This window comes from Triturus cristatus, chromosome 1_1, assembly GCF_964204655.1.
Source record: "Triturus cristatus chromosome 1_1, aTriCri1.1, whole genome shotgun sequence".
In the NCBI taxonomy this organism is placed as follows: Eukaryota; Metazoa; Chordata; class Amphibia; order Caudata; family Salamandridae; genus Triturus; species Triturus cristatus.
The window spans coordinates 461,210,269-461,498,626 of record NC_140579.1 but is presented as its reverse complement, the minus strand read 5'-3'; positions in this window follow the sequence as shown (position 1 = coordinate 461,498,626).

Here is a 288,358-nt window from a genome sequence, read left to right as displayed (position 1 = left end):
TCTCTCAATATTGAAATGATAACACCGATACAGCCTCATTGTGTGCATGGAATCGGAGTCTATAAAGGTGGTGATTCAGAGGTACTGTATTTCTAGTAGGGTGAGAGTTCCTACCCAGCTTCTCTCTGTTATACAGCAGCAGGAGGCGGTGTTTGATGGTCTTCTGGGTGAGCTGGAGGGGACTCCATGTTAGCGAGACGCAAGATAAAGGAGCAAAAGGTTGTTTGCGCTGGTGGAGCTCCTTTGCCACTTTGATTTCCAGGCGTATTCTGCTAGGGGTCATGCAGAGCAGGATAAGTTGAGCAGGATGCTGGCATGGCTAGTGCAAGATTTCAGGGAGGGGGACAGTCTGTCCTTCTCTTGTGAGCCCCTTAAGGACAGGATGTATTCACACATTAAGATATCAATTGAGTCTTCCTGTAGTATTACCGTGATCTGTACTCCTCAGGGCATGCGAGTATTGAGAGGGAGATTCTTGACTATATTGTGGATGCTTCTCCAGTACCCCTTGAGATGACAGTGGCAGATCAACAGGGTGTGGATATTACTGAGCAAGAAGTGCGGGGAGCAATTAAGGACATGGCAAGGGGTAAGGTGCTAGGCCTCAATGGGTTTCCAATAGAATTCTATGTGGCTTTCTCATCAGAACTTCTTTCCAGGCTAGTGCACTTCCTAATGACTTCCAGGAATGTGGTGAATTTCTGCCTTCACTGAGGGAGGCTGCCATTGTGCCACTTCCTAAAAAAGCTAAGGACCAGCTTCTTCTTGACTCCTACTGCCCACTGTCCATGCTCAATGCAGATTTTAAGATCTTAAGTAAGATCCTGGTGAATGAGCTACACCCTCACGTGGATAGGCTTTGTCTCTACACGCAGCACTATGCTTAACATTCAAAATTGTTTCTGACCTTGAACTGTGAGGAGTTTTTCCCACTGGAAGCACTGATTATCTTGGTGGATATTAGGAAGTCGTTGGATTCAGTCCACTGGGAGTTTCTTTATGATACTATGCTTAACATGGGTCTGTGTCTACCCTTCCTTAGGTGTACAAGCTTCTTTACACTAACCTTCTAGCTGGGAGTCACACTGTAGCCTTGAACTCGAAGTCCTTCCCAGTGAAGCGGGGTTCTCTGCAGGGTTAGGTTGGCAATGGAGCCTTTTGCCTGCGCGGTCTGCTGGGGAATACATTATCAGGAATTAAGCATCACCTCTAATTGTACTTATCCTTTACTCTTTGCAGATAAATCGTAAAATCTTGGTGGGAGAGATACAGACCTTATGGGAGTGATATCGACCTTGCTGGACTTTGAGACCCACTTGGAACATGAGGTCAATTGTATTAAGTCCTAGGTTTATCCCTTAAAGGGAGATGTCCAAACACATGGCCCTATGCCCATGGTTCCAATGTTGTGATGGGAACGTGATGCCATACAGTATCGAGGAGTGCTTTGAATTTCGCATATGTGTTAGCTGGGTTGCATCGCGCCATTAACTTCTGGTCTACCTTGCCTTTATCGATGAATGGCTGCATGCTCATATTCAAAATGACCATACTGCTTTGTCTTTTCTATTTGTTTGCTGCCCTCCCATTGGAGTTACCTCAAAAATTCTTTAGAGAACTAGATGGTTTGCTTCCCTCACTTTACTGGGGCTCCTCACGCTGTCAGGAGTCCCTCTGGAGGTTGCGCTTGCCAGTGTCGGTGATGGCTTGGCTGCACCTGACCTGGAGTTACATTACCTAGCGGTGCAGCTCCAATGGGTGGCCCATTGGTGGGTCTCTCTGAGGGATGGTGTGGGAGCTCTCCCTCCAAGGATTGTCTTTTGGGTTTCTTGTTGAAGCCTACACCCGCTTGCAGAGTGCAGGCCTTGAACATCCTGATCGAGATAGCATGTTATGTGTGGGCTCGTGCTTTACGCCACACTTGGTCGCCGACCCTATATAACTGTGAACTCCCTCTTTTGGTGATTCAATGTTGGGGCCACCCCTCCAGGGTGGTTCTCAGTGAATGGCAGGCAGTGGAAATCCATATCCTGGGAGATCTTTTGTATCCGGTGAATTTGTTACCTCCAGGAGTCTTATGATATCCCAGTAGGCTATTTCATTCTTCATGGAACCTTGAATCGTAAGATACGGGAATGGTGGGGTGCTTGAGTAGCGGTACCCTCAGAGCATGACTGCCTATGCCTCCTTTTCCTCATCACTAGTCAAATAAAAGCAGACACGCTACTATATATAGTCCTGCTGGAGGAGGAGAAGCCAGATCTCTTGGCCCTCAGGTCACGCTGACTCAATTAATTATTTTATTTAGATTAGGCCTCCCGACTCCCGAATCCTTACATGCTATGTTTTCAACCGTGACGTCGGAAGGTCCTTGGTGCACCGCTGAGGACGCTGACTTTTTCCATATAGTCTGGTCGGGCCTTATCCTCTTCTGTTGCACCACTGGACTACGATCCTGCAGGTGGTCTGGGGGTTCACGGATAGAGAATTCCCTTTGAGCCCTTTGATATACCTGTTGAGCCTTCATGACCGATTGGAAGCTAGGAAGGCTACTTATAGATTTTCAGATGTGGCCTTGATCTTCGCCTGAAGACTGACTATGATTTGGAAGTCTGTCAGGGGAACTGATATATATATCACTGGTGGTCAGAACAGAAGAATTGGGTTGACCTAGAACAGGAGGCGTGCCACAGAGAGGAGGCAAGGATAGTCCAGAGGATTCTGACACTGCCTGCATGGGATACCAATTTTTTTGCCTGTCAAAGTGTGGACCAAGGGGGCTGACTGCTAGTCCGTGCTCAGGTGACGCCCCTCAATAGCCCCAGCTTTCTTTCTTTCATTGCCCCACCTATTCCCACTGTCCTCAGTGGAGGCTCTGTGACCCTGCACGGGGTAGACTTGCTGGAAGGAGACAACTCTACTTGTCTAACCTGATCTGGTGCTCATCCTGCCCTTGTGCCTTTTTGTTATTTGGGGGACAGAGATCTTTGCGGAAAGGCCAGTCCCACACCAAACCATAATATGCACAGTCCTCGCCATGCATAAGATTATTTATGGATAGGGCAGTCCCCAACCAAACCCTATTATGTGAAACCTGCGACCTGCAGAAAGTTCTTTGCGGGCAGACCAGTCCTTCACCAAACCTTGCTGCTCACAGCCCTCACCCTGTACAGAGGTCCGAGTAGAGAGGTCAGTCCCTCACCTAACCCTACTAAGCACATCCTATTCTCTGCACAGCGGTATCTGTGGACAGGCCAGTCCCTCCCCAAACTCTAATATGCACAGCTTTTTTACTGTATAAAGCTCTTTGGGACAGGCCCGTCCCACACCTAACTTCACTATGCCAAACCTTGGCCCTGCAGAGAGGTTTTTGCGGTCAGGTCAGTCCCTGACCAAACCCTGTAACTCACAGCCCTCACCATGCAGAATTTCTTTGCAGACAGGCTAGTCCCATACTAAACCCTAGTATGCACAGCATTCACCCTGCACAGGCCAGTCCCACACCAGAACCAGATACACACAGACGTCTCCCTATACAAACGTCTTTGTAGGCATAGCACTTCCCCAACAAACATTACTATGCACAGCCTTCACCCTCTATAGAGGTTTTGTGGACAGGGTAATCCTCATCAAACCCTACTATTCACAACCGTGACCCCACACAGAAGTGTTTGCAGTCAGGCCAGTTCTTCACCCAACCCTCTTTCTCACAGCCTTCACCGTGCACAAAGGTGTTTGCAGACAGCCTGCCCCACGCAAGAACCTAGTACAAGCAGCCTTTGCCCTACCCAGAGGTCTTTGCAGGCAGACCACTTCCCCACCAAATGCTACTAAGCACAGCCTTTGCCCTATACAGAAGGCTTTGCAGACATTCCAGTCCTTCACCAAACCCTTCTACGCACAGCCTTTGCCCTACACCAAGGTCTTTGGAGACAGGACAGTCTCCCACCAAACCCTACTATGCACAGCCTTTGTCCTGAACAGAGATCTTTGCAGATAGGCCAGTCCCTTACCAAACACTACTGCATACAATCTTAATTTGTACAGAGATCTTTGTGGAGAGGCCCACCCCTCACCTAACTCTATAGTGTACAGCCTTTGCCCTGCAAAGAAATCATTGTGGATGTGCTTGTTTCCTTCCAAACTCAGCCTTCGTCCTGTACACAGGTCTTTGTAGACAGATCAGTCCAACACCAAACCCTAGCTTGCACAGCCTCCACCCTGTATAGAGATCTTTGCAGACAGGCCATTACCTCACCAAAACCCTCTATGCACAGCCCCCTGCGCAGAGGTCCTTGTAGAGAAGCCAGTCCCTCACCAAACTATACAAAGAGAACAGTCCATCACTACATTCGGTCCCTTTATGTGATGTAAAGTAATGGAATGAACTTCATAGTACTGTATTAAAGGCCTAATTCAGAGTATGGTAGATGCAGTATATGCCATCGTTATGATGAAATACTTTACAATTGCCATTCCAAGGTTAGTCTGCCTGTCATATTTAAAGATATTCATTATCCCAGTGAACGTCTCATAAATTAGCCGGGACCAATATCACAAAATTTCTTCTAAATGCATTGAAAGTGTGCTTTTCAGCTCTGTCAATGAATTGGAGTTACATGGCACACTTTCAATGTCTTTTTTAATTTCCAAAAAGAAAATCCCAAAGTGGGATTGTATTTTTCAAAATAAAATAATCATTGAACCTTCTTGTGATGGGAGATTTCTCCGATAGTGTGCCTTGTTTTGGACGGTGGCCTGTAAAAGTAAAATCTTGCTATTTTTTCATTTGCTCAAAATCAAGTGCTTGAACAAATGGCAAAATCTCCTATGGCCCAGTCCTTACACCATCGGACATGTATGTCAGAGACGTACACAGAATAGTCTCTATCACTATCATACTAAAGGTTCGTCCAACTCTAAATGAGGCAGGCCGATGCTTAGTACGGTGGAATGGATACTCCGCCATACTTCAAATGAGGCCATAAATTACTGTCATTTGTAAATCAATAAAAAAGGTAATTTCTGTAAATTTATAAATACAGATTTAAATTTTGAGTCAAGTCTGAATTAAGAACGGAATACAAACCTGAACAAATCTTTATATTTGTAAGACAAATCTATTGTCAAAAATGATTTATTTATAAATACATTTATGATAATAGACTTACCCTTTAGAGACTGCTGTAGCAGATTTTTCTCAAATACTAACAAAAGGGTACACATATGACAAACAATATGAAATCCATCTATTTATAATCCAGAATAGGCAACTCTGAAAAAAGCTATTTTATTCTTTAATATTTTAAATTTTCTTGGTCTATTTTTTAAATTTTTAATAAGGAAATTATTAAGCAAACACAGAACAAAGTGCATAAATCTCAGGTCTTTCAACAAAAAACAAAACCTATTTCTCTGTTAACCTGTGTGTAAGCACCATTCCTATCCAGGTAGAAGTAGACTGCTCCTTGATGATAAAGATTTTGCCGCATCTGAAGCAGTATGTTATGTTTTGGTACTAAGCTACAATTTCTGGAGCAATCTGTGACACATGCAGTGAACAATGTCTCCTACAGCTACTGGTACTTCATCTGTTGATGTTAATGCTTGTGAAGCAACAACACCCAGCTCTGCTCTCGCAAGATATCATTGATAGATCATGGATAGATGCTTCACATGTGTCTCCACATGTATGTTCGGTCCCGTGAGAAAACGGTTTCTTGCAAAGATTGTTCTGCTCTATTTTTGCAGATACTTTTTTCCCCATAGAAGTGATTGTGGAACAAAATCCATATTAGAGAACCCATGATAGGTGCTGGCATCTCCTCCTCCTTCTTTTCCTCTGAGAGATTTCTGTCCTCTCCAGCTACCATAAATAAATTCCCTAAAAACAATAAAACTTTCTAAAACCAGAGAGTTCAGTGAACCAACTGAGCACTAAATCAAAATTTGGGGTGGGTGTAACTCATGTACTTCCACAGAGTTACATATAAACATTGCAAGATTCTGCAGAGTTCCATCAATGGGCAGAAAATATACACGTTGTGCTGCTGGATCTGCAATTTAGGGGGATATTCACAAGAACGTGTGATAACTACCGCAAGAGTAGCGTAATGCAACTTCCAATGTCGCAGCCCATCGCGGGAAAATAACCCCGTGTCAACTTGGAATTCACAACAAGGCGGTGCCATGCGATAGTCCGCCTACACCGCGAACAATGTCCGCGATACAACCACCACGACGGAGATGAAAACACAAACCACAAAACCAAAAAACACGCGATGGGCCAAAGCGCGATGAGGAAATCAGCGATAAGCAGCCCCAAGACTTCAACAAACACATGGCAGGTCGAAAAAATCACCCTAAATGTAGAAAAAACACCCACACCCAAACTGACCTACACCCAAGCACCATGGAGGCAGCCGGAGCAGGCGCAGAGGACGAGCGCAACCCCACAAGCACCCCGGACGACCGGACATCGGGGACAGGGAAGGGCAAGGACAAGAAGACAAGGAAGACGAAGTTCAGTCCGCAGGCGAACAGGATCATAGTCACAGAGGTGATGGAACACCACCAACAACTCTTCGCCAACTCCAACGTGTCATTGGGAACCAAAACTGTAATATGGCGACACATTGTCGACAATGTGAATACCGTCGGAGAGCACAAGCGGACAATGGATGAGGTCAAGAGGCGATGGAATGACATCTAGCGGAAGACCAAGGAGAAACTCTCCGCCAACCAGAAGGCAGAAATTCAGACCGGAGGTGGGGGCCCAGTGCCACAGCTCATGCTGGATGACATGGAGGAGCTGGTGTCGACAGTCATCAGTGTGGAGACTGTGGCCAGAGTTGGGGGACCGGACACTGCTCGACAGGTCACAACACAACCGCAACAGGGTGCGTGACCACCAGGTACTGGGAGGATGGGTGGAGATGGCCACGATGGCACATATGCACAATCAAGCAGGGCACAGTACACACCCACAATGACCCTGGCACCTCGCACAGACCCACAGACTGTCACAATGTACAATGCCATGCTGTCAGAATGTCAACCTGTACCCTGCAGCTACATACATGTGGACGCATTGTAATACACCATCTCCCCTTCACATCGCAGGGGCATTGGCAACACCTCCTGCAGTGCATTCCCAGCCACTCACTGATGACGAGGAGGACAACACCAGCATCGACGCACAAGCCCTCCTAGACATCATTGACCTCATCCGCGACTTACCTCCAGGATCAGGGTAGCCCAGCTACATCGAGGAGACCCCACCCACCACCCAAACCACCCAGCAGGAGGCACCCACAGCCCTGGCACCCTCCCAAGTCCCCCAGGAACAACAAATGGTCTTCCAACGCCGTGTGCTGGAGGGCCAGAGGGAGAGGGCTGAGCAGGTGCGGTGGGGTTTGAACTCATGGCTGCCAAACTGGATGCCATCCTTGGGCGTCTATGTCCGCCCAATGGTCTCCAACGAGCTCTGACTGACATCGCTGGAGTCATGACGCAGAGAATCGAACAGCTGTCTGCTCAGAGTGGCTCCAGCGATACCAGCTGTCAGCTGGCACACATGCGGAGGCTCATGGAGGACATGGTGTGTATGGAGGTGGAAAGGATGGCAACCACCGCTGTACATCATCGGAATGTAGCTGGGATCTATCATGCCTTGCAGACCTCCATCATGGCATTGCCACCACAAGGCATGGACCTGATGAATGCTGCTGCCCCCACACCATCCACATTCCCGCCCCCTGGTGTGTCAGTGCCTCACAGTGCGGCAGACGTATCCACCCAGGCCCCTGAAGTGCCAGTTGCACACAGTGCCGCAGCCGGGACTGCAACAGCAACAGGGGGGGCAGGGCACACATCTGGGGACAAGGATGTTGATGCGTTTGTGATCAGGAGGCACTAGCATTTATTTCCGCCATCTGGCCTGTTTCTGCTTGGTGCCACACATGGCCTCATGACCTTCCACTGACCCCCGATACACTCCGATGCACTCACCTTGGACAGCGACATGGACTGCCACATCCTGTTCAACGACCAATGACACGGCGGACAGACTGCGGACTGTACCCTTCCTCTTCCGTAGTACATGTTATCCCCAGATGGTCTCTGGATGGCCCTTCATGGGCCCATATTGTGTAGTGTGCTTGGCATTGCCCTGTAATGCTCCAGCTGCATAACTGCACTGGATGTGCAAATAAACATCCAGTGACGCACTGCTGTGTCATGTCTTACATAATTCAGTTATGGATGTGTGGATGAATGTGGGGACAATGCCTTCCCTTTCGTCAATGATGTTCATCCTGTGGGATGCGAGTCAGAGGGTGCGACATTGCGTTTTGTGTACCTGGTCCTGTGAACACTACAACAGGGACACACGCATAAGTCACTTCCTTGTCCGGACATGGACTGGACAACGCCCCGAGCCCACGAGTCATTGTGGCAAGATCTGCGCTGGTCCGGCATAAGGCAGGCCAGACCACTCCAATAATGGACTGAGGGGGGCCATCATTGCTACCTGTCGCAGGCGTACTCGCTGTTGGTGTGCAGGTCATTGGTCTACTTGTCAACATGTCACAGCCACTCCCTGAGGGCAGGTTTGCACACACACCACACCCTCGGCCCAGGCGTCACTGGCCATGTGACTTCGCCAACATAAGGGGCTGACGGCGTCACATTCCCCTCTTCTGGTGGTGACTGGATGATGGCTGCTACACGCTTCTCATTCATAAAGGGCCCATGCATTGTTGCGCACAGGGTTGGTGGCATCTGAGGCCTGGTGCATGACACGGGCCTACTGCCACGTGGTGCTGACTGGGCTTGCACAGGGTTAGTGGCCAACAGAGGCCTTGTGGCTGGCACGGGCCTGCCACCACATGGCACTGACTGGGGTTGCACAGGGTTAGTGGCACTAGGAGCACTGCGGCCGGCACAGGCACCCCGCCAAGGGACGGTGACTTTGGGTGCACTGTGTCAGTGGCACTTTAAGCTGCTGAGCGGGTTTGCAGCCTGCGATGATGCCCCGTCCCGGCAGTCCAGACAGCTCAGGTTTTGTGTGCACTGCTGGACCGCAATGTAGGCCAGAGCCAGCGGGCAGCACGGGCCTACTGCCAAGTGGCATCGCTTCCGGGATCCCAGAATTAGTGGCACCCATTGGGCTGAGCGGGTGTGCAGCCTGCGATGGTGGCAGATGCACTGGTATGTCCTCTGCCATGGAGTAATCAAGACCCAGCACCAAACGTGAGACCTGTTGGCCTGCGGAGCGTGGCTGCATGGTGTGGAGGGTACCATGTCCGCTGGCCCCTGGCTTGTGGCTTGTGCGGCACGTGGTGGGACCTCCCGTCTATGCGCTGGTGGCAGAATGTGAGCAGTGAGGCCTGGGTGTGCATGGGCAGGCATCCTCCGATGGGCGGCGGGAGGGGTTGGGGTGCCTCTGCCTGGGTGTGCATGGGCGAGCAGGCACTGTTGTCTTGTGCAGGTGTGTGTACTGTGCCAGTCATGTATCTGAACTCTGTTTCAGCTGGCGGCTCTGACTCAGATGTGTGACCTGATGCACTGCGATACATACCTGCACGTGGTTGGAGACACACCGGTGGCAGCAGGTGAGCAGTGTGGCCTGGGTGTGCAGGGGTGGCACTGTCTCTCTCTCTCCCTCTCTTCTTCTCTCTCTCCCCCTCTCTTCTTCTCTATCTCTCCCCCTCTCTTCTTCTCTCTCTCCCCCTCTCTTCTTCTCTCTCTCCCCCTCTCTTCTTCTCTCTCTCTCTCTCCCCTCTCTTCTCTTTCTCTTTCTCCCCCTCTCTTCCTCTCTCTCCCCTTCGCTCACTCTCTGTCCTTTGATGTGCGGAGGTCCACTTTCTCATCATGATTTTTGTCCTGCAGGCTGGGACCTACGGATTGTCCCGACAAGAGTGTCTTCATTTCATTTCAGTGTTCATTTTAATAAAGTTTCATTTGTCGCTTCGAAAGTGAATGTGTGCTGCTCTTTTCTGAGTCGACACATGCATGTCACTAGTTGTGATTGTGCGAAGTCAGACGGATTATTTTGTGCATGTTTGGGTGTAGCTGATGTGGCATGCCTTTGGTCGGGGGTGCCAGGGAGGGGTGGTCCTGGTGGTGGTGTCGATGGGTGTTGTGGCCCTCTTGGGTGTCCGGGCCGCATGATGGATGTCTCCATCTCTGTTGCCCTTCGGGTGTGGCCCTGGGCTGGTCTCCCTTTTGTGTTACACCAGGTCAGAGCAGGTGTAGATTTCCTGGTGCTAACGCGCCTTATCGCCTGTTTTGTGTTTTTATTGCCGATGTGGCTGGTCGTTGAGAATGTTGTGGTGTGATGTTGTCGCAGATTTTGGCACGGGAACGCCCTCTCTGCATCTCATTAGCGATAGTTGCGCAGGTCCTCTGTGGCGATGTTTTTTGCGGCTGCTTTCGTGGGTAAACTGGTGCTGTGTGCTGTTAACACCAGCCTGTGAATGGGGCAATGGATTTATCGCAACTTTGGCTGCAATAAAGTGCCATTGACTCAGCGATAGTTTCTTGTGCATATGCCCCTTAGTGTCAGTAGAGCGAATAGTGATAAAAAGTCACCAAGAATAGCACCATGCCGTGCTCAAGAGTAACCCTGGGCGGACAACTACGCTACGTTCACATAGTGTGCATAGTTTGTGCTACTTCGCGCTACGCAAATTGCAAGTAGCACAGTGTAAAAACGCGTAGCGTAGTTGGCATTTTTCACTCGCGGTCTTCAACGTCAAGTTGGCGACCGCGAGCGAGCAAAATGACATCCCGGCGAGACTTTTTCCTCGTTCGCGACATCAAGGTGCTGATCACCAGCGTGGAAAATAAACCTCCTGGCGAGATTCTCAACGCGGGGAGGTCTGGTTTCTCATTGCGAGTGGTCGCATATGCTCGCGACCGCTCGCGATGAGAAACTACCAGTCCGCGTTGAGAAAGCTGCCGCTCGGGTAAAAATCTACTCGAGCGGCAGAAAACGACAGCTCGCACTGTGCAAGATGCCGTTTTCAATGTTTGCACAGTGCGGACAAGCATCCGGCACTGTGCAATCCTCGCGAACAGCACGCTACGCAGTTCACGTAGTCCTACGCGTATCTCGCGTAGTTCGAAGTGCACTTTGCGTAGCTATGCGTAGTGCTACTACGCGAACTACGCCCAGGGTTACTCAAGAGATGGTGGCCATTTGAGTAGATATTTAACTGCCGTTCAAGCAGAAAATCTACTCGAGCGGCATCAAATCTACTCAAGAAGCAGTCCTCTAACCACTTGTGACTGCCTGTGTTAGAATATTGCACTGGGGGATGTAAAATCTTGCTCGTGCCCAGATTTCTGGAGCCTTACAGGAAAACATTCTGCTATTCAGCAATTGGAGGAATTTTACTGGAACTCCGCGTTATAAGAGTAATGTGGAGTTGCCAAATTCCACCAGTTCAGTGGGAGGAATGAAACATTCTACCCACCCCTGATCTAAATAAATTCCAATGGATAGGAAATTTAGCTAAACGCATGACATCAGCTTTTTTAGTACAATAGATAAACAAGAGCCTTTTTTGCACAAAAAGGCTCAAGGAACACAACTTTGTTTTACTTTACAGCAGTCCCACAGTTGCCCTGCTTCATTTACAGGCGTGTGAAGTTGCTGGTTTCTTGTATCAAAGCCTGAGCTGTCAAAAGACCTTTTTGCAAACAGCCCATTCACCACAGATCAGACAGCTTCATAGCTCCAGAAGGTTCCTCTAGTCAAGGAGGCCTTCAGGAATAAACCTTTCCCTCGGCCCACTCGCCATGAAGTTTCACTGAAAGTGCAGGGGCATGCTTGATAAAAATTCTTCATCAACCCAGCGGGGAAATGAGAATATGGTAAGATGGTAGACTCCTTGCTGGAGTCCAAATGACCTTTTAAATTTGCATCTGATCCCTATTTAGTGAATTCTTATTTCCATTTATAATATTTAGTGTTGTGTTTCTCTCTAGTCGAGTTAGTACAATCTTGGGAGTCTTGATGCTATAGTCCAATCTACAATGAACAGTCATTCCTTTCGTTGTCAGCTCCCCATATATACCCCTATAGGGAACCTTTTTGCTATTAAACCGTAGCCTTCCACAGGATAGGTAGCCTACTCTGCCAAATAATGTTGGCTTCATTTATTTAACTTTCCACACTCTGTATATGAATATCCAGCACACTACCGCACTTAAATAGCTTACTTGCCCTTTCACCGACTACTTTATAAATCCGTCCATTTTCCCCAAGTTCTTGTTAACAAGAAAAAGGGAAATGAGACTTGTTTAGGAGTGGTTTCTCGAACGCTTTTCAGCTTGTCTTGTTTATCTCCTAAAGTAATTTTAGTTTTTAATCATTGAGTTTTTTGCCCCTGCTACCCTGTATCAACGGATTATAATTTTCTTCAATATATCCTAATATTTTCATTCTTTTCTTTCCACCAAAAGAACTCCTGTCTTTCACTTCTGTTGCTCTATTGTTGTTTGGTCTTGTCTCAAACTATTCAATACCATTCTAGTTCTGTGACAAATAAGGGTATATTCTTTTACATTGTGCACTTGAAAAAATTGAGTAAATTAACCATGCACCATTTTAAGGTCACTCCTACCAGACAGGGAAGCTGTCAGGTAGCAAACAACATATTGTGAAATTGTATTGGGCTTACAGCCCATCCACTCATTACCATTGGTTGACTTTATTTGTCACTCTAATATTCTTGCTTCCTATTCCATGGTTTGCCGTACATTTTTGTTTTTGTTCCTTCCCTGGAACACATCCTCTATACGATCCTTTTGATTGGTTGACTTGTGTCCTTCACTCTTCACATTGAGAGAAATACTTTTTTCTTTTTATTGAGCACTCCATGGGAGATCATCTATTTTCTACCTCTCTCACTCGTATACCGCTTTTCCCTTTCAAATAGAGCCCCCCCTGTATTGCATTTTGCCCCACTCTTCCCAGCTTGTCTGGAAAAGCAAAACAACAGGGATATTTTTGCTTGGGTATGGCTGAAGAGCAGACTTTAAGGGTTTTGCTTACTTTATCTCCTGCATTCCACATAGTGCATTGAAGCACAAGCTTTGGCACACAAACGTTTCCATAGTGCAGGGGGAAGTACCATCTGCTGCACTCCCTCAGCTGGTGTCTGAGGCAGAAACTGTACTTACCATGACACTTCTACTGAAGGCTCATAAATTTGCCCCCTATGCAACTAAAGAAGATCGAATGGTTGAATCCTGTGGCAAGTAAATTAGGCCTTGGCAAACATTTCTCTTTATATTCTGGCACTTCATTATACTTTTTAATTTATGTTCAAAGTTTCCTGAGGGGAAAGTAGTTAAAAAATAAACCATGCCATTTATAAAAATTGAAAACATTGAATTCAGTGTACCGTTTTGAGAATCCATGAAATATTTGTTAGCATTTTCTTCAGTATTTTAAAATGTGCCTGCTTTTTATAAGCAGTACTTTACAGATAAACATTGGTAAGGCCAACAGCTCAGCACACATATTATAATGGGAAGACATATTTGCTTTGCCAAATGTCTATGTAAACTAAGCAAAGACCAAATCAATGTTGCACTGTATTTTAGTGCTATTCTCCCCATATTATATATCGATGCTCATCTATCATGATGCTCCTTGTGTTTTTTAGGTCTGACCTAGAGACAGCTTATCTCCTGTGCTACATGCAATCAAAAATAATCACAAATAAAACATAGATATCTGTACATAAAGCTATAGATGCATAAATCGAAGGGACGTGGGTCCAGGTTTATTATTCATTGGTCTCTTTAAGTGCTGTGCACATTTTGCTTCTGCCCACCACAGCATATAAGATTGGGAAATGGATCAGCACACTTCAGCAGTTGGCTATTTCTGTACTGAGAGTACAGCTAAAAGAAGTGCCCAGCATTGTCAGGGCTGCTGGGCCAATGCTTTCCTTTACCTGTGCTTTTTGCTTCTTTTCTTTATCCTATTTTATTTTTAAGTCATCCTTGTGTGCTTAAAATATGTCTTCAGGGTATAATAATTGAAAGTCAATCGTACGTTTTATTTGCACCAATATGTTTAATGTTTTACTGTAATATGCATTAACACAGTAAAGGGTATGTGTACCTGTTTAAGCCCGCCTATGTGCTATAAAGCTTCTCTACTGTTCTATTTAAACTATATGTGATAGTTGATTTTTTTTAAGATGGTACTCTACTAGCCATCCTGCTGGAGGTGGTGAGATCACCTTCTGCTGGACAGGCATTATTCCTGGCCTCAGAGAGTACGGGATGTCACCTGCAGGAGGTCAGAAACTCATCTGTTATGGCAGGCTGGAGAATACCAGTCAGCCAGCACACTTTGTGACTAGTAAGGTTTTAGGGGATACCTCTAGGGTGCTCTCTGGGTGCATGTCATAATAAATCAGGTACTGGCAACAGCACATATTTATTAAGACAAGATGTTTCATACCAAGCATCAGTGTTTTCAGTGAAACTATTATGTAGCTGGTAAGTAGTAATGACCAGTGCCCAGTACATACCTTAAAATGTCTTCCGGATCAATTGCATCGCTTAGCAATGGAACTATATGCAACAAGTAACAGTGTCTCAGCAGGCAATATTTAAAGACAAATTTTAGGAACATTCATGATAGTTGCAGAGAACAAGAAGAAGCATCACATGGAGACATCAAAGAGGAATGCAAAAATAGCTGAGAGCAGTTTATACACACAAAGATAAATGGGTTGAAGCACTGTATTACATTAGATGAAATGTAACCTGTACCACTTATGCAAAATTGTGCTCATGAGAAATTAAACGGTGCAAAGTGACAAGTGAAATCAGCGAAAGACAGCGCAAGAGAAACAGTCATAATAATATTTACAAAGGAACATCAATATGGTCCAAAAACATTCAAGAACGGCTTAGAAATGGATGAATTAATTATTAAAGCAGGACATAAATGTTCCAAGGATTTCTGGTTGGCTAGGGCATGCGCCTAAGCCAGGCAGAGACCACCTCTCTAGTCAGGGCAACAGAGTTACCCCTTGGTAGCTTGACAGAGCAGTCAGGCTTATCCCAGAGGCAATGTGTAAAGCGTTTGCACAACACACTCACACAGCAGCGACACACTAGGCACACCACAAAAGAAACTCCACAAAAGGTTATATAAAAAAAAGCCTTTGTTGTATTATACATAAAAACACATTGGAACATATCACATATATACATTGTGCCACCTGGCACTTGTCATGTATTTACAGGGATCATACACACCACAGGGCCAATCGGGCCATTGTCAAGCATCACAACTCACAGTTAAAAAAGACAACCAGTAACTACTGGTATGGGCGCACTTAGCATCAAGCATGAGGCATGAATATCATAGCATTACATAGTATAGCATATTATGCAAAACATAATCAGCAGTAATGCACTTGTAAGTAAATACTTATCCGAGTGCCCCCGTCAACCAAATCACCAAAGTGATGCATAGGGTACAACCCTTGGCAATGTGACCCCAAAGCCTACTCACATCAGGGTATAACATATACATAGATACTGTCTCCTGGCACTCCCATGGGCAACCTGGTTCTGTCAGACAAAACAATGTCCTAAAACCTTGTGGCACGGGCTGCCCCCCCCCCCCAAAGGTGTCGCACTTAACATTGGAATCACCCACGTGGTGCCTGTGTTGGCCACAGCCTCCCCATCGGGGTATACGCTGTAATAAGCAGCAGATTATAGGGCCCCACACCCCAGAACCAATTTTCCTGGTGCTTCAAATCTGTTCAGCCGGAAAGGGGCTTCTGTCAAGGTCTCCTGCCATCTGAGCTGCTGAGCACAAAGAAGGGTCACCATGGGAAGTGGCCTGCAATCAGGCGAGAGTGCTGACTAAAAGAATAGAGCACAGGGCTATTCCATACTGCCTCCAGCCGGGACACCAAATACGGTGGGGTCACTCACTCCACCACCCTCGGACTGCGCTAGTTCCTTTGGTGTGATACAGTGGCGGTGGGTCACGAAGCAAAGTCTCCGTTGGCTTTGTCTCCTCCGCCTAGCCTTTTGAGACTCAGTCCCACTTGACCCCACGTACAAGGCTCGGACACGCTTCCCTTCACCCTTGCCTGGCTTCCAGTTTTGGCCCGGGTTGCCGGGAACCCCCTAAAGCTCCTTCAGCGCCGCCACACTTTTATAATCCACGGGTGCCTCAGGTGAAAATTGGTTTCCAGGTATTGTGCTGAGGAACAAGCCCACACAAAGACCTAGGGAACACGCAGGGCTCTCCTCGTCCTCACGAGAGCCTTGCCCACAAACAGGCAGCCTCCACCTGGCTTCCTGTGTGCGGCGTGTCTGCTCCGCCACGTTCAGAAGAAGAGCCCACTTCTCTGGCTTTGAAAAGATAATTATAAAGCGCCCATCACACGCTTCTGGTGGGCGGCACAGTGCTGAGGGGCACATCGATGACAAAGTGCTTCTCATGCACTAGGGCGGTGTACCCAGCACAGCCCTCACCACGCTCTGGGTTTCAGATCACAGAGAGAAGAGCTGGGCACAGGAAGGCCAGCTCACAGGGCCCTCCGGCAGAGGGAGAGTCCTTCGTGGCGGTTCCTCCTGGCGCCTAGCAGTCCACAAATAAGCACTAGTCCAGCAAGTCCACATTGCATGGGTCACAGCCCCAATATTTATATCACCCTGTGTCTCTGTTCTTCTCCCTGGCACGGGGCTCTGTGACCAGTATAAATGAGCTGTGGGGGGCACTTATCAAGTGGAAAACACTCCCCAGTGAAAGTGTAGGCTCTGTCCCCAGACACACCACATGGGGCGGAGCATGCATTGTGGAAGGCAGGACCAGTCCCAATCTGGTTTAGGTGCTACTCCTTCCACTACTCCAAATGCAGAGCAGGCCTTTTCAGCCTAGCGCTGACTCACCCAGACCCTCTGGAGCCACTGCACCTCCCCAGCCCCTGTCACTCCAAGGCCAGACCGTCAATACAGAACAGACAGGCACCACGACACATGGCACACAGAAATGCCTACTTCTAAAAGTGGCATTTCTAAAATTGTGATAATAAATCTGTGAACACTATTACGCAGCATTTATCGCCACTATTCCAAACATACCAAACTTGATCATGCTACTCCTCTCATGTCAGGAATTAACACTGAAACACATATCTGGGAATCCTCAATGCATTCCTATGAGAGGGCAGCCACACAGCAGTGAGAAACCAAATAGGCTGTTTGTCACTACCAGGACATGCCACACAGTTAAGGCACATGTACTACCTTTTACCTACACTGCACCCGGCCCATAGGGCTACCTAGGGCATACCTTAGGGGTGACATACATGTAGTAAAATGGGAGTCACGGACGTGGCAACTACTGTATGTGCCACGTCACAGCGGCAGTAAACTGCGCATGTGTGCCCTGCAATGGCAGAGGCCTGAGACAGCTTTGAAAGGCTACTTTGGTGGGTGGCGCAAGCAGCGCTGTAAGCCCACCTGTAGCATTTGATTTACTGTCTCTGGGTATATGACATACCACTTTACAAGGGACTGATTGGTAAATTACATATGCCAAGCAGGTGTAGACCAATCTTAGCAAGTTGAACATGGAGAGCACATGCATTTTACCACTGACCAGCAGTGATAAAGAGCCCAAAGTCCCAAAACCACCAACAACAGGTCAGAAAAAATACCGTAGGAAGGCAAAAAGTTCTGGGATGACCCTGCAAAAATGGCCAAGTCCAACACAACCCCCTTCCAGCCTAAATCCAGGGTGGACCAATCAATACCCTGATGGTCTTCCCTGCTTGGGGCGATAAAACAGGGATGCGGGCCCGCAACTGCAAGGGCACACTCCAGTTCTATGCCAATGTGAACCAATGTTGTTTCCTCTGTCTATGCTCCCAGGACCAACTAAGCTACCCCATTGGGACTCCATCGGTGTCCACAGCCAGGACCAGGCCCTAGGTCATCCAGATGTCTCTTGTCCTTGCCATCTCACAGAGTGGAGGGGTGAATCACTGGAGGAGTGTCTGGAGCAAGAAACCGGATGGATGATTCAGGGATATCGTGAAGTGTGTGGGGGTGGAAAGGCGATTAATTGGCTGAGTGCCACCAGGAACAGTAGATGCATAGTTACAGGAGGTGGTCTGGAGGGTTACACATACCAAGGCCGTCGTCCAGGAGGTTGGGCGTCCAGGGAATTCATCGTCCAAGGGTATTGACAAACGGAGCAGACTACAGGGGCATGGCACACAGTGAGAGTTACATGTCATGTTTTCGGAATAGTTTGTACCATTTCATGCATCCTGTCTATGGGTGTCTTTAAACCAGCCACCTAGTGTTTTGACTGGATTTAGAGGTGATTAGGGGATTGTAGGGCAGTAGCCCATGGCTGTCTACCACTGGGGTGTCTACACCCCCTATATGACCACTTCGTGTGAGGAGTGGGTATAATCTTGACACAGAGTTACCAGTTTCACCTGGCCCAAGATGCTGAAACCCTTCTTTGACCATCTACCTCAGATTGCCCGCCTTAGGGTGTGCCTAGCCTGTAAGTGTACACAAGGAGATGATGGAAGGAGCGCTGAACTTTTTAGACACTCGCACCCAGTCACAGATCTGGGTTGAATTCATCATTGTTCATTAGCTCACTTTGCCACCTCAGTTCAGACTCAGCTATAAGCACATCAGTCTTGACCCTGTGCCTCATGGGAACAGTCTAGCCCGAACTGCCAAACCAGGTCTTCCCTGACACATATAGCTGTGTCTGAACTGGGGTGGCGAAGTGAGCTAAAGAACGATGATGGATTCAACCCAGATCTGTGACTGGGGGTGAGTGTCTGAAAAGTTTCAGCGCTCAGTCCATCATCTCCTTGTGTTTGCTTTGTTTACCCTAAGTTGGCAGAGTATGCCTGGCCGTGGGCCCATTGCTCACTTTGCCACTGGATTCAAGCTAGCCTGGCTGATGAGGGCTGTTAGCCCGAAATCGGTCCCTGGATACTTGTTTCCGGTCCAGGAAAGACATGGCTTGGCAGTTCGGGCTGGACTGTTCCCATGAGGCACAGGGTCAAGGCTGATTTGCATATAGCTGTGTCTGAGCTGGGGTGGCGAAGTGAGCTAAAGAATGATGATTGATTCAACCCAGAGCTGTGACTGAGGGTGAGTGTCTGAAAAGTTATAGTACTGCGTCCATCATCTTCTTGTGTTTGCTTTAGCCTGTAAGTATGACATGCCTTCTAACTCTAATTTCCCACCTGCTGTTGTGCCAGATGGGCCTCAGGGCAGGGGGTGGCAACCCCCAGGTCTGGAGGAATCCAGGGTCGCATTTCAATGGAAGTAGAGGGTATGAAGACTCTGGATTTGAGATGCTAATCTGCTATCCATCCTGCTGGAGAAGGTGTGATCACCTTCTGCTGGACAGGCATTGTTCCTGGCCTCATTTTAAGTGCAAATTTTTATGAAAGCATATTGTCACCAATTTTAGGCAGCAGTATGTTTTATATGTTTTTATGGTTTCAAGATCAAATATTAACACCTGTCACACCAGCTTGTCCAACTCAGCCCTACTTCTTAATAATAGGCACCGCTTATACAACCTTATTTGCTACATGTATACCAGGTGCCAAATTAATCTTTCAAGTCCCTTTCATTTTTATTGGTGTACGTGCCATCACACGGTTGACACCTTCTTTGCATGTTCATCCATTGAAAAGCTTCCTTTACCAGTGACTACTTCTGTACATGGTTATGCCATGTGTGTTGGACACTGAGGCTAATAGGTAAATTGTAATACTCACCTCAGGTCTCAGTATATAGATTGTGCAGGTTCTGGTGCGGATCTTGGAAGACAGTTCTAGACGTCAGAAGTAACATTGGTGCTGGTGTAATTTTGACCAACCAGATACTTTGCTGTGTTCGTGTGTTCCACCCAAATATAAGTGTAATTCTGAACCTACACCGGTGTAACCCGTGCTTTACAGAAACATTGGTGAACAATTGAAGGGACAGCTGTGCAATCTATTTGCCTTAACACGCGTGGCCTGGTAATTGGTATGATATTTATCAGTGGCGTCGCTACAGGAGTGCGGGGGGTGCGGAGCGCACCGGGTGACAGCATCACATGGGGTGACACCGTTACATAATTTCACAAATGAGATTATTTACAATGTTGAACGTATAATTAGATGAGGGAAGGCGCAATACGGGGGTTTTATGTAACTCCTAATAAAGTTTTTGTTGCGAAACCGGAGTGCCAATAGTTAACAGTCCGCTAAGATGTAGAGATGCAGGTCATATGACCCTGACGTTCACGTATTGACGTAGGAGAAACGAGGAGGCATTTAAGGCGCCAACATAGCGAGATGGCGTTTAATTGCACGAAAGGCAGAAACTGAAGTTTTGAAATTGAGACACCGCTTGTTCCCTGCATGAGGTAGGTTCTGGATGAGGAACGCGGTCATGGGGGAAGACTTTTTTTTATAGATCCGAAAATGGGAAAGTTAAGAGTGGGTGGTTAGTATGAGTACGGGGCTAGAATAGAAGAAGGTATTAATCGAGCCTCTTCAATTGTGAAGCAAATACAATAGAGGAAGCAAGGATGTGTCGGCTTTTCCACAATGATATCTAATATGGCCAGTCGGACTATGGGGATAAAATAGAGAAAGTTAGTAACCAAGCCTTTGTAATTCTGAACGAAAGATAACATAGGTGGTGAGGATGTCTCGACTTTTACTTGAAAAGATAATATTCTGGCTTTTACCTTGTAGCTGAATGAAAGGGCCTTAATACAAGAAGGACCCATTGAAAAACAGGCACAAAAATAAGTAAGTCACCCTTCGTTTTATTACGCGTTCGTGCTCAAGGTAAATGCATTGTGGGTTAGAAGCAGTTTTACTGTGGTTTTCATTAAGGCTGAAGTCTATCAGTTGGACAGATCTTTCCTATTCAATGTATCAGCCTTGTTGAGAAGTTTCGGTCCTGTCCCTTTAAAAGCCCTGCTTAGAGGTGTCAGCTCTGCCTCTATACATGTTTAACATGTCTGCTTAACGCGAAGCACTGGTACTGAGCCAAGAAGGTACATGTTGACGTCATTTTCCTTGAGAGAGCGCCCCCTTTACCCCCATCGCCCCAACACCCACCTTGTAAAAGGCTTTCATGTGGGCTTTTCTTCTTTTAAAAAAACAAAGCTTTCTTGAATACACTTCTCCTTGGTTAATTCGCTCACATGCCAACCTTGGCCTGGCAACATCTGGGACTGATAAGCAGCTAGTAATTATTGGAAAAAATGGCAAAGGTGCAGACAGCGTGGTCCCCGCAAACCAGAGCGAGTTACAGCAGAGGTGAGGGCCGGCTGGGATTTCAGGGGTCCCGGGCTGCAGCGGCTTTCAGGCAGGCTTGGAAAGAGGGCCCTGTCAAAGCCAATAGCCCTCACTTGGACATGCAGAGTACAAACTCTGGCATGGCACAAGGGCCAGGGGAGCTACTGCATGCGGCAAGCTAGCTGGGTGACTTAAACGCTCGCCGCTCACACGTGCGGTGATTTGCGGGTCACTCTTTGAATCCCGGCATGAATGACTCGGCCTTTCAACCTTAGATAACAACAGCTTTTGTTTATAGTGCTTAGTAGCAACTATATTTCCCAAACTATGCATAGGATCCATTGCAGAAAGCTCAATTCTTCAAGCAGGGAAACAACTAATTCAAACACATTTCCGATGAAATTCAGCTGAAACAGTCAGACTTTTTCTTATTATTACATTAACACAGGGGTTGTAAGCATCATAAAGATACGGCCACCTTCAAAAGCTAAAAAAAACTCCTATGAAACGAGAACCAATGTCACGTAAAGTGAGTAACTCTTCCACTGAAATAAAGCAAATACATTCAATAGAGGGGTGCTGACGTGACTAATTACTTTTTGCTTTAAATATGCTTCCAGGCCACCCCGACTCATATAGTGTAAATAATAACTCTCCCAATTGCTGGACTCTGTGGTACCCTTTTCCGTGCTGGGAGGCAGAAAAGGTTGAGCTGGCGCCTTTCACTGACTCGAATTTCAGGTTTGCACACACATCTTTTTAGCAGCTGCATTGACCTGCTGAGCCACGATTGAGTACATTGCCTTATATGTGCTACTTTATAATTGATACAGGTAGCGACCAGTCCAGGGCAACTTGCAACTGATTTAAGATCCCCTACAGTTATACCTGTAGCTCATTCCCCCGTTACAAAAAGGGTGTAAAAGTAAGTAGGCCGGTATTATCATTATTATTTATTTAAATAGAGCCGGTTGAGAACTATAGGCATGCATCCCGTTATTTGGCACTGGCGGACTCGGAGGAGGTCCATCATGGGGTAAGTCGTGAGGGGGTGACACCATGAGTTACCGCACTGGGTGACACCAACCCTAGTGACGCCACTGATATTTATCACACTTGAAAAAATCCAGCTGCTAAGTCGGAATATATATATTCTACCCAATTCCATAATTTGGGGAATAACGTGCACATTTTGCTGTTTACAGCACCAGAATCTGTGTTTAGTACCAAGAACCCGTCCGGTGTACGCGCGCTCTATTAATGACTATATAACATAAAATATTCCGTAAGTACCAGGCTTTTTCCCCCTATATCTAGCTGCAGACTTGACCTGTCAATATTTATCACAAAACTGATCATTGTGATATGTGCAGTAAACATAATGGACTAATGAGTGCCTATGTAACTAGGCCTGGTGTTTGAGCAGCATGCACTGCTGTTGAAATCATTGCTGGTAACTTGACATTATGGCATGAGTTCACCTTTTAGTCATCTCAACATGACCCGAGGTAAGGGTAAACATTTCCCCAGTCGAATAAGAATACCTACAGGAGAAAAGGCTAGCTAGACTCTGATCCGAATCCTTGGATTTGTTCCTTGAACGAAGAGCGACTGTCTATCACAAGCTGACTTTTACCGCTTGCCTCTTTTGTTGCCTCTGGCAACTTGTTATATATTCCAACCATCCTTAAAGTACACTTCTGAACTTCTGCTTGCATTTCTTATGGCTTCGTCCCATGTGTAACTTCGCTTCGTGACCACTCCTTTTTGAGTGGTTGGCTTATTGGCATCAATCCACTCTGTTCCCTTCAGGTTCTTACACACATCAATGAAATCTCCCCTTGGTTTGCTTTTTTGCTGAGCTGTAGGCCATATCGGGCTAATCTTTCATGATGAACCGAGCTCCTCATCTCTGAATCACTTTAGTTGCACCACATTATACATCCCTGTAGTGGAAATAATGAGGGAGGCGAGACAGAATTTGTGTTAACTCTCAGCCGTTTTTTAGTTACATCTGCTGTTACGGCCCACGAGGAGCAGCGGGAGAAACAACCGCCGGCTCGCGTCCTCGCGCTCTTTTCCCCGTCCCCCGAGCCGCCCCCTGACGTCACAGCCATCCTCGACACCGGATTGGCCAGTGACGTCAGGCGGCATCCAAGGTGGAAATAGGACTGTGGTTTTGCCCTGGCAGACTAGTACGTTACTTCACGTACAACATCTCCCTTTCTTAACAAAATAGAGAACTATACATAACAATCATCTCATAACAAAATCTTTGAACCTTTTTGGCGCCCTGATATGCCTTGTAGGTCTGCGGGGAGTGACATGCAGGTTGGCCCCCCCGCCACGGTTGCCCGTACCACCTTGGCTTGCACTCATCACATTATGACTGTCATTCCTCACTGACATGGGGCTGCTGTCACTATGGCCTTCGGCATCCCCTAGGCCGTGGCACGTACTCACACCATCCTCAGAGGTCCCGTCATTGTCTTCTTGAACCTGCCACTCGTACATACTATCATCGCTCTCGGTCTCATGCACCTGGCTGCCTCTCATGATGATTTCCTCTTGACCTGCCTTGAGCCTGACAATGTCGTCCTTGCTACACCATCCCCCTCCTTCCAAACAGACAGCTCCCTTAGTCACTCCTTGCACACGTGCAGGGGTCTGGAAAACAGACTCTCCCTTCAACACTTTGGTTGGTTTCTTCACCAACACCCAATCCCCCTGCGCTACCTCTTTAACTTTGGCTCTATTCACCATATCAGCATACCGCTTGTTGCTTTCCTGTTTAGCCACAATTCTTTCTTTGACCCTCAACCTCTCATCGGATACATCCTCAGGTTCCTCCCTCATGTCATACCACCTATCAAGTTTGGGAGTAAGCTCACTCATACACCTTCTCCCTCTCATCAGGTAGAACGGAGTGTGCCCCGTGACTGCATTGGGCGTGTTGTGAAATGTGTGCACCTTGTCCGCCAGAAATGCTTTTACATCCAAGTTGGAGGCAATTGCCTGTTGCACACCCTCCTTCAGGAACCTATTCATTCGCTCGACCTGCCCATTGCTCTTAGGGCTGTAGAGCGGGGTCTTCTCCTGCTTGATTCCCAATCTGGACAGGAAGTCCTTCATCTGCCTGGAGACCAGCTGTGTGCCGTTGTCGGACATCAAAATCTTCGGCTGTCCTTCACTAGCAAAGACCCTCTTCAGCTCCTTGATCACTCATTCAGTGGTAACCTCCCTGACGAACTTGTAGTGGATCCATTTGGAAAAGTAATCCGTGAGGACAATGAGATGTCTGCAGTCGTCAGGCAGCAGGGTAAACGGGCCCGCGAAGTCAATAGCGACCTTGATCCATGGGTCGGCAGGAATGTCCACCAGCTGCAGCGTACCTTTCGCCGTCTTCCAGTGCTTGTCGGCCCTTAAGCATGGTCCGCATCGGTCGATAAAACTGCCGACATCGCCGCACATCCCTGGCCACCAGTAGTATTGTTTGAGTAGGTTCCTTGTGGCGGTAGCGCCCGGGTGACCCTTGCGAGCCAACCTGATTAGTTTATCTCTCAACCCTTCCGGCGGCACAAACAGCTCATGCCTTTTCACAAAGCCGCCCTCGATGGAGAGTTCGGGGCTAACCTGCTGGAAACTCCTGAGCGCACCGTTCAAGTTCCGGATCGGGGGCCAGCGAGCCATTATATGATCCATCACCCTACGCATAGTCATGTCGTTCTCTTGGGCCCTCATCCACTCTTCCTCCGAAATGGACCCTTCGCAAATGGCCGTAGCGTCCACCAGTGCCACTACGCACTCCGTGTCATCCATGGATCCGTCCCCCTCGCCGTTGACCGGCAAGCGCGACAAGCAATCCGCCCTGCAATTGAGGCCGCCCTTGATGTGTCTGATGACGAAATGATATTCCTGCAGCCTGGACATCAGCCGCAGAAGCCTCGAGCTGGCCTTCCCGTTGCCGCGGCCTTCGCCGTCCATCATGTAGATTAAGGGCTTGTGGTCCGTGACCAGTTCGAACTCCATGCCCCACAGATAGTTCCTCAGTTTCTCCACGGCCCATACGCATGCGAGCGTCTCCCTCTCGATGGTGCTGTAATGCTTCTCAGCGTCACTCAGTGACCGGGAAATGAAAGCGACCGTGTTCTCCGTCTTCCCGTGGAACTGGCAAAACACCGCACCGATACCCTTGGCGCTTGCGTCGACTGTGATCACGTTCCGGAATGCCCTGTTGTATGGCTGTAGCACGGGAGCTGCCACGATGGCCTGCTTGACGGCATCAAAAGCAGCTTGTTGGGCATGCGCCCACGTGAATTTTTCGTTCTTCCTCAGTAGCTTCCTTAGGGGCTCCACGATGGTCGCATATCCCTGCATGAATTTGGAGTAGTATTCGCTGAGCCCCAGGAACGATCGTAGGGCGTCTTTGTCTCCGGGACACGGGGCATCACGTATGGCCTTCACCAAATCATCTTTAGGCGCAATGCCCTCCGCGGTCAGCACGTGCCCCAAGTAGTCGATCCTGCCCTCCAGGAACTTGCACTTGTCTTTGGAGACTGTCATCCCTTTGTCGCGCAGTACCCCCAGCACTTCTCCCAGCAGCTCCAGGTGCTCCTCTTCACCCGCCGTGTGGACTAGAATGTCGTCCTGGAAGGCTTCAACACCCTTCATGTCGCCGAAGAGCAGATCCATCAACCTTTGGAAGACACCGGAAGCTGAGGCGAGGCCGAACGGAAGACGGACGTACCTGTACGCTCCGAACGGGGTAACAAAGGTGGTAAGTGCCTTGGACTCCTCCGTGAGGCATACCTGGTGGTATGCGGACTTCAGGTCTATCAAGGTGAAAAACCGCGACCCAGATGTAGAAGACAGGATCTCTTGGATGTTGGGCAGAGGGTGGCAGTTCACCAGAATGTTCCTGTTCAAAGATCGCAGGTCCACACATAGCCGAATGTCCCCTGTCCTCTTCTTCTTGGACACCACGATTGCGGACACCCACTCTGATGCGCCTGCTTCCTCTATCACTCCCTCCGACTTCAGCCTATCTAGAACAGCCTTTAGCTCCCCCCTGACAGAGAGGGGAACTGACCTGACCTTGTGTTTTATTGGCACGGCATCCTCCTTCAATCTAATGGCGTGCACGAATCCTCTCACACACCCTACTTTGTTTTCAAAAACAGACTCAAATTTGCCGATGACCTCAGCCAAACCCTCAGGCAAGTCATCCGGCTGCACATAGCCGACCCAATCATCCCTCAGAACTATGGGATCGTCCGCCCCCGGGACTAGCATCACCCCCAGCTTGGCCAGATCCTTCCACCCCACCAGGCTCCTCCCTTTCTCAGCCACATAGATCTTCGTTCTCACTGTTCGCCCCCTGAAGGTGAGGGAGTCCCAGAAGTACCCCATCATCTCTATGTCTTGCTCACCAAAAGCCTTCCGATTCACATCCGTCTCATGCAATTTCACACCTTGCCACTTCAACTCATACGTGGTGTCAGAAATCAGGGTAATGGGGGAACCAGAATCGGCCGTAAATGGCAGCTCAACTGTACCAATCAGGACAGAACCAATAGGCCCCTTCACTCTACCATCTTCAGCATCAATGGACAATACAATGTCCGCATCTGTATCAGCATCGCAGTCGCTCACCGAGCTCACTTTCATGCCCCCACCAGGTCTCCTGGCTTTGCATACTGCCGCGAAGTGGCCCACTTTCCTGCACTTAGAACAACTTTTGGACAGTGCCGGGCATGTCCTGCTATCCGCCAGGTGGTCCCTCGACCCACATCTAAAACAAGCGAGTGGCTTCCTGCCTCCCCCTTTCTCGCTCGCCACCCTGTCTGGGGCTTTAGATGCACCTCTATGTTTGTCCTGCACAAAGAACACATTAGAAGCCTGACTCGTGCTCGCAAGTTCTTTCGTGGACACCATGGAACGTTCAACGGCCTTCGCAATGGCCACCACATCCTTCAGCGACGGGTTCCTGCAAGAAAGCAACCGTTCCTGCACCTTCTTGGAATGGCAGTAGAATACCACCTGGTCCCTGAGGTAAGTATCAGTCATCTCCGCGAATTCACGGTCTTGTGCCAAAACACGTAGACAGGCAATATACTCCTCGATAGTCTCACCCTCCTCCTGCTTCCGCAATGCGAATTTATGGCGCCCCACCATGATGTTACCCTCCTCAGAGTATTGCAGTTCGAGCCGCTTAACCGCCTCCTGGTACACATCCAGAGGGGCAAGGGCCCCCGGAGGGTCCGCATAGACGGGCAAGCTGTCAAAAACCTCCTGGCCTGCTTTCCCCAACAGTCCGAATAGAAGCGACTTCTTGTGTGCAGCGCTATACCCCTCGCCATCAATGGAGACGATGTAATTCTCAAATGCGCGCAGCCACCCCTTCCACTTCATACATGGCTTACCAGGGGAGTCCAGAAAGAGGGGCGGCACACATATGTTGATGGGTTGCGCCATAGCAGGCGAGCAGGCACATGTGGGACAGCGGCGCAGATCCTGGACAGTCCCCACCAAGCTCGGAAGGACACCCCGGTCGCAGGGAGGCAGGAGTCAGACGCAGCAGCAAGCAACGCATCTAGGACCAGCAGAGACAGCGTTCCCCCCACAGCAGCTCACCAGTGCAGCTCACGGGGTCGGCGGGGCAGAACAGCACCTCAGTACAGCAGGCAGCACCAAGCAGCACACCAGGTTCCACCAGCAGGGCCACGCGTGCAGGAGGCAAGGGCAGGCAGAAGTAATCACCAGCATGGAATCTGGAGCACAGGAACCAGCGAGGAGAGATCAGCGTGTCTTCTCAGCACATCGGGACATCAGGCATCAATGGAATCACTCGCGGGCCGTAACGATGTTTTTAACCCTCGTCGCCATTTGTAGTGGAAATAATGAGGGAGGCGAGACAGAATTTGTGTTAACTCTCAGCCGTTTATTAGTTACATCTGCTGTTACGGCCCACGAGGAGCAGCGGGAGAAACAACCGCCAGCTCGCGTCCTCGCGCTCTTTTCCCCGTCCCCCGAGCCGCCCCCTGACGTCACAGCCATCCTCGACACCGGATTGGCCAGTGACGTCAGGCGGCATCCAAGGTGGAAATAGGACTGTGGTTTTGACCTGGCAGACTAGTACGTTACTTCACGTACAACAATCCCCTCTTCCTTCTGCCTGCAGCCTGCCAACAGTGGCTAGAAGTGGCCATCACGTTGCATATCCTCTCTTTTACAGTACGAGGCAGCGAAAGGGGTTGCAGCCAGTCCAGAGTCTGCGAAAACACATATGTACCACATTTTATAAGTGTTTCTGTTCAACGAGATGCGTAAATGTGCTGAAGGAGCATCAGATCCTGTAAACTATATATTGTACATTACGGTGCACATTATGCAAACCAAACTCTGTTGAAAATGCATCAATATTAAGGTCCTTTTCACTTTGCATGGATTTTCAAAGAGCAATTAAAGTTCGCCATATGAGCGATCCTCTCCTTCCACATTTTGAAAACAATCCATGATGAATTGGTGCACCCTACAGCACTCTACACGATTTAGACGTCGTTAATTTGCCTAGTTACATAATGGCTCTGTGTCATGTTGCACGCTTTTATTCTGCCCTGGCGTATAGACTGGCGCCCTAAGCATGCTGGGATTTTTGAGGCCATATTTAATTTAACATCGAAAATGCAAGTTTCGGAATGTATTGTGCTGTTGGTTAAAACCTTCCACACCTGCAGTGGGACAGCTACGTTGTTGTGTGAAACGTACATTGTTGCTAAACTTCCATGGGGATGCTGCGAGAGGCGCGGCTGGTATTCAGCGACTACTTTAGCGTGACATGTGCAAGTGTTTCATATATTACACATATGTAGACTGTTGGAAACGGCCCTTTTTGCAGGGTTATCCCCAAACTTTTTGCTTCTTCCTCCTTTATTTTTTCTGACCCGTGGTTGTTGGCAATAGGACTCTGGGCACTTTACCACTGCTAATCAGTGCTAAAGTGCATATGCTCTCTGTATAAATTGTTATATTGATTGGTTATCCATGATTGGTATATTTGTTTCACCTGTTTGCCCCTAGTAAAGTGCACTGCATGTGCCAGGGCTGGTGATTCAAATGCTACTAGTGGGCTGCAGCACTGATTGTGCCACCCACAGGAGTAGCGCTAAAATGATGTCTTAGGCCTGCTTGCAGTGCCTATGTGCAGTCCAGGACTGCCATGTCGACCTGGCCAGTGCACCCACTGACCAGGCCTTATCCTTCCCTTTCTGTACATGTCAGGCATCCCTATGGTGGCCCTAGGTACCCCCCCTGGGCTGGATGCAGTGTATCTGAAAGGTAGGGCATGTACTGAGGTGTGTAACATGCCCTGGTAGTGAATTACAGCCATTTTCGTTTTTCACTGCTGAGAGGCTATCTTGCCCATAGGATAGAATGGGGGAGGCTGTTTACATGCCTATCTTCCCATAAGGGCAAGATAGAAAATCCAAGTTTGGTATCTTTGTGTTCAGAATTTAATTATACATCTTTTTAGCAAGATGGTTTTTAAATTCACTGTGTGAGAATAGCACTTTTTAGAAAGTAGCTATTCTCCTGTTTAACCTTCCTGTGTGCCTGTGTGCTGGTTGGCTGACTGGTGTCATGTGATGGCCTAGGTGGCTCCAGGAGCCTGGATGAGTCAGCAGCAGGGTGAATAGGGAGGGGTGGGAGGAGTAGTCCCTGGGTTTGAATAGGGCTGCCCCTGCCAGCACAATGCTGGCTCCACCCCCTGCTGGCCAGGCTGAGGACTCTGCCTCTGCTGGCACAAAGAAGGCTCCACCTCCTGCTGAGCGTCTAACGACCCTGCCCCTCACTCTGAAAGGAACCAGGTGCTCCAGGGCAGAGCACACCCAGGAACCGGTTTGAGCAGGCTAATCCCCCCACTGAAACACAGAGAGACAAAGACTTGGAGGGGTATAAGAAGAGGACCCCAGACACCTAAACTTTAGATCACTTTGGAACTAAGAAGAAACCTCTGCCAAGGAGAAAGCTGAAAAGAACTGAAGAGGAGAAGACTGCCTGCTTGCTGTTTTGCTTTGCTGCCAAGGAGAGGGGAAGGCCTTTGCTGTGTCCCCTTCTTTTGATTCTGATCTCCAAGGGCCTGAGAAGAGCTGGCTCCCTGTTAAGAAGTCCCAGGAACAAAAGGACTTCACCACCAGCTCCCCTGGAACTCTGCTGAAGGAGTTCTGACCTGCCTTAGAGTGCTTGCCCAGTCTTGGGGCCTCAGGAGGTCGTTTTGCTGTGTTTGGGAGCTGGGAAGCAGAAGCGTGAAAAAGAGTAACTGGTACCCAACGCATCATCCGATTGCGTGTCGCAAGAACGAGAGTGCGAGGAGAATTTCATCGCGGCGTCATCGCAGCACCCGGAGTCCCCGCATCGCCGAGTGCGTCGAGCATCGTCCCGGTGCGAGAAGATTCCTGACGCTGCGAGGGTCGTCGCAGAACCAGTTTGCGGGCCGCACCTACCGGTGCGTGAAAGTATCCAGTCGCTGCGTGTGTTGACGCAGAGTCCCGTCCCGTGACGCATCGAGGGTTGCGGCGTCCAAAGTCAACGCTGCGCCGCGCACCGCGACGCATCGAGGGTTGTGGCGCCAGAAGTCAACACCGCGCCACGCATCGCGCCGCACCGAAGATCGTCGCATCGAACCTGTGCGTGAAGCTTCCCCCTAAGAAACCTACGCAACGAAAGCCAAAGTCATCGCATCCTCCCCCTACAGATCGGAGCCGGCGCATCCACCTCTGCTGCGTGAAGCAGGGCTGCTGCAAAGCCTCCCCAAGATCTCAGGAGTATCGCATCGCCTTTGCCATCTTCCTTGTTATAGCTTTTGGGAACCTTATCGCAACTACAGGTACTGTTGGGCACGAGAGTGTCGCATTTTGTGCATTGAGAGTTGCATTGTGCAGGACACTGACTTTTACATCCTGGAGTACTTTCTGCAAACTCTTGAACTATCTTTAAAGTAATCTTTTTAATTGTATGTTGGTTTGTCTGTAGTATTTGGTCTTGTGAAGTTTTTAGTAAAGATACCTTATTTTTCTAAAACTGGTGTGGAGTAAATCTGTGGTGTTTTCACTGTGTTACTGTGAGTGTTGATACAAATACTTTACACATTGCCTTTGATAGCCTAGACTGCTCAGGCCAAGCTACCTAGAGGTGAGCAGGGGTTATCTTAACAGTGTATCCCCCTTTCCCTGACTAGAAGCAAGGGTCCCTACTTGGACAGTGGTACCTACCCTGCCAACTAGAGACCCCCAGATCTAACATAGACTATACGTACCTTCTTAATTGAAGTAACATACTTTTGAGAATCTTAGGTTGTGCACTCATACGTTTTGTGAAGCGTCTCGACGCTCTCAACCTGCACCATTTTAAAAGTTCACTGCTGTAAGGGCAGGTTCTAAAAATGTACCAGTTTCAAAATTAAAGGATTCATTAAAAATTATTTTGAAATCCCATCAATATATAAGTTATCATGTATGAGATAAAAAACCATGCTGTCATATCAAACTGCTCGTTTTTGAAGTGTAAATAAAGTAGATAAGTAGCCCCACTATTATATCATTAAAATGGTGCAAGCAAATGACAAGTTCCGCATCTGAGAGAGGCACAAGGCTGCAGGTCGAGTGTCTTTATATGGTCATGTAACTCCAAGGAGCAATGCAAACTCTTTTGACACAAAGAAATGGTACAGGGAGCAGGGGTTCATGACTCCACCACTCCACTCTTCACACATACACGGTACTGCAACAGCTCACGCTTCCTTTAATACACAAGACTGTTTACCCAGAGGCAGCAAAGTCAGATGCAAGTAGCTGGCAAATATGTTTCTATGAGATATATATTCAATTTGACGACCGACTGAATCATTCGGATGTATCTGCGAAAACTCTGTGTAGGTCAAGTCAAAGTCAGCAGACACAATTTGAAGCAAGCTTGATAGCTTGTATGTCAAGGCACGTCCTGGTTAGAAGTTGTAGACATTGTTTTGCATATTGAAAAACTGACAATTGCAGATTTTTACAGATTCATCGCTAATTTGTCTGCATTAAGTCACTTAGTTCAGGGTTCCCTGTAGACTACACCTCTCTCTGAGACCAGCACATTCTCATAACATACTATACCTTACAGCAAGCTTCTACCTGCAAGAATTGTTCTTTAGAGAGGAACATCCAAATATCACTTTGGAAAAGGTGAGTATGTTGGTATGCCCAGTTGTGATACAAAGTGGTATACACAGAACTTGTAACAATTAATTCTAAAGGATTCTTACTACAGCTCCCTTGAGCCACACCAAGGGTCCAGTACCTGAGAGGCATACCTTGGGGGCCAGGAACTCACTGCAGCTCAACCCAGGAGCTGGTGCAGGATGGTGGGAAGCCCTTTATGTCACTGAGGCTCAGATCAGGAGGGCTGCAGACTAGCCCTTGGAGCAACTCTGCGGTCCAGGGTTTAAGGTTGAAGTTGCTTGTCTAATCTCTTCTCACCTAGGCAAGAGGGCAGCAAGTCAACAACGCATGGCAGCAGTTCCTTCAGAACAGCTTTCCAGCAGAGTGGCAGTCATTTCAGCAGCACAGCAATCCTTTTAGGTAGCAGAGAATGCACATGCCACTGGAGTCAAGCCATCCTGGCTGATGAGGGGTGAAACCCCGAAACCAGTCCTAGGATGCTTTTTTCCAGTCCAAGGAGAACCTGGTCTGGCAGTTCGAGCTGGATTGTTCCCATTGGGTGCAGGGTCAAGACTGATTTGCATGTGGCTGGGTCAACACTGGAATGGCATGGTGAGCACAAAAACTGTGGATTTAGGCCCAGATCTCTGTACTTGGGTGAATGTATGACATTGTTCTGCATTCTGTCCATCAATTGCTCCTTTAGAATTTTTCACCCCGAGTGAGACAGGTATGGGACTGGCCTGGCAGTTCGGGCTGGACTGTTCCCATTGGGCACAGGTTCAAGACTGATTTACATATGGCTGGGTCCAAACTGGTATGGCATGGTGAGCAAAAAAACTACGGATTTAGGCCCAGATCTCTGTACTGGGGTGAATGTATGACATTGTTCTGCATTCTGTCCATCAATTGTTCTTTTTACTTAAGTGGGTGGCACAATCGGTGCTGCAGGCCCAATAATAGCATTTATTTTTCAGGGCCTGGGAACATGTAGTGCCACCTCACTAGGGACTTATAAGTAAATTAAATATGCCATTCGTGGATGAGCCATTGGTATCATGTTTAGAGAGAGCACATGCACTGGTTAGCAGCGATAAAGTGTGCCGGGTTCTAAAGCCAACAAAAACGCATTCAGCAAGAAGTAGAAGATAAAGGAAAAAGTTTGGGGGTGCCCCTGAGGGAAGGTCAGGTTCAACAACATGGCATGATTTTTCCTGTACCACATTTGCCGTCCTGGCTCTTAAGCACCAGAATTGTCTTTCCTGTATACATACTGAAACTAGTTAGTGATTTTGACTTGTCTTGGTGTCAGCTTAGTGGTTTAATAGAGCCTAGACAGATCTAAAGCAAGAAGAGCAATGTTGAGGGGACAAGGGCATACTGTTTTACAGGACATGCCCAGCTACACCATTTTGCAAGGCATAAGCAGAAAGCTTTGGGCAAGCATCCAGAGTTCCAATTAAATTAAGAGGTGGAATCAAACCAGATGGAATTTGATACAAAGTCATGTCAGATCAGCATGCATTGCTCTATCTCGTTTTAGTTTGAGAGTTCGTATTGGCTAGAGCACAACTGAATTTGCAATCAGTCATTCCAGAGATAGCACTAAGATATTCTAACTCTACTTCAAAGAGAAAGGTATCTTTTTGGATGCAAAAATACAACACATTCCTAGTTATATGAGGTGTGGAAAGCTCATCTGCTGCAAGCAAGAAATATAGTCACTTACTGATGTTTTATGGCACTTGAATGACTTTCGTAATTGTTTGTGTTGGTTCTTTTATGAATTAATATTCTTTTTGTATTTTCAATTATGGAATAAAACATCTAAAAAATGAAAAAGATAAAAATTAACTGGAGCCGGAAGTAAAATGTACTGGAGCATGGAAGCATTGATTGGCTATAACTAATACGGGTGGCATATAGGGGGTGATCCTTAAACTTTTCCGACACTCACCCCTAGTCACTGTTAGATTTGGGTTGAAACCATCATCGTTCCTTAGCTCACTTCGTCACCCCAGTTCAGACCCAGCTATATGCAAATCAGTCTTGACCCTGTGCCTAATCGGAACAGTCATGCCCAAACTACCAAGCCTGGACAGGAAACAAGCATCCTCGGACCGGTTTTGGGGTAACACCCCTCATCCGCCAGGCTAGCTTGAATCCAGTGGCAAAATGAGCAAGGTACCCACGTCTGGGCATACCCTGCCAACTTAGGGAGAACAAAGCAAACACAAGGAGATGATGGACGGATCTCTGAAACTTTTCAGATACTCACCCCCAGTCACAGATCTGGGTTGAATCCATCACCTTTCTTTAGCTCACTTAGTCACCCCAGTTGAGACCCAGATATATGCAAATCAGTCTTGATTCTCTACCTCATGGGAACAGTCCAGCCGGAACTGCCAAGCTAGGTCTTCCCTGGACCAGAAACAAACATCCTGGGACCGGCTTTTGGTGTTTGCTTTGTTTGCCCTAAGTTGGCAGGGTATGCCTAGACGTGGGTCCTTTGCTCACTTTGTCACTGGATTCAAGCTAGCTTGGCTGATGAGGGGTGTTACCCCAGAACCGGTTCCAGGATGCTTGTTTCCGGTTTGGGTAAGACCTGAGATGGGGAGATGCTGGCAGCTGAGGCGTCGATCTTTGATGAAGTAAGTGGAGAGCCCTCCAATGCACCCTTCATCTCCTCACACTCTCACTCTTCCCTACCCTCCATTATCTCCCTCTCTCTCTCTCCATCCCATCCTCTCCTCTCTTGCTTCTCCTGCTCTGATCTCTTGCCCTCTCCCTGAAATTGTGCAGTTTAACAAATATGTAGCAACACTTCACCTTGTGTACTCACCTTATGGCTGCTACCTACAACCAAACCACCCTGGTGTCTTTCTTGTTTTGCACATAATAGATCTGAGAGGCATGACTCCTGTATGTTTAGAGTGGAGGTAGTGTAAGATTTTATTACGCTTCACATAGTGAGACAAACCACTGACATTTAACAAGGTTATATCCAATAGGATGTTTAGAGTATGGGTGTGAGCTCCAATGCCATTAACGGTGCAAACAAGATGGATGACACAGGCTCGTAGTACCTACAAGGTTTGATGTATGAAAGAATAGACAGGAGAAAAATATTTTAAGGCCAAAATATTGATGTCTAAATATTAAGAACCAAAATATTGAGAAGGTAAACGCATATGGGTCAACATCAGACACTTCCCTACCCTGCACACCTTCAGGAAGAGCCTCAAGACCTGGCTTTGCGGCTGACCCAGAGCTGCATCCCCCACCCCTAGCACCTTGAAATCCTCACGGGTGAGTAGCACACTTTAAAAGCCCTGGTTGATTGATTGATATGGGTAAGTATATATTTACTATACTTAACGTATAAAGAGTTAAGTACAGTAAATCTATACATACGTATAGGCCCTTACTTTCTCAATATTTTGGCCCAGGGTTGGACTGGGACAGAAAATAGGCCCAGGAACCAAAGTAAAAGAAGGACCCTTAGTTAGTAAGATGGCTAAAAAAGCAGCCCATGTTTGCAAATTGGGGCAGTCAGTGGGGTAACGAAACTAGAGGGGGCCCCCTGCAAAGTACATGCACGGGGCCCTGCCATTGCCAGAGGAGACCCCCCAGAGCTCATAGTCCACCAGCACTGCGGGGTCTGCATGAGCTTTTGCTACGCCACTGCGGGCAGTTCTGAACTTGTAAGGACAAACTGTATAGGTGTGGAAGACTGCATACATTTGAGCTTGCCGCCCAGAATTTTTGTTTTAATTCCATGGAAATCAACACTTAAAAACTGACCCAGCAGAACTTAAACAAACCCACAAACAGACGAACTGACCTACACACTGACCTGTCAGACCAGTCCATCGGGTATCATGTGATTGCACTACAGACCTGTTTTGGCCCCAAAATATTTTGTAACAAATACAATACCACCAACATCGATTTTGAAGTAAGCAGTTGTAGGAAATGGATGGTTTAATACCATGGTGTACTTGTGCAAGGTCTGAAGAGTGAAGTTACCCACAACAAGGGTTAAGAAGGGTAAAGAAGATCTCAACAAACTGGTAGGTGGGCCCTAAATGGACTGCGATGTGAAACAAACTCGTGACCATCTCGCAATCTGCCAGTATCTTTCATGCTGCTGGGGCCTTTAAAGATTTACCTCTCACTTAGGAAAATGAATCTACAATTTGGAACAGGTAATCTCTGTGATCGTTGAATGAGCCCACTAACATCTTGATGTTGGCTGTGTTACATGGTGTATCTGGGAGGTGGGTCGATGTGTGATGGCGTGGATCATTTAATGTCAGATTATCTACGGAGCCTAATAAATTCTTTAAAACATCAGGATTTTCAAACTCTGATGTCTTCTCATATAATATGACTATCCCAACACCAAGGTTGAGGAGTCCAAACTGGAAACCTTTGTGGCAGAGTCTTGGCCTGTTAGGCGGGACAGTTCTTTGTTTTTAAGTTGGTCTCCAATGAGAAATCAGCCACAGTCGTGATCAGGTGGCCATTCACATCATAAAGGCCCTTCCTCTGTTTAGCATCTAGGAGAATGGCCCTGGCATTTTCATGACATAACAGTCAGGCGATCGCTCAGCCTTGACTCTCAGGTTTTAAATTTCTGAAAATTTTGTGGCGTGTTTGCAGCACAAAAATGGGGCATAATCTTTTTGTCTGATTTCCTTTCCAGCGATTAATAAGCTATAATTTCCAATTGGGGGTAGGCAGATAGATCGAGTTTATTGTCTAAAGAATTGTTATTGAAAGTCCTCCTTAATGGTAAAGTTAGATTATTAATCACATTTAAACAGTTGGCTTTTTTTCATCCTAACGATTTGATGCCAGCAGTCTGTTCCTGAGTCACATGAATAGCTGTAGCTGGCACTTTGTCTTTGTGTATTGCTCCCACACAGTGAGACAAAGGGAAGCTAGGTTTTGGCATAGGTGGGTCACTCTGAGTTAATGAGGGGGAGGAGCTGACACCTACCATACTCACACATCATAATGGCTCTGACTGAGCACTCTTACAAAGGGTTTATCACTGGTCTTTTCTGACCCCAGATAAACTGGAACCAGGACAGGGAGGAAAGAGGTGTCTAACATCTCAAGGGAGTGGAAACCTCTAGAAGCTTTCTCCACTTCAAAGTGGGCACCAGGTATAATTGAACCTCAGACCCCAAGTCTTCAGTATGCTTCTGGACCAGTGAAAGACTCTCCCTGGCAGAAGGACTGCTGTGCTGCCTGCATCAGAAACCTCCTCATCAATGGCCTCCTAGACAATGACACAGGACCTCACATTGCAGCCATTTAGCAGACACGCATCTTCGACCAGGACCTCACATCACCTTGGCTGCGCGACGCATCCTTGACGCAGGACTCTGCAAATCTTCGCAGCTAGGATTTAAGATACTCTTGTTCAATGGTCCTAGCTGGGTCCCTGCAGCCAACCCGCACTGTGGTCAGAGTGAACTTGTGACTATGTCCTGGTCTAGTGCAACCAGATACCCACATCTGGTGCTTTTTTGATTTTGACGCTATTTTCCCACTTAAATCTTTAAACCTGCATGTTAGAAATGGGGGTCTCTAGTTGGCAATGGTTTGTGCCGTTGTCCAAGTAGGGACTGTGAGAAGGTGGCCTGGTATATTCTGTCCACTAATTAAAGTGGGCAGCCTGTACCAGTCCACACGACCCTTATGATGTATGAGGTCAAAGATAACCTTTAGAAAGCTATCCTAGTGGTAGCTGTGGAGAGCAGCCTTCAGGCTTAATCTTGTAGTAATGTAAAGCAGCTTGTTTTACCAGAATATCACCTCCTAAATGACTAAATGAAAGGAGAACCACACAGTAGTTATATATAAATATGTATTTATTAATATAACACCCTCTACTAGTCTCTATACGAGACTAGGGCACAAAGTACACAATACTGAATCAATAGAACATTCGTAAATAGCAAAATACACAGCAGGCTCCAGGCGGAGACCGAACCATATACTAAAAAAAGGTATAACAATAATGACTTGACTAGACACAGTGCCTAGAGCATGTAGAATCACTGGGACCCCAAGGAACCACCCAGAGGAGTGACACAGGGAGCCCACGGAGGACGGGTGCAGCGAGGAAACGCGACTGCATGCTCTATGGGAAAGTTGCGGTTGCAAAGTTACAGTTTAAGAACACTTCTACGAGGACTTCGAGCAAACCCTTTGGAACATAGGAGGTTCTAAGGCCAACCCACCAGTGAGTACCGCGGTACCCGTGTTACCTATACCAGAGGAGCCAGGTGCATAGGGGTCAAGTGATGTCGGAAACCGAGTGTCCGGTGGAATCCAAGCCTGGATTCTAGGTGAGAGAAACCTGGAAACAGAGGGGACAGAGTCTGGGTCACTTCAGGTGACCAGGGGCTCAGTAGTTGAATGCCCACAAATGTCGAGTGCTTCAGGAGTGAAGAAGGGTTGCTTGACGCTGCAGCCACAGGGAACAGGAGATGTCGAGGACAACCAGGATCTGGAGGTGAGCTTTCCCACAAAGGATGTCGAGTGCTGAGGGGTCGATGTCTGACTGGAGCACCAACAAGCCTTGGCAAATGCAACCCACACGGTCAGAGTAAATAGATTACAGTGTAGACCAGCAAGGTCCAGGAGACTCTCCAAGCAATAGAATGTCAGGGCATGTCTGGAGCAACCAGGTAAGCCAAAGAACAAACAAGATGACCCTCGACAGGACTCACAGGCCAACAGACCAAGGATCGCGAGGAGACCTCAAGCAAGTTTGCAAAGTACCAGCCCACCGGACACTCAGTGAGTGGAGACCAGATATCTTGAGTGCAAACACTGCTTGGGGTCAGGACAAATAAATGCACAAGTGCGGGAATTGTCAACAAGCACATGCAATTGCAAAAGTACGTGGTGCACAGGGGTTCAGGTAGCGAGGTCCCCACAAGGGATACTGGTCTCAGAATCGCTGAGAGGGCAGATCGACCTCAGGGACCTTTGGGAACCTGGCTTATGTGTTGCTGAAGTCTTTGGAGTCCTCAGGAGCTCAGGAGAAGCAAACTGGTCAGATTCATTTAGGTATCTGCTTTTGCAGGGGAGTAACTCTGTTACTCCACGGGAGATTCTCAAGTCGTCCAGCGTAGTGCAGGCAGTTGAAGTACTTGGTTTCTTCTTAGCAGAATCTTGTCCAGGTAAAATCTAAAGTCCTGTAGTCAGGTAACCCACTTTATACCCATGGGAAGTAGTTGGAAAGATTTTGTGGACCCTCTTAGGGGAGGGGCAGGACAGAGGGGTGGCTACACCCATGTCCTCTGTCCAGTTTTGCACCTAAGCAGGAGCCAATGGCTCCCAGAACTGGTTGGAGCTGGACTATGCACAGGGACAGCAAATGTACCCCAGTGCAGACTTTCTGGCACTCTCAGAGTGCACCCGCCCAGCCCCAATGCACTAAACCCTGTCTAGGAGGTGGTCACACCTCCCTGTGACAGGATGCCTACTGTCATGTCCTCCTCTGCTTGAGCTTGGCAGGAGAGCAGAATCATGTCTGTGGCTGGCAGCGTCCATTTTGTGCTGCCCAGGTGGAGAAAGCTGGTACCGGGTAGACCGGTGACCCTCATATGTCCCTTTGGAAGGGAGGAATCATACCTCCCACACCAGTTACTGGTGTGGAGGTATGATTCCAAGGTGTTTGACACTAAACACAACATGTTTCTAAGCAGCTGTTTTAAAGTTAGAATTTACCGCGAGGTTATAATTCACTTAAACATATATCATATATGTCTGGCTGCATTACAGAAAACCCCAGAGAAGGGGCTCTGCTCATGCAGGGCACCCTCTTACGTAAAACCCAGCACCCTGCCTTCACGATTGAAAAGGCATGCCTTTGGGGTGACTGATAGCTTTTTTTAAGTGTAGTGGTTTAGATAGATATAGTGAACCTATATCTTAAGTAAGTGGTGCAAGCACCAGCTTACAGTCTGCTGTACCAGACTTGTCGTGTTAATTTGAATGGCCTCTCATGGGTGGCATAATACATGCTTCAGACCATGGGAGACCTCTGGGGTACCTATGCCCTGGTTACATGGTGTACCATATACTAGGGACTGATAAGGGTACCCCAGTATCCAATCTGGAGTGTACCTAAAGTACATACTTAGCAATTTAAGGGAGAAAGCAGATAGACTGGGGTCCAGAATAGCAGGATCCCAGTCAGACTAGTCAAAAACCAGCAAAACACCAGAAAAAAGTGGGGGTTTCTATGCAGTCAGATCCTACCTTCCTACAGGGACCCTTCTTCCTAGTCAGGGGAAGGGGAATACACTTCAAAAATAACCCCTGCTCACCCCCTTGGTAGTTTGGCATGAACAGACAAGTTTATCTCAGAGGCAGTGTGTAAAGCATTTGTGAACACATACAGTAGTACAGTGGAAACACTACAAATGGACACCACACCAGTTTAGAAAAATAAGAATTCTTTTGCTAAACCAAACAAGACCTAAATGACAAAAATCCACAATCCAGTAATCAAAATATTACTTTTAAAAGGGAAAAATAGTTCTGTTCAAAGCACATTGCAAATGCAACACTTTTTACAAAAAGTACCTGGAATGCGTCAAAATCAAAAGCAAAAACAGCCGCAGCGAAGGTGATGGATCGGTTCCTTACTCACAGGGAAGGTGATGCATCGGTTCCTTACTCCAGGGGAGGTGATGCGTAAATTCCTTACTGCCACCCAGGGGAGGTGATGTGTCGGTTTCTTACTGTGCGGGGAGGTGATGCGTTGGTTTCTTAATGTGGCCCCGGTGTCCTTGGAGACTTGGCGTCCTGATGCGATGAGTGAGGATCGGGGATGTGTTGGTTCTCGATGCCGCAGCGAAAACAGTGCTTGCATTGGTTTCTTCAGCTGTGGTCCCACGATGCGTTGGTTGTTGCAGCCCACAGCAGGGCTAGCGTCTGAATCGGTGTGGTGATCTCGGCCGTTGTAGATCAGTGCACTTGATGCGGCATGCGGCGATTTCTTGAGCTGCGGGCAGGCACTGCGTTGGTTTCTTCAGCGATGCATCGGAAACGGGTACGGATGCATTGCGCTTCTCGAAGTTGCTTTACTTTTCCAGCTCCCAGTGGCAAACAGCCTCCAGAGGTCCAAAACAGCAGCATGCACCTCTTAGCAGGTCAGAACTCCAAGCAAGGAAGTTGAGGGGATCTAGTGGTGAAGTCTTTGTGTCCCTGAGACTTCAGAACAGGAGCCAAGATCTATTTCAAGCCCTCAAGCAGGGGACACAGCACACAGCAAAGTCCTTGTCCTTTCCTTGGCAGAAACAGCAACTGAAGGCCAACTCCAGACAGTCAATAGCAAAGGGGCAGTACTCCTCCTCAGGTTTTCCAGCTCTTCTCCTTGGCAAAGTGTCCTTTTGAAGTCATCTAAAAGTCTGGGGTCCGGGCTCTTCTTTTTATAATGCAAAATCCTGTGTTTTCTGTGGCAGAGAAGCTTTGTCCAGCCAACACCAGTTCTGTCCTCTCTGGTGCAATTTCCTGGCAGGTGGTGGAGACAGCGTTGTCTAAGGCAGACCAGGCCCATTTAGGTGTGAAAGAAATCTCCTCCCCCTACTCTGAATGCAGCCCACGTCCATTCAGCCCAGCCCTGTCTCATCCTGCAAAGGCAGGACACACCTCACCCCCCCCCCCCCAAGTGGCTGTCTGTACAGAATCCACATCCCCAGCCCCTGTCACTCGAAATCCAGACAGTCAATACAAACCTAGCAGAGGCACACTGGATGTTTAGGTAAGAAAATCCATACTTTCTAAAAGTGGTATTTTCAAACCCAGAATGTAAAAATCACCCCACACTAAAAGATGCATTTTAACATTGTGAGTTCAGGCATATCAAACTTTATTTTCCAATCTTGTTCCCATGTGTAGCAATACTCATAAGATGTTATTAGGGAACTCCACATTCTATCCTATGGGACAGATAGCCTTACAATAGTGAAAAAGAAAATTGGTAGAATTTCACTGTCAGAACATGACATCCACATCAGGGCATGTCCTACCTTTCACATACACTGCACCCTGCCCACAGGGTTACCTTGGGCCTACCTTAGGGATGACTCATGTAAGGAAAGGGAAGGTTAGGGCCTGGCAAGTGAGAGTACTTACCAGGTCAACATGGCAATACCAAACTGCACACAGACACCGCAGTGGCAGGTCTGAGTTACATTTAAAGGGTGCTTATGTGGATAGCACAATCAGTGCTACAGGCCAACTAGCAGCACTTGATTTACAGGCCCTCGGCACACACAGTGCACTGTACTAGGGACTGACTTGTAAATCAAATATACCAATCATGGAATCACCAATCCATAACAACAATTTACAGGGAGCACTTGCACTTTGGCACTGAACAGCAGTGGCAAAGTGCCCAAAGCATCTAGACCAGCAAAACGAAGTCCAACACACAGCAAAAACACAGGTGGCAAAGGCAAAAATGTAGGGGAAACTCAAGCCAAGGCTTCCAGGTCTAACACTGCATGTCTTCAGTTCTGCTGATTGGATTTTTTTCATTCTGGTCTTGATTTATTTATTAAAATGAACTCTGTGTCTAAATTGGTTTGGGATTTTTCTTGTGTTGTTTTCACTTTAATGCTGCATAAATCCACATTGCGTCTTGAGTTAAGCCCGACTGCTCTGCGGTAAGCTACTAGACGGTTGAACACAGGTTAATTTTAGGTTTGCTTGTTTCTTCATACTCACGAGGATTGTGGTTGGTGCTTCAGTAGGGTTTCAGCCCCTCTTGACCAGTAACCCAATTTCTTACAGAGAATAAATTTTAGTCTATAGGAATAATTACATAAGACAATGAGAATAACAAAGTGTATAAAGCACTTCATCCGTACTGGTAGGGAGCATATTTTAAGAGTGTTTGATCTGAAGAAGCACAAGCTGAGGATTTAATACGTACCACAATGGTTGGGTTTAATTTTACTAATAAGAATGTATTTCTACCCCAAAAAAAACTTTTTAGCAGCATTACAATAATGAAACATTGGGGAAAAGCATACCGTACTGACCTGCATTTTGTAGTTTTCATACAGCCCTTTTCCACAGTTCATAGGTCACAGTGCTATATCAATATTATAACTTATGAATTGCATGTTAGAAAAGGATCTCTGTGACAAAAGCAGTAACGCAATGAGATATCTACATAAAGTACAGTGCTATGATCTACATGATACACAATCTACACAGCTGGCATATGAACCATTTGAGCAACCTTATAACCAGTCAAAACTGCCACAAGACAACACTCGAGCCTCTCTCAACAGGTACAATAATCACTACAGTTATCTTTGTATTTTTATTGTTGCCTGAAAACTACTTAGTGATGCATAACTCTTCTATCTCATTGCTTTAGCCCACCTCCTCCATTTGTTACTGCTCACATTTTTCTGGCCTTAGGACTCAATGCACTTTCCAATATTGACCAATGCTAAAGTGCATGTGCTCACTCTTTAAAACATGGTAACATTAGCTTTTCTCCAACTGGCATATTTAATTTACTTACAAGTCCCTAGTAAAGTGGTCCTACATGTACGCAGGCCTGCAAATTAAATTCTCCTAGTGGGCCTGCGGCGCCAATTGTGTCACCCTAAGTAACCCTTTAAACATGTCTCAAGTCTGCAATTGCAGCCTCTGTGCGCAGTTTTAAATCACCATTTGATCCTTCCTTTTTAATGCCATGGACTTTTAAGTTGATATGTCCTTATATTCTTAAAATCGTTTTTTCACTATTGCAAGGCCCACCTCTCCCATAAGATACAATTGAAGTCATCTTGTTACATTTCATGAGCTGTAACTTCCAAATGGCAACAGGGAACTAGTTCATGTTTGATGTCTTTGAAATTGTGATGAAAAATCCTCTCTTATCGGAAATTGGATTTTAAATTAGTTTTGAAAATGCTTTTTTAGAAAGTTGGCATGTTCCTGCCTTAGCCATTTAGTGCCTGCAGCCTGTCATTGGGTCACATGACTTAGTGTAGTTGGCAGTTGGGCTTTGTGTATTCCTCCTAGACAGCCACACACATTAGAGGGCTTAGGTGTGCCTGGATGGGCAGTGACTGGCAAGATGGGAGGACAGAGTTGGGCAGAGCCCTACTTACACTTGAATAGGCTGTGCCCCGCCTCTTCAAATAAAGTACCTGGTTAATATATTGGACCTCAGACACCAGCTCTTCAGTACACTTCAGAACCTGTGGAGACTCTGCCAGGAAGAATATCTGCTGTGCTGCTTAAGGGACTGCCACTCTGCTGGATTGCTGCTCTCCTGCCTGACCCGTTATAAAGAAGGGTATACCCAAAATCCCTAGGACCTGGGTGTAGAACAGTATAGAAGGTGGTGGTCCCAGCAATATTACATTAAAACAGTGTAAAGTTGTATTGAGGAAAATTAATAAAATTGAAAAACTAAATGGTGCTGGAGTGTTATTTAATCACACCAAGCACATGATGCTCATTAGTAAGAACAAAGTTTACATCAAACATTAAAACATGACTTTGGTGTGCCCAACTGGGTGGGGGGATGAGGGGGTGTTTTTAGTGACGTAGTGAGGCAAGTGACAAACACTATACAAAAGATATCACAATCAAATTGTTTGGCAAATTATTCAGTGCCACATATTCATACTCTAGTTCATAACAAAATACATTACACTCATTTACATAGCCATGTACAATAGAGGGTCACAGTGCAAAATTGCGCTATTGGTGGTACTGGCATTAATGGTGTGTCGACGTTTCGACCCCTAAAACCATGTAGGTTGGTTCTAATCCTTACTGACTTGGTCTTCCTCAGGACAGAAGTGAAGGTGAGCACAGAGGGGCACCTAAGGGTAGAGTAGGGGTATGTCAGGTTCACTAGTTGATTAATAGACGAGAACAAAAGAATATGTAAGTCTCTGTATATACCGTATCTGATTAGGGGGAAGGCCTGATAGGCACCCTGGTTCATCCAGGACGGTGGGGTTTAGAAGGCTCCAACAAGTGTAGGCGAGAGTGATGGACACCTGTAGAAATAAGGTGTCTGTCAAAGGTGGCCTTGTAAAAGGTCACTGCATTATAGAGTCCAAATGATACTCCAACTTACTCAGAAAAAGGGGATGAATTCCATAACAATCTTTAAAGCAGTGTAATTGCTGCTAGAAACGCCGTGGCCAAACCATCGGTCAAGCTGTGAAATGGATCATGATTAGCTCAAAAGACTTGGTTCAATTAATCTAGAAGAGAAAGGAGGAAGGAGGGAACAATCAGTGCAGGGAACCAAGTAAATGAATCTAACATCAGTAGTGTACTTGAGTGCGGTGCCTGGTTAAAAAACGACCGAAGTGCGATTCAGAGCTCATTATCCAGTAGGTAGGCATGATTGTCTCACTCAGATTCTAAATCAGTAACCAGGCTTGACACTGTGTTACCCAGCTTATTGACAGTCCAAGCAACGGCGGGTTGTCAGTCACTTTCACTTTAGACCGACGTTTTTTTGCATTCGCGGATTTCCTGATCGTGCGACCCCGGCAAGCACGTCGTATCGCACTGTTTGCTCGATACTGTTGGTGTTTTTCATGAACAACACTATGCACCACGAAGACTTTGCCATCTATTGCACGTGGAAGTTGAAGTGAAACACAAGTCATTGCAGCAGCGATCGCTCGTTTCACTCCTTTCCTTTTTTAGTGTTTTTAGTGTATTGGAATTCACTTTGGATAATGAGCTCTCAATCGGACTTTCTTTCGTTTTTTAACCAGGCACCACACTCAACTGATGTTAGATGCATTTACTTGGGTCCCTGCACTGATTGTTTCCTCCTTTCTCTTCTAGATTAATTGAACCAAGTCTTTTGAGCTAATCGTGATCCATTTCACAGCTTGACCGATGGTTTGGCCATTGCGTTTCTAGCAGCAATTACACTGCTTTAAAGATTGTTATGGAATTCATCCCCTTTTTCTGAGTAAGTTGGAGTAGCATTTGAACTCTATAATGCAGTGACCTTTATTTCTACAAGGCCACCTTTGACAGACACCTTATTTCTACAGGTGTCCATCACTCTCGCCTACACTTGTTGGAGCCTTCTATGCCCCACTGTCCTGGATGAACCAGGGTGCCTATCAGGCCTTCACCCTAATCAGATATGGTAAATACAAAGTCTTTCACATTATTTTGCTCTCATCTATTCATCAACTAGTGAACCTGACATACCCCTTACTCTACCCTTAGGTGCCCCTCTGTGCTCACCTTCACTTCTGTCCTGAGGAAGACCCTGTCAGTAAGGATTAGAACCAACCTACATGGTTTTAGGGGTCGAAACATCGACACACCATTGATGCCATTACCACCAATAGCGCAATTTTGCACTGTGACCCTCTATTGTACACGGCTATGTAAATGAGTGAGATGTATTTTGTTATGAACTAGAGTATGAATATGTGGCACTGAATAATTTGCCAAACAATTTGATTGTGATATCTTTTGTATAGTGTTTGTCACTTGCCTCACTACCTCACTAAAAACACCCCATCATCCCCCCACACAGTTGGGCACTCCAACGTCCTGTTTTAATGTTTGATGTAAACTTTGTTCTTACTAATGAGCATCATGTGCTTGGTGTGAATAAATAACACTCTAGACCCATTTATTTTTTCAACTTGATTTATTTTCCTCAATACAACTTTACACTGTTTTGATGTAACATTTCTGGGACCACCATCTTCTATACTGCTCTCCTGCCTGAGTCAGATGGATTGGACCTGCACTTGAACCCATGACTCCAAGGGCTAGTCCTCTAGCTTCCTGGTCAGAGCCACAGTGACATAACAGGCTCCTGACCACCGGAACCATCACCCTGATCCAGCTGGAGCCAGCCCCAGACCCCCAAGTGGTGCCTCTCAGGGACTACACCCTTGGTGTGACATAAATGGACCTTAATTGATGTTTTTTTATTCTTCGTGACTGCAAATGGGCCCCTTGGTGCCAAAACCTTGTCTCTTGCACAGCTCGCCAATGCGCAAGTCCATAACTCTGACTCCTCGCACTACAGCATTGACCGCTTGTGGCAAGCTCCACTGTGAGGCTCTGGCCAAACGTTCACAACAACAAAAACAGGATCTTCGTTCATGGTACAGCTATGACCATCCGTGATGTCAAGTCTGGTCTTTGCACTTCATTGACGACCATCTGCAACACTTCCCCTCTTCTCAGGGCCCCCCTTCACCGTGAATGGGACTCTTTGTGCTGGAGTGAAAAGGTAGCTTTTCAGTGGACTAGCATGGTCCCTGTATTTGACCTTTGCTACATCGTGGTTAGTCTGAACTTTTCACTTTCTCCGGTCTCAGACAACTAGCTAGCTGCAAGTGGCGATGTGGGCTTTTTGGTGCTATTTTCACTTAATTCTCTAAAATTGCATATTTCTGGTTGCACTGATTGGAGTTTTGTCATTTTAGCCTTGTTTTATTACTTAAAATCTACTCCATTTTTCTAAATTGTTGTGGGATCGTTTTTGTTTGAAGTGTTTATCTTATTACTGTTTGAAGTGCTGCATAAATAATTTACACATTCTGACTGCTCTATGTCTAGCTACCAGAAGGTTGAGCACATGTTAATTTGGAGTTTGCTTGTGACGTCATCCTGACGAGTTGTGGATGCTGCTTGAAAAGGGCTTCACTTCCCTCAACCAGTAATCCTAGTTCTTAGAGTCATATTCTGTAGGTATAATTCTAGAAGGTACTGGAAGACCTTTGAAATAGACTAGGCTGAATTGGATAGCAGTGAGCGGAGTTAGGGAGCACAAGAGAGCTCTTTTCTCATGAGGAGACTGTCACCTACTAGGAGTTTGTCTGCACTGAGATGCTTGAAGAATTTTGCACCGCATGTTACTCCATCAGGGGAGGAAACACAATTTATTTTTGTTAAACTGGAGACTGTGGGAATTTGCTATGGATTCTTTCAGGGACAACCATAAATAAAATATTTAATATTTTCCTTAAATCCCAGCATAAATCATTGGATGTCCAGAACAAGCCTGCAGGACCAGACTGGGGAACCTAAAGCAGCCCTCCCAAAAATGCTCCTGCCAATCTGCTCTCTTAATCTCTATTTCCTACTTGCCTCCTCTCTCTCTATTCCCTCTCTGATCTATTACTCTCCATATTCCCATTCCCTCCTTCTCTTTTTCTCTATCTTGAAATCTCCCATGCTTGCTGTAAAATATATTCTGGGAGCTGAGGAAAATGAGAGAGGCACCAAGAGCAGCTCTGGACTTTCAAAACCAGCCTTTAAGGGCTCCAGCCCTCCAGAAAAATGCCCAGTGGAATAAAAGGCCTGTCCAGCCCAGCATGTCTGAAAAAAACAATGAAAGCAAGCTCCTTGCATTATGGATGAGCTGTTGGTGCCTTCTACTTAAAGATTTATGCCATATGATTTGTTGCAAAAGGGGGTTCCCTGGACATATCTATAGGGTCTGTTCAGGATACCTCCTTGCCTAATGGAGCAGTTGCACCAGAAAGCCTGAAGTTCTAGTGCATAAGAAGGTAATGTTTCACAGAATGGTGCTGTAACAGTTAACTGCTTGGAAGACTGGATACTGGCAACAATTACTGGATGACCCACATAACTAATCTCAAGAAGTCTGAGATTAATGGGACCGGTTTAAAGAAACAACTATCAAAAACTACTTACACCCTTATTTAAAATGTCTGAAAATGGGAGTTTCATAGGGAAACCATGAGGACAAGCATGGTTGGGCATTGCACCTTTTCTTCATCTTTTTACCATAACTGCATTATTGTTTAAAAGGAGGTCAAAATAGCCCAAAAACACATGCAGTCTTAGAGAGTCAAAGTTGCCAAACATTGTGCGAAGAATCAGCACATTTTATCGCCAATGTTTACACACATTTTCTTCAAACCACCAATTTATGGTTCCAGGAGGTTGTACCTGGATAGCGGAAAAACTCCTTTGAATTCTGAGTGTGGAATTGGAGGTCGTTTCATTAGTTACTTATTTTAATACTGTAAACGCAACAAGATGATAGACGGAGTGCTGAAACATTTCAACCACTCACCCCAGGTCAAGAGATCTGGTTGAATCCATCGTTCTTTTGCTCACAATGTCACCCCATTTCAAACCCAGCCATATGCATATAGGCTTTGACCCTGCCCCTCATGGGTACAGTCCAGCCGAAACTGCCAGGCCAGATCTTCACTTGACTGTAAACAAGCATCCTGGGACCGGTTTAGGGGTTTCACCCCTCATCAGCCAGGCTAGCTTGAATCTAGTCCCACAGCGAACAAGGTACCCATGTCTTGGCCTACCTTTTGCCACTTAAAGCGAACATAGAAAACACAACAAGATGATGGATGGAGTGCTGAAACTTTTCAACCACTCACCCCCAGTCAAGAGATCTGAGATGACTAAAAAATTATTTTGCTCACCATGCCACCCCAGTTCAAACCCAGTCATATGCAAATCAGTCTTTACCCTGCTCCTCATGGGAACTGTCCAGCCCGAACTGCCAGGCCAAGTCCTCACTGGACCATAAACAAGCATCCTGGGACTTGTTTAGGGGTTTTACCCCCGATCAGCTAGGCTAGCTTGTATCCAGTAGCACGTCTGGGCATAAACTTGGCCACTTAGAACAAACATAGCAAACACAACAAGATCATGGACGGAGTGCTGAAACATTTCAACCACTCACCCCAGGTCAAGAGATCTGGTTGAATCCATCGTTCTTTTGCTCACAATGTCACCCCATTTCAAACCCAGCCATATGCATATAGGCTTTGACCCTGCCCCTCATGGGTACAGTCCAGCCGAAACTGCCATGCCAGGTCCTCACTTGACTGTAAACAAGCATCCTGGGACCGGTTTAGGGGTTTCACCACTCATCAGCCAGGCTAGCTTGAATCTAGTCCCACAGCGAACAAGGTACCCATGTCTTGGCCTACCTTTTGCCACTTAAAGCGAACATAGAAAACACAACAAGATGATGGATGGAGTGCTGAAACTTTTCAACCACTCACCCCCAGTCAAGAGATCTGAGATGAATAAAAAATTATTTTGCTCACCATGCCACCCCAGTTCAAACCCAGCCATATGCAAATCAGTCTTGACCTTGCACCTCATGGGAACAGTCCAGCCCAAACTGCCAGGCCTGGTTCTCCCTGGACCGGAAACAAGCATCCTGTGACTGGTGTTGGGGTTTCACCCCCTATTGTTCACAAATGACAACACCACTGTACATAAATACAGGCCCCATGACAAACTGACATTCTCAGGGCACTGGAGGTGAGAACAGATAATCTGAAAAAGATTTTACTGTTAACACATAATACTAATGTGCCACATAAGCGTTAAAAAAAACTTACTATAAAATGTAAGTGTTGCTGAATTATGTTCGTTGAGCCACAATTAAGTGACGTTTTTTAAATAGTACTGATCCTAATGACAGAAGGGGTATAATAAAAAAAATCTTTCATGACTTTTGTCCTCCACAGTGTCATATGCATGTGACAAACTATCATCAGGAAACATCAGCATGCGCAAACACATTCTGTAAACACATTTCTAATGCTGTCACTGCGATTTGAGGAAATAATATCCTGTTGTATCAAGCAAAGACACTTAACAGGTAAGCAGGGGCGTAACGCTGGCCCCTGCAGCCCTTTTGGAGCAGCGGGACCTCCATCCTTCCAGTGAGCCCTCACCACTTTCAAAGGGAGCTCCATTCAGCCCAAAGCCAATGATTAGCTGTGAAATATGGGATACCCAGAGGCCCCCCATCACATTCTGGTGGGGCCCATTATTTTGTGTTAGGCCACTGCAGGTAAGGTTGAAACACGTTTCTATTCTGAGCATCACAAATATGCAACCATGCACGAAAACCTTATTCAGTAACAGCTTCATTAAAACCTTGAGGAAAACAAGGATTTGCGGAGCAAAACAAAATGAGGGCATTAGTTGAGGGTACATGCCGGTAGATGGCGTTGATGTAGCATGTTTTCTCTCTTCTCGCAATGCGACCAAATATCAATATATCCTTAACCTTATTTTATTTGCTCTCCTTCTCTTCGTCCTTCGATAGATCTTACTCATTGAATTGAGGGGTGAAGAACGCTAGGGGTTCAATGTTGGCTACCTAATGAGGACCAGGAATTAGTCAATTCAATTCAAATACTTTATTCAACAATTAAGTTGTAAAAGTGACATAAAACAGTATACACACAATTTCAACACGTTTTTACATTTAAAAATCGCAATATAAAAAGCATATAATAGGATTAGCAGTACGCATGGGTACATTGGTGAACCAACCCATAAAATAATACAATCCAGTCAAATTTCTGATAAAAAGTTACTTTAACATTTGATCGATTTAGACCGAATGGCCCAGGCCCACTTAATGTATTTTGACATTGCAATAGAGATTGTCGGGCTTGGGTCAGTTGACAAGATTCTCATGGCTACCTCATATCTTCGGATGCCCATCAATCGGCAAAAGGGTAATACCCATTTCTTATGTGGGATGGTATAGAGCGGACAAAAGAGTACAAAATGACTCATAGATTCATGCTCGTCCAGACACTTTGGGCATCTACTTTCTGACCCCACTACCCAATGAGATGTAAATGATCGCACCGGAAGTGTGCCTATCCTGAACTGGAAAAAAAGTTTTCGATCAGACGGAACTTCTATTAAACCCCAATACGGTTCCAGTCTGATGTCAGGCTTAAATTCCAAAAATCTGCCAGTTAAAGTAGATGAGCATCCCTTAGTATATGATTCTGAGCCGATCATCTCCCAATATCTATTTTTCAAAGAGACTTTTGAAGGGAAATCTGCATTAGAAGGGTCGTCCCAAATAACTCTCAGTCCCATACGATATAGTAATGATTTAAGAGATTTCAACCATTCTATCTTGTGGGAGGAATCTTTTTCTATAATTTCCTTTAGGCCCATTGCATAATGACTAAGCTCATCAGTTGTCCATACCCTACACCAATATAGCAAAGGACGCAGATAAGCTACGTCCTGCAAAGATTTTAAGCCAAGATCGCGAAAAAGGGGTACCAGGGGGGTGCTCTGGGGAACACCAACAGCTTTCCGGATATACTCCTTTTCCATGGTATTCAACCGCTGTGGATTTTTACCATACCCCCACAGCTCAGACCCATACAGAACCGAACTACGAATCTTCATCGTATATATCTCTAGAAATGGCTCCATTGGCTGAGACTGCGAGGCTTTAAAGCGTTTCATTAGAATACCAGACTGTTGTTGGTGTTTCAGTATCAAAGTTCTATATGGTTATTCCAGTACATGTTTTTCTGCAGTGTTACTCCCAAATATGTAAATGCATCGACCTGTTCTAGTGGGGATCCATTCATAAGAATTGCACCTTTAAATGGTCTATGCATTTTATTGGGTCTAGGACCATTGAGCACCATAAACTTGGTCTTTGCGACATTGATTTCTAGTCCACGCAATAGACAAAACTCTTCGAAGCGCCGCAAGGTAAGCTGGAGGCCACTCGGAGTTTTCGAAACCAACAAAGTGTCATCCGTGAACATGAGGACCGGGACGCGAGCTCCAGCCAGAGCTGGGGCATCCGTGGGGACCCTGGAGAGGAACTCTGCCACCCCGTTAACGAAGAGTGAGAACAGGGTAGGTGCCAAGACACAACCCTGCCGCACACCCCGCTCCACGGGGAAGGATTCGGTAACCTCTCCAGGTCTACCCCAATGTACCCGAGCAAAATTGTCCTCATGTAAGCGGATGACAAGTGCCAGCAACTCCGGTGCCATACCCAGATCCTTGAGTACTTGCCACAGTTTGCTACGCGGGACCAAATCGAATGCCGCCCGCAGGTCGACAAATACTGCGTACAGGACACCTTTGTCTAAAACCACTGTCCTCCAGTACAGTATTAAAAATCTAAAGACCTGATCGATAGTGCTGGTCCTGGGGCGGAAACCAGCCTGTAGAATGCTCAAAATATTTGCATCCTTCATCCAGGACTGGATTTTCCCCAGGACCAGCCGTCCGATAATTTTTTGTATGGCATCTATTAGGCTAATAGGCCTGTAGTTACTAGCCAAAGACTTATCCCCTTTTTTATATATAGGGACTATTTCGGCGCCTTTCCAAGATTGAGGTATGGCCATGCCCTGGGCAATGGCATTGGCCAAGTAGGTAATCTAAAGGCGCCAACTCTGTCTATCATATACGAACACATCTACAGGGATTAGGTCCATACCCGGTGCCCGGCCCAAATTTACAGTATCGAGAGCTCTGTCGACCTCTTTAGCACTAAAAGGTGGCTCACTATAAAAAATGGGTTCATATTCGAACTGGCTATCATCAGTATCCTTAGCATACTGACTTTTAAAAAACTTTATTCAAGCATCCTGGGGGACAGAATTATGTGGACTTTCTATAACTTCCCCCCTTTTCCACTTAAAAATGTCCCAGAATTTCTTTTGGTTCTTTCCGCTACACGCGATCTTAAGATCTTGCCATTCGCTCTCCTCCCACTCCTTTCTGGCGTTCCATTGTACCCTCTTATAATTACTCCGTGCTTGCTTTATTTTGCTCAAATCTATAATTTTAAGCGCTGTTCCTAGTTCTTCCCGTGCTTGCTGGCAATTAATATTAAACCAGTTCTTTTGTTTTTTTTTGTAGAACCGTTTTGCTAGAGTTTTTTCACAGAAATAGTTTTTAAGTTTAGCAAAAAATGTAGTGTGTATATTCTCTACAATTATATCAGGTTGGCTAATATTATAATCCGTCCCCATTAATGACAACACCTCATCCAGACTACTTTTTATTTTGTCGACGAGATCGGGTTGCTGTACAAATTTTTCCCACTTCAGGTGACGTTCAGCATTTGTAAGCTGGACAGGTAGGCCTTCCATAACATTTACTTTTACCATACTTTCTCCCATGCCTGACCTAAAGTAGGCTACTAATGGGTTATGGTCACTTTCGATTCGAGGTTTTACCATCATATCCTCGAGACCATGCCACATCCCAAGGTGGACCAAGATATAATCTATAGTGCTAGACCTAACACCGTTATCAAAGGTTTTACACCTCGCTCTGTCAGAGGGTGTCCTGCCATTTGCCGCCCTCAATTGATTGGTCAGGCAGAGCCCCTTTAGATATAGAGCAGCCTCAGTCCATTTACTTGCTACTTTTATCTCGAGCTGCGGGATGCCCCATCTTAAGTCCTCCTCCTCCGTTAAGTGCAAGTCATGGTGACCCAACGGTTCGAAGGTCGTATTGAAGTCACCTGCTACTAGTGGGAATATATTAATAGATCTTGACTCAACAAGAAAATTAAGTGTTGCTACCACCTCCGATTTTTTACCCCCCGGCAGACCTCTAGCATACACATTATAAATGTCTATGCACGAGTTTGATGGAAAATTTAGTCTTATACCTAGGATATCGTTATGCTGGTTTTGGAAGGGTTGGATTTTACACTTTAGAGATTGTTTGATCCATATAACCAAGCCTCCTACTGGACGGCCCTTTGGCCTTTTGACTGCAGGGACATAGAAGTTCAAATAACCTATCCTGAACACGGGCTCTACCGACCATGTCTCCTGAAAGAGGCAGACGTCATGGTCATCGATGAAATCGGTCCATAAAGGTGACGCTAATTTGGTTCCTATACCAGCCACATTCCAGGATAAATGCGACACCAAGGGCTCCTTTAAGTTGACCTATATTCGTACCAGGTGGAATACCAGCTGGTATTCCCTGTCCAGACTCAGGGCATGTGACTTGCTCTACATCTCTAGTAATATATCTTGTTACAGCAATCGTATTTATATCGCTGTCAGCTCTAAAGTCCGCCATTCTCGACATCTCAGCCAATTTATTTCCATAATCTATCTCAGGGACCGCATACTCCTTTACGAGACTGAAGCAACCACTGTTATATTTCTGTCAATCACAATCAGTCAGTCCTGACAACACATCATATCGATTAAAGGACCTGATATCCCCCATTGGTTGACCCATGTGCACATCTCTCCTTCCAATTGTCCTAAACAGAGGTCGGGGTGATGGAGCATAAAAGTAAGACAATGGCATCGTTCTAACTGGGGATGAAAAATCAACAATCTGGGACCAACCACAAATATGATCAACACAGTGTTTATCCCTAAAATTGACAATAACACAGTCACCCTTAATTGTCTTAGGTTTGCTGCCCACCCAATTTACCCTCCTGGCGAATAAGATTTCGGCTCGCATATTGTCCGGCAATGGCCGTTTAGTATTGAGCCAAAATGTACATTTGTTTTTTAAGGCCCAATACGTTTCCCTAGTGCCGTTTGCCAAAGGTGGAACGCCGGTCAGAACAACTACATATGGGGCAGCCTCGGGGGGAAGATGTATGTCAATCAAATCTGAGGGGGACTGGGTCAAAGATTGTGCCTGTACGGACTGTTCAGCATTGATTGTTAGGGTGGATAAAGTTCCATTAATTCCGTCATCAGCTGGATTAGGTTTTGGGATAATTTTACCGTTTTGCTGGTTGACTTCTTTCACTGTGTCACATTGTTCTGTTGGCTTTTGTATTTCGGTATTTACAGCAACATTAACTTGGGCGTTCTTAGTGCAATTGAATTTGTTACATCCGGTTTGGTCATTGGCACATCCCAGTTGGCTATTCGGTCCACTTCCACCAGCCCGTTGCCGCGCCGTAGACCATGCCAGTTCCATGCACACAAGTCTGCTTTCAATAGACCCTAGCCTTTCATAAATAGGAGCACATGCGTTGTTTAAAATTGTGTCCAACTTTTTCCAAAAAGCTTTGTCTCCCTGTTTCACAGGGTCACCCCCCTCGGGTGACGGGAAATGTTGCCTTCCTTCCTTTATAGTAGTTTGAGGACATGGAACAGCATCTGATCCTAAGCTGACCGTAGGACCAGGGTTCGCCTTTTTAGCTACCATGGGCTGCTGGCCACCTCTGCGTTTATTTTTCCCAGTTAGGCCTGTATACTGTTTAACACAACCCCCCTTGGCGCTACTTGCAGAACGGGTCTTAATGTTTGTTAAAGACTTAGGTTGTAACATGGCAGTATCTGCTGCCGACCCTTCCGCCGTAACATCCAACGCTTCAGGTAGGGGGGGAGTGGGTGATATGGTTACGCTGTTACACACTTCCATCACGGGGGATATTAGCCCCACAGTTGTCAGGGTAGCATGCGTATGACCCGGTGGAGATCTGGAGCTCGCAATGGTTCCCAATGATGATCTCTTATCACATAAAATATCCAGAGACAGTCTTTTTTCGGTTAGCTCTATGTCCTTAGCCAGAGCTGACTGGACACGCACGAGGAAATTATCAAGGGTTCTCATTAAGGCTCCTCCTGTTGAAACCGGGGGCATGCCTTCTCTATTTCCAAGCTTGCTCATTTCAGGCTGAACAAATATCTACAACAAAACCAACTGATAATACAAGTCAAGGATCCCCAGCAAGCACAGTCTCACCTTTCAGATCTTCTTCCTCAGATGTTAGGGGGTGGGCCCTGCCCGGCCTCGATCGGTCATCGCGCCGCGCTTCGTCCCGCGCGCGTCCCGCTAGCGCGAATGCAGGTGCCAATAAGTATGTAGGAGTGGTCTATAAGGGGAGTGGCTGGGAAGAGGACCCAGCTGCGCCGATGGTGCTCCGTGCGCTTAGAATGCTGGTCCTCGCAGTCCCGCCCTCCTCAATGGTCCGTGGCTGTGTGAGTCGTAGCGCCAGTAAACAGGAATCAAGGCACACCAGGAATTAGTAACTAACTTATAAATTTGTAATCAGGTTCAAATAAATTACTCTCAGTACCATTACTTTCAGTACCATACTGTACATATACAGAATGGCAACAGGAAGTCCAAATCTACTAAAGAAATTCAAATGGGGCAAGAACTGACAGACTAATAACTTGGCTTCTGCAATGTAAAACAGTAATAACAGAAGCTGATTTTCTGTAAACAATTTATGATGAATTCTGCTATACATTTTTAAACATATTATCTGAAGCACAGTCCCTGCGAAAAGAACAATTAGACAACACACACAAATAAATTAGTACATGTAATCAATTCATCAAACAATCATTAAGAAGTTAATTGGTTAATTCAAGTGAGCCAGTTGCAGGTGTAGTGTGAAACTACACATTAATATAGAGTAAAAGGTAAAGTTCCCAAAGTCCCAAAGTCCATAATAGTAAATAAATGAAGAAATCATCTCCAATTTGGCAAGTTAAAACAATGGAATAACGACAAAACATTTTGGGTTATGGTTCAGCCGGGAGGCCAAAGAAAGTCCACTAGGCAGGAGGTTCCTGTCTTTTCAGGGGCAAAAAGAGTTTTTAAAGTTCTTGGCAGTCTCAAGCGAGTCAGCCAGCAAGTCAGCAGACCAACCACCTGAAACTCAGCAAAGGAAGAGTCAATTCAGAGAGCCAGGGAGCAAGCTGGTCGGAGAGAAAGAGGCCCCCTTCTCCTGGGTGCAGATATTATAGTTCATCAGTCAGGATGTTCCACCCGTTGTCACACCACCATCGTCCAACATCCATGAGGTAATCATCCACTCATGAGGTGGCATGAGAAATGACTATCCATTTCAGGCACATGGTTAAAACACAAAAGTCCATTCCTTTCTACATGCAATATGTATCAAGTCTCTTCATGACTCATGACAAAGAACAAGAATGCTACATCAGTGTAAACTAGAGCAAAATACCTTCTCATAGACATCATGAGAAAGTGCAGGCCTAAAGAATGAAGTCAAGTTAATTCACATTGAAAGCAGTATTAATGTACGTTTCATTGGAAAAAAGTAAATAATTCCTTAATCAAATATTCTATTCAGTTTAAATGTCATAGATTTTCAAAAGAGGCTTGTTAAATAGTAAATGTAGCCTGCTGCTATATATATTTGAAAATACATGTGTAACATATATGCATACATTTAGTAATCATTTACGTTTTAGGAAATTTTAGACTCCTCTTGTATAAGCAACGTCTGGAAAGTTTCAGCTTTCTAACTTTAAGCACAGCAAATTTGCACCAACTTCAATAGTGTTCTTCAGAAAGACTAGAGAAATAGTTTTCTAGCATCTCAATTTAAATTCCTCGTGTAAATCATTATAGTTGTAAGTAATCTTAGTAATGTTTCATAACTATATTTTCATACATTTATTATTATTTTCATACATTTATTATTAATAATTATTACATTTTGAAAGTAAATGCATAGCTGTTGGACTTGGTCCTTTTTGCAGGGTCATCCCTGAACTTTTTGCCTTCCTCCTATATTTTTTCTGACCTGTTGTTGGCTGTTTTATAAATCTGGGCACTTTACCACTGCTGACCAGTGTTAAATTGCATATGCTCCCTATTGTAAATTGATGTATGGATTAGTGATTCCATGATTGGCTGGTTTGGTTTACCTGTACAGTGCACCAGGAGTGCCCAGGGCTGGTAATCCAAATGCTGCTGGTGGGCTTACAGCACTGGTTTTACCACCCACAGAAGCAGCCTGTGAAAGTGTGTCTAAGGCTTGCCATTGCAGAGCCTGTGTGCAGTCTGGTACTGCCATGCTGACTGGGCAAGTACACCCCCTTTCCAGTCCCTAAACCTTCCCTTTTCTTCATATCAGACACCCCTATGGTAGGCCCAAGGGCAGGGTGCATTGTAAGTATAAGGCAGGACAAGCCCTGATGTGTGTGGCATGTCCTAATAGTGAATTACAGCCATTTTCGTTTTTCACTATTGCAAGGCTACCTGTTCCCCATAGGCCAGAATGGGCAGTTAGATTATTACATCTTATAATCCTAAGTGACTCAGGGAACATGGTAGAAATTCAAGTTTAGTATGCCTGAACTCAGAATGATAAAATACATCTTTTAGTGAAGTTGGATTTAACATTCTGTGTTTGAAAATACCACTTTTAGAAAAAAGATATTTTCTTGTCTAACCATCCAAACCTGCCTCTGCTAAGTTGTGTATTCCTTGTCTGGAGTTTGAGTGACAGGGGCTGGGAAATTCCCAGAGACAGGGTGAGTCACCACAGGGCTGAATAGAGAGATCTCCATGTAGATGGGTGGGAGGAGTTGCACCTGGGACCTGAATAGGGCTGTGATTTCCCTCCACAATGCTGGCTCCACCTCCTGTGGTGCGTCTGATGGCCCTGGCCTACACCGTCAAAGGAAAGAAGGAGTCTTGTCAACAAAGTGCTCCAGGACTGACCAGAACTGGTTTGGGCTAGGCAAAGGCCCCTCTGCCTTCAGAGAACAAAGAGAGACTGTGTATAAAAAGGGGGACCCAGACCCCAGAACTTTAGGTCACTTTGGGAATCAAGAAGAAACCTTTGCTGAGGAGTGGAACCAGAAGAAACTGAGGAGAGACTATCCATAAGCTGAAGTGCTGCTTGGGGGATTGGTCTGCAATGGTTGCCTCACTGTCAAAGAAAGGAGAAAGGACTTTGTGTGCACTTCATTCAACTTGTGAAGTATCTCCAAGGGCTTGGAAGTCTCAGGGACAACAGACTTCATCCACCAGCTCCCCAAGAGTTCTTTGGAAGTGCCTGTTGTTTTGCGAGGCTTTCTGAGGGCGACTGCGGGCTTTCTGAGGGACTGCGTGTCGCAAGGAGCTGGAAGCGCGACTCGCAAACAAGAAGCATTTCGCCGAACTGCCGCTTCACAACACGAAGCGCATCACATCGCCGGATAAAAGGATCAACGTCGCAGCAGGCGCCGCCGCATCACCGGGAAGAGTGTCGCAGAAGAATCGTTGAGTCATCGTAGGTCCACTGAAGCACCTCGCATTGCCAGGGGAGAGGATCTACGTTGCAGCAGACGCTGCCGCATCTCCGGGAAGCGTGTTGCAGGGCCTGTCGCAGCTCATCGCCGGAGAAGAGGATCGACATCGCAGCAGACGCCGCCGCATCTCCGGGAAGCGTGTCGCAGGGCCTGTCACAGCTCATCACCGGAGAAGAGGATCGACGTCGCAGCAGACGCTGCCGCATCACCGGGAAGAGTGTCGCAGGGCCTGTCGCGGCTCACATCGTTGTGGAAGCAAATCGCATCGCCAGGGGAGAGGATCGACGTTGCAGCAGATGCTGCCACATCACTGGGAAGCGTGTCACAGGGCCTGTCGCAGCTGGCATCATGTGGAAGCATCTCACATCGCCGGAGAAGAGGATCGATGTCACAGCAGACGCTGTTACATCACCAAGAAGCATCAAGAAGAAAGTGCCATCTTTGTTTCTTTGCACCAGATCTTCAACGCATCACCGTTCTTGCGTGTAAGGGACTACCGCATCACCTTCCCTGCAACACTATCGTTGCCTTGCGTTACGCATCTTAAGGTAGTGTCGCACTTACCATATTAAGAGAACTAAGCTAATTCTACCATTTTAAACTACAGCATTGTGGATTTTTGTCGTTTGTGGTCTTGTGATAAGTCTATATAAAGAATACTTACTTTTGATATAAAACTTGTGTGGTGTCCATCTGTAGAATTGTCACTTGATTACTGTATGTGTTCACAAATGCTTTACAGACTGCCTCTGAGATAAGCCTGTCTGCTCGTGCCAAGCTACCAAGGGGGTGAGCAGGGGTTATTTTAGGAGTATACCCCCTTACCGTAACTAGACACAAGGGTCCCCATTTGTCAAAGGTACCTACCTCTGCCAACTAGAGACCCCCAAATCTAACAATAGCTGTTTAGAATGTTTAGCAGGATTCCACAACCTTTATGAAAATCAGTATTAGACATATTTAGTAAAACATATGTTTTCAACTAATTCTAAAATCTAAGCACTCCTTTAAGGTACATGTATTTTATTTACTCATAATCATTGACATTCTTCTAAAACTGTGTGCAAGGTGCACATTTAGTTTATATGTCTGTTATCATTCTCATTGTGTATTTAAATGTGGTGTAAAGAATGAACAGTTTTACACGGCATCAGCGACTACCCACTTTCCCATCCTGCCAAGGCATTGAGCCCCACATAAATATGATGAACTCGCCCGGTGTAATTTTCAGACACCGGGACATATTCAGCAGCGCTTGTACATTGTATTTTTTCATTAGGAGAAGCAATGTTTAGGCAACAGGGATTTGCTATTCTAAGTTCCAGCTAGGCCCAAAACAAAGGCCGAATTTAAAGGGCCATCAGACCTCCTTTTGTTCAAGTATCCTGGCTGGCAGCTTATCTATCTGGCACCTCACACCCTGCAAATGGAATGAAGAGGAAACGAAAGCACAAAGCTTATCACTTCACAAGTACTTAAGAGAGGCATGGGTTTTTTTCTCCTATCTCTGTATATAGGAGATATGCATGCACTGTAAGAATGTGAAATGTGTTGTTCTGTCCCAGAATTTACACAAATAATAATTTAAACATCACTATTTGATTTTGTTTCATTTATAGTGCCACTCATCCCAATTGAGGGTGTCAAAGAGCTCTCCATCACACATACACATTATACAGTGACAATAAATCATTTGTTTGTAAATCATAGGATGTGTTACATAAGACAGTGAGGGTTGCAAGATATAGGAATCACATGTACTCCACAGATCACTTTTTCATATTAGAAGGATTACAATTTATGAACCACAAGTAACAAATGTATCTCTGTCCTAAAAACAGTAACCCACTTGACCATCTGCATAAAATATTAATCTGTCATCGGTGTGTTACATGATGTGCTTTACTGGAGACATATTAACCTTCTATGCTACTTTGATTCAAAATTGGGACTACGCAAAACACAGATCTCTGCAGCAAATATGTTAACCATCAGAGTTATCTTGCCATTATTATTGTTCCCTGGGGTACTTGGCACACAGATCTCTGCAGCAGATCCTGAACCTGATAAGATATTTTAAAATCCACACTTGCATTCAATTAAGCAAACAGATCTACTGTCATGCTTCTCCTTGTTGCCAATTTCTTTGTGGCAGATTTTTAAAAAATAGATGTATAAGTTGAAGCCCAGATCTTATATCGGGGTTGCATCATTTTTTTGGCACAACTCGAACACACACTCACGTTTGTTATGTTTTGCAAAGCTCTAAAATGTACTCATGACAGACCTGCTAAACAAATGAGTAAGGTCATAAGATCTGATGTCACTTCTTGTGGTGTCACTTACTGTGAGGACATGGGTTGTGATGCCACTTCCTGTGATGACACTTGCATCTCACATGCAGTGATGTCACACACCATGATGTCACTTGTATGCTGCTTAACTGGTTAGTCCCTCCACTTCTTTTTTCGAACTTGTGCCCTGACCAAAAGGAAAGAAGAACAGGAGGGAAGGAACAGAAAAAAGAGAAAATGAGAAAAAGAGAAATACATCACATCCTTCCTTTTAAAGAAATGTAAAGAAGAAATCATGCAACAATGAATAAGAGAACTCTCTATGAAGGAGTCCTAACTGTAGCAGATGATTTCACAGATTGAGCAATTGAAACATCTGCAAAATTGTCAATAACATTCAAAGCATTAGCAGGTTCTGACATAGTACACACATTACTTCTTTCCTCCTAGATTAGAGGGGAATTGGAGCTAATATCATGACCACACAGGGTATTTCCAACATCATCAAACAGAAGGCATACACATCTTTTTTCTCAATATATAGTCATTTTCCAAACAAACCTTCATCACACACATTGATCTTAATCTTTAATGCTCCAGCACTTCCCATCATGGAAAATGCACTTCCTTCATTGATTTTCAGAATTCTTTCCAGTTTAATGAATTTGAAACATCCTTTTCCAACATATCTAGGAATTCTGATCTTAACAAGCTCTCCCAACTTAAGGTCTATAGGCTTAGTTTAATGCACAACATCATATCGAAGTTTGGATTAAATTTGACAGGACATTTCAGCGCTCTCAATCCTGTTTTGTGTGAGATTTCATGTGCAGCCATTAACTCAGTCACCTCTTGTGACCTCAGTTGCACCTCATTATCTGTGACTAAAGTTACTGGTATTCTTTCTTACTTAACACAATAATCAAAATCAATACCTATAGAGGTAGTAATGCTGTCAACAAACTTAACTTCAGGCCATTTCGAATGATAATCTATATGTACAATAGCGAATCTCAAAGATGGCATAAGTCTGTTGTACTGTCCCAAAATATCTAGTTCTAGTTTTTGCACAGCATGTTGTGGCCATGAGACAGACTGCATGACAGGAGTACAAAATAATAGTGCAATCCTCACAACCTCTAACGTAATGCTCTGCATCTGCATCTGCATCCACTGTAGGCCACAAAAATTGTGTTCTCACAAGCAGCACTTAAAATGGATATATAGAATTAAAGAAACACACTATTTAGAGTACCTTTTTGCTCCTGAGAAGTGCAGGTACTCTTTCATTAAATGTATTGCAATAGTGCTGAGAAGTGCAGGTACTCTGGGTTTCAAATTAAGAAGTATAGTTACTCAGTACCGGACAGTACCGTCCGATTTAAAGCACTGCTCACAAGGTTTTTCAAAGCATATATTTCCATATGACCTCTATGACTGGTGTCTGCACACCCTCAGGAGGGATACACTTGTCAAAACACAAAAGAGCCCTTGGGTCTAGAGAGAGCGAGAGAGAGAGACGTGTCGGCTGACGAAGGACGGTGAGGGATGAAGTGCAAGTGATTGAGCGAATTAAAACTAGCTACAGGGTTTACCACATGTCTTTATTCAGGCTGCCATGTGCTACGGTTAAAAGACAAAGGACACTACGGGAAACATTAGACCCAGTCGTGCAAGATTGGGTCTAATAGTTCCCGTCGTTGCACTGCGTCCCTCACCACATCTTGTAAGCTTGCGCTGGGTTTTAGTAATAACCCCTCTGACAAACCACACATCCCTGAACTCCTCCCTCTCAGTGAGGGGCTCGTAGCCCGCACCATGACTAGGTTTCAAGGTGCAAGGAGGCTCCCTAATGATGAAGCATGCCACTTCTGGTGGGTGAGGGAAAACGTCCTTTAAAGGGACGCCTTCTTCGTCGGCCAACACGTCTCTCTCTCTCTCTCTCTCTCTAGATCTGAGGGCTCTTTTGTCTTTTGTCTATTGAATTAGGGGAGTTTGCCCTCGCAGGTTTATAAACCTCCTCTGGCCCTCTTCTTGAGTTTCGGGATACACTTGCCTCCATGAAAAACAAGGTCATCCAATACACTTGTCTCATGGGAAACTTGATGAAAATATTATAGAGAACCCCGTAAAGTTTTAAGTGATGGGCTCCCTTTATTCACATATTTCTTAACTAGTTATGAATGCCATCCTTCTGATCTTCAGATTTCCTCATACCTTAATTCAAGAGAGACCCACACAAGGGACACACTTCATGCATGTTAGCAACTACCTCCACTGCTTTATTATCATCATCATCATATCAGTTTCAGTTTCACCACTTTAAAATGGCCAACAAGATAAATAGTTAAATAGTGTGCATTAAGATTTTGGTTTCCAGGAACATATACAGTTTCAAAACAGGTTCCTCACAATTTGTAACACAGATGTACAAGGCATGCAGTAGCAGACAAGGGGACAGTGTATGTAAAAGTGGTTTATTGTCAGTTTGAAGAAAAAATGTACTACCTCAAATAAAGTGTCTAAAATGGTTAATTGTCCAGGCACATGCAGGTGGTTCTCTCTCTATTACCACATTGCGTCTTTCAGTTTTTTTTGCTTTTCAATACACTTTTATTTACTTTTTTCCAGATTTAAAAACTGGACATCAATACAGTGATCTTAGCAGAGGTACAAAGAGAAAGAGATATGTAGAATATCAGAACTGCCCCTTTGGGTAAGCAATGTGGCCAGTTGTTTAGTAAAGGTTCCTGGGTTTAACCAGTAACTCTTGGCAGTATAATTAACAGTGCTAAAGTGAAGGTGCCATATCCTATTTTAAAAACAGATAAAGGCAAAAACGTTTTGGTTCCATTATTTCCTATGTAACAAAATTTGAAAAATTAAACAGACTCCTTTCCCCCATCCCCTCCGTTGAATCTCATCACAACAGTTATGCACACTCATGGGGCTAGTTAGTAAGATTTTTGAGCAATTGTACCACAAGATGTATAATATTACTGTATAGGGAAGCATCAGGTGTCCTAGTGAGATCTGATATTATATGTCGTAGCCTGAAGGATCCTGGGAGGATGGCAATGGTCTGTCCCTAGGGGATCTCTGAGCTGCTATGAGAGCTGGTGGGCAACTGCCACCAAGTGTCTAGGGTGGTTGAACATCTTTTTTTGTGTGTTACTTGAAGTGATACATTATCATATTCCAGTAGAGCACCAAAGGATGCTTCTTTAGACCAAGCATCTCTTCTCTGCACAGGGCCATACTTTCTGCATGTCCCCAACAAACACTACTGTCCTCGACTGTTGTGTTTCAATTTTTTATTGAAATTTACAAAAGAATACATATAGTATAATAACTGTTTGCATTATCATACAATAAATATATAAGAAAATTGTTATATATAAGCATATCATAAAACGTTCTGAATAATTAATCATATTATATAATTTAATAAATACAAAAACAGATCCATGCAAAAACAAATATTTGACTTTATATTGAGGCCATAAAAGATGGAATTACGGGAAGGGGGGAGGAGAGAGAAAGGGAAGGTAAAGAAGGGAACACAAAAGAAAACGATAAATGAAAATGTACACAAATATAAGACATAATGCTATATAAAGCTATATAAATATGTTCCTGAGAAAAGAAGATACTCTAGAAAACCAATAAGAATAGAGAAAAGATGAATATAAGGGATAATAATTTCACTTGATGTATAAATATATATTAAAAGATGCAGAATTATATGTAAGTGTTCTGGTGAGTAGCTATTAAAAACAACAACAAATAATAGGTAGACACAATATGTATTAAGATTTATTAACCACCAATAATGAATGATGAATGAGAATGAAAAGGGATAAGAATTAAATTACTGCGTATATGGGTCATTAATATTAGCATCAGTATTTAAAGCTAGAAAAGGTGACCATACTCGAAGAAAGAGATCAGATTGATCCTGTATGTTGTATATAATACGTTCGTAGGAAGCTGTTTGAATCATGGCCACCATCCATATTTCTTGTGATGGTGGTTGAGGTGACTTCCATTGCCGTAGTATACAAATTTTGGCTGTAGCTAAGGCTGTGTGTAAGAGTCGGGCTTGTGGTTTAGAGAGTGATTGTGATTGACGTGTATCATGCAGAAGAATGGTAGCATGCGAAAGTGGAGTTTGTAGAGGCATCGTGGAATGTAAGGTTTTACCTATATAATTCCAAAAGGGTTGGATCACTGGACATCCGCAAATGATATGAGAAATGTTACAAGACGTACTATCACATCTCCAGCAGTTTGAATGGGGAAGCAAGCCAGCTTTATGCAGTTTTGTTGGTGACCAGTGCCAATCATGTAAGATCTTGAATAAGCAAAATTTCAATCGTGCTTCACGTGCACCCTTGTTGAGATTGTTAAGAATGTCAGACCATTCATTATCAGTATAAGAGACTGATAATAAGGTTTGCCATTTAGTACGTAAAGTTTGCGATAAGGGTTGAGAAAAAAGATGCGAAGTGAGAGTTTGGTAAAAGCCAGATGTAGCTCCTTTCATCTTACCCCAAGTGTGGAGATATGTTACAATTGGTGAGTCAGGCAAGAGCCATGGTGGAGGTCGTAGACTCCTCCGTAAGGATTGTCGTAACTGGTTGTATTTTGAGACTTGTATATCAGGCAAATGGAATTCTTCCTGCAGTTGGGCAAATGATTTAATATCTCCGTTTGAAAAAAGTTGATCTAAGGTGGAAACACCTGCTGTTTCCCAAATAGGCCAAGATATTGATTGTCTATTAATTCAAATTGCAGAATTATTCCATAATGGGGCTTTTCTATGAAGATGAGGATGTGAGCCCAGTAAGCGGTGTGCCCTTTGCCAAGCAGCTCGCATAGCCGACAAAATAGGATTAGTGGTGGAGTCTCGGGGACGAAATTCCGAGCCGTATAAAACAGAAAGACCTGCATTTGTTAATGAAAGGTGGCGTTCAAGATGTACCCACTGTGGTGTATCCGATGAATGTGAAAGCATATATGACATTTGAGAAAGCTGTAATGCCAAAGCATAATGCTCCACTGAGGGTAGACCTATTCCTCCATAGGAGCGATGAGCCTTTAGTTTTGAAGCTGAGACACGGGGTTTGGCAGAGTTCCATATAAAGGATTTTATCTTAGAATCAATTGAACGTAGCGTGGTTAAAGGGATTTGAATAGGAAGCATCCCGAGGACATAAAGAAAACGGGAAAGAGTAACCATTTTCACGGCTTGAACCCTTCCCCACATTGAGAGACCCAGTGCCTTCCATTTTTCAAAATCACGTTGCATTTGAGCGATGAGGGGATTGAGATTATCCGTAACCATACTCTCTAGGCCTTTGTTCACTAGTATGCCTAAATACTTGAGATGAGAAGATTTCCATTGAAAAGGAAAACCTTGAATGGCCGCTATTGTGGTCCCATTCGAGATGGGCAGTGCTTCGCTTTTGTTCCAATTAATTTTGTACCCAGAAATGGAGGAGAAGTCATCTATTATTTTTAACACAGATGGTAAAGAGATGGAGAGATCTGTGAGTCTAAGGAGAATATCATCTGCGTAGAGATACATTTTGGATTCTCCTGTCGGAAGAGAAATGCCCTTAATATAAGTACATTGTCTTAAGGAGGCAGCCAACGGTTCCATGGCTAGAAGAAAGAGTAACGGGGAGAGGGGGCAACCCTGACGAGTACCTCGATTGATAGAGAATGGATCTGAGATAAAGCCCCCACAATTTACCTTTGCCAAAGGATTTTTGTACAACAAGCGTATTTTGTTTATGAATTGATCTCCCAGGCCGAATTTTTGTAACACCCTAAAAAGATAATCCCATTCAATTCGATCAAACGCCTTTTCCGCCTCAAGCGACAAGGCCAAAGCGTCATCCGGAAGATTCTTGGCATACCATAGTGTGTGGGCAAGAGTGCGAAGATGGTTCCTAGAGGAACGCCCCGGAACAAATCCTACTTGGGTATGATGTATGAGAGATGGGATAACCTTACGCAAGCGAGAGGCCAGAATGCTAGCTAGAATTTTGATGTCACAATTCAATAACGATATGGGACGATAGCTGCTACATAATAAAGGGTCTTTGCCAGGTTTAGGTAACACAGCAATAATAGCTTTATTAGATATAAGGCCCAAGGAGGCCTCACCCTCTGCCTCTTGGAACGCGAGTAAAAGAGAGTCAAGCACATGCACTCCTGCCCAACGATAAAACTCTGCAGGAAAGCCATCCTCTCCTGGGGCCTTATGAGATGGCAATCCAGCAATTGCATGCGATATTTCTTCCCTGGTAATTTCACATTCCAATAAGATTCTACCTTCATCTGACAAACAGGGTAAGTTTACGTTTGTAAGAAAAGAATCCAATTTGTCAGTATCAAGTTGAGTTTCAGCAGTGTAAAGAGACTGATAATACTGGGCAAATTCGTTAACAATATCTTGGGGTTTAGTTAGAGTAACACCGTTCATTGACTTAATGGCCGGTATGGCCATAGCTGCTTGCTGCTGACGTAGCTGGGCTGCTAATAATCTTCCCGCTTTTTCCCCCTGCTCATAATGTCTCCCTTTCATTCTATGCAAGGCGTGTTCTACCTTAGAGGTAAAAAGGTTATTTAAAGCCATACGAGCTTTTTCCAGTGATTTACGATGTGGTATCGTTGGATTAAGTGTATATAATCGAGTATAAGACACAATATCTTGCTCCAATTCTTTTTGCCTCTTAGCATTTTGTTTATTAAACTGCGCTGCATCTCTCATAAGCTGCCCGCGGATAGTAGCTTTTGCCGCCGCCCAAAGAGTTCTGTTGGAGTCAACGGACCCTTGATTGACTGACATAAAGTCTTGAAAATGGGATTGTAATAACATTTTGTTTTTGGGTATCCTATAATGTTGAATGTTTAGACGCCAGGGTTTGCGACCTGGCTTAGATAAACCAGTTTGTAAGGAAAGTAGAACTGGAGAATGATCAGAGATCGCTGCCTCCAGTATCTGAGAGTCCTGTGTTATTTGAACTACATTCTGGGAGATTAAAAGTAGTCCAAACGAGAGAGCGTGCCATGCGTAGGGGAAGTGAAGGTATAGTCCTTATCCATCGGGTGAGAAAGTCGCCAATGGTCTACCAAACCATTATCTGCCACCACATCGTTCATTAGAGCTCTATCTGCCGCATTTGTCTTATCTAGAGGGCCTGTCTTGTCAAGGACTGGATCACGTACTAGGTTCCAATCTCCACCGATGAGAAACTGGGAAGCACCTATTTCAGTTAAAAGGCGGTTTAGTTGAAGGAGAAATGATCGTTTTGCCCCCGTGGGAGCGTAAATTGAGCCAACACATATATGTGTTTCACCAATGCGAAGTTTGGCAAAGACATATCGTCCATCTGGATCTATCCAGGATTTCAAGACTATCACTGGTAAGGATTTACGGATAAGAATCGCAACTCCACATTTGCGGGTAGGTGTCGCATCTGGATCTGTTCTCTTCTGTATGCTGCTGTGTATATCCTTTCCCACCCAGTCTCTTCTTAATTTTTCAGACTCTTTAGCGTCAAGGTGGGTTTCTCTAAGGAGAGCTATATCCACATGTTTGGACTGTAAATAAGAGAGTGTCTTTTTTCTTTTAATATAATGTGTCAATCCATGAACATTCCATGTTATTACTCGGAGATCGTGTGAAGTGGCCATGTCAGATAAGAATAGGAAAGATTAGCGATACGAATTTAATAAAAATGCCAGAATGTGATGTAGTAAATTAAGAAATTGATATAATGTTGCTGTATAAGTGAAAGGAGTGAAAAAAGATATGAAGAAAGGAAAAAACAAGAAAAAGGAGGGAAAGGAAAATAGAAGAGGGGAAAGAAAGGAGAAGAAAAAGAAAAGAGAGGTAAGGGGATAAAAAGGTGGATAAAGAGAGAAGAAGAAAAAAAAAAAAAAAAAAAGAGAAAGGACCTTGGACCGTAACAAAGATCAGGTAAATAATAAATGAACCAAATGGGTAATGCTGTTTGATGAGAGAATATATGTGTGGAGATAACTAGAGATGTGTTCAACAGAAAGAATAGTATGTAGTATAAATGACAAAGGGAGAGGTAGGGAGGAAAGAGTGCCAAATATAAAAAATGGCACAAGGGACCTCAGGACGTTTAACCGCGGGTCCAAACACTAATGGACTGCTGCCACGAGGAGGGGCCCCATCAGGAGAGTGAAACAGTGGTTGACAAATATAGATCCAAATATGTCCATAAAATGTATATAATAACAGATTCTTATTATGAATAAGAAATATAACAATATATTGTAATATTGTAACATTAAAAGCTATGGATGACCTCTTGTATTCAGGAGGATTACTATGCTTATAAATAAATAAATAAATAAATATTACATAGAGATAAAAAAAGTAACACTACTAACGATTAAAATTAATTATTTGATTGAAAAGTATAATAATAACAATCTTAAAAAGCATTAATAAATTCAGAGAATATATACTATATGTATGGGAAAAGATATAACAGTAAATTTGGATTTAAAAACAGTATTACTAACATTACGGAATCAATAAAAGAGAAGAACTAAACAATATAGACCTATCATTAATCATAAGGCTCACGTATCGAATGTAAAATGTAGAAGCAGGAAAGTTATTATAATTCATATGAAGACATATCAAAGTATTATTAAAGAACATAACTTCATAGTATAATTGTGAGACATATTATTGAACCATTAGAATATTGAATTGAAAATAAAAAATAAAATAAAGATGAAATAAGGGAAGAGGGTGTTGTAACCTTGTAGATAAATAGGTAATATGTGAGGAATTAAGAGATTGAGATAGTCAGCATGAAGAGTTGTAACAGTCACAATCCTAAAGTAAATTAATAAGTACCAAGAATGTCAATCAAATATGTGTAAAACAGTGAGAGGGATAGACCAAATGTTTAAAGGCAATATAATTAATATAATAAATGTGATGAAAAAAAAAATGGAGAAAAAAAGAAAGGAAGAGCAATAACAATAAAGAACAGTACAATAACTGTATTATTAAACAAACTGATGACGATATACCTTCTGTTCCCCATTTGTATCATGAGTTCTTTAAATTTGATCTAACACCTAAAAGAAAATGGGTGTGCAGACAAAGCTAAATCTGAACAAAAGTATATTTAAACATTAAATCATCCACATTCTGCGTTTTAAGTAGATATTAATACTCATCTGTCCACCGGCGAGGTATCATCTTCGTTTCTTGTATGTTATGAGTTCATTAAGGATGATTAATCATCTAAAAGGATGCAAGTATGAGCAGAAATTAATGGTGATCAAAATTGTAGAGAGGTACTGAATCACCAACATTCTACATCCAAAGTAGATTTTAATGGTGATCGGGATTTATCTCAATGTTGTGCCTTTGTGGTAAATAATTTAATTACCGGGACTTAATTTGATGCGGAAAATCTATAATAATAGCTCAGTAAAATAAGAGGCAGAATCCGTGGTATTAGAGGTTCGGAACGGGCTTTATTCCAAAATCAATTCGAATTGAGGACTCCATATTCCATCACCACGAAGGTTCAGGAAGTGAAGGACCCTACTTTATTGACAAGTAATCATTTTTATACAATAGGCATTACAGTGAAACAGATGCCGGAGGCGTAACAGTTGATAACAAAGATAAGAACATACATGCGTAACTAAAGTGGGTGTAACTAAAGAACGTCATCAGGTATGATGTCATAAATGGGTGGTTCCATGAAAGAATTTCGCAATGTCAGCAGAAATACTTGGCAGAGATGCGCGCGCAGCAGCATGACGTGTGATTGACGTGCAACTAGGGGATGAAGGGGACTTGACATTTAGCTCTACATGTGGAGACAGAAGTCTGGGGTTATGTCAACCTAATCCCAAATCATATCTAATATCCTATGTTTAAAGAACTGTGTTATCCAGAAAGAAAGGTTTCTTAGGATAGAATCTTATTCTATACTGACTATACTGTCCGTTAGTGCGTGTACAAGCGTCTAAGTGTCTACACTAGATGCGAGGGCAGAAATCTTCCATAGTAATAGGGCTATGAATTACTTGCATGAAGACAGAGAAGCCGGGCCCTTTGCTCGGTAGCTGGAAGAATGTTTACTTAAACTACTAGACAGGAATGTATTGGATAGGGAGCGGAGCAAAGCAGATAATCTTGAAGGTGAAATACAGTTTTTGGCAGGCAACAGGCTGGAGTCAGGCACCGTTAGCCACGCAGGGAGTAGGACAAAGTTCATGGGTACAGATGCGAGCTCAGACTGGAGCTTTCAGAGGCAGAAGGCAGAAAAGACTTGATGGCAGAATCAGGGCCTACTCGCCTGAACTGTAAAATGGGATAAGTGAACCATATAAAGCCGGTGGCCTTTCATACTTAGGAATAGAATATCCGGCCCATTCATGGCGGATCTGAAAGAGGACATGTCGACGGTGGATGCACATGTGTTTGCGTCTTCATAACTGGAACTGGAGGAAACATACATGTACTTATGGTTTATACATGAAACCGTTGGGGTCCAAGATAGGGGACATAACTGACCATAAAAATCCATATTTCCACACCTTAGTGAAGGTGGATACATTTTGAAGAGCAGCATTCTTGTCCTCATGACTACGAATAGTCCTTTCAAAATCCCTGCCTCTCTGTCGAGGACTGCTGACATTATGTCGTGGATTGCTTGATGCTTGAGGAAAAGAACTGTGATGTGATAGTTCTGGAGTGGTCTGCTGAGTTTCCATTTGTTGCGGTTTCCAATTGTCTAAAAATAGACGGAGATCATCAGGGTTATAAAAGTCTTTGGATATTCCATCCTTAGAAATTCGGAAACGAGCAGGATCAAACAGACCATATTTAATGTCTAGTTGACGTAATTGAGGTCTAAATGAAAGGAAGGCCTTGCGCCTCTCGTTAGTTTCTCTGGAAAAATCAGCTGCGATATGGATTTCATACCCATTGTATGAGAACGGACCATGAGTACGTGCTGATAGTAATATTTGCCTTGTCTGCTCATGCCTTAAAAAACAAGCAATGAGGGGACGTGAGTTTGTTGCAGATTCCTTGCGTAATGGACCAATTCGATGTGCGCGCTGTATCTCCAATGGAGGGTCAAAAGCGATGTTCATAATTTTTGAAAGGATATTTTGTAGGAATGTTCTAGAATTTGAACCTTCAATCCTTTCCAGAAAACCGAAAAAGCGAACATTATCCCTCCTGCTTCGATCTTCCAAATCTATCGTCTTACTTCGTAGAAATAACAGCTCTTGATCTCTGTTTTGTATTGAGTCTAGGCGAGTTTCTACATTTATTAGCCTGTGATCAAGCTCCTCTGTCTTGGCGTGAAATCCTGCAATGTCTGCTCGTATTGTTTTAGTTTCTGCTGTTAATGAGGAAATATGGGAATCCATGCTTTCAAGTCTATAACTGACTGCTGATATCTCTTGTAGAATGCGGTCCATAGTTTGCCCTTGCATTTTAATGTTAGTTTGTAGAGAATTGTCTGTTGTAGAGGAAGAGCTGTTGGCATCTGAATTTTGTGACTGCTTAACTACATCCGCAAAAAGAGGCTGTTTAGAGTGTTTATCTCCATACTTGGCAGTAGACATTTTGATTTCTGCTTTATAGAAAGATGGCAAGCAATGTGTTGAGTCAGTATAGCAGTGTAGAAACACAAAGCAGAAAAGTTGTTATATGCATCTTATTTCCTTGAATTATCAGACTCTCAATAGCCAGGATTTACTAGAGTATTTTCTTTATAACACACTGGAGAGAGTTCAAATTAAAGGTCCAAGCTGTGTCAAGATAATGTAGAGAAGAACTCCAATATCCCTCAGTCACATAAAATGAAGTAGACGATCAAGGATTGGTTCCTCTCCATCCGGTAAAACAAGCTCCACTTTTAATTTGCTAATCTGAAAGATTTAGACTATACTGGGCCAACAAAACATGACACAATTGCCAGTGTCAGAATTATGTGGCGCACAGCCCAGGTATATTACAGAGAGATCGGGAAGTTAAATTGTAAAAAATTGAGCACTGCACGCAGGATACCTTCAAACTCTGAGCTTGGTGTTGCAGGTAGGCTCACACGCTTGAAGTCTCTCAGAGTTTCTTAGAAGTGTTGCTTCATAGTTGTTATAAAAAAAACTAAGCAGAATATCAGAGCTAGCAGCAAATAAAGCACTTATCTGCTACAAAGCTGCCATGTTTTTAAATTCAGACCACACCGGGCCAAGAAAACATATCTCAAGTGCCAATGAGCAAATGTGTGTGACGCGCAGGCCCTAATGTGCCCAAAAACAAAATTCCCTCTGAAACAGCGCTTCGCAATAGCCAGAGTGAATTAGCAGGGTGCTGAAGTTAATATCAAACAAAGCACTCACCCACTGTAAAGCTGTTGTTTTTTGAAAACATTTCGGTTTAATTTGTGTCCTCAAATCACTTCACAGCTGTCAGCTAATAAGCGTGTGTGGTGGACAGACCAAGGCGCATGAGGAAAAGCCAGGAAGCTCAGGTGTGACCAGTGGAACGTTGCGATCGGGAAGCTGTGGAACTCCAGGCTCAAGTTTGTAGGCAGGCTGGCAGGACTAGAGTCTTTCAGCACATAAGTTAAAAAGCAAGGCTTATTATACAAAGTTGCGTCCTGCACATATATCCACAGAATTACCTTAAAGACAGTTGGTGCATTTAAACAGTTTAACTGTGTGCTGAACAACACTACAGCTCAGTCTCATAGGACAGACTTCCCAACACCACCTAAACTTCACAAATCCTTATTGTAAATTAGTTAAAGCTGGAGAGGACACTTTTCCAAAACAGCGCATAAACTTCTCCAATGTCAATTATATTTCAGCTGGGATTGTTCACTTTGATAAAAGACACCACCATCTCTCTCATCAAGGAACTCCTGTCGACACATCAGACCCTTCACAGCAAAAAAGGACAAGCCCTGGTGTACAATGTTTCAGCCTGTGCGGATATTATTCACATTTTCCTCATGAAAGGGTAGAGCCTTTGGTCAATTACAAATCCTTATTGTAATTTAGTTAAAGATGAAGAGGACACTTTTCCAAAACAGCGCATAAACTTCTCCAATGTTAATTATATTTCAGCTGGGATTGTTCATTTTGATAAAAGACACCACCATCTCTCTCATCAAGGAACTTCTGTCGACATATCAGACCCTTCACAGCAAAAAAGGACAAGCCCTGGTGTACAATGTTTCAGCCCGTGCACAGATTATACACATTTTCCTCATGAAAGGGTAAAGCCTTTGTTCAATTTAATTACGTAACTCAGCACCACAAAACAGCCACATGTAAGTCCTCAGAAGAATGCAAACTTCACATGCATAACTACAGCTGGAGCCCCTCTCATCTTCTTGAGGTAATTATTTTAGAGAGCGAGTATATGAACTCCCAGTGAACTTTACCTTAATTGAAGTCAGCTGGAGTCTGTGTTTCTCTTTCAAAACTCTGTATTTCAAATCCAGTCAGCTTTTTTCTTCCTCCAGAATTAGCAAAACTCTGTTTTCAAAATCCAGTCAGCTTTTTTCTTTTCCTTCAGAATTGCATTGCACATTCCACAGGTCATGAGCAGGGGCAGCTGGCTTCTGTCAGAGGCTGAAATGTTGGTGCCTTTCCACAGATCACGAGCAGGTGCAGCTGGCTTCTGTCAGAGGCTGAAGTGTTCCCGCCAAAATAAAAGCATCCACATATCCTCTGAAAAGATTCATGTAGTTTCCTTTAAGTCTCACATCAGTGAGCACAGTTATTTAGGCAGTGTTGTCGGCATAAATAAGCTTCAGTTTAGAAATAGTGTTGTCCGGGGTTCCTCTCAGCACGGAGCTCCGGTGTCAGTTTACATCATACTGAAGAAAACCGGCTCATCTGCTCCTCGTTGACTTTATGACCTCCAGAATGCTGAAATAATGTCCAAGGTCTTGCATTTACTGGGTGCCAACTCCTTTTGAAGCCCCACTCGCAGCAGAGCTCACAGGTTAGGCGGCCATCTTCAGTCGTGGCCAGACCACGCCCCCCTGTCCTCGACTGTGCTCGACAGCGATGCATGTGACAATCCAATCCAACAGGCACTGAGGACACGTGTGTGGGAGTCCCAACCTCAAGTATTCCAGAGAGGCATTCAGCAGGAGAGCGTAGTGCCCTCGTGGTTGTGCCAGGGATTTGGAGCCTGTGTAGATATCCCTCTCAGAGCCCTGCGTCCAAGTAATGATATCCCACTAGCCATAGGTTAAGTCATTGTAGCTGGGCTACAAGATAGTACTGTGAGTTGGCTCCCATTCCACCCCAACAGGTGAGAGCCTTAGCTTTGTTAATGCCACTCTTTTCCAATCCTTTCCCAAGATCAAGTCAGTCAAGAGAGTGGTCACAGAATATTCAAGGGGGGACAACGACCGGGAGGTTTCTGAAAAAGTAAAGAAGGTGTGAGAGCATCACCATTTTGAACAGGGGGAGGCGGGCCACCATGGATGGCAGGAGAGCCATCCAGAATGACACCTGAGACAATAGGGATCGTATGGGCCCACAGAGGTTACTCTCAAGCAGAGCCTCTCGTACAGCAGATTTGAATCCTAAACTATTTAAACATGGTAGGGGCCCAAAGCAAAGCCCCAATAGCAAACTGTATATGCCATTCTGTGAGATGTTCATGGAAAGGTAAAGCAAGGGTCTTGGTTTAGTTGACCTTGAGTCCAGGTAGCCTGCCAAATGCATCCAAGATTGAAGTGAGCAGGGCTAAGTTATCATGGACATCTCGGATATAGAGAACTATGTCATCAACTAATATAGAAATTATTTCTGTCTGATCTCGCTGCAGGATTTCCTGCACCCATAGCGTAGTAGCTAGAGGGTCCAGAGTCAGGACAAACAGCAAGGGCATAAGGGACATCTCTGGTGGGTGCCTTTGTTCACTGGATACGTATCTGAGATATAGAACCCAGTGTTCATACAAGCTGTGAGGCTGGTGTAGAGGAGGTGGATTCAATCTATCAGTTGTGGTCCAAATCCCAAAGCAAGGAAGAGCCCAAACTTGTCTTCCTAGTTTAAGGAGTTAAGATGTGGCTCTAAATCAAGCAATAGGCAGGCGAAGTTACTTCATTTTTGCAGAACCTATTCCATGACTATGTAGAGATTTAGGGAGGTGCTATGATTCGGGATGAATTCATTCTGGTCCAGGTGGACCAGATCTGCCAGAATAGGTAATATTCTGTTTGACTTTGCTAAGCATTTTAGAATCCATGGAGAAAAGTGTAATTGGCCTATACAAAGAAGGTTAATTATGATTTTGGTCACGTTGTGGTACAGGTACTACTAGGGTCTCACTCAGGGAAGATGGGAGGACTCCTAGTTCCCTGGACTTGTTGAACATTTGAAGGAGTTGTAGAGCCAGAGTAGGCTTGTATGTCACATAAAATTCGATTGGCAGTCTGTCACTCAAAGAGGGCACTTCCTTTTGGGAGCGAATGAGTCACCTGTTTGATTTCTTCTTCGAAAATGGGTGACTCAAGAGTGGTTTTGTTCCTTTCTGTCAGTTGGGGGAGTGTAATAACACCAAGAAAGGACAATTGGAGGCCAAACCTCGGGAGCAATCCCCCCTTATTGTGTGGCATAAGTGGAGCCAAAAGCAAGGTTATTCTACCCTTGTGTGCTCCATTGTAGTGAAGACAGGGTTCTGCTTGCACACATTGCTATGTTAGCATAAGCGTATTAGAAGTTTAAATGCCATTTTGCCCCTTGGCTGCTTTTTCACACGACACTACGTGTATCTGTTATTTTAAGTTAAGCTGCTTGCTTTTCTTCACTTGAGAACGGTCTGTTTTTCACATCCCTAGACTTACACTGCGACCTTAGTCTGTACACTGTGTGCAGAAGTCTTCAAGGTCAAATAACAATGTATGCTGTTGCTTCAGGTTGATCGGCCCACGGTCTAGACACAACACACACCCAGCTGCAAATATCTGAAACTCGGGTGCCTTTTATATTGCATTGAATGCATGGTGCTGGCACTTGGAGAAAACCTTTCCAACTACAGAGAGCGTTGCTGATCCTGTGATGGGATTCACCAAAGCTGATCTTGGAGGTATAGGGTTCCCCATTCAAATATAGAGACCTTCTATTAGTATAAAACTAGCTTCTAGCCAGGGGAGCGTGGTACACAAGGTGCTATAAGACCTGTTTCCACTATCATTATAACATGATTTCCCCCTTTGTGTTTTATGGAATTGTAACAATGCTAATTGTTTTATTTCTAATCATTTGTCTGCTTATGTTAGCCAAAATACTGCATCTTAGAGCACGTAGTTAAAAATAAACATTTTAAACTTTTTTGTGTCTCTGATTACTCACGTTGTAAACTTGTATGAGAACAAAAATGAAAGAGTGTTCTTAGTTCCCACCTTTCCTGAGAGTACCCTAAGTCGCTTGTTCTGGGTTGTCTAATCATTGGTAGCTTTGCTGTAGTACAGAGAACAAATGAGACACTGATGCTAGTCGGATAGGGGTTCTGGGTACTGAGGTGAGTTTTTTGGTACACCACAATTCACTGAGGTCCTGGTTTCCTGTGCATAGTTCTGTGCATGAGCAGAATCCCCGCAACATGGCGCCCAATGTGGGGTGCCTAACGTTTGGTCTTGTATTCGAGACGCTTTAGTAGTAGTGCTTATATTTGTCCACTACACTCTCACTCCTGTTTCCAGTTGAAAGAAGTGACGGATTATCCTACCTATATGGATTAATTATAGGTTCATTCAAGCTTGATAATTAGAAAGGTTTGCATTTTGAATTCCTACCCAATTTCTGCTACATTTCACATACACTGTTTTTCTTCTCTGTGTCCTTTTGTGTGACATTAATATAGCACCGCGTAGTTGCGGAGCGCCCCGGTGTCATCTGACGCAGTTTGGGGTGCCCAATGATGGTATGCCTGTAATCTTTGTGGTGAGTGCCGATGCAGCGCTTTCCTTTGAGGTTTTCTACTCTTGGGTTATGTTTCCTGCAGTAGATGGGGATGATATCACATTCCATTCTTACACTCCCACCGCGATACTTGTGAATTACACACCATATAGGACTCAGGAGCTTCCAATTTCGGCTTGGCAGCATCCTATTTGGTTTAATGGCGCCCTTCCCCATGCCGTATCTCCGGTTCGTTTAGATCCCCCCTTGTCTACCCCTGGGGTCACTTGGCCAGGTTCACACCATATCCACGTTATTTGCAAGCCCCAGTGGATGACGTACGTCAGCTACATACCGCCTTGATAGCGGTATACAGGGCTTTAGTGCAATACGTTTCACGCAACCTCCAGGTGGGGGCACCTGGAGTTGTGACATAAACAGTTGGACCAGCCGGGATTTCTATTAGCCCCATCATGGTTAATTCGGTAATGGACAAGCACCCCCAGAATAAGGACGAAATGCCTTATTGGCTTGCTGACAAATTTGACCAGCTGGAAGCAGTATTTCCGAATACGACTCCTGTTGAGAAACACAGGATTCTGACGATTAGCTTGCAGAAAGACTTAGTCCCCGAGGTAACGGACTGTGAGAACTGGGGAAAAGTATTTGCAGCAGTCTATGCAAAGTGCTTCGGCACACCATCTATGACTGTTCTGCCCTCTGTGATCAAGCGTGTTCAGGATAAGCACAGTCCAGAGGCGGCGGTCGAGTTGGGAATGAGGCTTGTCGGCGTGTTTGACGTAGTTGCTGATCTCATCCTTGCTAACGTCAAGGGAGATGCGGTTAACTTTCAAGTGTTGAATGAGTTGCACCTCGTCGCCGACACCAATAAACCCTGGCAGTTACCGAAAATTATTGCAGAGGCTTCTAAGACCATTGGCCGCAATAGTTTGGGTGTTAAGCCTTTTGCTAAAATAGCAGCTCAACCGCAAACTCAGACGGCTAAGTCTACTAAAGAAGACCGTCCGGTTTTTCCTAAACAATATTGGAAAAATAAAAAACAAGGGGAAGCAGCAACAGAAACAAGGGTCACGTCCTGCCTCACCAATACCAGTGTCTACTGAACGCACATATGAATTGCTCGATCACACAAGAATTAGGTCTCCTGATAGATTTCAGGTTCCTGATCAACGTTCTCCTCGCTCTTCAGAGGAAACATCGGTCTCACAAGCCAATGGAGGAGAACGCGGAAGAGGTTGGGGTGCCCCACAAGGACGTGAGCAGCCCCGCCCGGCTGATGGTAAAGGCAAGCAGGACGACTTTCCATGTCAACGCCCTCCATTTCAGAAAAAGAAAGTTGCCGCATTAACCGCGATGTATGCCACAGATAGTGAGAATACAGCTTCAGAATCTGACATGGGCGCTAACGCTGCTCACTTACTGGAGAAATGCGTGTGTTTGCGCGCTCCAACAACTCTAAATAAACTACAATCTCTGCTGTTTTTTTAAAATTTCGGGCGTACTTACATTCCCGATTATGCCCAGCGTATCAAGCCTCTAAATGCCTTGATACAATCTACTTTTACCAAATCTTGCTGGCTTCCAGAACATTCAGCTATACTGCAATCTTTGCAGGCTGATCTTCATGCATCTAAATACTTACTGACACGTGACAACCACACAAACCTGGTAATAAGAATTGTGCCAGGCACAGTGGGTTTCACGTACTTGACATTCAATGAAGGAGACACAGTCCCTATTGCTTACAAGTCACACTTGTACACTTCGGCTGAAATGCGTTTTTTTCTGTGGAGAAAGTATTGACTGCTGTCCAGATGGCGATTCTAAAAGAGAGAGCCCTGTCGCAGGGGAAACGCATGTTGGTTGTCACACCGTATCCTGCCCTTGGGGCAGTGACGAGAGCCAGTGTACCGAATTCTAAAGCTTTGCATCCACGTTGGATACAATGGGCCACTTCCTTGACGTCTCCGGATGTCACGTTTATCTTTGATTCTTCATTGCAAACTCAGGAGTACTTGCAGTGTGAATTTGTTCATCCAGCTCCTCAGTCCATGCGCCCGCTTGAGGATTACCATTGTATCATTTACACTGACGGTTTGGCGTGACAGGATCAAAGCATTCTTATTCAGCAGCCTGCGCAATAGTGGCGGGTACCATGGTGAATGGAGAATTCAAGTCCGATGTTGTGCATACGCCAACATTAGGGGATTGTACCGCCCAGTCGGCAGACCTACGTGCTCTAGTGTTTGCACTAGAGTTTGCTGATCCCCGTGTGACTACTCTTGTTGTAAGTGACTCTTACTACTGTGTACAGTCTTTTAATGAAAATGTATTCTTTTGGACTCAGAATGCTTTTCGTGATTCCCAAAGGTAACACAATCCAACATAAAATGCTTTGGGTTCGGGTTGCAGAACTTAAAGAACATCTGCCTCTCGTTAATGTAATTCATACTCTTGGTCACCAGCGTGTAGGAGTACACGCTGTTGGTAACAGTTTAGCTGATGAAGCAGCGAAAACAGCAGTGGCGACATATCTAGTAGCAGTAGTTACAAGATCCAAAAGTAAGATTGATGATGACATCTTGGCAGCTATTGCTGCAACAGCGAAGGGTGATAATTACCCTAGAGGTTTCCCTTCTAAATACTCTTATCATTTAAGTCCTGATAAAGTTCCCTATGTGAGAATTAACGACATTGGTAACAGATTGATTCCAAACGTGGACCGCAGACTTTCCTTGATAACAGCAGCTCACGAAGGCATGGCCTCGGCTCATGCAGGTGTTTTAGCGACTGTCACTATCTTGCAGCAATATTACTGGTGGCGCGGATTGTATAAACAGACTCGTGATTATGTCCTTACTTGTGACATTTGCCAGCAGATTAAACCTTCAACTGCTGCGTGTCCACCACAAACACAGTTGTACATATCTAATAAACCACTTGGGTGTGTTTATCTAGATCACTGCCGTCCTTTCTCCTCTGATACTGCGTATAAGTTCATCTTAGTTGCTTTGGATTCGTGCGCACGTTTTCTATGGGCTTGGCCACAAAGAAGTGCTGATGCTCGAACTGTCATTAGGGATTTGCGTGTCTTTGTGGGAATTTTTGCATGTGGTACCCTCCATTCTGACCAGGGTCCGGCGTTCACCTCTAAGGCATACAAAGAAGCCATGAGGTCTTTGGGGGTCCAAGTCAATTTTTCGTCTCCATACCGACCTGAGGGCAATTCTGTTGTGAAACGAAGGAACCTTGACTTAAAGCAATCCTTGACAGCTAGGGTTTTAGGTACTGGCAGAAACTGGTTGGCCCATTAGTATAGCGTACAACGTGCACTTAATAATCTCACTAGAAGGTCTCTGGGTGGGCGGACCACATACGAAATGCTCTTTGGCATAAAAATATTTGTTCCGGACCTTGATGGTCTAGACATGGCGGCGGCACCACCCTTTGACGTAGATGATCATTCTGCTGTGTTACAGAATCTACAAGAGACTCGAGACAGTCTTGCAAAGGAACACCTGGCCTCCACAACTGATGCTGCACTTCAGATTCCGGTAGTAGGCTGGCTACCTCGAGTCGGAGACCTGGTCCATGAGAAGGTGGAGAACAAGAAGGAGTTCGGCCCCTCTTATCGTGCACCTGTTCCAGTGGTTGGCGTGCAGGGTACAAGAACAGTAATTTTACCTCCACTTCCTGGTCGCAAGGATAACAGGTACATCTCCATTGACAATGTCGAACTACAACAGGTGGCTGATTCTTCTTAGTATGATTCCTGCGGTCTCTGGTCCAGCAATGCTGAGAAATTCTGTTTTGGCCTCGGCAAATACGAACAGGCCTGACATTGCCATTGAGATGCATTCAGTTACTAATCCATTATTGAATTCACCGGCTGGTGATCCCCATGAAGATACTGAGTATACCTATCCCACAGATGTGTCGTTGCCTGGTGTGCAGACAAGTGCAGTTGACCAGTGACGTTTTTCAATTGACACTAACTCTACAACATCGAGTGCCCCATTGAAAATTTCAATTTTTGCTGTTTGGTTTAAAAGACATTTTTTAATTCCCCCTTGGACTTACATTTGGTTGGGGCTCATCTCTATTTTTTTATTCATGTTGATTGGATTTGTGGTGGTCTTTTTTCGTCTTGTAAATGGACACTATCTTACAGAAAGATCTGCAATTAGATTAATTGATGGAACTTTAGCACCCCACTCCTCATCACACATCATGAAGAGGGACCAGACTTTTGTCAATATTACTGCCTGGCTTATGTTAGATGGGATTGTATGGGATGCTGTAAAATTTCAAATTAATGGCCCTACAGAGGTGATTAATGTCCCCAATGTACTTCGTGTTTCTATCGGGGATGTTGTGAAACAAAACAAACGCTCTGATGATTGGGATGTCCAAGCCGTTGAGGCTCTTTTTTCTGATTTGAAATATTATGCTGCTTTTGATGCTGAAGATGTGTACTTAGACTCAGTGAATTATGCACAGTTGTTTTGTTACCAGCACTATGGCAATCATTTCCTGAATAAAGCTACTACGTTTAGAAATATGGTCAATTATACATAATGGGAACACTGCCCTGCCCCAGTTGAAGGTAGTTCAAAAACTCTATTGAAAACATTTACATATGTTACCGATTTTTAGTCGATCAAATCCTAAAGCCTTTTATTTTAAAATGACTACTGAGTCCACTTCCAAAGTCAGACTTACACACACTAAATTACTGTATTCAAAGTCCTTTATGGATCAATTAGCTATAGGGGCTATGACCTATGGAAACATACAATTGATCTTAAATCTGTTTGCGGTTCGAAAAGCTGGCAAGTGCAAGGCACAGAAGCTTTACATCGTGCGTGCCTCAGCCCTAACCACATGTTGTTTTTGAATTCTAGTATTTCCCAAACTACTTGCTTTGGCCTGGCTACTTCTAAAAAAACGAATGCCCCTACCATTCCTGATCTGGGTGTTTATCCTACATGGGACAGTCACGCGGATATGTCCCTCGATGAATTGCAGTCCCTAATTACTAATGACTCCTTCAATATTTCCAATTTGGATGCCCAAGAATGGTTATTATGGCAAAAAAGTGCGGATTCATGCCAACATCGTTTTCTAGGTCTGGCCTCAGGCTATACACATGTAAGGGTGGACCCTCGTTTTGACACATCCCATTCTGTTACTACCTATTTAGTAGGCAAATTATGTCAAAATTGGCTTAAACATTCCACCTTAGCCTCAGTTAAACTTCATTTATCCCAATTGACTGATGATGTTGATTTGAATGACTTTGTTAAAGGCCCTGTAGGAGGCAGGTCCAAAAGATGGGTATATGCTATTTACAACGAAGAATGGAAATTCTCTCAAATTGAAGCTGCTTCTAGATTGAGGGCTATTGATCAAGCTAACTTAGAAAAAGTGCTTGTTGTCATTGATAATAGTATTAATAATCTTTCTTCCAGAATTTACACATTAGATAATATTGTTTCATCTTTTGTGGACATTGTACAGGATGACGTGTCTGTTTTATACCATGGTCAAAATCAATTGCGTTCTATAATGCATTTTGCATGGACTTTACAAACTTTAAAGTCTGGGAAAGTTCCCTGGGACTACATGAATACCTCATCTCTGTTTTTGCCATTTAATATGACTGATAAAGAACAGTTCTTGTCCATGAAGCATGCGACATATTCGCTTTTGCATATTGAAAAGTTGAAACCTTTACCATTTTCTGTGGCTGAATCTAACTCGGTTGTATGGCTCATCCATGGGTTAATAACACTACCTTTTCCCTTGTATAAGTTTAATTAATGTATGAAACACTATGCCTTAGGCAAATATGAACCATTAGGTAGTGCTTTTCTCCATGAAGTGTGGTCACTCCCATTCACATACAGGTGCCTGAGAGAGGGAAAAGAAGTTTATTTAAAGGTGAAGAGTGCACTTCTACGCCTGATCTCACTAGTATGCAAGAATATACAATTGCATGGCGCGTGCAACATCCAAGCCCCAAACTAAGCTTGCATTTTAAAGGGAAATACAGTGGCAGCTATTACACCCACTTTCACATTGTTAGCTAACAGTAGTTACTTGCTTTTAAATAATTAAGTGTGTTGCAGGATGCTAGCAGGGATTCCGTACATTGTAACTGTATCCCAACGTGTAGTTTGCTGTAAAAATTTGATTTTCCCGCCCCCGCATGGGAGACTCGATATATCCATCTGGCCTTCCATACCGACCTTGAAAGCAGAGTTCAACAAGATTAGCAGAATAAGGTCTCTATTGTCCCAAAAAGAAGTCACTCTTACTTCTTCTCATGAAACATTTGTCCTTCACATAGCTAACACCCGCACCGAGGTGCATGCGCTTTTGAATACTGATCTCCCACTTCATTGTGGCGCTCTAATCCACACTATATTCAATGCGTCAACAACTGGCTTGGCGCATTTTTTCAGAATTGTGGGCTCGGGCCTTGTGACCTCATTCCAAACAAAATTTGGTGTGACACCGGCATTTTTTCATTCTATTTTTTCCAGCATCTACGGCGGGTTACTATTAATTCTCTCCTTGGCTGCCGGTGTGCTGCTGTTGATTTGTTTGCTCCGAAATGGCTGCTCAGTCTGTGTCACAAGACACCCTACCCCAGCTGTTCCAGTTTCGCAACCAGATGCTTGACTACTATGGAACGCTACCTCTGGCCACATTGAGTGTAGCCTATGGATTATCCTTCCAGTTCTCATATTTTAGTTGCTTGCAACCTGTTTTCCATTGCCTGGATTGTTCCTTTGAGTGGGCTTTGGATTTGTGCCTCTCCAATACGGAGTCTACTGCCCCAGATTCTGATCGACTGATGTGTCCCTTAGTGGCTCATGAGCTGGACTGTTCTGGTATTGGGATTATGGCCTGTGCTGCTGCGCATAGAGTTGTAGGGAATTGGAATATATGTGCAGTGGCACATGACTTCCTGGCACGAAGTTACCTCGAAGAACACGCAAGTTGTCCGCTGATGGTGCTACAGGCTCCGGCTATCGAAGAGCATGTATGTTCATCTCCTTTATTAAATTGGATGGCTGAATCCTTTTCTGATGATGATAATGACTTCCTCTTGGAAGCTGTAGCAACATACTGTGCCTACACGCTGATGGATTGAATTGGCTCATGTCCATCTTTGCAGTCTATGATTTTTTTACCTCACAACTTCAAACTTATCACTTCCAAATATCCGTTTTTTGAAAATTATGAACTTGGTTCTGTTTCACTTGAACTCTGCGTTCCTAAATTGCTTCCCTTTTGTTCGCGGTGCGATCAGGGGAGGGTGTAGTGAAGTTTAAACGCCGTTTTGCCCCTTGGCCGCTTCTGCACACAACACTATGTGAATCTGTTATTGTAAGTTAAACTGCTTGCTTTTTTTCACATGAGAACCTTTCCAACTACAGAGAGCGTTGCTGATCCTGTGATGTGATTCACCAAAGCTGATGTTGGAGGTACGGGGTTCCCCATTTAAACCTAGAGACCTTCTATTAGTATAAAACTAGCTTCTAGCCAGGGGAGGGTGGTACACAAGGCGCTATAAGACCTGTTTCCACTATCATTACATGATTTCTCCATTTGTGTTTTATGGAATTGCAACAATGCTAATTGTTTTATTTCTAATCATTTGTCTGCTTATGTCAGCCAAAATACTGCATCTTAGAGCATGTAGTTAAAAATAAACATTTTAAACTTTTTCTTGTCTCTGATTACTCACGTTGTGGACTTGTATGAGAACAAAAATGAAAGTGTTCTTTGTTCCCACCTTTCCTGAGAGTACCCTAAGTCGCTTGTTCTGGGTTGTCTAATCATTGGTAGCTTCGCTGAAGTACGGAGAACGAATAAGACACTGATGCTAGTCGGATTGGGGTTCTGGGTACTGAGGTGAGTTTTTTGGTACACCACAATTCACTGAGGTCCTGGTTTCCTGTGCATAGTTATGTGCATGAGCAGAATCCCCGCAACACCATGCTGGGTGCCCCTGGTCGCTGATGGTGTGGATGGGAGTACCAGTGAGATGAAGTGTGATAAGCTGTGCAAGTAGCATTCCTGGTTTATTGGCCTCCGTATGGGTCTGAGCCTCATGTGCCGACCAGTTGAGACAGCATAGACTTTCTATCAGCATTGCATGTTGATTCCATTCTAGGTCTCCTCATAAGGTGTCATCAGTGTGCACCCTCACTTCCAGTGTCCCCATGGATTTCTCATTATTTCATAGATGTGTGACTAGGACTTGGTGGGTCCCCTTGACTGTTTTGATGCAGACCCTTGTGTAACAAGCTTTAAAGACTTCCCATTCCACTAGAGGTGTGAAGGCAGTGTTTTTTTCGAGTTGTCTGTGAAGAGTTAGTGAATATTTCCAAAATAGTGGGTTTGAAAACAACATCTTGCAACCCACGATATGGTCGAATGGGGCATATAGCCTGTGGGGGGAAAAGAAAATATAGTACTGTTTGTGTTGGAGGTTCTTAGTTCACTACTTATTTAACAGGGACCAATGGTGTAACCATTCTACTAGAGCCCTAGCATTCTGGCTAACTGGTGTGCCTCGTAAGGGGTATGCAATCTGTCTAGTAGACTATCCAGAATGCAGGTGAAATCTTCCCCAGCAGCCGTGGCACAGCGGTCCAGTTATGAAGATTTGCTGTAAAGGAATACAAAAACTGAGGCTGGTTGAAATTATGCATGAATATACTCTCACGTACATCGGGTAATCCATCCCGATACCCTCTTATCAGGGCACAGCAATACCTTGGATCAATCAGAGCGTTTTCATTAACAAAAGGCTCCCCGGGACATATCCAAAATGCCACCCCTCTGCAGAAAGAGGAGTGGGAAATATGAAAGAGGTAGCCCCTCCATCAGCCTACAGTTTGGTCAAGATGCATTTCCTGTAGATTAAGGATGTGGATGCCCACCCTATTCAGTTGTGAATCAATTTGGTAGTGTTTGTTTGCAGGCCCCATGCCTCTGACATTCCATGTTAATTAAAAATAAACCCCCTTCAGTGTTCCGTGTAGTTTGTATTAAGTATAGAGTGGGACAACCAGGGTTTCACAGAGATGTTGCATCTGGGTAGCCCCTCGTGGCCAAAAACAGGTATGTAAAAGAAAGAAGTGGTGAGAGTAAACGGAAAAGAAACTAACTATTCTTAACACCAAGGGCAGGGGCCACCCAGAAAAAAAAAAAAAAACTATTGTAACCCCAACTAAAGTCCCACAGTGTAACAAATGGGTGGCAATGGCCAGGGGGAGAAGCAGTCAACAGTGTAGGCAGCTGCAGTGAGCACAGTTGTCTGGCCAGTCCTGCATGTACTGAAAAACAGTGGAGAGCCACCACCAAGAGAATAGTTTTGTACCTTCTGTAAAGGATAGGGTGTTACAAATCTTACATCTCAAGTCCCCTGCCCTGGAAGCATGCATGCTACACACGATCAGTAACGGTGTACTGAGAAAATCATCTGCTGTTTGAGGAGTCACTCATGGGAACCCTTGGGGTATCAGTGCCAAGTCAGAATCCAATGTTATGGTGGAAAGTCCATCGCTGGAAGGGGAGGCCATAGCAGACCTTAAAGCAGCCACCAATTGGAGGGCCACCCTGTGGCCTTTCGAGGTCTGGCTTGTAGTGGGAGTTACAGTCATAGTCTATCAACATTGGGTTTAAGCGTTGAGACCAAGACAAGTGTATGCAGATTGGGTTCTGGAGGGTCCTGTGATCATGGCAGCCCCAGTTAGCGATGGTGTTGTTTGATTCAAGACCATGCGTCTTTAGGCTCTTAAAAAAATGCATGTGCTCATCTGCCACCATTCTTAGCCCCGCAGGGAAAAGCAAGAAATATTTGAGACCACAATTATGGAGTGCTTTCATACATTCTAAGAAATGTTTCCCTGCATCACTGAATAGAAAGGGCAAAATCCTGGAAAAGCAGCACGTGCGAAGAGTGTACGGAATGTCCTGCCTCTTGCCCCCCTGGCCTTCTACAGTATGTGGTCCTATCACCCTTGTCCTGCCCATCTATTCCCAAACAGGTGATGATGAGGATCTCTCCAAACTGTGCTCTTCCAAAAAGGTTGGGCATGTAACCTTGGTGCATACCCCCCTCACACTCACTGTTTCACAGAACCCTGTCTCATAGGGCAAGCTGGTGTTGTCAATCAATCAATCAGGGATTTGTAAGCGCGCTACTCACCCGTGAGGGTATCAAGGCGCTGGGAGGGGGATGCAGATCCATTTCATCTGAAAAGCCAGGTCTTGAGGGTCTTCTTTAAGGTGTTCACGGAGGGGACTCGCCTGATGTCTGCTGGTAGCTTGTTACAGGATTTGGCTGCCATGTGGGAGAATGATCTTCCGCCTGCTCTGGCTCTGTGTATGCGTGGGGTTTCGGCTAGTGCGAGGTTGGCAGATCGGAGGTTCCTCTAGAGAACATGGAAGTTTATTCTGTTGTTGAGGTATTCAAGTCCGCTGTTGTGAAGGCATTTGTAGGAGTGGGTTAGGATTTTGAAGGTGACTCTCTTCTCCATGGGGATCCAGTGGAGTAGGGTTTTGTTGATGCTGGCATAGAGAGCGTTACCATAGTCGAGTTTGCTGGTGATGAGTGCCAGGGTGACTGTCTTTCTTGACTCAGGTGGGATCCATTTGAAGGTCTTTCAGAGGATGCAGAGGGTGTTGAAACAGCTGGAAGTGACAGCGTTGACCTGTTGGGTCATTGCGAGTGATGAATTGAGTGCAATGCCGAGGTTTTTGGCGTTGTCTGAGGGGTTAGGCGGGCTTCCGAGTGCGAGGACGAGGACTTCAGTTTTTTTGACGTTGAGTTTTAGGCAGCTGTTGGTCATCCAGACTGCGACGTCTTGCATTGCTTTCTGGAAGTTGAGTTTTGGTGTGATGGGGTCCCTGGTGAGGGACAGGATGAGCTGGGTGTCGTCGGCATAGGAAATGATGTTGAGGCTGTGACGTCTGACGATGGCAGCGAGGGGGGCCATGTAGATGTTGAAGAGGGTCGGGCTCAGTGATGACTCCTGTGGGGCTCCGCAGTTGATTTCAGTAGGAGCAGAGAGGAAAGGTGGTAGTCTGATTCTGTGGCTTCTTCCAGTGAGGATCGATCGGATCCAGTTCAGGGCAGTTCCTTGTATGCCGGCATCTTGTAGCCTGTTGGTTAGTGTGCGGTGAGAGACGGTGTCGAAGGCTGCTGATAGGTCGAGGAGGATGAGGGCTGCGGAGTGGCCTTGATCCAGGTGGGCGTGGATGTCATCTGTGGTGGCGAGTAGGGCGGTCTCGGTACTGTGGTTGCTTCGGAATCCGGATTGGGACAGGTCGAGGACGACGTTCTCTTTGATGAAAAGTGTCAGTTCTCTGCTGACTGTTTTCTTTGCCACCTTGGCTGCAAAGAGGAGGAGTTCGATAGGCCAGTAGTTCTTGAGGTTGGACGGGTCAGCCGTAGGCTTCTTGAGCAGGGGTCACAGTCAAGCCACCGAAATTGGGTAGGCTTTCACCATCTGGCCATGCCACCTCAGTAGGCCCACCAAGAACCCTCGCCAACCCTGTTCTTGGTTCTGGCTCAAGGGTTGGCACATGCAGCCCAGCTCTCAGTTTGAGCCACCTATCCATGACGGGGTCTGTCTGGAAGTCACTATCACTCACTGGTCCTTTGAAGCCTGGACATAGCTACCCTGATGGGCTCATTAAGGTCCTCGTTGTGAGCGCCAAAGACCAGCCACAGCCCACCGTGGTCCCTAGTTTGTGACAAGCGTGTATTCTGATAGTGGTCCCTAGAGTACGTCATTTGCACTTGTGTAGCCAACCACTGGAGTGCAGAGGCACAGCCTCAGGTAAGCTGTGGTAGAGGTTATAAATGTGCCCATTATCTGCCTCCATGGTGCTCAGTCATCCTTAATATAGAGGCTGGTTTCAAGCTTTTAGGACCGTGCCAGCTTGAATGTCCACATGTGTGGTGCACCAAGTATACCTCATCTCAGGGTGTGTATTATGGGATGGCCACTGAGTCTGAAGCGAGTCTCAGGAGTCTGGGGGAGTGGGCACTCGCCCTTTCAGCAGTGACCTTTTGGAGAACCCCCCTCACCTCTCAGCAAACCCGTGCGGAGATCCACTTTCTCTGGCCCGATGTGCTTCAATCAGCTTGTCAGGGCTTAAATGGTTGCTGCAGCCATTCCCACTGTCTTTGCACACTCTGATGGCTCTGGGGGTAAATGGATACTTGTAGTCAAGTAAAGAGCCGAAGCTTCACAAACTTGCAGCCGCAGTCTTAGGCACCTAGCAGTGGCCCTGTCTCTTGGTTTTAGTTGGAGTTTTTGAGGCATAGGTCACAATCCAACTGTCATTATCTGCAAGCTTCAGCGTGAAAACAGACCCGGTCCATAGGTACTCGCTTCAACAGTGATAACACTAAGGGTGGGCGTCAAATTCCGTTCCGCTCGCGGAATTGCAATACTTTGATATTTTCGCGTTCCGCGGAGAGCGCGAAAATGCCAAAATTTCCGCTATTTGCTGTGTGTCGAAGAATTTTTTCATGTTCGCGCTTTGAAAATGCGTTTTCGAATGCGCAATCGCCTTACCGGGATCCCTGCATTCGGCGACGAGTTTTCCAATCCGTTCACGTGCGCCACGAGATGTATATAGCCAGTCGCGCTATCCCGTGAGAGTTCGCGATCGCGATCACGTCATTCTCCTCGCCGTCAGACACCACGAGAGTCTGTGATCACGAACACGTCATTTTCTAGCGCGAGAGAGAGCGTGAGGTCGCAGACACGTCAATCTCTACCGCGACATAGACCATGAGATCGCGAACACATCATTTTGGACGCGCCATCGACATCCGGCGGAAGTGTGGTGAAGGTTGCGATCGCGAACACGCCACATTTTTGATTTGGAGAAGAATATTAACTCTAGCTGTATAAAACCTTCTCTAAATGATGATTTGGATGGAAAAAACTCCTCTGATTGACATTTGGCTCTCCTTTTTTGTGCAAGGAGTCCTGTAAAAAAAAAAAAACTTTTGGGGGGGAGAGGGAGGAGGTGCCCCAGTCTCCAATTTCCTGTTCCTGTCCATCAGGCTCCTCCCAGTGCTTTGTCCATGTCCTGTTCATTCTGCCTTTGGATTTCAGCTGGAAGGATCACTCTTTGTGTCTGCTGCATCATTATCATTGGATTTGAGGACTTTTGAATTTGATATTTTACAAGTAAGTTGGTGTTGTGTCTGTTTGATTGGGGGCATTGCAGTTGCTGCAACTACAATGTTGGTACTTATTCTTTTTTTTAAATTGTTGGGGGTAGCCAGTAGGCCCAGAGCTAGTCATGGGTGGGTGCATGATGAAGCAACTTTTCCTTTGGTGTGTGTTGAATGTTTTTCAAACATCATTTAGGGCATGGATGGCATTGGATTGAGTTGGGGGATTTCTGTTTTTGGGGGTGTGTTAAAGAAATGCCTTTGTTGTTTGTGCCTGGTGTGTTGGTGTGCACCCTGCAGACCTTGTTTTGCCCTGTGGATTTTTTCATTTTATTACATTAAAAAGGCACATCAGTGTGGTTTAGCATGCATCTTTTGCTTGGCTTCTTTATAGGCCTGTTGGCAGTTCATTGATTGCCAGGCCTCCAGATTTTTGCTTGTGATTTGCGAGTGTGCATGTGGCTGTGGGCCTTTTCTGGTGGGAGTTATTAGTGTGCAGCTTTTGCCATATATATAGGCCTGCATGGTATTCCTTTGTGGCCTAGTCTTCTTTTTGTGGGCCTGGCCATGAGGCTGGTGGCCATTGTGAAGGCAGGCAGTGTGTTTTTTGCAACAGGCCTGCATTGTCTGTCTTCTCTTTCTTGCAGTTGGGTGGGCCTGGCCATGTGGCTGGCTGGCCATTTTGAAGCCTAGGCCTGCAAGCTTGTGTGGCCTTGTCAGCCCACGGGCCTGCCTTCATCCAGTAGGCTCAGAGCAGGTAGCCACAAGTGCATTAAACAAGTGTTTATCTGTGTGTCCTGTTGAATTTAAACATCATTTAGGGCATGGATTGCATTGGATTGAGTTGGAAAATGTGTTTTTTGGGGGGGGATTTCTGTTTTTGGGGGTGTGTTAAAGAAATGCCTTTGTTGTGTGTGCCTGGTGTGTTGGTGTGCACCCTGCAGACCTTGTTTTGCCCTGTGGATTTTCGTTTTAAAAAGGCACAGCAGGGTGGTTTAGCATGCATCTTTTGCCTGGCTTCTTTATAGGCCTTTTGGCAGTTCATTGATTGCCAGGCCTCCAGCTTGTTGCTTGTGAGTGTCCATGTGGCTTGTGGCCTTTTCTGGTGGGAGTTAATATGGGCCTGCATGGTTTTCCTATTGGCTTACTGCTTCCATCCATCCCCTTTGCCAGCAGCAGCTCCCTTCCATTACATTTGTATTTTTGTGGTTGTTCTTATTCTTTCCTATCCTTCCTGAGAGTGTAGTGTGTGTATACTGTACACAGTAAGTAGTATACCATAGCCCTTGTTGCCAAAGTCTCACAAATGGCTACACTATATGTTCTATTTTTTGGTTTGTACTAGTAGCAATTAAACCACAACAACAAATGCAACATTTTACTGATGTTCTTCTCCTGGCTTATTTGCTTTTAGGTGCACAAAAAGACACAGGAGGAGGTACCTATCAACATCATCCATTGTACTGCCAGACAGAAATCCTGCTGCGGACCACATCACGTCCAACTGTGACCACAGACATCTCTGCAACTTGTGCACCTGCGTCCTGTCTGACCTCTGAAGAAAATTGGCTCAAAGAAAGGTACCAGGTCCTCCAGTACCAAGAAAGTTGCCGGTGAGAAGAAGGAACAGAAAAAGCAAGAGGCACTAACCACGACTGGTGTGCCGGCAAACACACGCCTGCAGCATCGTTGTCAGGCAGGAACCAAGCTGGGAGCAGCACATCCGCACCAGCGGGCCAACCCCACCAACCTAGGCCCAAGCCTATGAGTGTCGCAGAGGTAGCCAGTCTACTAACGAGCAGCGATGTTGAAATGTCAGTATCGCAAAGTAGTACACAATCAACGCATGTGGCAACTCAGCAGATAAGTCTGCAGCAGCAGGCGCAGCCGCAAGAACAGCAGCAGCAGCAGGCGCAGCCGCAAGAACAGCAGCAGCAGGCGCAGCCGCAAGAACCGCAGCACCCGCAAGAACCGCAGCAGCCATAAGAACCGCCACAACAACAGCCACAATAATAGTTGTTCCTCCTGAAGTAGGGGCATTTCAGGAAATCGAGCTTCCTGCAGACAAAGAGGGGCAAGCCACTGTTTCAGAAGATCCATTGTCTTCTAGACCCCCAGCAAGGAAAAGGAGAGTTATTCCATCTTCTTCAAGCCCCGCTTCTGATGATCTTTATGCCACTTGGAAGCCACCAGCTCAGTCTGAGTGATGCACGCCACAAGAAAAGGCTAGTGAAAAGGGAGGTTCCAGAAAGCCTTACAGTTATGGAAGTAGATGTACAAGAGGGAGATAATGATGATGACAAGCTAATCATCACGTATTTATAAGGAACAGTGGTCCCATTCAGAAAGGAATAAAAAGATGCCACAATTAGTACAATGAAAAATTGGGTTTATATGTAAGTCAGTGCAAAAATAAGATAATAAGAAACAATAGTAACCATATATAAACAAAACAGTGAGTGAGTTTATGCTGTGGCAGGGTAAAAAGGAAATCAGCCGATTTCCGGAACCCAGGCAAGTGACTTTTTTAGTGCAGGTAAATAAGCACTAACAAAGTCAATTGAACATCTCATACTCCAACAGTTGAGTATTAAATATTGAGGAGTTTACAGATGATGGTCGACGACGTTTCGATCCCTGTGGAGGTAGTGGGATCTCTTCAGGACAAGTAGATGGCAGGATTGCCTGGGGAGTGAGCACGAATGATAGTCCGAGGCAACTAATAAAGGAAATTGAAGTCCAGCGAGTGCCCGGTGGAGAGGAGGTCAGCCTGAGGTGGGATGCACCTCAATCAGCATGGCCCGGGGGTCCTGCCCCGGGAGACCTCGTACTACGGAGCACTGCCCCGGGAGACCTCGTACTACGGAGCACTGCCCCGGGAGACCTCGTACTATGGATCTCCGCTTCGTTACTTCGTGACATCGCGCCCTCATCCAGGTTTCCTCTGCTGCAGCCCAGACCAGCTCTGGGACTCAACTCCTTGCTGATCTCCGCAATTCATGACTCGCGCTTTCGCGCCTCTTCCTCGACACTGCGCCCGCATGCAGTAATCCTCTGCTGCAACCTAGACCGGCTCTGGGAATCAATTCCTTGCTGATTTCCGCAATTACGACTCGCGCCCATCGCGCTTCTTCCTGGTTACCCTCGTCCGGACCCCCGCCACCATCGAGACCCGAGGACCCCTCGGGCCATGCTGATTGAGGTGTATCCCACCTCTGGCTGACCTCCTCTCCACCGGGCACTCGCTGGACTTCAATTTCCTTTATTAGTTGCCTCGGACTATCATTCGTGCTCACTCCCCAGGCAATCCTGCCATCTACTTGTCCTGAAGAGATCCCACTACCTCCACAGGGATCGAAACGTCGTCGACCATCATCTCTAAACTCCTCAATATTTAATACTCAACTGTTGGAGTATGAGATGTTCAATTGACTTTTTGTTATTGCTTATTTACCTGCACTAAAAAAGTCACTTTTTAAGTCACTTGCCTGGGTTCCGGAAATCGGCTGATTTCCTTTTTACCCTGCCACAGCATAAACTCACTCACTGTTTTGTTTATATATGGTTACTATTGTTTCTTATTATCTTCTTTTTGCACCGACTTACATATAAACCCAATTTTTCATTGTACTAATTGTGGCATCTTTTTAATCCTTTCTGAATGGGACCACTGTTCCTTATAAATATGTACCTACCCTTGGTCCCTTCTGACTCCTAGGGTTTCCTTGTTTCTTACCCCGTAAGCTAATCATCACGGACATCACTCCCGCCCCAAAGGATATGGAGACCAACATTATTACCCTATCCAAAATGTCTGCAAGGGATGTAGCACGGATACCACCAACACAGGTAACACCACCACAACCTCCAGTTTCCATATTTTCATTTGCAAAGGAAAGGCAGGGACCTACATCCAGCTCAACCACCACCTCAGTAGGTAGTGGTAGAAGTCGCAGTGTAGCTGCTCAGAGTCACATTCCAAGCACACCCTCCAGTTCATCTGGTATTGAAAGTGGCACATCCAGCAGCACCAGAAAGTTTGCCTCCCCAGTTTGGGACTTCTTTTCGGTTAGCAGTAAGGACGAGAACATTGCTATATGCTCAATTTGTCGCCATGCTGTTCGGCGGGGTAAGCTTGGTACAAACTATGGTACCAGAGGCCAAACAAGTCATCTCAAAATACATCACACTATCGTGTGGGAGGCTCACCTACTTCGCTTAGAACAAAGTAAAACTCAACCCATTGTTGTTGGGCATGAAGACAATATTATTGCGGTGGAAGGTGAACAAGAGGGAGACAATTCTAGCCCTGTCCCCAGTAGTGTAGTAGTACCGGCCGCATCCTCCTCAGCAACATCTCAGTGGCACCGCAGTAAGAGTCTGAGTCAGGCTGAGACACCAAGGCGACCAAGTAGTACTGCAATGATTATGAAACAAAGTGTGTCGTTGAGCCTAACTCGGTTGAAGAAAACTGCACCACAGAGGAAAATAATCCAGACTACCATTGATAGCATGCTTAGGTTGGAGGGGCAGTACCAACGCAACCACCCAACGACACGGTTGTACAATGCGAAGCTGGCTAAAATGTTAGCGCTGGACCTTCTCCCTTTTTCATTTGTGGAAGGGGTGGGTTTCCTTGAATTTGTGTCAACCATCTGCCCTAAATGGAAGGTTCCCAGCCGGTCCTATTTTGCAAGAGTTGCTGTTCCAGCACTACATCATGATGTGCTGGAATTGGTTGGACAAGCTTTGCAGCAGAGTGCTGTTCACAATATCCACATAACAGACATGTGGACCAGTTGCCAAACCACTGATTACATTTGCATCACTGCACACTGGGTCTCATTTTTGGGGGTTAGAGTTAAGCTATCTGAAGGTGCTGTTGACGCAGCTGAGATTTTTAAAGCTTCTCGGAAACATGCAACTGTATCCATGTTCGCCATGGAGAAATCTCATACTGCTGTAAACATATTGGAAGAGTTTCAGAGCAAGGTTTTTGAATGGCTGCGCCCAAGAGGGCTTAAGATTGGGTTTGTTTCCACGGATAATGGCAGTAATGTACTTAAGGCCATGGAGCTTGGTTCCTATTTCAGGGTTCCGTGTTTGGCGCACTGCATTAACATTATTGTTCAAGACTTTCTGAAAAAAAAAGCCATAGTCAGCAACTTATTGACCATCTGCAGAAGAATATGCACTCATTTCAGCCATTCTTTTAAAGCTCGGAAGCAGCTGAGAATCATTCAACGTGACTATAGAATGCCAGTCAAAGCACTCGTCCAGGAGGTGGCAACACGTTGGAACTCAACTTATTACATTCTTGACCGTCTGTTTGAGCAGCACAGGCCAATAAGTGAATATGTCATGCGAAGAGGAGATGCTACTGTGAAAGGCATGAGCCTTCAGATGGACCAATGGTGCCTAGTTAAATGCCTGACTGAGATGCTTCTTCCTTTCGAGGTCTTCACACGTGAAGTCAGCAAGGAGGACTGTACTATGGGCCAAGCTTTCCCATTGTTGCAAATGCTAGAGCATCAGCTGAAGGAGATATCAGAAGCATTCAAATATGTAGAGGGAAAAAAAGAAGCCTATGAGTTGGTGGAGAGATTAGCTTGTCGCTTAGCTGACAATACAAGGGTGCAAAATAAGATTTTGTCACAAACATTACATTTGTGCCACAATTCTGGATCCACGGACAAAATGGGCACTGAAGACATGAATTCCTTTTTCAGAAATGGATGTTGCCCGGTACAAAACGTGGATAGCTGAGTCAGCGAGTAAGTTGGAAAATGAACGGCTGCTAATTAAAAGCCTGCTAGATAAACCCACAACAAGTACTGCAGCAGGGCATCCGGCATCAAGTTCAACTTGGGAGCCTGAGCGCAGTGCGTTTGGCTCAGAACACTCACCAACACTATGGTATTTACAGCAAGGCATTGGTAAGTCCAGTGCTGATGCAACAAAAAAAGGGCCCGAACAAAGTTTTGCACCCCTGAACATTGAGCGGATGGTTCAGGCCTATCTGGATGACCCAACAGAGGTGTACATTGATCAAAACCCATTGAGGTATTGGTATGGGAAATGGGCCCAATGGCCAGTGCTCAGCAGGCTAGCGATAAACTATCTGGCTTGCCCTGTCGCAAGTGTCTCTTCGGAACGTGTTTTCAGTGCGGCTGGTTCCATTGTAACAGCGAGAAGGACCAGTCTCTCACCCAAAAACGTGGAGAGGTTAACAATGATCAAAATGAATCAGCACTTTATACCACCGAATTACACAATACATGAATCAAGGGAGGAAGATGAGGACAGCGGCTCAGGTGACGGAACTGGTGTGTCAGATGATGATTACCTACTTCTGGTTGAACCCCCAGAGTTTGAGGATGAGCTATACTTCCCTGACAATTAGGCTTGCACTTCCAGTTCTTACTGTCTTCCTCACTTATTTTCTTTTATTGGTGTATCTGTCTTTCTGGTGAGAAACTTTGAATCACAACAAATCCATCACCACCGTCTTCTAATAGTTTTATTGCCATATACAAGTTTCGGCTGGCTGCATATCACAGTACACTCCTCAAAATCCTGCTCCTCCATCCTCCTGAAGCTCCCTCAATCTATTGCCCTCAAGAAGTCAGATGATTGGATGATGCAAAATAGAAGAAAAAAGAAAAAATATTTCCAAGTCCCTTCAAAATAAGTGGAACATGATTTATGATGACTACTATAGCTATCCTCCTTTGTGATCCGAGAGAGACTGCCCATTGACTGAAGATGAGAAGGAACATGTACTGAATGATGCCATGCATTGGACGCTGACTGAGTGATTTTGTTGTTGTTTGTTGTGCATGAAGTTACTTCATTGTGTACTTTATGTAATAATCTACACACTAAAAGTAACTCAAGTCCCTTTTCCCTTCTTGTTTTTTTAATACCAAAGTTGTACTTCTACTGCAGGCTGATACATTGCATTTTGAATATAGGAAGGGGACTCATTCTGTACACCCAGACTGAGTTGAACAACACCATCATGATGACCACAGTGACATAGTATCTTCACAGTCACTCAGTACACGGATCGGAGATGATTGATGGAATAAGTCAAGCCATTTCATGAGTGGCATATAAGGTAAACAAGTAAACAACAACCACAGCAGACCTAAATGTCTGTGTAGCGGTGGAGTCAAGTGTAGCGGTGGTACGACTGCGGTAAATTGTAAAATGCTATGTTGCTTTGTCCAACTCTTTCAAAAAATGTACGCTAAATGGATGATGTGCAAAGGGTGCCGTCACCGTGGGCTGGCTCTGTCCTGTTGGTATTGTAGGTTAATGCTGGAAACAGACTAGAGTAGAGATGATGCATCCATGCCGCCTCGGAAAGTGTTCTTGTTGCACTACAACATTAACTTGTCCATTTTTTTCAACTTGGTTTCAATCTCAATATCCCTTTTGTTTTTGCATCTACAATTACAGGCCGGGCCTTATCCTGTGCTATACTTGGGAAAACAACAATGCACACTTACCTTACCAATTAATCTACATCTGCCAGCCAGGCAGTGGCGTCACCCAAGATTGATTGACGGAGCATCCATGGAAGAGAGGACCAAGAGGAATGCCGAGATTCAACTCACCATTTGACCCGGATAACACAGTAACAGTATCAATTTTCATCTTTTAAATAATTTGATTCTTTTTTTGTCTACAATCATTACAACAGTGTGTTCTTGTTGTTATTACTATTATTATTAGGTTTGCTCTCTGTCTATAATTCATCCCTACAGATATTTTTAAATGTTCTTTGCTGTCTGTAAAAGTAAGCCAGGTAACACTGAACACAAACTGTATGTAATCCAGGTCTCTCCTTATCAATCATCATGCATGCCTTATTTCCTTTTTCTCCCTTAACATATTGATATGGATATGGTAGTCTACAAAGGTTCTGTCGTTTGATGTTTGTCCATGCATACTGTTTTTCTTTCTCAAACCTTTCCCCAAAACCCCCTTCCCAACCATTCAATAAACCCTAACCCTCTTCCCCCGGGCTGTGTGACTTATTGAGGTATGACTACATTAAATGTAGATCAATAATTTATCACACGCTTGCTGGGGCGGATGTGGAAAAAGCAACAGTACTTCAATTTCAAGGCAGGGCGGGGATCTTCTTCTGCTTGCCCACCCATGAGCTGTATATTTGTGAGGTAATTTTTTTTACCAAAGGAACCGGCTAATACATCAGCATTAATTCACCGCATTGATTGGATTAATGGATTTCATTCGTTGTCATCCTCCTACACAGCACTAACAGTTACGCTTGTGTCAGTGTGCTGTAGGCCTAGTCAAGTGACTCGACACAACTAGAGTTACTGTGTACTGCTAGGCTATCTCCACCACCATTATGTTTTGTTGTGTTTGGGCATTTTATTGTTTGGCAGTAAGTTCTGTTCTGTACTGTACTTCATTCTACTACTCCTCGAAGAGTCTCTCTCAGGCTACTGACGGTCTCATTTTCTTTTTTGGCAAATGCTGCTGCCAGTGTCTACTACCACCACCACCACAACCATGGCATGTTAGGAAAGAAAACCATCATCACCATGCAGCCATCGCTGTGCCCAAGTTCAACATCAAGCAAAGGTAAGAAGTTTGGGGGAGGCACAATTAATAATGGACATGTTTTCTTTAATTCAATTTCACACACCCCTTTGAGTCCAGTTGCAGAGTGCCTAGAGTGGAAGAGACTGACAGTACTAGTAGTAGGACAAGTCACTCAGTGAGGGGTGCCGCATCTATCTGTTTCTGTCTTACAAAGTCATCCAATTAATAAAAATCAAACACTGGCTGTGTGCGGCCCTGCACCAGTAAGGAAAGTGCCATGTAAAACAGTAACCCCACCCAGAAAACATTAACAACATCGTATGTAAACTTAAGTAGAAATATATTATTTAATACCCTAACAAAAATAAACTATGTAAAAAAAAATTCCACACTTGACCCACCCCTCTCCCTAACCCCAACCAATGTCCATAAAGAAAATGTCAAATTGTCCAAAAGAGGAAACCCAACGCCCGGATCCCACCGACACCAAGAATAATTTAAAAGCGGCAATAAGAATGGGTTCTAAGTTCGCCGGGCTTTTTTCAGGAGGTACACGAACTTGCTCCTCCAGGCGGGCAACACGGCGCTTCAATGCGCGGCAGTTGCAGCCACGGGGGGGCAGCACTGATGGAGGGGCGGCGGCGGGCAGCTGGCAGACGGTGGCGCCGTACCACTGGAGGGCGGTGGCTGGGGCCTGGGGCATTGGAGGAGGCTGCAGCTGCTACCGCCTCCTCCTCCTCCACTTCCAGGACCACCAGCTGATGATATTCGGTCTGTATTGCCTCCAGTTTCCGACACCGGGCCTTGGCTGCCAACTCCTTCCGTTCAGGTTTCCCCTTGGAAGGAGCAGCTATATATGAAGAAGAAAAAACAAGACTATTGTAAAATATACTCTTAGCAAAGCAGTAAGACAAATATTTCCACACATAGTGTCACGGTAGCACTAGCAAGCACATAACATTTGTGGTATGTATGTACTATCCTCCCACTTTCTTGGACTTTAACATTTGTGGGAGTTTCAGGCATTCAACCAACCATGCATCTGATTCCCATCAGCCACCAGTACGCATGCTGCATGCATCCCACGAATCCTTCTCTGCCAGTCATAAATCTTAAATCTCGCCCGTCCTTCTTCCTTCCACTCTTCCTTCCCTTTTCGTTCAACCCATCCATCAAGGTCATCTGATCTGACTTTTAGTCTTCTCCATAAAACTTTCACAGCTGAGTTGAAATCACCAGATAGAGGCCATTTGTTACTCAACAACACTCCTGCCACTAAATCTTTTACTAATGCTAAGTAAAGGGTGTCTTCAACCGTTCACAACAACCTCTTACTTAGTAAGTCAACTGTACAGTATTATACAGTACACCCTTGCAGTGAGTGTAATGTCAATAAGTAAGGATTAGGTATCTAACTTACCACCGCCCGCCACTGCTGCTGGCTCACCCCCTGCAGCTCCTCCTGCAACTGCCGCCTCCTCCTCTCCTCCGTCAGCAGCAACGTCGCCGCTGGCCCCGGCACTGTTGGTTGGTAGTGCGCCTTAAAAAAACATTACACATTTTTTAGATGTCATATCCACCTCCCCCTATTTTTCACTAGCAAGATTGAAAAATGAGTTAATAGTAATACATACATATACAACATACATCACTAGTACAAATCAGGTAGTAGTAGAGTAGACACTAGTAGGTATATGGTCCCTAGAGTCATTCTAGTCTTTGCTTAGTTAGCCCGAGCCATGCTACCATTTTACCTTTGTGTCTTTTATTTTAGCACACGCTTCGTTACCTCGCAGCTTGTTGTATAAAGAGTGATGCCTTTGAGCCCACATGAGCTCATACTGCTACTGTCTAAGCGCTGCGTGCAAGGTCAATCAAAACAAGCCACTTTGTTATGGAGTTCTGGTGTTAGTCCATATTGCTTATCCACAATGCTACACTTTTTGCCACGACTGAGAAATGCTTGCAATATACTAACGCGCACCATTTTTCTCCTAACAGACGGAAGATTCTGGTGTAAGAACCAGAGCTTTGCAGAGCTTATGATGTAACCAGTACTAGCTTCTTCTAAGGTGACGGGTCCACATAATTCGCTCAGATCTTCATTTATAATTTTATATAAACTATATTCCTATTCCTACAACTGTTCACTTATTTATTAATCCTGATTTCGCTTTTTTTTTTCTTCGTTCTATCGACTTGTACTTATTGTAAGTGTAACTAAGTGCAACAATGTTTATAGTTTTAATCTTATGCATTTTGCTGTTGATTATAGAACAACGTACATATCTTGTCAGTTGTAAATAAAATAATTTTTGAACTCACATAGACTCGGTGGTATTTGGTGTGGATGGACTTACACGAGTGAGCGAGCGAAAGGAAGGGTGTGCAAACTGTGCTTGTGCATTGCTTTCACGACTGAGAGGTCGGTAGTGTTATGTTCTGGGTTGTCTACTCATTGGGTATTGGGGTGGTTTGGAGAGCTAATAGTAATAAAACACTATTATAACTAGTCGGGCAGGGGATTGTGGTGGGTTCTGTTCTGACTGAGGTGTGAGTGTGAGGAAGGTCCAACCTCCCATCACCAACATCCTATTTTCTTGTGCAACTGCAATGTTCTGTATGTGGAAAATCCCTACAACAGTAGTAGTATGTCCTATCCTATCAAAATAGTAAAATCTGGTTGGGCATTTTGTTGGTGGGAATTGTCGAAAAACATCAAGATTAATAAAGACTCAAAGATTAAGAAGAACAGAAGGAGTACAAGAGGACAACCCAAAGGACTGGACTCATCAATGGCTAGAGCTACTCGTGAATCTGAGTTTTATTTAAAACCTTTTAAATAAAGAGTGGCCAACTGGGCATGCTTAGCTACAGACAGACTAATGGTACTAGTACAGAGAGTCATAGCAGAGGCAGTTAGAGGCAGGGATAACAAGAATCTAGAAACAGAGTCTAGATCGAAGGGTAATTGTTGGTAAAAAATAGCATTAGGAAACGGAAACAATAGTTCGGGAAAAAAATACTGTGCAGTAAAAGTTAGTGAATAAGAATTAATATTAAAAACAGGAAGATTTACTGGGGCCAGAAGAAGAGCCCTCGTTCTGGTCCTCCTGGACTGGAACTGTTCCCGCCGACTCTGCCCCCGTCTTCTTGCCCCTGGGTGCTGATCATGAAAGATATAAGAAAGGAAGAGACAAACATTGATGATTGGTGTGAAACAAATAAAATATTTTTATAAGACTGTCAAAAAAACATTTGTGTAAACAGCAATTGCAATAAAATTGACCTATCTAATCTGGTCGACAAGTAGTATCTGGGGATTCGCGGACCGACTAGTTATTATTTATCTACACTAATCCAGTGTACCATTGTGATTACAGAATACTAACTAAGCCTAAGTAGTACGTACCACCTGACCGAGCCCACTTATTCCAGGCGTGCCAATTGTACATTAAGTAAGCATTTCCACTTCTTTTAGTCCTCAAAAATGCATAAATGGAGGACATATGCCTGTATTTTTGCATACACAAAATAGTTGGTTCGTTGATGCAGATGCTCTGCTAGTGCTAAGCCTATTAGCACTCACTGAACAAACTACAAAAGGTTCTACTAAGGACTGGGGTAAGCAGTAGCAGTACTCAGCAGCACGTGACGTAATAGAGGGGGCGTCGCAGACCACTAAAAAATTACAAACTTATAATAAGTAACAAAACCTAAGTATCAATCCACCCCTATCTTTTAGTGACAGGACAAAGGAAGGACTAAAGTCACTCTAGCATTACCTAACTTAAGTTTTCTAAAATAAACTCTTACATAATCATGCAAAACGAGCGCAAACGCAAAGTTTCAAATAACAAGATTAGTAGCGCAGAGCACCAGTGTCATAACAATCACAGAAGACTTTTAACGTAAATTACCTGTAATGTATGTAAGCAGCAGCATTCTAGCTGGTCGGAAAAAAATATATATTTGCAATATATAACACAGAGCAGAAGAACAGACACAAAGTAGTAATAATTAAATAGCTACTCACCAAGACCCAGGACCTCCACTCATAGCAGGTTCAGCAGGTCCTGCTCCCGGTCCAGGATATTGGACCACTGGTGCGTCAGCTGGTTCTGGCTGCGCCGGACACCCGAGCAGCAAAACACTGCCTGGCTCACCTTCCCCCACCGCTGCCGACGCTCCCGGAGCCCGTACCCGGACTTAGGCCTGCCACCTGCTGCCAGGGTTAAGGGGAGGTGGCGCTGCACAAAAAAAAACAGTGCAGCCAACTCCACCTCCCCAAATAAGGACTGTGCCTGCACCTCCTATGGGCGCCACCTTCCGCAAGGAAGGCGGTCGCGGCTCAGGCTGCAATGCCCCCTGTGGCCCTTTGCCATGGTTCTGGGGTAGGTGGGGGGCAGAAAAGAAAAGGTAAAAATTAAAGTAAGTAAAAGAAATGAAAAAAGCAGGTAATAGAAAAAGAGTGAAAAAGTAGTTAAAAAACACAAAAAATGTAGACAAAAAAAAATAGTCAGGAAAATAGAGAGAGAGATAATAAATAAGAAAGATCAAAAAAAAGTTTTCAGAAGCAAAGGATTGAAAAGATATAGGGAGGATTGAAAAGTAGGACCCAGAACCATAGCATAGAGTGAAAAACAAGATGGCCGCGCCCATTGCGACTGCATGGGCAAGTTCACAAGCTATTTTCCCCCCTAGCAAGCAAAAAGCATTGAGAACACGCAATACGCGTTCCTGAACAGGAAATACCTAACGCGAACAAGCTCGAGCATGCATTGCGCGACCCGGAACAGGAAATAGCATCGCGAGCGGGCGGGACAAGTGAAAACAAGATGGCTGCGCCCATTAGCGACTGCATGGGCAAGTTGGCGACACATTTCCAAAACAAGCAAGCAAAAAACATCGCGAACGGGCTTGACAAAAACTTCCGCGTCTTCGTGATATTTCCACGCGTTCGCGATAATTTTTAGCGTTTTTGCGAAAATTTGCGTAACACGATTACGCAATTTCCGCCCACCCTTAGATAACACGTGATTTATGCACTTAAAAAGGTGTTAAAATGTATGGTGAAGTAATTTGTTTCTTATTCAGCTGGAAAGCAACTTGCTCTTCATGTACCTGGCAGTACTTTTATCCTTTATGCAAAGTTTTTTCATGCGCTCCGTGAGTATAGCAACATTTTGAAAACATTTAGAATAGTACTCATATAAGCCCAAGAAGAACATTCGTTTTTCCATATTGTCAGGCATATGGGCTTCTCTTCTTGCTTTTATAAGTGAGTTTTTGGGAATACCTCCTTTCTCAGAGAGTGTGTGCCCCAAATTTTCATCTTCTGAATATTTTCTTTTGTTTTAAAACTGAAAACTAAATGGTACAGTACAAGGTATGAAATCTACTGATAAAGAGGTACAGTGCCGTACATATTTAGCAAAAGCAACTCATACACTAGCCATTGGGATCACATGTGTTACTCCGATCCTCACAATTTACTCTGTTCATGTGTACAGAATCTCTGAGGGTTTCCTGAAGTCCCATGTTTGTACAGTGCTTTATAATCCAAAAAATGGTAGTCAAAATGTATTCCAACACCAAGATGGAGAGGTAGTATATCATATGTATAGCTCAGGTGCAGCAGCTGTTTGGGTGCTGAACCCCTTCACCAATTCAGCATCTTAAGAACTGCATTTAATCCAGGGCCACTACAGGGAAAGGACATCAGTCAATGCATCATCTGTGAGCGAATCTTCCTGATCTAGAGAAATTGGGTTTTGAATTGAGGGGGGTGAAGACCGTTCTCAATTAACAACCACAATCTCTGTCAGGGTAAACCACAAAAGTCACTAAACCCTCTGGTAGCTTGGTACAAAAGCAGTCAGGCTTAACTTAGAGGCAATGTGTAAAGTATTTATGCGGCACACAAACAGTAATGAAGTGAAAGCACAACATAAATCCCACACCAATTAGAATAATAGAGTAAGTATAGTGCCTCAAATCACAAGCATCATTTTGTTTTATCTGGTTGTGCTTTGACCGGGGAGAGTCACAAGTTCAGGCTCGCCACAATGGGCCGCTGGCAGGATACATGGAACTGGTTAGACCCGGTGAAAAGGTTACCTTCTAAAAGTCCAGTGCAGAGTCCAGCTCACGGTGGTGGAGGATGCATGGGACAGGGAGAGGACTACGGATGTTCGTCGCTGCAGTGTGAAGTGCTGGCTGGTCATTGCGGATGGTCATCGCTGTAGCATGGAGATCCTGTCATGCGTCGCGGATGGTCACTGCTAGAGCTTCACAGTGGTAGTCACCGCAGGCTGTTAAGGGCAGATCTAGTGTTGCCAATCTTCACTGGTGGTTGCTGTAGCACAAAATGTTGGGTGCACCAGAGCTTTGTGTTGGCGGTCATTGCGAGCTGTGAGATATCGACACATACAGGCCTGTTCACAGCCATGATTTCTCCTTTTGCTACTCCTTTTGTTCACAGGAGAAGCTCAATAGATGCCAGTCAAGGTTTCAGGACCTGGGGAGGCACCACCTGGAGATCAAGAACTCACTCCAGCAGAGCTCAGCAGAGCTCAGGCAAGTTCAAGGTCCAGGCAGATCCAGTGCAGCAAATCAGCTAGGTAATTGCAGGAAGGCATCTAAAGCTTTTGTCCCTCTAGTTCATAACAGTTGGTCAGCCACATGACCCTTGGAGTCCCTCTGCCTGGGATGAAAGGAGCAGGTGAAGTCCTCCATCCCAGAGAGCAGAGCATTGTGAGAAGTTGGCCTGGTATATGCTGTCCACTATTTATAGTGGGCACCCTTTACCAGTCCAAAAACCCCTTATTGGTTATATGTTAATGACAACCTTTATTGAAAGCTATCCTAGAGGTAGCTATGGAGAGCAGCCTTCATGCTAAGTCTTGAAGGAATGTAAAGCAGCTTGTTTTACCAGTCTATAATCTCTTGAGTGCCTAAATGAAAGACATCCACACCAGGTATATATATAAAATATATGTATTTATTACTAAACACACCCTCCTAGTCTCTTTATGAGACTAAAGGTCAAAACACATAAGTTACACTTCCAATATTACAGTAAAATAGCACAAATACACGTCAGGCCCTATGGACGTGCCAAACCATATACTAAAATAGTGGTATAATAACCACGACTTAAATAGACACACAGCCTAGAACCTATAGAATCGCTGGGACCCCAAGGAACCACCCAAGGTAGTGACACAAGGGACCCACGGGGCCGTGTGCAGTGTGTGAACACAGCCGCGAGCTCCCGTTAGCTTCTATGGGGAAAGTCGCAGTTAGATTTTTAAAGATTAGGGACACTTAGAAGTGAGTCAGGACCAAACCCTTTGGGACTTAGGAAGTTCTAAGGCCAACACCCATGGGAGCACCGGAGTTCTTGTGTTACCTCACCCAGGGAAGCCGGGTGCATAGATGTCAAATGGTGTCGGGTCGCGTCGTCGATTTTAATGGGAGCTGGCAAAGAAGTGCTGCTGCCGGGAAGATGCGAAGTGTCCCAAGAGATCCAAGCCTGGATCGAAGATTAGAAGAACCTGAAAGCAGAGGGGACAGAGTCTGGGTCACTAGCCAGTGACCATGAAGGCGTTGGGCAGATGCCCACCGATGTCGGGTGATTTCAGGTGAAGTTTGATTCTTCAGCCACAAGGACCAGGAGGTGTCGAGGACAACCAGGAGCTGGATTCAAGCTGTCCCATAAATGATGTCGAGTGCTGCAGTGTCGGTGCCTGGATTGGACACAACAAGCCTTGGCAACAGCAACCCACGCAGAAATGAGAAAGATGCTTCGGTGCAGACCAGCAAGGTCTGTGGGACTCACCACTTGGTAGGGAGTTGGGGCATGTCTGGAGCAATCAGTGCAGCCCAAGGAAATTCAAAGTTACTCCCTCAGGGACCCAACAGTTGACGGACCAGGGATCGCGAAGGGACCTCAAGATGAAACACAAAATGGCCGCCCACGGGTCACTCGGGGTGACTAGGCTGACAATCTTTGATGGATTCTTTGCTAGAGGTGGGAGCTACAAGTCAGCCCAAGCACGACTTCAGAAGACGTTGAGAAGTCAATGTACTTGCAAAAGTGCATGGTGACCAGGAGTTCTGGTTCCACGCTACTCACGAGGGCTGCAGGTCTCAGCTTTGCTGGAGACTTGGGTCGACCTGTGAGATGTCTGGAAATCCTCTTCCTGGGCTGCAAATACTTCGGAGTCCGGCAAGAGCTTCAGAAATGTAGACTGGTAAATTACTTTGTTGGTGCCTGCCAAGCAGGGGAGTCAATCTTTGACCCCAAGGGAGATTTCTTCAGTCCTATAGTCTTGAGTAGAGCATCGAAGTTCCAGGATTCAGCTTCAGAGTTTCATCCAGGGATATCTAAAGTTCTGGTTACAGAGGTTCCTTACTTATACCTAAGGAAGGGGTTGGTCTAGCTCTGGGGACCCACCTATGGGAGGGTTTGGAAAGAGGGGTGGCTACACCCATTTCCTTTGTTCAGTTTCACGCCAGAGCAGGGGCTGGAAGCCCCTGAACCAGTTTGAGCTGGACTATGCACAGGGACACCAAATGTGCCCACAGTGCAGAACTTCAAAGCACTCAGAGTGCTCCCACCCAGCCCCAATACACATAATCCTGTCTGGGAGGTGGTTACACCTCCCTGTGACAGGAAACCTATTGTCCAGGCCTTCCCTGCCGGAGTTTCAGTCAGCAGCAGGACGCCAGACCGTGACTGTGGCTGTAGCATCCATTTTGTGATGCCAGGGCTCTGTTAAGTTTCTACCGGGTTACCCAGTACTGCCATGTCTCTCCCACTAGAAGGGTGGGATCATACTCCCACACCAGTTGACACCAAACCCGACATGTTTCCGTGCAGCCAGTCCAAAGTTAACATTTACCGTTTGGTTATAATGCACTTAAGAGTATATGGTCAGGCTACACCACTGACAACCCCGGAGAAAAGATTTCGAAGGTGGCAGAGGTGCTCAGCTCATGCCTGGGCACCCTCTCACATATAACCAAGCACCCTGCCTTCAGGATTGATAAGGCCTGCCATAGGGGTGACTGATAGGTTTGTATGTGCAGTGTTAGGTGAGGTATTGTGAACCTATACCTCATGTAAGGGTTGCATGCACCACCTTACTCAGGCTGCAGTAGCAGACCTGTGGTGTCATTTTGGGTGGCTTTCCAGGGGTGACATAATACATGCTTCAGCTCCTGGTAGGCCTCTTGGGTACCTATGCCCTGGGTACATAGTATACCATATACTAGGGACTCACAAGGGTACCTCAGGATCCAATCTGTGATGTACCTAAAGTACATGGAATCCATTTTAAGGAGAAAGCAGATAAACTGGGGCCCTGAATAGCAGGATCCCAGTCCAACTAAGTCAAAAACCATCAAAACACCAGGAAAAAAGTGGGGGCAACCATGCAGTCGGATCCCACCTTCCTACAAGCATGCCTCAAGCAGCAGGACAGTCCTCTAACAGCAGGTCAGTTCTTCTTCAGTAGTATCCGCAGGTTCTGGAGTGTACTGAGGCACGGGTCTTTGGATCCTAATTTTACACTTGGTGCCAGCTTTAAGTGGAAGAAACAACTGGAGTATCCCCCCTACAGATGGTTCTGGAATTTCCTTCCTCCATGCCCTGGTCCCAGGATACCTGGGGTGAGAAAAGGCTAGTGTGATATCCTTTGTGAATGTGCTGAGGTAGCTCCTTTGAAATGTAAGTGGGGCTGTGCACAACTCCGCCTCTCACATTCTGGCAGAATAGCCCATCATGCCAACACCTAGATCTCCTTTGTATCACTGTTTTGTAGAAATTCACAAAGACCAACTGCCTCCTAAAACTAGTCATGTGACCAAGGATAAAGGTTGCAGGCACCAAATGGTTAGGATAGGAAAATGCTGCTTTCTAAAAGTATCATGTACAGAATTATGACTTAAATAATCCAACCTTCACATGAAAGAGGGTTTCAAATTACAATCACTTTGAGTGTAAACATGGCATATCTATTTCCAAATGAAAGTTATTACTTATTAAATGCAATAAGGTAATCCAATGTTGCCCTAAGAGTTTTTAAGTACCAGGACATGTACTACATAAAAGTACATGTCCAACTTTTTAAATACACTGCATCCTGGTCTGTGCATTGCTTAGGACTTACCATAGGGATCACATATATGTATTAAAAAGAAAGGCTAAGGCCTAGCAAAGGTTTTTTTGCCAGGTTGAAATGGCACTTTAAAACTGTGCACAGGCTGCAAAGATAGGCCTGAGATTTGTTTTAAAAGATCTTCTTAAGTGGGTGGCACAATAAGTGATATGTGCCCACGAGTAGCATTTAATTTACAGGCCCGAGGTATATGTAGTATTGTATTGTGTTGTAATCACATTTATATAGCACTTACTACCCCTGACAAGGTGTCGAAGTGCTTTTTCGGCAAGTAGCATGCTACTGTGGAACCCATTAAGGGTTAGTGGTGAATCAATATAGTGAAATATGAAAGCAATTTGAGTGATGGATATGTTAGTCAGTTATGTGGATTGAGAAGGGTAGGAGAGGGGTAGATGAGGGAAAAAGGTTTGTATTTATATAGCGTTTGCTACACCTGATGGGCATTGAAGCGCTTTTTTGGCGAGAAGCATGCTACTCCGGAACCCATAAAGGATTTGTGGTGAATTAGTATAGTGGAATATGAAAGTAATTTGTGTGCTGGATATGTTAGTCAGTTATTTGGATTGAGAATGATAGTGGAGGGCTAGAAGAGGGAGAAAATGGTTGTATTTATATAGCATTTGCTACCTTTGATGGGGTGTTGAAGCGCTTTTTTGTCGGGTAGTAGGCTACTCCGGAACCCATAAAGGATTAGTGGTTAATTAATATAGTGAAATATGAAAGTAACTTGAGTGGTGGATATGTTATTCAGTTATTTGGATTGAGAAGGATAGCGGAGGGATAGAAGAGGGAAAAAGGTTTGCAAATATATAGCGCTTGCTACCCCTTAAGAGGTGTTGAAGTACTTTTTCAGGAAGTAGCACGCTATTCCGGAACTCAGAAGAGATTGGTGGTGAACTAGTATAGTGAAATAGGAAATTAATTTGAGTGGTGGACATGTTAATCAGTTATCTGGATTGAAAGGGACAATGGAGGGATAGAAGGTGGAAGGGTTTCGAAATGTTCTTTCTTTTGGAACTCATAACTGTAGGAAGAGGTTTGGGATGTGTAAAAGGGGGGTGGAGGGGGAAGAGTCAGAGGGAAGGGTTTAGAAAGTATTGTTTTGAGAGCTCAAAATAGTAAAAGAGGTACGAGATGATGCAATTAGGTCTAGAGTCAGGAGGAGTCTAGAAAGAGTTATTCTGCAGATCATAGTAATGGTATGGGGGTTGGAATGAATGAGAGTGGAGGTAGAGTATATATTGAAAGAGGTATAGGATGAGAAATAGGGTAGTGCAATGGAAAGAGTAGTATAGAAAGGTTTGAGATGAGTCGGAGAGTAGAGGTAAAGGATATATTGAGAGTGGTATCAGGTGAAAATAGGGTAGCGCATTGGATATGCCGAATTAGAAGAAAAGTAATAAATATATGGATCCATAAGTAGGCCTGGGCGGTAAATTCCTTTCCGCTCGTGGAATTTGGGAGCATGCGGGATTGCCCAAATTCTGCGTTCCACGGTTTCACTGAATTTTTTGCATGTTCGCGTTCTCAAGATGCGTGTTCGCGAGATATTTCCCACCGAGCACGCAAGCAGCGTTCGCGAACGGGAAAAAAGCATTGCGAACAAGCAATTCCGCCCAAGTACATGGAAGGTATATCGATTCATAAAGGAAGGTAGAATATGCAGATTAAAGATGCATTAAATAAACGCCAGCTTTCAACTGCTGTTGTACTTAAAATTAATTGTATATTTTTATATATTCACTGACAAAACCATAGGTTTCAGGCATGTTATACTTAGAAATTAGCATTTAAAAAACCTTACAAATTCCCAGAAAAAAACATAGGTTTCAGGGAGATTATAGTTAATTGGTCATTTCACTCGTACAAAACCATAGAAATTCCACTGTTATAGTTAGTTCAGCTAACTATACCTCGCGCCCCCGCAATGCACTGCTGATGATGTCACATATTACACCATTCATGACATGGTCAGTGACATCACTGATGACATCACTGATGACATCTCAAATGACATTACTGATGACATCCCTGGTGACATCATCCAGTGACTGTGTTTCTTTAAATCTTAAACATTTATTATATATTGCCAAGGTGTATTGAAGAATGATTGGGTGTATAAGTGTCTGGATGTTGGATTTAGTAGGTGCGTGATTGACTGTTTAAGTGAGTGATTAAATGTGTCTTTCTGAATGCATGGGTTAGTGACTAAACTGTGTGAATCTCTGTATCAGTCTGTCTGTTGTAAATCTGCTGCATAGGTTGGTCAGTAGCTACATGAGTGTTTATATGGGTTGTCGATTGGTTGACTGAGTATTTGTATGGGTGCCTGAGTGTGTGTGTGGGTGGGTGGGAGGTGTGTGACTGTGCATAGATGTTTGAGTGGTTGATTCACTGGGTGTATGGGTTCAAGAGTGCATGTGGAAACATCTATATGAGTGGGTGAGTATGTATATGGGTGTGTTGGTGAGTGAATGGATGTCTCAGTGGTACATGTCCAAGTAACTACATATGTAAAAGCCAGTGTATGTGAGAGTTGGAGTATATAAATGACTATGTGAGAGTCAGTGATTGTGAGAGTGGCTGTATGGATGAGTGTGTACTTGCATCAGTGATTGTATAAGAGAGTAAGTATGTGTTTGTTTCTGTTTGAATAAGTGATATGTTCTGTGTAACTGTATAGGTCAGCATATGGCAGTGTGATTGATTCTTTGCATGACTGACTAGGTGTGTGAGTAACTCTGGATGAGTGGTGGTGTGTGAGGGTCTGTATAGGTATATGAGTGCATATGATATTGTTGTATTGATGAGTGACTGCATGTATGAGTGATTGTATGGGTGAATGAGTGGATGTGTATGTAGGCCTAGGAATCAGTGAGTGCGTATGGAGTAACTGGTATTGTTGTGTCGATGGTTTCGAAAATGGCAGTCTGTATTTTACAGTGGGTGTATCAAAGGTTATATTAGGGTGTGAGGAGGTGCATCAGATTTTCACATGGATGATCTCATCAGTGATGTCATCAGTGATGTTATTTGAGATGTCATCAGTGATGTCACTGACCATGTCATGAATGATGTAATATGTGACGTCACCAGCAGTGCATTGCGGGTGCACGAGTTATAGTTAGCTGAACTAAGTATAACAGTGGAATTTCTATGGTTTTGTACGAGTGAAATGTCCAACTAACTATAATGTCCCTGAAACTTATGTTTTTTTCAATTAATTTGTAAGGTTTTTAAATGCTACGTTCTAACTATAACATGCTTGAAACCAATGTTTTTTTCAGTGAAAAAAGACCGGCAATCGGATCAATAGTCACAACAGCCCAAGAAATAGGTGAGAGGGATGAATAGGTGAGAGGGGTGTATGGAATCAAAGTGGGAGAAAAGAGTTAAATCAGTCCAGCAAAGAAGAGAAACGTTCAGGTCGCGAAGATGGAGTCCAGTGGGAGAGAGGAGCGTACAAATAAAGGTCAACAAGATGGAGGATTTAGGTCACGGGCATCATCGGAACCCATCCAAAATGGCAGGAACATGCAAAATTTAAGCTCAAAAACGAAAAAGAACTGGAAGTCCACAGAGGAGATAGCAGCGGAGAAAAACAACGAGAACTATGTCCAATATCCAGCTGGGCTAGTGACAGCCATAGCAGTGAGCCAGAGCCAATCTCCCCCATAGCTGTCGAAGCAGCTTCACAGGAAATCGACCATGTTGCTCGGGCTCTGCCGGGTTAGAATGAAGATCATGATGTGTCTGAGCATACTTGGGCATCATCGGAACCCATCCGAAATAGCAGGAACATGCAAAAAATGTACGCCCAAAAACCAAAAAGAGCTGGAAGTCCACAGATAGGAGATAGCAGCAGAGAAAAACGACGAGAACTATTTCCAATGTCCGGCTAGGTAAGTGACGCCCATAGCGGTGAGCCGGAGCCAATCTCCCCTATAGCTGTCGAAGCAGCTCTGCTGGAATTTGGCCATGTTGCTCGGGCTCTGCCGGGTTAGAATGAAGATCATGATGTGTCTGAGAGGTTTCAGGACCAGTCATGGGGGAATGGAGATGACGAGGATGGCAATATAGGATCGGAGTTGGAGCTTGTCAGCCATCTTAAAGTCAGGTAGGTTGAGTCTGTAGATCTCCGTGACTCTGCAGTTGGACATGCCTCTAGTACTGTGAATCTTTAACTCTGCTATGCCTTTTATCAATATCGTGACCCCCTCAACTTATGGGTCATCCTCCCTCTCTGTGGTGTTATCTTGGTGGGCGCCATTTTGGGTTCAGGCTCGTCGAATACGTGTTAGCAAAGTTTTTATGGGAGTATTAATTCAGGCACCATCCGGTCTCCAAAACTACCTATTGTGATCTCCAGAGGCTATTCTCCACTCACTCACTGACCACCTCTGAAGTGTGCCTGCTGTATTGTGGATTACCCGTGAGTCACCGGGGCGGTCTCCTGTGGGTTCCCAGTAAGCTCACTAGAGCGGTCACCTTCTTAGGGTCAGGCAGAGTTTAGAACAGGAGCGAGCATCTGAACAAGTAGGGCACACGGAGACCGAAATAGAAGATTGTCTAGTATGTTGCTTGCCTGTTGAGAATTGTGTTGAATTCAGTCCAAAATCCGTGCACGAGAAGGGAAGCCAGAGCTACTTTTAAACAGCAAGCGCTGCTGAGGAGCACTCCGCCATCTTGTGCTCAGCTAGCGCGTATCTGACCTGGAAAATTCAAGGTTGATGGGGGCACAGGTCATCGGAGCCCCTTACCACCAATATTGGACATTAGGGGATCCAGGGTCATCAGAAGTGCCCCCACTCACCGTCTTTTATTTCGCGGTGAGTGACAACAAACAGTGAAGATCTTGTGCATTCAACGCCGCGTTCTCTCCTCAAGGAGAGCATCGATAGCCACCATCTCTGCTCTGATCTTCTGCTCCGAGAGTGGCTAGGCAAGGCCCGCTGGAGTGCTGGGGGTTTCTGGACCCGCGCATGCTCACCGTGTGTAGTATGGGGAGTGACTGCAGCCACAGGCGGTGGGTTAGTTCCGTCAGCAGTGATGGCGCAGCTTCGCTGACGCTATCTGCAGCTCTTTATTCTTCTCTTAGGGTACATAGCTATATTACAAATAAATGCTTACATACAGAGAGATATGCTGTATATTTCTGTTTGCATATGGTGGTTATGTGGGGACCACTTTACTAGGGACTGATAAGCAAATGAAATGTGTCAATTGGGTGTAGGCCAATTTTACAATGTTTAAATGAGTGAACACAAGCACTTTAGCATGGCTTAACAGTGCTATAGTGCATAGAGTTGTAAAGCCAACAAAAACTAATTTCAGCAAAACAGGAGGGGAGAAGACAAAATGTTTGGGTGAAGACCACCCCAAGGCTGGCAGGCCTAACGTATTTCCTCAGCTGAAAATGGGGAGAACTACCTACCCTCATGAGACTTCTCATCACTAAGGCAGAAGAAACTGGACAGACCATCAGCATTAGAGTGGTCTGACCCAAGGATTTGTTCCATCATAAAGTCCATTCCCTGCAAGAAGATGGTCCATCTCAAAGTCTGGGTAATTTGTATGAGCCATCGGAGGGGCCAGTGGTCTGTCTGAACCTGGGAGTGAGTCCCAAACTGGTATGGCCTTAGCTTCTTCAGTGTTCGGACCACAGCAAAGGCTCCTCTTTCAATAGCACTGCATCTCTCTTCCCCGGGGTGTAACCTGCTACTTTTGAAGGCTACAGGTTTGTCAAGGTCCTCCTCATTTAGCTGTGATAGTACAGTCCCTATGCGATGTTCTGAAGCATCGGACTGCACTATGAATTCCTGGGAGAAGTCAGTGGCCAGAGCTCAGGTGCTGTGCACATGGCTTCCTTCAAGGTGTCACAGGCTTTCTGGCAGGCCTCGGTCCAGATCACCTTCTTGTGTTGCTTGTTTGAAGTCAGCTCAGTCAAGGGGGCAACTGTGGAGCCATACGTCTTGACACACCTCTTATAGTATTCATTGAGGCCCAGGATGGCCCTCACTTCAGTATGAGTTTTGAGGAGTTCCCAGGTTAGAATAGTTTTTATCTTGGCTGGGAGGTGCTGCACCTGGCACCTGCCCACCAGGTGTCCCAGATATACCACAGAACCCTGCCTCCATCCCATCAAAGACCATGTTTACCAACCTTTGAAAGATGGCTGGGGCATTGTTCAATCCAGAGGGCATCACCTAAAATTAGAAGTGGCCCTCCTGGGTAAAGAATGCAGACCTCTCCTCAGTAAAGGAAATCTGCCAGTACCCTGATGTGAGGGTCAAAGATACTCAGGAACTTTGCAGGCCCTATGCTGTTGATGAGCTATTTAGCACTGTGAATTAGGTGAATGTTAGTTTTGGTAAATAGGTGAGTCACCTGTAATCTACACAGAACCTGAGTTCTGGGGTGGCCCCGGAGGGGTGGCTTTGGATACCAGTACCACTGGTCTGGACCATGGACACTGGAGTGTTCAAAAGCCCCTAATTCAGGCATTTTGGAGACCTCCTCCTTAATTCTAGCCCTCACCTCTCCATTGGACACTAGATTGATGCCATCATTGCTTCTGGACTCTGTTAGTTGCTTAACTTTAATGTCCAGCTCCTGCAGGCCCATCTCATGAGCCAAGATCAACTTCCTTCCAGCTAAGGCCGACTCAGCCTCAGCTTTCTCCCTGCCAGTGAGATCTCCACTTCTGCCCTCCTATCCTCCAGGGCTCTCTTTGCAGTAGCATTCTCTGTGTCTTCTACCATAAGCCTAGCCAACTGCAGCTGAACTCTTTCTTCTCTCCTGTCGCTCAGCTCTACTGAGTTCAGATTGAGGGTAGAGATGCTGCTGCTGGCTCTGAGTCCTGCATGCTGCTGCTGGCTCTGGCAGGAGACCTCACTCCTCTAGGTCCCTCTCTCTCCTCTGGAGCCATGATCAGAGGGTTGCCATCACCCCTTCTATGTCCTCCACCCACTCCTCCTCAAAATCCACCTTCTCATCCTCCTCCTGTGCTGTGGCCTGTTACTGGTGGGTCTCCTCCCAAGCCCTTGGGGCCTAATGGAATTCTTGTTTCTTGGAGATCTGGTTGCTGGAAGCACCCTTTCCCTGGAGAATTCCATGAGGTCAGTCACAGTTTAGCTCTCCAGTTTCTTGAGCTGAAACTCCATGCTTGCAACAGGTAGAGACAGAGGTGCACAAAGACAGGTGGAATAGAAGTGAATTTGGTAAAGTAAATAAGGCCAATCAAGACGAATTTTAAAAAAGTTTGAATGGTATTAGATTATTTATCTCGGATTTTAGTGTTAAACAAAATCACTGCATGGCACTGAACAAGCACAAGTACTGCATTCCAACAATGTGAGAAATGGGGTTTTTCATTAAGGGGGTGAAGACCGTTCTCAAGCAGCAACCACAGACTCCATCAGGGTGGACCACAAAAGTAACTAAATGAACCTGTGCTTAACTCTATGGTAGATTGGCACAAAAGCTGCCAGGGTTAACATAGAGGCAATGTGTAAAGTATTTATCCAGCGCACACACAATTATAAAGTGAAAACAAAACGCAGAAAAAATCCTACACTAAATTAAAAACATACAGTAAAATGTAACAATTAAAATGAGACAATAATCACAAAAATCCAATGAGCAGAAATGGAGATATGCAATTTCAAAGATTTAGGTGAGTATACCACCTAAAAGCACCAAGCACATACACAGCTCCCAAGCCATCACACATCGAGTGTGCTGGCGAGTGCCAGAATATTTTCGAATAGGTGAGTTTCACGGTGACCGCCTGTGGCACCCAGAGCTCCATTTTTATTTTGGGGCTGCAGAGGGAGCCCCAGAGCTGCTATGGCCACAGCCGGCTCCCCTTGTGGGATGGCCACTTTGTTTTTGTAGGTGGGTGCCCTGATGCCCTGGAGCCAACCAGGACCACCCAAACGGATGGGTCCTTTCGGGTCATGCAGCTCGTGGAGGAGCTCTGTACACCCTCTCCTCTTCCATTAATATGTCAAGCCCCAAGGGATGGGGTCCCGGGGTCCCTGGAGCCGTAATAGGATCAGGGAGGAGGACCCCACATACAAGCCTCTCCCAATTAAGTACATACACTGACACCCGAGGGCCGTGGCCCACCCCAGGAGTCTTATTACTTTTGAAAATATGTCGTCCACAGGATCACAGCAATAAAAGATGTTTGCTCCAGAGGTCCCCTCAAAGAAGGGTAAAGAGGGCCTGTTCTCTCTAACCTGCCCCCTTATATCTTTTTTTAAACTATTTTTAGGACTGGGGAGTAAGTCGCAGGAGTCCTGTAATGACAGCAATAGCGTTTTCTTTCATGTTGCGGCCAGTCAATCAGAGAACTCGCTCTCATGGGAGTCCCATTCCCACTCCCCTAGACCAATCAGAGTACCTTAATTTAGTGAAAAACACTACTGAACAGATTTACACTAAATCACAAAAAGCATGCTTTCTGGACCTAAATCTAGCTTCATGCCAAATTTGGTGTAATTCTGTTCAGCAATTTTTTGTATATGGCATTCCAATACAGTCTATGGAAAATACATGGGGATTTAGATTTTTGGGACCCACCCCCTTTTTCTCTGCCTCCCCTTGACGGATCAGACCCAAACTTTTCATGATGAAACTAGCCAAAGTAAAGCACTTTTTGAAAGTTTTGTGAAGATTCATCAGCAAACACCAAAGTAATTACCAAACCAAAAAAGACATTTCTAATGCAAATGTAGACCTAACTTTAAGTACACATTGGTGACCGCTTCATCACCCTATTTCGGGTGTATGTCTAAATGTAGCTCCTCCTAGCATAGATTTCTTTTTGACTCCTTGTTTTGCTAAAAATGTTTTTAGGGGTCTTGGATATTCACAGGAGCGTTCAGTTCTGCAGATGGTCTCACTGATACATTACAATAGAGACCAAAACGTCAACATTTAACCCAACTTTCCTTTTCTGTTATTGTTAAGTTTAATTTCAGAGGTATAATTCCTACGTGAAGGACAGATTCATGACAGTCTGTTAAGTGGGCTTACATGCATTGATGACTACTAAACCTACATGGATAAGAATTACAATATCTGTTATCAATGTATGTGGAGATTTGTTTACGAACCCCTAATTTCAAGCATCAGATTTTTTCAATATAAACTTAATAATAAGATAGGCACCCGTTCACTAGAATTTATTTATTCAGATAAATTAAAAATATTTAGTATGTAAATTGATTTGGGATGCCATTGCTAGACATAACATATAGTTGACATAATGGTTGAAAAATGTTCTACAAAAATAAATCCCATGTAAGCATCATAACCAGTTTATCTTTCAAAAAGCAGCGCTGTCAGAAATGTGACTTAACATCCAACATTACCATTAAAGAGGATTTTAAGTTACAATTCCACAAATACCAAACTTGCCTTTCTTACCTGCTCGAAATCAAAACTAGCACTTATAAAAAGTCATAAAGTAACCCAATGTTATCCTATGGGAGAAGGAGACTGTAGGAGAGTAGGGTCTGCTATCCTATGGTCACCCCAAATTTTTGCTTTTTGCTTCACTGGTTTTTGACATATTGAGGCTGTGGGCCTGCCAATCAGACCCCCAGCCTGCTGTTCTCTCTACTAAATTAAAACTATGCACCCTAGGTGCATAACCAATTGGAAGTGGATCACCCTGTCAGCCCCTGTACCAGTGTACACTAGGTACCCAGGGCATTGGTGTACCCAAGGCCTGCCAAGGGCTGCAGCATGTATTATGCCACCCCAGGCTTGGCCTAACAATTTGACACAACTGGCTGATCACTCAGCTGGGGTAAGTTGGTGTAATCACCTCTTACTTAGGTGTAGTATACCTATACCTAACCTTAAATGGGACACCTGGTAACCTATAAGTCACTCCTATGGCAGGCCTTAACAATCCTGAAGGCAGAGTGCTTGGTTCCATGTGAGATGGTGCTCTGGCATGAGCTGAGCCTGTCTGCAGTGGTCGGAACAACTTCCTTCTACTGTTTCCAGATATCGTCATACCATATACTCTTAAGTGCATTATGAACCTCGCGGTTAAATGCTATCTTTGGTTTGGCTTTATCAAAACATGTCGAGTAAGGTGTCATACGAATTGGAATACTAACCCCTCGCCAATTCTGGCGACGGGGTTAGCATTCCACCCTTCTAGAGGGACACGACATGTACAGTGCCTGAAACCCGGGTAAAATCAGACATAGCCTCAGCTCCACAAAATGGATGCTGCCACCACAGACACAAGTCTGCCCTCCTGCTGCTGGGAGTCCTTCCAGCTTGGGAGGTGTGGACAAAGGGTTTCCTGCCAGGGGAGGTGCGTGCACCACCCCAGACAGGATTTTGTGTATTGGTCAGGTAGGGCTTGAAAGAAACCAGACATGCCTGTGGCTCACAAGGAGCCTCGGTGCATATGCCAGTTCAAACCGGTCCTGGGGCACACCAGTCCCGGGCCTGGGGCGAGCTGGACAAAGGATTGGGGGTGTAACCACCCCCCTTCCTGGTCCCACCCATAGGGAGGGACCTAGCAGGTAGTCCGGCCCCTAGAATCCGCTTAAAGGTAGGAGCTGTGTCCTAAGACTTCAGACATCCTGGAATCAACTTAAAACTAAGAAGAAGACGGGAACTTCGACGCTCTGCTGCACAGAGGACTGAAGCCAATCTCCCCTGTGGTCAGGGAGTGACCACCTTGCTAACGCAAGCACCATCCAGCGAATCAACGTCTGCTTTGCCGCCGCCTCCCGCCGGAGCCCGAGCCCAGAGACTGACAAGACCTGGACCTCCAGACCTCTCACCGCCCGATCCACAGTCCCTGCAAAGAGGAGACCCGTGGAGGCACCGAGACACGTGGAGCCAGCCATCTTGAAACGACTACGACAAGCTGACCAGTGCAACAACCGAGGCTCCCTCCAAGTTGTGCTTTGGGTCCTGAGAAGCCCAACCCTCGAGCAGCATCTGCACCAAAGGTGAGCCCTCCAGCATCTCCACGATCTGCGTGGGGCCCTTCTGCATTTTGCCACTCGACGCGCCTAACCGGTTGCTGGCCCGCTGGCTAGTGGCCATCTTGGCGACGAAATCTACGACAAACACCGCTGGTCTGGTTGCTCCAGACTGGCCCTTGCTCCCCTCCAAAGGAGCAGTTCCTCTGACCTTGCTGGTCAGAACCATCAGCTTAAACTCCTTGCCTACAACAATTGCTTTTGCCAAGGCTTGTTTGCTTCGATCAAGTCGCCGACACCGCCGACAGCGAGAGCCTGCGTGGGACAGCTCGTGACTCGACTCCTGGACGTCGTCGACCTTCAGGGACCACGTGGCTGCAGAGTCAAGCTACACCTTCCTTCCTGTTTGCACCCGACATCGCCTGGTACCCACCTGGTGCCACGCTGGTCACTGGCTAGTGACTGTGAACACTGTCCCCTCTGCTTTCAGGTCTTCAACATCTCCGATCCACTCTTGGATCCCCTGCATCTCTTCCCGACCGACCGCCTGCAGCACTTTTGTCTACAGGCCCCACGGAACAGATAGAAGAAACCCGACGCACTTCGAGGCCTATGCACCCGCTTCCTGTGGGTGAGGTAAAGCTGGCACTCCGGTGCCCAAGTGTAGTATTACATCTCTAGTGCCTGTGTTCCAAATCTTAAGTTCCTAGGTCATCCGGAAGATTCCTTTTGCAGTAACTTTGTACTTTTTACGCACCCATTGAAACCTATGGGAGCACGCGTGTGACTATTTGCTCTGCACACGCCACCCGTGGACCTCCTGGTCACTAACTGACGTTAGCTCCTTGTAGGCCCAGCGATTCTAGAGGCCCTAGGCCTTTTCCCTTTTCTGTTCGTGGTACTTATACCACTATTTTAGTATATGGTTCGAGTGGCCACCAGGGCCTATCCATATAAAGTGCAACTTCTGTGTATTCTGTGATAATCTTGTTTGACGATTTGTGCTCCTGTGCTCATAAAGAGACTAGGGGTTACTTTGAGAAATAAATACATATATATTTTGAATATATATCTGTGTGGTGTCCTTTCATTGGTATAAAAGGGGGTTACTATTGGTAAAACAGCTTGCTTAACACGCATCACGAGTTTAGCCTCAAAGACTGCTTAGCCTACGCTACCACTAGGGCAGCTAGTCCGAAAAGGTTGACTTACAACCACACCATAAGGGTTGCTTGGCATGGTACAAGGTGGTCACTAGAACTAGTGAACAGCATATACCAGGCCAACTTCTCACATTGGTGAGCAGCGGTTGGATTTGAGCTTGCTGTGTTTTACCATTGTAATCTCTTGGTTACCAATTGAAAGATCACATAGGTACCTGTAGGTACATATAAAACAAGATTAGATATACTTAAGTTCTACTGAACTTAGTTGTTGTAGAGCAAAGGGAGTAGCACACCCTGACTACAACTACTAGATAGGTTCAGTAGGTAAACCCAAGTGTAGGTAGATTGCAACACATCCACCCACACTTAAGAGCAATGGCTGGGGCAGAGGGGTCCACTGTACCCATCTCTGTTGAGAGTGACCCCCCGAGGGCACCATCCATCTATGCTACCCTTAATCAAAATGAGCTCAGGCAGCTGGCAACTCTTAGAGGCCTTAAACAGCCCAAGAACCCTACCTCTGCTTTGCTCAGAGAGCTCTTGCAAGAAGATGAAAATCAAAAAGAGCTCAGGAAAGCTTCCCAGTTAGCCCCCTTAGGGACAGGAACAGGAGGCCCCCCTTCTGAAGATGCCACTGAGGTACCCCTTTCCAATAGTCACCCCTTAGATGGGATGCCTACCACAGAGGATGAGAGTGAAAAGGATACTGACAGTAGTGAGGATGAAGGGAGAACTAGCCCAGTGCCAAGTGTTATACTTGGCCCAGCTAAACTAAGGCTATTGGGGACTGACAGTGGGTTCACCCCACTGGATCTCCCCAGTGGACTTAACACAGGGCTTGGAAGGCAAAGGAATCGCTCAGGTGACTCCAATGCTTCCCATGGCTCTAGAGGCTCTCAAGGTCACTCCAGGAGAAGGATGACCACCCCTCAGAGGAGGGAACATGAGGCCAAGATGCAAGAAGCTCAGCTGAGGATCAGGAAGCAGGAGCTAGAAGTAGCCCTGATGGAAGAGAAACTTAGCAAGGCTAGACAGCATAAAGAGAGTGGGTCTATACCCACTGGTGGCAGCATTGTCCCTAAGGACAAAGATAGGGTTTTCGATAATAGAAACCTGTCTAAGGTTGTGCCCCCCTACAAAAGTGGGGATGACATCCACAAGTGGATAACTGCTCTTGAGAGGGCCTGCAAAGTACAGCAGGTTCCTGAAGACCAGTGGGCAGCAATCCTCTGGCTCTCCTTTGAGGGAAGAGGCAGAGACAGACTCCTCACTGTTAGAGAAGAGGATGTCAGAAACTACAGAGTCCTGAAGAGTGTTCTAGTTGATGGGTTAGGCTTAACCACTGAGCAGTACAGGTTAATGTTCAGAGACACCCAAAAGACACAGACTCAGGACTGGTCTGAATACATTGAATGTGCCACTAAGGCTTTGGAGGGTTGGTTGCTGGGAAGTAAGGTATCTGATTTTACAGGATTGTATAATTTGATGATGAGAGAACAGATTTTAAATAACTGTCAAAACCAGCAACTGCATCAACACTTGGTTGACTCTGATCTGACCTCTCCCCAAGAATTGGGAAAGAAGGCAGACAAATGGGTCAGAACCAGGGTTAAGCAAAAGAACCAGAACCAGGGCCAAGGGGGTGATCAGAAGAAAACAGACCAAAAGGGTGGAGATCAGAAACCTAAAGACCAGAAGTCTTCAACAGGGCCCCAAACTACTACTAAGGAGGGTGGGTCCCAACAGTCCAAAAAGAAGAAAGAAGGTCAAAAGAAACCCTGGTGCAATCATTGCAAGAATACAACTCACTGGACTAGTGATTGCAAAAAGGGTGGAGCCCCCAACACTGTTGCCCCTAAGGCACCTGCTCCCAGTACTACTGTTAGCAGTGTTGGTCCCCAGACAAAGGGTGTAGTGGGAATCACTATGGGAACTGAAGGAGATTCTGACTTAGACAGAACCCTGACACAGGCAGTCTTGATCTGTGATGGGGACATTGATTTGTCCCTGACTGTGAGCCCCAGTAACCTGGGCAAGTACAGACAGACTCCTTTAATTAATGACAAAGTGGCTCAAGCCTACAGGGACACATGTGCCAGTGTCACTATGGTGACACCAGGCTTTGTGGACCCTGGACAGTACATACCAGGTGAGAACTACCTGGTGACCAATGCCAGCAATGCCACTACTTCACATAGTGTGGCAGTTGTTAACTTCTCATGGGGAGGGGTAACTGGCCTCAAAAGGGTTGTGGTTAGTGCAGACCTCCCAGTAGAATGTTTGTTGGGCAATGACCTAGAGAGTTCTCTATGGTCAGAAGTGGAGTACAGGACTCATGCAGAGATGTTAGGTATATCATCACATGTCCTTGCTGTGACCAGGTCACAGGCCAAAAAGTGCCTCACTGAACCACAGGTCTTGGATCCTGGAACAATGGACCAAGCACCTACCAAGAAGAAGAACAGGAGGGTCAAGGCTGTGCCTTCCCCCCTGCCTCAGAGTGATGATCAGCCTTCCCAGGAAGCTGATCTAGAGGACCCTGAAGGAACTGTCCCTGAAGAGCTTGAACCTGACCAGGTTGAGTTTCTGGGGACAGGGGGACCTTCAAGGGCTGACTTGAGGCAGGCTCAGTTATCCTGTCCCTCTCTTGAACCCCTCAGACAGCTGGCTGCTGCTGAGGCTGCTGGGAATGCTCAAGGTACCCATAAAGTGTATTGGGATGAAGGGCTCCTTTATTCAGAGGCTAGAGACCCCAAGCCTGGTGCAACCAGGAGGTTGGTTATACCTCTGCAATTTAGGGGCTTCCTTCTTACCTTGGCCCATGATATTCCTTTAGCAGGACACCTAGGCCAGAACAAGACCTGGGACAGACTTGTCCCTCACTTTCACTGGCCTCATATGAATGAAGATACAAAGGAGTTTTGTCGCTCCTGTGTTACCTGCCAAGCCAGTGGCAAATCAGGTGGCACAACAAAGGCCCCCCTGATACCACTACCTGTGGTGGGGGTTCCCTTTGAAAGAGTGGGAATAGACATAGTGGGTCCCATGGATCCTCCCACTGCATCTGGGCACAGATTTATACTGGTGGTAGTGGATCATGCCACCAGGTATCCAGAGGCAATTCCCCTTAGGACCACTACAGCTCCTGTTGTGGCCAGGGCCCTGCTGGGAGTATTCTCCAGAGTGGGGTTTCCTAAGGAGGTAGTATCTGACAGAGGTACCAACTTTATGTCAGGATACTTAACAGCTATGTGGAAGGAATGTGGTGTCAACTACAAGTTCACCACCCCTTATCACCCACAATGCAATGGGCTTGTTGAGAGATTCAACAAGACCCTAAAGGGTATGATCAAAGGATTACCTGAAAAGCTCAGGCGAAGATGGGACATCCTTCTACCCTGCCTTCTGTTTGCTTACAGAGAGGTCCCACAAAAAGGAGTTGGCTACAGCCCCTTTGAATTGTTGTTTGGGCACCCTGTGAGAGGCCCACTGTGTTTGGTGAAGGAAGGCTGGGAGTTACCTCTCAAAAAGCCTAAGCTAGACATAGTGGACTATGTACTTGGTCTCCGCTCCAGGATGGCTGAGTATATGGAGAAGGCATCCAAAAACCTTGAGGCAAGCCAGGCCTTACAGAAAGCTTGGCATGACCAAAAGGCTGTCTTGGTTGAGTTTCAGCCAGGACAGAAGGTATGGGTGTTGGAGCCAGTGGCCCCAGCAGCACTCCAAGACAAATGGTCTGGACCCCATACAATCCTGGAAAAGAAGGGAGAGGTCACCTACTTGGTCGACCTAGGAACTCCCAGGAGTCCCCACAGGGTACTCCATGTTAACAGGCTTAAAGCATATGTTGACAGGGCAGACATGGGCTTGCTCATGGCTACAGATGAGGGACAGGAGGAAGAGAGTGACCCTCTCCCAGACCTGTTGTCTCAGAACCCTGAAGATGGCTCAGTTGAAGGAGTGACCCTTGGAGGCAACCTCACTGCCCATCAGCAGACTGAATGTAGACAGGTTCTACAATCATTTTCACATATGTTTTCCTTGATACCTAGTCAAACTGACTGGTGTACCCATGTGGTGGACACTGGTGACAGTCTGCCTGTAAAGAACAAGCTTTACAGACAACCTGACCACGTCAGGGACTGTATAAAGGCTGAGGTACATAAAATGCTGGAATTAGGTGTCATTGAACCCTCAGAGAGCCCCTGGGCTAGCCCAGTGGTTCTGGTCCCCAAACCTCACACCAAAGATGGCAAGAGAGAGATGAGGTTCTGTGTGGATTACAGAGGACTCAATGCTGTCACCAGGACAGATGCACACCCTATTCCAAGGGCAGATGAGCTCATAGACAAACTAGCTTCTGCAAAGTTTTTGAGCACATTTGACTTAACAGCTGGCTATTGGCAAATCAGATTAGCTGAGGAGTCTAAGGCCAAAACAGCATTCTCAACCCCAGGTGGGCATTATCAGTTTGTGGTGATGCCCTTTGGTCTGAAGAATGCACCTGCCACCTTCCAAAGGCTGGTGAACCAAGTCCTTACTGGGTTGGATGACTTTTGTGCAGCATATCTTGATGACATTGCTGTCTTTAGCTCCACCTGGGAGGATCACCTGATCCACCTGAAGAAGGCTCTTGAGGCTCTGCAAAGGGCAGGCCTCACTATCAAGGCTACTAAGTGCCAGATAGGGCAGAGTAAGGTTGTATATTTGGGCCACCTTGTAGGTGGAGGCCAAGTTCAACCACTGGAGAGTAAGATACAATCCATCAAGGACTGGTCCCCTCCAACCACCCAGACTCAAGTTCGAGCTTTCTTGGGCTTGACTGGGTACTACAGGAAGTTTGTTAAGAACTATGGGTCCATTGTGACTCCTCTTAATGATCTGACATCCAAGAAGATGCCCAAAAAGGTTCAGTGGACAGTAAGCTGTCAAAAGGCATTTGATGACCTGAAGGAGGCCATGTGCTCTGCACCTATCCTGAAAAGTCCTGACTACTCCAAAGAGTTTATTGTCCAAACAGATGCTTCTGAGTTGGGTGTGGGAGCTGTGCTGTCACAACTTAATGTAGATGGTCAAGACCAACCCATTGCTTTTATTAGCAGAAGGTTGACCCCCAGAGAGAAGAATTGGTCAGCTATTGAGAGGGAGGCCTTTGCTGTGGTGTGGGCCCTGAAGAAGCTGAGGCCATACTTGTTTGGCACTCACTTCAAGATTCAGACCGACCACAAGCCCCTCTTGTGGCTAAATCAGATGAAGGGTGAAAACCCCAAACTGCTTAGGTGGTCCATTTCCCTACAGGGGATGGACTTTACAGTGGAGCACCGGCCAGGTACTGACCATGGGAATGCAGATGGTCTCTCCAGGTACTTCCACTTAGGACATGAAGACGAGACTGGTCAAGGCTAGTTTAATGTCCCAGCGTTTGGGGGGGGGTTGTGTAGGAGAGTAGGGTCGGCTATCCTATGGTCACCCCAAATTTTTGCTTTTTGCTTCACTGGTTTTTGACATATTGAGGCTGTGGGCCTGCCAATCAGACCCCCAGCCTGCTGTTCTCTCTACTAAATTAAAACTATGCACCCTAGGTGCATAACCAATTGGAAGTGGATCACCCTGTCAGCCCCTGTACCAGTGTACACTAGGTACCCAGGGCATTGGTGTACCCAAGGCCTGCCAAGGGCTGCAGCATGTATTATGCCACCCCAGGCTTGGCCTAACAATTTGACACAACTGGCTGATCACTCAGCTGGGGTAAGTTGGTGTAATCACCTCTTACTTAGGTGTAGTATACCTATACCTAACCTTAAATGGGACACCTGGTAACCTATAAGTCACTCCTATGGCAGGCCTTAACAATCCTGAAGGCAGAGTGCTTGGTTCCATGTGAGATGGTGCTCTGGCATGAGCTGAGCCTGTCTGCAGTGGTCGGAACAACTTCCTTCTACTGTTTCCAGATATCGTCATACCATATACTCTTAAGTGCATTATGAACCTCGCGGTTAAATGCTATCTTTGGTTTGGCTTTATCAAAACATGTCGAGTAAGGTGTCATACGAATTGGAATACTAACCCCTCGCCAATTCTGGCGACGGGGTTAGCATTCCACCCTTCTAGAGGGACACGACATGTACAGTGCCTGAAACCCGGGTAAAATCAGACATAGCCTCAGCTCCACAAAATGGATGCTGCCACCACAGACACAAGTCTGCCCTCCTGCTGCTGGGAGTCCTTCCAGCTTGGGAGGTGTGGACAAAGGGTTTCCTGCCAGGGGAGGTGCGTGCACCACCCCAGACAGGATTTTGTGTATTGGTCAGGTAGGGCTTGAAAGAAACCAGACATGCCTGTGGTTCACAAGGAGCCTCGGTGCATATGCCAGTTCAAACCGGTCCTGGGGCACACCAGTCCCGGGCCTGGGGCGAGCTGGACAAAGGATTGGGGGTGTAACCACCCCCCTTCCTGGTCCCACCCATAGGGAGGGACCTAGCAGGTAGTCCGGCCCCTAGAATCCGCTTAAAGGTAGGAGCTGTGTCCTAAGACTTCAGACATCCTGGAATCAACTTAAAACTAAGAAGAAGACGGGAACTTCGACGCTCTGCTGCACAGAGGACTGAAGCCAATCTCCCCTGTGGTCAGGGAGTGACCACCTTGCTAACGCAAGCACCATCCAGCGAATCAACGTCTGCTTTGCCGCTGCCTCCCGCCGGAGCCCGAGCCCAGAGACTGACAAGACCTGGACCTCCAGACCTCTCACCGCCCGATCCACAGTCCCTGCAAAGAGGAGACCCGTGGAGGCACCGAGACACGTGGAGCCAGCCATCTTGAAACGACTACGACAAGCTGACCAGTGCAACAACCGAGGCTCCCTCCAAGTTGTGCTTTGGGTCCTGAGAAGCCCAACCCTCGAGCAGCATCTGCACCAAAGGTGAGCCCTCCAGCATCTCCACGATCTGCGTGGGGCCCTTCTGCATTTTGCCACTCGACGCGCCTAACCGGTTGCTGGCCCGCTGGCTAGTGGCCATCTTGGCGTTGAAATCTACGACAAACACCGCTGGTCTGGTTGCTCCAGACTGGCCCTTGCTCCCCTCCAAAGGAGCAGTTCCTCTGACCTTGCTGGTCAGAACCATCAGCTTAAACTCCTTGCCTACAACAATTGCTTTTGCCAAGGCTTGTTTGCTTCGATCAAGTCGCCGACACCGCCGACAGCGAGAGCCTGCGTGGGACAGCTCGTGACTCGACTCCTGGACGTCGTCGACCTTCAGGGACCACGTGGCTGCAGAGTCAAGCTACACCTTCCTTCCTGTTTGCACCCGACATCGCCTGGTACCCACCTGGTGCCACGCTGGTCACTGGCTAGTGACTGTGAACACTGTCCCCTCTGCTTTCAGGTCTTCAACATCTCCGATCCACTCTTGGATCCACTGCATCTCTTCCCGACCGACCGCCTGCAGCACTTTTGTCTACAGGCCCCACGGAACAGATAGAAGAAACCCGACGCACTTCGAGGCCTATGCACCCGCTTCCTGTGGGTGAGGTAAAGCTGGCACTCCGGTGCCCAAGTGTAGTATTACATCTCTAGTGCCTGTGTTCCAAATCTTAAGTTCCTAGGTCATCCGGAAGATTCCTTTTGCAGTAACTTTGTACTTTTTACGCACCCATTGAAACCTATGGGAGCACGCGTGTGACTATTTGCTCTGCACACGCCACCCGTGGACCTCCTGGTCACTAACTGACGTTAGCTCCTTGTAGGCCCAGCGATTCTAGAGGCCCTAGGCCTTTTCCCTTTTCTGTTCGTGGTACTTATACCACTATTTTAGTATATGGTTCGAGTGGCCACCAGGGCCTATCCATATAAAGTGCAACTTCTGTGTATTCTGTGATAATCTTGTTTGACGATTTGTGCTCCTGTGCTCATAAAGAGACTAGGGGTTACTTTGAGAAATAAATACATATATATTTTGAATATATATCTGTGTGGTGTCCTTTCATTGGTATAAAAGGGGGTTACTATTGGTAAAACAGCTTGCTTAACACGCATCACGAGTTTAGCCTCAAAGACTGCTTAGCCTACGCTACCACTAGGGCAGCTAGTCCGAAAAGGTTGACTTACAACCACACCATAAGGGTTGCTTGGCATGGTACAAGGTGGTCACTAGAACTAGTGAACAGCATATACCAGGCCAACTTCTCACAGAGACCTCACAGTAGTGAAAAACAAAATTGTGAGTTTTTCACTACCAAGACATGTAAAACTTAAAAGTACATGTCCACCTTTTTAATTACAGTACACCCTGCTCTATGGCCCGTTTAGGTGACTTCCTTAGGGGTGGCATGATTTATGTCATGAAAAGGGAGTTTTGGTCTTCGCAAGGAGGGTATATTGTCAGGTCAAAATGGCAGCTAAAAACTTCTGACAGGCTGCAATGGTAGGCCTGAGACATTTTTTTAAATGGCATGCTTAAGTGGGTGGCACAATAAGTTAATTTAGAAGCCCATAATATATGGTATACCACTTTACTAGAGACATAAGTAAATTAAATAGACCATTCAGATTTAAGCCCAGGTTACCATTTTCTAGGGAGAGAGCAGAAGCACTTTAGCAATGGTTAGAAGTGGTAAGGTGAGCAGAGTATTAAGGCCAGCAAAGAGAAATTTTGTAAGAGAAGTGGGCAAAAGGTTTAGGGAAAGACCACGCTAAGGCTGACAGTTCAAAAAACATTCATGGTTATCAGTTGGTATTCATGGTTCCATGGGATGCTGATTATGAGTTGTGTATGAGTCTTAGCGCATTTGCTGTTGCCTGGAGGTAAGAACTTAGTGTTTGCATTGTTGGTCCTAGAAAGAAGTCCACATATGTTAAGGTGTTCTCAAATAAAGACCCAAAGACCCATATGATTGGGCTTCTAGGTGGATTTAGTTAGTCCTTGTGTATTTTATTCTGAAAAGACATGGTTGGCATGAGGGGCAAGCAAAAGGGTATTTAAAAATATACATTTATCCTCATCTATTCGTTTTTCTTCTTCCCAACTCCGTTTTTCTCCATTGTGTTCAAAGAACTTAAGTAATTTTTCATAATCATGTTCATTGGCAAGTTGTCTGAGATCTTATCTTTTATAGTCATAATGACTAAATTGCACCTTTTATTAGCAGGTTTTGTTCCAATTCCTTGACCTTGTTGAAGTTGCTACAATTCCTTCTTTTAGTCTTTGTTAAGGAGTGTTTCACTTCCTGCACAGTATTTCACCAGTTTCAATTTCCGTACATAGGTGTATGCATCCACTCTAGTTTCTACCAAATCCACGTTTCGGTCCGACAAAAACGTTCGGCTATTTCTAGTACTTTCATTTCTGTTTTCATTCATTCTCACTGGCTGCAATTTCAAGCATTGTTGGCTCTGGGGCTTTTAGCATTATGATTCTTACTTTGGTAAATTAATGTTTGCTTTCAGCACTTATGTCTGATTTGCACCAGCAGTAGAAGAAAGATTTCCGTTGAATAATATTGATTTTAAATGCTAATTCCTAACTATAACGTGTGTGAAACCCATGGTTTTTTCAGTAAATTTGTATGGTTTTTTAAATGCTAATTCTTAAATTTAACGTGTGTGAAACATTTCGTTTTTTTTTTTACTTTGCAAGGTTTTTTACATCTTTTTTTTAAACTTTTTTTTCCCTTTAAACACTATGCTAAAATTTAATGCATTCTGCAATATATAAAGGTAAGATATAGTTGTATAACATAGTGAAACTCTTTAACTCATTTTTTTTTTTAATTTTTTTTTTTACCGTGCGCGTACGGAAAGTTATTCAAAATAGAATGTTGCGGATTTCCTATGGAAACACAATCCTAACTATAACTACCTACTGGCGACCGCCAGTACTGGCGGTCGCCAGTAGGTAGTTATAGTTAGGACCGTGTTTCCATAGGAAATCCGCAACATTCTATTTTGAATAACTTTGGCGCCGATTGACGAATCCTGGCGAAATTTTCATAATAGGTGGGGCGCTCCGCTCCGCTCCTACCCTGAAAGTCTCGGGGGGATTCGTCAAGTGGGGGCTGAGAAAAAGGGGGGTCCCAAAACGTGTTTTCCCCATGCATTTTTCCATAGGACCTTTAGTCCAAGCTACAGCCCGAACGGCTGAACAGAATTACTTGAAATTTGGCAGAGAGGTAGTCCTCAGGTCAGGGATGTGCCTTTTGTAGGTCTGGTGTAAATGTGTTCAGTATTTGCTGAGAAAATAACATTTAAATCAATATATATATCTATAGGCGCGCTCCGAGCGCGTACGGTAAGCTTACCGTACGCACACGCTGCCGTGCGCGAGCTTAATTCTGATTGGTGGTTACATGACTGTAAAAATTCGAATCGGTCGAAATCAGGAAGTGTCGGCCTCCATTTTGTGTGTCTCACACTGATAAACAAAGGAGGAGAACGTGGAAAGGGGGCAACGAAGAGAGTTGCAGACCCCCTAGCGTTTGTCAGGGGGTCCAAGAAGGTCATAAAAGTATGAAAAATAAATGTAACATTTTTTTTTATAAAATCGCGTGGTGCGCGTACGGTAAGCTTACCGCACGCGTACGGTAAAAAAAATAATAAAAAAAATAGTAAAAAACAAATTTAAGTGTTAAGATATTAGGGGGCTCTAAAAAGAGCCGTTGTGTTTATGAAGTGTTTTTTGGTACCTATAAGTAAGTACCGATGCAGAGTCTAAAGTTCAAGTGAAGTGGTGTGGCTCACTGGTTAGAGGCGGCAGACCCGAAGGCAGAGGACGGCCCAGGACCAGGGTTCAATTCCCGACGCGGCTGGGTCTTGGACCAGGGTCAGCGGACTCGATAATTCTCGCCTCGGTGCCTACACTAATCAGGGATCGCACTCGGCAACTCTGGGCATTAGCTTGCCTCATCTTCACAATGGCCCCCCCAGACCGCCAGGGATGCCTGGTCTCACCTTGGAGATTCCCGTCAGGGACCATCTCTCAGGGAAAGCCAGGACGGGTTCCGCAGCGGTCGAAGCGCGGAGATACTCCTCCGGGAGTCGATTCTAGCGCTATATAAGCCCACAATACAATACAATACAAGAGGAAGACTCTGTTGCCTTCATCATTGAAATGTACACCGTCTCCTCTATAAATGTCTTGCATGTTGTAACGCAAGTTGTTGTAGCATATAGAACCCATACCATAGTCTCTGAGGAAAGCAGAAATAGATTTGTTGACGTGCTTTCTTGCTTTGTCAATCTGCGGACAAAATTGGTTGGACCAGTTCCACTTTTGCCTTTGGCATATGTTAGAATATACGAAGGCAGATTGAGGAAAAAGCGACATCAATTGTACAAAGGTGTCCTTAATAAGCATTTCCAGACCTACACCAGTTAAAGTGCCTAGTTCATTTCCACCACAGTGCACAATAATAAGGTTAGGCTGTGGGAGATGTTGAAAGGTTTTCACCAAAGGCAATAATTGGTGCCACTTTAACCCTCTCTGACCAATCCATTTAATGTCTACATTTGGCAAAGCAAGGTCTCTCACCATACCTCTGTTTTCTGCATAGTTTTCACTCTAGAAGACATAGCTGTGACCTACAATCCACACTGTGAACATCTTTCAAGGAGATCTGGATGCACTCAGGAGGTGTCTTTCAGTAGAATGGCAATATGAAATGAAAGACAGTTGTAAAATGGAGGCATACATATTTTTTTAATAAAAAGAACTCATTGGCTGATTCAAACCATTTTACAGTTAAAACTGGGCTGTATGTGTACATTTTTTAGAAGCATGTTTTGTATTGGTTCAGAAAATTGTGTTCCCACAGAAGATTAATTTGGATTTGCTGTTAGGTTTGACAGGTGAAGCACTCTTGCTGTTTGGAATAGAAACATTGTGTGCTGAACTTCTGACCTCTCTGCTCACACCAGTGTTCCATGAGCTGTTGCTATGGTAGCAGGCAGAAGTCAAGTTGGGGGAAGGGTTCATTTGGAAAGGGGTTGCAGTTTTCAACCAATAGAAATGTGTGATTTCATTTGAAAAAATGTTGGAAGCACTGAGATTTGTTATTAACATGTATATGTGTGAAAAAAGTGAGGGAAACATTGCCATTTACTGGTTCTGTTGGGAGGAGAGAGGTGTACAGCTTGAGATTCTGACTCTGATAATCTGCTGTTTGAGTGCCACATTTCTTTCTCAACTAACTAATTTTAAAGGTGAGATATGAGTTTGAGAGGGGATGTATGTGGTGAATTTTGATATAAAAAATAGAATTGTGATTCTTCTTTAAAAGTTGTGTTTTACATTTTGTGGTTTGGGAGATATTTAATTGTCTTGAACTTGTAAAATATTATGGAGTATGTTTTCACCATAAGTTAAGGTGTACTGGTATCACTGAGGAATAATGTTTTGTGCCTAGAATCAAACCATGAGTCTGTGTGCACACAGGAATTGTTGTCAGAGATTTTAATTGTGTTGGTCCGGTTCTGTAAGAATGGCATTTGTAGGAAAGGGGCAGCTTTTTTTAATAAATATGATGGCTTTATTAATAAATAAGTTATTTTGTTGGTCAGGTAAGTGTGAAATTTCTGTATTTATCACACATTTAGTTTCATGCTCCCTTTTTTTCACTTCTCCTCTATCTGCTTTTCTCTTTTCCGTTGTACTCTCTCAAGGACCTTGTAGGGTGTAAAAAAAAATTTTTGTTTTAAAAAAAAAATAAAATACGCGTACCGTACGCGTACGGTAAAAAAAAAAAAAAAGTGATTAAAAAAATTTAAAAAAAGTTAAGAGGTAAGGTTGGCTCTTAAAAGAACCGTTGTGTTCATAAAGGGAAAGAGGAAAGAAAGAATGGGAATACTAACAAGAAACACAGATGTGCTGGTCTATCCTATTGTTTATTAGGGAAACACTGGTCTCCGCATGAACAATTAGGCCATGACATCTTGTGCACCTCTTGAAACCCTCCCAAAATGAGGGTTTATATCGAGAGGAGCAGAAGAGGGTGATGCTCCCACCGCAGAGGAAGGGCTCAGCTGAGCTGCCGAAGATGTACTCGGCTGAGCTTCTGCGGGTGTGCTCGGGTGACTTACTGGAGATGTTTCTCCAGTATGTCGAGCATAAGTCCTGGGATGTTTATCCTTAATGTGTCTAACCATAAAGTGATTCTTCCTTGGATTCCCTCTAGATAAGACACGCTCACAAAGTGAGCAGGTGACTAAAGGAGCATTTACCTTTTTCTGCCCCTCTGGATAGGTAAAATATTCCCATACAAAAGAAGTCTTTTGTTTCCTCCTTCTCTCTCTGATGATGCTGCTACCAGGCTCACTCTCAGAAGAGGACTGCTGTTCTGCCATCGTATCTCAAAGACAATTCAGCTCCTTCTCCTAAGGGGTCACACGCAGTAATGAGGGGAATGGGTGTGGTGTAGGAAGGTTCTAGAACTGAAAGTAGTTTAAACCAATCAAGTGTTGTTTCTTGATCACATGATCAACCGTACGCGCACGTTAATTAAGCTTACCGAGCGTGTACGGTAAGAGTACGCATGCGCGTACGAAAGACACGCGCACGCGCGCATGCGCATTACAGGCACGCTCGAACACTTGTGCGTAACGTGCGCGTGCACGTGCGCGTGTAAAGCATGCGCTTACGCGTCGCGTAGGAAGTACGGACGCCTACGCAAATTGCGTAACCATACGCAAACACAGTAGAAATATTACGTACATAAAGCGAACCGTGCGCTTACGGTAAGCTTACCGTACGCGCACGGTAAAAAAAATTAAAAAAAAGTTTGTTAAAGAGTTTCAATATGTTATACAACTATATCTTACCTTTTTTTTTAAAAATGTGAAACTTTATATATTGCAGAATGCATTAAATTTTAGCATAGTATTTAAAGGGAAAAAAAAGTTTAAAAAAAAGATGTAAAAAACCTTGCAAAGTAAAAAACAAACGAAATGTTTCACACACGTTAAATTTAAGAATTAGCATTTAAAAAACCATACAAATTCACTGAAAAAACCATGGGTTTCACACACGTTATAGTTAGGAATTAGCATTTAAAAAACCTTGCAAATTCACTGAAAAAAACATAGGTTTAACATACGTTATAGTTAGCTGGACATTTCACTCGTAAAAAAACAATGAAATTCCCTAGTTAGTTCAGCTAACTATAACTCGCGCACCCGCAATCCACTGCTGATGACGTCACATATTAAATCACTCATGACATGGTCAGTGACATCACTCATGACATCACTGATGATATCTCAAATGACATCACTGATGACATCACTGAGGACATCATCGTTGTGATAGAGTGGCAGACCTCCTCTCACCCTAATATAACAATTAATACACACATTCAAAAATAGAGACTAACATTTTCAAAACAATGGACATACCAATACCAGTTACAACAATCTCTTCAGTAATTCTAAGATCCACATACACATCCACTCATTCACCAACAGTCCTATACAGTCACTCATACATGTACTCACTCATATGTACTCATACGCCTATACATCCTGTTACACAATGCCACTCATCCATAGAGTTACTCACACACATAGTCACTCATGCTAATAAAGAATCAAACATCCATTTACTTGCATATACACTTATACACACACCACCACACTTACTTCTACGGAAACTTACACATACTTAGTCTTTTAAACAATCACTTATAGAAACACATACTTATTCATACAGGAACTCTTTCAATCTCTCACTCTCACATATACTCACTTATATACACCAATAGTCACATATACTAGTTTAAAACATATGAAGTTACTCATAAAGACACTATTGAGACAGTCATTCACTCACTAACACACCCTTACGCACACTCATCCACCCATAGAGTCCTGCACACATGCTGTCTTCAACACATACAGTGAGTCACTCATTCATGCACCTATGCACTACGTAATACCCCCACCGAACCATGCAGACACTCAGACTGATACTCAAAAAACCAACTAATAACCTATATAGACACCCATGTAGCTACTCACCAACCCATGCAGCCACTTATACACAAAGTGAGAGACTGATACAGATATTTACATATTTAAACATTACTCACTAAGCCATGTATTCACTATGATACTCTTAATCTGTCAGTTACACAATACATTTTTTTTTAAAAAATCATCCGTTTAGACACTTATATACCCATTTATTCTTCCATCGACCTTGAGATATACATATATAAAACATATTTAATTTTCAGAAAAACACACATTCACTGGATGATGTCATCAGTGATGTCATCAGTGATGTCATTTGAGATGTCATCAGTGATGTCATGAGTGATGTCACTGACCATGTCATGAGTGATGTAATATGTGACGTCATCAGCAGTGCATTGCGGGCGCGCAAGTTATAGTTAGCTGAACTAACTATAACGGGGGAATTTCAATGGTTTTGTACAAGTGAAAAGTCCAGCTAACTATAACACCCCTGAAACCTATGTTTTTTTCAATTCATTTGTAAGGTTTTTAAATGCTACGTTCTAACTATAACATGCTTGAAACCAATGGTTTTTTCAGTGAAAAAAGACCGGCAATCGGATCAATAGTCACAACAGCCCAAGAAATAGGTGAGAGGGATGAATAGGTGAGAGGGGTGTAGGGAATCAAAGTGGGAGAAAAGAGTTAAATCAGTCCAGCAAAGAAGAGAAACGTTCAGGTCGCGAAGATGGAGTCCAGTGGGAGAGAGGAGCGTACAAATAAAGGTCAACAAGATGGAGGATTTAGGTCACGGGCATCATCGGAACCCATCCAAAATGGCAGGAACATGCAAAATTTAAGCCCAAAAACGAAAAAGAACTGGAAGTCCACAGAGGAGATAGCAGCGGAGAAAAACAACGAGAACTATGTCCAATATCCAGCTGGGCTAGTGACAGCCATAGCAGTGAGCCAGAGCCAATCTCCCCCATAGCTGTCGAAGCAGCTTCACAGGAAATCGACCATGTTGCTCGGGCTCTGCCGGGTTAGAATGAAGATCATGATGTGTCTGAGCATACTTGGGCATCATCGGAACCCATCCTAAATAGCAGGAACATGCAAAAAATGTACGCCCAAAAACCAAAAAGAGCTGGAAGTCCACAGATAGGAGATAGCAGCAGAGAAAAACGACGAGAACTATTTCCAATGTCCGGCTAGGTAAGTGACGCCCATAGCGGTGAGCCGGAGCCAATCTCCCCTATAGCTGTCGAAGCAGCTCTGCTGGAATTTGGCCATGTTGCTCGGGCTCTGCCGGGTTAGAATGAAGATCATGATGTGTCTGAGAGGTTTCAGGACCAGTCATGGGGGAATGGAGATGACGAGGATGGCAATATAGGATCGGAGTTGGAGCTTGTCAGCCATCTTAAAGTCAGGTAGGTTGAGTCTGTAGATCTCCGTGACTCTGCAGTTGGACATGCCTCTAGTACTGTGAATCTTTAACTCTGCTATGCCTTTTATCAATATCGTGACCCCCTCAACTTATGGGTCATCCTCCCTCTCTGTGGTGTTATCTTGGTGGGCGCCATTTTGGGTTCAGGCTCGTCGAATACGTGTTAGCAAAGTTTTTATGGGAGTATTAATTCAGGCACCATCCGGTCTCCAAAACTACCTATTGTGATCTCCAGAGGCTATTCTCCACTCACTCACTGACCACCTCTGAAGTGTGCCTGCTGTATTGTGGATTACCCGCGAGTCACCGGGGCGGTCTCCTGTGGGTTCCCAGTAAGCTCACTAGAGCGGTCACCTTCTTAGGGTCAGGCAGAGTTTAGAACAGGAGCGAGCATCTGAACAAGTAGGGCACACGGAGACCGAAATAGAAGATTGTCTAGTATGTTGCTTGCCTGTTGAGAATTGTGTTGAATTCAGTCCAAAATCCGTGCACGAGAAGGGAAGCAAGAGCTACTTTTAAACAGCAAGCGCTGCTGAGGAGCACTCCGCCATCTTGTGCTCAGCTAGCGCGTATCTGACCTGGAAAATTCAAGGTTGATGGGGGCACAGGTCATCGGAGCCCCTTACCACCAATATTGGACATTAGGGGATCCAGGGTCATCAGAAGTGCCCCCACTCACCGTCTTTTATTTCGCGGTGAGTGACAACAAACAGTGAAGATCTTGTGCATTCAACGCCGCGTTCTCTCCTCAAGGAGAGCATTGATAGCCACCATCTCTGCTCTGATCTTCTGCTCCGAGAGTGGCTAGGCAAGGCCCGCTGGAGTGCTGGGGGTTTCTGGACCCGCGCATGCTCACCGTGTGTAGTATGGGGAGTGACTGCAGCCACAGGCGGTGGGTTAGTTCCGTCAGCAGTGATGGCGCAGCTTCGCTGACGCTATCTGCAGCTCTTTATTCTTCTCTTAGGGTACATAGCTATATTACAAATAAATGCTTACATACAGAGAGATATGCTGTATATTTCTGTTTGCATATGGTGGTTATGTGGGGACCACTTTACTAGGGACTGATAAGCAAATGAAATGTGTCAATTGGGTGTAGGCCAATTTTACAATGTTTAAATGAGTGAACACAAGCACTTTAGCATGGCTTAACAGTGCTATAGTGCATAGAGTTGTAAAGCCAACAAAAACTAATTTCAGCAAAACAGGAGGGGAGAAGACAAAATGTTTGGGTGAAGACCACCCCAAGGCTGGCAGGCCTAACGTATTTCCTCAGCTGAAAATGGGGAGAACTACCTACCCTCATGAGACTTCTCATCACTAAGGCAGAAGAAACTGGACAGACCATCAGCATTAGAGTGGTCTGACCCAAGGATTTGTTCCATCATAAAGTCCATTCCCTGCAAGAAGATGGTCCATCTCAAAGTCTGGGTAATTTGTATGAGCCATCGGAGGGGCCAGTGGTCTGTCTGAACCTGGGAGTGAGTCCCAAACTGGTATGGCCTTAGCTTCTTCAGTGTTCGGACCACAGCAAAGGCTCCTCTTTCAATAGCACTGCATCTCTCTTCCCCGGGGTGTAACCTGCTACTTTTGAAGGCTACAGGTTTGTCAAGGTCCTCCTCATTTAGCTGTGATAGTACAGTCCCTATGCGATGTTCTGAAGCATCGGACTGCACTATGAATTCCTGGGAGAAGTCAGTGGCCAGAGCTCAGGTGCTGTGCACATGGCTTCCTTCAAGGTGTCACAGGCTTTCTGGCAGGCATCGGTCCAGATCACCTTCTTGTGTTGCTTGTTTGAAGTCAGCTCAGTCAAGGGGGCAACTGTGGAGCCATACGTCTTGACACACCTCTTATAGTATCCATTGAGGCCCAGGATGGCCCTCACTTCAGTATGAGTTTTGAGGAGTTCCCAGGTTAGAATAGTTTTTATCTTGGCTGGGAGGTGCTGCACCTGGGACCTGCCCACCAGGTGTCCCAGATATACCACAGAACCCTGCCTCCATCCCATCAAAGACCATGTTTACCAACCTTTGAAAGATGGCTGGGGCATTGTTCAATCCAGAGGGCATCACCTAAAATTAGAAGTGGCCCTCCTGGGTAAAGAATGCAGACCTCTCCTCAGTAAAGGAAATCTGCCAGTACCCTGATGTGAGGGTCAAAGATACTCAGGAACTTTGCAGGCCCTATGCTGTTGATGAGCTATTTAACACTGTGAATTAGGTGAATGTTAGTTTTGGTAAATAGGTGAGTCACCTGTAATCTACACAGAACCTGAGCTCTGGGGTGGCCCCGGAGGGGTGGCTTTGGATACCAGTACCACTGGTCTGGACCATGGACACTGGAGTGTTCAAAAGCCCCTAATTCAGGCATTTTGGAGACCTCCTCCTTAATTCTAGCCCTCACCTCTCCATTGGACACTAGATTGATGCCATCATTGCTTCTGGACTCTGTTAGTTGCTTAACTTTAATGTCCAGCTCCTGCAGGCCCATCTCATGAGCCAAGATCAACTTCCTTCCAGCTAAGGCCGACTCAGCCTCAGCTTTCTCCCTGCCAGTGAGATCTCCACTTCTGCCCTCCTATCCTCCAGGGCTCTTTGCAGTAGCATTCTCTGTGTCTTCTACCATAAGCCTAGCCAACTGCAGCTGAACTCTTTCTTCTCTCCTGTCGCTCAGCTCTACTGAGTTCAGATTGAGGGTAGAGATGCTGCTGCTGGCTCTGAGTCCTGCATGCTGCTGCTGGCTCTGGCAGGAGACCTCACTCCTCTAGGTCCCTCTCTCTCCTCTGGAGCCATGATCAGAGGGTTGCCATCACCCCTTCTATGTCCTCCACCCACTCCTCCTCAAAATCCACCTTCTCATCCTCCTCCTGTGCTGTGGCCTGTTACTGGTGGGTCTCCTCCCAAGCCCTTGGGGCCTAATGGAATTCTTGTTTCTTGGAGATCTGGTTGCTGGAAGCACCCTTTCCCTGGAGAATTCCATGAGGTCAGTCACAGTTTAGCTCTCCATTTTCTTGAGCTGAAACTCCATGCTTGCAACAGGTAGAGACAGAGGTGCACAAAGACAGGTGGAATAGAAGTGAATTTGGTAAAGTAAATAAGGCCAATCAAGACGAATTTTAAAAAAGTTTGAATGGTATTAGATTATTTATCTCGGATTTTAGTGTTAAACAAAATCACTGCATGGCACTGAACAAGCACAAGTACTGCATTCCAACAATGTGAGAAATGGGGTTTTTCATTAAGGGGGTGAAGACCGTTCTCAAGCAGCAACCACAGACTCCATCAGGGTGGACCACAAAAGTAACTAAATGAACCTGTGCTTAACTCTATGGTAGATTGGCACAAAAGCTGCCAGGGTTAACATAGAGGCAATGTGTAAAGTATTTATCCAGCGCACACACAATTATAAAGTGAAAACAAAACGCAGAAAAAATCCTACACTAAATTAAAAACATACAGTAAAATGTAACAATTAAAATGAGACAATAATCACAAAAATCCAATGAGAAGAAATGGAGATATGCAATTTCAAAGATTTAGGTGAGTATACCACCTAAAAGCACCAAGCACATACACAGCTCCCAAGCCATCACACATCGAGTGTGCTGGCGAGTGCCAGAATATTTTCGAATAGGTGAGTTTCACGGTGACCGCCTGTGGCACCCAGAGCTCCATTTTTATTTTGGGGCTGCATAGGGAGCCCCAGAGCTGCTATGGCCACAGCCGGCTCCCCTTGTGGGATGGCCACTTTGTTTTTGTAGGTGGGTGCCCTGATGCCCTGGAGCCAACCAGGACCACCCAAACGGATGGGTCCTTTCGGGTCATGCAGCTCGTGGAGGAGCTCTGTGCACCCTCTCCTCTTCCATTAATATGTCAAGCCCCAAGGGATGGGGTCCCGGGGTCTCTGGAGCCGTAATAGGATCAGGGAGGAGGACCCCACATACAAGCCTCTCCCAATTAAGTACATACACTGACCCCCGAGGGCCGTGGCCCACCCCAGGAGTCTTATTACTTTTGAAAATATGTCGTCCACAGGATCACAGCAATAAAAGGTGTTTGCTCCAGAGGTCCCCTCAAAGAAGGGTAAAGAGGGCCTGTTCTCTCTAACCTGCCCCCTTATATCTTTTTTTAAACTATTTTTAGGACTGGGGAGTAAGTCGCAGGAGTCCTGTAATGACAGCAATAGCGTTTTCTTTCATGTTGCGGCCAGTCAATCAGAGAACTCGCTCTCATGGGAGTCCCATTCCCACTCCCCTAGACCAATCAGAGTACCTTAATTTAGTGAAAAACACTACTGAACAGATTTACACTAAATCACAAAAAGCATGCTTTCTGGACCTAAATCTAGCTTCATGCCAAATTTGGTGTAATTCTGTTCAGCAATTTTTTGTATATGGCATTCCAATACAGTCTATGGAAAATACATGGGGATTTAGATTTTTGGGACCCACCCCCTTTTTCTCTGCCTCCCCTTGACGGATCAGACCCAAACTTTTCATGATGAAACTAGCCAAAGTAAAGCACTTTTTGAAAGTTTTGTGAAGATTCATCAGCAAACACCAAAGTAATTACCAAACCAAAAAAGACATTTCTAATGCAAATGTAGACCTAACTTTAAGTACACATTGGTGACCGCTTCATCACCCTATTTCGGGTGTATGTCTAAATGTAGCTCCTCCTAGCATAGATTTCTTTTTGACTCCTTGTTTTGCTAAAAATGTTTTTAGGGGTCTTGGATATTCACAGGAGCGTTCAGTTCTGCAGATGGTCTCACTGATACATTACAATAGAGACCAAAACGTCAACATTTAACCCAACTTTCCTTTTCTGTTATTGTTAAGTTTAATTTCAGAGGTATAATTCCTACGTGAAGGACAGATTCATGACAGTCTGTTAAGTGGGCTTACATGCATTGATGACTACTAAACCTACATGGATAAGAATTACAATATCTGTTATCAATGTATGTGGAGATTTGTTTACGAACCCCTAATTTCAAGCATCAGATTTTTTCAATATAAACTTAATAATAAGATAGGCACCCGTTCACTAGAATTTATTTATTCAGATAAATTAAAAATATTTAGTATGTAAATTGATTTGGGATGCCATTGCTAGACATAACATATAGTTGACATAATGGTTGAAAAATGTTCTACAAAAATAAATCCCATGTAAGCATCATAACCAGTTTATCTTTCAAAAAGCAGCGCTGTCAGAAATGTGACTTAACATCCAACATTACCATTAAAGAGGATTTTAAGTTACAATTCCACAAATACCAAACTTGCCTTTCTTACCTGCTCGAAATCAAAACTAGCACTTATGAAAAGTCATAAAGTAACCCAATGTTATCCTATGGGAGAAGGAGACCTCACAGTAGTGAAAAACAAAATTGTGAGTTTTTCACTACCAAGACATGTAAAACTTAAAAGTACATGTCCACCTTTTTAATTACAGTACACCCTGCTCTATGGCCCGTTTAGGTGACTTCCTTAGGGGTGGCATTTATGTCATGAAAAGGGAGTTTTGGTCTTCGCAAGGAGGGTATATTGTCAGGTCAAATTGGCAGCTAAAAACTTCTGACAGGCTGCAATGGTAGGCCTGAGACATTTTTTTAAATGGCATGCTTAAGTGGGTGGCACAATAAGTTAATTTAGAGGCCCATAATATATGGTATACCACTTTACTAGAGACATAAGTAAATTAAATAGACCATTCAGATTTAAGCCCAGGTTACCATTTTCTAGGGAGAGAGCAAAAGCACTTTAGCAATGGTTAGCAGTGGTAAGGTGAGCAGAGTATTAAGGCCAGCAAAGAGAAATTTTGTAAGAGAAGTGGGCAAAAGGTTTAGGGAAAGACCACGCTAAGGCTGACAGTTCGAAAAACATTCATGGTTATCAGTTGGTATTCATGGTTCCATGGGATGCTGATTATGAGTTGTGTATGAGTCTTAGCGCATTTGCTGTTGCCTGGAGGTAAGAACTTAGTGTTTGCATTGTTGGTCCTAGAAAGAAGTCCACATATGTTAAGGTGTTCTCAAATAAAGACCCACAGACCCATATGATTGGGCTTCTAGGTGGATTTAGTTAGTCCTTGTGTATTTTATTCTGAAAAGACATGGTTGGCATGAGGGGCAAGCAAAAGGGTATTTAAAAATATACATTTATCCTCATCTATTCGTTTTTCTTCTTCCCAACTCCGTTTTTCTCCATTGTGTTCAAAGAACTTAAGTAATTTTTCATAATCATGTTCATTGGCAAGTTGTCTGAGATCTTATCTTTTATAGTCATAATGACTAAATTGCACCTTTTATTAGCAGGTTTTGTTCCAATTCCTTGACCTTGTTGAAGTTGCTACAATTCCTTCTTTTAGTCTTTGTTAAGGAGTGTTTCACTTCCTGCACAGTATTTCACCAGTTTCAATTTCCGTACATAGGTGTATGCATCCACTCTAGTTTCTACCAAATCCACGTTTCGGTCCGACAAAAACGTTCGGCTATTTCTAGTACTTTCATTTCTGTTTTCATTCATTCTCACTGGCTGCAATTTCAAGCATTGTTGGCTCTGGGGCTTTTAGCATTATGATTCTTACTTTGGTAAATGAATGTTTGCTTTCAGCACTTATGTCTGATTTGCACCAGCAGTAGAAGAAAGATTTCCGTTGAATAATATTGATTTTTAAATGCTAATTCCTAACTATAACGTGTGTGAAACCCATGGTTTTTTCAGTAAATTTGTATGGTTTTTTAAATGCTAATTCTTAAATTTAACGTGTGTGAAACATTTCGTTTTTTTTTTTACTTTGCAAGGTTTTTTACATCTTTTTTTTAAACTTTTTTTTCCCTTTAAACACTATGCTAAAATTTAATGCATTCTGCAATACATAAAGTTTCACCTTTTTTAAAAAAAAGGTGAGATATAGTTGTATAACATAGTGAAACTCTTTAACTCATTTTTTTTTTAAAACATTTTTTTTTACCGGGCGCGTACGGAAAGTTATTCAAAATAGAATGTTGCGGATTTCCTATGGAAACACAATCCTAACTATAACTACCTACTGGCGACCGCCAGTAGGTAATATATATATTACCTACTGGCGGTCGCCAGTAGGTAGTTATAGTTAGGACCGTGTTTCCATAGGAAATCCGCAACATTCTATTTTGAATAACTTTGGTGCCGATTGACGAATCCTGGCGAAATTTTCATAATAGGTGGGGCGCTCCGCTCCGCTCCTACCCTGAAAGTCTCGGGGGGATTCGTCAAGTGGGGGCTGAGAAAAAGGGGGGTCCCAAAACGTGTTTTCCCCATGCATTTTTCCATAGGACCTTTAGTCCAAGCTACAGCCCGAACGGCTGAACAGAATTACTTGAAATTTGGCAGAGAGGTAGTCCTCAGGTCAGGGATGTGCCTTTTGTAGGTCTGGTGTAAATGTGTTCAGTATTTGCTGAGAAAATAACATTTAAATCAATATATATATCTATAGGCGCGCTCCGAGCGCGTACGGTAAGCTTACCGTACGCACACGCTGCCGTGCGCGAGCTTAATTCTGATTGGTGGTTACATGACTGTAAAAATTCGAATCGGTCGAAATCAGGAAGTGTCGGCCTCCATTTTGTGTGTCTCACACTGATAAACAAAGGAGGAGAACGTGGAAAGGGGGCAACGAAGAGAGTTGCAGACCCCCTAGCGTTTGTCAGGGGGTCCAAGAAGGTCATAAAAGTATGAAAAATAAATGTAACATTTTTTTTTATAAAATCGCGTGGTGCGCGTACGGTAAGCTTACCGCACGCGTACGGTAAAAAAAATAATAAAAAAAATAGTAAAAAACAAATTTAAGTGTTAAGATATTAGGGGGCTCTAAAAAGAGCCGTTGTGTTTATGAAGTGTTTTTTGGTACCTATAAGTAAGTACCGATGCAGAGTCTAAAGTTCAAGTGAAGTGGTGTGGCTCACTGGTTAGAGGCGGCAGACCCGAAGGCAGAGGACGGCCCGGGACCAGGGTTCAATTCCCGACGCGGCAGGGTCTTGGACCAGGGTCAGCGGACTCGATAATTTTCGCCTCGGTGCCTACACTAATCATGGATCGCACTCGGCAACTCTGGGCATTAGCTTGCCTCATCTTCACAATGGCCCCCCCAGACCGCCAGGGATGCCTGGTCTCACCTTGGAGATTCCCGTCAGGGACCATCTCTCAGGGAAAGCCAGGACGGGTTCCCCAGCGGTCGAAGCGCGGAGATACTCCTCCGGGAGTCGATTCTAGCGCTATATAAGCCCACAATACAATACAATACAAGAGGAAGACTCTGTTGCCTTCATCATTGAAATGTACACCGTCTCCTCTATAAATGTCTTGCATGTTGTAACGCAAGTTGTTGTAGCATATAGAACCCATACCATAGTCTCTGAGGAAAGCAGAAATAGATTTGTTGACGTGCTTTCTTGCTTTGTCAATCTGCGGACAAAATTGGTTGGACCAGTTCCACTTTTGCCTTTGGCATATGTTAGAATATACGAAGGCAGATTGAGGAAAAAGCGACATCAATTGTACAAAGGTGTCCTTATAAGCATTTCCAGACCTACACCAGTTAAAGTGCCTAGGTCATTTCCACCACAGTGCACAATAATAAGGTTAGGCTGTGGGAGATGTTGAAAGGTTTTCACCAAAGGCAATAATTGGTGCCACTTTAACCCTCTCTGTCCAATCCATTTAATGTCTACATTTGGCAAAGCAAGGTCTCTCACCATACCTCTGTTTTCTGCATAGTTTTCACTCCAGAAGACATAGCTGTGACCTACAATCCACACTGTGAACATCTTTCAAGGAGATCTGGATGCACTCAGGAGGTGTCTTTCAGTAGAATGGCAATATGAAATGAAAGACAGTTGTAAAATGGAGGCATACATATTTTTTTTAATAAAAAGAACTCATTGGCTGATTCAAACCATTTTACAGTTAAAACTAGGCTGTATGTGTACATTTTTAGAAGCATGTTTTGTATTGGTTCAGAAAATTGTGTTCCCACAGAAGATTAATTTGGATTTGCTGTTAGGTTTGACAGGTGAAGCACTCTTGCTGTTTGGAATAGAAACATTGTGTGCTGAACTTCTGACCTCTCTGCTCACACCAGTGTTCCATGAGCTGTTGCTATGGTAGCAGGCAGAAGTCAAGTTGGGGGAAGGGTTCATTTGGAAAGGGGTTGCAGTTTTCAACCAATAGAAATGTGTGATTTCATTTGAAAAAATGTTAGAAGCACTGAGATTTGTTATTAACATGTATATGTGTGAAAAAAGTGAGGGAAACATTGCCATTTACTGGTTCTGGTGGGAGGAGAGAGGTGTACAGCTTGAGATTCTAACTCTGATAATCTGCTGTTTGAGTGCCACATTTCTTTCTCAAATAACTAATTTTAAAGGTGAGATATCAGTTTGAGAGGGGATGTATGTGGTGAATTTTGATATAAAAAATAGAATTGTGATTCTTCTTTAAAAGTTGTGTTTTACATTTTGTGGTTTGGGAGATATTTAATTGTCTTGAACTTGTAAAATATTATGGAGTATGTTTTCACCATAAGTTAAGGTGTACTGGTATCACTGAGGAATAATGTTTTGTGCCTAGAATCAAACCATGAGTCTGTGTGCACACAGGAATTGTTGTCAGAGATTTTAATTGTGTTGGTCCGGTTCTGTAAGAATGGCATTTGTAGGAAAGGGGCAGCTTTTTTTAATAAATATGATGGCTTTATTAATAAATAAGTTATTTTGTTGGTCAGGTAAGTGTGAAATTTCTGTATTTATCACACATTTAGTTTCATGCTCCCTTTTTTTCACTTCTCCTCTATCTGCTTTTCTCTTTTCCGTTGTACTCTCTCAAGGACCTTGTAGGGTGTAAAAAAAATTTTTTGTTTTAAAAAAAAAAAAAAATACGCGTACGGTAAAAAAAAAAAAAAAAAGTGATTAAAAAATTTTTAAAAAAGTTAAGAGGTAAGGTTGGCTCTTAAAAGAACCGTTGTGTTCATAAAGGGAAAGAGGAAAGAAAGAATGGGAATACTAACAAGAAACACAGATGTGCTGGTCTATCCTATTGTTTATTAGGGAAACACTGGTCTCCGCATGAACAATTAGGCCATGACATCTTGTGCACCTCTTGAAACCCTCCCAAAATGAGGGTTTATATCGAGAGGAGCAGAAGAGGGTGATGCTCCCACCGCAGAGGAAGGGCTCAGCTGAGCTGCTGAAGATGTACTCGGCTGAGCTTCTGCGGGTGTGCTCGGGTGACTTACTGGAGATGTTTCTCCAGTATGTCGAGCATAAGTCCTGGGATGTTTATCCTTAATGTGTCTAACCATAAAGTGATTCTTCCTTGGATTCCCTCTAGATAAGACACGCTCACAAAGTGAGCAGGTGACTAAAGGAGCATTTACCTTTTTCTGCCCCTCTGGATAGGTAAAATATTCCCATACAAAAGAAGTCTTTTGTTTCCTCCTTCTCTCTCTGATGATGCTGCTACCAGGCTCACTCTCAGAAGAGGACTGCTGTTCTGCCATTGTATCTCAAAGACAATTCAGCTCCTTCTCCTAAGGGGTCACAAGCAGTAATGAGGGGAATGGGTGTGGTGTAGGAAGGTTCTAGAACTGAAAGTAGTTTAAACCAATCAAAAGTGTTGTTTCTTGATCACATGATCAACCGTACGCGCACGTTAATTAAGCTTACCGAGCGCGTACGGTAAGAGTACGCATGCGCGTATGAAAGACACACGCACGCGCGCACGCGCATTACAGGCACGCTCGAACACTTGTGCGTAACGTGCGCGCGCACGTGCGCGTGTAAAGCATGCGCTTACGCGTCGCGTAGGAAGTACGGACGCCTACGCAAATTGCGTAACCATACGCAAACAGAGTAGAAATATTACGTACATAAAGCGAACCGTGCGCTTACGGTAAGCTTACCGTACGCGCACGGTAAAAAAAATTTAAAAAAAGTTTGTTAAAGAGTTTCAATATGTTATACAACTATATCTTACCTTTTTTTTAAAAAATGTGAAACTTTATATATTGCAGAATGCATTAAATTTTAGCATAGTGTTTAAAGGGAAAAAAAAGTTACAAAAAAAGATGTAAAAAACCTTGCAAAGTAAAAAAAAACGAAATGTTTCACACACGTTAAATTTAAGAATTAGCATTTAAAAAACCATACAAATTCACTGAAAAAACCATGGGTTTCACACACGTTATAGTTAGGAATTAGCATTTAAAAAACCTTGCAAATTCACTGAAAAAAACATAGGTTTAACATACGTTATAGTTAGCTGGACATTTCACTCGTAAAAAAAACAATGAAATTCCCTAGTTAGTTCAGCTAACTATAACTCGCGCACCCGCAATCCACTGCTGATGACGTCACATATTACATCACTCATGACATGGTCAGTGACATCACTCATGACATCACTGATGACATCTCAAATGACATCACTGATGACATCACTGAGGACATCATCGTTGTGATAGTGGCAGACCTCCTCTCACCCTAATATAACAATTAATACACACATTCAAAAATAGAGACTAACATTTTCAAAACAATGGACATACCAATACCAGTTACAACAATCTCTTCAGTAATTCTAAGATCCACATACACATCCACTCATTCACCAACAGTCCTATACAGTCACTCATACATGTACTCACTCATATGTACTCATACGCCTATACATCCTGTTACACAATGCCACTCATCCATAGAGTTACTCACACACATAGTCACTCATGCTAATAAAGAATCAAACATCCATTTACTTGCATATACACTTATACACACACCACCACACTTACTTCTACGGAAACTTACACATACTTAGTCTTTTAAACAATCACTTATAGAAACACATACTTATTCATACAGGAACTCTTTCAATCTCTCACTCTCACATATACTCACTTATATACACCAATAGTCACATATACTAGTTTAAAACATATGAAGTTACTCATAAAGACACTATTGAGACAGTCATTCACTCACTAACACACCCTTATGCACACTCATCCACCCATACAGTCCTGCACACATGCTGTCTTCAACACATACAGTGAGTCACTCATTCACACACCTATGCACTACGTAATACCCCTGCAGACACTCAGACTGATACTCAAAAAACCAACTAATAACCTATATAGACACCCATGTAGCTACTCACCAACCCATGCAGCCACTTATACACAAAGTGAGAGACTGATACAGATATTTACATATTTAAACATTACTCACTAAGCCATGTATTCACTATGATACACTTAATCAGTCAGTTACACAATACATTTTTTTAAAAAAAATCATCCGTTTAGACACTTATATACCCATTTATTCTTCCATCGACCTTGAGATATACATATATAAAACATATTTAATTTTCAGAAAAACACACATTCACTGGATGATGTCATCAGTGATGTCATCAGTGATGTCATTTGAGATGTCATCAGTGATGTCATGAGTGATGTCACTGACCATGTCATGAGTGATGTAATATGTGACGTCATCAGCAGTGGATTGCGGGTGCGCGAGTTATAGTTAGCTGAACTAACTAAAACGGGGGAATTTCATTGGTTTTTTACGAGTGAAATGTCCAGCTAACTATAACGTATGTTAAACCTATGGTTTTTCAGTGAATATATATATATATATATACATATATAGTTAAACAGTAAATAATTTTTTATATATATATAAATATATATCTATTTTATATATATACATCTCTCCAAAGCACAGAATTACTACTGGGGCCAGCCGAACTTGCGACGGGTGCAACCGGGAAGCGGTGGTGGAACTGCTTACAAAACAGCAAAAACAAGGAGTTCATGGTACTCCCAAGGTCCGGTGGACTCAAGGGGGTGTGTCGGCTATAAAACATCCAGAGACTCATTTCTGGCTCTTGCCGTCATCAGTGCCGAAAAGTTGTCAATAAAACGACAGTCATTTGAACGGTTCTGCCATATGGTTGGTGGATCCTTAGCCAATGAATGGCCGGCAATGGGGTGTCACCGTTTTCATCATTTATTGCCTAATGCAATGTCGATGGGGCTCCCATCGCTAAAAAAGTTAATTGGCAGCCGTGATGACTATGCCTATATATCCCCTTGCCTGCCTCTGGATTAAAAACGGAAACACTGTGAGTGTCCCAAATATGGTGAAGCACTCTAGCTTTGTAGAAGCCACAACCTAAATAGGTCAACAGAGTCCGTAAGTGGCGTTTCGGCAGCCCAAATTGAATCCAAAGCACAGAACTCCACCTGGGGCCAGCCAAACTCGCGGCGGGTGCAACCGGGAAGCGGTGGTGCAAACCACTTAAAAAACAGCAAAAACAAGAAGTTCATGGTACTCCCAAGGTCCGGTGCACTCACGGGGGTGTTTCGGCTATAAAACATCCACAGACACATTTCTGGCTCTTGTCGTCATCAGTGCGCAAAAGCCGTCAATAAAACGACAGTCATTTGAACGGTTCTGCCATATGGTTGGTGGATCCTTGGCCAATGAATGGCCAGCAATGGGGTGTCACCATTTTCATCATTTATTGCCTAATGCAATGTCGATGGCGCTCCCATCGCTAAAAGTTAATTGGCAGCCGTAATGACTGTGCCTATATATCCCCTGGCCTGCCTCTGGATTAAAAACGGAAACACTGTGAGTGTCCCACATATGGTGAAGCACTCTAGCTTTGTATAAGCCACAACCTAAATAGGTCAACAGAGTCCGTAAGCTGCGCTTCAGCAGCCGAAATTCAATCCAAAGCACAGAACTCCACCTGGGGCCAGCCGAACTCGCGGCGGGTGCAACCGGGAAGCGGTGGTGGAAACCGCTTAAAAACAGCAAAAACAAGGAGTTCATGGTACTCCCAAGGGCCGGTGCACTCATGGGGGTGTGTCGGCTATAAAACATCTGCACCCTCTCGGACCACACCCTCTTCATGTGATCCTACAATAATACAATTCCCAAAATGCACTTCAAATGCAAAAGTCTCCAGTTCATTTTGCATTTTTCTGTTAATCACTTTCCCATTGTGTTTTCATTTCAGGGTGTTTTCACAGTGCAAAGATTAAAATGATGAGTTCATTTAAAGTTGTAATCCTTGCTCGTGTTTATGGCTGTGATGAAAATTCTCAGTATTCGATAGTACCTGCATGCCTGAAGCCCGTGCGTGAAGAATACTGGAGACTTTTACATTTGAAGTGCATTTTGGGAATTGTATTATTGTAGGATCACGCAAAGAGGGCGTGGTCCGTGAGGTCGTATAAAGTAAATCACACCACAAAATCCTTGTAAGCAGCTCACCTGTGACCAAGACTACTTACGTAGTTGAAACGCGTTAGGACTTTGAACAAGGTTGTTTTTTGTCGAATAAAGAGTGCCAGTAAATTCCTGAAGTCTGGTCGGGCGCACTAAAGCTACAGACACTTGCCTCCCTGCCTCCCGTAAGAGGGTTAGCAATCACTGCCCTCCAGCCCCTTGGTTCTCAGACAGGTTAAAAGCTGAGAAAACCAAATATAAAAATATGGAAAGACAGTGGAGAAGGGCCTATGCGCCTGACGCTAAATCTGCTTATCTGCATGCCAAAAGGGAATATCACTCTCTTTGTAGGGCGGCGAGTGCAAACTATGTTTCCTTAACTTTATCCAATGCTAAGAACTGTCCCAAAACATTATTTAAAATGGTAAAAGAATTATCAGGTGCTGCAACTCAGCCCACTCCCCCAATTTGAATAAAACATAATGTGAAGATCTTGCTCAATTCTTCACTGACAAAGTGGAAGTAATATATTCCACTTTGACTGAGAATATGTCATCATCCTTTGCGTCATTACCGTCCACCCCCATCCAATTAATTCGGCCATCTGTTGACAATGCTCTGCTTGATATAAATACCATTAATAAAGTAGATAACTGGTCACCACTTGATATGACGTCCCTTAAACAGCATCTGGGCCGTATTAAATCGGGTTCCCCTTGTGATCCTCTCCCTATTTCTGTGCTGCAGCAGCTTGACCTGACACCACTTGCAATTATTATGGAACTCCTAAATACATCTTTAAAGAAATCTCTTGTCCCCCTGGAATGGAACCATGCAATGGTCATCTCATTATTGAAAAAGGCCAATGCTGACCCTACGGTGTCGTCAAACTATCGGCCTATCTCTTTGCTTCCTGTATTTTCAAAAATATTGGAGAGGCATATTAATGGCCAACTGTCGCAGTTCATTGAAAATAACAGGATTCTGCATCCTTCACAATCTGGTTTTCGAACCGGTCATTTTACGGAGACTGCTCTTCTTGGCATAACCGAAATGTTGCGCCAAAATTTGGATGCTGGCAACACAGTTGCACTTGTCTTATTGGATTTAAGTGCGGCCTTTGACACAGTGTCCCATGCCGTGCTGATAAATGCCTTACAATCCATAGGGCTTACTGGTTCTGTTCTTAGCTGTTTAGCCTCTTTTCTTACTGGCCGTAAGTTTCAGGCCTTCTCTTCTGCAGCAAACGCCAAGATTCATTCATCCCCGTACGGAGTCCATCCTTAGTCCTTTGTTGGTTAACATTTATGTTAGACCCCTGGCAATGATTGTTGAAGAAGCTGGGTTGTCGTTATTTTCTTACGCTGACGACACTCAGATTATCTTCTCACTTTCTGCGGGAAAAAATTCAGAGCCTTCTGCTCTTCGGGCGCGGCTGAACAAAGTGGCATCTTGGATGCATGCCAATTTTCTCAAGCTGAATGGTGAAAAAACTGAGGTTCTGGGATTGGGGAAAGACAAAGAGCTCTGGGGTCCACAACATTGGCCCACAGAAATGGGTGCAGTACTGCAGCCTTCCCATCAAGTTCGCAACCTTGCCTTTATTATTGACGACTCACTATCTATGCATCAACAAGCCATGAAGGTTGTTGCAACATGCTTCACCATTCTGAAGTGGCTGAGAAAAATCATGTGGATGCTTCCTAGCCCTACTCAGAGAGCCATAGTCCAGGCTCTTGTCACATCTAGACTGGACTACGGTAACATCCTCTACCTTGGAGCTAATAAAGATGTGATACGAAAGCTACAGAGAGTACACAACTCTGCGGCCAGACTGCTCTGCCGAACTCCTACAACAGCTTCTATTTCTGCTTTCTTAAGGGACCATCATCGGTTAAGAGTTGAAAATCTGATTAAGTTTAAAGCTCTGAACTATATGTTCAGACTTAAGCACTGCATGGCTCCCATGTACGTGCAAAATCTAGTCCATCTTTACTTGCCTTCACGTACTCTCAGATCTACTACTCAGGCTAAATTTCAGGTGCTAAAGATCAGACTATCCCGTATGGGTGGCCGTTCTTTTTCCTATTTGGGCCCTGTTCTGTGGAATGCTCTTCTGTTGTCTCTTCGCACACAGATGAATATTACACTTTTTCGTAAGTCACTTAAGCCTGTCTTTTAATCAGTAAGTTTTACTTCCTTATCTTTGTTGTTTCCGCCGGGCGCCGGGAAACCCTTTTGGGTAGCTGTTGCGCCTAGATATAAATTTAAATAACATAACATAACATAGCATGGAAGGATGGATGGGTGGAAGGATCGATCAATGGCAGAGTGGACAGATGAGTGGAAGGATAGATCAATGGCAGAGTGGATGATAGATGGTTGAGTGGATGGATGGTTGAGTGGATGGAAAGATGGATGGCATTGTGGATGGATTGAAGGATGGATGGCAGAGTGGTAGGATGGAATGGGGAAAGACAGAATGATGGATGAAAGAATGAATTGATGAGGAGTTGGCCTAATGGCTAGGGTGGTCGACCTCGAATCTGGGGAACTGGGTTCGTGTCTCAGCAATGACGCTGAACATCCTGTGATTCTGGGCAAATTACTTAATCTCCCCGTGCCTAACAAAAATGAATGTGTCCTCATGTAATGCAACTGGTGCTATGTAAAGCACTCTGATACCCGATTTGGGTCAAGTTTGCGCTATATAAAACTCCTTAAAATAAAAAAATATATATTTTTTTAATTGTGAAATAGTGAATGCAATGGGGAAACGATACAGCGAGTGGATGGAATGGTGAAAGAATGATTGGATATGTTTGGATGAAAGAAACAAGGGAGCTCTTGCAGGGAGGCTTGGCTCACTTGCTTTGCTTGCTTGGGGCCACCAGAGCTTTAGTTCAAAGTGGGAGGGGAGTATTTTAATTTTCTGGCTACTCCCTTGCTCCCTCATCCCCTATGCCCCACGTTGATCAGTCTCTCATGTGCTTCTGCCCGTTCCCCTGGAGTTGCTCTCTCCTCGCTCATGTGATGCTTTTCCTCTCCTCCTACTCAGTGCTTAGTTTGAGCCAGTGGTTTCTGGTGCTCAGCATCGGCACTTAATTGTCAGCACCCGAGCTTGTGACAGTTTGACATAAGGTGGCGTTGTCTGGCCAATTTAAAGATGACCACAACAAGTCTTATTAATTCAATATACATTACAAATGACTATATTAGCTGCCGCGCCCAAGTCATTCTTGAAGATTTGGGGGCTTGAATAGTGTGTGTGTATATATATATATATATTCACTGAAAAAACCATAGGTTTCAGGGGTGTTATAGTTAGCTGGACTTTTCACTTGTACAAAACCATTGAAATTCCCCCGTTATAGTTAGTTCAGCTAACTATAACTCGCGCGCCCGCAATGCACTGCTGATGACGTCACATATTACATCACTCATGACATGGTCAGTGACATCACTCATGACATCACTGATGACATCTCAAATGACATCACTGATGACATCATCCAGTGAATGTGTGTTTTTCTGAAAATTAAATATGTTTTATATATGTATATCTCAAGGTCGATGGAAGAATAAATGGGTATATAAGTGTCTAAATGGATGATTTGTTTTTGAAAAATTGATTGTGTAACTGACTGATTAAGTGTATCATAGTGAATACATGGCTTAGTGAGTAATGTTTAAATATGTAAATATCTGTATCAGTCTCTCACTTTGTGTATAAGTGGCTGCATGGGTTGGTGAGTAGCTACATGGTTGTCTATATAGGTTATTAGTTGGTTTTTTGAGTATCAGTCTGAGTGTCTGCATGGTTCGGTGGGGGGTATTACGTAGTGCATAGGTGCATGAATGAGTGACTCACTGTTTGTATGTGTTGAAGACAGCATGTGTGCAGGACTGTATGGGTGGATGAGTGTGTGTATGGGTGTGTTAGTGAGTGAATGACTGTCTCAATAGTGTCTTTATGAGTATCTACATATGTTTTAAACTAGTATATGTGACTATTGGTGTATATATGTGAGTATATGTGAGAGTGAGAGATTGAAAGAGTTCCTGTATGAATAAGTATGTGTTTCTATAAGTGATTGTTTAAAAGACTAAGTATGTGTTTTGTACAAGTGAAAAGTCCAGCTAACTATAACACCCCTGAAACCTATGGTTTTTTCAGTGAATTTCTGAGGTTTTTTAAATGCTAATTCCTAACTATAACGTGCCTGAAACCTATGGTTTTTTCTGTGAATTTCAAAGGTTTTTTAAATGCTAATTTCTAACTATGCCTACAGAGATAGGACATGTGAAGAAAGAAGAAAAAATGCACAGAAAGAAACAAAAGAAGTGCAGAAAGAAGCAACAGAAGTCCTCAAATACGAAGATAAGTGCAGGAAGAAGGATAACGTGCAGAAAGAACAAAAAGAAGAGCAGAAAGAAGCCTTGTTGCAAAATCATCCTGTACCCTCAACTTTTTCAGATGGATACTGGTGGTAACTGAGTCTGACTAACCAGTCCTAGAGCCAGTGCTATGTTAAAAGACACTTAGAATACAGTGAAAACACCTACATACACTAGGGAACATTATGCGTTGGGGTCCCCCTGTGATTAGCATGACCTCCTCTGTAAGCCCCTAGTGTATAATAGGGCATGGGGATTAAAACTACCTCTTAAAACAGGCCACAGGGCGTTTTTGCACACGTTAACTCAGGCCCCGTCCCCTCCCTTCACCACTGTGTAAACACGCCCTGTGTCCATTTTTAGTTGGGAGATTAAGTTCATTTGAATCCTGAGGGTCCCTAGGGTCCAACTAGCCCACTAGGTACCTCCAGTAAGTGCCACAGAGCTGCGTTGCAGAGAGGTGTAAAAAGTGGCACGGCCTGGACCACCTCTCTGCAATGCAGCTCAGTGGCGCTTACTGGAAGCACTTGGTGGGCTAGTTAGCCCCCAGGGGCCCTCAGTATTGAAGGGAAATTATATCCCCAATTTAAAACGTGCCATAGTGCGTGTTTGCACACGTCACCTCAGGCCCCGTCCCCTCCCTTCACCACTGTGTAAACGCGCCCTGTGGCTGTTCTAAGTTGAGAGATTAAGTCCCCCTGAATCCTAAGGGTCCCTAGGGTCAAACTAGACCACTAGGTACCTCCAGTAAGCGCCACAGAGCTGCGTTGCAGAGAGGTGTAAAAAGGGGCTTGGCCTCAGAACACCTGTCTGCAGCGCAGCTCCCTGGCGCATACTGGAGATGCCTGTTGGGGGCGCGTTTGCAGAGTGCTGCACGGAGGGGGCATGGCCTCCGGCATGATGCCAGTCTTTTATTTATTTTAGTTTTTTAAGAAGGGGGGCTGTTTGGTTCCCCTTCTTATTCTAATTTATTGGCCCTGATGACCCCATCCCCCAGGGCCAGTCTCCTAATTATATTTTTTTGACCCCAATCCCCAGGGCCGGCCACTGTTTTTTATTATTTTTAAAAAATATATATTTATAGACACACCTAGGACATGCTGGACAAACCGTACGTACCTATCACCATGACGATTTGCGTGATATTCATTAAAAGGCGACTATGCATGCAATGAATCCACGTGGAATGTATTTACACCACTAGTGAAGCTCTGACATGTCTGATGCCCTACCGTGCCTAATCCTGGTAGACACCCTTGTCGTTTATTTATACAAACATGGGTAGCTATTGACGGGCACATTTAATACACATGCACACCAAGCCATTCAAAGGGGATTCGACAAAAATTCGACCAAAACCATGCAAGAAACCCCCCTCACGGTTAATAAAACACACATCCACTGCCGGATGTGTAATACTTTTTATTTTACTCTCTGGAAAGGGGACGAACATCACTTGAGAGTCACAGCGTGCTCCTGACAGAGCCCAATGCTGTGTTACACCCACCATTGCCTGCCGAGTGCCACACACCTCTGTGTTGTATTCCACTAGCTAGTGCATATGCTATGACACTCTCTAGCCCATGTGCACTGTAACACCACCCCGTGAATATGTCATGCCACACTTGTCTTCGCACGGGTTATATTGCCCCATCTAACGTGCCTTTCTCGATGCCTATGTTATAACGCACAGTGCTATGCCATACATATTACAATCTGGGATCCATATCTTTGTCACAGTGCATATGCAACGTTACACTCCCCAGCACATATTTTATATTACAACTTTAGAGACTAGTTAGGTTACACAACACTGCCCTGTGCATATTACACTCCAAGGCGCATATCGCATAGCACGCGCTAGTGCCTGTGCTATCTCGCGCTCTCCAATGAATCTGTCATTGCGCACAATGTATTGCATATTATATTTCACGCCCGGTTCATCTTATATCACACTTTTTGGTGCATAGTTTATACCATACACTATATCTAGTTTTCATTTTCAATCGTGCTCTCAGGACTATGTTCTATATAACACTGTGTTCACCTACCCTTTTCACGGGCATTACATTTTGCGATAGGGGGTGGAGGGTCAGGGGGTGTTTCTGCCAATTGAGCCCGGAGTCACAGTCACAAACGTCCTCTTCTTCCTGAATAAAAGTGAGATTATGCTGCATACTTGTTCATATTTTAAGTAGTTCGCACAGACATAATGTTTTAAAAACAATAAAGTTCCTAATACCCGCCTTCTCTGAACAGTTAGCTTGCTGCCCCATCCCCTTCCTCCCTATCCTCTGTTGTGTGAATCCATGGACTAGCCTCCTCCCTCCTGCCATGCATGGTCTGATGTGCTGCCACTGCCCTCAATTTAGTATGATGTACCAGTCCACTCCTCCTGCCCTCCATTGCCCAATTCTATGCCCCATCATTGACCTCCTTCTTAGCCTCTGTGCTTAGCTTGCTGCCCCTATTCTCCTTCCCCCTGCCCTCCGATGTCTTTGTGCATGCCCCTGCTCCATCCTTTTTGCCCACCATGTCCCATGGACCTGCCACTCCTATCTACTCTGAGTGTTCTGTTGAGCTGCCACTCCCCTCCCACCTGCCTAGCATTGTCAGATGACTGTAACCTGTCCCTGCCACCTCCACCCTGCCTGTCCACATGCCATGCCCCTATCCTCTTCCTCCTGTCCTACATGGTCCATTGTACTGCCACACCCTTCTGCCCTCCCTGGTCTGTTGTGCTGCAACTGCTCCTCCTGCCTGCCCCGTGTGGTCTGTTGTGAGGTCCCTTCCCCTAAACTTTCTTGTCTGTGCACAGGTCCTGACCCTTCCTTCTATCCTCCATCGTCCTTTGTGCATGCCCCTCCACCCTCCTTCTTGCCCATCATAGCCATTGTGCTGCCACTAACCCTCCCACTTGCCATACATGGTCTTCTGTGCTGCCATGGCCCCTCCCACCTTCCCTGTGTGGTCAGTTAGCTGCCCCTGACCCCCTCCCACCTTCCCTCCATGGTCTGTGTGTATGCCATCACAGTCTCACTGTTGCTCTTCATGGTGTGTCTTGCTTCTAGTGCCCATCCTGCCTGACCTCCATGGCTATCTTGCTGCTCCTGCCCTGCCCCCTTGCCCCCAGCCCTACTCCCTCCCTCCTGGCTTGTCTGTTCCATTGTAATGCCCCTGATCCGTCCCTCCTGCCCTTTATGGTCTGTTATACTGCAGCTTTCTCTCCTGTCTGTCCATTATGGTCAGCTAGCTACCATTGCCTCTTGCCCCTCTGTTCTCTGTTGTCCATGTGCATGGTCCTGTCCCCTCCCTCTTGCTTTCTATGGATTGTTGTGCTGCACTCCCGTCCTGCATGCCCTGTGTGGTGTATTGTGCTGCTGCAAACCCTGATGCCTGCCCTGCAGGGTCAGTTTGGTGCACCTCTCCATGTCCCTCCTGTCCTCTGTTATCCAAGTCCATGTCCCTATCCCATTTCCTTCCATGATCCAATGTACCATACTTGCGAACATTTTGAACTTGGTAAGAGGGAGATTTTGAAAAAAAACTGGGGTATTGATTTTCCCCTTTGAGTTACATTGAAAAAGAGGATATTGTAGACAGGAGACAGATCAAATAAAGCCCATTTGAGCTTAAAAACATTGGACGTTTCCTGGCTGAATCGGGTCTGTTGGCATGTATGGTTGTACTACCATTGCCTCTTCCTTCTGCCCACAATGGTCTATTACATTGCCACAGCCTTGAAGGAGGGTAGATTTTGTATCACAGGGGGCCCCTGGCCCGTTCTGTCCACACCTGAAGTATGAGACCCTTGTCCTTGCCCTGCCAGCTGCATTTGTAGGCCGTATTAAATTGACCAGCGGGTCCTGTGTTGCTATATAATTATCCTGAGACATTCTTACCACTCAGCCAGCATAAAACCCCTGTGTAGGCCCTTCTGTTCAATATGTAGGCCTCTTTGTTAAATTGACCATAGCTCTGCAATTTTAGTGTATAGCAGTCTGAAGGCAGGTCTGCGAGGCCTTCTGATCCAAACTAGTAGCCCCCACCCTACCCGAGTGCTCCGTGCTCGGTATCAAAGTTCAACATCCCCCTGAAGCTGTCGACATACAGTAGGCTGCATCCTGGACTGGTACTTGCTTCCTGGGCAGGTTTCCCGCTTTTAAGGAAGTGGCAACCGCAGAGCGTCAAGTTAGGAGAACTGAGGAGATTTTATACATGAATATATTGAATTCCCGTACAATACCCATTATTTTCTGCTTGCTCTATGGAACTTACGATAAGCGATTGGCCTGAGAGACTGACCTTTTCACCCAGTCCATTGTCAGCATTAAGTGGGTAAATGACGAAATGTCTGGTAAAATCTGCAGACGAAGCTTTTGGGTAGCATACGTAGGTAGATGTAGCGTGCAAAGGAGCCCACAAAATGATATAAAAAGCGAGCACCCACAGATATCGACGGACTACCTCGCCGTCTGTATGTAGGTTAACAGGCAGTGCAGGTTTTCCCCAAGAGCTGGGAGCTCTTGTCTTCCTTTGCTTAAAATGTCTTGCTCTGCTTTGCTTGAAGTATCTTATTCTATTTTACCTATATGAAATGTCATGTTATGTTTAACCATTGTTCTCTTTACTTTTGCATTTAAAAGATTTTGTATTGTAATTGCAGGAATGCTTGCTCTAAGAGTAAACGTGAGTGTTCCTAGGTAACATTTTCCTTGGTGTAACTTGTTTCTCATGATGCATTTATAGATGTGTTTTCTCTCTCTCTCTGTCAGTACATTAATTGAGATACAGAGAATATTATGACAGCTGTATGATTATCTGGATTCTGTATTTTGTACTTTATGTCTCTATTCTGCGGTTTCTTTGAAGTTGCATCTTCTCATTAAACTGCCATTGTATTCTGCCTCCAATTCCATGTCTCATATGTCTGTTTTCTTCATTTTTGGAGCAAGCGTTCCTAGGCATCCCGGCTCAAATTAAGGTGCCCCTTTTGTCCCTGACTCACTCTCCTGCTCAGTTCTGTGGTGGCTCCCGGGGATCTGGGGACCGCCCCTAGCTTCCTTGACCCGTAATAGATCTTCCCTCCAACAGCCTCTCTTGCAAGTCCTGTATTGTTGGTTTGTTGCCCCTGCCCCCCTTTCCACTGCCCTCCATAGTCTGTTGTGCTTCCACGGCCCTTCCTGCCTGCTCAGTGTGGTTAAATTGTTGCCTTTGCACCCTCCTACCTGCCTTCAATTTTCAGAGTCCGTGCCCCTGGCCTCTGCCTCTCAACAGTATCCTAATGAACAACTAGATTGCTAACATTCTATATTTATTACAAAAGTGTGGAACGCCTGACATCATCTTGATGTAATCAAAACTGTAATACCTAGAGCATTTCCTTTAGAAATTACATATATGAGAGGGTCTTATTGGCATCAAAATTATGGTTAGTGCTCTAAAAGACTAAAATAAGGACATATTTTCTGAGTTTTCAAATAGCGACAAAGCACTTTTAAATTATTTGTTATCTTTATGTTTTTTTATCCAGTTGACCACTTGATTAAATGTTGCACTTAGGGGAGAGGATGTGGTGTTACTTCCAGAACTGCAGACTTTGCAACTGGGGAACCAGGTTGAAGTTTCTGCTTCAGCTCGACATTGTGTGATTCTGGTCAAATCACTTAATCTCCCCATGTCTACAACCAAAATGAATTTGTTCTTGTGTGATGTAACCAATGCTCATGTAAAGCACTCCAATACCTGACAAGTCTGCACTATATAACACTGCAAAAACACAAAATAATAAGTGTTTTGCACACTTCTGTCATTGGGCTATATTTGGGCTACATCTGGGTGATTTTGGGCTACATTTGGGCTCTTTTGTCTCCGGTGGCCATCTTGGGAGATTTATTTGTTATGAAGTTTCCTAATTTCCTCATGTACTGCAGTCTCCTCAGTAGGAAATGCTTTCAGTTTTTTACTTTGATTCCATCATGAAGGTATTCAGATATGTCACACATTTGCCATAAATTCTGAATGTTAGCACTCTAGTTGCTCATTAGATCACTGTAGTAAAACTACTGCACCATGGAAGTCTGCTCCTGGTATTAAAAGTGCATGTTTCAGTCTGCATGTCAGAATTTTTTAATGAAATAGAAGAGGATTTGAGAAGTCACTCAAAATGTGCCCTCATTTTCTTTCTTCAGCATTAATCATAATTTCTATGGCAAAATGAACCTCCTCATTGTGTTCCTTTTTAAATTAAATGTTTTAAGTGTTACCAGTTTATTCCAATCAAGATGGCTTCAGGTGTGCCTTACTTTTGTCATAATGAAGACAGTAAGCGCTCTAGTTGTTTTTAAGAACATTCTGGGACATTCTGTCATTGGGCTATACTTGGGCTACATCTGGGTGATATTTGGGCTACATTTGGGCTCTTTTGTCTCTGGTGGCCATCTTGGGAGACTTATTTGTTATGAAGTTTCCTAATTTCCTCATTTACTGCAGTCTCCTCAGTAGGAAATACTTTCAGTTTTTTACTTTGATTCCATCAAGAAGGCATTCAGATGTGTCACACATTTGCCATAAATTCAGAATGTTAGCACTCTTTTTGCTCATTAGATCACTGTAGTAAAGCTACTGCTCACCAGGGAAAACTGCTGCTGGTATTGAAAGTGCATGTTTCAGTCTGCATGTCAGAATTTTTTAATGAAATAGAAGAGGATTTGAGAAGTCACTCAAAATGTGCCCTAATTTTTCTTTCTGCAGCACTAATCATACTTTTTATGGAAAAATGAACCCCCTCATTTTGTTCCTTTTTAAATTAAATGTTTTAAGAGTTACCACTTTAATCCAAGCAAGATGGCTTCAGGTGTGCCATACGTTTATCATAAGTAGGACTGTTAGCGCTCTAGTAGTTCTTTGGAACTCTCTGGGAAGCTGCAGTAGAACACAAAGGAATCAACTGACAGTCTCTGCCCTTGTTGGATGTACATGTTTTACTGAGAATGTCAGACTTCATTCTCACATGACTGAGAAAGATAATGTGAATTTACAGAAAATAAGCTCTCAGTTTAGCCTATAGATCACCTTCCAAACCTCTGTGGTAAAAGCATGAGAAAATATTTTTCTCTCAATCATGACATCCCAGCAGAAGGCTTTTTCACATGGTGAAATCACCTTAGAACATACCACAATTCCTAAAATGAGTATGGTACCATCAACAAATGATTTATAATGTAACTAAAGTCTTAAAACCTTCTATTAACTGCAATGCTTTTTAATGAGGTGCTATCATGTATATTGGTCCCAAGATGGCTGCCAACACTTCTTGGATGAAGTGCTGACAGCCAATCAGATCTCAGGATGAGATGTGTGGTTAGGCTCCGCCCACATATATATATGCTTTTAAATGCTATTTTCTCAGGAAATACTGAACAGATTTACACCAGACCTGCAAAAGGCACTTCCTTGACCTTATGGCTACCTCTCTGCCAAATTTCAAGTAATTCTGTTCAGCCGTTCGGGCTGTAGCTGTGTCTAAAGGTCCTATGGAAAAATGCATGGGGAAAACGCGTTTTGGGACCCCCCTTTTTTCTCGGCCCCTGCTTGACTAATCCCCCCGAGACTTTCAGGGTAGGAGCGGAGCGTAGCGCCCCACCTATTTTGAAAATTTCGCGAGGATTCGTCGACCGGCGCCAAAGTTATTCTAAATAGAATGTTGCGGATTTCCTATGGAAACAGGGTCCTAACTATAACTACCTACTGGCGACCGCCAGTAGGTAATATATATATATATATATATATATATATATATTCACTGAAAAAAACCATAGCTTTCAGGGTCGTTATAGTTAGAAATTAGCATTTAAAAAAACATTGAAATTCACTGAAAAAAACATTGGTTACAGACAAGTACACACTCATCCATACAGCCACTCTCACAATCACTGAATCTCATGTTTAGTCATTTATATACCCCAACTCTCACATACACTGCCTTTTACATCTGTAGTTACTTGGACATGTACCACTGAGACATCCACTCACTCACCAACACACCCATACACACACTCACCCACCCATGCAGCCGTTTCCACATACCCTCTTGAACCATACACCCAGTGAATCAACAACTCAAACATGTATGCACAGTCACACACTTCCCACCCACCCACATACACACTCAAGCACCCATACAAATACTCAGGCAACCAATCGATAACCCATGTAGACACTCATGTAGCTACTGACCAACGCATGCAGCAGCTTATACAACAACAGACAGACTGATACAGACATTCACACAGTTTAGTCACTAACCCATACATTTAGTAAGACACATGTAATCACTCACTTAAACAGTCAGTCACGCACCTACTAAATCCTCCATCCAGACCCTTATACACCCACTCATTCTTCAATACACCTTGGCATATATATATAATACATATTTAAAATTTAAAGAAACCCAGTCACTGGGTGATGTCATCAGTGATGTCATTTGAGATGTCATCAGTGATGTCATCAGTGATGTCACTGACCATGTCATGAATGATGTAATATGGGACGTCATCAGCAGTGCATTGCGGGGGCATGAGTAATAGTTAGCTGAACTAGCTATAACGGCGGAATTTCTCTGGTTTTGTACGAGTGAAATGTCCAACTAACTATAACGTCCCTGAAACCTATGGTTTTTTCAGTGAATTTCTAAGGTTGTTTTAAATGCTAATTTCTAACTCTAACGTGCCTGAAACCTATGGTTTTTCAGTGAATATATTCACATATTATCGCCATTGTTGACCCCGCAATAGAGAGTGGGCGGCCTCACAGCTGACACAGTCAGGGCATTACTAAATGCTCGAACCAGTTACTGATCCTACGTTCGCTGAATGGGACTGCCTGCATGCCCTGTTTGATGGCAGTTTTCGGATGTCACTCGACAGCAGGGGCTTTAAAAATGTCAGCAAAATCTAATACCATACTGCAGATAGAGACTTTACCAGCAAGCTCTGTTTGGTTTTACGAGCACCGATAGGATGACATCTAACAGTATGAAAAAGCCCCATTCAAACCAACTCTGTGAAACACAATGCTGGCAATGAGGAAGGCATTCACCGAAATGCGTCTGCCAGGTGTTTTATTTTGTGACTTTGTACCAGTATCTGAGTGGTGAATAAAACTTACCTGGAGAGGTCCCGAGCATGTGTCAGACACGTTTCTATGGTAGAGGCGGGATTGGTTCTGGATATATTATCTACTGGCGGTCGCCAGTAGATAGTTATAGTTAGGACCGTGTTTCCATAAGAAATCTGAAAATTCTATTTTGAATAACTTTGGCGCCGGTTGACGAATCCTCGTGAAATTTACAAATCTAATGGGGCGCTCCGCTCAGCTCCTACCCTGAAAGTCTTGGGGGGATTCGTCAAGCGGGGGCCGAGAAAAAAGGGGGGTTCCAAAACGCGTTTTCCCCATGCATTTTCCCATAGGAACTTTAGTCGACGGTACAGCCCGAACGGCTGAACAGAATTACTTGAAATTTGGCAGAGAGGTAGTCCTCAGGTCAGGGATGTGCCTTTTGCATATATGGAGTCAATCTGTTCAGTAGTTCCTGAGAAAATTGCATTTAAAAGCACATACATATCTATAGCCGCACACCGTGCGTGCACCGTGCACGCACCCTAACGTGCGCGAGCGTAATTCTGATTGGTGGTTACATGTCAGTCAACGTTCGAATCGGTCGAAATCAGGAAGTGTCGGCCACCATTTTGTTTGTTTTCAGTGCGAGAGTGAAAAAGGAAGGTGGCGAACGTGAAAAGGGGGCAGGGTAGAGAGTTCCTGACCCCCTAGCCTTTGTCAGGGGGTCCCTGAAGGACCCCGAAGGCAGAAAAAAACATTTTAATTTTTTTTTTTAAATTGCGGTGGTGCGCGCACTGTGCGCGCACGGTGAAAAACTAAAAAAATAAAAAAGCTTTATTACGTAGTTTATTGTTAAATAAATATATAAAAAAAATAATAATACAAACATAACTTAGCATTTAAAAAAACGTAAAAATTCACTGAAAAAACCATAGGTTTCACACACGTTATAGTTAGGAATTAGCATTTAAAAAACCTTGCAAATTCACTTAAAAAACCATAGGTTTCCCACATGTTATAGTTAGGTGGATATTTCACTCGTAAAAAACCAATGAAATTCCCCCGTTACAGTTAGTTCAGATAACTATAACTCGCGCGCCCTCAATCCACTGCTCATGACGTCACATATTACATCACTCATGACATGGTCAGTGGCATCACTCATGACATCACTGATGACATCATTCTTGTGATAGAGTGGCGGTCGCGCGAGTTATAGTTATCTGAACTAACTATAACGGGGGAATTTCATTGGTTTTTTATGAGTGAAATATCCACCTAACTATAACATGTGTGAAACCTATGGTTTTTTAAGTGAATATATATATATATATATATATATATATATATATATATATATATATATATATATGTATATATATTCTATTCCAATCCTGGCGACGGCGAACAGTCAGGCACAGACTCCGTGAAATTTTGGCAAAAATGAAATTTTAATCCAACAAAGGTTAGATGCGTTTCGGCGGCGCACCGCCTTGGCTACTACGTCTAGTACATACTGGTTTGACAGATATATACGCTTTGCTTTCGTTGTCAAGGCAACCTCTCAGAGGCGATCATAGACATAGAGAATCACTCTGTCAGTTTCAACATGACAATGCAAGAAAAAAAAGGGTTTATATGCCAAATAATAGATTAAATTAAAAAGAAACACAAGCATAATGGAAATATATTAATGGCATACATTTACCAGATTGTAGTGTGTTACTAAAAAAGTACAGAAACTGAAACTGGGGGCAAGCAAATGCCCATGTGTAACAACGTCCTATTTACATGTATAGACATAGAAAAAACATGTGCGCGCCTGGAAGACCCTAATGAGATAATGTTACCTGAAGGGTGGTGTGAAACTATCGTAGAGGATAATCTGGAGAATGCCGTGTATAGTAAGTACGGACTTTGAAGTGGCTCTCGCTCGAGAGTACACATACAATAGTGTACGCTATGCCCACTAGTGCTGTAAAGAAACATGAAAAACAGCTCGCTAGCTGACAGTGCCTCATGATGATGTCCAATGAATATAGTGCTGTCAAAGTAAGCTAGCGATAGGGCCTTGGTAGACAAGGGGGTAAGATGCAGAGATAGATCGTGTCATTTAGCGATCTCAATGTGACTCTGTAAATACTGAACAAAGAAATTTCATATATTCAGTTAATGCACTTAAACAGTTTTGCCCGAGTGGGCTCACGGTGTAAAATCAGCTACGAAATAATCTAAATTTAGTACGTAAATAACTACAGGGTGGGCCCTCCACGGCGTTAACGATCATGTAGGTAAATGGACATACATAAATCAAAACCGGTTGCTAAATTATATGTAAAGAAAACGTTAAGGCTAATGTATGCCTAAGCTAAAAGAATGTGTCCTAAACGTTGCAGGGTTTGGAAAGTGTAGCGGGACAAGCAGCGAGGGACTAATCAGAGGTGTACAGTTAATGCTTCATCTGCATTCATTCCATTGGGGATTTTGGAATTGTAGAGGATGATATAGCATGATTCGAGTCTCCTAAGGGCAAGTTGTCTATTGCCTCCCCTAGGGTTTTTGGGGATGGTGTCCACCGCATAGAAAGAAAGATCTTGCGCCTTGCCATTGTGGGCCGTGTTGATATGTCGAGCAACAGGGTAGGCAGGGTCATTATTAGTGATAGCTCTTAAGTGTTGTAAGATGCGTATGTGTACTGGGTGGATGGTGCTACCCACATAGGTTTTCCCACAAGTACACGATAAGACATACACAGCAAAATCAGATTTGCATGTGTAGTAACCTCTGATGATATAGGGGGATTGCCTGAACGGTAATGTGACCTCTTTGGTATTGATGCCGTGCCTGCATGCCTTGCACTTGGCGCATTTGTAAAAGCCTTTGGGTGATTTGAGCCATGAGCCCTCAAACTTAATTTTACCGGGAGCGTTGTTTACTATCTCTTGCCTCATAGATTTGGCTCTCCTGAAGGTGATTTGAGGGTTTTTGCTTGAGATGGCCCCAATAACAGGATCATTCCTGACTGAGTTCCAGTGTCTGTATATTATTTTGCTTACTTGAGCGTGATACGCATTGAAGCCTGTTATTAGTCTGGGAGTGTTGATAGCAGAACACTCAGTCACTTTCACAGTGGTGCCTTTCTCAGAGGCTAAAAGCTCCCTACGGGTTTTGGTTGCTGTTTTAGTTCTAGCTTTGGTAAGTGTTTCTTGGCTGTATCCCCTAAGGGCTAATCTGTGGCATAGTTCTCCTGTTGCTTCATCAAGGCTATTATTGGTGCTGCAGTTACGCTTCATGCGGAGGCATTCGGCGTAGGGTATACTTTCTTTCAAAGAAGTGGGGTGGAAACTGTGTGCATGTAGTATAGCGTTGCCAGCTGTGGGTTTTCTGAAAGTTTTAGACTGTAGTTTGTCACCTTCAACATACAGCTCTAGGTCTAGAAAGTGTATACTCTCTCTACTCATATTGCAGGTAAAGCTGAGATTTAATGAATTGTTGTAAATTTCTTCAGAGAAGGTTTTAGCGCTCTCTGCAGACCCTTTCCACAATATAAAAATGTCGTCAATGTACCTGACATACATTCTTACTTGTTCCGACAAAGTGACATTATGCGCTACCATGAGTACCTGTTCCTCCCACCAGCCCATATGCAAATTAGCATAGCTGGGGGCGAAGCAGGTACCCATGGCAGTGCCCTGCAGCTGTTTATATGTCAAACCATCAAACATAAAGACATTGTTATCCAGACACATCTCAGCCATCTGCACGATCATCATAGAATGCTGAAACATTGGCATAGGTCTTTTGCCCAAGAAATGCTGTAATGCATTAAGTCCATCTGTATGTCTGATGCTGGTGTAGAGTGTGTTGACATCTAAGGTCATTAGCAGAAAATCGTTTTCCCATGTTACATCATACATTTTGTTGAGAAAATCGCCTGTGTCCTTGATGTAAGCTGGAAGGCTGCAGACGGATGGCTGTAAGAAGTGGTCTATGTATCTCGAGGCATTTTCCAACAGTCCCCCTATTGCAGCAATGATGGGTCTCCCAGGAGGCTCCACTGGATTTTTATGGATCTTAGGGATGAGATAGAGTTGGGGTAGTACAGGATAGTCACATTTGAGATATTCAAACTCTAGTTTAGTAAGTAGCCATGCACTTTTTCAGTTGTAGAGGGCTTTATGGAATCTTTCTTTGATTCCTATGATGACATTCGGGCTCACACGGCTATAACAGTCTTTGTCAGATAATTGTTTGAGGGCTTCTTTGTTATACTGTTCCAGGGGCCAGAGGACAACATTACCTCCCTTGTCTGACCACCGGACCACCACATCTTGTCTCTGTTTGATTTTATCAATTAGTTTGTTGTACATTTTCATTTTGTTGCGATTACTACTCACAAAGTTTCTGCTACTGCTGTATGCCAATACCTTGAGATCTTTGGTGACATTTTCTGCAAAAATGTCCAATCCATCCTTGGGCATCATAGGCATGAATGTCGATTTAGGTTTGAACGGTGTCTTAGCGGTATTGGATACTTGCAATCCTGATGTAGTAGCGAATTCTATAAGTGTTTCGGGATTTTCTGTATTTTCCATATTGGCAAGGTATTTTAACGGGCCATATCTCTTACTGTTAGTGGATTTTCGTCATTTGCACTTTCGTCAATGTTGATTTTCCGGTTTACTGCGTTGAAAAATTATTTTTGAAGTTTGAGTTTTCTTACAAATTGAAAAAGATCCACTCTAGTTTGTGCATATTCAAAATTGTTTTTAGTACAGAAAGTGAGGCCAAGAGAAAGAATCTTTTCTTCTTCTGATGAAAGCTTCATATTGGTAAGATTGATTACTGTGTTTGCTGTATCAATGTAGGCACTCATCTCCGTTTGTTGTTTCTGTAAGTGCGCATGTTTTTGCTCTGTTTGTCTTTTGCCCCACCGTCTGTTTTTTCGTCTCCTGCTTTCTGACTTTTTGATGCCTTGCTGTTGTCTGTTCTTTGCGGCCGTGGCCGTAAACTCGTGAGTCTCTCCAAGCGTAAAAAACCAAACTCTTGTACCACCGTAGGTGCTTTCCGATTCTCTCTACTGGCTGTTTTAACATCTGATTCTATTTCGGAGCTTAATTCCGATTCACTGGGAGCGGCTGTTCTATGGAATGCCTCAGGAGTTTCTGAGAGTTGTTGACGGCGGATGTTTTCAAACTACCTAGAGAACGTGTAGATTTTACCGCTCATGTAGTCGTTTCTGTCTCTCTGAAATTTCACCGCCTTTCTCTCTTTAAAGGAATGCTTGGAGAGTCTTACTTTCATGTCATTAAGTATTTTGCCAAGTTCGTCTTGGTATGGTGATTTCTCCAGTTCCCTGGACAGCGCCTCAATCTTCTTTAGTAATGCCTCTCTGTCACTCGTGGCATACTTTATTAGGATTTGTAACATTCTACTTGATGAGTTTGCGCTGTTCTCCGCCCACTCCTTTAGCATCTCTGGGTTGAGGTTTTCATATGTCGGTGCCACTAAAATTCGGAGGCCCCTCGGGACTCGCCCAACGTCTAGATACCTCTGAAGAGATTTACATTCCCACCACTTAGATATCTCATTTTTTCGCAGTTTCTCCAATTCATGGGTGAATTTGACAATGTCATTATTTGGTTGTTGCACGGCATTTCCTGTTGGCATGTGTGTTGGTATGGCGCTGCTGTCATCATCACAGAAAATGTCTCTCGCTGCCTCTTCCCGCTCTCTCTGCCACTCTGCTGCCATTGTCGGATATGTATTACTTTGTGTCACTCACTGCCCGCTATGCAATTAACAGGACTACCTCTCCCATAAGCCACTCTGTTGCGTGTGAAAACACCTCACCTCTCCCACTCTACTGGCTTACCTGGATCTGTTGATTGCCCTCTGGCTCTCGTAAGGAACAGGAAGTCGTGTAGGGATACAGGAGTGGCTCATTCTTCTACTGTGAACTGGTAAGGATTTTGTTGAAAAATATATATATATATATATATATATATATATATATATATATATATATATATATATATATATATATATATATATATATATATATATATCCAAGAAAGAAGTGACTCAAACAGATAGATTCACCAAAGAACAAAAATATATTTCCACTACAACGTTTCAGCTTCCGCCTTCCTCAGGTAGTACAAGATGGTTTGCTCTGTGGCTGCACAGATGACAGCTGAATTTTCAAAAAGCATCATGAGTGAAGATTCCATTTGGAATGTGGAATCAATGCAGTCCAGAGAGCTCTTGAGATATGCAGTAATCAGGTTGTGTTGTCAGTAATGTTCAGTCCATCTGGATGCAGTGATTTTAAACGGTACATCCAGAAAATTTACGATCTCTTATTGAGAGAGCTGAACTCAAGCAAGCTGTAACAAATGCAGGGGTTCATTGCTGTGACTCTAAAAGGTGCATCACGTGTGTCAAGTCAAGTCAATTTTATTGTTTCCAGTTATTAAAAACTATTACAAAATACATTAAGATACATTCATTAAAATACTCTTATTTTATACTGCTATAAAATCAAATTGTCCATAAATTTATTTATACATTTATCTATGTAGTGTTGGTTTAAAATCAACTTGTCCATAAGTTATTTGAACATTTATCTATATAATGTTAGTTTTGAGTTTTCGGGCTCTTTTATCCCCCTCTGTTCCACTTGTTGTAGGAGGGATTGTACCTGTCTCATATATTTAACCCCCCTACAGGCCCACATGGGAGATGTTCCATCTAACCATTGAATAACAGCTTGCCTGCATGTGCGAATATTCAGTTTGTTAAAGATGTTTTTTAAAAATTGTCTCCTTATGTCCAATAATGCTGGGCAAGCGCATAGCAAGTGGGGTAGTGTTTCATTTTTATAGCCACATAAGCGACAACAGGAATCCATATAGCTGCCTTTATAAGTTAATAACAAATCTTTTGAAAAATGTAAGCCCAACCGATATTCAATGTATCTCTGTTTTAATGTCACGTTAAAATGACTTCTTAGATAAGACTGCGGCTTTATCCCGGAATATGAGTTTATTACTGTCCACCCATGTCGTCGCTTCGTGATTAATGATTGATCTTCCAAAAACGACATCCGTTTGACAGCATTGTTTGTTATTTTATTAAAAGTCGGTCTATCTGGATTAGAGTCCCATAATGGTTGGATTTCAAGGACCTTCAAAGATTGAGCCAAATAATTTCCCCAACTGCCTTGCGTGTCTTTACTCAGCTGGTTTCTTATTTCCTTCCAGCATAGACTATCCAATGTTCCTTGTTCGGATAGACGTATTTTGTGACAAAATTTTACAAAAGTGCCCCTGCTACAGAACTTCTGGTTCAGAAGACCAAATTCTAAGCGAACCTGGGCCGGTGAGGCTGATTTTGGAAGATTTAAAACTGCTTTATATGCCCTCATTTGAAGGTTATTTAACAGCCCCGCCTCTTTACCGCACCAGGTTACCAAAGCATATGACAAGGCTGGCAAAATCTGTGATTTCATCACGTTTAACTGGTGGGTATAGTTTGGGCAACTCAACTTTTTTTGTAGTATCCGGTGTGCATAAATCAAAGAGTGGGTTTTTGCTTTTAGGTCTATTTTGAGTTCTTTGTTCGATGAACCTCTTTCTATTTTTAGACCTAGATATTTATATGATGGTTCTTCCTTTATTTGTATTTTGTTTGCGAACCATTTAAATATCTGTTTTTTTGTATCTACTAAACGGACCAGTTTAGTCTTTTCTTTATTTAATTCCAGACTTTCGTGCTCCAGATAGATTACCAGATCATTAATCAATCTTTGGAGTCCTATTGGGGTTTGGCTCAGAACAACAATGTCGTCCGCGTATTGCAGAAGGGGGATTGGGATGTTTGCCAACTTCGGCGGGTGGCCTTCTGCTATCTTCATATGCTGTGAGATGTCCGCCATATCAAGATTGAATAAGCTTGGGGCGAGGACGCATCCTTGTTTTAGGCCCTGTTGCGTAATAATTTCGCCAGTAGTACTACTGCCGTCTCCCAATTTGACTCTTGCCCAAGTGTCGCTATACAGATTTTTTATTGCATCCAACAGGCTCTTTGGTATTCCCCATAGATTTAATTTTTTCCATAGTCTGTTTCGATTCACTCTGTCGAATGCTGCTCGTAAATCAATGAAACATGCAAATAATCTGGTCTTCTTTTTTTCTGCTTATCCTTTTAGGAGTGCCAAGGTTGTTAAATTTGTTAAGGTGCCCATTTTTTTGCCTAAAACCTGTTTGAAACATAGGTATTATTTTTGTTTCCTCCATCCAATCTTGAAGGTGCTGCAGCAAGCATGATCCATATAGTTTTGCATCCACATCTGTCAAAGATATCAGCCTGTAATTTCCAGGCTCGTTATGATCGCCCTTTTTAAAAATAGGGTGTATTATACTTCCTTTCCAGGACTTGGGCGTTTTATTCTGGGTATAAATCCAATTAAATAATGGAGTTAAATATTCGGCCCAAAACTCAGGAAAGTGTTTGAAAAGAGCGTTTGGGAGTCCATTTGGTCCTGCTGCACCCTCTGTTTTTAAATGTGTTATTATTCCTTTTAGCTGTTTAGCTGTCACAAGGGTGTCTAGGTCCAGGATATTAGCTTCTAACGCTTTAAATACGTTTGTGATAACTTTTCCAATGTTGTTACTGAGTCGGTTCTTTTTGCCCGTGTTTGACATCCTTTTGTCCTCCAGTTGCTGCTCCTGTGTTTTGAGCGAAGGTTTTTTTTGCTCTGATTCATTGGAAAATATTTCATACTCTTTATTATTATGACACTTTTGTACGCTCTTCCCACCAGCGAACATATTTTTAACGTGCTTGATCCATTTATCTTCTCCGATTCCTGCCTCTTGTTTTAGTTGGTTACCCTTTGTTAGTTTGTTAATTATACCCCAAAATGACCGGCCATTTTTATTCTTTCCAGCAATTAATAATTTAGTCCAGATTTCTTCTTGATATACTTTTTTTGCTTTACTCAGCATTATCTTGTATTTATTTCGCATTGTTCTTAGTTTTACCTTATCTGGATTCCTTCCGTTTTTCATCATTATTACCTGCTTCCGAACTTCACGGGAAATTTTCTTTTTTTCCTCCCGGAGCGTAAGATTAAACCATGGCTTCATTCCACTATCTATTCTTCCATTTTTTAATTTTTGAACTGGGGGGTCTCTAGTTATGGAGTCACATAAATTTTCCCAAGCTTTTATAGGGTTTTTTTTTATCTTCAATTGATTGTATTAACAATAGATTTTTGAATTTCTCCATTACTGGTTTAATATCTTTACCGCCCCATTTCAGTTTCCGTAAATTGAAATTTTCCGTGTTTTGAATAACTGTTTTTATTTTTTGAGATTTATTTACTGGCATTTTGATTTTGGTAATTAAAGGAAAGTGGTCACTTTCTGTCCTTTGCTCAACAGCAAATGCGTTTACCTTTGGTAGCAGGTTATTGCTCATTATTGTAAAATCTATAGTTGATCGCCGTTTACCGCTTAAAAAAGTTGTTATGGATTTATCCCCATTTGTGTTCCCATTCAAAATTGTCAGGCCCAGCTCTCTAAGTTCTTGAGATAAATATTTATCTTTCACTAGGTTGGTATTAAAGTCTCCTGAAATAATCAAAGAGTACCATTCATATGAAGTTTGCAATGCTTGAAGGAGGGATATTAATATTATAAGTCTTTCCTTTTTCTGTTTCTTTTCTGGGTGTACATATACATTAAGCACTAATAAGTTATTAATCTGTACATTTGAATCAAACTTTGCTGTGAGTTTTATTGCTTGCAGCCAATTAGCCCCGGTATCTATCTCATCCATATTGCTGAGAGATGTACACTGATAGTCCTCCTCTCGGGTGACCAAATTTTGAGAGTTTTTCAGCTAAGATATGAAACTCTATGTAACCTGAGATTGATACTGGGCTCTGGTTCCAGGTTTCTTGAAGTAATATTAAATCCTGTTGTTCCAAAAATTTCAAGGTTTCATGATCTTGTCCCATATTACTGAAACCATGGACGTTCCAAGAGCAAATACTGATTGTTCTTATATTCAACTCACCGAAATCGTCTCTAATTGCCCGTTTTTTCCCTGATTCCCCATAATTATGGGGTGTTATCTGTAAGTGGTTAGGAACTCTTTTGGTTCAGTGTTTTAGCAATCCAGGACCAGTCTGTGCTCTTTTCCAGCTACTATCCTGGTCCTCTAAGGTTGTCAGTTTCATGCCTCTTTGGGTTATTTTTTGAGGTGTTACCGAACAAGCGTTTTTTAGGCATGATCTCTGATTTTGTTCAATTTCCTTTTCTGTAGATTCCTTTTTAATGGCTTTTAAAAGAGGAAATGGGTATTTTTTCCGTTGAAGACGTCTTAACCCAATACCCCATGCTTCAAAGATCAGGCTCATTGTGAGTATCCTATCCACTATGGTCTTTGAGGCCCAGGTAGTCAGAGTTTCTTCTATATCTGGATTGCTTGCTTCTGTTTTAAATTCTACTGATATCAGGTCTTTGGATGTTATTTCCTCTAATTCTGGTATTTCTTTAAAAAGTCGCAGTAAATTCCCTCTATTCAAGACATCTTGACCACCAGTTATCTGATATGCCTGTACAAATAATAATTTTTCAGGGCTTTCTCCTTGTATTTTAGTTACTAGTGTCTCTTCTTTTTCCTTTTGTTGTTGGTTCTTTGATTGGTCACCCTTAGCTATTATTGTTCTGCTCGGAATTTGAATATTTTTGGTTATTTCTCCGATTGTATTTGTTGTTCTATTTCGCTTAAAATTGGATGCCATAGGCCCGCCTGTTTCCAACTTTGTCTCTTCAATATTATGTTCAAGTATATCACTCTTTAAATGTATCGCTGTTTGTGGACACTTTGAGAATTTATCTTTTTGTGATGTCTTGCATGATCTCCCATTTTCATTTAACTTTATTTTTATCGGTGTTCTTATCCTTTCTTCTTCACTATCTTGTCTCCTGAGGTTCCGTACTTCATCGCCTTTGATAGTTAGTTGTTCCTTTTCTCGTTTTATCCTTTTGACTTTAGGAGATGAACTATTCTCTGCCCACTGCATTTTTGTTTCCCATTCTCCTGAGTTTTCTTTATGGGATATATTATTGTCGCCTTCCATTTCAGTTCGGGCTTTGCCTTGTGATTGCGGAAGTTTTTTTATTTTATTTTTTATTTTTTTGTTTTTTTTCTTTTTTTCCTGTGCATGGTTTACCTTTATTGGCGTAAGAGATTTCTGTGATTCATTAAGGAGATCATGCCCATTCTCTATCCTTAATTGAGTTGGATGCTCCAAGTTATTTTCAGATAGAATTGATGAAGTTTTTTCTGATAACCGTTTCTCTTTTTTTTTTAAAGTTATTTTATTAAAGATGGGAAAGATCTGATCGTTTATAGGAAGCGACTCCTTTCGCTGAGTCCTCCCCTTTCTGGCGTGTTTTCTTTGTCTTTTTGTTAACTTTACATGTGAATTGTCCATTACTCTTTGTGAATCTTCAATTTGGAATACTCCTTGATTTGAGTGTTCGTCATGTATCAATTTCTTTATGTCAGAGCTTCTATTCCATTCTTGTCCCTCATTTTGGCTCACGCTTTCCTCATTTATCTCTATATCCTTGCCGGGGATCGTATGTTTGTTGTTCCCTAGTGATGTTTGTACTACCCCTAAGATATCTTTTAGGATATCTGGTAAATTTGACAATTTATCCACCAATTTGCCACACACGCAAGTGGGTTTCGAGGCATTTGTATGTTGTTGGCCCGAATCTGATCTTCTAGATAAAAGGGTTGTCATATGATCCAGCTTGGTATTTATGCCTGAGATATGGCTTGCGATAAGATTTATTAAATCGATTTGTACATCCATTTTGTTTGACTGGAAATTCAAGGCCCTAATTGCCTGATCCAGGGTATTTAATAGTGTCTCACTCCACGGGATCTTTTGATTCGTTCCTGGTAATATTTCCAGCACGTCTGACACCTCTTCCAGTCTGCTCACCGAAGAGATCGTGATTGGGGATGTCAAATTTAGCTTTATTGGCCACCCTTTGGTTTTTTCATGTTTCTCATCTGATGCAACATAGTTTTTGGCTAGACATATTGGTGTAGATTCCAGTCTATCTTCTTCAATCTTGCCCTTTACCTGTTCCTTTTCTCGTTGGTTATTTTTAGGAACACCTTGTGTTTGAATTTGAATGCATTGTTCTATTTGAGAGTTGGGTTCTATTAATCTGTCCGGGGTTATCTCCTTAGATGTTAAAACGGCTGACCAAATTTCCTCTAGCGCAATTATTTGATCTTCCTCGGTTTTATTCCCCTCTATTATAAAGCTTTTATCTTTAGCCTTGTCTTTGGCCTTGGTCCTGTTCTCTTTTTTTGTAGTTTTCTCCATTACTGTTGAACTTTGGTTATGTATCTGGGCTGTTACCACAACTAATTTATTATCTTCTGTTTTCCATTTTTCCTTTCCAAAGGATTGAGAAATTTGTAACTGTTCCATTGAGTGAGTTGGACTGTTCTCAATGGAGAGTTTTTGAGCTTCTTTTTCATCCTTCTTGTTCTTTATTTGCAGTTGTTCATTTTTACTGTTATTTATCCTTAATGCAGGTACAATTGGGCTTGGCAAGTGGGCTTGTTCCTGTGTTTGCCCATATATAGCCGCCATTGGGTCCTTTAAGAAAAAGAATTTTTGAATCCCACTTATTTTTTTTTTGGTTGACGATGGTTCAGGTGCAGACACTAGTCTCTCTCTTTGTTGTATATCCTTCTCTTTTTTTTTCCCATCTTAGATGACCCCTGTTCTTTTTCGTCATCGTACCCTTTTTTCTTTTCATTTATCTCCTGCCGCACTCTCCCGGATCTCATATTCTCCCTTGTTGATGGCAATTATTATCACTTCTCCTTATTCCTCTCCCCTCCTTGTCCCCTCCTGGTCTTCTGGTCTCCTTGTCTTCTGGTTTCCAATGCTCCGACCCCCGTACTAGTTTTTCAGGGTCACCGTCCACAGCCGGAGAAACTGATGAGGACAAACACGACAACTAACTACCTAGGCTTCTTTGTGGCAGAGAGGCAGGGAGGTTGAGGAAACAGTGAGGCAGCTAGGCTGGGGTAACTGACGGCAGGAAAAGGCGGAAAATAAAAACACGGGTGACCAAGAATGGTTAAGAGTCTGCTCGTTATCCCTCCGCCTCCATCTCGTCGGCTCTCCTCATACCTCGTACCTCACTTGCTGCCTGACTCCACTCCACTCCACGCCTCCTCCCGTCTCGCCCGTCTCGCTCGCTCGTCTTACTCCTCCGTCTGCTCCTCCGTCCGGTTCGGTTCTCTCTCCCGGCTTCCGGCTTCTGGTTCCGACTCCTGACACCTGCGTCTCAGATCCCAGGTCACGGGTCTGCTACAATGCTGATGAGGTGCGGGGTGGCCCTGTGAGTGGGCGGCCGGGGATCAACGGCCGTTAGTGCTGGTTAGGTTAGGCTCTGGCCAAACTGATAGCTCCTCCACAACAACTATAACCATCCCCGGGTTTCGTTCCCCTTTGTTTTTTTCCGGGCCGCTAACGGGCACTGTCAGAGGACTCCAGAGGACGCCGCTCGGAGCTTACGGCTCCGCGGCTCCGCTGTCAGCTCCGCTGTAGGCTCCGAATCTGCCGAACAAACACAGCCCAAAGCCGCCGCCAAAAGCCTCGCTCGGAACTTGCGGCTCGCAGCTCACGACTCACTGCTCCGCACTGCTCTGCTCCTCCTCCTCCTCTGAACGTCACGTGATACGATTGTTTCACACAGACATCTGCTGCATCACGTGTGAATATCTTTTACAAACATCATCTGTAACTAGTTCTGTTACGAGAAGGACCTATGCAATAAGGCACCATCTTACATGTCGCTCAACATGAATTATTTATGTGATTCAGTGCCAACGGCAAAGCTGTAAAAAGCAATATGTAGGCCAAACAGTAAATGAACTCCGTACACGATTCAGGAACCACAAATCTGCAATAATTAATACGAAAATTGACCAGCCTGTAGCCAATCATTGTGGATCATTCACTATCAGATTTGAAGATTTTCCCTGTGGAAGATGTTTCAAAGGAAGAACTACTGGACTCCAGGGAAAACTTCTGCCCAGGGGTTACCCTAGACCTACCACAGGGGTGCCCACTGTGTATGCAAAAGGGAAAGTAAGGCCTGACAAGTTGTTACACTTGTCAGGACAACATGCTAACTTAGCAAACTGCGCGCAGGCCCTACACTCCAGGCCTGAGTTCCCTTCTCTGCGTGCCCTTGCATTACTAGCCCTGGCACACACATTGCACATCCCTAGGGACTTTACTAGTAATGCAAACGTACCAATCATGGCCAACTAATTACCATTACACTTAACATAGGGAACACTTGTACTTTGACACTGATCAGCAGTGGCAAAGTGCTCAAAGCATCTAAATTGGCAACTCTGTGTCAGGAAAACGGTCTAGGGGAAAAGCAAAACATTTAGGGAACTTTAGCCAAAAAGGCCAAGTCCTACACCAATTAACTGTCAGGATTCTGTCATCCTGCCACTAAATGTCACTCACGGGTGCACTTTACGAACCTGCATTTAGATCAGAATAGATCAATATATACATCAATACTTACCATACTTAAGGCCTTATTTATGAAAACTGTCGCATCGCTGCATGAAAACCGCAATGCAACAGTTTTCACTGCGTCCTCCTTGCGACATGATGGATGTGTCAGATTTACTTATGATGCATCATGTCACAAGGAGTTAAAGATACGTCAGAATTTCTGACGTATCTGTAGGCGAAGTAATGACGCATTACTGGAGTGTGTCACAAAAGTGACGCAACTCCAGCAATGTGGCCTTTCACATGAGGCAAGCCCATGTGAAAGGGCCTGCGTCACTCTTACGCCTGCTGTGAGGCAGGCGTAAAATTTAAAGCAGTGGTGACCCTGAAGTGGTGCAGTGAAATCTGATAGATTTCACTGTGACATTTCTATGGGGCTTTTTAAGTGGGATCACCCACCCTGCATACATTATACCTGACGCAGGTATAATGTAGAGTAGGGCTTTACAAAGTGATGCATCTGCTTAGATGCATCATATTGTAAATAGGGCGCAACATGATGCACTTTTCACACCGCTGGTGTGTCACAAAAAATGACTCAACGGTGGCGTAAAAGTGTTGCAAGGCCTCATAAATAAGGCCCTTAGTTTTGTTTCAACTTTTAGTCCAGGTTTCTGTTCCATGTCCCTGATTCATCATGATCTGTGTAGATCCCTCTGTTTTCAGATCCTTCCTAGATCTCGTCTCATGGTGGTTTCCTGTTCACTAGATTTGTTTCTGGTTCTTACAGTTATTCTGATTCCTTGGTATTTCCATTCCAGATGCTTCTCTGTGTTTTCATCTACCCATACTCTGTCTGGCTTTTCTATTCTCTATCTTGTGTCTCCTGGTTCATCTGGTTTTCCCTTCTCCAGGTCTCAGTTCGGCCTTCCCTATACTAGTGGTTCCCTGATTCCCTGCAATTAGTTAATTTCTTGCACCTGTTTCTCCCCCTGCACCTGTGTTCCTCCCCTGAGAGATAGTTCAGCCTTGTGAGCACAGAATGCAGCAGCTTGTAACTGACTTCTGTTGAGTCTCCTTGTTCTCTCTGCTCCTGCTTCTGTTATTACTTGTCCTTTGACGCTGTTTAATTTTTCCTTTTACCTATTTTCCTGTCTTTGGCTAGTCTGTAGTATCTGGTTTTGTCCATTGTGCCCCTGCATCTCTGTTCCAGGGTTAGCCATTGATCACAGTCTTCTGTCTGGCTCTTCTTGAGCTGCCCTGTTATATGCAGATTCCTTTCTGTTTTTCTGGTTGTCTGCTTATCTCTGTCTTGCCTTGTTTGAGTGCAGATCTTTCCTAGCCCTATTCTCAGAATTTCAGTCCTGTTCCTGACCCTGTTTCCAGTCCTGGTATTTCCTGAGCCCAGTTTCTGTTTTGGTGTTCCTTGTTCTGTTCCCTGTTGTTCTGTCTTGTATTATTATCCTAATCTCCATTGTTTCCAAGGGTGCCAGTTAGATTCCGAGGCTTGTGCCATTGGTGCAGGGAACCACCCAGCTCTCTTTCTCCATAGAACCTGCTGGGTATCTCCCAGAACTCTGAGATTAATCGGGTTTGGCACACGGCAAGATGGCCGTACAGTAGTGTAGCCGTGCCGGCCGCCGTAATTATCCTGGCATTTTCCTGCTCTCCCTGAGCCATTCACCGTTATCTTTGAGGCGACCGGGATCGCTGCTGCTGTGGGCTCGCCGGCGGTGTCGGTCGGCGCGGGTCTCGTCTGCGGGGCTCGTGAGGAGAATGCTGATCGCCCAACCTGTGGCCAACATGGCGGCCGGACAGCTGTGAGCAGACGCCATCTTCTGCGATAGTCGCCTCACCTGCTGTGCCTGATTTGACTCCCTGGGGTGCCTGCTGTCGTTGCACAGAGCTGTGCGGCACCGAATCTGCGGAGGAGGTCTGCTCCATTAGGTGTGTGCCGGCGAGCTGCAGAAGGGTCGTGAGCTGGAGCCGTGGGGTGCACGATGCCTCTAACCACGCGAGGGCCCGGCGCTGCATCGTAAGGTAGGCCGCGGTGGGAGCGTGGCCGACGGCGGTGCCTGTTGTGGTGCAAATCAGTACTGACTGACATCTGGCTACGGTCTCTCTGCACGGTTTAACGGTGCGGGAGGCTGTGGCTCGCTGCATTCATCGCTCGCACAGGAGGCTTGCACATTGGAACTATTTGGTCGCCAGGTCTGTGACTGGGGGAGATTTATGCAGACAGAGCGGGAGTCTGAAGGCATTGGGGCTGCCTGCTACGCCACCTTGCCTGGGACAGACGGGCTGGGTGCCACATTGGACCAATCTGCCCTTTGGGTTGGGGGAATCCTGGCCTAGTTCCTCGCCTTCCTGCTTGCACTACCTGGTGGGCCCTGGATACATGGCTTGATAGTAATTGGCGCAGCATAGATCGCACACCATGATTGTCAGTGCTTTGCATTTGAATTGGTGGGTGACTCCCCTACCATTGATCTCGCTGCTGGAGTGGCTGTGGTTTCTGCGCTCCTGCGCGCTGCAATCAAGATGGGTAAGCCGGAGAAAAACCAGCCCAGGCTTACCTTTGAACTTCGCAAGGGTGGTAAATCCTCCCAAACCGCTGCCTCTGACTCTGAGCTGGATGATGCGACGTCGGCCCCCCACTGCCCTGGAAAAATCGTTGGTGGCCATCCACACCAGTTTACAGGCCATTGATGGGAAGATAGCGGCACTTAACGATCGCATGGATCACTTCTCTTCCAAGCTGGATAAGCACGCAGCAAGGATTGGTGAGGCCGAGCAGCGAATTTCGGACGGGGAAGGCGGCTTACAGCAGGTGACCGCCAAGACTGCGGGTATGGAAAAGCTGTTGGCTGTTATACAGGCAAAGAACGAGGACATTGAAGCGCGCTCACGGCGCAATAATGTGCGTATTTTGGGTCTGCCGGAATCCACAAATGTTGGGCGGCTGGAAGACTACATTGAGACCATGTTGAGGGATATCTGTGGGACTGACAACCTTTCCAGCATGTTCGCCATTGACCGAGCCCACAGGTCCTTAGCGGCGCGTCCACCTCCTGGTGCCCCCCTAGACCAATAGTAGCCAGATTGCTGAACTTTAGAGACAGAGATACTATACTGCGCATCACTCGCCAAAAGGGAACAGTGAACCATCAAGGTAATGTCCTATCGTTGTATCCGGATTTCACGGCATCGGTGCAGGCGGCACGTAAGGAGTTTCAGGGGGTCAAGAAACTACTTATGAAGGAACAAATTCAATACGCTATGCTCTATCCAGCCCGTCAGCGGATAGGCCCGGAAGACAACGCAAGAATCTTCACTAATTCAAAACTGGCTTGGGACTATGCTAAATCCCTATGACAACGTCAATCTACGGTCTCTACTTCTGATGTTGATGATTGAGTGGTGTGAGACTGTTCTGTGCCTAAAGATCATTTATATTGCTTCAGATTGCGTTCTTGTCCTTACCTCTGTACCACATTGTGACACTTGTCAGTTGGTATAACGGTGCCTTCTTGAGATAGGGATGGTGTTGTATGTGGTGCAGTGCTGTTGTTGCATGCTTTCATGCCCCAGAGTGTTTTTTATCTCGGGTTATTGTACTCTTGCTATCTAATAAAGATAAGATCTACTGGCCGCCAATGTGGGACTGCGAGAGGGGGCGGGACTTCTTTACTGTTCTGGATTTATAATTGCCCCGCAGATTGTTATTATGGGTTTGACCCGACTTTGCTCTGTTGGCTTGCAGATTTCTCCTTCGAGGCTTGAATGGGTGGATGGTGGGCAGGGGGGGCTTGTTTCCAACTACTATGGTGGCCCGCTCCCGTCTTCATCTGGGAGTGAGTCTTAGCCACTACGTTCCCCCCAATGGGTGTACCCCACAAGCTGTGTTATGAAACTCTGTTTTTTGTTGGGGATGTTTTTACTATTGGGCTCTGTCTTTGGCAAATTGGGGCTGCTGAAGTGGGTGGGTGGAGGGATTGGGTTTGTGTTCAATACATTCAAAGGTACAATGATCAGATTGCGTTTTCACGTGGGAGCCCGCATTACATGGTATACACATTGCCTATCGCCTACCGCCTTTGTGATGGTGATTATTTTGGGAAATGTCAACATGTGAGACGTATAACTGCATAACATGGAATATACGTGGGCTTAACACTCCCAAGAAGATTCGCCAGGTACTGACGTATTTAGACAGACATGTCACACACATTGCACTGTTGCAGGAGACGCACCTGAGCAATCTCTCTGAAACTGGGGTGGCACGGAAGTGGGCAAGCTTTAGGCTGGCGTCATCTTACTCTAACTATGCCAGAGGGGTGCTTATCCTTATCCGAAAAGGGGTACCATTTCTGCCTATACATACTAGTACTGATGCTAAGGGCCGCTGGGCTCTGGTACAAGGCAAGTTGGGAATGACCGCTGTTACGATTATTAACATGTACGGTCCAGTAGTGGATGACCCCACGCCCTTTTTCAATATGCTTGTTGTCTTACGTTCATGGCCAGACTCTGCTGTCCTATGGGGAGGCGATTTGAATACCCACCTTAACCCCCAAGTAGATAAGGTCAATCCCTCTTGGGTGATGCAATGGCGGAATTTGGTCTAGTTGATGTTTGGCGGCTGCGTAATGCGGAGGCTCTCGGGGGCACACACATCACCCCAGCATTTAATAGCTGGTCAAGATTAGATTATTGGCTGTTGAGTGAGGAGGCTAATGGGTGGGTTACAGCAGTACACATTCTCCCGCGTATATTATCAGATCATAATCCTGTTAGCTTAACTCTTAGCATCCCCACAAATCCCCGTCGCCCTTTCACCTGGCGCTTCTGGGCTGAAGCATTACTAGATCCAACCTACAACGACGCCATCAGAACCGCTATTGTTCAATATTTTGAGATAAATGTGGGTTCGTTGTAGAGTCAGTCTACACTCTGGGAAGCATTTAAGATGACAATACGGGGAGTATGCATAGGTACCACAGCGGGGATTCTCAGAGACATCAGGGGCCAGCTGTCCAAAGCCTAAAAGGCACTAGGCGAACTGGAAGAGCAATATCTTAGTACTCCGTCAACAGAATTGCTAGCACACATTCATGAGCTCTTGACAGAATATAATACTTTAGCTGATACAGAGGCAAAATACATTGCAAGGAGGCATATGGCTCGTACCTTTGGTGAGGGGGGTCGACCGGGCAAGGCTATGGCCTTTAAATTAAAGTTCCGAGCTGGTCATCATCATGTTGATCGCATAATTGACTCCCTTGGATTGGAATATTTTACTCCGCAAGATATAGTGGGCCAATTCCGACAATTTTACTCGGACATGTATAAAACCCAGGGTGGGATGGACGACTACTTCTCAGATATAGCCTGCGCCTGGCTCTCTGACACCCATAGAGAGTATCTGAGTCTACCCATAGACTAGACGGATGTGCGGGATGCTATTCTTTCTCTCCCAAATAATAAGGCCCCAGGGAGTGATGGCCTAACGGCGGAATTTTATAAGACATACGCTGACATCCTTATACCCCACATTTTGAAAATGTACGCAGAGGCTCATGACTCCGGGGTCCTCCCCCCTCCCTCAGACAGGCCCTGATTGTCACTCTGCTGAAAAAAGATAAACCGCCCACGTCCTGTGAATCGTATCATCCCCTATCATTAATCAATCTAGATGCAAATATTCTAGCTAAGATACTGGCTACGAAAATTCAACCGCTGATGCCTCTTCTTGTGCTCCCCGATCAATTCGGATTCATCCCTGAGCGTTCCACCTCCCACAATTTGCGGACTATCTTTTCTATGTTTCATGTCCTTAACCCGGAGTTGTCGGCGGCTGTGGTCCTTCTTGACGTGGCCAAAGCGTTCGACTCCATAGAATGGCCATACATGTTCCATATACTGCACAGAATGGGTTTCCCTATGGTTTTGACGAGGTGGATTCAGGTTTTATATACGGACGCGTCGGCAAGGGTGCGGGTGGGTGGCTTCACGTCGGAGCCTTTCCATATTGAAAGGGGCACTAGGCAGGGATGCCCCCTGTCTCCTCTCCTTTTTGCCCTCATGTTGGAGCCATTGGCCTGCAAAAATCGACAACGGCATAGGGAAACTGCCTTAAATTTTAATCATTGTCCGGTCAGGATCTCGATGTATGCGGACGATATGGTCCTATTCATACGAGATCCTCAGCAGTATTTATCTTCAGTTATCCAGGAATATATTCGATTCGGCCTATTCTCCGGACTAAAGATAAACTGGGAAAAATTGGTCATCATTCCCTTGACACTCAATACGTCCCATCATCAGCTGGAATACCCTTTGGTTTGGTCTACAGACCTGGTAAAGTATCTAGGTGTCTGGATACACCGGGATCCCGAGATTGTCATTAAGGAGAACTATGGAATGGCCTATAACAGTTTAGCGCAACAAGTGGACAGGTGGTTACATCTCCCGTTGTCCTTGGCTGACCACATAGCAGTGATTAAGATGATAATTCTCCCGCAGTTTCTATACCTATTTTGTAATATCCTGATTAAACTCACCACACACTTTTTCAGAACAGTACGATCTCAACTATTGAGGCTGGTTTGGGGTAATAAGCAACCCAGAATTAGCTGGCGTATAATAACCTTGGCTTATGATAAAGGAGGGTTTGCGGCCCCGGATTTTCATATATATTATCTTTGCGCCCAAGCCCAATACGTGTACTACTGGTTCCGGACACACGATTTTATCCCACACGTTGCGGTGGAAGATGGGGATGCTTACCCTGTCCCACTCACGAGTATCATCACATACACCAATAGGCACACGCCCAAACTCGAGACCAATATTATTGATACCACTATTGCAGCCTGGCAGGCGATCGACAAGCTCGCTCAGAAGCTTCCGCTCTATGCACCTGCTTTACCCCTAGCGGGCCTCGCTGCTTTCTCGGTGACTCAGGAACAGGGGCCTATGAGAGCCCTGAAGGAAGTTGGCATTGCACATATGAGTGATCTCTTTCCAGGAGGGAGGTATTTGTCTGAGGCTGATACAGGCTACATCCAGAATCCCACATTCCTGTTTCAATACTCCCTCTATCGCCAGAAACGCGCACTTAAGGATCACTACCCTGACTTTCCGTCAGAGCCCCCTACACTCCAGTCACTTCAACTGCTCTTAGTCACCCCAACTAAGAAGAAATTGATTACCAAACGTTATAAGGCGGTGTAGGAGGCGACGTGAGTGGGTTGAATACCAGTCTAGAGCGCTGGAATTGTATATTGGATTCCCCGATCCTCCCACTGGAATGGGAACAAATTTGCACTCTCACAGGTCGCCTTACCCCCAATGGCAGTCTACGTATTATACATTTTAAATTTATACATCAAAAGTATCACACTCCTGTTCGGTTATATAGAATGGGACTGCGGGAGTCAGATCACTGCAAGCGCTGTGGCCTGTCGCAGGCTGATTTTATCCACCTGGCATGGCAGTGTGATTGTGTGCATAAATACTGGGAAGGTGCCGTTGCTTGCATACACACCATGACAGGAATTGCTCTACGGTGTACGCCTTTAGAATGTCTCCTTGGCCATGTACCCCAGTTGAAGGCCGCTCTGGGAAGGTTTGTTAGGGTGGCTCTCCTGCTTGTCAAACGATGCATTATGTTTACTTGGGAAAGCAAATTGTCACCCAAAGTTGATGAGTGGCTTAAAGACCTTGTGTAATGTTGTGAACAGTTAGAGTTTTATGCAGATTAATTGCCTGTGTCGTCCAAACCGAAAGACATCTGGTCACCATTAAGAGACTATTTATCACTACAGACTCATAACGACACTGTGTAAATTGCTTTCCTATGTATACTGGCATTTTCTCTGATTTTTTGGACTTGGGGACATTGTTGCTTTGGAGTGGGGCCAAAAGAATGCATGTCATGTAATGTCTGATATCAACATGTACCTTTACAAGTGTGTTTATGTTGTTTTTGGTTAATGCCGCCTGTTGCGGCGGACTGCTTGTACGATGCTGTGAAAATCTAATAAACAGAATGTTAAAAAACTCTGAGATGAATCTCCTCCTTTCTTTCAAATAAGACCTTTCACCTCACACAGAGAGAATTTCCAAGTATCAGGCACTCCATGCATTGTATTTAATGGCTCGCAGATCTCACTCCCGTTTGTCCCTTAGCGCCTTCGGGTGGGGGTGGGGGGGTTGAGGCAAACAGTGCTCTATATATAAGCATGGCAGTGCAGTGGGGCAAACAATAGTCTACGTTCTAGGGGGAATCATTTACCTCCCAGGCATATCAATACATTTCAGCATGACATGTTTGACTTGTAGATACCAAAAGTATTGGGCACATGTGAGCTTGCACTGTGCCGGTAGGTCTGCAAATGGCATTATGCCCGACTCTGTCCAAATGTGTCCCACTTTCGAGATCCCCAACAGGTCTCACTTTCTACCACCCTCCCTCAATGACACTTTTCACATGGATACCATGATGTTTATGAGAAAGGTAAAGCTTATGTCATATCTAGAAATGAGTGCCCCGCTTGGATCAAAGTAAGGAGTATTGTATAAACATAAAAAAGATATGTTCCTGCAAGGAGAATAAGCATCCTCACAAAATTTTTTTTTTAAATGGTTAAAAGCAAAAAGCATTGCCATACTAGCACTGAAGGGAACTAACCTGTGTATGGATGTCCTCCCTGAGAAGTAGCAAAGAGTTGTCAAACACAATGAAGTCAGCCAATGGCTGAAGTGGGTCGATCCATTTCCCTGTACTGTAGTGGGCAGAGGAAAAATATGAATGACACAAAAACAGACCAATACATGAAGAGGGCTGGCTGGAAGCCCGCATAGGTAAATAAATTATGTGTATCATTTTAGGAAAATCAAAAGGCCGTGGCTAACACCAGAGCTCAAAAATAAAGCTATGGCTATGTGTAAATAACAATGCAATGTTGTTTCAATCATTAAAATGAACAACATTGGAAAAATACATCATTTTAATGTTATATTTTTATTAAAGTGTTGGGAATTTCAGTGAAACATTGATAGTAAATAATCAGTAAGGCTTTCCATGTTATTAAACTGCATCATGCTATAGCTGATAGAAAATACGCCTGGGATATAACACCTGATCGCACAGCTACAAGGTTCACTGATTACTCTACATGGCATTATTCCAACTCTCAAATGTAGCACCAGCATACCATACGACCATTTAGTTCTGCTGAGTTATGTTTAAAGAAGTTGTTTTTATATAATAACAATTATGCAGTGCACAATATCGCATTTCTGTCACTTCTAAGCACTCCAAATAACGGATGTTAATATAACCCAATTCACTGTACGCATTCATTGTAATTTGCTGTTTAATGTGTGCCTGCTGTTAAGGCGAATGGAGAGGTTATGCAATGGAGCAGAAATTTGTCCCACGTAGAAATCAATTATTTTCTATCTCTACATATTAGATGTGAGCTTCACGCAAAACATCATTACACAGAACTACATTCTCAATAGATCAAAATATAGCCTCGGAAGTTGAAAAATGTGAGCTATTACTGTGGCTCAGTTTTTATTTGTAGACCTCCAGTGTCATTCTAATGCTTCATTGCTAATCTTTTAGCTGCCAAAAGAGCCCAGAAACACCAATTATATTCTGAACTCTGTTCAATCCTATGAAAATAAGACTGGTTTGAAATAAGTTTTTCTCAAGTTTTAGTGGATCTGCAATTTCACTAAAAATTGAACATCGCACCCATCAACAATGCTTTTGTTTAGGCATTCTCAATTATCAGACATAAAAGATTACCTTTGTGTCTCAATTTCTTATATTAGAACATTAGAATGTTGAGAGCTCCCTTGAAGATAATTGGACGGCTCATAGCCAATGATGGCTGGGATAAGTGCTTCTACTCCACTGTTAGACCTGCTACCATTGGTGTGAGTCTCCCTTCCATTTTTTGATGTTGTCTCCTCTGTTTTTGACATGTTTTTCTGGTTTTAGATGCTTTGGGCACAGTGCCACTGCTATTCAGTGCCACAATGCAAGTGCTCCCTATTGTAAAGTGTTGTAATGGATTAGTGACAACATTATTGGCTTGTTTGATTTACTTGTCAGACCTTAGTATAGTGCACCATGTGTGCCCAGGGCCTGTAAATCAAATGCTGTTAGTGGGCTTGCAGCACTTATTGTGCCACCCACAGAAGCAGCTGGTAAAATGTGTCTCAGGCCTGCCATTGCAGAGCCTGTGTGCAGTCTAGTACTGCCATGTCGACTTGGCACGTGCACCCACTTTCCTGGCCCCAAACCTTCCCTTTTCTACATGTTAGTCACCCCTAAGGGAGGCCCAAGGTATCCCCATGGGCAGGGTGCATTGTATGTAAAAGGTAGGACATACCCTGATGTGTGTGGCATGTCCTGATCGTGAATTACAGCCAATTTCGTTTTTCACTATTGCAGGGCTACCTGTCCCCAATAAGCCAGAATGGGCAGTTTGATTATAACATCTTATAATCCTAACTGACCCAGGGAACATGGTAGAGAAACAAATTCAGTATGCCTGAACTCGGAATGATAAAATATATCTTTTAGTGAAGTTGGTTTTAACATTCTGTGTTTGAAAATACCTCTTTTTGAAAGTAGGTACTTTCTTACCTAACCATCCAACCTGCCTCTGCTAGGTTGTGTATTGCATGTCTGGTTTGTGAGTGACAGGAGGGCTTGGACGCCAGCAGTCTGATGAGTCAAGGTTGAGCTGAATAGGACCTTGGCTGAATAGAGAGTGGGGGGCGGAGATTTCCTTTCACTCCCCTGAGCCCTCATATAATAGAGAGTAGGGGGAGGAGATTTAATTTCAGCTACCTGAGACAGATCTGCTTTCAACAATGTTGTCTCCACCTCCTGCCAGGAAGCTACACAGAACTGGGTTTGGCTAGGTACAGGCACCCTCTGCCTTCAGAGGACAAAGGATTTACTAGTTTAAATATTTGGGCCCAGACCCCAATACTTTAGATCACTTCTGGGAATCAAGACGGACCTTTGCCAAGGAGAAGAAACCTAGGACGCTGAAGGGTTTGACTGCCCCTGTGCCAGTGTGCTATTTTCTGGGGTTGACCTGCAGTGGTTACTTAATTGCCAAGGAAAGGGGAAAGAACTTTTATTGAACTTTCATCATCTTGAGGAAGAATCTCCAAGGGCTTGAACTGTGCTTGCCTCCTGATGAAGTCTTAGGGATACAAGACTTCACCACCAGCTCCCCCCTAAATTCCCTTGCTGGGGATTCTGTCTGCAGAAGCCTGCATATTGTTGGGAACTGGAAGCGCGACTCAACGAGAAGAAGCATCACGCCATCATCGGAGAAGCGTGGCACCGCCGCAGAGGTCGCCGTCGCATCACCGGAGAAGCGTGTCTCCGTCGCAGCTGTTTGTCGTCACATCAGCGGAGAAGCATTTTGCCACGGCAAGGGTCGTCATCACATCACCGGAGATGCGTGTCGCTGGGCCTGTCGCGGCTCAGAAGTTGCAGAGTTTGCCGCATGGCCGTCGGGCGTGCACGCATCACCTTCATGTCGTTGCATCGCATCAAGGGCGCCATCTTCTGGCATCGTAACCAGAACATAACCCGTGATCGACGCATCACCTCCTCTTCGGTAAGGAACAGACGCATCACCCACTTTGCGCAAGCACTGAGAAACAGACGCATCGCCTCCCCCGAAGCAAGGAACCGACGCATAGCTCTCCCTGCAAACCTTTTGTTTATCTTGCATCACGCATCCCGAGATACTTTGTGAGAAACGTGTTGCATTTACCATCAACTTTGAACTAAGCAATCTCTACCATTTTTAAGTCTATTTTTAATTACAGTATTGTGAATTTTTGTCGTTTGGGTCTTGTGTTAAGTATATATAAAGATTATCTATTTTTATAAAACCTTTGTGGTGTCCATCTGTAGTGTTTTTACTGTATTACTGTATGTGTTTACACACTGCCTCTGATATAAGCCTTCCTGCTCGTGCCAAGCTACCACAGGTTTGAGCAAGGGATATTTAGGAGTGTATCCCCCTTACCCTGACTAGAAGCAAGGGTCCCCATTTGGACAAAGGTGCAAACTATTGCCAACTAGAGACCCCCAGTTCTAACATCCACCATTTCAATGCTTGTCTTGCTGTTTCCTCCTTTTTAATGTAGACCATTCTACTAACAGTGGGTGAGATGTTCTTATAGCATTATTGGCCTATTGACTCAGGCTATGTTTAGACTTCACCCTCGCAATAGTCTCTTGCTTTACATTTTTCCTCGGGATCAACATGTTTAAGAAATTTTTTAGCCCTCCATGGAGGGCTCTATTGCTAAAAGTAGTTATTTGGGTGCACCTCAGCTGTATAGGGCCTGTATAAAGTAAGTTCTCTAGGATTTTTAAAGAAAGCTAAAAATCATCCTGAAAAGGAAATAAGTTGAAATGTAGCTATAAAACGGGCAAACATAATTGAGTTCTGTATCTCAGGGTATCCCGTGTTCATAAATTCGAGATGGTATACTAAATGTATTAATCACTTCAAACAACGTGTTGCTTCATATAAGTCACTATAAATATTAAAACTCTTAATTTACCAACAGCCTTTACCTATCTCACTCCTGCAAACATATACATGGTTTTCAAATCTATACAAATGAGGGATGAATTGTGTATTTATCAGAGGCGTAGCTAGAGCTTGTGGCGCCCGGGGCTATCCCTCAGATTGCCGCCCCTGGCGGGGGGGGTTGCAGGGAAAAAAGGACGGCAAGCACTTGAAAGAGGACCGAGAGACATGTAGTATCGCCGCTAATAGTTACCTCAATCATGCAATTTACATGCACATACATGACACGGTCCAAGGCTACACAGTTGAATACACCGGTGACTAGCAGTGACTGGCAGTACAAAAGAGAACACACAGACTGCATGATCTATCTGGGGACTCAGAAAAACCGCATGTGACATCCATCAGAGAGCTGCGTGAACAATTAACTGGTAATTTCCTCAGCACAATGCAAACATGCACATACATGACACTGTTCAGGGATCCATCATCCACAGCTGACATTAAATGACCATTCATCATGGTCCCCCCCCATTAAAGCAGTGCACTTTGTTATCTGCATGGTACATGTTCTTTTCAGCAGGCATATTAACCCTCTGTGCTACCTTTCCAGGAGTCAACCCTTCCACTAGACAAAACTCAGATCTCTCTCTAGGAAGAACATTAACCACCGAAGTTATCATGACATTTTTATTGTTTCTGAAAATTGCTGGAGGCTAGGAAGGAGGCAGCAAGTTTTTTTAAAACCATAATATACTTGAAAACACTACGCACCCACCCGAAATAGGTACCCAGTGCGGTCACACTGTTCGCACCGCCCTAACCTGCTCAAGGTTCATGTGACCTCAGTGACAGAGTCACAATGACTGGATCACTGTTGCTCTAGGGTGTGCTGCTTCGTAGGCCTGCCCGCAAGCCTGTAGATGAACTTCAGTATGGATTGTGGTGGACAGGCCTTAAAGGTTAACCCACAATTGACACCACTAGGGTACACCTGCTTGTGCTAAGACATCAAGCCTTCTAAGGTCTAGTGGGGCATTCTAAGGTCTAGCATGGGAATATGCTCCCTCAGTAGAGTGGTCGGGGGGACTGGTCATGAAGGCTGAACCCAGTTCCCCAGTTCCAAATTTGACAGCTCTGGCCATAGTGCCACATCCTCTCCCCCACTGAACACCATACTGCCCCACTGAGGGAAACTCACACTGCCTTCAGCTACAACCTAACTGTGCCCACTATAAACACTTGGATGTGGCTCAATTCAAATTATGCACTTGATAAGAGTAATATGCTGCCTAAAAAAAAAAAGTAAAAGCAAACTCTCATAGGGAATACAAGATTAAGAAAAGCATGTGAAATGTAAGCAGAAACAACATGGTTACCTTAACGATCTCTCACTCACTATTCAGAAATCAGCGAGTGGTTTTACCTGAAAAGTTAAGGACATGACTACAGGGCCCTGAAGGGAACCGTTTCAATGTCCATTGCTTATATCCTTAATAAACGCAAGCAGTATGGTTTAAAAAGACCAAATCCATAAACAGAGCCATGGTACACATTTTGTTTTCCAATCCACCCATCAACCAGGTATTGCAGTCCCTCCAGGAATGGTGCACTTTCCCACCTGGGGACAACAATGTTGTTCAAAGAAAGACGAGAAAACAAAAGTAGCGCTTCACTGCAAAGTCTGTAAAGTGATGCTGATGTGTTTGGATGTGAATAAAACCAATCTGGCCACTTTGCAACCACTCTGTCTTGCTTTATTTAGTTATGTATTTATTTTTCATATTTAAAACCTATTTCTCTCCATCCCGCTGCACTTTGGAATAGAAAAATGTCAGAAAAATGGCATTTCTCGCAAGAGTGTTTTTCTTTTTTGGATCCATTTCACAGGGAAGCAACTAAATGAAAGAAGGAAAGAGAGGTTGTGAACCGTTTCTTCAAGTCACGGTTTTCAGTAAGTGAGGAGCAAGCAGAAAGAGAGGGAATAATAAGAAGAGGGGGGGGGGGGAAAGCTGCCAGCACAAAAAAGAAGAGGACATTGCCCCAGTCCTATTCCTTCTCTTCCCGTCCTCGAACGTCCACAAAGCAAGCCGAGCCTTATCTGAATGACTTTGTCCTCCCCCAAAATAGTGCCGCCTGGGGCAGACCGCCCCCACCGTCCCATCCCCCCCCTAGCTACGCCACAGGTATTTATAAATACTTCAAGATGTTGCTTCCTTAGTTATATGTAGCTTGCATCAGATCTGATATAGGCGAGATCACTGAGCAGAAATAAACATGCAACAATGTAAATGCCATTTAAAGAGTATTCAAAGAAAACAAAAATGATGCCCATACAGGCATCCTTGCCCTATGCTGCAAGGGTGTCTGAGTTACAGGCAGGATTGTTTTTGTGCCGGATGTTATAACTTCCTGCACAAAAACAATCCCAAGAGGCATTTTCCTATCACAGGAGGCAAATTCAGAGCATGATTTGATTAAAAAGCAGTCAACTGGTCCTCAGCCATGCTGCGTGCGTATGATGACAGTACTTATATTTTAAGATCATGGCTGCTGTTGACGTTAAAGATGCCCGCCAATCCACAAACATGTATGTAGGTGGAGGGACCTTTAAATTTAGTAATGAGTGCCTAATAGGCTGCATATGTCCACAATAGCATTCTCTGCTGAAGCACAATCCCTCGATGAAAAATTGTTTTAAAAAAGGGTGGATGGGGGAGAAGTCTCAAGCAATCATCACTGATTACTTAGCAATTCTTTCCTTGTACTCTCAGATGTGCTGACAGTGTGATTCAGTAGTGAGAGGCCGGAGAAATCATGCCACGACCACTTGGTGGTTTCTCGGAAGATTGTGAGGTCGAATTGCCAAAAATGCAGGCACCAATGCTGTCGAGATTTGCAAAGCCCTCTGCATTTTTCCTGATATACATTACAACTTGTAAATCTCCATATGACGAGGCTTAAAGCCGTTCTACTGTGCATCAAATGAGAAAAGCTAACCTATGTATGTAAAAGAGATGCTGAGTTACAAGGAATACAATAAACAAGAAAGGCTCTCTGTGATTTACACCCGTCTAGGGAGTGCTTCACTGTACTGATTTACATCTGCTGTTAACATGCACATCAGTGTCAGTCACACAATGCAAATATGCTTACACTATTATTCATATGGAACACTGAACTTAATAGGAATAGTAGGCGAAAGAATAAAGAAGAGACATCTGCGAGATTCATGAAGGCATATCGAGAAATATATCAGTTTAAAGAGGTAGATAGAAGAGTAAAAACAAGGTACATCAGTGCATATGTGGTGTTGATGATGCAATGTGGCACCCTCGGTTCAAGGTGAAAAAAACATATAAATAGGAGTTGTGCAGATTATTTCGGATCACTGACTAAATTTCGAAGGTCAAAATATCGACCTACAAAAATATCGGAACAAAAATATCGATGTCAAGAATATCGACATCCTATCTACAACATGGTAAGTACAAAAATATCGATAATTAAATATCGATGTCAAAAATATCGTTAGTAAAAAATATCGTTTTTTTTTTAGTTTAACAATAAATATGTAAAATAAACCAAATAATACTTATAAATAAAATAAACATAATTAAATATATTTTATAATATTTAAAATTAATAATTAATATATATATAATTTAATGAAACATTAATTAAACATATACATTTAGGCGTCGATTCCGATCCTGGAAAAACCGGGTAGGAACCGTCGGTCGGAGCGTTGTCTCCGTCTGACTCGTACCCGGGAAAAAAACATTACAAACATGCAAGTACGATTCGCACGGAAACACCATTTCCGTACGAATCGGAACAAACACCGACTGATGAAAAAATACATACCAATGTGATCCGGGAAGGCTCCGACGTGACGTCGGGACGCATGCAGACTGCGGTTCACGAACCAGGAAGTACGATCCGCACCAACGTTACCCCGCACGGATGATATTTTCCGGCTGCCAAAAACTGCCGGGAAACCAGGACAAGGAGCACCTGTACGCGACGGACAGCCATGGACCCGAACCTACGTGTCATCCCAGCCCTCATAGCAGTCCACCTGCTCTACAGGCACTGACGTAGATGCCGCAGAAGGTCAGAATAACACCCAGGGGCAAAGGGGGGGGCAGGGGCAGGACACATAATCCCCACACAAGTCACAAATCACACATGCCCTGGACATACCTGACCTGCAGGACCTGGTCACCTCGAGGGGGTGGGGGCGTGTCCAGCAACGCAAGCGTCCGCCACAACGGAAGTGGATGCTGATGCGAACCGGCAACACAACAATACCGGTAAGTACCGTACCCACGCCTTAAGAGCGTGGGTACGGGCCGTACCACGCCCACCACTACGTCACCCCGACAATGGAGGTACGGCCCGTACCCACGTTCGAATGGCCTGGGTACGGGCCGTACCAGCCTTGTTGGGGTGATGTGGGGGTACGCGTGGTACGACCCGTACCCACGATCTGAAGGGCTGGGGACGGTGCGTACCCCTACGGCACCCCATTGGGGGTCTGCACCGTACCCAGGCCCTCAGAGCGTTGGTACGGGTCGTACCACGCGTACCCCCACATCACCCCAACAATGCTGGTACGGCCCATACCCAGGCCATTCGAACGTGGGTACGGGCCGAACCGCCATTGTCGGAGTGACGTAGTGGTGGGCGTGGTACGGCCCGTACCCACGCTCTTAAGGCCTGGGGATGGTACGTACCCAGCCTGCAAACCGTGGGTACAGGAATGCACGGAGCGTACCCCTACCCGTGTATGAATGGAGCGTACCCCCACCCCACCAGTGTATGTACGGACCGTACCCCCACCCCACCAGTGTATGTACGGAGCGTACCCACACCTGTGTATGAATGGAGCGTACCCCCACCCCACCAGTGTATGTACGGAGCGTACCCACACCCGTGTATGAATGGAGCATACCCCCACCCGTGTATGAATGGAGCGTACCCCCACCCCACCAGTGTATGTACGGACCGTACCCCCACCCCACCAGTGTATGTGCGGACTGTACCCCTACCCCACCAGTGTATGTACGGACCATACCCCCACCCGTGTATGCATGCAGCATACCAACTCCCCACCCATGTATGTACAGAGCGTACCCACACCCGTGTATGAATGGAGCGTACCCCCACCCCACCAGTGTATGTACGGAGCGTACCCACACCCGTGTATGAATGGAGCGTACCCCCACCCCACCAGTGTATGTACGGACCGTACCCCCACCCGTGTATGAATGGAGCATACCCCCACCCCACCAGTGTATGTACGGACCGTACTCCCACCCGTGTATGCATGCAGCGTACCAACTCCCCACCCGTGTATGTACGGAGCGTACCCACACCCGTGTATGAATGGAGCGTACCCCCACCCGTGTATGAATGGAGCATACCCCCACCCCACCAGTGTATGTACGGAGCGTACCCACACCCGTGTATGAATGGAGCGTACCCCCACCCATGTATGAATGGAGCGTACCCCCACCCCACCAGTGTATGTATGGAGCGTACCCACACCCGTGTATGAATGGAGCATACCCACACCCGTGTATGAATGGAGCGTACCCCCACCCGTGTATGAATGGAGCATACCCCCACCCCACCAGTGTATGTACAGAGCGTACCCACACCCGTGTATGAATGGAACGTACCCCCACCCCACCAGTGTATGTACGGACCGTACCCCCACCCGTGTGTGCATGCAGCGTGCCAACTCCCCACCCGTGTATGTCCCGACCGTACATGCCCAGACATAGGAGGGGTGTGTGCAGAGTCCTCCCAGCAGTGCCCAGACACAGGAGGGGTGTGTGCAGAGTCCTCCCAGCAGTGCCCAGACACAGGAGGGGTGGGTGCCTAACACTCCCAGCAGTGCCCAGACATATGAGGGGTGGGTGCCTATCACTCCCAGCAGTGCCCAGACACAGGAGGGGTGTGTGCAAAGTCCTCCCAGCAGTGCCCAGACACAGGAGGGGTGTGTGCAGAGTCCTCCCAGCAGTGCCCAGACACAGGAGGGGTGTGTGCCTATCACTCCCAGCAGTGCCCAGACATAGGAGGGGTGTGTGCAGAGTCCTCCCAGCAGTGCCCAGACATAGGAGGGGTGTGTGCAGAGTCCTCCCAGCAATGCCCAGACACAGAAGGGTGTGTGCAGAGTCCTCCCAGCAGTGCCTAGACGCAGGAGGGGTGTGTGCAGAGTCCTCCCAGCAGTGCCCAGACACAGGAGGGGTGTGTGCAGAGTCCTCCCAGCAGTGCCCAGACATAGGAGGGGTGGGTGCAGAGTCCTCCCAGCAGTGCCCAGACACAGGAGGGGTGTGTGCAGAGTCCCCCCAGCTGTGCCCATGGAAAGAAAGGGGTTGAGTACACACAGATACAATGGCCACAATTGTCAGTCAGGTGCCCAAAGACCCAGCAGAACACGAAACACATGTGTGCGAGGCTGGGAGTACACACATGCAAAGTGCGGAAAAGGGAACATGTACACATGAAGTCCTGTCAATATACTCCACTCACCAGTACAGTGACCCCCAAGGATGACACAAATGATGCAGGTGGAGACCTTGGCCAGCATGCATGGCCAAAATTGAAGGGGTCCGTCACACACCCAACAAATTTAGACACAGCACTGCACAAATGTCTTCACAACACCCTGCAGGGAAGATGTCAGGGTCCACAGGGGAAGGTACACACCTTGGGACAATGTCACCATGCAGCAACAGCTTACATGAGCAAAGTTTGATAGCAAATACCATGTGATGGCACACAGATAACAGGGTCCACCCCACGAACAGCACACTACAACATATCCCAGACACCTAACACATTATCGCCACCCCAAATCATGGAGCAGCATCACCAACAGCAATGCCAGAAAAGCAGTAGTGTGCCAAGGAAAAAAAAATAGCTTTATTCAGCAATGTCCCAAAATGATTTGTACGAAGAGTTCAAAATGCACAAGGCACATAGGGCAGTCCATTGTTCCAATCCAGGTGGGGGACACATTAGGATGCGTGTCCCCTAGCTTGCCTGCACAGTTCAGACTACCTTGTCATCCATGGGGGGGCACATCATGTGGGGGGGAAGGACCAGGCAACGCAGGGACAGGAGGGGCAAGGGTAGGTGGTGTGGGTGCAGGGACGGACGACTCCAACACAGGGGGTGGGGCAGCGCCAAAGGTGGATTCGAGCATGGCGCTGCACACTACTGCCAGGTCGCCCAGCGTCTCCCCTGCACCCGAAGGAACCACAGGCCCCAAGGAGGGGGGGGCGCAGGGATGGGTCGCAGCGCTACCGGGGGAGGTTCTGGACAGGGGGGGGGCTCAATTCCCCTGCCGGTGTCCTGCCTCCACCGCTTGCGGGGTGGGGCCACACTGGGGCTGATGGACACACTGGGCAGGACTGACCCTGTGTCCGACACTTGGCCAGGAGAGCTGAGGGGAGTGGATTTGGAGGGTGGTGGTCGTGAGGAATGTGGACTCCCACTCTGGCTGTGTGTCTTCCGTTTCCCCCCCGACCCAGTGGGTGTGCCTACTTCACCCTGTGTGTGCGTGCCAGGAGGTGTGCGCTTTGCCTTCCCTGGTGGTGTGGTGCCTGTGTCTGGTGGTGTGCGTGCATGGCTACGTCTGGGTGTGCTTTGGACAGGCATGGGAGTGGGAAGTGTGGATGCTGCAGGGGTAGGGGGGGGACGTAGCGCTGCAGGAGACCCAATGCTGCAGTCAGTGTCAGGTCTATGGACCGCAGAAAGTTGCATTGGTCAGACTGCGCAGCTGAAATGCCCTCCATGTATGCCTCCGTCTGGTTGAGCACTTGGCTGTGGCCATGGAGGACATTAAGCATCGCAGTCTGACCAACCTGCAACTGCCGCAGGATGTCCACAGACTCGGCATTGGTGGCAGCAGTGGAGACAGGGGCAAGGGGTGCGTTGCCTGGCAAGAAGGAGACACGTGGTGACCGAGCACAGCGGGAAGGGACACAAGCAAGTGGAAGGCCGGTGATCGGAATGGAGGGGGCGGGTAGTGATGGAGTGCTGGTGTCAGCTGTGGGAGCAGCCTCCGCCCCCTCGGAGTGCTCAGCCTCGGACCCGTCTGCGTCATAGTCGGTGGTGGATTGACTGGACAGGTCCTCCGCTGCACTCCCGTCAGCCTCCGTGCCACTCGATGTGCCAGACAACTCTGCACTGCTGGCACTGGTGCTCGCTCCCTCCTCACGGTCCGTGCCAGTGTCTCCCTCGTAGTCCCCCGATGATGCTGTGGGCAAGGTGAAGAGACAGGAGAAATCAGACACCTGTATACATATGTCACATGAGTCAACTCTACATAGGTCACAGTGCATAGCCTGAAAAGCTACAAGAGTAACATCTACAATACATGGTACCTATGTAGTCCCTGCAACACACAGTCTGTTGACCCCCATGCCACTGTTAAAATATGGAGAGCATGACACAATAGCAAATAACTTGATATCAAATTGTACAGAGGAGTCAGGCTCTGGGGACAATCTAGCACAGCATCAGCGACACACAGCGTAGCCAAGAAAGGGATGAGCAGGAACCATGTCTAGCAACTCTTGGGATATGCTGCAAAGGTAATACTGAAAAACATGGCCAACATGACTGGGGCACTGCACCTTGAGTGTTTGGCCACACTAACATCACACACTGGCCAGACCGAGCAAGGAGACTTCAGGTTTGGACATGTAGGCCTTGGCCGCACCAACCCCCCCCTACCTGAGACAATGTGATTGAGACAGAGGAAGTACTAACACCTCTTAATCTGGGATGAAAACACATGGCCTGCAATTAATCCTGATCGCACACAAACTACCCCTGGTGCACCTGTACACATATATCACTGACAAACAACCATCATCAGATAGTTGTACCAAGACACACAGGCACTGGCCCCTGTGAGTATGCACCAGCTAATTTAGGTCACCCTGTACAGTGGACACATGTAGCACAGTATACGTGAATACAAATGAGGCCATGGTACTATGCCACAGGGCCCTAACCATGCTGAAGACACAGAGAATGTCCACATTGTCTGATGACACACATGATACCTAGGAAAAGGTGCCCCAGGGGACTGTAGTGGCCACACTACTCCATTGCCCTGGATGGATATGACTGGAACACAAGCCACCATCCCTGCACTATGCACATCTCACGCTCAAGCACATCATGTTAGAGGGCACAACATTCGACATGCAGGCAGTAAGGCAGTACACATGAAACACACACTCCCATGTCGGGACTCAGCATCAGTGCCAACTAACATGGACCCCACAATGACAGAACTTGCCAGGGCACAGGCAACGTGCAAAAACCTGTTACACACCACCCCCACACATGATGCTGCAAGCATTGGGCACTTGGAGTAACTGCCCACCTAGATGACCTTGTGCAAGAGTGACTACACACAGACCAGGGAACACATGGCAAGGAGGGGAAGGGAGGAAGAACAGCACCGCTTTACTTTGAGGAACAGGATATGCACTGCACATTTAAACCCTGGCAGTGTATCCATGCGACTGCGCACTTCCAAGAGCTGGTCACACACAACAAACACACATGTACCTACCCCCTTCCTGCTGCTGCTTCTCCAGTAAGCGCCTGTCCAAGTCGGGGAAGACCACCGCCAGCACACGCTTCTGGATGTGGGTCAGACGCCGGCGCCCACGGTTTTTCTGGCTCACAGGTGAGTCCCCCAGCAGGACCCGTGCGATCCTCTGCGTCCAGCAACGGATGTCCTGCCAGCGTTTCCTCACCTGGGCTAGGCGCCGCTTCCGACCCTCTGTCCTCCTCACGGCACTGACGGCTTGCTTCCAGATCTCCCCCTTGGCACAGACGCCTACTTGTGAGGATGTAAAAGTGACAATACATCAATCCACCTTATCAATGATACAGAGACACACATATTACAAATTATGCACGTTTGAACTGGCCATAGTATGCAGCCAACTCATTGCACCTTTGCCATAGTGACATCATCCTCCTGGTAATGGGCGAATGCAGTAGGTGCCATAGAAAGTGCACAGGTGGCATGAGGGGTGCAACACAATCAATGATGCAGGCTCACACTGTGCATCCCAAGCTACAACAGGAATCTGAACAGTACCCCTAAGCAGTCACATGGCCCAGCCCACTTACGCTACCTCAGCAGAGTACACAGACACACACAGGCACAGAACAATCACCTGGCATAGGCAACTGCCGCTACAAACCTCACTCTGCACATGTGCCACTAGACTGGGGGTGTCACAGATGTGGGGCTGTCTCAGCACGGCAGACATCCAGCACAGCTCCCTGCTCACATCAGATGGGCAGGGTGTATCCATCCCACATGCAGCTGGGGTGCAACACTCCACATATGCACACACCCACATGACAGGGGACTCACACACACACACCAATGTCCAGGGGACGACCACATCATTTGCACACTCTCACCACAGGTACACTGAACAGACACACATCAGTGGGTCCTGGCACATATCACCCTGGGGGGAGCACAGACTCACATCAGGACTGTAGAAACAACATTTCCAGGAGGATGAGGCAGTCCGAAAGCGGCATGCACCATGCAGTGATCGTCACAGTAAGCACCATGCTAGTGCGTTGTGAACACAGGAACTACAGCATGCTCTGCATGGGAGACATGAGCCCTCCCCCCCCGGGACCCACTATGAAGAACCCTGCATGTCTGTCACACCTGGACACAATGCTAGAAGTCGCAGTCACTAAATGGGGCACAGTTTAAGCTAGTGGAGTCTGCACTCACCTGCTCCCCTGGTCGACCATACAGCATGGTGCACTGTGGGAGGATCACATCCACCAACGCCATATTCTCCTCCATGGTGAATGGCTGGGCCCTCTCGACAGACCTGGACATGGTGCCAGAGGAATGACAAGCAGCAGCAGAGGTGTGTAATGCAAGGATGTGCAGGCAAGTGCTCTCTCAAGGGACCTGGCTGCCTTATATCTTCCTTGCTGGCCTGTTTCATTTACAGGAGTACAGAGTGATTGGCTCAGTCACATTTGCATCCTACGTGTCGTCCAATCATTTTAAAACTACCCCAGTGACAGGCTTTGCATGGTCTTAAAATTGAGCATGATGTAATGTCAACAACCACATTGCAACAAAGTAAATTGTCTCCAACCGACTTCTGATGGGCACATGATGCAAAATTCAAACCTGAAACTCAGTCTCCATGACAACCAGCATGCATTTAGGCCCCTATACTTGTCCCTCATGTGTCCCCTATGGTAATCCTATGTCACAACACAGGTACGATGCGTCCCACAGCCCTAGGGCACCCCAAATGCATTGCAACGGACCGTACACGCGTATGTATGGTCCGGACTACTGAGGCATACGCATACGCCAGCACCACCATAATGATACGGACCGTACACGCGTGTGTACGGTCCCTATCACTATGGGGGTGCTCGCGTATGTGTACGCCTTAGTAGTCCGGACCGTAAACACGCGTGTACGGTCCGTATCACTATGGGGGTGCTGGCGTATGCGTACGCCATAGTGATAGGGACCGTACCCACGCGTGTGTACGGTCCGGACTACTGAGGTGTACGCATACGCCAGCACCACTATAGTGATACGGACCGTACAGGCATGTGTACGGTCCGGACTACTAAGGCGTACACGTACACGAGCACCCCCATAGTGATAGGGACCGTACACACGCGTGTACGGTCCGTAACACTATGGTGGTGCTGGCGTATGCGTATGCCTCAGTAGTCCGTACCGTAAACACGTGTGTGTACGGTCCCTATCACTATGGGGGTGCTCGCGTACGTGTACGCCTTAGTAGTCAGGACCGTACACACGCATGTGTACGTTCCGTATCACTATGGCGTACGCATACGCCATCACCACCATAGTGATAGGGACACCACACACGCCCTCAGAGCGTATGTACGGTGGGATTCACACCTGACAGTGGTGACAGGTGGCACACAGGAATGAATTGAGCTGTCATACATGGCCAAGGCTGGACATCAAGGCATCGTCTGTGCAGTACTACATGTGTCAGGCACAGGTGGGTCAGGCTGTGATGTGGCACCATACTCCTGAGGTGTGAAGCTAATTACAGTATGATGGGCTGTGTACACATGTCACATGTGATGGTGCCCTATGTGCCACACATCCCCTTCACTCCTTTGACATGTGTGCATGTAGTACTGACTTGGTGGGCCATGCGTCACTGGCATGGCACAGTCACCGACACCCGCAAATGCACGCTGTAGCTATGTCAAGTGTGTGTCATGTGTACCCATAGGTTTGCTGTAGGTGTTTGGTCAAATGCATCTGCAGTTGCTGCAACCAACATGTGTCTGTGTGTAGATGGGCATGGCACACTGTTACGCACACCAGCACACATGTGTAATCCGACGTAAGGTGTGTATGTATGCATCGACACGGAGTTTCAAAACAAGGACATATCTGCATACTCTCAATGTATGTGTGATCAGTCTTGACATGTAATCCTTCATGGCAAGGTGTGTGGTCTGTCCTTTTTCTATTACATGTGACCTGTGCCTCTGGTGTTCCGCAACTTGTCTGTACAATAAACATCCTTCCTCTGCACATATTTGGATGTCTGTAACTCCTGTAATGCGTCTGCCTGCTCACTTACACTGGCCCACAGCTAGTTTCATGGCATGGCATAATGAGGTTGAGAATCAACGTTTGGAGCTGACTCTTGGTAGGAGTGTCACATGGCTGGCAAACATGTCCAGGGCATATTGCACAGACCTGACTCTGTATGTAGCATATGTGTATTGCCTGTTGAGCATGTGCTCTGTACATTGACATTGGTGGTGTACTGTACTCACTCTTCGTTGTCCCTTCTAATTCACTGCAGGGCTCCGCCTCTCCCTCGAGCAATTCCGGACTTGGCTGACATGCGGGAAAATGACTGTATACGCCGCTACCGCTTCCCCCAACGTTTGATTGTGGACTTGACGACACGGCTGGCAGCACACCTCCAACCGCTACACAGGTATCCTGGTGCACTGACACCCAAGATGAAGGTGATGGCAGCCCTACATTTCTTGGCCACGGGTACCTTTCAACATACCATTGCCCATGTCAGTGGGATGTCCCAAACCATGTTAAGCCGTGTTCTGCATGATTTTTTAGAGGCCATGTTGGAGCACCTTGATGAGTTCAATAAATTCCCAACTCCTGAGCAGTTGACAGCTGTCAAGCGTGAGTTCTATGCCCTGGGAGGGATGCCCCATGTCATTGGGTCCATAGATGGAAAACATGTGGCTTTGGTACCACTACAGGCACAGGAGGTAGCCTTCCGTAACCGCAAGCATTACCACTCCATTAATGCCCTTGCGGTGTGTCTTGCCAACATGGTGATTTCACATGTCTGTGCTCGTTTCCCAGGATCAGCACACGATGCGTACATCATGAGGCGTAGCAGGGTGCCTGAAATGATGCTGCAGCTGTGCAACGAACGGGCATGTATTGTTGGTGGGTATACTCTGGCAGTCCTGTATTTAACGTCATCTTCCTGTCTTACTGCTTCTCCTGACCCACTGTTGTCCATGATGTTTCCATGTAGGGGACGCTTGCTATCCCAACATGCCATGGCTGATCACGCCTCTCCGCAACCCCAGCACGGCTGCTGATCACCGCTACAACAACGCCCATGGGTGGACCAGGCGAGTGATAGAGAGGACGTTTGGCCTCCTGAAGAGCCGATTCGGTTGCCTCCACAAGACCGGTGGCGCACTCCCATATGCACCGGTGAAGGTCTGCAAGATATTCCTCGTGTGCTGCATGCTGCACAACATGGCAGTGGAGAAAGCTGTGCCACTCATCCTGGATCTAGATGAGCAGGACCATCCACCCGTGGAGGATGAAGGGCTTGGGCACGAGGCAAGTGATGTGGAGGAGGAGGAGGCGGTAGAGGACATGCGGAGTCGGCTCATACGCGACTTCTTTGCTTAGTGGTGAGTTCCAGTGTCTGAGTGTGCACGCATTTGGCTGTGTGTGGCATGTGTTGCAATGTGTGTGTCCATCTGCATGTCTTCCAAGTGAGTCAGAGGTGTTTGGATGTGTCACTCGAGTGATGGTGCAATAGAATAATGTTGTTCCAGAGTCATCATTGTCACCTCGCATGTTGACAACCTAATACGTGTCGAGTACATGCACATGCATGCGGATGTGCTTCTTTTGGCTGACTTCTGGTGTGTCTCCCATCCACAGGTACTTGCGCATGCTGTCTGCTGGTGACATTGTTGTGCTCCTGCTATTCCTCATGAACACAGCAACATGTGCTGAATCAGCGTGACATGTACGGACAAGTTCGAAAATCTCCTTCGGGTAAGGGATGCAGCACGGCTTTTTGGGAGTGGTATTTGTTTTGAATGTGTGTGCACTGCTCCTGTTCATGTTTGGATACTTCACATACATGTAGATTCACCATGGGGCACATGACCTGGAGCAGAAATCACCTGAATTGATGGTCAGACTTGGTGACAGTCATCTGTAATGGGATTGTGATGGAGCCATCAATGTGTGTAACACTGGCCTCTGAAACATACGGGTTGCACCAGGTTGACACGGTGTGTGAATTCCCCATTAGGGGCTCAATGGTGTATAGCAGGCTCTCCGTGAGCAGCAGGGGGTGTTTAGCTGTAATCCGTCACTTGTGTGCCAGTGCCATGGATTTCCAGCATCTGTGGTGGTAAGGGGGGTGCCAGTGTTGGTCCCACGTGTTCATCCACATGACCTGTGTATGTGTTGACAGAGTTGCATTAGCATTCCGACACACATGAGTAATAAAGGTGTCCCTCTGCCTCCAAGGTGCCTCATCTCTGTCAATGGTGGTCTGTTGCCACTGTGCATGCAGCATGTCTGGCATTGTTCTCAGAGATGGTGCATATGAGTCTATGTGTAGAGTAGCAAGATGCAAGCTGTTTGTCAGGGATTAGATTCTGTATTGTGCATGATGTCCATTGTTGTATAGGTTTTGTGGCATGTCAGTCTCCACGACGGCCACTGTGCCGCATGTGAATCCATTGTGTGTGTGTGTGCCATGTTGAACCAGACATTCCTTCCTTGACATACACCTTTTGCATGGTTCCTTCCTGAGATCCTTGTCTTTGTGTGCTACTTGTGGCACTGTTTCCTTGACATGGCGCATGCTGCTGCAGGCCCTGCTGCAAGGGCACCCAGTGTCCACGCAAACGAGCTGGTGTTCATCATGGATTGCTTGCTGACATGTGCTATGCTGATCAGCAGCATCCGTGCCTCATGCGGCAGCTCACTCTGCATTTTGCACAAGATCCCCAGTTCCATCCACCTCAAGGCAAGAGGGAGACCATCCCCCAGGTCAACTATGACATCCGTGTCTACTCCTACCCTGCACTCTACGGACATGTGCGTTAGAAATCCCATGATACTTGTCCACATCCAGGGTGCAACTGCACAGCTCTGCTACTACATCCGGCGACCATGCCACATCAACGTCCAACAGAGATGGGGGGAGTGGATCACTGCCAGCTGCAGGATGACCTTCTCAATCCACGCACACACTCAGGATGCAGCCCACAACCACAACACAACCTTGTGGCACTGTGATCCAACACCCAATTGTGCCATCTCCATGCATCCAACCTTGGCTGGCCCACCATTCTCCACATCCACCTGACTCAAGCATGCAGGACATGGTTCTGCCACGTGTCTACACATACCTGGGACTCCCACCCCAGGACACTCCACATGATCCCTGACCTCTGCGCATAACTGTTGCTCTTCTAAATAGGTATGTAGGGACAGTTGTGCGGGCACCCCCTCAAGCTGGTTGGGCCCATCACGGGTGAGTATGGTGCTCCATGTCTGTCTTGGATGGTACGTTGTGACCCATGTGTGTGCTGTGCCAGACTCAGACCCCAGGGTATGGATGTTTGGAGTTAATTCAGTAATCAGGCATGGTTTGACTTTACAACACACACATGTAGTGGAATAATGTAAAATGACGGCATCATCTTGTGATTGTGATGAATTTTATTAGTGCTGGGGTACGTGTTTGGGGGGTGACAAGAGGTGCTTGGCGGGAGTGTAGAATCCAAAGTTCACAGGGGGAGTTGGTGTCCTTGCCATTGACAGTCATCAGAGTCTGTGCCACAGTCTTTGTCAACATTGGTCAGACAGTGACCAGCAAGGCCATGTGGCAGAGAATGTCCTTTACTGCTGTGCTGCTGTTGGGCCAGAGGGCCAGGTGACCTGGGAGATGGTGATGTTCCGCTGACTCTCACGGTCTTTTTCGTGGACGACCCACATTCCTGCGGGGACCCTCAGACGCCTGCCTTGACGATGCAAGGGACGCTCCATCAGATGTATCCTCCTCCTCCTCCCTCCCTGTGTCTGGTGCTGTTCTTTACACCTGGTGGCACAGGGAGGGATTGCCAGGCTTTGGGCGATCTGATGGAGGGATTGCCTCACATCCCTGTGCACCGCCAAGAGCTCTGCAAGTCTTGCCTCCATACTGGCATGATGCTCAACCTGCAGGGCCTTCATCTCATTGAGGGTCCCCACTACCTGGGCGATGCCTCTGGAGTAACGCCGGTATGCGTCCAGGATGGTTCTGACATGTGCCATAGCCGGGTCCTGAGCTGGCTGGTCAGGTTCACGCCTCCGCCGTCCTCCACTCCCACCACCCCTGCCCACTTGCGCCTGGCCTGCCGTTGTGGGCACATCGGATCTCTGGGACCCCTGAGGGATGGCATTTGCGGTGTCGCCTGCCTCCTCCTGGGTGCCCGGAGAACCTTGTCCCTCCTGGACAGACTGGCTGTGTTGTTGTGTGCGGGCAGGGCTCCTGGGTGTCTCCTGGGATGTGGCAGGAGTGGGGGTGGTGGTTGGCACAGTTGTACCTGACGCAGGTGCTGCAGGTGGTTGGACACCAGAGGGGCAAGGTTGGTCTGGGTCATCCGCGGAGTGGTGAGAGTCGTCGCTGCCGGTGGTGTCCTCTTCACGCAGGGCCTGGTCCTGTGAGTCTTCCCCCCCAGTGTTGGGGGGGAGATCGATGACGTTGACCTGTGTGTGAGAGAGACAGTGTTAATTGTGTTACATGCGACATCCATGTTTCATTCATTTTTGATTTGGCACAGTCCCTCTGGGTGGTTGGATTTGGCTAGCATTCCTCACACAGTGCACTTGTGCATGTGTGGAAATATGGATTTTTCGGGTCAGTTATGTCCCCTATCTTGGACCCCAACGGTTTCATGTATAAATCACAAGTACATGTATGATCCCTCCAGTTCCAGTTATGAAGACGCAAACACATGTGCGTTCACCGCCAACATGTCCTCTTTCAGATCCGCCATGAATGGGCCGGATATTCCATTCCTAAGTATGAAAGGCCACCGGCTTTATATGGTTCACTTATGCCATTTTACAGTCCAGGCAAGTAGGCCCTGATTCTGCCATCAAGCTTTTCCTGCCTTCTGCCTCTGAAAGCTTCAGTCTGAGCTCGCATCTGTATCCATGAACTTTGTCCTCATTCTCTGCGCAGCTAACGGTGCCTGACATCAGCCTGTTGCCTGCCAAAAACTGTATTTCACCTTCGAAATTATCTGCTCCGCTCCCTACCCAATGCATTCCTGTCTAGTAGTTTAAGTAAACATTCTTCCAGCTACCGAGCAAAAGGCCCGGCTTCTCTGTCTTTATGCAAGTAATTCATAGCCCTGTTACTATGGAAGATTCCTGCCCTCGCATCTAGTGTAGACACTTAGACGCTTGTACACGCACTCACAGTCAGTATAGTCAGTATAGAATAAGATTCTACTCCAAGAAGGCCTCTCTTTTGGATAACATAGTTCTTTAAACATAGGATGTTAGATATGATTTGGGATTAGGTTGACTTGACCCTCCAGACTTCTGTCGCCACATGTAGAGCTAAATGTCAAGTCCCCTTCACCCCCTAGTTGCACGTCAATCACACGTCACGCTGCTGCGCGCGCATTTCTGCCAAGTATTTCTGCTGACATTGCGAAATTCTTTCATGGAACCACCCTATTATGACATCATACCTGATGACGTTCTTTAAGTTACGCCCAGTTACACCCACTATCAATTGTTACGCCTCCTGCATTTGCTTCACTGTAATGCCTATTGTATAAAAATGATTACTTATCAATAAGGTACGGTCTTCACTTCCTGAACCTTCGTGGTGATGGAATCTGGAGCTCATCGATTTAAATTGATTATGGAATAAAGCCCGTTCCGAACCTCTAATACCACGGATTCTGCCTCTTATTTTACTGAGCTATTGTTATAGATTTTCCGCATCAAATTAAGTTCCGGTAATTAAATTATTTACCACATGAATGGCGCCCGAACAGGGACACTTTCTCATCTCACGCGCCGGCGGTGCGTTGCAGGCCCGGTCTCCTGTCACAGCTGGACGGACAACAACGCGTACCCACAGGATTTCCTGTATCTCCCTCCTGCCGAGCGGGGGTAACTGAGGCTGCGATCAACACCCAGACGAGGCGGTGAGAAGTGCGAAGTATCCCGACCAGAGCCTAGCTGAGAGAGCAAGATCCGAGGTATACAGAGGCCCACCAGTTTCCGAAGTTTCCGAAGTTCCGAGTCGAGTCCAGTCCGGTTCAAGTTCAGTTCAGTTCCGAGGCCTTCCGTTCCGAGCTACCCGGTGAGTACCATTATCGGGGAGGCGTTCTGACGTGCACATAGGTTGTGCCGGTCAAGACGGGTTTGGGTACACAAATCCGGTCTGCACTGTTTCAGCAGTGTATCTGTACTGTTTAGCAGTATATCAAGTATGTCTAGTATATAATTCAGAATTACCTAGTTAGTATCGAGTATTATGCTTAGGGACTAGTTCCCTAATTGGCCATCATTGTCTATTTTGTTTAAATGTTAAATGTTAAAATGTTTTAAATACGTTCTGTATATTGTGGTGTGAATGACTGTTCATTATTGTGTTTTATGGTATTAAACGTGTTCAAAATTAGGTATCAGATCAGATCAGTTCTCAATATGCCGCTCTTTTCGAAATTAAGACAGATCACAACTAGAAAAGGGGTACTCGAAGAAGCTGTTCCCATTCCTCCTAGGGACACTCCAGGGTACTTCATGTATCATAAACATGGCCTAGACGCCATATTATTTCTTGATTTATGGGTAGACTACACCAAGGAATTACCAGAAAGTCAGAGGTGGCCCGCAGCTGGGACCTGGGATGCAGATTGCATTGTGAAAGTAGAAGAAGAATTGTGGAAAAGGAAAGCTAGACAATCACAGAAAGACGCCTTTGAATTATGGCGTAAAGAATCGTATAGACGTACAGAAAAAGCACGTAGACAGGAAGAGAAGAGTAAGGAGAATTCAAATAAAGTTCGAGAAAGTGTATTAATTGAAGAAGGTACTCGAGTAAAGTCAGAACAAACAGACAGACAAAGAAATGCCCTTGTGAATGGTATGTATCCTCTTCTGGCCGAAGGACTACCTAAGGCTACCCCGGAGATACCAAGAGACTTGCCACCCCCATTGTTTCCGATAAAAGCACATCCCAAAGGGCATCCCAGAACCGCAGAAGATGTTTTTCTTTCCTCTTATTTAGACGACGCAGCTCCCGAGTATGCTAATGCTGCGCCACATAGACCGCCTGCCGAGGGGGTTCAACGCCGAGACCCTCCCTCGTCTGTACCTCTGCAACAGCAAACTCCGACACAAGTTCCGGCAAGCACATCTGTTTCTACATCCGCATCCACACCTATGGTTGCTATATCCCGTTCAACGAATCCTTTCACATCCAGCACCCCAGGTGGTGCTACCGGAGGTACATCAAGCATTTTTTCTACGCCACCCAGAACAAACAAACTTTCCTTTCAAGAATTAGCCCACCAACGTACGCCCAAACTAGTAACTCCCAGCACGCTCAAGGAACTTCTAATAGATTGTAGATATGACCCTGTGCCCGGAAAAGGGGACGAAATGATGCTGGCATCATTACGTATCCGACGAGCTGCAATATATTTAGGGAAGCTACCAGGAATGACTGCACATTTAGAAAATATATATCATTTTGTTCAATCAGGGCGAGACCCTGAGAGTATTAACAAAGCCATGGAGTATCAAAAGGTGGAAATACAGGGGGAACTGTTACGTTTCCTCATAAACTGTGTGATCAGAAATCAAGATCAACCAGGGGTAAATACGGAAGAAATGCAAATTCTTACCACGTGGGGTAAGAATATATCAGAGGGGAGACACGATAAACGATCATGCATAGTAGCTATGAGCCGAAAGATCCGCAAAGAAATAGAACGAATACACGAGGAAAGATTAGCAGTAGACGAACCAGAACAAACCGAGGACGAGGAAGAATTAGAACTGCCCACAGGACAGTTAGAAACTATGGCATATGTAGGTAGAGGAAGATCTTGTAATAATACTAGATGCTTTACTGATCCGATATGTCCGATACGTCCAGATAATAACAGAAAATTCCAAACTCCTATAATAAATATAAGGTCCCCCGAACATTCATTCCAAGCCGCTGACAAATTACTCCGAGAACGAAGGGGTTATCATATACTCGATTCTATGGACGAACAAGAATTAGCTAGGTCAGCCGTTCACTGGGTTGATAGTCCTGGAAAATATGGTGATGATACACTAGCACATACGTTTTTGAACCTCGCCCCAGATGAACAGCGTTTAGCTGGTATCTACATGATTCAACAACTCCTTATATTATATAAAAGCCAACACTCCGATCCTGGTCCCTTACCTGATATATTGACTGAATTACTCACGAATAAATGGAGAGGGTCCGGTACTAAGTTAATTAGAGAAATACTAGAATCTAGAAGGCAGTACATTCTTTTTGTATGTCCTGAACATGTCTCACTGCCCATCAAGGAAAGAACGACGTATTACATGGATAGACAGAATCCCTTACGCGAAGTGCACCCGATAAAGGGTGATGACAATGAGTTTAAACGTGTGTTTGTATACACACCCATATCTAAAATAGAACTATTAGAAATGAAGAAGGTGGTACCCAGTCATGACAAAGACCCAGCGGGTTTCCATCGTGAAATTAAAGATATGTTACTCATGGGAGAATATACCTACCCCGACATTATGACAATATTGAAGGTATTAATGCCTGCGGGCATTTACGAAAAACTCAAGGAAAAGGATTGGGAGGTGGGAGACCAGAAGATAGATTGGACAGCATTAGAAAACGAAGAAAAAGCTCGAGGTCCAGGTTCAGGGCTCGGGGACAAGATCAAAGCACTACCAGGTTTACTAGTACAGGTACTGCCACGTTTATTAACTACGAAAAAGGAAGACTGGGGTGCAATCTCAGCCTGTAAACAAAAATCAGATGAAGACACTAGTGATTTCTATTCCCGATTTGAGAAATGTTTTGGTATAAATAGTGGAATAAAAGCAAGTAGCGAGTCGTATCCACATCTGTTTGTGACAAAGTTAGTTGAAAATGCCTTGCCCCAAGTTAAGAATAGAGTATTGAAGTTCGAGAGTACCTGGCAAGGTAACACTCCGTCACAAATGTTACAAATGCTACAGTACCATCACAATAGAATTAGAGAAGAACAAGAACATGAACATAGACGCATGAAAGACACGAAAATGAAAATGCTAGTTTCCCAGACAGTGCCAGCTGACGGTCATAAGTAGGGTATAACACAGTCCAGTGTTTCAACAGGTCCTGTGAAAGGGACGTGCAACTATTGTAAACAGCCAGGTCATTATGTACACGATTGTCCCGTTTTAAAACATAATATTGCCATAGGTAACGCAAAAGAAAGACCACGACCAATTAGACAGGATCAGAACCAACAAGGAGCCCCGCAGCATGCACAGTCCATGCCAGCTCCGCAACAGTCTATGCCAGCTCCACCACCGCAGCCTATTGCTGCCACACAAACAACAACCCGACAGATGTATCAGACCGCACAGTATGACTATCCTGATTATCAACGATACTCATGAAACAGCCTAGAGAGGGAAGTTGGCTTACCCCTTATTGAGGTCCCTGTGGATCAAGAAGGACCTTATGTACACAGTGAACTGTTAGGTCAAGATAGAAAATTCTTACTTGATACAGGGGCAAGCCGAACAACAATAAAACGTAGTGAAGTTCCAGGGGCACCCCTCTCAGGCTCACAGAATATTTCCCTTGGTTTTTCAGGAAAACCTATCATTAACGAAGTAACACAGCCTCTTCCACTTACGATTGGTCCCTTGACACGAACTACAGATTTATTACTTACTAAATCATGTCCAGAAAACTTGTTAGGCATAAAAACTTTGAAAGCTCTAGGAGCTATTATATGTTGTTCTCCAGAAGGAGTAAGATTGTTTTTACGTGATTTCAAAGGGCACTACGTGTCCCGAGACATGGATCACCGACTACAGACCTTACCGACACATTTATGGGCGCAAGGCCCTACAGATGTTGGTTGCATGAACATTACACCATATCAAGTCACACTAAAGGCAGGAGTGGTACTTCCACGAATGCGACAATACAAGTTACCCCCAGATGCTGTAGTGGCTTTACTACAAATCATTGACAAGCTTATTACCCAAGGAGTGGTTGTGGAAACTGACTCCAATGTATGTAATTCACAGATAATTCCGATTCTTAAACGAACCGATCCGACAGCCCCGCCAGTATATCGATTGGTTATTGATCTGCGCGAATTAAATAAATGCATAGTACCACAATACCCCGTAGTCCCAGACATTTCTTCATTACTGACAGCTATTGATTCCGAAGCAACATTCTTTACTGTAATTGATCTCAAGAATGCCTTTTTCAGCGTCCCAATAGATCCGGAAAGCCAATACTTGTTCGGATTTAGTTTAAATGGACGAAGCTTTAAATTCACACGCGCACCTCAAGGATTTACAGAAAGCCCCAGCATTTATAGCCAAGCACTGAAACGAGAACTCGACAGTATCCACATGCCAGTCAACACTGCCCTGCTTCAATATGTCGATGATCTGCTGATCACCGCTAGAAGCGAACCTGAATGTGAGAAAGCCTCACTGACGGTATTACAATTTTTGGCCGAAAAGGGGCACAAGGTGTCCCCTTCCAAGCTGCAATTCTGTGTCCAGCGAGTTGTTTACCTTGGTCACTCGCTGTCCAAGGAGGGAAGGCAGCTTACACCAGATCGCATCCAGCTAATTGCTAATATGCCGATACCCAAGACACAAAAGGAGGTGCGGGCTTTCATAGGCCTCACTTCATATTGTAGGCTGTGGATCCCTCAGTATGCATTTCTAGCAAAACCACTCATTCAATTGACAACACAGGAGGCAGCCACATCGACTGTTCTCCCTTGGACTCAGGAACATACACAAGCTTTTGAAAGCCTAAAGAAAGCCTTATGCCAAGCACCTGTTTTAGCAACACCATGTTACAATAAACAGTTTACACTCTTCGTTACAGAACGCGAAGGTACTGCCTTGTCAGTACTCACACAGGAACAAGCAGGATCACACAAACCATGTGCTTATTTTTCTAGTACATTAGATCCCGTAGCTCAGGCTTTGCCTGCGTGCCTGAAATCAGTGGCAGCAACAGCTTTAGCAATCAGACAAAGCGATGCCATAGTATTAGGACATCCATTGACAGTACAAGTACCACATGCAGTAGAGGTTCTCTTGAACCGCACACAAACACAACACTTGACTATAGCACGACTTACTGGTTACGAATTAACATTGTTTCAGCCACATATAGAAATCAGACGTTGTAGTACATTGAATCCTGCCACACTGTTACCTATAAATGGAACAGACCCACTTGCACATGATTGTATCGAAGTTATCACTATCACGACGAAACCCAGACAAGATTTGACAGATGTCCCATTGTCAGACCCAGACCTGACGTTGTATGTAGATGGTTCATGTATGAGAACAAGTACAGGAGAGCTAGTGGCCGCTTACGCAGTCACAACAGACACTGAAATCATTGAAACAAATTGCATAAATACCTTGTCCGCTCAAGCAGCAGAGCTCATCGCTCTGACACAAGCCTGTATTCAAGCCACAAATAAAAAAGTCAACATATACACTGATTCACGTTATGCATTCGGAGTTGTACATGACTTCGGCGTGCTGTGGCGAGAGAGAGGTTATTTAACTTCTCACGGTGCCCACATTCAGCACGGACCCCTTATTCATGCCTTATTAGATGCAATGCATCTACCCACTGCAATATCAATTATGAAATGTAAAGCTCATACGAAAGTTACTGATATCATTTCTCAAGGCAATGATCTAGCTGATAGAACAGCTAAACAGACTGCTCAAACTCAAACATCCGACATGACAAAGACAATAGTCCCGACACCAACACATTGCATGATGGTTAAGGATCCCGCTCTTGACGTAATCGACATACAGACACATGCTACACCAGACGAAATAAAGAAATGGACTGAATTAGGAGGGATCCAAACGGATCAAGGATGGATGACGAAGGAAAAATCTGTGTGGTTCCTTCCTGATTCAATGGTCCAAGTCGTTATTAACACTGTACATAGTCGAGCACATCTAGGAGAAAAAGCTATGCTAGACAGCATTCAACACATTTGGTTCAACAAACATTTACGAGCAGCAGCTAAACAAAAAGTCCGTACCTGTATGATCTGTTGTCAGTTTAACCCAGGTAAAAGCATTCCCGTAGAACAGGGTGGATTTCAGCCTCCTGATCACCCTTTTGAAGTCCTCCAGATGGATTATATCCAGATGGAACGATGTTGAGGATTCAAATATGTTCTCGTAGTTGTCTGTGCTCTTTCCCGTTGGACAGAGGCATACCCGGTTTCAGATTACACTGCCCCGACTACTGCCAAACAGTTAGTTCGAGAATTCTTCCCACGGTACGGTTTACCACGTGTTGTCTACTCAGATAACGGCCAGCCGTTCTCATCCGAATTAATGAAACACGTTTCACTTTTGTTAGGCTATCAGTGGAAGTTTCACTGTGTCCGACACCCCGAGGCAGCAGGTCTCGTGGAAAGACATAACCAGACCCTGAAAATTAGATTGTCCAAAATATGCAGAGAGAAGGGTGTCGACTGGGTAGTAGCCTTACCCGTTGCACTCTTTTACATGAGAATGGTAGCACACTCTCGAACAGGGCTATCCCCGTATGAGGTGATCTTCGGTAGACCACCAAATATGTGGGGGACGCCTATACCACGCAAAATAACTGATATTGACTGTAATATGCTGACAGATTACTTGGCTTCCTTGATGTCTGCACTACAATCTTGTCGTTCACAGGTAGCTGCAGCCTTTCCCGACAACACCGAGGTGAAACCCCATGACGTACTTCCAGGGGATTTAGTTCTAGTGAGGAACTTTGATCGGAAGTCTCAGCTGGATCCTAGGTGGAAGTCGCCTCAGCTCGTACTGCTAACAACGAGGACAGCCGTAAAGATCGAAGGACGGAAAGGCTGGATACATTCAAGTCATATCAAGAAATTTCATGGACTACCGTCTGACGTAAACGACACACCTTGCGTGTCTTCCCCGATTGACTTTAAACTTCCTTTGGTTGAACTGAATAGCCATGAACTATACAGACTAAAACTCAGGTCTAACCAGTCAGGCAATTTGATTGTTTAAGTCCTCTCCAAGGTGAAGCGGTCGAATTTGTCTCTGACATGTATCCCTTAGACCTGTACAGAGAAAGAAACAAAAGGATAAAGCTGAAACGACATGCGTACTGTAAATCACTGCGTAGTCATTGCACAGTGACGTTATTAATTCTGTTTTTCTTAAGTCTTTTAGTAATTACTGCAAGTATATTGTTGCACACATATTATCCTATTTCTAGACATGTTTATAATGTTACTGCTGAACATTCTTTTAGTGAATTACCTCCGCATAAGTTGTCTTATAGATTTGCGCTGCGCAATAACACTTTTATTAGTATGTTACATCATTCCCATCAGGTTAGCAATGCTACAAATTGTTGGATATGTGGCCGACTCCCTCCCTATCAGAACTATAAAGGAATTCTACCTCTCTTTCCATACCGGTTCACACACAACGGCTCCTGTGGAGCATGGTTTAGTTTAATTAATTCCCTAGATTTGAATTCTGCAGTTTACCAGGATAACTGGGTATGGGGAAATCTGAACTTAGTTTTACTCAAAGTCTGTCACCCTAACAAGGAGGGACTTCCCAAAAGAACAGGAACTGATCTAGAAAATGAAGTGTATGGATTAGGTAATTTTACGCTTAATCTCATGATCCTGAATGTCGAATCCGAAGCTACTCCAATTTTGCCCGCCATGTCAGTATTTCCAGTTAAAGGTGAATTATGTGTAAGAAAGAATGGTTCCATACATATGGGCCATAGTAGATGCACCACTGTAATAGAATTTAGTGATCAAGGCAAGTCTACATTTAGAGCTTCCCGCCATTCCTACTTCATATGTGGTCAGACAGCATACATACGTTTGCCACTAGATTGGGATGGTACCTGCTACATCGGATTCCTTTTGCCACCTGTTTTCCTAGCTCCTCCTGATTATCACAGAAATACTCATTTAGTACACAATAGAGAAAGGAGAGATCTCCCAATAGTCGATTACACTGAGACGGCATGGGAAAAATACACAGATTTCAATAAAGGTCTCTTTCCCTATATAGGTACAGTTACCAATAGTAAGCTGATACGTAGATTAACCAGAACACTTGAAGCAGTAGTGAATGAAACTATTTCCGCCTTAGGCAATTTAACAGAAGAGCAGTCTGCTATGCGGATTGTTGTGCTTCAAAATCGTCTTGTCCTTGACGTCATCCTGGCCGATAGGGGCGGAGCTTGTAGGGTCATCGGATCAAGTTGTTGCATTTTCATACCAGAAAATTCGCCATCTGTATATAAAGCCATAACTCGCCTTCATAAGATTGTAAGCCAGATACACCAGAATCCAGGCACCTGGACTTGGTCCGGTTGGTTTTGGAGTGTATTATCTACCTTTGGATGGAAGGTCCTATCCTTCCTAGGTATTGGCTTCCTCATATTATTCAGTTGCTGTCTATGTCTACAATGTGGACCAGCGATCTGTGGTCTGTGTGCCACATCGTGTATTCCACCACCAAGATTTCATTCATCACGGAAGAAGAAGGAAGAACAAATGATGCTATATGAACAGATCGATGGATTAATGAAGATTGATATCTCTTGACGGGCAAGTAGGGGACAAGGAGGGAATGTGGAAATATGGATTTTTCTGGTCAGTTATGTCCCCTATCTTGGACCCCAACGGTTTCATGTATAAATCACAAGTACATGTATGATCCCTCCAGTTCCAGTTATGAAGACGCAAACACATGTGCGTTCACCGCCAACATGTCCTCTTTCAGATCCGCCATGAATGGGCCGGATATTCCATTCCTAAGTATGAAAGGCCACCGGCTTTATATGGTTCACTTATGCCATTTTACAGTCCAGGCAAGTAGGCCCTGATTCTGCCATCAAGCTTTTCCTGCCTTCTGCCTCTGAAAGCTTCAGTCTGAGCTCGCATCTGTATCCATGAACTTTGTCCTCATTCTCTGCGCAGCTAACGGTGCCTGACATCAGCCTGTTGCCTGCCAAAAACTGTATTTCACCTTCGAAATTATCTGCTCCGCTCCCTACCCAATGCATTCCTGTCTAGTAGTTTAAGTAAACATTCTTCCAGCTACCGAGCAAAAGGCCCGGCTTCTCTGTCTTTATGCAAGTAATTCATAGCCCTGTTACTATGGAAGATTCCTGCCCTCGCATCTAGTGTAGACACTTAGACGCTTGTACACGCACTCACAGTCAGTATAGTCAGTATAGAATAAGATTCTACTCCAAGAAGGCCTCTCTTTTGGATAACATAGTTCTTTAAACATAGGATGTTAGATATGATTTGGGATTAGGTTGACTTGACCCTCCAGACTTCTGTCGCCACATGTAGAGCTAAATGTCAAGTCCCCTTCACCCCCTAGTTGCACGTCAATCACACGTCACGCTGCTGCGCGCGCATTTCTGCCAAGTATTTCTGCTGACATTGCGAAATTCTTTCATGGAACCACCCTATTATGACATCATACCTGATGACGTTCTTTAAGTTACGCCCAGTTACACCCACTTTTGCTACGCATGAATGTTTTATCTTTACTATCAATTGTTACGCCTCCTGCATTTTCTTCACTGTAATGCCTATTGTATAAAAATTATTACTTATCAATAAGGTACGGTCTTCACTTCCTGAACCTTCGTGGTGATGGAATCTGGAGCTCATCGATTTAAATTGATTATGGAATAAAGCCCGTTCCGAACCTCTAATACCACGGATTCTGCCTCTTATTTTACTGAGCTATTGTTATAGATTTTCCGCATCAAATTAAGTTCCGGTAATTAAATTATTTACCACACATGGGTATGTCCCTTGGCCACAGCTTTCGACACTTTACCTATGTGTGACACAATCTTAGTTGATGCATCTTTTGGGAACGCAGTCAGCAGTGTAGTGAGCGGGCGTAGCAAGCCATGCAGAGCCGCCTTACGTGTTGCACTGTAGGTGGCCAAATGTTGTTTATTCCATGCTATTTGAGAATGCAGGTAGGTAACTTAACAATTTGTGACAGGGTTCTGACAAACACAGTGGGCAGGTATACTGGGTGTAAGGTTCTGTTTGTGCCTGCAGCACGGATGTACTCGTGCACAGATTGACACATGGCCTAGTGTTTATCAAAGGTTGAAGGGGGGGTTAAGACACTGCCAAACCTTGTCTACATGCACACAGTCCACCTGCTGACGAGCGGACATGGCCACACCACCCAAGGGTGATTTGGTCTCCCTCTGTCTCCCTTTCTCCCTCCCTCTGTCAGCCTCCTCCCACTGTCCGTCTCCCTCTATCTCCCTTTCTCCCTCCCTCTGTCAGCCTCCTCCCACTGTCCGTCTCCCTCTATCTCCCTTTCTCCCTCCCTCTGTCAGCCTCCTCCCTCTGTCCGTCTCCCTTTCTCCCTCCCTCTATCAGCCTCCTCCCTCTGTCCGTCTCCCTTTCTCCCTCCCTTTGTCAGCCTCCTCCCACTGTCCGTCTCCCTTTCTCCCTCCCTCTGTCAGCCTCCTCCCACTGTCTGTCTCCCTCTATGTCCCTTTCTCCCTCCCTCTGTCAGCCTCCTCCCACTGTCCGTCTCCCTTTCTCCCTCCCTCTATCAGCCTCCTCCCTCTGTCCGTCTCCCTCTGTCTCCCCTTCTCCCTCCCTCTGTGAGCCTCCTCCCTCCCTCTGTCTGTCTCCCTGTGTCCACCTCTGTCTCTGTCCCTCTCTCTGCCCCTCTCCCTCCCTCTGTGTGTCACCCTCTGTCACCTCAGCCCAGCTTCCTGGGCACACACAGTTTGCAGGTCTTGCAAAGGCCATTGGCTTGTTCATGTGGGTTTGTTTCTTCGCTGCCGGCACCCATTGGGCGTAGTGTCTGAGTCTGCGCTGCTGCTGTGGCGGTGTATGCTGACACTCTTTCAGTGTGCTGCGTCTTCATTGGCTGCTGTTATGTGCAAATTGTGACTTCATACCCATGTCGTCCTGCAACGCGGCCACCATTAGCAGGCAAAACAGTACTGTGTGGGGACACACTGTTGGTATGGCTGTGCCCTAAGCCATATGGGCTCAGGGCATTATTGTGTGCTTCAGAGTTGCTCTATGTTAGTTTTGAGGCCCACCCTCCCGGCATCAGGGACATCCTGTCTTGTGTTGGTGTTTTGTGTGGCCTGTGACTTGGCATGGCCTTGCTTGGGGCATGGGGCATGGAGGCGCTAGTGGCATGTGTGTGTTTTTGGAGTGTGGTTGTGTCCGGGCTCTGGGGGGGGTTGCCTGCATGATTGTTATTTGGGTTGTATATGGCATTCCCCCCATGTGAGGTGAGTTGTTTGTGTACTCACCAGGCTCTCGGACTCCTTCTAGTCTGTCTACTACCAACGGCGGCAGCGTGGCCATCACCTTCTCCTCCCAGGGATGGTAGTGTACCGGTCTGCGGGCCAGCCCTCCTCCAGTGATGTTGGCCTGGTTGTGCTTGTCCGTCATTTTGCGGCGGACCGTCCTCCGCAGATCGTACCACCTGGCTTGGCACTCATGCCTTGTCCTTCTGGTGGCCCCAACAGCATTCACGGAATTGACTATCCTCTCCCACATGGCAGTTTTTTCTGATATGCTGGTCCGTCTGACCAATGTTCCAAAGAGCTGTGGCTCGACTCTGATGATTTCGTCGACAAGGGACTCCAGCTCGTCCTTTGTGAACTTTGGATTCTTGTTGGTGGGCATGGTGTGGGGTGTGGGTGTGGATGGTTGTGGGGGTGGGGGTGTGGATGGGTGTGGGTGTGGATGGTTGTGGGTGTGCAGGTGTGTGTGTGTGAATGTGATGAGGGTGTGTTTGTGATGGTGGTTGTGTGAAGGAGTGCAAGTGTAAGGTGTATTGATGGTTGAATTATGGTGCAGTGCGTTGTCTCTGGGGTCTGGCTGCAGTGGATCTGTTGCAAAGGCTCATGGTTTGTGTGTGTTGGGCCTTTTTATTGGTCCATTTGTGGGTGTGGCTGTGTTTGAACTTTGGGTGGGTGTGTTATAAGGAGTGGTAGTGGTTTGGGCCTCTGTTTCTCTGTTTGTCAGTTGCAGGTCAGTGTATAGGATGTATTTGGCCTTGTTGGATATGTTTTGTGGTGTTGTGTGCCTCGGATTGACTGTCTTTGTGTTTTTTTGGTTAGTCCTGGTTCAGTAGGAGTGTTTTTGGCCTCTGTACGGTGCGTACATGGGCCATGTTGTTGTACAGTGCTGTCCTTTGCTATGGCTTAGTATGACTCGTACATGCCCGATGTTGTGTGAGGGTGCTGGTGTGTGGGCCTGGGGTAGGGTGCGTACGAACACGGGCAGGGTGTTGGTCCGCACCGTCCATCGGTGGTGGTGTTTCGCACCGTACATACAAGGGGGGCTTGGTGTAGGGTCCGTTCATACACGGGTGGGGAGTTGGTACGCTCCATGCATACACGGGTGGGGGTACGGTCCGTACATACACTGGTGGGGTGGGGGTACGCTCCATTCATACACGGGTGGGGGTACGCTCCATTCTTACACGGGTGGGGGTATGCTCCGTACATACACTGGTGGGGTGGGGTACGCTCCATTCATACACGGGTGTGGGTACGCTCCGTACATACACTGGTGGGGTGGGGGTACGGTCTGTACATACACTGGTGGGGTGGGGGTACGGTCCGTACATACACGGGTGGGGAGTTGGTACGCTGCATGCATACACGGGTGGGGGTTCGGTCCGTACATACACTGGTGGGGTGGGGGTACGGTCCATACATACATGGGATTGGGAGTTGGTACGCTGCATGCATACACGGGTGGGGGTACGGTCCGTACATACACTGGTGAGGTGGGGGTACGGTCCGTACATACACTGGTGGGGTGGGGGAACGCTCCATTCATACACGGGTGTGGGTACGCTCCATTCATACACGGTTTTGGGTACGCTCCATACATACACTGGTGGGGTGGGGGTACGGTTTGTACATACACGGGTGGGGAGTTGGTACGCTGCATGCATACACGGGTGGGGGTACAGTCCGTACATACACTGGTGGGGGTACGGTCCATACATACACTGGTGGGGTGGGGGTAGAGTCCATACATACACGGGTGGGGTGTGGGTACGGTCCGTACATACAAGGGTGGGGAGTTGGTACGCTCCATGCATACATGGGTGGGGGTACGCTCCATGCATACACTGGTGGGGGTTCGGCGCGTACATCCGCGGCCGGGGGGCGTTTAGCGCGTACATGCGGGGTCTGTGGTGGGGTGTTCGGCGCGTATGCGGGCACGTGTCTCCATGGTTGCTATGGGAGTTCGGTCCGTACGGTGTTGTTTCCATACAGTTGTGGAATCGAAAGGACGGGAGTGATCGTACTTGCGTGGTCGGACTTCATTTTTCCGATTCGTACGGTTAATCGTCCAGGGATGTGTCGGACACAATTTCCGACCCGAGGACGTGTGGGGAACTTTTCCGGATGTGATTCGTATGGAGTTTTTCCCATGCGAATCGTACTACAGTTTATACGCTACTTGTACGGTTCGGACGGTAAAAAGTCCAGATTCAATTCGGACGGGGGACATTTTTCCAGGATCCGAATCGGCACCTATGTCTCATCCATGAGGGACGAAGGAAGTGAGCACTATTAAAAATGTTGCTGAACCCCTCTTGGTAAAATTTGATGCAGAACTAAACCAACAGAGGAACCCAGAACTAAATGTGCTTTAAAGCATTTATTTGTGGAGGCGATTAATTTTTTTCTGCATTAAATCATTTTGTGAGAATAATGATTTATGAATATTCAAGTGACCCATAATCTGACCTCATAAAAGACTGATGACTCAATTTTAGCCAGAAATGTTCTTATAGAAGCAGAGCGATGCCTGTCACCCAATTTAAATCTATAGCTCAACAAGATCTGTGATGTATTACCCAAAGATAACATGTTCCTATATACTTGTCCTTGCCAATTTCCATTACTATGAGATTGTAGACCAAGATAGTCACAAAATATAGAACTATTTCAAGTTTATAGTCATTTAGCTCAAATGATTCTTTATCAATATACACCCTTCAATAATCCAGATTTTGCACTTATTCTCAATATTTTTCTTTTTCTGATTTATAGTGTGAGCCAAAAGAGATGACCATTTTCGGGCTAGAATTATGTGTACTTGCAATAAAATGTGGTCCCATTTGCAAAAAGAGACTCATTCTCGGGTTCCCATTCAGGTACGGAATATTTCTAATCACTGGATAACGTTGCAACTAAATAATTAATACATATGTTAAAATGTTTCTGGCTAGGCTACATATGCCTCATCCCTTGTTTATTTCAAATCCTATTTGTTAACCTTTTACGCCAATTCTAGCTTGAGCAGAATTCACAGGAAAAAGAAATGCAAGATTCACTAAATATCTGTACATTTTTTGCTGTATCAAATCGGCTTTCAAAATAGGCCTGTCAATATTGTCAAATGAGATTTCCAGGTCCACAAAGGCCATGAACAACCTACCAATATAACTCATTTTCACCAAAGACAAATTTAGCTATTTCCCTATCAAGAATGACCACCTCCCTCGAGGTCATTATCAGGGTCATTATGAGCAATGCTCTGAGCCGTGGACTTTTGATTGATAGCCTAATGCTTTCTGTGTGCTGTAGTCTTGTTGCCGTTAAAGTAATGAAATTAACACACCCGGAATCAATGAATGTAGGTTAAAGCATCAAGACTAGAGGCAGTGCCCATAGTCCCCTGAGAGGCGTGAGGTGGTCACCCTCGGTCTATTGTTCCGATTGAGGGTTTATGTTTGCTCTGGCAATACTCTAGTTTGACAGTTTCTATTAGAAGTATATTAAGGTGATTACACAGTTGTTGCATGCAAGGGCGGGGTTTGCAGGGTTGAGCGCCATGCATGTTGCATGCTCGTGTATGGAATGTTGAGTTTGTGTTGTTGTTCAATGTAGACACGAGCGTGAGGTCGTTGCGCTCGTGTCTGTTTTTGTATAATGTCTGCAGGGGTTGCTTTAGATCCGTGGGTTGGGGAGGCATCTTTTGAAATATGGAAAGTGTATGTATAGCGGATCTGGATAATGGTTAGGCATTTGTTACTTGCATGCTGTACTGCATAGATGTAAAATAAAACTTACATATTGTTCCCTTATGGCGTGTTCCCGTTTCCCCTTTATTGGATGTATCAAAGGCTGGATCTTGTTCCTCAACAATGATTTCCAAAGAGCTTGTTGAAGCGGTGTGGCACAGGGGCCAGGACACCTGACTCCAGAACCCGGGGGCTCAAGGTTCGATCCTTGGCGCCGGCGGCAGGATAGCCCAGCACAATGTGACTCTGGGCAATAGTTCGCTTAATCTTCCCGAGGGCCCCCAGTCCCTTGACACCTTCGGGTAATTGTTCACGCTTTACAAATACTGGACATTTACAATCCATTGATTAATTCTCTTAGTAAATATAGCCACGGAGTACCCTAGTACAACTGTGGTGCAACATCACCAGCTCACATTACTCGAGCAAAGCATGTGTGGTTTCACCACCAAGATTCTGATGGACAATAGTCTCACACTGAGGTTGGTGATGCCTTAGGCAAATTGGACAGGTGAAACTAATGTTTCAGGGCATAAAGTGTCTTAATCAATCCTTCATTTACAATCAAGGTTCTCTTTGAAAAGAACAGATACCGCTGCTGCCCTAATGAGTTCTACATTGTGGGAAGGTTTTTGGAGCATTTCTGCACAGCACAGGGTGAGTACTAACCTGCAACAAGGCTTCTGTTAAATTAGAAGGTCCTGTTTTGGAAATGGAAGCATCATTACAGTGATGATAAACCAGAGAATGAGACTCAGGGCACAGTTAGGGAACCTTTTTCTTGGTCCTGTAGTTTTCATGTGTATCAAGTGTTTGTCGTTACAGCTATTGTTTACAATGGTATGTCATCTGCAATGGCAAGAAAATTCGATTTTACTATTTTTTTATACCTTGACTTTGTGTATATGATTTGGTGCTAGTCTCAGTCTTCGTAGAAGTATAAACAGGTTTGTCATTGGACATCAAAGCCATACTGCTTGGTTAACCATGAAAGAAGGCATGGTAGAATGAACTAACCAGCATAAAACCTGTGGACAACAAATTGTAAAAGAAATGTCTTCAGGTGATAAATGAAATACTAATGCATATTTTTTCTGCATGATATATTACGGTTAATCTGTTTTTTAAGTGTTCTTTGAAGCAGAAAAGGCATCCGGGGCACAGGGTGCTAAAGTAATTTGGCCAGGATGAAACAATGGTGGCCAACTAAAGAACCCAGAATTGAAATTCGGGTTTTAAAGAACCCCAATTGGCAATTTTGCCACTAGGCTACATCTTCCGTTGGAACATTTAATTCACTTACTGGGGTGTGCAGAGAAGGAGGTATAATTAACCTTCTTAGTAGCATATGCAAAATCTGGAAATAATATTGTGCAAGTCGAGGGCCACAAGGCGATCAGTGATATAAGCGTGCCATGCCCTATGGCAGGGATCTGAAGGTCATGAGTTTGCCTGGCAAGGCAAATGCAGCATTCCATTGTTCAAAGGTCGGTAAATTGAGTACCATATTTTGTGTAATAGATACATCCCATATTTGCTTTGCTTAGAAGTGTGGTACGAGGAGCTACATCCCAAAAAAACAACCGCGGCGGAACGAGGCCAAGAAAAAAATGCCAGTAGCGGGCAGAGATGGCCAAAATCCGTCCGCGGCGGTTGGATTCGCGGCAGAAAAACAACAACCCGCCGCAAGTACAGCGGAGACACCATACCGGAAATTATGATATCCCCGACGGTCCCGCGGTAAGTACCACTGTCTCCGACCGCCGCAGTCGCACAATGGGATGAATGAGAGAGCCAGCGGAAGAGCTGAAGCACAGCCACCGTGGCAGACAATCCGTAAAAAATATGGCGGACGAAGCAAAAAAACCCACAAGAAGGCCAAAAAGTGCACACAGAAAACTAGCCATGCCCCCCAAATACACAAAACACAACCCAAAACACACCTGACAGCAACACCCCAATTGGACACACCCACATAGCTGAGTATAAAACCAGCCCCTTCCCTGACCCCAATCCTTTGCAATACTTCAGGAGAGAAGGGACACATTCCCCAGCTGACAGGAGAGGCAAAGGACACAACATCACTAGCCACACCACACACAGCACCACCACCACCTCCACACCTGCACAACTATCCCCCCTGCACAACAAACACCATACACAGCACAACCACACTCCTGCACCCACAACCACTTTGCACACCACACACCATGGCCACACAGAAAATGCCCAAATTCACTGAGAGTGAGTTGAAGGTTATGGGATATGAGATAGTCAGAGTGGAACCACAGCTTTTTGGTACCCTGGTCCAACACCATTAGCCACAAGGACACAAATGTGGGCAAGGATAGTCCAAAGGGTCAATGCAGTAGGGACCACCCCAAGATCAAAAAAGGAGATCATGAAGCGGTGGCATGATCTGAAGAGGGTTGTCAAGGAGAGGAGGAGCAAGAACTGTGAGCTGGCTTAGAGGACTGGTGGTGGCCCTCCCATTCCACCAAAACCATTCACACAATGGGAGGAGAAGGTACTTGCCATACTGCATCCAGAGAGTCTCAAAGGAGTAGCCGGGGGAGTGGAGGCTGGTGAGTACAAACAAAGGGTCACCGCCACTCTGCTATGTACTGTCTTGCACAACTACAAAGCTACACCACCTAGGACACATACCATCCATCTCCACCACACACTCACAAAAACATGGCTCACAGATCCAGCATTCACCCACTCCCATTTACCCCAAACATAGCTACCAACATAACGATGGGGGCATGCGTACAGGCAGACAGCACTACAACTCCCACCAGGCCCCCTGTCCCACAGCATCAGCAAGATGGATCCCTCCCACCACCCAACCCAGAAGCATGTGTCAGCCATTACACAACCCACATCAAACTCACATGTAGGTAGCCATCTTCCCTGGGAGGGTGTCTGGGGTGGGGGCCTGCACCACCACTCCCACCATGCCCCCTGTCCCACAGCCTAGCAAGATGGATCCTTTCCCTAATCCCCCCAGAAGCATGTGTCAGCCATTACATCACCCTAATCAAACTTACAGGTAGGTATACATCTTCACAGTGAGGGTGTTTGGGGGTGGGAGGCCTGCACCACTACTCCCACCATGCCCCTGTCCCACACCTCAGCAGGATGGAGCCCTCCGACCCCAGCATTTGGAAACCATTACATCACCCTCATCACACTTACAGGTAGGTAGCAATCTTCACAGTGAGGGTGTTTGGGGGTGGGAGGCCTGCACTACTACTCCCAACATTCCCTCTGTCCCACACCTGAGCAGGATGGGGCACTCCCCCACCCAGAAGCAGTTGGAAGCCATTGCAGTACACCAAACAAACTTACAGGTAGGTAGCCATCTTCACAGGGAGAGTGTTTGGGGTGGGAGGCCTGCACTACTACTCCCAACATTCCCTCTGTCCCACACCTGAGCAGGATGGAGCACTCCCCCACCCAGAAGCAGTTGCAAGCCATTGCAGTACACCAAACAAACTTACAGGTAGGTAGCCATCTTCACATGGAGGGTGTTTAGGGGTGAGAGGCCTGCACTACTAATCCCAACATTCCCTCCATCCCACACCTGAGCAGGATGGAGCACTCCACCACCAGAAGCAGTTGGAAGCCATTGCAGTACACCAAACAAACTTACAGGTAAGTAGCCAGTACGTGCACCCACCCATTTGTCACAAATTAAATGGTGCCATATGACATCACCAGCCGTCTCATTGCACAAAGAGGCATACCTACCCCTTTGCCAAGCACAGTGTGCACACAGGTAAGCTAAGGAAACTGGCAGAGATTTAAAGTGTGACACACCAATGCACAATTAGAAGAAAGTCAGGGCACAATCACGCGCAGCACCTAGTTACATGTGCATCGCCATGGGGCAAGTGCAACAAGGACCATTCGATAAATACGAAAGCATGTGTGGTGGTACAAATCAAGATATGCACATGACAGGACAAAGGGATGCAGGAGATGACAATGGCCAGTCCATGGCCAGATGTGACGTCTGCCAGGTCAGACAAATAAATAATGAGTTCTCAATTAAACCCATGTTGTGCCAGGCCCTAGATGGCAACAAGTCCCTGTAATCCTTAATTGTGCACAGGTTGCATGGTATGCCTTGACACTTCACACCATGGACAATTAATGCCTGTACCACTGCATCATGCCAGGAAGCACAGTAGTGCACATAGTCAACAATGTGATGATCTGTCAATTGTGCAGTGTAGAAAAAGTGAATGACACACAGCTAACACAAAGCTTGCCGGGTGCACTACAATTACCATTTCCCATCTGAACCACAGGTGACCAAGAACTCACTGCAGAGGACAACACCAGCAACCTGCAGAGCCAGTCTCCCCCCGGTACATGGACTCTCAGATGTTGACTGCCAGGATTCCATGGACGATGAGCTTGAGGCTGGCCAATCTGGTGTGCCAGGGAGCAACAGGTCCCAGGACCCCAGAGTCCCCCCACCACATCAGCGCCAACAACAAATTCACAGCAGACCCCTGCTGTCGTGGCCTGTGTGGCCACCGCCACCACCACAACCACCACCAGTGCTACCTGGAACACCCTCCCTGTCCCAGAGGATGACTAGCACACACACCACCGACGGAGGAGGGCAGGGAGAGGATGTGGGTGCCCACAGTGGTGAGGCAAAAGGTCCGTGGCAGCAGGGCAGGTGGGAGGGGCCTGGTCCCCCACGCACACCAGGAGGCTGGGACCCAATCCCTGGAACACATCACCAGAGTCCTGGGCGCATACGAACAGGCCCAGGGACGAACGGGCCGGTCGGGCGAACTGTTGCACGAGCTCATCCTGCTGATGAGGTCCATCGACACCCGCATGGGACAAATTGTGGACCTGTTGGGCCAGCAAGTGGCGGTACTGAGGGACAGGCATGTGCCACAGACAACACCTCCACCTCCCTCTGATGACAGTTCACAATCCTCCTCTGCACCCACAGAGAGGGGTGAGTCCTCAGACCCCACTGGCCTTGCAGCAGGGCCCCCGCCAAACGACAAAGGGGCCGTCCCAAGAAGACACTGGGAGTATCTGGAGGCCAAGCACCTGCCAGACACCAGTCACGGAGCCAGCCACGATGGCAACCCTCTCCACTACTGCATTGACTTTTTGGACTGTCCTTCCCCACACTGCCTTGAGAATGGCATCTGTCTGATGGACTGGGTCACCACAGCAATGTGGTGACTACTCGATTTATCTCATCTACCGCAACTGTCAACTCACTGCTCCACCCCACCCCCCAATGGAAATGTACACCCCCCTTTGCATCTCACCATTGCAAATAAAATATCCTTACACACATGTTGTCGTGTCTGCTCCGCCTTTATTGCAGGATGTACAGTCTTCAACATGATCACAATTTTCCAGGAGCATGGGCTGTATGTCGGCAAGGAGAAGTCGAAGGCACCTAGGGAAACACAACAGAACTACTTTCACTGGTCTGGGTGTGGCATCACAGACATCACACAGCCCCTACCATCAGGATAACCCAACATGCACATGTCACAATGGGCAACAAGTGTCAACATACACGTCCTGTTGATGTTCCCATATGACCTGTCCCAGAAACATTGCCAACCACCACCGAGTCTACAACTGGCTGCTGCTACAATTCTCACATGCCCCTTCACGACAACAGCAATATCAGCAGACAATGGGTATGTTGCACATTGACACCCACCTTCAAGTGAAGTAGCGGGTGATGAGCTGTTCGCGCAGGTCAACACCTTCCTGCTCTCCACTGTCCTCATCACTGGACACAGCTTGGTTTGCAGGCTGGGGCCTTGGGTCCTCACCATCATCCAGGAGCAGGGAAATCTCCTTGCGAATGGCTGGGTTATGGAGCATGCAGCATGCCTCCACAATCTGACACACCTTTCTGGGCGAGTATGCCAGTGCACCTCCTGTCTTATCCAGGCAGCGGAAACGTGACTTGAGCAGACCAAAAGTACGCTCCACCACACAACGTGTCCTCCCATGGGCCTCATTGTAGCGGACTTTAGCCGGGGACCTGGGTTTCCACAGTGGGCTCAGCAACCAGGAACGGTTGGTATATGCAGAGTCACCTAGGTATGACACTCACAAATAGACATTGCAATGTCGCAGAGGCTGAGGGCAGCAGGTCATACACCCAGCACACCACACGACTAGGCATACTCACCCACAATCCATGCATGCTCGGGATGAAGATCAGCCATCAGCTGGGGCACAATGCTGTTCCGCAGGATGTAGGAGTCATGGGCCGAGCCTAGGAATTTGGCACACAAGTGCGAGATGGTCATATCTCCAGGCACACCACCTGCACATTGATGGAGTGGTAATGCTTGCGATTACGGTAAATGTGCTCACTTGCCTGTGGTGGCACAAGCCTGACATGGGTGCAATCAATGGCCCCAACAATATTGGGGATGTGTCCAAGGGGATAGAAGTCTCCCTACACAGCTGGCAATTCAGCACCCCTGGGGAAATGGATGTATCTGTCCTTGTATAGCATCATGGTAGACAGTACATCATGCAGCACCATGCTGAACATCGGTTGTGACATCCCACCAGCGCTGGCCACTGTCTCTTGGAATGATCCAGTGGCAAAAAAATGCAGGGCTGCCATCACCTTGTAAGTAGGGGTGAAAGCTGTTGGATATGTGCTGCGGGGCTGCAGGTGGGACTTCAACAGATCACAAAGGGTTTTCAGGGTGGCTCTGTCCAGGTGGCAATTCTGTATGATTGCAACATCCTCCATGTCCTCCAGCACCGTCAAGTGACAAATCAAATTTGGCCTCCTCCTAGTGGAGATGATAGTGAACACATGTCAATGCAATACATCATGAGATCTGCAGAGCACATCACGTTCTGGATGACACAACAACAATGACTGACATCAACCTTGACTAACAGACCAGCTCACATGTACGGACACCTTCATGTGCACAAAGGCCACACCTGTCAACTTACACAAGACAAGTACCTCAAACACCACCTTGGTCAATGTGAATGCACATAGGGATACGGCCACATTTCAAATGGACACGCCTGGGAGTATAGCAAATGTGTAACTAATCTAACCCTCTATCTCATACCTAGCTGCTGTACCTGTCACACCTCAATGCGTCATTACAACCTGGCACACATCCACCACACAAAGACCACGGTCGGCGCTGGAATGACGAATGTGTGCATAAGCAGACATGAGAGGCAGTGCAACATAGTTCATCATTCATTGAGACGAGCATCGCTGTGATTGTCACTGCACCTCAACACATTGACATTGTAGAGTCCAGAACAGCACTGTCCTGCCTACACCAACATCAAATCCATAAGTGACATGTAAGTGGGTACAGGCCAATCTACGAAACACACACACAAACATGGCATGTGTAGCCATCAGTGGAGTAAATGGGAGATTGGCCTTGTGTGCACGGTGATATTCCATTGACCATCTTGGCACTGTGCCCTGTTGATGTTTGACTGATGGCCATTGCGATTGTATGGCACCCAAATCGCGGAAGCTACCACCCGTCCCCGGCGGTGTGTCACCAGCACACCCATTCACACAAGTGCGGTAGTTATAGGCATGGATACATGTGGAAATGGCCGTTGGCATGCTCCGCCACATGAATGGCGGAGCCTTGTGTCAATGTATGGCACCCAAATTGCGGTAGCTACCACCTAGACCCGGCGGTGTGTCACCAGCACTCCCATTCACACAAGTGCGGTAGTCATAGGAATGGAGACATGTAGAAATGGTGGTTGGCATGCTCTGCCGCATGAATGGCGGAGCCTCGTGTCAATGTATGGCACCCAAATTGCGGTAGCTAACGCCTGGCCCTGGCGGTGTGTCGCCAGCACCCCCATTAACACAAGTGCGGTAGTCATAGGCATGGAGACATGTGGAAATGGCGGTTGGCATGCTCCGCCACATGAATGGCAGAGCCTCGTGTCAATGTATGGCACCCAAATTGCGATAACTTCCACCTGGCCCCAGCGGTGTGTCACCAGCACCCCCATTCACACAAGTGCGGTAGTCATAGGCATGGAGACATGTGGAAATGGCGGTTGGCATGCTCTGCCGCTAAAATTGCGGTAGCGCACACCGGGCCCCTGCGGTGTGTCACCGCCATGGAGCTTGCACTAGAGCCAATGCGAAGCTCGATAGCGGTGGCATGATGTAATTTTGAAGATCGCGGTAGGCATGCTCCGCCACTGCGGAGGTGGACATTGGCTGCATTTGAAAGATGCACCATCGCGGTAGCGCACCCCGGGCCCCTGCGGTGTGTCACCGCCATGGAGCATGCCCTAGAGCCAATGCGAAGCTCGATAGCGGTAGCATGATGCAATTTTGAAGATCGCGGTAGGCATGCTCCACCACCGCAGAGGCGGACCTTGGCTGCATTTGAAAGATGCACCATCGCGGTAGTGCACCCGGGCCCCAGCGGTGTGTCACCGCAATGGAGCATGCCCTTACAGCCAATGGGAGCCATGATTGCAGTGGCATGATGCAATTTTGAAGATCACGGTAGGCGTGCTCCGCCATCGCAGAGGCGGTCATTTGATGCATTTGAAAGAGGCAGACCTGGACCACCAATTGCTGCAGCTTAGCACCTTTGAAACAACCCCAGGGGGCTATATATGTGTGGGAGTGAGCCTCACATTGCCACTGCTCCCAGAGCCTGCTGCCTGAGACCCCTCACCTGCTGCTGCCTCCTGGGACTGCTGCCTGAGACCCCTCACCTGCTGCTGCCTCCAGGAACTGCTGCCTGAGACCCCTCACCTGCTGCTGCCTCCAGGGACTGCTGCCTGAGACCCCTCACCACCTAAATCCGCTGCTGTTGTCTCATGTCCACAGTGATGGCAAGGACAGCAAAGATCCTTGCCTGTACCTTCATGAGCGAGGAGCTGGAGGTCCTGGTGGACGAGGTGCTCACAGAGTACCCAAGGGTTTATGGTGCCCCAAATGTCGTGGTAAGTCTTCAACAGTGGTCAGGTAGGGCAGGGGGGGCACACATGTAGTTGGACTGATGCAGTATGTGTCTGGGAGTGTGGGGTAGTGTCATGCACTGCCTGACATGCCCTCTCCAGTGGGAGGGTGTGTGTACCCAATGCCACAGCTTTCCCTCCCTGCACATGTATGTATGAGTGACCTGTGTTTTCAGCCATACAGTGACACAGAAGGTTGTTCATGCTGTAGTCAGGACAGTGATTGCTTGGCTGGATGGCTGTGTGTGCCCCTGTAGTCCATCTCAGTGTGAGCCCAGCTGGCCTGCACAGTCCCCGCCTACAGAGAAAAGGACAACTCACTTAACTTTCAGAGTATGACATCAGTCTTTTCACATTGCACTCCAGCTATGGCCCGTCTCAGCACTGTAGTCTGCACACAACTGCCCTTGTGAATGGCATCTTGTATCTGTGAGATCATGTCCCTCTATGTGACCACCATGACACATTCATCTATTCACAGGACAGGGACATTGATGGCTGTGCAGTCTTGGACACAGTGAGTCCACCCCCAAACACAGGTTGACATGTGATGTATGTGTTGCTCAAGCCAACAATGGACTGGAGATGTGGGCAGGGTACATGTGTGTTTCAGTGCTTGCATCCTGCATGTGTGTGAGATGAGCAGGGACTGTGTTCCCCCTCACACCTGCATGCTTTAACATCAGCTTTTCCCATGCAGGTGTCCCATGTGAGCTGTATAGTCGCTGATTGACTAAGTGATGATTTTGTATCTTGCTGCTATACTGATAGATGTCGGTACATGACACTGTGTCACTGATCATTTCCCCTTCTTGTCTCCCATGCCTGCAGCTCAAGGTACACCAGCATAAGGCCGTGTGGAGGGCCATAGCAGCAAAGGTGCAAGCTCTGGGGGTCTCAAACTGACAGTGCACCCACTGCCACAAGAAATGGGACAACATCAGCCGGCTGGCAAAGAATGTGGCGGAGATGACCTTGGGGCTGCTTCCTCGCACTAGGCGTCTGGCATGGCGCAGCATGACACCACTAATGGACCGCATCTTGGCGGTGACACAACCTGAGCTGGATGCACGTTTGAAGGAGCATCAGCAGCAAGCCAGGGGTGAGCATTTGGGGAGTCTGACTTTGGTTGGGAGTGGCTGCATGTGCACAGAGCCTGTGCCAGCGCTGGCCTATGTGATGTTGGTAGTGTGATGCTGTGGCCTGTAAGTGGCTGCTGGCCTGGGTGCCGGTGGCATGCATTTGCCCTACCTGTACTTACAAAGGTGATTTGGATGCTGTGCCTTCACATTACATTCTGCGTTGTCCTCTTCAGGTTTCTACTGCATTGGGTAGTCTTGGAAATCCCATGGGAGGGTACGGCAGTGTGCCTGATCTGACTGTGCGTACATCAATGCGTACATTGCATGCACCCAGATTGGGGAGGCCTACACATCTTACAGCAATGTGCAGCATTATATTGTCCCCAGGGTACGACATGGTGGGTGGCATGGGCTAATGTCCATTGTGGACTGTCATGTTGTAGTCTGGGTCTGTGTTGTCCCCTCCTATTCCATCCAGATCTGTCATTGGCAACAAGTACTGTGCCCCCATCATGTCCCTAGGTGTGCTCAGAGCTAGTTGTGTGTCTGTTTGCACAGAGCCACAAGCAAGGTGTTGTGCTGTGTGGTCATCACATGGCTCACTCATGCCTGAGTTTCCAGTTTCCACACACTGCTTGAGTCTATGTAGTGAGTTGGCACAATGTGATTGCATAGGGTGGTGTGTAACATGTAGATTAGGTCAACTTTTATCATGCATTGCTTGCATATGTTTGTTCTGTTGCTGCCACTGACCTGACCCTACATCTCTCTCTCTCATGCAGCATCACCTGTGGTCATGGAGGGACGGGAGATGGACACCAGTGGGGGTGAAACTAGCCCAACAGCTGCCCAGGAGCCCACTGACACAGATGTCACCAGCGGGGGACAGGAGTCTGCTGGAGGAATCCCAGCCTGAGACGCAAAGCACAACATCATCCGATGCCAGCGGGGATGCATCCATGTTGGAGGGCACAGGGAACGGGGACTCTGCATTGACTTCCACCACACAGCGGCCATTGCCCACCCTCCCAGCCACTTCCTCTGGTGCTGCCCGTGTCTGCCTCAGTAATAGGGGAAGAGTGTCCTTCACCCCTAGCACCGCTGCCCCTGCCCTTGTCCCCCCGCTGCCATCAGTGCTGAGTCTGTGGAACTTTTGCGCCAGCTTTGTGTAGGCCAGACAGCTATCCTCAATGCCTTCATTGACCACTACAAGAAATTGGCCCAGGTGGTTGCCTTGAGTTTGCTTTGAAGGAGGGCATACATTCCGACGTGGGTGGGCAGCACCGGACAGTCCAGGCTTTGTCATCAACAGTGACGTCTGCCCTGCAACATGCACACACTCACAGTCCAGCTCCCGTCCCTTTGTCCACCCCCCTGGCAGTGGGCATGCCTGACGATAGTGACCACGGTTCACATATCTCCAAGTCACGATACAGCACACGAAGAACACAGCAGCAGCAACCCAAGCGGTCCCGGGCGCAGACCCCCTCCCCACAGAAGACCAAAGGCACCCCAGAGCGCAGGGAGAAAAGTCCGTCAGGTGACACCAGTGGACAAAAAGCAAAGCAGCAGACCTCAGGCACACATGTCTCAGTGGCATCCCCATCCAAGGACTCTGCTGCCCCTAAAGCATCTCTCAAAGAGAAGCATACAGTGTCTGTGCCCACCAAGGAGGTGGTGCATGCCAAGGGTACACCTAGGAAGGGCTCCAAGGCAGAATCCCCAACCACCTCGACTCCCATTCCAAGCCCAGTGAAGCGGGGGCCGGAAGGCACTGTAGGGGTTACACCTAATAAACAAGGGAAGGGCGGGCAGAGGCAAAGCCAGGGAAAGCGTTCCGCTGGGTTCAGCACATCACCAGAGGGGCTGCCAGCGCCTGCACCTGCAGCAGCTGTGGTGGTGAGTGTGCCTGTTGTGCCCACACCACTTCCCATTGATCCACAGTCAGTCAAGCCATTTAGGATCCCCAAGAAGTGGAAGGGCACCCCTTCATAATCTCCAAGCCACACCGTGTCTCCCGTCTGCATGAGTCTACCTCCACGTGCCACTACCCCACCTGGTCCAAGCAGCCCTCCGGCTTGCCAAGCCACTGATAGCTCTACCTCAGCTGCTCCGCTCTCTCCCACCGTCAAGTGCCCCGACAGTCCCCGAGACACAGCCAGCTTCCAGTCCGCGAGTGGTAGTCACCCTCACACACCTGTCTGTCACACAGGTGGGCCTGTACTGCAAATTGTTGCCTCCTGTTGCTGACCATGGAAAGGTACAGTCACACACATTCCCTGTCCAGCTTCTCATGGACTCAGTCTGTACTTTGCCCTCCCCACTGGCCTTGTCGTTCACTGCTGTGTGCCCCCTGCCTGTGAAGCTTCTCATGGACTCAGTCTGCACTTTGTCCTGCCCACTGGCCTTGTCGTTCACTGCTGTGTGCCCCCTGCCTGTGCAGCTTCTCATGGACTCAGTCTGCACTTTGTCCTGCCCACTGGCCTTGTCGTTCACTGCTGTGTGCCCCCTGCCTGTGCAGCTTCTCATGGACTCAGTCTGCACTTTGTCCTGCCCACTGGCCTTGTCGTTCACTGCTGTGTGCCCCCTGCCTGTGCAGCTTCTCATGGATATACCCTGCACCCTGAACTGGCCACTGGCCTTGTTTCTCTTTGCTGTGTTGAACTATTCCCTGTGCAGCTTCTAATGGACATACTCTGGACCCTGAACTGGCCACTGGCCTTGTTGCTCTTTGCTGTGTTGAACTATTCCCTGTGCAGCTTCCCATGGACATACTCTGCACCCTGAACTGGCCAACGGCCTTGTTGCTCTTTGCTGTGTTGAACTATTACCTGTGCAGATTTTCATGCACTCAGTCTGCACTTTGTCCTGCCCACTGGCCTTGTCCTTCACTGCCGTGTGCCCCCTGCCTGTGCAGCTCTTCATGGACATGCTCTGCATCTTGCACCTTGCTCTTCTCTTCTCATGGTACCTATCTGTGCAATATGTGAATAAAGACAGTTGCTCCTGTTGTCTATTTTGTCAGTGTCCTTACTGAATAAAGTTCTTTTGCTGTGTGTAAATGGTTTACTGTGCCACATGGGCTGTGTGGCACTTCAACATAGTCAATGTTTGGGCTCACTTACTCTTTTTTTTTAGGGGTGACAGGGTCTTCAGTTCTTCTTGACCCAGATACTTGTGTGGGGAATGGTGTCCATTTTGAACGGTTAGCAGTAGTCATTTACTTAATTAGTTCATGTTTGCTATATTGTACACATGTCAGGTTGTGGGTCACTGCTTGCACAGAGTGGGTTTCTGCACACAGTATTACAGGCAGGCTGTCCAGGGACATCATGCATGTGTGTTCTTCCTTTATGTGTGCCCAGTGGTTTATGTGTGTGGTCATCTTGTGATGGCCAGTCATCCTAGTCCCATGGCTTACTTTCCATGTGTGCTCTTGGATGGCCAGGTAGTGTGCAGTATGAAGGGGGTGAGTTTGTGGGGAGTGTTGATGCGTACATGCCTCTGCACTGTCAACTACACACGTGTCACCCAGGAGTTGTGGACCTGTTGTTTTGATTGTTCATCCCTGTGGATGTGGTTGTATGCCCATGTGTGAGTTGTATGTTGTGCACTGTGCAGTGTGTTGGTGTGTCCTTGCAGTTCTGTCTGACTCCTACTTGTTGTTTTTGTCACTTGTGAGTATGTAGAGTGTTACTGGCAAGTCAGTGTTGTGTTTTGTTGCACATCCATGTGTCTGGTGGTTGTTTGTGGGGACTGTACAGACCTGCTGCTCCACACTGCCATTATGGTTGTGTTTTCTCATGCATTGCTGTCACATGTTGCCTTCTTGCCTCCAGTGTGGCATGTTGTGTGTGTTGTCATGCCATCCCCTATCTGTGCTTCAGCTGCCTACCAATTGTGGGTCTACACTGCCTCTCTTTGGGTATGGTACACTCCTGCCATGCCCCCTACTGACATGCAGTACACTTCACATTGGTGTGAGCTGTCCTCTTGATTTGTATGTGTGTGTGCCTCCCCATGACTTCATTTGTGACACTGTGCTTTGTGGTGCAGTTCTTTTACCAGGGTCAATGTGTCACTCAGGGCATTTTCCCATCGGTCATGTTTGATGTTCTGGTGCTGTTTGTCAGTCATGGTTGCTCCTATGCAGTTCAACTGTGTTTGTTGCCCAGTCCTCTGGTCAAGTTATTTCCACCTTTGTGTCCCAGACTTGTGCATCTAGTCGATGTTGTGTTGGATGTATGTGTGTTGTTTGTGTTTTGCTTCACTTTCTGGGTTTGCTGTTGTCTTTGTGCTGTGCTGTATGGTGTTGTGTGGGTTTCTGTTCTGTCACTGATGTCTGTGTGTGTCTGGTATGCTTGGTATGCACACACAGCTTGTTGTGCATGCCGTGCTGTGTGTGTATGTTGCCTTGTGATTGCCTGGTGTGCATCCCCTGATGTCCTGCTGTGTTTGTTATATGATTGTTCTGCCTGTGCATCTGTTGTTTGTTTGCTGTGGCTGTGTTGTTCTGTGATGGTGCACTTCTTGTGTGTGTTGTGGTATGTTGTCTGTGCATTGTTCCTGAGTGATGAGGTTGTGCACTCCTGTTGTGTCTGTGCTCCCATTACCTTTCCCCAGTTTAGCTGCACAGGGCATGTCTGTTGTTGTTGTTGTGGCTCTGTGTGTGTTTCTGTTGGGTTATGTGTTTGTCTGTTGTATTTGTGTGTGTGTGTGTGTGTGATGTTTGTGGTTGAGCCCAGGGTGTGTGGTTGTTTCTGTGTGTATTGACTGTCAAGTATTGCCAGCCTTCAGTGTGTTGGCACTGGTGTTGAGTGCTGCTGGTGTGAAGGGGGTATGTGTGTAGTTTCTTACTGGTGTTTGTCAGTCCTGAGGTGTGTAGATGGGCCCTGTGTGTAGTGCTGCTGGTGTACTCCTGTGAAGTAGTTGTATGGATGTGTGGCTGTTCACAGTTTGACTTCAGGGCCTTCCTTTCATCCTTGTGCTTATATGTGGTTTGCCTTGCTGTCTCCCTGTGTTGTTGCACTGAGCTGTCTGTGGTTTGAGTTCACTGACTGTGCCAGCCTTGTGTGCTTTGATGGTGTGAGGGTGTTGTGCTCTGTTCCTTGTGTTGATGTGATGTACACATGCTTGTTGTGTGTCTCCATGGCCTTCCATTTATGTGCAGCCCACCTTGGTTTCCATATTTGTTGTGCTCCATTGATGTTGGCATGTGGTGTGTGTATGTGTGTGTGCCAGTCTGTGGTATGTATGTGTGACTGTGCAGGCTGTGTGTCCATTTGGATGTTAATTCCTTGTATGTGTTCATTTGTTGCTTGTCCTCATTTCTATTTCCCTGAGTGTGGTGTTGTGGTGGTGTGTGTGTTTCCCTGGCCCTGTGCTACTGTGCTGTGTGTTCCTGTGCAGCCACTCCTGCAGTGTGTGTCTCCATGATTGTTTGTTGTGTGGTGCAGGGTGTGTTTTGACCGGGCTTGTTGCTGTGCATGGGGTGCACAGGAGGGTCACATGGCATGTGCCTTCATGGGGTGTGCTTGTGTGTGGAGGGAAGGGGTGTGTCCCTGTGGTCTTTGTGCCCTGCCCATGCCTGGCACTGGCCCTGCCTTCTGCATTAGGCGCATGTATTTGCTTGCGTTCGCCGCTGCGGTGACGTGACCGGGACATTGCTGCATGGTGGCGGTAACTGTGTGTCCAGGATGCAGCGGGGTAACTTTGTGGCAGGTGGGTGATGTGTGGGTGCCCTTGTGGATGTGTCCCTGTCCCCCCTAGGGTGTCTGATGTGGATTTGGACCCTGTGTCAGCCTGTTTGTTGTGTTTGTGTTGTTGCGTACCTGCGACGGCGTCCGCGACGGTTCATAAGTTCCTGGTGATGTAGCAGGTACAGCACCGGAAAGACGTGTAGAGCTGGGTCCATGGCGGTCGTGACCGGGACTCTGGTGTTGCGCTCCGCTGTCGAGCTTCCGCCGTCTCTGGTTGGGCAGTGTCTCTGCTTGCTTGAGTCATCCTAATTTGTGGAGTGGGGCGGACGTCATTCCGCACGGCGGTGAGTCTCCATTGGCTCCCACCGCGGCGAAGGCGGGCGCACTTTGATGGTGGTGCGTGTCGCACCGCGGCGGTCGGGAAATGGCCTATGTTTGGCCATACTAATATGACGGGCGTGAGGACCGCTGCTCGCGGGTGGAAAAAGGCATTTTTCCGCACCGCCAGCGCCGCGGTGGTGCCACCGCCCAACATCCTTATGCGCCCCATATTTTCAGAAACAGCAACGTCAAAGCCAATTTGTTCATTAGACACATATTTTCCTGGTGGGGGGGAGGTTCATTTCTAAAACATGATTCTTTATATTAGATAAGAATCAGAATCTACACCTATAGCCAAGCTCGGGTGCATAGTGAAAGTGTCAGTTGCACTTACAGGAGGCTGCAACTGCCTTCTGCCGCATATCAAAGCATCACTTTACTGTGCGCTGTTTACCACCAGCAAATGACTGTCCTCTGGCATGGATGCTTTCCTGTCAAAGATGTGCCTTCTAACTATTTTGAACAGCTTTCCACAAAACTAATTCCACTAGGAGAATGCTGCTCGCATTTACCAGAAAATGCCATTAATATCATATTGATTGAAAATGTGCTGACTTAAACAAGGGCAACATCATTTACTGTGGAGGTATACTTCCCTGACCTCCTGCTTATTGATGGTGGTCAAGGGCTGTGGTCAAAATGTTAAAGATGGATGCCGCTTTAGCGGGGCCGTGGGTCTCTTCCCAGAATACTCTTGAAGGATGTTTGACTGGTTCTGTGAACATGATGTAAAACAATTGGGGAAACGAGCTTAAGGCCTGGAACATACGTGCAACTGGTAGCTAAAATCTAGAACGCAGTAAGTATGAAAACAATGCAAATATTTCCACAAGCGAGTGATGCATTGCAAAATTCAAGTAGACAGTCTCTGTCATTTATTTCGTTTATCCAAAAGGTTGGTGCCTGCTTATACAGGCTGCTGAAAACGTCATACAAATGTAACAACATTACCTCCTATTGCGTTTCTCTAACACGATCACCACCTGACAATCTTGGCTTCTTCTTACAACTAATTCACGAAAAGTTCAGAAAGTCCTCACACGACGTGGAGCTATAAGTATTCTAATGAGAAAGTGCTATCACCCTGAAAGCTTCAACAAAAAGCACAACGTTATCTTTTTAAATTATAGTAGCCTCTAGACAGCAACCCTTGCACGTATACGAACCCTACTTAGGGTCTATTAAAGCTCCAAAAAATAAAATAAAATTAGGAGAACATATGTCCTAATACCTGCAGTTTTCTCTTGTAATGGTGACGTGAAATACCTTGAATGGTGGCTTTTAAGTGACACGTCCTAGACTGCAGAAAATGCAGAAATAAAGTAATGAAAGTGGGCCCAATTCACGTAATTACGTATACAACTGTAGAATTCGTAAATTGGGTTTACCTGTGCACATATTTTAGCTGTTCGTGAATTTCATGTTTCTTCCCGTGAAATGTTTGCAGTAAAATTAGATTCACACAAGCAGCTTTTTTAAGAGAGGCTGTGGTAATTTGGCACAAGCAGCAAACCAATGGCATTAAAGGTAATGTCACATGTGACCTGATGTTTTTATTCACAGCACACACATGCATGACTGCAAAGCATGGCTTCATTAACGATAGTGGCTGATGGCAGTTTGAAACGATGATGGAAGACATGTCAGAGGAAACAATTTTGTCAAGCAGGAAACTTAAATTGTATATGTTATCTAAGGCACCCTTATTTGTGCTTTTGAGCCACAAATATTCATGCCCAATTTATAAGAGTGGGATAGACTAATATTAAGGCCAAGATAAGTTAAAAAAATGTATTTCCAAGAAATAAATTCTTATAGAAATATAGGGATGGGCGGCAAACTCCATCACTCCGACGGAGTTTGCGGAATTTTACCACTCCGCGCTCCATTTGGAGTTCGGCGTAAAAACTCTACCTACCGCCTGTGGAGAAGAGTTTACGACCATGCTCGAGTCGCCGGTCCCCACTCGCCCCTAATTATATCTGTCTCTTGTGCGTGTGGCTGAGAACAAAACAAGCATGAACAGAAACCAGAGAATGCGGTTTGATTTGCTGGAATATGACTAACCCCAATCCTTCAAATGAATGCTGATAACTGTAATCCTGTAATTATTAACGACCACCTGCTGCTGCAACACACATATGCGGCTAATGGGAACACAACACTTGCACACACATACACACACCCACAAAAACATACATCATAGGCGGTACATAGAGTGTTTAGTATACATGCAGAAAGTGACAAATCTAAAAAGATGAGCGAAAGCACAGTCTAAAAACACACATCTATAGACATAGAAACACACAACACTCGCACAAACACACTGACAGATATGGATAGAAAGAGCCGCATGTCCCTAATAAATGGGATACACAACATGGACACACTTAAAGGCACACCTAGAAAGATGCAACAGCAGAGATATACTCACATGGAAGTATGCCAGGAATACACACATACCACAGAGCCAAACATGCACACAGTCATACAAAAACACATGCCCTTATTCAAATGAAAACTAAGATGTTCATAAAATCGAGTTATTAACAAAAGTTAACGACAATTGCAGCAAACAGGCATGAACACAGACTCATACACACAGACATCAATAAACGATCCAGCACACTCACACACACACACATATACAAATCCACACACAGAGACTGAGACAGACATGCGCTAAAAGAAATAGGCAAACACAGACATGCAGGCAGACAAATTTACACAGACACACAGACTCAGACATGCAAACACACAAAAAGACACAGGCAAATTCAGACAAGTAGTTTATCACAGATTTATGCATCCACCCTTTTATGCAAATGTACATCTGCACACAAACATCCTCTCGACCACTCAAAGTTATGTCAGGAAGCACACAAAGACACAGTAAGTTACAGGGATTGTCACACCCAGTGATAAACAGACTCATAAGCAGCATCTCTCTAGCACATACAGTCACACACACTTCAGAAAACATAAAGACACAGGTAGACCAACACAAACTGTGAAACGCGCTGTGTACTGAGACACACTCAGAGCCACTGACACCCACTGATTGTCTCACTTAATCAAAGGCAATCACTTTGTGAGATAATTGGAGGGGTCTGTAGAAAGGCCTAGAGCTTATTTAATCTACAAGAAAAACCCACCAGAGTTCAGGGGCTAAAGTTTGGCTTGGTGCTCAACTGCTATGGCTTGTCTTCAACCAGAGAAGCTCGTCTGTGCATGGGTGAGAATTGAACACGTCATGGTGACGACCATCTTAGGATCAGGCAACCCTATTAGTCAGCAAACTTATTTATTCTACTACTTAATAGTGTGTCCTGATCCTAAAGTGGTCGTCACCATGATGCGTTCTCACTCATGTGCAGACTAGCTTCCCTTGTTAGAAGCTATAATGAGAGGAGGGAGTCTGCTGTCTCCCTTTCTGGAGGGACTTTGAGGCTGGAGCTGGCTGGTGGTGACTGGTGCCGAGGGGCCACCCCAGCCAGCTGACCTCCTTCTACTCCACCACTTACCCATGGACTGTGGGATTATTAAGCAGTGACGCCGGCTCTGCCCATGTTGGTTCCACCTCCCCACCGGAGAGGGGCCACATGAAGAGGGACCAGGAGAACACTGGCAGATCGTCGTCGATGAGCTGGAGGACAGTACTTTCGACGATGGCAAGGTGTTCATGGTAAGCCTAGTCTGCACACCCATATGCTCCATCTTCATGCCTGAGAGCCCCGGGGGTGGGAGCTTGACTGCACTGGCACTCCCCACTGTGGATCATCATGTCAGGCATCCAAGAACTCTGCCCGCTCACGGAAATCCACTGAATTTTGCAGAATTTTTTGGCAACTACCCAGAATACCACGTAGTACAACTCCACATGCTCAGCCCAGCCCTAAATATGTTGCACATTACCCAATTAATTTACATATAATTACAAATATAATAAAATCAGCAGTACATAGCACTTAATTAGATCGATTTAGCCAACACATATCTTCGACCAAAAGCTAATATAGAATAGTACAAAAATGAAAAAATAATTCTCCCTAAAACTCATTAGATAATCAGCTGCCCATTATCCCACATGTATTAAAACATTACAAGAGTACAAATTAACCAGCAGCATGCAACAAATCTTACCAACCAGAAAACATTGTAAAGTGCAGTGTGTAGAGCTACATTTTTGCAATCACAGTCAGTCACATTCAATCTAACTCCGTTAATAAAACCAGATTTCCCATCACAAGGCTAGTGTTTTAATAGAGGAACCCTCCTAATATAATCAACATCAGACTACCAGTTCAAAACATCACTACCAACCTGAGAGACTTCATAGCAGGTGTCTGAGCCACTAAAAAGGGGTCATTGACAAAATATTGATGTAAAAAATATCAATGCCAAAAATATCGATGAAAGAATATAGAATGCAAAAATATCGACTCCCTATACTTAAACAGGAAAGTACAAAAATATTGAATCAAAAATGTCGCAGTAAAAATTATGGATGTACAAAATATTGATTTAAAAATATATATAACATGCAATGAAATATATTAAATATTATTATTATTATTTTTAACAAGATGCATTAAATTTAATATACATTTTAACTAACTATAGCAAATAAGCCTAATTTAAAAAAATATAAACATACAAACATAATAATTTATACATATACATATATTTACTTAAACATAATTGATTAACTATTAGTTTTATTCAATTGTTAAACTTTCAAAGTATATAAAAATAGAATATATACATATATCAATAATTTAAAATAACCATTTTATAATTAATGTAAACATTTTACTATAAAAAAATTAAATGTATATTTCGCGATACAATAAATACAACAGTAGGTAAAATGTTGGATGGGGAATAATTCAATTTACTATTCCAACTCCAGTGAGTGCAACAGTAGAGAAATTGTTGGATAGCAGGGGAGTACAAATTACTATTTCCACTCCAGTGAGTGTAACAGTAGAGAAAGAATTGGGTAGGGGAGGGGTAAAAACTACTATTCCCATTGCAGTGAGTGCAACAGTAGGGAAAGTGCTGGATAGCCCTAGGGGTCAAAATTATTATTCCCACTCCAGTGAGTGCAACAGTAAGGAAAGTATTGGCTAGTGGAGGGGTAAAAATTACTATTTCCACTCCAGTGAGTTCAACAGTAGGGAAAGTGCTGGATAGCAGAGGGGTAAAAATGACTATTCCCACTCCAGTGAGTGCAACTATAGGGAAAGTATTAGATAGCGGAGGAGTAAAAATTACTATTCCAACTCCAAAGAATGCAACAGTAGGGAACATTTTGGATAGCGGAGGGGTAAAAATTACTATTCCCACTCCATTGACTGCAACAGTGGTGAAGCGCTAGATAGCGGAAGGGTAATAATTACCATTCCCACTCCACTGAGTGCAACAGTAGGGAAAGTGCTGGATAGCGGAGGAGTAAAAATGACTATTTCCACTCCAATAAGTGCAACAGTAGGGAAAGTGCTGGATGGCGGAGGGGTAAAAATTACTATTCCCACTCCAGTGACTGCAACAGTAGGGAAAGTGCTGGATAGCAAAGGGTTAAAAATTACTATTCCCACTCCAATAAGTGCAGCAATAGGGAAAGTGCTGGATGGCGTAGGGGTAAAAATTACTATTTCCACTCCAATGAGTGCAACAGTAGGGAAAGTGCTGGATGGCGGAGGGGTAAAAATTACTATTCCCACTCCAGTGACTGCAACAGTAGGGAAAGTGCTAGATAGCAAAGGGGTAAACATTACTATTCCCACTGCAGTGACTGCAACAGTAGGGAAAGTGCTGTATGGCGGAGGGGTAAAAATTACTATTCCCACTCCAATGAGTGCAACAGTAGGGAAAGTGCTTGATGGCGGAGGGGTAGCAATTACTTTTCCCACTCCAATGAGTGCAGTAGTAAGGAAAGTGTTGGATAGCAGAGAAACAAAAATTAATAATAACATTTAAACAATTGAAAAGATGTAAATAATGTTAAAAATAAATTAACAATATTTTTAAAATATCAGATTAAGCATGTTAAACATTAACATGAACTATATTAATTACATATAGTAAAAAGGTACAACAATTATCTAAAACAAATTGATAAATATATTTATAAACAATACTTATTTAAAAGAAGCAAATATTAACAAACTATTTTTTTAACATAAATGTATTTCTTTTATTTCCTACCCTATAACACCACACCAATGAAAAAACTATAATTGTAAAAATTACTATTAATACAAATAATTGATAAACATTTACTGAATATGCACTCCTTAACACTATAATATGCACAACCCACACCTAAAATGAATTACACAATTACCATAATTAATTACTAATTAATTAATTTTAATTAATTAACAACTAATAATTAATTCATTAATTAAAAATAAATTACTTCCCACCCTTCCCACCATTTACACATATAAACATCACAGCACACACATAACAAACAATTACCATTATTACTTACTAATTAATTAATTCAAAATAATTAACAACTAATTATTAATTCATCAATTAAAAATAAATGACTTCCCACCATTTTCACCTAGAAACACCACAACACACACCTAAAAATAATTAACATAATCAATAGCAAATTTATTAAATAAGATTAATTAACAACTAATTATTAAATAATTAATAAAAAATTAGTTTACACATTTAACACTATAACATCTCAATTCAACAAATATTAATAAATAAAAATTATTCAATAAATGTAATAACATTTAATTACTTCCTGCTCTATTCCCCTATAAACCCACAACCCGCTACAGTATGAAAAACGCAAAATTCTAATAAAAAGAAATAATAATAACTACTAAAAATAATCAATTAATTTATTATAATTAAATTATTTCCCGCCCTATTCATCTATAAACCCACATCCCACTACGGAGATAAAAACACAAAATTCGAACAATTTTTTTAAATAACTACTAACATTTTAACACATATAATAAAAATATAACAATTCTTAAATAAAAAATACATCACACACATGTAAAAATATACTAAAATAAATAACATTAATACAAAATCGATATTTTTAACATCTATATTTTTGCTAACGATATTAAACACTTCGAAATTTTTTACATCAATATTACTTACCCAAAATCGATATTTTTGACCACAGTATTTTGTCTGCCGATATTCTTGACCCCTGATATTTTTGCCATGATATTTGTGCAATTTGATATTTTTTTCTCAATATTTTCTGTCTGCACCACTAAAAGAAGAAGACTTGGTGTAATATTAAAGAAAAATATGTCCCTATTGTGAATAGCTGCAAACAGATTTTTTAAATTTATGGGCAATTTACTTTTTTTTTTTTTAAAGTCCTTATTACACCATGGCTACTGCACTCTGGGCCGTATGCGTACACCCTCGATCCGTCTGTGGTCCATGCAAGTTCAGATTCATAGCCTCCATGGTACTGGTCTTATAAGGGGGGGGCAGAATCCTCCACCACCAAATCCATGGCCTGATATAATCATTGGACCAAATATCGATGTATATGACCAACCAGAAGAATTATATTAGAGCCCTATACTGACCACTTCAGATAATCCCCTCAAAACTCTTCTGACCTGTGTGGGTTGCATTTGATGTCTATGTTGCACGTCCATTTTACTGTGCTTAACCAGGTTGTAGGGTGTGGAGGACGGGGGTCCAGCCAGCGTTTACAAATCTTTTTCCTGGCCAAGAGCAACAAATAAAATAGTAAACCCCTTTGCTTTCTGCTTAAAGCCTGTTGAGAGGCACTGTCCATCCAAAGAAGCACCAATGTTTCAGACAAAACTATGTTCTCTGCTAAGATAGCCCTTATGGTGGCTTCTACATTCTTCCAAAATTCTTTAATCACTGGACATGCAAAGAAAACATGGACGTCATTAGCCCTTAAAAGACTGCAACTCTTACAACGGGAAACTTGGTCAATCTTTGCGGAGTCCAATACAGCCTGTGAATGACAAAGAAATGATATTTATTGAGATAGTGCCGGAAATGAAAGCTCTTTTCAACTCAGTTTATAAGGAGGAAGGGCTGACCCCAATTTCTTGGAGAGAGGCCATAATTACCTTGATTTCAAATCCAGCTAAGGACCCGAGGAGGGCTGATTCATATCGTCCAATCTCCCTACTGAGGTGCCGATTCCGATCCGGGTCGGAAAGCACTCCAACCGAGCCGGATCCGGAGTGTTTTCCGACCGAGCTGGAGTCCTGCAGTCCGACCGAGCGAGTACGATGTGGCCATATGCTGCCAGACTCGGTTCGGTCGGACTCCCATAGAAGTCAATGGGAGCCGGTCGTACGACGCGTAAATGGGCTCCCATTGACTGAATGGGTACGTCTCGCGCAAGGGCGCACCCTACAGTGGGTACGCATTGGTGCCATCCGCACCATACATGCCTTTGCTGGGGGTACCCTTGGGTCACCCCCTGTGTCCGAGTCGTAGGGCTGCGGGTGACAGGGGGTCCGACGCGGACCACCAAAGGCAACGACCCTGACGTCTTGCAAGCCGGACACTCCAGGTCGCACAGGCTGTCCGACACGTGCATCGTAATGGCTCGGTCGTAGGTCGCATCTATTGCACGCCACGGTTAGCTTCCGACCGCGATGTTCGGAGCGGTTCGGACCCGGAAACAACTCAGTCGGTGAATTTCACGTAGCTCGCATCTTACTTGCTCGCTCGTACAGCTGTACGAGTCAGGAGGGAAAACACGCGTTCGGCTCGTCGTTTTTCCGGCCAAATCTCGTTCGGTGCCCTTCCGACCCGGATCGGAATCGGCCCCTGAATGTAGATCATAACATTTATATGGATATCTTGGCCAGGAGATTGGCCAAGGTAGCCCCCCAGCTGATTCATACTGACCAGAAAGGTTTTGTCCCGAAGAGACAAATAGAAGAACTCACACTGTCACTAATTGGAACAATAGACCTAGCAGTCGGTCAATTCTGTTGGTGGTGATCACTATAGACGCCGCCAAGGCTTTTGATCGTGTCAGCTGGGCATTTTTTTGGGCCGTTTTAGACACTAAGGGGCCGATGGCGGGTAATGGTGAACGGGACCACCCGCCAGAGGTGCGGCGGTCCCACTGTGGCCATCAGGATGCCACCGTGGCGGTGGCATCCCCATCCACAACATTGTGCTCACAGCACCGGCCGCCACAATGCTGTGGATGCACATTGTGCATTGGCATGCACAAGGTGACAGGCACCGCGCTGTGCCTGCCACCTTGTCCATGCCAATGTAGGGAGGTACCATAGGTACCCCCCATGTGCACCCCACCCCTAAACACTCTGGGGGCCTGCAACGGGCCCCCAACAGCAAAAACCGCATGCCTTTCAAGGCTGCTCTCCGCCTGCATCATGATATGGATGGTGGTGTCTGGCAGACACCACCACCATATCACGCCCCTTCTCTGCCCGGTCGACGAGTCGACCAGCGGAAAAGCGTCGGACAGTCTTTACGTCCGCCGCGGGCCCCCAGCCATACAAATATGGCAGGGGGTCATTCAGATATGGATGGCGGGCGAATCGCCCCCGCTGGGCCAGCGGTGGCTACCGCCAGCCCGGCGGGGGCTTATCCGCCCACCATCCTAATAGACCTCTATAGGTTTTTATCATGGACTTCATCAGGGCAGTGCAAAAACTATACGAGCACCCTACGGCCAAAATCCTCCTAAATGGCTCCTTGACAAGGAGTTTTGATATTCACAGAGGGACGAGACAGGGTTGCCCCCTGTCCCCACTCCTTTTCGATTTATACATCAAACCCCTGGCACATATTTTAAGAACTGACGATCAGATTTTTCCCATACACCAGCTCCCTTCACGCAGTAAAATCGCACTATATGCCGACGATTTGATAATCTACACTTCTGACCAGGCCCAAACACTAATTAGGATGGAACAAATGACAACTGAATACGGGATGCTTTCTGGGATATTCAGTACATTTATCTAAGACAGAAGTGATGTTTTGGAATATGGAAGACTGGGGAGGTAGAGTGTGCACAGAGATTAAATATCTGGAGATAGTTATTGCAAATAAAATCGATGAGATTCCTTCCCGCAATTTGAAGAGGGTGATGAAGGAGGTAGAGAGGCAACTAGCTAGGTGGAAGAACTTACCCCTGTCTATTTACGAGAGGGTTAATTTGATAAAAATGTCTGTTCTTCCGAAGCTAACATACCTCTTCAATGGTTTCCCTATGGATAAAATTAATAAAATACAGGGAAAAATATTGAGTTTTATCTGGGCGTCCCGGGGGGTACGTCTCTTATGGAAAAAACTACGGAGCAGTCTTAAAAAGGGTGGGTTAGCTTTGCCAGATCTTAGACTTTATTGTATGGCCTTCCAATTCAAAAACATCCGTATGTTTGTAGGGAAGCCCACTAGCACTACATGGGGGTCAATATTGGGCGAAATGACTAAAGATATGAGTCCAGAAGCCTTTCTATATAAATTCAGAGCCCACATTTATTTGAAAAACATCAGGCTAAAGGTGTTAAAATCTGCACTAAGACTGTGGCTCGCAGTGAGACGGTCACTAAAGAACGGTTATTTTTCAGAATTTTCCCCAATTTGGGAATCCCCAGGAACAACGAGGTGCATGAAAGATACTTTGAGTCTGCCTTTAAAGCAGGCGGGGATAACAAAATTATCAACAGAAGGAATGATTCCCTGGGAGGTATTAAACATCAGGACAGGTAATAAGCTATCAAGGTTTAACTACCTGCAGACCTCACTCCAGGACACTAGCCCGAGTGCCAAAGAAGTGGCAAAATGGTATGGACAGTTTTTGGAGGCAGAAGAAGAGAAACTGAAGGCCCCCTCTGACATCTGGGCAAATATACTGCAGGAAGACAAAATACAATCTGTGGATAGATTCCCTGAAATTCCTTTATGCCATAGTATCTCCTGACAATTTACATTTTTCAATGGTTTCTGTTATTAAACATTCATTTTCATAATTTCAGGGGACTCCCAACAGTTCATTCAATTTTAGACATTTTCAAAGATCTAGCTCACTGGTGAATGTCACTTTTTTTACAACAATGGGGCATATGTACAAGGACTAGCGAAAACTACCGCTAACGCTAGTTAGCGGCAGTTTTCTCACCGCTGTGTACCACTGAAAACGTTCTCCTCAATAGCGACGTATGTACAAGACGTAGCTACATGGCAATAGCTTCAGGGATCAGCAGTGAAAATTGCCGCTCACATTAACGTGATGGCAATAGGAATTCCGGAGTTAGGAGACGAAAACCAACGAAAGGCCCATTGGTGGCAAAAAAACGCACATTAGTCAGCCCAACGTGAGTTTTTTGCCTCTATTGAAAAAAATTGCCTATTAGTCGACCTCCAATGGAAAATAGGCAAAAAAAATGAAATGCAGAATGGCGCAGCCAGGGCCAAGTGCAGCACACATCAACAACCCCATCAAGCCATTTAACATCCAGGATTACCAGGATGAGAGCCTGGATGCCTCGCAGGACCTGCGCCTGGAGCCTGGATGCATTGCTGGACCTGCGTCTGAAGCCTGGATGCCTCGCCGGACCTGTGTCTGGAGCCTGAATGCATCACTGGACCTGTGTCTGGAGCCTGGATACCTCTCTGGACCTGTGTCTGGAGCCTGGATGCATCGCTGGACCTTCGTCAGGAGCCTGGATGCCTTTCTGGACCTGCGTTTGGAGCCTGGATGCCTTGCTGGACCTGCGCCTGGAGCCTGAATGCATCGCTGGACCTGCGTCTGGAGCCTGGATGCCCTGGATGCCTCGCTGCACCTCCTTCCTTTTAGACCTCATTGCACACCAGGCTCTCCCATCCACCGACGACATCCTACTCAAGTTCCACCAGGACAACTCCAGTGACCAGAACACTACCCCCTCCTGGGGTAGCTCCCCAACATCAGACTCAAGCAGCTAGTCACCGCAGCAAGCCACATAGCAGGACACATTGTCGAGCACGTCTCCTCCGCCATATGGACCTTCAACTACAGCCACACCACCGGTCTCTCTTGGACCGACCATCATTGTAAACATCACGTCTTCACCATGCCCACCGTACACAACCGCCATCATCGCCCCTCTCGCAGCTGGATCAAGGCCACCAAAGTACGTCTCGTCAACTCCCTCAGCACCACCACCACCACTCCGCCAACGCTTACAGACGATGACACCGCAGCGTGCAACCGCCACCGATGGATCTCCAACTGTGCCGACACCCAGGCACCCCTCAAGAACGGCACTGCGTCATTACCTTATGCCTGCATGATGGCAGGCGTGAGGGTGACGCAGTGCCACAGGGATAGGCTGGCCACATGCATTGCTGCAGTTGCGTCATGGTTGTGACACGACTGCAGGAATGGGTGACTTTAGTGCAGACAGATACGCCAGTATTCGAGACGTATCTGTCATTACTTGCATCATGGAGCGCTGTCCAGTAAATACAGCGCACTTGTGGTGTTACAAGAAGGCGGTAGTGAAAAGTGTTGCAACGCTGTCTTGTCGCAGCGCTGCAACACTTTTCATGAGTGAGGCTCAGGAATGCGTACTATCTTATTGATGGTGCGTAGTCCTGCCCTGTAGTTTTCTTGCAGGGCAGCGAAGCAACATTGCTTGCAGCGCAGTCCAGCAACAAAACCTGCTGAAGTGAGGCCCCAAGGGTTATCTCCATTTTTAAGACCAGCTATTTTCTGGTCTTAAAAAACTGCCTCTAGCTGCAGTTAGAGGCAGTTTTGTCAGTCCTCCAAACTTAAGGAATCCCCTTGTAAACATCTCTAAGTGGGGTTAGCAGCAGTTTTTGCAATGGGAACCCCTCCTTTGCATGTCATTATCAGTAACAGAAGTGGCGATCTTTATAATGGACGTTTTTCCTAGAAAACTGCCGCTAACAGAGGTTAGCAGCAGCTTGTACATAAGGCGATAAAAATCTTAAAACCGTCAGAAAAATACGGCATTAACGTCTTGTACATATGCCATTATTGGAAACGTAACTTTATAAAACCCTGATGGCTCCTGCAGTAAGTCAGTTCTTCTGAGTTTCCCACCTGACACTGGTTAAGCAATGCTGACCTTTAAAAGCTTTGCATCCAGTGAAAACAATAGGACACCCTTTGAGAACCAGAAAGAGGGGAGCTTATTTGAGAATGGTCGGGAACAGAGGGAGAGACAAAGGGCCATAGCTGAGCATTTTTATGATAATGGAACTGTAGGTTGTATAGATTAGTGAGGACAGAGAGGTCTGCTATCCCATTTTAGATGTGATTGGACTGCCCAGTAATGCCACCTGGCAGACTGAATGCATTTCATTGTTGGCATTAAACCATATCTCTGATTTTCTTAACCTTATTTTGACCATCTGTATGTCATTTTGCATATTATATTTTGTTTGATTTTCCTAAATTGGTTTAGGATTTTTTTCTTTATCTTTTTACCTTGACTTTAATTATGTTGTACTGTTTGAACCTATCATACATTTTTATGTGAAAATGCCTGCGGCTTGTTCCATGACTACCAGAGGTTGAGCAAATGTTTCCCGATGACCTCTGTTGTATCCTAGCGAGGCAGCATCTTAATGGGATGGTGAGGCAGCCCGCTCACAAATTACTAATATACTTTCTCACAATCAGGATTCATTTATTCAAATAACTATTTTTATGTTTGAATGCCATTATAGAGGAAATCCAATGAAAGCCATTACAGACAGAGAGAATGTGAACAACAATTTATTTACCAACACATGTCCATTTTGGACATCACCAGAGCATACTGCGTTGTCGTAAGCATGCAATGTACCACACACTGAACACTACCTATTGTGTGGCTTTGCATGATAAAGTCTAGGCATATATGTTGTAGGGTGGGTGGACCAGGCACTCCAAGCTCAGCTGAAGGCAAAATCAAAGACCCTTCCATAACTGGAAAGGCATTTGCTTTGTTAATAGTTTCTTTAGGAAAGACGTACTAAAGTGGATTCCGATCCGGGTTGGAAAACACTCCGACCGAGTCGGATCTGGAGTGTTTTTCGACTGAGCCGGACCCCTACAGTCCGACCGAGTGAGTACGATGCGCATGTATGCTGTCGGACTCGGTTCGGTCGGACTCCCATAGAATTCAATGGGAGCCAGTTATATGACGCGTACATGCGCTCCTATTGACTGAATGGGTATGTCTCGAACAAGGGTGCCCCCAACAGTGGGTACGCGTCGGTGCCATCCGCACCATACATGCCTGTGTTGGGGAGACCCATAGGTCTCCCTCTGTGTCCGAGTCGTAGGTCTGCGGGTGTCAGGGGGTCCGACACGGACCTCCGAAGTCCGACTCTGGGAGGTTTTGCGAGCCGGACACTCCGGCTCGCACAGGCTGTCCGACGCATGCATCGTACTGACTCGGTTGCAGAACGCATCCATTGCACGCCACAATTAGCTTCCGACCGAGACGTACGGAGCGGTTCGGACCCGGAAACGACTCGGTCGGTGAATCTCACGTAGCTGGCATCGTACTTGCTCGCTCATACAGCTGTACAAGTCGGTCGGAAAACACAGGTACGGCTCGTAGTTTTTCCGGCCGTATCGCGTTCGGTGCCCTTCTGACTCGGATCGGAATCGGCCCCACAGTTGTGATATCAGAAGGGAGGGAAGCTAAGATTCTCACACCACAGTCCACAAATGAACATATGTGGTGTTCTGCGACACTCCAGGTACAATAAAAGACAGATTGACAGCCTCGATCATGAGGTAATAAGAAAATAAATGTGACGGAAACAATCTGAATTGAATGATAGGCTTAGAATTTATATTTTTCAGGTACTATTGGTATTGTACTTTTCATGTCTTTATGGATGAATTCATCCTACTCACCTTGTGTCTGGCAGAGCCTGGCCTGATGACATGAATAAAAATGTAAGCACAGATCCACAGATCCTTCACGTTGCACAGAAGCAATTGCTTTCTTTTGGTTTTAAATTTCTTGTGAAATGTAACCATGATTTCCAAGGTCTTGCAAACAATACCAGTGGGGAATGTTAAGTTTCTTCAATTACAGATTACCACAGACAAAAGAGTAAAGACCAGAATCAGCCCAACATGCTACCTTTTCAAGAATTCACTACTAGTATGCACGTTCTATAAAAACAAATATTCTCAGTATACAAATGCTATAGAAATCAAAAGGGTGTGGACCGAGCAGGACGTTACAGTTAAGCCTATGTAAAAATATACACCTTGGATGTTTAAGTTTAGTAGCCATGGTAGGTGTATGAACGGATCCACTCCGGAGGATTTCAAGACTTCACTGCAAACTCTTTCATTCTTTAGAATGATTAATGATGGCTCTGGTTGAGTGAAACCAGCTACTTTTACCATTTGCCTCAGTAGGATTTATGACCAGTATACAGAACCTTGGATTTAATCCTGTTTTCCACTGGAAGCTAGTGGAGAGCTTTCAGGGCATGGTTGGTGAGGTAACATTTTCAAAGATTTTGGCATAATCTTGATGTCTACCTTTGTAGCCTAGCATTGAATTTCTTGGAGAGACCAGTTTACCTGACGCGTTAGCAGACCAAGTGTGGCAGTGATTACATATCCTTTTAGCTCTACCACATGGTCAGTTCATGGAATAATATTGCTAAGTAAGGGGAGGTTGATATCCTTGACTGCATTTTTGAGCACAAATGGTAGATCTGATTCGAAGGTTATGCCCAAGTTCCTGACCTTTTGGATACTTGTGGGAGAGGTCCAAGACCTTCAGACTATTCAACGGGTGGTGGGTGTGGTCAGTTCTTAAATAATTAGGATCTCAGTTTTTCCTCTGTTCATGCAAGGGGAACTTTTCTTCATTCAATGCAGCACTTGATCCAGGCACATGGTGATGTTGGTGGAGTTGCTTTGGTAAATGAATAACCAGAAGTGAATTTGTGTATCAGTGCATAGATTTGGAAATCCAGCTGGTACTCCTTGAGTAACCAAAGCAATGGGAGAATCTCGGGGAACGCCACAGAGTTCTTGAGATGCAACCAACTCAACTGACCTAATCCTAAAAGTTTACCTGCAGCTGGAGAGAAATTATGCTATCCATGGCACAATAGGGCCAGTTATGCATATGCAATATTTCCACCCTGACAGCAGTATTATGATGTGATGTGCGGATATCGTTTTCTGTTCTAAAGCTTTCCCCATCTCTGAAAGATAAGGGAAAGATAAACAACTGGGTTTTAGCATTGACTTTCATATCTCTTATTGCAGGAAAGGCAGGGATGACTGTGAGGTTCTGGCTATTGGCACTGCACAGACACTGCCAGGCTAACCATGGTGGCAGCTCACCGCAATCACAGCGTATGTATTTGATGGGTTGCACAATACCGATGAGTGACACCCTTACCCTCTTCTGCAGCATAACCACTGCCTGATAGGACGCCAACAGAGACTGTGCCAGTATTGGCAGAAATATGATACATTTTGCACATTATAATGCTTTTCGAATGGTTAATTTTGCAGAAGGACAGTAGGGCACAAGGTGTATCTGTCTATCGCGCAAGCATAGTGATCTTGAAGCATGTAAAGTGCATACATTTTAGTACACTGTGCACTGCACACTCGTCTAAAGTGCCACCCGCTTCCACTCCTGTACAGTATCTAAACTGGAGGGCATAGAGCATGACATCCTCCTTATCTAGCGCTTGCTTTATAACCCACCCGGCCCACATTCCAAAACATGATGTAGTCTGTTTGTTTTAATATTTGCTACAGCAGATTACAGTAAAAAAATAAGTATATCGTTTAGCCTCGAGACATTCATTGGCCCGTGCAACTGTGCAACGTGAAATATATTGGGGGAGCGGTCTGCTAGGAGGAAAAAAAGAATCGGCAATCATTTTTGCTTTTAGTGTTATTCTTGACTTTGCCACTTATGATTCTGTAACATACTCACACACATCATTATACATAATGATCCTGGCTGCATTATGGGCTGACATCCCGCAATTATGCAGAAAGATTTCATGCTGCTTCGCATGTGGAAGGGCCGGTCACAGCATTGTAATGGCTTTCTTACGCCGCCTTGGAGTGTATTCTTAAGTTCTCTGCTTGAATTGAAAGCAAAGTTATTAGCGCAAGTGCATTTGATAATTACGTTTGTTCTGACTAGTATTCTATTAATTAAATACTTACAGCTGATAAGATTCCATTTCATAGACAGGACACAACTATGCTTCTAACTAATGTGTGATCTTATTGGATGTGAAATGGCTCTCCATCACTGTGTAATCACCCCGGCTCTAATGTGCCACGTGCACTATTACTAATTCTGTTATTAAATACTTGATTACAGGAACTCCAGCGGCTTCTGCACACAGTTGCTTGTAATGTCATATTCCAAAACGCATAGCCTTTAAAGCTATGTCAAGTTGCTATATAATACAGAAGGCATGCATGGAGTGGAGTAGTGTGGGCTGATGGGGTGTGCCTGATTGTGATGATCATTGGTACATTATTCTCTGAAAAAGAAAATCTAAAAATAAAAAAAGGAATAAGTTGTCAAACTGCTCCACACAAAAAAAGAAAGTCAAATATAGAGGAGATTTTAATCAAATGCATTGCATTTCTGGTTCTTTGCTATATATCTGGTTTAATGAATGTTCAAGTAAAAAAAAGAGCATATGTTTAAAATTATTGGGCTATATTCTCAAGAAAGTCTGATAACCATCACAAATTTAGCTTAACGCAACTTTGCATATCGCAGTCCATCACGAGAAAATAACACCGTCTTAACGTCCAATTCCCAACCCGGTGGCACCATGCGATAGCAGCATGATAACATGCCAAATGACCGCGTAAAAACCAACGCAACAAACAAAAAATGCGAAACATGAACGCCCAAAAAGTTGCAAAGCCACAAAGCGCGATACCAAAATCAGCGAAAGCCAGCGACAGGCCTGCAATTCCCAGGCCCCATGCGGGAAAATGCACTATAAAAGCAAAAAAAAGAAAAACACCAAATCCTATTCAAACTGCGTAGCACCATGGATGCACCTGGACCGAATGCAGAGGACAAGCCGAACCCCACAAGCCCCACGGAGGACCAGCCTGGAACCCCGTGTTCGGAGAAGGGCAAGGAGAAGAGGAAGAGGAAGACTGGGTTCAGTGCTGAGGAAGACCGGATCATCGTTACGGAGGTGATAGACCACACTCAACAACTGTTCGTCACCTCCACTGTGGCACTGGCAACCCAAACGGAAATATGGCAGTCCATCGTCACCAAAGTCAATGCAGTTGGAGTGTCGAGGAGATCAATGGAGAAGGTCAAGAGGCGCTGGCATGAAGTGCACAGCCAAACCAAGGAGAAGCTCTCCGCCAACAGGAAGGCAGCAAGGGGGACTGGAGGTAGGCCTCCTGCACCACAGGAGGAGCTGGATGAGCTGGAGCAAATGGTGGCGACAGTCATCAGTGTGGAGACGGTGGCAGGAGTTGGGGGCATGGACACAGCTCCAAATGACCTGACCCAACAGCAACAGGGTGAGTAACCACTAGGGACTGGGGGACGGGGGAGATGTGCACAATGGCACACATGCACAATTATGTGTAGCACACTGCACACCCAAAATGATTGTGGAACATGTCCCTGATACCCTTGGCAAACAGCAGCACACATAGGAACAGCAGGTGGGCCCCCATCCACAATGGGCAACTATGGGCCCCCTCCAAATCCCCAACGACACGATCCAGCCATGCACATGTGATGAATACAGAAAAGCAGTGGCTGCGTGAGCCACACTGACTATGCAAGTGACACTGCATGACCGATAGCATGGCAGTAGCCAATAAACATGACATGGTGCACGATTTGACATGGAGGGGGCCCAGTGCGGATCACATCCGTAAAGGAGCAGGTCACACTCTGACATATCCATGTGCACCCACAACCCATGCCGTCCAATACATGCAGCAGACTAAATGCACAAGGCCTCAAAATCTGTCCAAGAGCACATATGACCCAAGTCGCAAACATTTCAGCCCCCGAAAAGCACACAATTCAAAGGCACACCTCCTCAAAGGGATAAGGGTACACGAAATCAGAGCTGCAGGGGCAACTCCCCCACAATGCAGCACACACACATAGAAATCACAGAACATCAGCAATGACGGCAATGTGGTACAAAGTGCAACACCTACACCACAGGACAGAGAACAAAACAGGTTCAGCTTGTGCGTAGTAACTGGCCACTCACATCTGGCATTGACTGACATTGTGTGATGATAATGTACGGGTACTACCACACATCCGTCATGTATTCGAAAATCCCACTGTCTGCCATCAAATAGCCAGCTCCACCAAAACAGTCACAATGTGCATTGTCATGCAGTCTGTATGTAAACATCTTCCAACAACATGCAGGGGAAACTCTGTTAACCTGCTTCTCCCCTTAACATTGCAGAGGGACAATCAACACTTACTGCAGAGCAGACCACAAACCCCATCATTTATGATGAAGAGGACAACATGCACATATGTCAAGACACCCTCCAACAATTAATGGACAGCCTCCGCAGCCCACCCCCAGGAGCAGGGCAGGCCAGCTGCCTCGAGGTGACCCCACCACCTGTAGAGGCCACACAGAAGGAAACACACACCACCACGGCTGTCTCCCAGGACCCCCATGAACAATACATGGAATTTTAACCCTGTGTGTTGGGTTGCCAGATCAGATGCGGGTGGGTTTTGTGCTTGTGGCAGCCAAACTCGAGGCCGTACGTGGGTGTCTGAGTCCAATCAGGGACCTTGTACAGTCCCTTACGGACACCCCCTATCCGCACCATGCTCACAGACAATCCTTTGCTGACCTCGCTGGGGCCATTACTCGGATACAGGAACTGTCCAGTCAGACAGGCACCAGCGATGACAGCACAGAGTTGGCACAGATGCGGAGGACAAAGGAGACCATGGAGCAGATGCAAGCTGGAAGTAGGACTGTCACGGCTGAACACCAGCGAGATGTAGCTGGGATCTTCCATGCCCTGCAGTTCATCATCTTGCCATTGCTGTCACTAAGCCAGTCCCAGATAACTGCAGCGGGAACTTCAACACACACATCTCTGACCCCTGATGTGTCAGTGGCACACAGTGATGCAGCCCCATCACCTTCACACCCTGATGTGTCAGTGGTACCCAGTGATGCAGCCATTACACCACCACACACACCGGACACACCGGACACCGAAGAAGTATCAGAGGAGTAAGACGTGGATGGTAATTACTTTGTGAGGAAGAAGGTAATAGCATCCATCACCGCCAGATGGCCTGTTCCTGCCTGGTTCAGCCCTATGCATCATGCCCTGGGACAACACCTTCCACTGTCCCCAGGATTACTCTGCGACATCCACCGGACCCCGACATGGACTGCCATATCTTCACTGCTTGACAATTACACATCAATCCTGCTAGGAACTGCACTCCCCCTCTTCCCAATCACTTTTCAATCCCCAAAGGACTCTGGTTGGCCCACCACTGGGCTTCCATGTTATGTGGGCTTGGATGACCATGTACGGCTCCAGGTCCGATTTTCACCAGAATGTGAATAAAACATTTGAAATCACACAGATGTGTCACGACTATGTTCACTCATGTATGAAAGTATGGCTGGATGTAGGGACAATGATTGCACAAGAAGGTACACCCTGGTGAATGACATCAATGCGCATGTTTATCCCTGAGACACATGACCAATTGGATGACTGCGAAGATGAGTACTAGCTGTGTCCCCATTGCATATTAACAACTATCTCACAACCCCCCAACTTAGGCACACGTCCATGGATTGAATAGGGCTGTGTGTAGGAATGACCAAATCGTTAGCAGGCAATGAGTGGTGTCCTACATCACATGTGACAACAGAACTTCATGTGGCATCCCTACTCACACACATCTGTGTAGATACATTCTGTTATGATATATGACATTGCTCCACATGGTCAGAGGTTGGACCCCATACTCACATTGCTGAAGACACATAAGTGCACATGTCTGCCAGCAACTATCCCAAAACAATGTCTGGCTCACAGAGGTGGAGCTGTCAAAAGGGACCCACCCCCATTGTACATGCGTCAGTCAGACCCTCCCTGTGTAGGGACGATGCTCATTGTGGCATACGAGTGGTCAATCTTATCAACACTCATCATAGTTAGACACCAGTGAAGTTGCGTAGACTTTATTAGCATGTGCGTGTCAGTACGGCCAAGGCAACGGCCATAATAGGCAGGGACATGCTTAAGACACTTGCACGCAGCATAGGAACCTTTCGAGGTGCAGGAAATGGGGAGGCAGAGCTGAACACCAATCATTACGGATGGCAACAGTCTCCGCCCACCTTGCCTTGCTGGACGAGTCATGTGTTGTTTGGCGTCTGCCCATTTCCCCGTGTGAGGGGAAACAAATTACATACCATGGGGTCTGCGCAGTGCTGTGCCACCGGACTGCGCCGACTATCTGTTCTGCTGACAGTGATCAGGTGAAAGGGTCTGACGAGGTCACATGTTGTGCTACATTGCCATGTGTGTGCTCTCCCCCAGCAGTGTGTCCGAATTGTTAACGTTGCCAAACGACGCTGTGCTGCTCCGACCATGGAACTGCATCACCTTGCACAGGTGTGTGTACATATGCGTAGTTCCACGCACATGCATTCAGAGTCCAGACGAAGGCAGACATGTCCTCTGTAGTGGTGGGATATGTGAGCATTACCCACGATGCAACAAGGTTTTAGGACCTGTGCTGTGGGTGACAATCCAATGTGGCTGCAGGAACGTAGTTACTCGTCCATGAATGCCAGCGCAGCCTCATGTGCAATGTGTTCCAAAAGTACGTCGTTGTCGGGTTCAAGGAACACCAGGGTGAGCCAATCCATTAACTGGTCCGGGCAGATGTGCTCGGTCCACGCCGTTTCCCCGATCCACAACACAGCCCAATCGGGGAGCGCCTCGATGTGGTCACTGCACATGAGGAGTTGTGCAATCTCCCATGCGCAATTGCCAGCTCATAGAGATCAGTGCATCCCATGCACGGCTGTACTGGTGACACTCCTGTTCGTGGGCCAACAGGGGGTGCACTGTCAGGTCATAATCCAAATCAGCTACCATTGCATTGGATAGGTAGACCTCCATGGGCCACTCGAATGTGCATGATCGACAGTGGAACCAGGGCTGGACGCAAGTGACATAGGCAAAACGGAAACTCAGACGGAAACTGATTCGCAACACTGCCATTGGCAAGGATCCCAACAGATGCAGCATTCGTGCAGGGTACAGTTCCATGTGACAGGGGTTGTGCATGTGCCCGGTAATGCCTGCCATTGCGTTTGTTGGGCTCGTGGCACCGGCACTCCTCAGACCAACGGAAGTTCGCTGGACGATATGCCACAGCTCTGGGCAATGAGTCGTATGTGTGTACGATGTTTGGACGTATGGGTAGTTTTTAACTTATGTGTCAAGGGCATCCCTTGCAGGTGTAGGTTGTGCAGGGACAAGTGTGTGTGGTGTGTGGGCACGTTGGTGTTTCATTGGCGCAGTTCATGGTGTGGGAGTCGTTGGAGGCTGGTATGGTATCTCATGCAGGGTGTGCCAACCGCATTCAGGACCGAGGTCGGGGATTCAGTTGGCCTTCAGCCTTGTGTATTGAGACAAAGGGGCTCTCATTCCTGATATCAGTCTGACTACTGCTTGCGTTACTTGGATGTGATGTGGAATTTATGCTGAATGATGCCTTGCCTGTGATTTGGGGTGCACAGATTTCGAGACACACGCAGCTGTTGGCTAGTTTGCATGAGCCAAGGGCCCGATTGGCCTTTCGCTCCTTGTTCAGTCTCTCTCTTTCACTCTCTCACCCTGTCCTTTGATGAGTGCCTGACAAACCTTCTTCTCTTGGATATTGTCTTGCAGGCTGTGAGTCACAGATTGTCCAGTGATGCCCCGCCATGACTCTTCAAAATAGTGTTTGGTGACAAATTAGGATGTGACATTTTGTTTGGTATTTCAATAGTGAATGTATGAATCAGGATTTCGGTGTTCACATGTATGTTGATTGCTGCAATTGTGCGACATCAGGCGGGTTCTTTTGTTCATGTTTTCGTGTTGTTGATGTGCAGTGTCTTGGTCCGGGGAAGGTGGGGGGTGCCCGGGGTGGGACCCGGGAGGGGCTGTGGTCCTGAGGGTGGTGGCAGTGGGTGTTGTGGCCCTCTTGGGTGTCCGGCATGCATGTTCAGTGGCTCCATGGCATCTTTGTTCTTCAGGTGTGGCTCTGGGCTGGGCTCTCTTTTCTGGTGCAGGTTGTAGTCCGACTTTGCACCAGGTCGGAAAAGGGGTTAGTTTCCTTGTGCTAACGCGCCTTACCAGCTGTTTTGTGATCTTATCTCCGATGTGGCTGGTCATTGAGAATGTTGCAGAGTGGTGTTGTCGCGGCTTTTTGCTCAGGAAAGCCTACTCTGCATCTCATTAGCGATAGTTGCCAGGGTCATCTGTAGTGATGTTTTTTTAGGATGCTATCGCTGGAAAACTGGTGTTATCTGCTGTTAGCACCAGCTTGTGAATGGGGCGGTAAATTTATCGCGACTTTGGCTGCGCTAAAGTGCCGTTAACTCGCAATAGCTCCTTGAGAATATGGCCCAGTCTGTTTTATTTTCTACCCACTGGATCGCATTGGGTTCTCGTTAAAACTTCAGCTGTTGAAGTCAAGATAGCATTCTCTTCACTCAACAAACACATAGCTTTTATGGGGAATCGCTTTTTTGGGTTTTAGATTTTGGTTGAGTGGGCTTGTAAAAACTTGCTTTTCAAGAGATTTCAATTTTCGCGTTTGTTAACCGAGGTGTAGTTATGTGAAGCTGACTGTAGTATGTTTTGGTGGCATTGTAATCTAGATTAATTTCAGTCTTCACAGTCTTTGTTGGATTTAGACAATCGAATGAGCTTATGTCCCTTTGATTTAGCATCCAATTTGGATTGGTGAAGATTGTTTAGTTGGCACCTCATGCCCTGTTTGCTCAATTTTATATTTGCAATTAAAATATTGAAGTCAGTGTCAGGCCAGGCGTTCTTCCCTATCATTGTACATTGTCATGTTTACGTCAAAAATCATTCTCAAAGTCACCATAGCTCTTAACATTATTGCACATCTGTTATGTATGAGTTACTCATTTCTGCTCCGCATCATTCTGAAATCTGACAACTCCTCACTATTTAACTGAAGGTAATGTGTGAGCTGCATTCAACTGTAGCCTCAATCTACAAATGAAATATACCTGAGGAGACAGTTACCTATGTGACACCTGTCCAATATTTTAGCCAAGCCACAAGTTATAAAGTGTGCTTTCTGAACTGCCTAGATTTATAGCACCTTGACACATACACACAGTTAAAAAAAACACTCAAAACCGAGGAGCCACAAGTCAATATCCTGCTCTCCTTTTTGGTCTCACCGTCTCACCGTTGGCACACCCTTCTGTCACACAGACGGCCATATGGTCAAAGCTATTTTGCAGTCGCAAATGCTCTTATTCACAAAATCAGAGACTTTGTGACTGCTAAATAGTTTTTGGTATGTTCAAAACCCACATCGTGATTCGATAACTACCGAATCGCAAAACAAGATTGCAACTGCATACCGAATAGCAAACTGAAAGAGGTGTTTTTAGGGTAATCCTTCCAATTTTTGAGTTCTAATGATTTCTACCAATGGTTTGCAACCACAATTACCCTTTGTCAATGTTGTAAAAAACATTTTTTAGGAGTAGGCAGTGGTCCCTGAGACCACTGCATAGGGATAAAAACTTTTACTGAAACCTTTCAGTTTTTCTTAAATGCATCCCATTTTTCTTTAAGAAAAACAGGCTGCATATAAAAAAAAGTATCTATTGGTTAAAAGCAATCACAGGCATTGTGGTCAGCTGACCCAGTAGTCAACCATCCCTGTGATAGGAGCAACTTGTATTGGGTAGCAAGTAAGACCTACCTAATGCATGTTAAAGAGGTAGATCAAAGTGTGGCCCTCCTGCGAATCAGAATTATGTGAACCAACATGTTTGCACATATGTTGGGTAATAAAATCCAATGCATTCTGCAAAAGTCACTGTACAAATTGCAAAAACTTTTACTGAATGCTTTGTATGAACATAAGGCCTGTAGGGTCCACTTCTACCGAATGCACAGGGCCTTATATTCGTACAAAGCATTTGGTAAAATTCAAATGCATTGGTTTTTTCACCAAGGCTAGAGAAGGCACTACACTGACTGCACTATACTCCTAAGGCAGGATGAAGCTTCACTGTTATCCAGAAGTTCTCAAGTCCCTACTCCATTTAGGTGCTGTTAGAAATTTGGGATTTTGTTTGGCAGAGGTATGCACTGTTTCCAAGCAGGAACCAATATCCTAGTGAGGGTAAGTCAGATACACACAATAAAATAACCTGTGCTCACCCTCTTGTAGTTTGGCACAGAACAGGCAAGCTTAACCAACGAGAAAATGTGTTAAGTACTTGTGCAACACTCCCAACAATAACAATGTAAAAACACCACAAAAAGGCTCCACACCAGGTTAGAAATTAGATTATGATGTTATAAATAGAACAAGGCCAAAAAACACAACAATCCAATAAGTAGAAGTCTAGATATGAATTTTTCAAGATTGTGGGGTTATTTGGTTGCGCTGGACTGGGGCAAAGTCAAGGGTTCAGGCTGACCGTGATGGAGCATGGGCTAGATACGGGAGCCACAAAACGCCTGCCTCACCTTGATCCTGGTCGCAACGGGGTGCTGCTGAGCGATGCAGTGTTGTCAATCTTGCAGTCAAGGTAATCCGTCGATTTTCTCCAGGCACCAATGGTGATGCATCGGTTCCAAAGATGAATTACCGGTTCCAACATGCGTTGGTTCTGAGTGCAATGCACTGGGTTTCTCTGCTGAGTTGAGGGGATGGGTCGGTCGTCTCTCACTGCAGTGGTGGCAATACAGTTGTTCTAATGCGTCGGTTCCGATGGCAATGAGCTTGTTCTAAGTGTGATGGTACAGTTTTGTTCCCACAACAGTGGCAATGCGTTAATTCTGCTTTGCGCAGCAGAGGATGCATCGGTTCCAGTGGATCCATTCACATTGGACTAGGCACGTCAGCAGGGTGTCACACTTTGATATCCTTGAGTCTGAAACAGGAGGCAATCCAGCATGCCCTTGGAGATTACTCTGGCTTCAAGTCAAAGAGTACAGTTCTTCCTCAGTAGGACAGAGGGTAGCAGGGCAGTAGAGCAGAAAAGCAATTCATCCAGAGCAGTAGTCCAGCAGAGTGGCAGTCCTTGTAGCGGAACATCAGTCAATCCTCCTGACAGGGTTTCTTCACAGGGCGCGTAGTGTCTGATTTAGTGGGGTCAGAGACCGAGTACTTACACCCAGTTGTGCCTTTGAAGTGGAGATGACTTCAAAGAGGGGGTTTCAAGTGCACAGAGGTCTTATCTTCCAGCTCTGGCTCCAGACTCACCACGGGGGGTGGGATAGGCAGCCCTTTGTGTGGGCACAGGACACCGCCTATTTAGGTGTAAGTCTCAACCCCTACCTCCCATCCACCCCAGGATGGCCCATCGGAATGTGGATGGCCCATCAGTCATACCTAAGCTCCTTTTGTATGTGACTGTCTAGAGGGAATGCACAAAGTCCAGCTTTCACCCACCCCAGACATATATTGGAGACAGGCTGCAGGCAAGCCAGACTAGGAGCAGAAATGTATCATTATTTATCAGATGATTTATCATTGCCATTCCAATGCTACGAAACATGGTAGAGCTACTCCTTCCCAATCAGGAATTACAGCTTATAAGGGTAATACAGATTTGGGTGTTTTTCACTACCAGTACATTCAAAACTTAAATATACATGTCATACCCTTTGATTACACAGCATCTTGCTCCATGGGCTACCTAGGGCTTACCGTAGGGGTGACGTATATGTAATAAAAGTGGAGTTTAGGGCTTTACATACGAGTCAGCATGGTAGTGTAAAGTGCACGCACGGCTCTCCAATAGCAGGCCTGAGACAGGTTTAAAGTGCTACTTGTGTGGGTCACACAATGAGTTCTGCAGGCCCACTAGTAGCATTCAATTTACTGACCCTGGGCACAGGTAGTACACTCTACTAGGGACTTATAGATAAATTAATTATGCCAATTGTGGATAAGTCAATCTAACCATGTTTCTGGGTGGCAACTCATGGGTGTTAACACTGGTTGGCAGTGATAAATTGCTCAGAGTCCTATGGCCAACAAAAAGAATTCAGCAAAATTGATTTCAAGCAGGCAAAATGTTTGTTTGAAGACCACCCTAAGGCTGTCAGATCTAACATGCGCAACCCACAATTTTCCACTCTCCCTCCATGAGCAACAAGCTCCAGTTAAAGTACATGTGCTTTGTCACAGGAGAGTCTGGGATCTATTCTATCCGCTTCTCAAACATGGGTTTTGGTCTCCACCAGCTGTGCACACTGTTGCAGGACGAATTGTCTGGAGGGAAAGAGGATTGGGTGAAACAAGATTCTGACCAGCTGTGGTCACAGAAGTTCTGGTCTCTGCTTCGGTTTTGAGTGACTGCTTCTCTGATATAGGAATAAAGAAAAAAGTGTAAGTAGGAAAGACTCATTATCCCTTCAACCACCTGTTCAACCAGGTATACCCAGTTATTTCATTTCTTCATCTGCTGCCTGTTAGAAACTAGCTTCTCTAGTACCTGGCAAATTCTAATGCCTGTCTCGACTGGGACAGAATTACAAGAGGAGCTGTAGGACAGGGTCGTCCCAAGAGAGAAAGAGGAAGCATTAAGCCCCATGCCCCGCCCTTTACAAGGCTCTGTGTTCCTTCATCGGAATGTATTTACAGATCACTAATAGACATCTATCTTCGTTATTAGACCATATCACTAGATGGGGCCAGATGACGTGCTATCTGTTCCCCCGGAATTCATGTTTTCATATTATTTAATTATTTGTTTTGATACTTAAAAAAACACTTCATAAAGGTCCAAAAGTGCCCCTCACTCAGTTTTGGCCACAGGCATTGCAAAGCAAGCCTGAGAAAGGTTTTATCTTTCGCCTCCTGGCCATCAGGCTGAGTTAATAACGCCATGAGGTAATATTGTTTTCAATGTTGGTTTTCCTGGAGTCTAAAAACCAATGTTCGAATTCAATGGCTCTTTGGAGTCTGAGTTGCAACTATGGAACGTGGCTTTATGCTGTTTAATTTATGTTCTATCTTGTTGGCTACCAGCAATATGCGTAAACCTTGTTATATAAATGTTTCAGAGCACTTTTTTACAGTTTCACATATCTACTTGCCTATTGTAGCGTACGTACCATCCCACATTACAATCATACCCCTATGCAGTGTTTACTGAAAGGATATGAGATTTCTTTTTCTTTAAATAGCAGTTATTTTTGAGTCCATGGTGAAATGACGATTTCTAGTAACCCTGGGCAGACAACTACGCTACGCTCGCGTAGTTTGTGCTACTTCGCACTACGCGAATTGCACGTAGCACAGTGCAAAAACGCGTAGCGTAGTTGCCATTTTTTGCTCGCTCGCGGTCCTCAACGTCAAGTTGGCGACCGCGAGCGAGCAAAATGACATCCTGGCGAGACTTTTTCCTCGTTCGCGATCAGCAACATCAAGTTGCCGATCGTGAGCATGGAAAATAAAACTCCCGGCAAGATTCTCAATGCTCCGATTGAACGGAGGGCAGGGAAGAAGAGGGAAAGCACCTCCGGTTTCCCGGTCAGAGTGGCAGTTAGCACTCTAGTGGGGAGGCGGAATCACCTATTTAAGGCGCATGCCGGAGCGAATGCGCAGCGGTGAAAAGCAGACAGTGGCAGGGTCTGCAGTAACCCGTTTGTGTGCGGTACGCTAGAGGCACTGTTTAGCGCTTTTTAATAAGTTTTAATCTTGCACTACAGTCTGAGAAGAACTGAATTGGTTTTAAGTAAAATTGAGCTTACCTGAATTGCTTGCTTGCTTTGTATAAATTGTGACCACTTTCGGCTGGTAGCTTCGAAAGGCAGCTTGGGCACAGTTCATTTCCCGCCCCGGGCGGTCACGGCGATTTTGTGCCAATTGAACAGAGGGCAGGGAAGAAGGGGGAAAGCACTTCCCGTTTCCTTGTCGGAGTGGCAGTTAGCGCTCTAGTGGGGAGGCGGAAGCACCTACTTAAGGCGCATGTCGGAGCGAACGCGCCGCCGGCGTGCCAAAGGCCCAGCCCGTTTCATGACTAGTCGTAAATACTCCTCAGAACAATTGCTCACGCTACGCCCCCTTATCTCAGACACATGCAAGCATAGTATACTAATGGGCCACAGCATGCAGCACTGCAGCCATTGCCCCTATACGATGATGACAAACCTAAAACAGGTTAGGAAAGAACAGAAATTTAACTTACCTCTGGTAAACTGTAGATCCCTCAACAAACACAAACATGAGATTCATGACTACCTGGTTGATTCTCAGCTGGATTTTATGTTTCTCACTGAAACTGGGCAGAATGAGGACTCTGCGCCTGAAATCCTTGAGGCTCTTCCCACGAATTATGGGATTATCAGATTAGATCGTAAAACAAACAAAGGGGGAGGGATTGCCATAGTACATAAATTAGAGATACATTATACATTGCTCCTTAGAACCGGCGAAAATCGAAGCCAGCGAGGCAGGCTTCTTTACAATTAGGGCAGATAAGAGCTATGTAATCAACGGCTACCTAATCTATAGACCACCGGGACTGAGCAGCCTGTTTGCGTCTAGCCTCAGGGAACAAGTCATACACCCGGTACTCCGGTACTCCAAATTGTTGGTGTTAGGGGACATGAACATACACTTTGATGATATGCTGAATCCCACAGCGCAAGAGCTCTGCCAGGAACTAGCTGGTCTACAGCTGGGGTTGTTATCCTCCCTCCCTACCCACCAAAAGGGCCACTTACTGGACCCAATTTTTGCGAACTGGGGGACTAACAATTGAAAGACCCACCGCGAGGCCATGGACAGATCACTATCTGATCCCTTTCAGTGCGGTGATATCCAACCCCCCCACCTTGTAAGAAGACGGGGAAGGTGAATATGCAGAGGAAATGGCCAACATTTTCTGCTGCCAACTTCAACCACGCCCTTCAGCTGGGAGGGCCACCGGGAGGCAAGGATAGCGAAACGGCATGCAGCGCGCTAGACAAAAGGATTACCCAGGCACTTGATTTAGTTGCCCCTTGGTCGGTTAGTGCCCCTAGGAAGCAGTCAAAATCTGCCCCATGGTTCAATGATGAACTGAGGAGAGAAAAGTCCGCGTGTAAACGATTGGAATGGATCTGGAGGAGATACTTCTCCAAGAAGAAAAAGTCTGAATATAAAATAAGTCTCAAAGAGTATCACTTACTAATAAGGAAGACTCAAGCCACCTATTATAATACTAGGATTGAGCAGGCTGAAAACTCGCCCCGAGAGCATATCGTCACTTACTAGAGCTATGGCACCCAACAGCTGCTCAGTAGAGTCCTGCAACCTGATCGCTGAGTTTTTTGCAGAAAAGGTAGCAAAAATCTACTCCACCTTCCCAGACGAGGCCCGAAACGGAGTGGGAGAGGGAGCTGGGGAGCACGGTCTGGAGAAGTCACAGCACCTCTCCAGATTTGTCCCCCCATCTTATGACGAGCTTAAAAACACGGCCTTGGGCATAAAGTCCGGGTCACCAAAGGACCCCACGAAACCTAAGAACCTGAGAGATAGCATGAAGATCTTGATACCCTATGTGGGTCACCTCCTTAAACTCTCCTTTGACTCAGGGATAGTGCCAAAGCGTTGAAAGGAGGCGCTTGTCATCCCCATTAGGAAAAAGCCGGGGATGAGTGCGAGCCAGTTAGACAACTACAGACCAGTCTCACTCCTGCCATATTTCACTAAAATTGCAGAAAAGGTGGTCAACAGTCAGCTAACCATGCACATTAACAAGCACAACCTACTACACCCCACACAATCGGGTTTTCGGGCAACTTATTCTACAGAGTCAGCATTGCTCCTATCAACCGAAACAATCCGCAGACACGTGGATGACGGCCAGACGGTGGCACTGGTGCTGTTGGACCTCAGCGCCGCTTTCGAAACCATCACCCACCCACTGCTTCTACAGCACCTTAAAAGAGGAGGACTGGGCGAACTGGCCTTAAAATGGATGAGATCCTTTTTACAGGATCAAAGCTTTCAAGTGTCTCAGAGTCCGTACTAATCTAAAAGCATTAGGCTGGCGCAAGGTGTCCCCCAGGGGTCTATCCTCAGTCCCACCCTTTTTAATCTGTACATGGCCGATCTAGCATACCTGATTGCGAAATACGACATTAGTGTCATATCATATGCGGATGACACGCAGATAGTGGTGTCACTATCACAATCACATGAGAAAGCTGCCATCAATTTCTCCACCTGCTTACAAGAACTAGCCATCTGGATGGCAAGTAATTGCCTCAAATTGAATGGCAGTAAGACGGAGGTCTTAATAGTAGGCAAGGCTCCCTCCATCTGGTCCTTGGCTTGGTGGCCACAGTCTCTGGGCCCCACCCCTTCCCCCAATGAATAGGTTAAGAACTTGGAGATGTAGCTGGACTCAAAGCTCTCCTTTGACCACCACACCAAGATTGTTGCCAGGAAATGTTTCGGAATATTGAAAGGCCTGCGGAAGACGCTAGATGTGCTCCCCGTATCCACCAGGAAAACCCTGGTACATGCGTTGGTAACATCCCATCTGGACTATGGGAATGCTCTATATGTAGGTGCCAATGGGAAATGTATACAAAGGCTGCAATGCATTCAAAACTTGGCGGCCCGCCTCACTCTCTTATTGCCCAGGGAAACTAAGTCCTGGAAGGCCCTTGCAGTTCTACACTGGCTCCCGGTGAGGGAAAGAATTCTTTTTAAAACACTATGTATTAGCCACCATATCCTGCAGGGTAAGGGACCAAGTTATCTACACAGTTTACTGGACCCCTACACCCCTACCCAGGCCTTAAGATCTTTGAGGACAGGACGGGTGAAAGTACCAGTAATCAAAAGAGCAAGAATGGGAGGAAGATCGTTCCGATGGCTTGCCACTAAATACTGGAATGACCTCCCACAGTCACTTAGGTCAGAATCGCTGGAAGGGACCTTCCGGAAGAAACTAAAAACCTGGCTCTTTCGTTTGTAGTGCTATTAACCTATGCAAGTGTCTCTTTTCACCAATACAATTTGGGGGGCTAGCTGCAGCGCAGGGATATACTAGTTAGTATAACCAAGCGCTTTAGAAACTCATTTATTGATATTATTATTATTATTATTATTTTCTGCAGGTTTCAAGTGATACAAGTGTAGTCACTTTAAAACTACACAAGACTTATATTCTGTATAGGGGGTAATATGGGAATTTCCACAATACATTCTATGAATTATTGCGGGTCCAAGATTATAATGTTTGCACTTTGGGGAGTTTTTATTTGTATGGCATCAATGGATATTAATTGAATGGCATTTAAAGTGCTCTTTTTGTATGTGTGCTTTTATGATCATTAGTAATCGAATAAAGCTTTTAATTATGATTTTATAAACCCAGCAGACCTGTCAAACAGGGTGTGTCACTGGCATACCAAAGACATCCCACGGTAATTGGGAAATGACTGGCTGGCAGTAAAAAATAAGGGCCCTGCCCAAGTGTAAGCTAACATTTCTCTGTGGCAAGGGAAGCCTCTTTGAAGTGCCCCCCAACTGTCATAGAAAACGCTAGCAGACTAGCAGAATGTGACATTCAAGCAGAAAATGACACTTTAATGTAAAAGAGGATTCTCCCAGACTCTACTGCATATTCTATCAGGTTTAGCTGAGTCATCTCTGTCCATTCAAGTCAGCCTAATGTTTGCTCCTGGGCAGGTCACACCAAGTCACAGTGGAGCCATTAGCTGCCAGGTGACAGGTGCCATTAGCTGCCAGGTTACATTTGAAAGGAACTGAATGACCTCAGAAGTTCTTGGCAGACGAAAGGTAGCCTTTCTAAAATACCTTTTCTTTAATAGTTAAACAAAAATTGACTATACCATTTTTACATTTTGTTTAACTATTAAAAAGACTCTGATATATTTATCTAGCAGTTTCCTAGGTGGAGATAACACTTACTAAACTTAATATTGTATCACAATGTTCTCCTATGGATCAGCTAAACTTGCTATAGTGAAAATAACCTTTTGGGACTTTTCACTAAAATACCATGTTTCACATTAAACCTTGACATACCCTTCTCCTAAATATTATGCATTCTGCCCTAATGAGCAGTAGTCCTACTTAGGAGTGACTTATTTATATTTAAAAGGAGTGCTTAGACCAGTCAACAGGAGGTATTTTGAATTTGCAATGTAACCCGTAAAGTCAAGCTACTGGTGGCAGACCTGCCATCAAGTTTGGATTGTCATAATGAGTTTGACATTTAACTTACAGGCTCTAGATAACCTGTGGGTACCATGCACGAGGGTCATATAAATGAGTTTAATATGCCAATCAGGGGAATGCCAATTTCATCATGATAGGAGTACCACATGTATTTTACTACTAGTTAACAAGTATAAAGTGTAGAGTTTTATAGCCATCAAAAAAAGGGTTTCAGCAAACAAAAGGCTAAAACTTAGTGTGACTCTGCAGAAAGCACACATTTCCTGCATCAGCCCACCTCTGAATGAGGAGGATTAACGTATGGTAGGGATCTTACTCCATCAAACTCTAAAAGTTGCCCTTTATGTATTAAGTTGAATGTGCAAATCTGTTTCTACTGAGTTTATGCTTTTGCTGGGCATGCTGTATTCACTTATTCCTGCATGCTATGCCCTTCAGAGGATAGGACTGGCTTTTTTCTATATTGCGATGCATTCTTTCAACTTTCTTTTGACCTGCAGTTGTCAGCTTGTACATGTAGAGCTTTATTTTGCTCTGCTTCTTTCTTGCACTTGCTTGTATTTGGAAGGCATTGCTCTTGTGCTTGTTTGTTGGTGATTGGATGTCTTTGGCTTGCTTGGTGTATCTACTTGCTCTTGGCTTCCTTAGCTGCTTGAGATTGTTTGCTTGGCCTTCCATGACTTTACTCATACACCCGTAACTGACCTTGTTTCTTTGTATTATTGCAAGGTCTTTGCTGCTGTAAGGTTGAGGTTAAGTAAATTGTTCACAACCAGGTTTGAAGATTCATGAGCATTGGATAAGCTGTGAATTTCTTGCATTATCATTTACAATATGACCCTTTGTCAGCAGTTGAAACTGAAGAGCACAAATGTTGTGTATGGAAACGCATGAGCCTAAATGGATGTCTGAAGCTCAGACTAGTTCTGACTCTTGGTGTTTTCTCACAATTTGATTTCATGCACTTGTCAGAGATGCTTTGGAAGCTTTAGTCGATGGCTTCCAATTTGCTCTTGTTCAAGTCATTGATTTCTTGAGCCTCAGCAGTTGCTTTTTCTCAAAGCCAATGCCAAAAGTCTCTGAAGTTGATCATAAATTGTGACCATGCATAACAGCTTCTGGATGTGGTTTCATTGGTACATTGATCATGACAGTGGGAGCTTGTGAGAAAATAGGTTGTTGGTTAAGGAGATGTGAGCGCTTCTCAAGCAAAAGCCACAGTGCTTGTCAGGGTGAACACCAAAAGTCACTAAATTGAATTGTGCTTAACCCCTTGGTAGCTTGGCAAAAAAGTCAGGCGGAACTGGAAGGCAATGTGTTAAGCAATAAAGTGAAGACACAACACAAGAAAAGCCCAACACCTATTTCAAAAGAATAGAGTAAAATGTAATAGATCATTTGCCACCAAAATGACATAAATACAATTGGTAGAGCCGGAGATATGCAATTTTAAAGATTTAAGGTAAGTATAGTGCCAAAAAGGACAAAGCGTCTTTTACCATTCTCTTGTTGTGTGAGATCCGGTGAAAATCAAAGGTTCAGGTTGACTGCGATGGAGCACTGGATGAACACAGGTACTAGGTTAGTCTCACTAAAAAAGTTACCTTCTAGAGTCCCTCGCGAAGTGTCCAGTTCACAGTGGAGGAGGCCGCAAGGAGCAGGTAGAATGTAATGGATGGTAGTTACTGTAGCTTGAAAGGCATGCCGGGTACTATGGACAGTCGTTGCTGTAGTGCAAAAATCCTACCAGGCATTGTCGACAGTCATTGCTGGAGCTTTGCGTTGGCAGTCACCCTGGGTTGTCGGTGCTGAAGTTCGACGTGCAAATCTCACTGGAAGATCTTGGCATGAATGGGCCCATTTACAGTCATGAAGAGCCAAAAATATCAGGGTTTCTCCTTTTCTTTCTGAGAGGCACCTCTTTTGGATCAGGAACTCAATCCAGCTGAGGCCAGCAAGGCTCATGCAGGTTCAGTTGCAGGTCCAGACAGGTCCAGTGCAGCAGGTCAGCTGGGCAGTTGCATCAAGGCCTCTGGAGATTGTAGACTCCTTGTAGCTCAGAACAGGGGTTCAGTTAGCTGACCCTTGGAGTTACTTCAGCCTGGGATGAAAGGTGCAGGCAAAGTCTTCCTTCTCAGACAGCAGAGCAGGCCTCAAGCAGTTGAGTAGTCCTCTGGCAGCAGGACAGTCCTTCTTTTGTAGTATCACCAGGTCCAGGAGTGTACTGAAGAGTGGGTCTTAGGTGCCCACTTTGAAGTAAAATAAAGTTCTAGATCCTTACCCCTACAGAAGTGTCTTGAATTTCCTGCCTCCCTGTCCTGGTCCCAGTCTGTCTGCAAGCACAAAAGACTATTGTGAAATTCTGTGGGTGAGCTGAGGTAGTGTCTCTGAAGGAAAAGTGTGACAGATGACAGCTCTGCCCCTCTCATCCTGCCAACACTCAGACCCTATATTGTGTGGGTGTCTTGGAGGAATACACAAAGGCCAACTACACCTAGTCAGGCTGCAGGCACCAAATGGTTATTGTTAGAAAATGCCAACTAACAAGTAACACAATGAAAAACCTAGCTACCTTTTTCAAATGCTGCTATCTACTTAGACAGACAAAGAGCTACTATCCAATATCATTGGACCTGGTTATTTATTTAACATTTTCTCTGTTCATGTCATAGTTCATTTTTTATCATTTCATAAAAAGTCTGAAATGGAAGATACACAATTCAATTCAAACTAGTGAACATGACAAATACTGTGCTCTACAATCAACACATGAAACAATGCGGCATTAATACAGACACTAATACACCAGTCATATTACAAACACGTGGCACACCCATTCTAAAACGTTCATGTAGTCCTAAATGCTAAACATTGGGAACAAGTGTTATAACAGCTAGGGTGGAGTCAGCCCTACATTTCCCTCGAACCTGTTTTCATTCATGAACTAATAGTTCCTCAACGAGAACAAAGGATTGCCGACACGCTTCGAGTCCCAATGATACTCGTGGGTCTCTCTTCAGGGCTTCTGACTTGGTGCAATCTAAAAAATAATACAAATAATTGATATTGTGGGCATACTCAACACCCTTCCGCCATCTCAACTACGTAGGACATAATACATACTGTGCTTTACCTGATAAGTACGAGCGTTTTAACTTCAAACAGGTTCTGAATCTCCAATATTTCTGTGCGGTGGCAAGGGGATTCCCTATCCTTTTTTTGTAACAGTTGTGGACAGGTAAAACATAATTGTTCCTGGTCAAGTGATGCATTTGCACCTGCCAGGAATACCTTAGTAAATTATTGTCAGGCATAAAAAGGTAAATTTGATTGTAAACTTATGTTTATGGCCAAAATTGCCATTGTGAATCGGCCTGTGTATAATTTTAGTTTTCTTGACTGTAGACACACCCACTGCTTTGATGGCGTTTGGATGGCTAGCTTTGACAGTATAAACAAAACAAAGCAGAGATTGACATGTAAACACCAATGACGAAGTGCGCGAAAACCAAGGTCTAGACATGCCACTAGATCAGACTCTAACTATTGAGATGCAAGTTCATACAGCATTGACTATGCCGATTTAAACTGTGGACACAATGGCAACATTTACAATTTTTGTAAGTCGAATCTGGTGGTGAAATTCTTCTGGTTGAACTTCATGTTGAATATCTTTTCATTTCAGCTCACAAGAACATCAGGTTTCGGAGTCACAGACGTCCCCACCTAATAATTTTGTTCCAAGCGCCCAGTCTGACTGGAAGCTTGAACTCCCAGCCTCTGCGTTTTAAATCAACAAACGCAATAACAGCAGTTCCGAGATGACAAACGTGCCTTCTGGTCAATGCAATGAATTGCCAGTGTCAAATTAGATTTTCAATTTAAAGGCTGATTTCTGTTTTTCAGGTCAAAGAGCTGCAATTGTTTTATTCAGTTATGTTTCCATGGGGCTCTAAGTTCCAATTTGAGCAGTGTTTGTTTGCTTCAGAGTGAGGAAATCCAATTAGGTGAATTATACAACTCATGGAAAATTGGTTTGCAGTGTTATTAGAAATTAATAGGTGTTTCAATTATGTTTCTACATTAAATGATACGAGGATGTAATAAATGTAAAGGCCAGGAGGAATAAATAACCCCCATGTTTTTGATCTGTTCAACGTGTAAGAATGGCAACTCCTGATGGGGGAGGGAGGAATGTTACCCCCCCTCCTTTCGATAAACTACCAAGAAAACGTTCATGTTCATTTCAGGAGTCCTATGGAGAAAGAACCCACCACTGAAGAAAAGGGGAGCTGATGAAGTTGAGTGTAGCTGCCCCATTACAAGACTAAGAGACGTTTAGGTGATAGAGGCTCAACGCCAAATCCCCTTTGAATGCAACAGTTGCTCCAGCCTGGTGCTCAAATTGGGCATAACAAAAAATGATTGTGGATGCACCTCAAAAGCAACTTCATTATTAATTCAAAGATTGTTAGCTGCAGAACACTTACTTGCTATGCTTTTGTTAAAATTAAAGTGGGTAATCTACATGGAGAGTATATGATTTTCATGAATTGGACTTTAAATGAATTAAGGTGTTATTGGAACTGCCTATTTTGACACGGGATAACGATTATCAATGTATCGTATTCTTGTCAAAATGTATATAAATGTCAACTGGACAAAAATGTGGATTATTCAGATGTGATATATGGAATGTTTACGCATGGAGTATGTGGTGATCGAAAATTACTGACGTGGTTCTTGACAATCAATGATTTTCCGTCAGTTTTAGAGTTAAAAAATGTATTTAATTTAATGGGTTTTTGGACTGTAGTACAAGGGTATATATTAAACAGTGGTTTAACAAGGTCCTAATTATGATCAAGTCCATCCAGGCAGACTACATCCCACACAAAGATTGACTCCTAAATAATATTTTATGACCCAAGTAGAAAATTATGGTTAGATTCTGATGAATAATATAGATGCAAACATATATGTATATATATATTCACTGAAAAAACCATGGGTTTCACACACGTTATAGTTAGGAATTAGCATTTAAAAAACCTTAGAAATTCACTGAAAAAACCATAGGTTTCACACACGTTATAGTTAGGAATTAGCATTTAAAAAACCTTAGAAATTCAGTGAAAAAACCATAGGTTTCACACACGTTATAGTTAGGAATTAGCATTTACCAACCTTAGAAATTCAGTGAAAAAACCATAGGTTTCACACATGTTATAGTTAGCTGGACATTTTACTCGTAAAAAACCAATGAAATTTCCCCGTTATAGTTAGTTCAGCTAACTATAACTCGCGCGCCCGCAATGCACTGCTGATGACGTCACATATTACATCACTCATGACATGGTCAGTGACATCACTCATGACATCACTGATGACATCTCAAATGACATCACTGATGACATCACTGATGACATCATCCAGTGATTGTGTGTTTTTGTGAAAATTATATATTTTTTTTATTTATGTATAACTCAAGGTTGATGGAAGAATAAATGGGTATATAAGTGTCTAAATGGATGATTTGTTTTTGAAAAATTGATTGTGTAACTGACTGATTAAGTGTATCTTAGTGAATACATGGCTTTGTGAGTAATGTTTAAATGTGTATATATCTGTATCAGTCTCTCACTTTGTGTATAAGTGGCTGCATGGGTTGGTGAGTAGCTACATGGGTGCCTATTTAGGTTATTAGTTGTTTTTTTGAGTATCAGTCTGAGTGTCTGCATGGTTCGGTGGGGGGTATTACGTAGTGCATCGGTGCATGAATGAGTGACTCACTGTTTGTATGTGTTGAACACAGCATGTGTGCAGGACTGTATGGGTGGATGAGTGTGTGTATGGGTGTGTTAGTGAGTGAATGACTGTCTCAATAGTGTCTTTATGAGTAACTACATATGTTTTAAACTAGTATATGTGACTATTGGTGTATATATGTGAGTATATGTGAGAGTGAGAGATTGAAAGAGTTCCTGTATGAATAAGTATGTGTTTCTATAAGTGATTGTTTAAAAGACTAAGTATGTGTAAGTTTCCGTAGAAGTAAGTATGGTGGTGTGTGTATAACTATATATGCAAGTAAATGTATGTTTGATTCTTTATTAGCATGAGTGACTATGTGTGTGAGTAACTCTATGGATGTGTGGCATTGTGTAACAGGATGTATAGGTGTATGAGTACATATGATGAGTGAGTATATGTATGAGTGACTGTATTGGTCTATTGGTGAATGAGTGGATGTGTATGTGGATCTTAGAATTCCTGAAGAGGTTGTTGTAACTGGTATTGGTATGTCCATTGTTTTGAAAATTTTAGTCTCTATTTTTGAATGTGTGTATCAAAGGTTATATTAGGGTGAGAGGAGGTCTGCCACTCTATCACAAGGATGATGTCATCAGTGATGTCATCAGTGATGTCATTTGAGATGTCATCAGTGATGTCATGAGTGATGTCACTGACCATGTCATGAGTGATGTAATATGTGACGTCATCAGCAGTGCATTGCGGGCGCGCGAGTTATAGTTAGCTGAACTAACTATAACGGGGAAATTTCATTGTTTTTTTACGAGTAAAATGTCCAGCTAACTATAACATGTGTGAAACCTATGGTTTTTTCACTGAATTTCTAAGGTTTTTTAAATGCTAATTCCTAACTATAACGTGTGTGAAACCTATGGTTTTTTCACTGAATTTCTAAGGTTTTTTAAATGCTAATTCCTAACTATAACGTGTGTGAAACCTATGGTTTTTTCAGTGAATTTCTAAGGTTTTTTAAATGCTAATTCCTAACTATAACGTGTGTGAAACCCATGGTTTTTTCAGTGAATTTGCAAGGTTTTTTAAATGCTAATTCCTAACTATAACGTGTTTGAAACCCATGGTTTTTTCAGTGAATTTGCAAGGTTTTTTAAATGCTTTTTTTTTTTTTTTATTCTTCATTTTTTTAAAAAATTTATTAATATTTTTTTTATATATAATTTTTAAAATAAACAAGTAAAATGTAATTCTATTTTTTTTTTTTTTTTTTTTTTTATTACGCGTACCGTAAGCTTACGGTAAGCGTACGGTTTACGCAACGTCCGTAATCTATCCACGCTGGTTGCGTAGAGTAACGCACTTTGCGTAGCCGCGCGTGGGACGCGTGCGCGCTTACGCAACACGCGCACGTTACGCGGTAGTGCCGGGGAGTGACTGTTATGCGCATGTGCGGAAGCGTGTGTCTTTTTTACGCGCACGCGTACTTTTTGCCGTAAGCGCACCGTAAGCGTACCGTAAGCGTACGGTAGGTCATGTGATCATGAAACACAACTTTTGATTGGTTGAAACTACTTTCAGTTCTAGAACTCTCCTACACCACACCCATTCCCCTCATTTCTGCTTGTGATCCCTTAGGAGAAGGAGCTGGTTTGTCTTTGGGATACGATGGCAGAACAGCAGAGCCCTTCTGAGAGTGAGGCTAGCACCAGCAGCACTGTCTTGAGGCAGAGAGCGAGGAAAGTAAAGCCTTCTTATGTTTGGGATTATTTTACTTTTCCAGAAGGCCAGCAAAAGGTGAATGCACCCTTAGTTACTTGCATTCTGTGTAAGCGTGTACTTTCTAGAGGTAATCCTGACAGGAAGTATTCCTTTGGGAATCACACCATGATGAGGCACCTCAAAGAAGTACACAGAAGGACACATGGTCATCTTTTTGGAGGTAACTCTTCAGAAAGACGAGCCAGTACATCCACAGCAGCTCAGCCTGGACCATCATCTGCAGGGCTGACTCCTTCTTCTGCAGGTCAGGTGAGCCCTTCATCTGTGGGGGGAGAATCTCCTTTTGCTGGCCCTCTGGAAATTAATCCTCGGTTTGCGAGGGTTGAAGTACGGTGCGCCACTTGTCACGATCTAATTACTTATAGGGAGACTAGTGTTTCCCTGGTGAACAGTAAAATAGATCAGCACACTTGTCGTACTGTCTAATATTCCCAATCTTTCTTTCCTCTGTCCCTGCATGAACACAACGGTTCTTTTAAGAGCCAACCTTATCTTTCATCTTTTTTTTACATGTTTTTAAAAACTTTTTTTATTTTTTTTTTTACCGTACGCGTACGGTACGCGTAATTTTTTTTTTTTTTTTAAAAAAAACACTAAAAATAATTTATCACATTACAAGGTCTTTGAGAGACTACAATTATTACTATTGACTTACCATACTCACTCAAAGAAAAATTTATTCATTTGTTTTTTTAAAAAATAGTTTTTAAAATGGTTGTAGTTTACGAAAATTTTCTATATCGATCTTGTAAAAAAGAAAAAAGTATTAATATTTTTATAACAATTTATAATACAGTACACATATTTACATTTTTTACCAAAAAATAATTTTTGCCTTATTTTTGCTGTTTTCAGAATATATTGCATTTCACTATAAATTGTGAAAGCAATTGCATTCATCATTTTACAGCGGGCAAAAAAAATTAACAATCTCAAAGATTGTATTAAAAAAGCCCAGAATCTCTTCTCATTTAAACTTATCATTACAGAAATGCATATTATTCTAAAAAAATGTCATCTAAAAACAATACTTTTTTCTTTAAAATACCGTCTGATATTTTTGTTTCAGAAGTACATTCACAATAATATATCTCAAATAACTCCAAAATACATCTGATTTTATTTCCTTTAGGCCAAATAGTATTTTTTATTCTTTCCCTGGAATAAATTTCCAAGGGAAAACCATTAAAATTCTAAAGTTTAATCTGTCCAGATCTCACCGATTCTCTGTAACATTTTGGTTCACGAAAATTTTTTGAATAATTTATTTAGTCCACAATAGAATTGCTTACTTTTCCACATGGCCAAATAGTAATTTTTTAAATCATTTTTGAAAAAATTTCCAATGGCAGTCCAATAACATTCCAAAATTTAAAATGTGCAGAAGTTACCGATAATCTCTAAATTATTGGTTTTTCAAAATTGCATTAAAAATTTAAAAAGTCCACATTACAATTGGTTATCTTTCCTTTAGGCCAAATGATAATTTTAAAAATATTTTTTCTACAAAATTGCAATGGTAATCCAGTAAAATGGTAAAATTATTTTGTCCAGATCTTGCCAAGTCTCTCTAAAATTTAGGTTTCAGGAAGATTAGATAGGAATTTGCTAAATCAAAAGGCAAACGTTGTTTGAAAATCAATTGGGAATCATTACACAGTGTCCATCCTTTTTCACATTTTAGATAAACTGTGTAATGTCCAGAAGTAACAGTAGGTCCATCATGGAAAATTATTGCAACAGTTACAAAAGTTTTTCCTGAAATTGATAATTGCTGTCCTGTAAACTTCTTTATTAAAGTATCCAATTTTGATCCATCAGCTCTACATCGTTGCATCATTAAAATTACATACTGTCCGTATTCCCTTAAAATTAATGTTGATAACATGTCAGAATTACACTCACCACATTTCATGCTATGATTAGCATCTTTAACTAAGTTTGCAAAAGTGACTGTTTTACTCTCTGGCAATGTCAAATAAATAAACCTTTCATTATCAACAATAGAACCACTTATATTATAACAATTATCACAACTATGTTCCCATTTATAAGAGAGACCAAAAAAAATGTCAATGGGAACTCCTTCTTCTTCCACTACCTGAAGAAAATACATCAAAAATTCGTGAGCATCTTGCTGTTCATTTTGAGAAAACTGTGTTCGTCC